Below are 238,248 nucleotides of genomic sequence, written 5' to 3' on the forward strand. Positions count from 1 at the left end.
GCAGGAATCCAATTTGGCTTTTACTCAAGACATTGTGCTCCTCAAGGAAGTTTATAAGTCTTTTGTTTATGATGCTACAGAATACCTTCCCAGGTTACTGTTTACACAGATGCCTCGATAGTTGTTTGGGTCGATTTTGTCCCCACTTTTGTATATGGGTGTTATGAGTCCTTTGTTCCAGATGTCAGGGAAATAACCGACACTCAGAACCAAGTTGAAGAGTTTTAGGATAGCGAGTTTCATTTTGTCGTCTGCGTGTTTAATCATCTCGTTTAGTATGCCGTCTGTCCCGCAAGCTTTTCCTGGTCGCAGGTCCTTGAGTTTTTCAAGAAGTTCTTTTTCTGTTATTATGGCGTCTAGCGGGTTTTGGTTATCTTTTATGGCCAATTCAAGCTTTTCCAGTTTTTTGCGTATTTGGTGTTGCTCTGGTCTTAGTGTGTTTTTCTGGTATAATTTTTCAAAGTGGTTTACCCATGTGTCCCCATTTTGAATGGACAAATCGTCGTGTTGTTTTTTGTGTAGTGTTTTCAAGTTGTCCCAGAAACAATTGGAATCAATGGATTCCTCCATGGAGCTGAGTGTATTCTTAATAAATTGCTCTTTCTTGGTTCTGAGTGTGTTTCTGTATTGTGTTAGTGTCTGACAATAAGTAGGGCGTAATTCCTCGTTTTCTGGATGTCTGTGTTTTTGGTTTGATATTTTTCTAAGTTTTTTCCTCATGTTATGGCAATCATGGTCAAACCATTTTTCATAGTTTTTTGTTTTGGGTTTGTTCTTGCGAGCTTTCAAGTTTGCATTTGTTGCCAAATTATCAAAAATATTGTTTAGTTTACTAACTGCCCGGTTTACGCCTTCTTTATTGTGAGTGTATATGTTATCCAGAAAGGTGTCTAAGAGAGCTTGAGTTGATGCATTGCTAATTGTTTTCTGGTATTTTTCCGTGTCATTTTTGGCCCATCTGTATGATTTTTTGGTGTTGTACAGTTTACTGGGTTGTGTTTCTATGTTGTTTGTTTCTGTCTTTTTGAGAAACATAGTAATTTGACTGTGATCTGACAGTGTTGTTTGTGGTTTGACTGTGAATGCTCTGAAAGAGGATGGGCCTAAGTCTGTAATCATATAGTCTACTGTGCTGCAGCCAAGAGGTGAGCAATAGGTCGATCTTCCTAGGAGGTCTCCTATGAACCTACCATTGACAATGTACAGACCCAGGTTTCGACAGAGCTGTAGTAGCTGTTTTCCGTTGGTATTTGACTGCTTGTCGCAGTTATGCCTGTATGGAAGGGAAGGGATGTCAAAGTGGTTATTCCCGAATACGTAATTGTTTCCCTGATTATTGGTGAAGTCTGGTTCTTCGCCCGTTCTTGAATTGAGGTCCCCACAGATCAACACGTTCCCCTGGGCCTGGTATTGGATAATTTCCCCCTCCATGTTGGAGAAGGTGTCCTCTTTAAAGTACGGGGAATCGATTGGAGGGATATAAAGTGCGCAAATGTAAACATCTTGGGTGTTTGAGATAATCTCCCTCTCAAGTTTGAGCCACATATGGCTTTCGCCCTTTTTTATAAATTTGATGTAATTCTTAAGTTTTGTTTTAAACCAGATCAGTATGCCTCCGGAGTCTCTGCCTTGGGTTACATTTGGTAATTTCTTGGAGGGGACCACCAGCTCAGTGTACCCTTGGGGACAGCCAGTGTGTCCTTTTCCTTTATACCAAGTTTCCTGTAAAATGATAATATCTAGATCTTTAGTTTCTTCTATGAACTCTGTGGTCCTACTCTTCACTTCTCGCACTGAAGGGCGTAGACCTTGGATATTCCAGGTCGAAATATATAAGGATTTCATGTTAAGTTTGATCTTTTACTATGATAGGTTAAAGAGTGGTACGTGTTTGTCGTGTCTAAGTGTGGGGAAAAAAAAATCACCTCAGTTGTCCATAAAAGTTAATACAATTTGGTTACAGTTCTTTCTATTAATTAGTCCTTGATCCATAAGGCAGAGGTAGATGCTGCTGCACATCTGCTTATTGTCTCTTAATGGATTGTTTCTGAGGTATTGCGTACGTCCTGTGCATCTCTCCCTCTGTCTGGCTGGGGGCGGTCCTATTCCCCTGTGGGACAGGAGTGGTGCAGGTCTGATATTGTTGATCCTCTCTGGTCTCGGTTGGTGTGGTGGTGGTCTTTGTAGTGTTCCTGATATGTACCCCGCTGATCTCTGGTGGTCGGAGGGGGGGTCCTTTTGGAGTCTGGGTATGGACCCGGTTAAAAGCGACGTCCTTCAGGGCTTTAGCAAAGATCGATATTCTTTGCCTTTGGATGTGGACGTGGTCGTAAAGACATTCCTCATCGAGGGTGGGGTGTTGGGCCAGGTGTACGTTGTGGTTTGATTCGCAGTCTCTTGCTATGCTGGCATTTATCTCATGAATTGTGTTGTTGTTGAAGTCTGTTCTCGGCAATATTGTGGAAACAGTGATTCTAGTGTTTGGAAATGTACTGCTTGCCTTCCTAATCATTGCTCTGAGCGATGTTGCTACCTCTTTCTGTTTGGCCTTTAGGTCATTTGTGCCCGTGTGTATTATTATGTGTTGGGGGGAGCCTAATCTGGCTTTGGTCAGCCATCCCACGGCTCTGTTTGTTGTTGGGCACCAGATCTTTTCTACTTTACTTCTAGGGAAGAGCTTTTTCTCCCATAGAAATTTCCCATTTGAGTCTATGAGTATTACAACGTCAGCCTTGTTTGTGTTTACTGTCTGGTGGCTTTCGCCTGGACTCATAGTGTGTGTGCTGGGCTGGGGTGTCTGGTGTGTGCGTACCTCTTGTGAGCGGCTCGCTTGTGGTTCCACGGTGGTGGGGGAAGATTGCGAATCAGTATGCTGGTCGGTCTGTGTGGCACCCCTTGTATTGTGTGTCTGTTGCTTTTGTTCCGTGTGGGAGTGCAGCCGTTCCGTCCGGCTCTGTCTTGTCTCTAGCCTCTGGTTGCTGGTCTAATGGTGTTATCTCTCCTCTATGGCCCTCTTCTTTTTCCTGCAGCTCTTTCACCTGATTCCTAAGTAGATTCACCTGTTTCTCAAGTAGATTCAGCTCTCTCGTGTCTCTCCCTCTCCTGCTTTTGTTCGTCATTCAATTTGAGGAACTCCTCTCTAAGTTTCACCATCTCTATCTCTAATTGATTAAATTTATCTTTTGGTTGTATCTGGCTGTGTGATCCCTGGGTATGTGTCTGGTCGGCTCTGGAAGGCTCACTCACTTCCTGGCTAAGCTGGTCAGCCCTGGAAGGCTCACTCACTTCCTGGCTATGCTGCTCTTCTCTTGGTGAGCTGGGAATGGCAGGGGGACTATGTGTGGCTTCCTCCCTGGTAGTTATCCCCCCCCCTCTCTCTCCTCTCCCTCCCCGCCCCCGCGGATCAGCGCCTCAGGGCCGGCCGGCCGGTGCGCGGCATAGCGCGAGGCCCAGCCAGACTCACCTTAGCTTTCTCCCTCTCCGCGGATCAGCGCCTCAGGGCCGGGCGATGCGCGGGCTAGCGCGTTGAGTCCCGGCCGGACTCACCTTAGTTGCGGTCCGGGCCGACATCGACGCGCGCGCGCTCTGACTCCCGCCCTGGTTTCAAGACGGCCGGCGGGCCCACGGGGTAACCCTTCCCGCTCTCCAAGCCCCGCCCGAGATCCGCACTCCCGAGAGCCCCGCCCCCCCGCCCGAGCCGAGCGGGGAACAGAGAGAGACGCCGCGTTCTGTTTATGTCCCGTGACCCTCGTGACTGACGCCGTTGCCCCGGGTAACGTGATGACGGGGCGGGGGGAAGAGCTTAGCAGAAGCCGTGGGACAATTACCTAGCTCGGCGTGGCTGGGCAGGAAAGGCCCAGGCTTTGAGGCCTAGGTTATGAGGCCTTACAAAAACAGGGAAAGGTAGGAAAAAGAATCTTCAGGTTTACAAATGAATTAAGTTATTTTTTAAACTATTTAATAAAAGCAATTTTTTTTTTGCTGGAAATGTAGGTTTGAAAAGAAAAACGCACAAAGCGGGAAAAAGAATGGAATCAAGATGGCGGCCACTCACCTCGGTTCAGAATGATAAGGCCCGCCCACACACGCACCGATTGGTCGACCGTCAGGTCACCGAAGCGTAGGATTGGTCAATCGTCCCATCAGTCGACTGGAGGAGGGCCCGCCCGCACCCGCCAGGAACCCGGCGTACGATTGGTCGACCTCGATGTCACTCTATCGCTAATGAGATGATAATGAGCGGAATGTTGAACGTTTTTTGGATACCGCGGGCGCAATTTTTGTCCGGCCGAAACGTAAATATGCCTATGACCGGTCCGTAATCGTAAGCTTTCTTTTGACGTGACACGCATGTAGGTACGCTCTATAACTTTCGAACGTATAGAGAACAGACAGACAGAAAGACAGAAGGCAGCAGTTGTGTGGATAACCTCAATTAATGGCATAAATTAAGTCAATTTCCTTGCATTTAGAGTCTGAGGGAAGGTGGAGTGAGGTATGAGGAGACAGTTAGCAATGGACAAAAGGAGTTTGCCATTATTTGGCAGAAGTTATGCTAAACCTATATAAAACACTAGTTCTGCCCCAGCTGGAGCATTTTGTCCAAATCTGGGCACCACACTTTAGGAAGGACGTGAAAGCTCTGGAGAGGGTACAGAAGAGATTTACTAGAATGGTTCCAAGGCTGAGGGATTATAGTTATGTGGATAGACTGGAGAAGCTGGTGTTGATTTCCTTAGAGCAGAAGACTAAGAGATTTGATAGAGGTGTTTAAAATCATGAAGGGTTTAGACAGAGTAAATAAAGAGAAACTGTTTCCAATGGCTGAAGGGTCAATAACCAGAGGGCACAGATTCAAGGTGATTGGCAAAAGAACCAGAGGCAATATGAGGGAAAACCTTTATGCAACAAGTGATTAGGATTTGAAATGCACTGCCTGATAGGGTGATGGATACAAATTCAATAATAGCCTTCCAAAGGGAATTGGATAAATACTTGAAGGAGAAAAATTGCAGGGATATCGGGAAAGAGCAGGTGCAGACTCGATGGGCTGAATAGTACAGCACAGAAGGAGACCATTCTATGATTCTGCTCTCTAGGATAATCTTCGAGTAGTAGGTAATTTTGGCTAGGGCGAGGGAGCAACAGTACAACTTGAGGCAATCCAACCAGAGCCACCTGTGGTTAATACAAAGTGTGGTATTAATATTAATACAAACCAGGCCAGATTAATACAAAGTGTGCTCAAGCTTCCTTCCTGCTAATTGAAGCTGTGGAGATGGCAGTTATGCCAGGAAGGCCAAGAGGAGACGTCAATGTTATTACAGGTGACAGGCCAGAGGTGGGGAAGACTCAGTTAGAGAGTAATGGAGAAAGTTTGGGGGTAGTTTTTAACCAGGGGTGGAAAATTACAAGAGGGCCTAGAAGCAGGCAGGGGAATGTATAGAAGAATGAGGATAAGGAAGTGATCAGAGTGCCACGATAATTATATATTGGGGTCTTGTCAGCCATTGAATGGCAGAAAATGCTCAAAGGGCTGAATGGCCTACTCCTGTTCCTGTCAAGACACAATCAAGTAGGTGGCCCTGAATGTGATTGGGGGAGTTATTGTAGAGGGGAAGGTTGAAAGGAAAAAATAAACAGTGGCAGCAGATGAAGGCGAGTTCAAGTGAACACTGAAGCCACTGAAGAGGAGGAGATGATGTCTGTGACACGGCAGAAGATAGATAGGAAGAGATTTTGGTAAGCAGTGTCTGGAGGCCAGGGGGGAGCAAGTGGCAAGGAGGAGATTAAAAGGTATCCTTAGAACAAATGTTTTAGTATTTCTTGGCATGTTATTTTCATGCACATATTTATTTTTTAACACTTACCTCTAAATGCAAGTTTTTGCATCCTACAAATGCTTAGTGTTTAATGCATAGTTACAAATGAAGTTCCACCATTGAAATGGTTTAAAGAAATTCAATGTCCGATGAGCAATTCCTTATAAGTTTATTTAAAATTAAATCCAAATTAAATCACATCAGTGCTTTACCAACAGCAATGTAGGAGCCAAGAGACCTAAGGACAGGAAACTGCTCATTAAATTTGTTGAAAATATGAAAACTTTGTAAACTAGGTTGACAAGAGAGTGTTCAGTTACAGAATGTTTACAAACAAGTCAAAAACATGAGTTTCTGGCATACTGATTTTATAAAGCACCTCCAGAAAGAAAAACCACTTGGCAAATTGGTGAAGATTCAAAAATGTGCATTTATTTCTATGATTATTACAAATAAAAGGAGAAACTTAGCCAAAAGCTTTGATCCAATCTTTGGCCAAGTATCTCCTTTTATTTGTAATTTATCATCGTCTTCGCCTTTCTAGCCTCATAACTGCAGCCAAAATGTTGCGCATACAGCCAGTTTCTAGGCTGCCTCTTTAGATAGCTGTGGGAAAGCAGCAGGAACTCTTCCTTCCAATTTCTTCTCTCTCTCTTCTCTTCCCCTCTCCAAACAAATTGGGAGAATGCCCAGGCTCAGCTCAGCACCTCCTAACTCTCAATGGCTCAGATTGGCACTTCAACTTGTTTGTTCCTGCTCCATTTCTCTGAGTACAAGCATGTTACCTGTAATTTTCAAGTTACAGATGGGATCACTTCTTATAGATGTGTAAACTGGACATATAAATTGCTCACAATGTATTTTATCTAAATAAATTCTATGCCTGAGAAATGGGCATCTGCTGGAGTCAGGTGAGGAGGGAAGGAAGAGAGGGAGAACTTAATATTCAACTTTACATCAAGCATTACCGCTGGTAAAAGGGACACCATATACACAACCACTTGAGGGAGCTAAAAGAATCGATTACACAGTCAATGGTTCACCAATATCCAAGTTATGCTAGTTCTTTCACGAGTGAAATGCCAGAAACTCAAGTTAACAGTGGTATGTTTAGCAAAATGGACACAGCTTCTGGAAGAACTGTAAACATATTTTCCAATGTAATCTAGAATACTGCTGATCATTAAAGGTTTTCACACGCCAATCTTGATTTTCATCCAAGCAAAATATTGATGCCTTGAATAGCAAAATGAGTGATCACACACCGCGAATGTTACATACTAAATGTAACAATTTCCAGGACACCATGCAAGTAAAAAGAAGTCTTGACTGTAATTTCATATTTTGATTTACAGAAATACTCAATGTAACCTGTTTAATGCTCTTGGAATAGAACACACTCATACAAAGACAACCGAAAAAGTATGCAATATTGAAAGAATCCAAAAAATACTTTAATTAGTATGGATGATGCAAGTAACATTATCCATGTATCTCTATTATGTAAATATTGTGATCCTTTAGTCCCCAGGGCACTATCAAGAATATTTCTCCTTCCTAGAACAGTTTAAATTTTCAACATTTTAATTTAATCAGAAACCCATAATTCACAAAGGAGATGCAATACAGTATGCATTCTGTACAATGATATTTTTCCCCTTAGGAGGAAGCATACAGAAAAGTCGTCACTGAATTAAAGAGAACATTGTACAAAGTTGATAGTTTAACATTTAGTAACATTTGCTTATAGAATCGAATTAACATGCAAAAAAGTTACCAGTAACAAGCGGGTATGGCTATGTGATTGGTGCAAAAGTTTTGGAAGGACTTAAATAGGCAGAAATTACAATCAGAGCTGACCACCCATGCCTTTAAAAAAAAAAATTACAAGATAATTAATTATAAGTAGCCTCAAAGCATCCTGTTTTTTTAAACTGACAACTGCATGTCCTGCTTGCTGCTGAATACACTGGTCAAAAACAGTCTCAGCTTTATTGGAACAGGGCATAGCACTCAATACAGTAAGTTTCACATCTTTTCTGCAAACATGTGCTCTGTATCCCATATTAAAGAAATTATTAGCCAACAAATTCTACTGCAGATGCTTTGTTTACAAAGTGTAAGTTGTTGATTTTTTGATAGTCTGGTGATTTCATCTTTAAGATGGTGGGATTTGCTTACTTTCCAAGAATCCAAGCTTTAGCTGTTGAGTACATCTTTGATTTACAGAAGATTTCGGTTTCCAAAGATGTTGTTGGGATCCACATATTCTTTAACAGATTTCAGCATCCCCACACCGACATCAGAGATACTCTCCTTCAGCCATCGTTTTCGTAACTTACCCACTGGAAAGAAGACAGAAAATGCTTGAGTACACACTCTATGTTGAGAGATTAATCTTTTAAACATGGCAAATAAATACTGTGTGATAAATGATTTTATTTAGAAGAGGAGAAATGTAGTGTGTCATATGATTTATTGAGCTCTACAGACTATCAAGCTCATTAAGCTCAGTGCTCCCCAAAGGAGTACCACGCTGCAGTCCACAAGTTCGGTGCAAACTGGAGAATTTGCATGTAGAAAATGCAAAGATCCAAAAGGTTTTAATGAAGACACTATAACACTTATTAAAGCAGTGTCTTCAACTGTTTTTGAGGCAGGTACATTCTTTGCTCACAGCGACTTGAGGTCTAACCAGATGTAGCTTTTAAATTATGAAAAATTGGTGTTTATTTCTGTATACTACCTTACTGCATTTGTAACCAGCAATCTATCCTGTACCCTTCAGCTGTGCAATTTAGTTCAATTTCTCTTGACCCCCCCAAAAAACCTGTGCAATTTTACACTTAAATTTAGTCGGAATGCAGAGATTGTTGACATGCAACTGTCATTTTTATCAGGTAAACATTTTGCTGAGTCCTCTGTATTCATGCAACACAATAATTCATGAAGGACTTTTTTTTTTTAAGCAAGTCACCTTAAAACATCACTGCACAAACCTGTCCAGCTCGACACATGCAGGAGGGTTGGGGGGGGGGGGGGGGAGGAGAAGAGGGGGGAAGGAAGAGTAGTATGTCACTTTCAACTGAACACACAAATATCACCAAGCAGCTACTATAGTTACAAACAAAACTGTCCAGAAAAGGACGCAAGCAGTAGTTGACTGGATGTAACACATTACTGCCACTACAGGGTGTACAAACTAACATGCTTGCTTGAATGCACACTTCCAACCTAACTAACTCCATGTGGAATTACACTGACGTTTGAACAGCCAGAAAACAAACATCCCTGCATACGAAATGAAGCTGCTCACAGCTCCAAAAGCAGAAGGTACTTGGAGTGCATCATTAGCTTTGTCAGAGTGTTAATTTGCACATCCATCTTGTCATATTTCCTCAGTTTATATTTTTATCATAGTAAATCGAATATTCATTTGACTAGTGAGCTGAAAACCTGTAGGTCACGTGGCTGCCATATTTGCAATCTTGCTTAAAGTTTCTTTAATATATCACCTCTGATAGACAAAGTTATATCCAATTTTCACCGTATATTGAAGACAATAGAAAAGCAAATTTTCAGCCTGGAAAATGTTTTGGGTGTGGTGGGGAGGAGGAAAGAGGCTAAATAATAAAGTGAAACTGATGCTTCTACTGTATTGTCACAAGAATGAATTCCATCTTAATATGATCAAGCCTAGTTAAGCACAACGTTTATGAATGCATCCTATTATTAATTAGAAGTGACTCCATTGGCCAAAAACTAATAAAATGATTGAGCATGTGAAAGCACATAGCCCCACATTAACTGCAACGTGACAAGAGTTCCTAGAAAAACTAATTACTTTCTACATTATATGCCAAAGCATACATTTTTGCTTCAACACTTCAAACCCAAAAGGGTAATGAACATGGTTAAAAGGTTAAAATCCCTTCATTATATAGCCTTGATAATTTTATTGCCCCAGGAATAACTACGCAAGGGAAAACCCAGCATCTTTTGCCATGAAATAAAATCCGACAATAGAGAACTTAAATAGTCAGCAGCAGCACCTGGATTTCCAGGATTGGTTTAGCATTCCACCCATTGCTGTGGCCATCACAGCACAAGTAATGAATTCCAGGCATTCTTTTAGATGCGAGGCCCTAACTTACTGAAATGAATGTCATGACTTTGTGAAACACCAGCAACAACGACCATTGAAAGACTCATTTAGTTCACAGAAGCTAGGTCATCATGTCATCTTGGAAGCGGGCATGATTTTCACAATTTCAGTTTAGCAGCCTCTAATCAAAACTAGATGAGTGTAACTTGCTTCCAGTATTCAGTTTCTAATGATCAAGGGTTTCACCTACCTTCCCCAGTTAATAAACTCCACTCATTGACTAGTGAGCCCATCACACAAGCAATGTACAAAATACCCCACAATCTATTTCCACTTGGATTGTCAGGTTGATAAAGGATATAATTTTACTCACAATTATTAGGAATGCTGTCAGAAACTAAATATTTGTTATTCCAAGCTACATTTAGTGCTAGGATTTAGCATTCCAAAATGATAGTTACCCAATGTCAATTGGACAGCAATTGATACCAGTCTTGCTTCAGAGTAATTTAGGTTCAACCCCCAAAATAGGACAGTAGCACAGAATCTAGGGTGATGCATCAGTGCAGTACTAGGAAGTCCTGCATTACTGGAGGTGCTATCACTCAGATGAGATACTAAAAATCAAGGCCCCACCTGTTAATTCACTACAAAAAAAATAGATTAGACATTCACTTCTTTGTGGTTTGCCAGATCTGTATGCAAAATGGCTGCTGTGTTTGCCTACATAACAATTTCAAACAAATTCTTTGTATGTAAAATGTTTTGAGATGTGGTATAGTGCTTATATAAATTCAACTTTCCTCCTTTCAGCAATTCTCTCTAGTTTGACATTTTATGAGAATGAGAAAAGTTTGTATTTCTTCCGGTCTTCAAGCCTAGATTACATCGGTTTTCTTCAATGCACCAATAGACAAGTAAAAGAACTCCACTTATCACAAAGTAATTGCAAGCAGACAAACTAGTCTACCTCTTCCCAGCTAACTATTATTAATCACAATTACAGCTGAGACAGTGTAAGAGAAACAATCAATTTTTTAGATGACATTAAATTCTCAATAGAGAATATGAGGGCAAGACCTCAGGGTCAGTAAATGAAATGGATAACAGTAAGAAAACTCAGCACAGTACATCTTCCAGAATAATTTATTACTATGTCTGATACAATTGTACAGTGAACATTTGTCATGTTGTGTTCTCAAAATAAGCCCTCAAGTTCAACAACCATTTAGTTTCATGGCTGCAATGCATTCCATCTAGCTGCGACTGAATAGTCTATGGTATGCATGTTCTTCCAATTAACTGCATTCTTTTTAATGCAGAAGGATCAGATCATGTAATTTGAAAACACTGCACTACATTTCCGTTGACCCAAATGTTTTAAAGCATGGGATGGAAAGCCATATTTATCAGTGTACAGTTTCGGTGACTAAAATGGGCAATACAAGCCTCTGGCATAAGTAGTGGGCGGTTTGTGAGGGAAGATGGGAAGAAATGTACAAAAGGCCAGATTCAGAAGTCTGAAGGATGTGGGAGCAGGCAAGGCTGGGGTGGTTGCAGAGGTAGAGTGCAGCAAGGCCATAAAGGGATTTGAAGATGAGTTTTTTATTTATTTAATATGTTGGGAGGAAGGAAATTAATACAAATTGATGAGGATGGGAGTGATGGGTTAGTGGGACTTAGTGTGAGATATGGTATAGGAGGCTGAGTTTTGGACAAGTTGAAATTTATGGAGAAAGAAAGACTTGCATTTATATAGCGCCTTTCACGACCACCGGACGTCTCAAAGTGCTTTGTAATGTGGGAAACGCGACAGCCAACAGCAAGGTCCCACAAACAGCAATGTGCTAATGACCAGATAATGTGTTTTTGTTATGTTCATTGAGGGATAAATATTGGCCAGGACACAGGGATAACCTCCCCTGCTCTTCTTCGAAATAGTGCCATGGGATCTTTTACGTCCACCTGAGAGAGCAGACGGGGCCTCGGTTTAACGTCTCATCCGAAAGACGGTATCTCAGACAGTGCAGCACTCCCTCAGCACTGCACTGGAGTGTCTACCTAGCTTTATGTGCTCAAGTCTCTGGGGTGGGACTTGAACCCACAACCTTCGGACTGAGAGGCGAGTGTGCTACCAACTGAGCCACAGCTGACACTGGGAGGGAGGAGGATGGGAAACCAGCAGAGGACATTGCCATTTGAGTCTCGAGATGACAAAGAATGGATAAGAATTTCAGTAGCGGAGGTAAGCAAGAGGTGAAAATAAACAGTCTTAGTGATGGACAGGATATGAATTGAAGCTCAGCTCTGCATCAAACAGGACAGTAAGGTTTTGGATATTCTGGTTAAATCTTAGCAAGTAATAAGGAAGTGAAATTCAGCAGCAAGGGAGTGAAAATTAAGGCAGGGGCCAAAAGTTATGATTTTTAAAAATTTATTCATGAGATGTGGGCGTCGCTGGCAAGGCCAGCATTTATTGCCCATCCCTAATTGCCCTCGAGAAGGTGGTGGGGAGCCACCTTCTTGAACCGATGCAGTCCATGAGGTGAAGGTACTCCCACAGTGCGGTTAGGGAGGGAGTTCCAGGAGTTTGGCCCAGCGATGAAAGATTGATGATATATTTCCAAGTCAGGACGGTGTGCAACTTGGAGGTGATGGTGTTCCCATGCATCTGCTGCCCTTGTCCTTCTAGGTGGAAGAGGTCGTGGGCTTGGGAGGTGCTGTCTAAGAAGCCTTGGCGAGCTGCTGCAGGGTATCTTGTAGATGGTACACATTGCAGCCACGGTGCACCGGTGGTGGAGTGAATGTTTAAGGTGGTGGATGGGGTGCCAATCAAGCGGGCTGCTTTGTCCTGGATGGTGTCGAGCTTCTTGTGTTGTTGGAGCTGCACTCATCCAGGCAAGTGGAGAGTATTCCATCACACTCCTGACTTGTGCCTTATAGATGGTGGAAAGGCTTTGGGGAGTTGGGAGGTGAGTCACTCGCCACAGAATACCCAGCCTCTGACCTGTTCTTGTAGCCACAGTATTTATATGGCTGGTCCAGTTAAGTTTCTAGCCAATGGTGACCCCCCAGGATGTTGATGGTGGGGGGTTCAGCAACGGTAATCACGTTTTCAGGGGGAGGTGGCTACACACACTTGTTGGAGATGGTCATTGCCTGGCACTTGTGTGACACGAATGGTACTAGCTACTTATCACCTCAAGCCTGAATGTCGTCCAAGTTTTGCTGTATGCAGGCACAGACTGCTTCATTATCTGAGGACTTGGGAATGGAACTGAATACTGTGCAATCATCAGTGAACATCCCCACTTTTGACCTTATGGATGGATGGAAGGTTACTGATGAAGCAGCTGAAAAGGCTGCGCTAGGACTTTACCCAGAGGAACTCCTGCAGTGATGTCTTGGGGCTAAGATGATTGGCCTCCAACAACCACAACCATCTTCCTTTGTGTTAGGTATGACTCCAGCCAGTGGAGAGTTTTCCCCGATTCCCATTGACTTCAATTTTACTAGGGCTCCTTGATGCCACACTCTGGTCAAATGCTATCTTGATGTCAAGGGCAGTCACTCTCACCTCACCTCTAGAATTCAGCTCTTTTGTCCATGTTTGGACCAAGGCTGTAATGATGTCTGGAGCCAAGTGGTCCAGGCGGAACCCAAACTGAGCATTGGTGAGTATCGCTTAACAGCATTTTCGACAACACCTTCCCTCACTTTGCTGATGATTGAGAGTAGGCTGATCAGACGGTAACTAGCCAGATTGGATTTGTCCTGCTTTTTGTGGACAGGACATACCTGAGCAATGGTCTTCCTGATGTTCAGTTGGAAGAAGTTGTGACTCATCTAAGATATCAAACAAGCATGGAAGTTGTCACAGGGTTAAGAGTGGTGGGGAGAGGTAGAACTGGATGCCATGATCATATATATGGGAGCTGACTGCAGAGGATGTTACTGAGGGGCAGCATTTATATGAGGAAGAAGAGGCCAAGAATAGATTATTGGCCGACTCCAGACAGGGTGTGGTGGGAAGAGAAGCTATGGCTGGAGATGCACTAAGTGCATTCGGATAGTTAGGAGTGGAACCACGAAAGAGCAGTTCCATAAGGCTGGGCAACAGAGAAAGATGGCATAGTCCCCCATATCAAATGCTATGGAGAGATCAAGGAAGAACACACCGTGTTCACCAACACAAGGAATGTAATTTGAGACTTTGGCTAGGACTATCTTAGTTCTTTGGGAAGGGTGGAAGCCAGACTGGAGGTACTTAAACAGGGAGTTTTGAGAGATGAGCGCAAAGTTGGGAGGTGACAACACGTTTAACAGCCAATAAAGCTAGATATAGTGTGCTGCCTAGATGGACAGAGGGCAGGGTTTTTGAGAAGGGCAATTTTTAATTTGAAAGGGAGAGAGATTGTGCATTATGGCTTCCTTCCTTGTACACTATGGGCTAGATTTTCAGTATAGACAGTTTTGGGGCGCTAAGCTTATCGCCCGCCCCAAAGTAGCGCCCCGTTGCCGGAAATTCAGTGGCTTCGCCCTAAGAGGTTGGTGGAGCGCTAAAAGAGGCGTTCCACTAGTATCTTTAGGCGCTAAGCCGGCGGTGGAGAGCGCAACACCCGAGCTCGGGCGTAGCGCACGGCAGACACTCTGGTGCCAGTGAGCTCTTAAAGGGGAAGGGTGCATGTATTTTTTTCAAATGCAAAGGGGGGGGGGGGGGAGGAGGAGGAGGAGGAGGAGGAGGAGGAGGAGGAATTGGTGCCCGGAAACATAAAGACCGTTCAGAACAACACACAGCTTACTTCCACACAACACATGCAGAGTGCCTTTTGTACGAGTGCCCTTTAATTTGCGCTCCCCAGGGTGTGTTGCGTTCCATTTTACAAACGCTCTGGACGCCAGGCGCACAATGGGGCGGTCCGACTGAAGTTTGGATTCGGGGCGGCCAAAGGGCGTTGCACGAGGATGTGACGTCATTTTCTGCGCGCGCATCCGGGTGGCCGCTAAACTTTGCGCCGGCGCTAACGGGCAACTTAATTTGGGGCGGGGCGCAAACTGCGCTGCGCCCAGGCGCTACACGCATAGCGCCCGAAAATCACTTCTCTTAAGGCGCTAACTGCTGGCGCAAGCAACTGAAAATCTAGCCCTATGTGTCTTATTATGAATTCTACCCAACCCATCTCAAGGGATGCTTGGTGGCAAAATCTCAGAGGTAAAGTTGTATGAAGTAACACAACAAACTTGTATCAATGCAGCATAACAAACCATACCTTTCAGCTCCAAACAGACAATATCCATAGTTTCAGTAGCCATCTTCCTCATCATATAGGGCCGTAATTTGCAGTGAGTAATAACGGCGAGCTAACAGCGTTCGCCATTATTACCCCTTTGAAACTGACTGCAACTTCAGGATCCTGATGTTGCGGTCAGTCATTCACTGCTCAGACAGTAGCTGCACTGTGCCCCCACCTTTTTGCTCCCACAGTTGAAATAATGTGGTGGCTCCCTAGGCCTAGCATTTGAATGCCTTAAAAGATAATCTTAATTGAGTTGCAAACAGCAATGTCTTGGGACCACCTTTCCATGCGGAAAGTCTTTGCCAGTCTTCTGAAACCCCATCGGTCTGATAGAAACTGCAGCAGAATCACACTTTTAGCAAATGACCGTGAACCCACTTGCAGCCACCAATCATATCAAACAAGCAGGGAAAGTGATCAAAAAGGTACTGACAGCGTTTCTTGTTTCTTGAAGTAACTGTCCCTATCAAGACAGCTGCTATCCAGGCTAGATGTGACCCCACCCCACACCAAGCTATGTTTTTCCTGCTGATATAGCTTCAATGCCTGCTTCTCCCCCACACAGGGTAGGGTTTCTGGCCTGCAGAGAGATTTTAAAGGTCTTGCACCCTCTCACCACCAAGACAGTTTACCAGCTTCCCCCGCTGCTGATTCCAACTACAGGAAGCTTTCTGGTATCCGGCACGGACGGGACCGACGTGGTGCCGGCCTCGGGTGACTGTCTGTGTGGAGTTTGCACATTCTCCCTGTGTTTGCGTGGGTTTTCTCCGGGTGCTCCGGTTTCCTCCCACAGTCCAAAGATGTGCGGGTTAGGTTGATTGGCCATGATAAAAATTGACCCTTAGTGTTAGGGGGGATTAAATACGTGGGGTTACGGGGATAGGGCTTGGGTGGGATGGCTGTCTGTGTAGGGACCGGGTGCTAGGGTTTGGATGATCAGCCATGATCGCACTGAATGGCGGAGCAGGCTCGAAGGGCTGAATGGCCTACTCCTGCTCCTATCTTCTATGTTTCTATCAACAATTCCGGATAACCGAACGCTATAGTAAAAGATACGGAGCTCAGAGCTCCGTATAAAGCAACAAACCCTGTTGCTTAACAGCTTCAAAACAATCGGCACAAGTTGCAAGCGTCTCTGTAGCTTAGCAACAGCTTCAGCTACACCCTTGCACAGCAACAAATGGAGTAAAAAAAGTAATAAAAGTAAAAAAAAGTTACTTGAACCGACTCCTGAATTTTGCCGGTGGATAGAGCGTTCCAGTTATTTAGGGGCCGGTTAATCGAAAGTTTCCTGTATTGCCTACTGCACCCCCATTTTCCCTCCCCCCTCCCTCCCCATTACCCAATTATCCCCCACCCTCTAACTCTGACTGAATACTGTACTTGGTCTCAACTTCCTGTGTGCAATGACATAGGAGATCAACTAGTGTATTACAAAAATATTACAACACAAACAGGCAGTTGGTGTTTATCCTCCACATGAGCAGTAATCCTAGTCCCATGTGTAAGATTTCGCAATAATTTTGAAATTTTCTACAGTTCCGAAGATTGATTTTTGATTAAAGAATACCTGGGTAGAATATACCTTTAAAAATCCAGGGATCAAAATGTCCGTCAGACCTCGTGGCAGAAGACAAAAGACAGTCTCTGTTCAAAGCACGGGCTGACAAAGGACTTGAAAGGCAGCCTGTGTGTGTCTGTGAAAAAGGATAATCAAAGATGGCTGTCCGACCTCGTGGCAGAAGACACCACACAGTGTGTGCATATGAAAAGGGAAAATCAAAGATGGCTGACAAAGGATTTAGAAAAAACCCCAGCCCTGAAGCAATGGAGTATTTAAACTGTCAATCAAAGGCAGTTCGGGGAGTTTCCCTGCAGGACAATCAATGCTTGTTTATAGAGAGTCTACAATGTTGACAAAGGATTAACCACTTGAGACTGCCAATCAATTGCGGTTGGGCGTGACCACAGGACAATCAGATTGTTTACACTAACATCCAAGGGCTGTTTACTCAGCAATTAAGGAAATAGACATTTTTTTTCAAACCAAGACAGCTCTATTCAAACCCATCACGATGAATGGGGATATATTCAAAAACCCATCATAAGGGAAATGGGTAATTCATCCAAACCCCATCACAGTCAATGGGGACATCGGATCCCTTTTGTTTAGCCCAGATGCATCCGGATTTGGGCGGGAAGATTTCGGCCCCAAATGGGGTATAAGATAGCTTCTCAAGAAGCCATCTCGCTCTCTCTCTGTAGCCTCACCTCCGTGCCCCATCTACAACTCGGGAGCCCGCCCAAGGGAGTGGGATACCAGCAGTTACTTTTAACCACTGGGGCATTTCCATTTTCGGGGTGGTGAAGAATCTAAGACCGCAAGGGCACGGGGCAGGCGTTCACTGGTGAGCATACATTTTCTGGCCCATTACAAGCTTAGAATAGGTATAGGGGTGGGAATTAAGGGGAATTTTGTTAAAACTGTAATTTTAGTCAATTTTCCCTCGTTGTGTCCGTTTTCTCCTCCCCTATTTAAGTAACAGTGTTGCACTAAGCAGAAAAGTGCTGTAGTGGACACCAAGTGTGCTGTATTAAAAGTGCTGTATTGAAGTAACAGTGTTGTGTTAAGCAAAAGTGCTGTACCAGGCATAAGTGTGTTGTATCGATTATTTTTAAGTTGTTTCTTTCTGTTTCAATAAATACTGGTCTGTTTTGCACCCAACCACGAGTCATGTTTTTCTGTCTACATCACTACCGAACAAGTCCGGCGGTCAGAACCAGGAATAGGGGAGCGATTCGAAACTGCACGGGGGTCCCTGGAGCAGCTCAGAGGCTTCTGACTGGCCAGAGACAATAACCCCAACCCCGCTTGTGTTTAATTCCTACACGTGTCGACCCGTTCTCATATCCCTTCATTCCCCTTTCTTCAACCACACCTAACATATATTTTAATATTTCCATGGTCTCTGCTTGAATCTTTCTTCCATTTCATCTTATAAATAGTTCTAGATCCCTCATTCATAGGTAGCAGACTTGCGATCTACTTTGTCCCTTCCCTTCATAATTTTAAACACCTATCAAATCACTAACTTCCTCTGTTCCAATGAAAACAGCCCCAATTGTTCACGTTTTCTTTGTGTTTTTATTTCCTCATACCAGGCAGCAGCCTAGTGAATCTGCACCATACCCTTTCTATTGCCTCAACATCCTTCTTAGTGTGGAGTTCAGAACTACGCACGGTACTTCAACTATGGTCTTACTAAGGTTTTATATAGATTCACAATTACGTCTTGACTTATATTCCAAACCTCTTGCCATAAAGCCCAGTATTCCGTTAGCTTTATTTTTGGCCTTATGCAGTTGAGGTGCTGCTTTTAATGTCTCGTGAATCTGAAACTCCAAATCCCACTGCTCTGCCACATAACCCAGCTTTCCTCCAAAGTATAATTACTTTTTTTTAAAATATAAACCAAAATGTACCACCTTACACTTACTGACATTCAATTCCATTTGCCAATTTTTTCGCATTCCACCAATACCCCTTTTTGCAGCTTCTTTTGGTCCCCAGAATTGGGATTCCTGTTTTAGTATTGCCTATAAAATTAGACACCACTGCCTTTAACCCTATATCCAAATCATTAACGTACACAAATGCAGTCCCAGAACAGAAACTTGAGACACCACTATCTACTTCCAACCATTCTGAGAAAATGCCCTTAACTCATATTCTTACCCCATTTCTCTTAGGGTCCTTGGGCACACCCAGTCAGGTCCCAGCACTTTGTCATCCTTTACCTTTTTTTAAAAATATAAACCAACCACCTTACACTTACTGACGTTGAATTCCATTTGCCAATTTTTTTGCATTCCACCACCAATATTTAAACACCTGTGATTTGGATGAGGGGACCAAATGTAATATATCCATGTATGCTGATGAGACAAAGCTAGGTGGGAATGTAAGTTGTGAGGAGGCTTCAAGGGGATATAGACAGGCTAAGTGAGTGGGCAAGAACATGGTAAAATGGAATATAATGTGGAGAAATGTGAAGTTATCCACATTTTGGTAGGAAAAATAGGAAAGCAGAGATTTATTTATTTATTTTTTTAAATGGTGAGAAATTGGGAAATGTTGGTGTTCTGAGGGACCTGGGTGTCTTTGTACATGAATCACTGAAAGCTAACATGCAGGTACAGTAAGCAATTAGGAAAGCAAATGGTATGTTGGCCTTTATTATAAGAGGATTTGAGTACAAGAGTAAAGACGTCTTACTGCAATTATATAGGGCCCTGGTGAGACCACTCCTGGAGTATTGTGTACAGTTTTGGTCTCCTTACCCAAGGAAGGATATACCTGCCATATAGAGTGCAACGAAGATCCACCAGACTGATTCCTGGGATGGGGAGATTGTCCTAAGAGGACAGATTGAGTAGACTAGACCGAAAGTCTCTGGAGTTTAGAAGAATGAGAGGTGATCTCATTGAAACATACAAACTTCTTACAGAACTTGACAGGGTAGATGCAGAGAGGATGTTTCCCTTGGCGGGGGAGTCTAGAACCAGGGGCCACAGTCTCAGAATAAGGGGTCAGCTATTTAGGACTGAGATGAGGAGAAATTTCTTCACTCAGAGGGTGAATCTTTGGAATTCTCTACCTCAGAGGGCTGTGGAGGCTCAGTTGTTGAGTATATTCACGACAGAGGTCGATAGATTTTTGGATATTAAGGGAATCAAGGGATATGGGGATAGTGCAGGAAAGTGGAGTTGAGGTAGATGATCAGCCATGATCTTATTGAATGTTGGAGCAGGCTCGAGGGGCCAAATGGCCTACTCCTGCTCCTATTTCTCATGTTCGCTTAACTAACTTCTCAAATACCATCCTTTAATTTTGATATCTATCATCTTACTTTTAGTTCAAAATTTACCACATGCCCAATATCCTTCTTTAAATGAATGCTAAATTCCAAAATAGCAATGACATTGCGAAAGTGTATAACTAGAGATTTAAAGTATTAAATACATTAAGATATGACGTGGTAGCACTGCATGTAGTACATCAATATGCAGTAGGGGTTAGTTGCACGCCCCAGATGCCCTAAGCAAATCAGCTCAAATATCCAGGGCTGTTTTAGCATTACATTTTAAGGACAATTAAAATATATTCAACTTGTAATTTAGATACATTTTCTCTCATTATTCAATCCATTTAATTCAAATCCTCAACAGTATACAGTTACTGCAAAATGCCTGTTGAAGTGCAAGTTAAATGATATCAGTGAACTGTAAATTAATCCGAATTGCTTTTAATGCCGTGTAATGGCATTCTTAATTGGATTTCAATGATGCACATAAAAATCGTATGTTAAATGATCAGAAACTGATCATTTAACAATCACAGTTCATCAATTTAATACCTGCTGCCTTCAAGTAAGGTAACATTGTCTCATCTGCCTCAATGTTAATTTGAACACAAGCAAGTAATATTGCAGTTGTGAACATTTGTACAAGAGGATTTCAGTACATTTTCACATACTGACTGTAATGAAATCTGTTTGTCTTGCCTGTATTCGTTTTGCACTCATGTATATTACCCTCCCCCACACGGTGTATAGTTTCACTTCCTCTTTCCTGACTAACCTGGAAGGTTCCAGGTCTTGGCTCTTGGCTCCGCCCCTGACTTCTCTTACTTAAAGATCCCAGGATCTGTATGACTCATTCCTGCGAGCCAGTCGGTGTGTTGAGATGTTAGCTCTGATCTTAGTGATTAAAAGCCAACTTGTTAAAGTCTATAACTTCTAGTTTTGTGGTTATTGAAGGCACATCAATTTTAATCACTAAAGAATACTAGGATGGATCGACTGCTAAAACCAGAGCGTCTGGACTTGGATCCACATTCTGCTGAAGCATCAGATCAATTTGGACACTGGCTCAAATGCTTCGAACTCTTCGCGAGGGCCTCATCCGCAAGCGAGGTAGATAAACTGAGTCTACTGACTACTCGCGTTAATCATCGGATTTATTCGTTCATCCGGGACGCCACCTTTTACACGGAGGCCATCACTATCCTGAAGGCCCAATACCAGAGGCCAGTAAACGAAGAGTACGCCAGACATCTGCTGGCTACACGCAGGCAGCGACCTGAGGAATCAATGGACGATTTCTTACAGGGCCTAAAGGACTTAGTCCGGGACTGTAACTGCAAGGCCGTGACGGCCAACGTGTACTCTGACGAATTGGTCCGCGATTCCTTCATCACGGGCCTCAAATCGAATTATATCCGGCAGAGACTGCTAAAGAAGGGGGTCCTGGACTTAAAAAAGGCAGTGGCCACTGCGCGATCGCTGGACGTGGCCCAGAAAAACTCTGACTCTTATTCTTCCGGCCATGCGGCCCTCACCGCCTCGTGCGTGCCGAACGGGCCGCCATCTTGGAATCAGCCATCTTCCCCATCCAGGTCTCAGACCAGCTCTACGCCGCCGGAGTCCCCACACAGAAGTTCACCCAGGAGTCCTACTACAGCGGCAATGTCTCGAGGCCCGAAATGCTACTTCTGCGGCCAGGCCAAGCACCCCAGACAATGATGCCCAGCGAAGGACGCTACGTGCTTCAAATGTAAGAAAAAGGGGCATTTTACCAAAGTCTGCAGGGGGAATCCGATTTCCAACTCCGTCACCGCCTCGTGCGTGCTGTGCGGGCCGCCATCTTGGGATCCGCCATCTTTTCCCGACTCAACGGCCGCCCAGGGCCCAACAGTGGCTTCGATCACGGTGGATCAATCCAGGCCACACCCGTTGACAAAATCCATGATGGACATACAGGTAAATGGGAATTTAACGAAATGTTTAATTGACTGTGGGAGTACCGAGAGTTTTATCCACCCTAGCCTGGTACGGCGGCACTCATTAACGGTAACCCCTACACGGAGCAGAATTGCTATGGCTGCTAAGCCCCACACTTCGGACATTTTGGGCTACTGTGTGGTAACACTGACTGTAAAAGGCACGGACTACAAGGATTTTAAACTCCTCGTGATGCCAGAACTCTGTGTTAATGTAATCTTGGGCCTGGACTTCCAGTGCCACCACAAAAGTGTCATGCTAGCATATGGCCGGTCCCAGCCACCACTCACGGTCTGTGGCCTATCAACCTTAAAAATCAGCCCGCCCTCTTTATTCGCTAATCTCGCTCCGAACTGTAGGCCCATAGCGACCAAAAGTAGACGGTACAGTCTGGAAGACAGACACTTTATCAAGGCGGAAGTGGACAGACTCCTGCGGGAAGGCATTATTGAATGCAGTACCAGTCCGTGGCGTGCCCAAGTAGTCATAGTTAAAAATAGCGAAAAGAAACGGATGGTAATTGACTACAGCCAGACTGTTAATATTTATATCCAGCTGGACGCCTACCCTTTACCCCGCATATCAGAAATGGTCAACCAGATTGCGCAATACCGAGTCTTCTCGACTATCGACCTCAAATCCGCGTATCACCAGCTCCCCATTAGAACGGAGGACCGCCCATACACCGCCTTTGAGGCGAACGGACGCCTCTACCATTTTCTCAGAGTGCCCTTCGGGGTAACAAATGGGGTCTCGGTCTTCCAACGTGAGATGGACCGCATGGTTGACGAGAATAAACTACAAGCTACCTACCCCTATCTGGACAATGTCACTATCTGCGGGCACAACCAGCAAGACCACGATCTAAATCTTGCGAGATTTTTTAAAACTGCCCTAAAGCTGAATCTAACCTACAATGAAGACAAATGTGTCTTCAACACAACCCGTCTGTATCCTCGGCTGTGTGGTGGAAGATGGGGTAATTGGACCGGACCCTGACCGATTACGCCCCCTAAAGGAACTGCCCCTGCCACACAATCCCAAAGCTTTAAAAAGGCGCCTGGGATTTTTTTCGTATTATGCCCAATGGGTGCCCAATTACTCTGATAAGGCCCGACCCCTCATTAAATCGACATCCTTCCCACTATCAGCTGAAGCTCGGGAGGTTTTCACCAGTATCAAACAGGACATTGAAAGGGCTGCACTGTGTGCAGTGGACGAAAGCATTCCCTTTCAAGTCAAAAGCGATGCATCAGACTTTGCCTTAGCTGCGACCCTCAATCAGGCTGGGAGACCTGTGGCCTTCTTCTCCCGAACCCTTCAGGGACCTGAAATCAGGCACTCTTCTGTCGAGAAGGAGGCACAGGCTATAGTGGAGGCAGTGCGGCACTGGAGACACTACCTAGCCGGCAAACGTTTCACCCTGCTCACCGACCAGCGGTCGGTGGCTTTCATGTTTAATAACAAAGGGGGAAAATCAAGAATGACAAAATACTCAGGTGGAGGATCGAACTATCCACGTTCGACTATGATATTATGTACAGGCCGGGAGCCCTTAATGAACCCCCAGACGCCCTATCGCGGGAAACGTGTGCCAGCATTCATACGGACAAATTACAGGGTCTCCACAACGACCTCTGTCACCCAGGGGTCACCCGACTATACCATTTTATAAAGTCCCGCAATCTGCCCCACTCCATCGAGGAGGTCAGGGCAATGACCAGAGCCTGCCGCATCTGTGCGGAATATAAGCCTCGTTTCTACAGGCCTGACCGTGCACACCTTATCAAAGCCACACGGCCATTCGAGCGCCTAAGTCTGGACTTCAAGGGACCCCTTCCCTCTGCCGACCGTAACGTATACTTCCTCAATATCATCGATGAATATTCCCGCTTCCCCTTCGCCATTCCCTGCCCAGACATGACCAGTGCCACGGTCATCAAGTGTCTCTGTAATCTATTCTGCATGTTTGGCATGCCGAACTACATACACAGCGATAGGGGTTCGTCATTTATGAGTGACGAACTGCGCCAGTTCTTGCTCTCAAAGGGGATAGCCACTAGCAGAACCACTAGCTACAACCCCCGGGGTAATGGGCAAGTGGAAAGGGAGAATGCTACTGTTTGGAAGGCTGTCACGTTAGCCTTAAAGTCAAAAGGCCTTCCGACCTCCCGCTGGCAGGAAGTCCTCCCAGACATGCTCCACTCCATAAGGTCTCTGTTATGTACAGCCACTAACGCTACCCCTCACGAAAAGATGTTCGTTTTCCCCTGGAAATCCACCTCGGGCATATCTCTACCTGCGTGGCTGACGTCCCCGGGGACAGTACTATTGTGGAAGCACGTGAGAGGCCATAAAACGGACCCCCTTGTGGAAAAGGTACAGCTCCTCCATGCAAACCCTCAGTACGCCTATATCGAATACTCTGACGGGCGAGAGGACACTGTTTCCATAAAAGACCTCGCTCCCTCGGGGAGCGGAGAGAACGATGAGAGACTACCCGAGGAAGACCTACACAAAAAAGAGACAGGACACCCAGAGGTATCAATACCCAACTTTAACCTGGAGGACACTGCAGATAACCTGGAAGACACTGCGGAGGCCCGGACAGCGGAGGAACCAGAATCCACTCCCCTAGAGGCACCCCAACCGGCTTTGCGCCGATCACTGAGAACCGCAAAACCTCCTGACAGACTCACTTATATCAACTTTTAAGAAACATCACCCCGATGGACTAAATCTAAAGAAGGGGTGAATGTAATGAAATCTGTTTGTCTTGCCTGTATTCGTTTTGCACTCATGTATATTACCCTCCCCCACACGGTGTATAGTTTCACTTCCTCTTTCCTGACTAACCTGGAAGGTTCCAGGTCTTGGCTCTTGGCTCCGCCCCTGACTTCTCTTACTTAAAGATCCCAGGATCTGTATGACTCATTCCTGCGAGCCAGTCGGTGTGTTGAGATGTTAGCTCTGATCTTAGTGATTAAAAGCCAACTTGTTAAAGTCTATAACTTCTAGTTTTGTGGTTATTGAAGGCACATCACTGACTATCTGCAATTATTTTGTCTGACCATAATTGAGGTTACAGCTGACATGATCACCTCTCCTGTTGATAGGAACAGGAGTAGGCCATTCAGCCCCTCGAGCCTGTTCCGCCATTCGATGAGATCATGGTTGATCTGTGATCTAACTCCATAAGGCCCATATCCCTTAATACCTTTGGTTAACAAAAAGCTATCAATCTCCGATTTAAAATTAACAACTGATCTAGCATCAATTGCCATTTGTGGAAGAGAGTTTCAAACTTCTACCACCCTGTGTTTGTAGAAATGTTTCCTAATTTCACTCCTGAAAGGTCTGGCTCTAATTTTTAGACTATGTGCCCTAGAATCCCCAACCAGCAGAAATAGTTTCTCTCTATCTATCCTATCTGTTCCCCTTAATATCTTGAAAACTTTGATCAGATCAGCCCTTAACCTTCCAAGTTCTAGGAATACAACCCTAATTTGGGCAATTTCTCCTCGTAACTTAACCCTTGAAGTCCGGGTATAATTATGGCAAACCTACGCTGCACTCCAAGGCCAATATATCCTTTCTACGGTGTGGTGCCCAGAACTGCTTACTGTACTCCAGGACTGATCTAACCAGGTTTTGTATAGCTGCAGCATAACTTCTGCCCCCTTGTACTCTAGGTATAAAGGCCAGCATTCCATTAGCCTTTTTGATTATTTTCTGTACCTGTTCATGACATTGTAATGATCTATGTACCTGAACCCCCAAGTCTCTCTGGACATCCACTGTTTTTAGCTTTTTACCATTTTGAAAGTACTGTACCCTGTTCTATCCTTTATGTCCAAAGTGGATGACCGCACATTTGCTTACATTGAAATCCATTTGCCACAGTTTTGCCCATTCACTTAATCTATCAATATCCACTTGTAATTTTATGCTTTCATCTACACTGCCAACAATACCACCTATCTTTGTATCATTGGCAAATTTGGATATATGACTTTCTATGCCATCATATAAATAGTTAATAAATATTGTGAATAGTTGAGGCCCCATCACTGATCCCTGCGGGACACCACTAGTCACATCCTGCCAATTTGATACCTATCCAATTCCAATTCCAATTCAAATGCTTTATTGGCATGAATATCCATTATCCCTACTCTGTCTCCTGCCGTTCAGCCAATTTTCTAACCAGGTCAATAATTTGCCCTCAATTCTATGTGCTTTTACCTTAGACAACAGTCTCTTATGTAGGACTTTATCAAATGCCTTCTGGAAGTCCATATAAATAACATTCATAGACATTTCCCCTGTCCACTACTTTAATCACCTCTTCAAAAAATTCAATCAGGTTTGTCAGGCATGACCTACCTTTCACAAATCCATTCTGGCTCCCTGATCAACTGAAAATTTTCAAAGTGTTAAGTCACCCTATCCTTAATTATGGACCATCAATTTCCCCACAACAGATGTTAGGCTAGCTGGTTTATAATTCCCTGGTTTCCCCCTCTCCCCCCATTCTTAAAAAGCAGAGTGACATGCACAATTTTCCAATCTAAAAGGGATGGTTCCTGAATCTAGAGAACTTTGTAAGATTATAGTTGGGGCATCCGCAATGTGCTCACATACTTCCTTTAAAACCCTGGGATGGAAATCATCTGGTCTTGGGGATTTGTCACTCTTTAGTGTCATTATTTTCTTTATTAGTTATTTTACCTACATTAATTTTATTGAGTCCCTGTCCTCAATTCAATATTAGTTTCTTTGGGATTTCCGGCATGCTACCCTCTTCTACTGTAAATACTGATGCAAAGTAATTATTCAGCAAGTCTGCCATTTCCCCGTGGTCATTGACAATATCACCACTTGCAGTTTTTAAGGGGACAACATTGCTCTGACCACCCTCTTTTTCCTAATGTAACTATAAAAATTCTTTGTATTGATTTTGATATCCCTTGCAAGTTTCTTTTCATACTCCCTTTTTGTAGCTCTATCTGTTTTGTGACCCTTTGCTGTTCTTTGTATCTTTCCCATTCGCCAGGATCGGTGCTATTTTTTGTATTTTTATATGCCCGTCCCTTTAGTTTTATGCTGTCTTTTACCCTAGGGTTCTAAATTGGGGGAAGGCCGATTTTAATATGATAAGGCAGGATCTGGCCAAAGTGGACTGGGAGCAGCTGCTTATAGGAAAATCCACATCAAAACAGTGGGAGACTTTCAGAAGGGAAATAGAGAGAGTACAACGCCAACATGTTCCTGTAAAGGTCAAGGGTGGGACCAACAAGCAAAGGGAACCTTGGATGACAAGGGATATACAAAAATGCATTAGAAATAAAAGGGGGGTTTTGGCAGTTACAAAAGACTAAAGACAGGAGAAGCCCTAGAGGAGTATAAAAAGTGCAGGGGCATACTTAAAAAAGAAATTAGGAGGGCGAGGAGGGGCCATGAAATAACACTGGCGAGCAAAATAAAGGAAAATCCTAAGATGTTTTATAAGTATATTAAGGGCAAGAGGATAACCAGGGAAAGGGTAGGGCCCATTAGGGACCAAAGTGGCAATCTGTGTGTAGAGCCAGAGGATGTAGGCGGGGTTTTAAATGAATTTTTTGCATCTGTGTTCACTATGGAGAAAGACGATGCAGACATAGAAATCGGGCAAGGGGACTGTGACATACTTGAACATATTAGCATCGAGAGGGAGGAGGTGCTAGCGGTTTTAGCGGGCCAAAAAGTGGATAAATCCCCAGGCCCGGACGAGATGTATCCCAGGCTGCTGTGGGAGGCAAGGGAGGAGATTGCAGGGGCTCTGACACTAATTTTCAGAACCTCTCTGGCCACAGGGGATGTACCAGAGGACTGGAGAACAGCTAACGTAGTACCATTATTCAAGAAGGGTAGCAGGGATAAACCAGGGAATTACAGGCCAGTGAGTCTAACATCTGTGGTGGGGAAATTATTGGAAAAAATTCTGAGGGACAAAATTAATCTCCACTTGGAGAGGCAAGGATTAATCGGGGATAGTCAGCATGGCTTTGTCAAGGGTAAATCATGTCTAACAAATCTGATCGAATTTTTCGAGGGGGTGACTAGTGGGGTGGATGAGGGAAATGCTGTGGATGTGGTGTACATGGACTTCAGTAAAGCTTTTGACAAAGTCCCGCATAGGAGACTGGTCAAGAAGGTAAGAGCCCATGGGATCCAGGGTGCCTTGGCGCGTTGGATCCTAAACTGGCTGAGTGGCAGGAGGCAGAGGGTGATGGTCGAAGGTTGCTTTTGTGACTGGAAGCCTGTGTCCAGTGGGGTACCTCCGGGATCGGTGCTGGGTCCCTTATTGTTTGTGATCTACATAAATGATTTGGATGAAAATGTAAAAGGTATGATCAGTAAGTTCGCAGATGACACGAAAATTGGTGGGGTGGTAAATTGCGAGGAGGAAAGCCTCCGGCTACAGGACGATATAAACGGGTTGGTCAGATGGGCGGAAAAGTGGCAAATGGAATTTAACCCTGAAAAGTGCGAGGTGATGCATTTTGGACGGACAAATAACGCAAGGGAGTACACAATGAGTGGTAGGACCCTAGGAAGTACAGAGGGTCAGAGGGACCTTGGTGTACATGTACATAGATCCCTGAAGGCAGCGGAGCAGGTAGATAAGGTGGTTAAAAAGGCATATGGGATACTTGCCTTCATTAGCCGAGGCATAGAATATAAGAGCAGGGAGGTTATGATGGAGCTGTACAAAACGCTGGTGAGGCCACAGCTGGAGTACTGTGTGCAGTTCTGGTCGCCTCACTATAGGAAGGATGTGATTGCTTTGGAGAGGGTGCAGAGAAGATTCACCAGGATGTTACCTGGGATGGAGCGCCTCAGCTATGAAGAGAGGCTGGACAGGCTGGAGTGTTTTCCTTGGAGCAGAGAAGGCTGAGGGGGGACCTGATTGAGGTGTACAAAATAATGAGGGGCATAGATAGGGTAAAGAGGAACTTTTCCCCTTAGTGGGGGGGTCAATAACAAGGGGGCATAGATTCAGGGTAAGGGGCAGGAGATTTAGAGGGGATTTGAGGAGGAACTTTTTCACCCAGAGGGTGGTTGGAATGTGGAACTCAATGCCTGAAAGGGTGGTGGAGGCAGGAACCCTCACAACATTCAAGAAGCATTTGGATGAGCACTTGAAATGCCATTGCATACAAGGCTATGGACCAAATGCTGGAAAATGGGATTCGACTGGACAGGGGTGGATGGGCGGCGCAGACACGATGGGCCGAAGGGCCTCTTTCTGTGCTGTAAAACTCTATGACTCTATGACCTCTAGTTGTCCATGGCTGTTTTTTTTGGCAAGTAGAGCTCTTGCCCCTCAGGGGTATATATTGGTTCTGTATCAGGTTAAATTCCTTTTAAACATCTCCCACTGATCTTCTGTCATGTTACCTATTAACAGATTTGCCCAGTTTACTTTGGACAGTCACTGAAGGTAAGCATGCAGGTGCAGCAGGCGGTGAAGAAGGCAAATGGTATGTTGGCCTTCATAGCAAAAGGGTTTGAGTACAGGAGCAAGGATGTCCTGCTGCAGTTGTACAGGGCCTTGGTGAGACCACACCTTGCGTATTGTGTGCAGTTTTGGTCACCTTATCTGAGGAAGGATGTTCTTGCCATGGAAGGAGTTCAGCGAAGATTCACAAGGCTGATCCCTGGGATGGCAGGAATGACGTATGAGGAGAGATTGGGTCGATTGGGCTTATACTCGCTGGAGTTTAGAAGAATGAGAGGGGATCTCATCGAAACTTATAAAATTCTGACAGGTCTGGACAAACTAGATGCAGGTAGAATGTTCCCGATGGTCGGAGAGTCCAGAACCAGGGGTCATAGTCTAAGGATAAGGGGTAAGCCATTTAGGACAGAGATGAGGAAGAATTTCTTCACCCAGAGAGTGGTGAACCTGTGGAATTCTCTACCACAGAAGGCAGTTGAGGCCAAGTCTTTAAATATATTCAAGAAGGAGTTAGATATATTTCTTAGAGCTAAAGGTATCAAGGGATATGGGGAGAAGGCAGGTACGGGGTACTGAGTTTGGATGATCAGCCATGATCTCATCGAATGGCAGAGCAGGCTCGAGGGGCCGAATGGCCTACTCCTGCTCCTATCTTCTATGTTTCTATGTTTCTGCCTCATCCCGTTGAAGTCAGCCTTACCTAAATCTGATCCCTTGCTAACTGGACAAAGTTTGCATCTTTCTGTTCAGTAAGATTTCAAGTATTACTATCCATAGATTGTTAAGCCTAATACTTTTCTTTTTTCCAATCAAGTTGCTCTTTGATTCCCAAGATATAGTACTTTTGAAACATTACATGCAAGATAGAATACTGTTCCCATTGGAAATGTTACATTTGAAGCTTCCAAGAAAAAAATTCCCTCTTAACTGTTATAGCACTCAGCTGGACATTTAAAACAAACCGTAATGGCAAGTTTCTACAGATGCTTATGTGAACAGAAACATTACATTTTACATAGGAAAGCACATCACCAAAAAAGACGTCGGGTCCAACTGGCTAGTCCCAAAAATTAATACCCCTCAAATCGCCCACTCCTTAAACACCTATTAAATTCTCCCATTTTTCCAAATATTCACCATCCTCAATGTAAGCTAGGAAAATCTGAACTGTCTGTGCAGCTTTCTTTTTCTAAGCTTGAGCCCACTATCTTTGATCCCTGCTACAAACTCCAATAACTTGCCACTGACTCCAGCCTCTTGCCCACTACTGGCTGAACCAGTCCGTCCATAATTTCAACACTGTTTGACCGAGCTGCACTTTAACTACCACAACCTATCCATCACCAAGACCACTTACTTTCACCTCTGCAACATTGCCCGCCTCTATATCTACCTCAGCTCTCCAGCACTGAAATTCTTATCCATGACTTAGTCGCCAACAGAGTTAACCAGTCCAACACACTCCTTGTTGGCCTCCCTTTCTCGACCCTCCATAAACTCGAAATTGTCAAAAACTCTTCTGTACATATCCTGTCCCACACACAATGCTCCGCTCGCACATCACCCCTGTTCTCACTGCCCTGCACTGGCTCCACACTGCCCACACATTATGTACATTAATGACTTGGACTTGGGGGTACAGGACACAATTTCTAAATTTGCAGATGACACGAAACCTGGAAGTGTAGTAAACAGTGAGGAAGATAGACTTCAAGAGGACATACAGGCTGGTGGACTGGGCGGACACATGGCAGATGAAATTCAATGCAGAGAAGTGTGAGGTGATATTCTTTCTACCAAAATGTGAGGGGAGACCATACACACTGAATGGTACAATTTTAAAGGGGGTGCAAGAACAGAGAGACCTGGGGGTGCTTGTGCACAAATCTTTGAAGGTGGCAGGACAGGTTAATAAAGCAATTAATAAAGCATATCGGATCCTGGGCTTTATAAATAGAGACATGGGGGAGAAATTCCAGTCATTTGTGTGCCCTGTTTGCGCCCCGAGGGGGCGCGAACAGAGTGCAAACAACTTTGCGACCGGGCGCAGCGCCGCTAACAACTCCCGCCATATTCGACGAGAGTATAGCAGCGGCGCTACGGCATTGCGCCCCGATCTACTGCACCCAGAGATCCTGATGTCATCTCCGGGCGCATCGCCCTGGACCCTAAATTGGCTATTGCCCACTACCAGTGCGAAAATTAAAGGGGAGGTGACCGGCTGCTGTGAAAAAAATGTGCCGTTTCGTTGCCGCTCCGGTTGCGGTTTGTTGGCGGGTTCAGTGTTGCGATCGCTCAGCCCGGCACTCTGCTCGAGTGCCGGGCTGATTGCACGGCACCCCCGCTGGTCCAGGTAGGTGGCTTCTTCTTTGGCAGAGTATGCTGCATGTGCCCTTCCCTCTAACTGAGGGAAGAGCCCCTCGTACGCAGCCCAGTGCGTAATGCTGCTGAGCCGTGAGGCTGCTCCCACCCCAGGAAGGAAATTAAGTGCTTGATTTAGTGATCCACTTCCTTCCGGGGGCGGTAACCCGGATTTAGTGAGTGGGGCGAAACTTCCGCGCCTGGCACAAAATGTCCTGCCTCCCGGTTGTTACCGTCCCCAAATGAGGCGATACGCAATTTCTCCCCCATAGAGTACAAAAGCCAGGAAGTTATGCTAAACGTATATAAAACACTAATTCGGCCCCAGCTGGAATAGTGTGTCCAATTCTGGGCACCACACTTTAGGAAGAACGTGAAGGCTTTGGAGAGGGTACAGAAGAGATTTACTTGAACGGTCCCAGGGATGAGGGATTATAGTTACGCGGATAGACTAGAGAAGCTGGGGTTGTTCTCCTTGGAGCAGAGAAGGCTAAGAGGAGATTTGATGGAAGTGTTTAAAATCATGAAGGATTTAGATAGAGTAACTGTTTCTAATGGCTGAAGGGTCGATAACAAGAGGGTCATAAGGAAAAACTTTTTTATGCAACGAGTGGTTAGGATTTGGAATGCACTGCCCGAAAAGGGTAGTGGATACAGAGTCAATAGTAGCTTTCAAAAGGGAATTGGATAAATACTTGGAGAAAACATTGCAGGAATATGGGGAAAGAGCAGGGGAGTGGGACTAACTGGATTGCTCTTCGAAAGAGCTGGCGCAGACTCGATGGGCCAAATGGCCTCCTCCTGTGCTGTACTATTCTATGATTCCATTTAAAATCCATCATTGACCTTTGCCTACCTTGTTTCTGCAATCTACCTCAGCCCTATAGCCATCCCGAATGCTTCATTCCTCCAACTACGGCATTGCTTCATGCCCTTTGCTCCACCATTGGTGGCAGCCCTTTCAGCCACTTCAGTCCTACTCTCTGGAAATCTCTCCAACCTCCCTCTCCCCACCTTTAAAAACGTCAAGATGTGTCCCCTGGATCAGAGTGCATCAACATAGTCATGATTTAATTGATCTATTCCCTTGAGCATCTTTAATACTTGAATAATATTTCCCCTTCTCTTCTCCAGAGTAAACAATCCCAGCCTCAACTTCTCATAGCTCAGATGCCTTAAGATAAGCATCAGCAGGTCTAGGTTATGGATATCCTTACTGTAGTATAGCAACCAGAATTGTACACATTGCACCAATATACCAGTGCCTCATGCAGACCTATAATTTCCTGGGATTAGTGCTCTATACCGCAGGCTATTCATCCCAAGGTATAGTTAGCTTTTCTTACTACACTGCTGGTTTCAGTGAGCCATCTACCAATATCCCCAGATTCTGCTCCAGAGTGCTTTCCTGTAGTCTACAGCTATTCAGTTTAAACTCCATTTATTTCCCTTCCTCAATAAACTGCAGTTGCTCACATTAAATGTAATTTACCATTCATTAGCCGACCTTCCCAGTCAACTCAAATCCCTTTGTATTTAGTTTGTCTGCTCCCATTACGCAAACACTATCTCCCACAATTTGGTATAATCTGCTTAATTATACAGATTTCTTTCAGTCATCAGCTTCAAGTCATTTATATACACTACAAATAGCGATACCCCAGCACTGATCAATGTGATAGCCCACTAGTAACCCATTGCCATGTCAATGCAGCTCCATCCACAAACTAATTTAGCTGATATTCTCTGATTTAGCAGATTTTCAATTCATCCCAGAAGCCAGTCTCTTATTTCGTACCTTCTTACCTTGTGGATTAATTGCTTGTGTGGCACAGTATCAAAAGCCACGTTAAAACCTAAATATATTACATCCACAAAAGCCTTGCTTAAACCTAAATATATTACACCCACTATCAACAAGGTCTGTCATTTCTTTGAAGATCTCCAACAAACTTGTTAGGCAAGATCTTCCTCCCATAAATCCATGCTGGCTCCTTCATATTATACCCATTTAGGTTTCATTAACCCCTCTTTCAGGGTGCATTTTAGTACTTTATGTACAATGGATGTTAGGCTCACTGGTCTATAGGCTAGAATTATAGAACAGTACAGCACAGAAGGCTGCCATTAAGTCCATCGAGTCTGCATCGCCTCTTTCGAAGAGCAATCCAGTTAGTCCCACTCATCTGCTCTATCCCCATATCCCTGCAATTTATTCTCCAAGTATTTATCCAATTCCTTTTTGAAGGCTACCATTGAATCTGTATCCACCACCTTATCATACAGTGCATTCCAAATCCTAACCAGTCGTTGCTTAAAAGTTCTCTCTCATGTCGCCTCTGGTTCTTTTGCCAATCACCTTCAATCTGTATCCTCTGGTTATCGACCCTTCAGCCACTGGAAACAGCTTCTCTTTATTTACTCTACCAAAACTTTTCATGATTTTCAGCACCTCTATCAAATCTCCTCTTAGCTTTCTCTGCTCGAAGAACAACCCTAGATTCTCCAGTCTATCCACATAACTGTAATCCTTATCCCTGGAACCATTCTAGTAAATCTCCTCTGTACTCTCTCCAAAGCCTTCATGTCCTTCCTAAAGTTATTGGATCGTCCCTATTTTTGTGCTCGCCATCTTGAGGGCCAAAAAGAAACAATTGTCAAAATATTACATTTCAAAAAGACGGTTTGCAGTGTGAAAATGTATGGTGTAATGTAGTTAACTTGGCACAGATCAAGGATCAAACTTGCAAAGTTAGCTGGCTTCAGCTAGCAGGGTGCTGCAATTGACTACAGCTGAGTAGAGGGTGAATAAATTAATCAAAGTGCCGCCCCATGATAAAATAGACTCCTGGCATCACTGTCTATGCTCACATTGGGAGAATAGCCAAGTGAGTGAAGCATCAGAAACCTATGGAATGGTATGTATTATAGTACAAGTCTGGGGAGGGAAGAGAAGATAAAATGGCACAACATGAAAAATAGTGTACTCACCTCCATGATGGTGAGAAAGACTTCCTCCATTGTCAAGTATTTCTTCTCTGGCTGAAGCCTAATTTAATACAAAGAATACTACTGTTAGTTAAATATATTCATCAACACATACCCCACAAGGCATGTTTGATTGCGTAGAATCAAGCCTATTATACTACTATCCTGCAAGTTTTTTCTGCACATTTTAATATTAGTTATGGCCAATAATGTGAAATCCACTGTTTTCTATTAACATTTGGGTATCCTTGGAAGTTTCAAAAATATTTTAATTCCCAAAAATAGAAAATATTGAAAAATAATGACTGCTCTTGGGTTGAGCAGTTTTTTTCCCTCCTGGGATGGGGATGGGCAAGGAAAATGCCTAGAAATTAATTTGATCCAAGATTATATAATGCTTAGAGGGATTTATGGAACTGGCCATGTAAAATTGAGTTGATCATGTAACTGCTCAATTTCAAGCCATAGCATGTTACACATCACAACAAATATAATTTTAATCTATTGTACGTACAATTGTAAGTGTGATGGAACACTATTATTGCCAGCTTTAAGATTGTATACAATATCAAATTATCAAATGCATTATGAGTTTGAATGTTAGCCACAGGTAAGTGTAGAGAGGGTGAAGTGGAAGGGAACACAATGATATACAACTTGCCATTCTTTGTCTGAAACAGAACTTATCAACTCAATTGAAAGCCAATTTTTTGGGGAAGAACAGCCACATTCTACCAAAATACTCCATTAATTTCAATGGGTTAAATTTTACAAAACTGAAGCAAATGGCATAAATAGAACAAAGGAAGAGTTTAAAAGTTTTTAAAATTGCCAAGACTTTTTTGGTCAGGTAAAATTTTGGACAAACTTTTGATAATGTAACTATGTAAACTTACTCCGAGCTTAAATATTACATTGCCGGTTTCTTTCCATTCCCTACCAATCATTTACTGTGACCTGCAATGGATAGGTGTATCAAAGTACTGGGCTGTAGTGGTGACAGGGGTGTGTGTATTGTTTCTCATATGGAGCGTTTCTGATCTCAAATATGGTGTCGGGGAGGTAGAATACCCAGGCTAGGAGTTCCCCATAGGGAGGAGGAATAACTGTGTTAATACTCTTCAGATAAAAAGGAAAAAGTGTAAATGCTTGAAATCAAATAAAAACATAAAATTCTTGAAATGCACAGCAGGTCCATCACCATGTGTAAAGAGAGAAGGCAGGTCACCTTTTCATAGGTTCTAATTTACAACTGAAACTAATCTTCATGGATGCTGATGGACCTGCTGTGTAATTCCAGCATTTTCCATTTTTAATGCTGTTCAGCCCGATTTAAAGCCTATCAGTTCACCAAGATACTTTACCAGAAAAATAGAGTATTTCTCAAACGGTGTCTAAATTTGTCATGAACTGCCTCTCTCCTGACAGAGGAAACATCAGAGCCACGCTCACTATGACCTTACTATAACTTGAGCAGCAGTGGCATTCATGGAGACCGAGTGAGGTCCCTTGGCCATTTTCCTGGTGCCAGAACATGTTCCAGTCATGTACCTCAACATTGCAGAAGTTTATAAATTAATTTTCTTTTGGGGGGAGTTTGTTTCCTTCCCCAGAGTTCATCTGGAATAGGAAAGCAGAACATTCTAATAGCTCAATAATAGCATATGCCAAGATGGTTATCTGGACTCAAGTTTGTTTCAACAATTAGATTGTAGGTCAACAACAAAACTTCAACTTTGCGTAAGTCATGGAGAACTTCATGGCCTGTAGAACATCACACCTGTTTATAAACATGCATGCAGGTTATCAGATTTGTTTCAGAGGGGAGTTCAGAAAAAAGACATTGATCAGCTGCACAAAATAGAAACCGGTCACCATATTACCGCTCTCATTCCGCAAATTAATAAAACTTTACAAATAACTCAAACCATGTTCAAACAAAAAGTTGATTTTTTACATTACACTCAACAGTCCAGAAATGAGAAAGGGGCAGGGGGTGCAAGAGTACTTGGACAACATTACCTCAATATGCTCAAACACAGTAATTGGGTCACTTATACCCCTGTAATTAAAAGCAAAGTAGAAATAGACACAAGCTCCGGTATCATAAGTTTGGGTAACTCTGGAAAAGAAACAAAGTAGTTATGTTGGACAATCACACAAATAATGTGCTCAATACTGTTCTTACATTTAATATATTTTAATAGAAATGCATTGATTGAAATCTGTGTCCAGCCAATACTTGTAGAAGGTCCTATTACAACAACATGCAGATCACCTTTAACAGAGCAAAAGTTGTTTAGGAAAATGAGTTCCAGATTGTAAGGCCATGGTGGACGATGGCTCTGTGACCAATGGTGGAATGGAGAGGTAGGGTGTTAAAATCTCTAAATACGTATCCTCCACACACTATAGCCAAATCAAGCTGGAAAAGTTGCAAGTTGAGCAATTATGTGACTTCTCCTCCTACACCTTATAAATTACTTCAGTTTTTGGATCAGAGGTGGCTAGACACCACAGAAATGGATTCAGATTGCATCTTTCCTTTTTTTTCCCCCTACAAACTCAGTTGAGTTCTTAAACTCTGTCATGATCCTTTTGGGAGTTGCCTCCTGGGGGTGTGGAGCAGAAGAGGGGGGGGGAAGCAGAGGGTGTCTTGTCCCTGGGCCACAGCAGGTAGTCAAGGGAGAAAATAGGAAGGAAATAAAAGGAAAAATCAAATGAAAACAAAGTGCTCGAAATAAACAGGTTAGTCACCATCTGTAAAGAGAAAAGACAATTTATGACCCGAAAAGTCATTATCTGTCTTATTTTTACAGATGCTAACTGATCTGTGTATTTCCAACATTTTCCTTTTTTTAAAAGAGGGATTTCAGTTATCCTCAAAAAAGAGACACTAGAGGGAGCTAAAATAACAGAAAATGCTGGAAAAACTCAGCAGGCCAGGCAACATCCGTGGAGAGAAATTAGAGTCAACGTTTCGGGTGAACCCTTTTTCAAAACGGGAAAGGAAATAGATCGAAGGCAGGGCTGCGATAGAACAAAAGAAGTAGAGACATTAAGAGGTATTCAAAACCAGACGAGATGGTAATAGGACAGTGGAGACAAAAGACGGCTCAGATTAGGTGTGAAGTGTACTGGCAGAATGGGAGACAGCTGCCATGTGGGAGAGGGGGAAAAAAAAGGGGGGGGGCAAGAAAACCCAAAACAAAGGGGTGGGAAAAAAAATAAGTAAAAATGTAATAGGGGCCGAGGTTATGGTCTGAAATTGTTGAACTCGATATTGAGTCCGGAAGGCTGCAGAGTGCCTAATCGGAAGATGAGGTGCTGTTCCTCGAGCTTACGCTGAGCTTCCGTGGAACAATGCAAGAGGCCGAGGACGGTGAGGTCCGAGTGGGAATGGAGCGGTGAATTAAAATGACAGGCGACCGGAAGCTCAGGGTCACCCTTACGGACTGAACGGAGGCGTTCTGCAAAGCAGTCACCCATTTTAATTCACCGCTCCATTCCCACTCGGACCTCACCGTCCTTGGCCTCTTGCATTTACATGGGCAGGGGATAAGTGTCAAACAATTGTAAGTAGCAGACCTGGATACCCTAGAGGTTGCAAATCACAAGAACTGAACATTGAGAGTCAGATTTTAAAAAATTACTTACCTGCATGTAGCAAGAGGGGGAAACTGAACACCTCTTTCTTTACATTCTCTTACTAGTTTCTCCTTCACATTCCTGCAGAGGTCAAGCACCCTAAAAATACATATTTAGAGTAAACTGTTGGGCCTATTTACAGGTTGAAATAGTTTGTTTGCTTAACGCATGCTGGTAAAAGGCCATTTAGAAACTGCCTTTCTGAACTAATTATTTTGCAATACCAAGAGTAAAAATACCAGCAATGAGTGCTTTTTAAACAACAGACTTGAAAATATTGTACCATGTACATTTCTTTTGTATTCAAGCAATTCAGCAGCATATACCACATCTGTTAACTTATATTAACCACTGTTGAACCGTCCACATAATTGGTTGAGTAATGCTGAACAACTAAGATATACTAGTTGATTCCCTGTGACACTGTACACGGAGTCAAGATTAAGTGTAGTTTTTAGGTGTAGCAGGGTGAAAGAGGAGGGGGATAATTGGACTAGGGCATGCAGGCATAATTCAGTTCCAACTTTAAAGTTATATTTTGCCTTATTTTTATATAATACTTTGATTTTATATTTATAGTTAATAGCAAAACGCACTGCAATTTTGGAAGCAGAGTTAGTTGGAGCACAGGAGTTTGTACAGCTCCAGCCAAGAAGCTAGGAGATACAAACTGAGTCACTATAGCACCACTACTGGCAAGAGGCTGTATTACAGTCCAAGGAGTTCACTTCAGTAGTTTCCATTATAAATGTGAACACTGGAATTTATAATGGAAAAGTCTGACGAAGTTTTACCAAAAATTGACAACGGAAGGTAAGGTTTTGTAGGCAGGAAATGCACGCAGATGTAAAATCTTAAATATATTATAGATGATAATGCTTTTAAACCACATACATTTTCATTTCTTTCCCCAATGCAATTTTCCAATTTTATTATAAAGAAGTAATTGTAAAAATGTGAATGCAATTGCTAGATAAAAACTGAAGAACTTTGAGATACTGATAGAAGTAGACAATTCAGTTTTAAGGACAGGATTTCTATTATTAAAATTAAGACATTCTCCAGGTCATGAGAAAGTCTGCCAAATTACAATTGGCATGTGTCTTTGAGAGACCATGTGCCTCAAGACCTACATACAGTACCATAATCAATATGTTTTGACTAGAAGAGGTCAAGTGACAAAAGTTAGTGCTGTGGGGAAAAAAATTCCTGTAAATTAAAAAAAAAATTAATTACATTTAAAGAATGGATGTGTTTTCTCAGAAATCCTTCAGTAAAGAAAGACGAACTTGCATTTATATAGCACCGTACCATATTCTCAGGATGTCCCAAAGTGCAGTCACTTATGTAGGCAAGCGCAACAACTAATTTGCACTGCAAGGGTCCACAAATGGCAGATTTGTGGGTTGTTAAAAAAATATATAAACATTGTTGGTTCAGGGAAGAATGTTGGCCAGGAGAGAGAACACTCCCTGCTCTCCTTAGTGTCACAGGATCTTATGTCCACCTGAGCCAGCGATAATGTCTCATCTGAAAGACTTTACCTTCAATAATGCAACAATGCCTTAGTACTGCACTGAAGTGTCAGCCCACATTGTGCGTTCAAGTCCGTAGTAAGGTTTAAACCCAAACCCTTCTGTCTCCAAGGCAAGAATGCTAGCAACTGAGCCAGACTGAAACTAGCAATATTTCTATAAATATAGGTCTAAAGAAAAACAAAAGCTACAGCAAATGCAAAAAGTGTCTTCTGGTGGCACCAGCTAAAATTAGAATGTCGAGGGGGGAAGGGGTGAGAAATTTGGTACATGAAAGTTAACATTTTTCAAATGCATATTTTTGGTAAAACAAAAAGTGCACCAGCACACTAAAAATAGATAGTAATTGGATAATTTGCATTTAGCAACTATATATTTGTCTAAATTTACCAACCCTTGACAATTGAATTTGATAGATGGGTTTCTGAATACGGTCTTACAATTGGTGCTTGGGGAGCTAAGCCGTTTATTGCTTTAAAAAAAACTGTTGGCACTGGCAACTCCAAAAAGCTCACCTTCTGCCAGTTACAGCATACTCCTCTCTGGGATGTGGGGCGGGTGAGAAGTCATGAACAGCTAATTTTGAAAAATTAGCTACCTTTAAAATTGTGATTGCGTAAGAATAACCAATGGGTTGAAGCCTAATTGCATCACTTCAAGAACTGATGTTTTACTTAACCCTTATGCTGACTGATGACCCAAATTTCTCCTCCAACTCCGAGCTTGCCGCACCAAAAGTAGCTGAAGTATAGGGTGAATGTCATAGTAATGAAGATCCTGCATGGAATGGATCTTAGGATAGGGATAGGCACATTGAGCACCTATAATCTTCTTAATTACTCCCATTGAAATTCTACATTAAGTTTGGGTTATGTGCGATTATCTATAGAGTACGCAATAACTGCAGATATTGTTCCTAATGTCCTATTCATAGAAGACTGTCCACTATCAGAATGTCATCATAATTCTAAATTAGAATTGGGCTTATTGCAGTGACCATCCTCATGGCCAATGCAGGAATGCTCATTTGGACCTCCTCTAACGGTATGCATTATGAAAATATGGCTGTGCAGCTGCAAGTTTTAAAAATGAACAATGTTTTTCTTTAGGCAGAACTGCACAAGCTAGAAATTACAATTATAATGAACATAAACTGTTTCATCAAGATATAAATGCTATAGAGCAGAATAAAAATGCCTTTAACTAAGAATTGTTTACAAGAATTCTTTACCGGTCCCATGGAACAGAGGTTTCAAATGATTCTCCTATGATGTAATAGTCCATGCCCAAGTCCTAAGGAACACACAGTATAATGTTAGAAATAGTGTTTCTTATACCATTAAACAGTAACATTTCTCTAAAATATCAAGAAGAAATGTTTCCCATTCAGAATATGAGCCATGCTGTTTAATTTGCTACTGTCAACTATAGCAATAGTGGTGTTTGTTTTTCTATGATTATCACTACTCCAAACAGTAATCAACAAATGCAGTTTTACCAGTTCTCGGTCTTTGCAGTAGGTGGGGCATCCTAATTCACTAATGTTATTTAGGGAAGGAATTCTGCTGTCTTTACTTGGTCTGGCCTATATGCGACTCCAGACACACAGCCATGTGACTGACTCTTAACTGCCCTCTGAATATGCCTAGCAAGCCACTCAGTTTAACAAACCGCTACGAAAGAATTTAAAAACGTGACGGACCACCCAGCATCGACCTCAGCACTGGCTTCGAACACGACAACGGTACACCCAGCCCAGTCGACCCTGCAAAGTCCTCCTCACTAACATCTGGGAACTTGTGCCAAAATTGGGAGAACTGTCCCACAGACTAGTCAAGCAACAGCCTGACAGTCATACTCGCAGAATCATACCTTTCAGCCAATGCCCCAGATTAAACAGTCACTCCCTCCACCACCGGCACACTGTGGCTGCAGTGTGCCCCATCTACAAGATGCACTGCAGCAATTTGCCAAGGCTTCTTCAGCAGCACCTCCTAAACCCACAACCCCTCCCACCTAGAAGGACAAGGCAGCAGATGCACGGGAGCACCATCACCTGCAAGTTCCCCTCCAAATTACACACCATCCTGACTTGGAAATATATCGCCATTCCTCCATCGTTGCTGGGTCAAAATCCTGGAACTCCCTCCCTAACAGCACTGTGGGAGTCACCACAGGGACTGCAGCAGTTCAAGGCGGCGGCTCACCACCACCTTCTCAAGGGTAATTAGGGATGGGCAATAAATGCTGGCCTTGCCAGCGACGCCCACATCCCAGGAACGAATATATAAAAAAAAACTACCAATCTGTTCACACTGAAACTACCACCCTCCCATCCCAGATTAACGATGAATAATTAGCTTCAAGTCACAACAGGAGCTTAAACTTCCTCATCGTGTTGAATATGGATGGTGCTTAAAGAGCTGTGAAAGGAATTTGAATAAAATCGAGAGAATAAGTAGTTTTAAACTTAACTGGCACTATAACAAAGTGCTGTCTAGCAGCATGCTAATGCAAAAATGTTAGTAATGGTTCTGTATTGAATATCTCCAACAGGTTTAGAACTTTCAACTGGTTAAATCTTCAATTTTCCCCCAAATTCATTTTCAAAACTTTTTACTGTGCAAGAGGAAAAAACAGCAAAATTACTATATTAAAACAAGAAAGGAAACTTAATAAATTTATAAGCAACATACCCGAATGTAAGCAATAACAAATGTTAGCATATAGCCCCGTTGTCCATTATCTTCTCCGGCTGCCAGGCCCCTGTAACCAAAAACATTCATCTTAATAGAGACAAGGCAACAGTTTACAGAAATCAACAATTTTATTCATTGATGTATTTGCAAATTACTTTTTAGCTGAATTGGGGCCAGTAATCAGCACTCTTTTTGCATTTCAACACATGCACAGGGTGCCGTTTTTCAACACGTGACATGTGTGAGCTGGCAATACAACCACTGCAAGACTTTTTTTTTTTAAATAGAAAACTCGGTGCTGGTTGATGCACAATTATTGGGGGATAGATCACACGGCATTACACAAAATACTGAACGGAATAAGGATTTCATTTATTTCTTTCTTTTACATTTAAAGACATACACACACACACTCATCCACCCTTCATTCTCATTTATTAACTTACAAATATTCTGTAGAAACTCTCATTTCCATCTACCCAGAATAAATTGAAGGACAGACTGAGTAGCAACCTTGCCCATTGTACAGCAAAAATTAAATCATGCAGGATCACGATGGTTAAAAAAGCCATTGCACAATTTCTTAAAGTGTTATAGATGGCTTTAATAGCTATGGATTTTATTCTCCATCTATAGCACATATATATACAATGATGATGACTTCCACCTTGCATTGTAATCTAATGATTATAAAATTTATTATAGAACCTTAATGTCTTACTAGTAGGGATATGTATCTGTACTGCATGTAATTGGAACCAGGAAAAACATCTTGGAAACTCACTATATGGTCTAGTTTTATTTTTTTTGGAAGTCTTACCCAACTTTAGCAGCAATATCATAGACATGCTTTTCCTGTTGAAGAACCTTTTCTCTGCTACCCTCAAAAAGTAGGGTAGCTACGCATAACTCGTTGGGGTCAAATCCCTTGAACTGTGGAAATAAAAAAGTATGAGAATTTTAGATAAATTTGAAGGTGTGAGGAGGTTGTATATAAAACTCGAGATATCTTAAACATATCAAGTTTGGCAAAATAGATGGTCCAACCAGCTTGAAAGAGTTTTGTATTGGTGGTTTCCCCAGTGTGGACCACATGCATCAAATAGAGTTAAGTGAGGAGTAAAGAATGGAAATAAATTGAAATCTAGAGGAAGAGCAATAAGACACAAAGCACACCATTGCAACATACTGAATCTTTAACAAGTGTTGGAAAGGTTTTAAATACCTAAGAAATCCAGGAAAGCAAAAGTTTTAGTAAAATATTATTCACAATATTTTTGTGTATTGCTTAGAAAGCTGCAAGCTTTAAGTTTGGAGTACGGTTGTCTTAATCAATCATAGAAAGGAGAAACTCATTCACCGAATAGTTGACAAAGGCCTAGATTTCTGTCTATTGACTATGAATGAGCAGCTTGTGTATCTACTGTAGAGAAACTTAAGTGTAGCTGGAAAGACTGTAAATAAAATTCTCAAAATAGGTTATAGGAATATTGGTTTCGCTCTAAATTCAACCTGCCAGCAAAGAACCTTCTTTTCGGATTCAAAATATAATTGAGCATGTTGGCAAATTTAACTCAATAGTTTAAAATTGAATACTCAGATTGCTGATTTCCACACCTACTGCCAGGTCAAATTATTAACATGTAGAATTGAGGCACCAAAATTGTAAAGTCCACGCCTCAATAATACACGGACTTCAGGAGAACAGTTTAACAGGTACTTTACTGAACAAGAGGCAGCTTGAAACTGAAACTACAGAAGCCTGCTAGGGCCTTTTATACAGGCCGGTACTGCAGTCTAAGACCAGTTATTCCCTTAAAGGGATGTCATTAACTGCTTTGAATACCAGAAGCTTGAATGCTCGAGGAGAAATGATGAAACTTCCAATACACTTGAGCCAAATTTTAAAAATGTTGAGTGCAAACCCTGCATGATTACTGTTGGAATTTAGGGACTCTCTTGCTACCTTACCACAAAAGTCAACCTCATTAGGCAAGCATAGGTTTCTTATGAACTAAAAATGTAACCCTGTGCAACACGAATCAGACCGAACCCTTGAAGTATGAGGTTGAAATGGCATGGAAATCTTTAGTAAAAGGCTAAAGTTTTCCATAATCTGAAGAGAAACCGGAGGATCACTGCATACAGTATACTCCTGCTCTGTGACAAATACAAAAACTGTGGATCAAATTGATCACGGAACAGAAGAGCAATACAGATTTCGCTAGATTTCAATACTTCACAAGAATGAGTTTCAAAATAATTTTAAAAAGCAAGAGTTCTGTTCAGTACTTCGAACCATACGACTGTGATGAAAATCTTTGTCGTACTGAACTCAGAGCACCCCCTTCAGCTCCCGGCATGTCCTACCAGTTCCCTGCACGTGTAGCAGAACACCAAGGTAGGACAACACTCAATAAGTAGGTAAACAAGTTGTTAATTACATTTCTCCCCGACGGAAGAGCCGCTGCAGTTGCAGCAGTCAACCTGCATACGAGAGAAAAAAACCACCATCTGGCCTGACATGAGGAATCCCTATAAACAGCAGTGAGACATTTTCTTTGAATACCAAAATCCATTCCAGAGAAGCAGATGTGAATTTAGTCAACCCACCCCCATCGACACCAAAAGAAATGTCTCTCAGAAAATCACAAAAGACATTTTAAACTGATTACAATAGTGTCACGCCTATAAGTATCTATAATATATAATTTGGTGCAGAGGTTCCCAATTATACTCGAGATAAAATCCAATTACCTCATTCACTAATTTGGCGGTGGCATAGTGGTTAGCACTGTTGTCTCACAGCGCCAGGGACCCGGGTTCGAATCCGGCCTCGGGTGACTGTCTGTGTGGAGTTTGCACATTCTCCCCGTGTTTGCGTGGGTTTCCTCCGGGTGCTCCAGTTTCCTCCCACAGTCCAAAGATGTGCAGGTTAGGTTGATTGGCTATGATAAATTGACCCTTAGTGTTAGGGGGATTAAATACGTGGGGTTACAGGGATAGGGTGGGATATGTGTCGGTGCAGGCTCGATGGGCCGAAATGGCCTCTATCTGCACGGTGGGGTTTCTGTGATTTCTGTGAATTTAAACAATGTTCAAATGGAAATCAATCCTGGTTTTTACAGTAGGAACATAACTCCTCCTCCTGACGCTGTAGATGTATCTGTTACGCTACTTCACTCTATTACGCTCCCAGTGTCTGTTTTCTAACATTTGTTATTGTTTCCCTGGTGCTACAGCCAATTGTTGCCGTAACTTCAAAACAGCAATTAAGCAAAACAAAAAGTTCACTGGCATTACTGATTGGAGCCTCCTACCATTTATATAGCAATAATACACATCCTTCTACCTCAATAAAGATAGGCATTTTAAAATGTACTGAAGTAACCCAATGCCAACTCATCCTTAACATAGTTTAAAAAGACATTTTTAATTCCACCTATTTTTGTGTTCTTCAGTTTCCTAGTTTCTTATCGTCTTTTCCTTCTGCTCCTCACACACTCTCGCTTCTGTTATTGGTTTTATTTATTCCCCTCCTCCACCCGCTTTTTCTTTCCTACTACCACCATTTTAACAGAGATAGTTACATAACACAAGTCTTGAGCCAGGTTTGCATTTGTTGTGGGGTAGGTGTTGCATATATATTTATTTTGTAAAAACAAATAAGTAAATGAATAAAGTAAAGTTAAGACAATAGCTATTTGGTACATATGACACGTCAACACACTGCAACATGTTTCTGATGTTGCTTCATCCCTCCAAATCCAGCACAAAATAAACTATGCAACAACCTGTACTTGCATTGCTGCTCCCACTAGTCTATCTGACTTGTACTTTGTAAAAGGTAGTATTTTCATTTTAAGAGGCAGTTAAATAAAAAATAAGGCTTTTCTATATATTAGAAACCAATCTTTATTTTCTATATTTGCATCTGTTGTAACTTTGCCGCACAAACGTCACAAATCTGAGTGACCTCTGCTTAACTAGTTCCATACACACAAGTATAGGTCCATGCTCATGCCTTATACCGCAGTACAATCCAATTAAAATTATTTCACGATCCACTTCCAGACTGCAGTCCACTATTTGTTAAGTCCAGATGGGGAAATCTTATATAAAAACAGAAAATGCTGGAAATACTCAGGTCAGGCAGCATCTGTGGAGAGAGAAACACTTACCGTTTCAAGTTGATGACCTTTCATCAGAACTGCCAGTCATTGACCTGAAATGTTAACTGTTTCTCTCTCCACAGGTGGTACCTGATCTACTGAGTATTTCCAGCATTTCCTGTTTTTATATAAGATTTCCAGCATCTGCAGTATTTTGCTTCTGTATTGGGGAAATCTTATGATTGGAAACTGGGTCCAAAAGATACTTCAGAATAAGTACTTAATTATATTTTTTGAAGAAATACTTCAAATAAATAAAAGGGAAACAAAGGTTTTAAATTCCAAGATTAATAATACTGAGCAGCAGTCTGGTACATAGTCTCCACTCTGTCCTGCATCCTCTGTAGTCAGACTCTGTAGTCTTGCTCTCATTATGCACATAATCAGTGTCTCATTTTCTCTCTTATTTATTCACAAAAATGTATAGGCTTGTGTACAATAAACTTCAACCAGATCTAGTCAGTGTACAGAAATGTGCTTGTGGCCTTCATGATTGTTCAAGATCTTCTATTCACCTACTATACACCAGCCTGAATGCACAGATGGAATCCAGTAGCTCCACAGGAGTAGCACATCTTCTGAACCGGTCAATATTCCAAACCTATTGGGAGCAGATCTCGAGGTCAATGCTGAGTAGATGCCACTGGGCCCACCAAAGGGCAGGTTATTGGACCTCTTGGTTGGAGTCAGGCTACTCAATTTTAGTGTTATGGCACCAGGCTGCTTTGTTGTACAGAAGAGCAGATTTGTATGCTCTGGACCATGGCCCAGTTTGATATGTTCATGCCTTCTCTTTAGTTGCAGCAGCAAAGAAGTTGATGGAGGCAGGAATGGTCCCATTCAAAAGGAAAATCCAACTTGAACTTTGTAAGTTCAAGTCTAAGACAAAAAAAGTAGTTCCCTCTCACTAAAAAATCCTAGAATTTGATTTGCGACAATTTATTAACCTGGACAGATGTGTGAGAGAGGTTTGTTTTCATCTGCAGATTAATATCCAATTATGATGAAACGGGCTTATTTCTCAAAATTATAAAAAATGTCAGGTGCACATGTTCAATGGTAGCCAAGGTCTCGAGTCGTCCCTATGTTGAACTGACCTCACATTTTTTCATTTGAAACTAGAAGCATAGAAAAATATTTATCTGTTCTTAAAATTATTTTAATGCTTTACTGGTCCGTATTTTACAATCCCTATGGGTGTGTATGCGCAGTGTACACACCCGTAGGGACCTCGCACGTGCTGGTTTTAGTCATGCGAAGCGCATGTGCTGAAAACCGGCACTTCCGATCGGTCAAGAATCCTCTTGACAATATCGTATGCCTGCCCTGGAGAAGGACCTCTGTGGGTGGAGCGTTCCGTTTTCTGCAGAACCTCTGCCCACTGAAATCCCTTAAAAATCTTACGGCTGGTACAAGCAGGCATAAGACCTGCTTTTACTAGCATGAGTGTTTAAAAAAAGTTTTTTTTTTTTTTTTTTAATTCGCTCATTTATAATTTTTAAATGGTAAGTTTATTTTTAGCCCCATAAAACTGATTTTTTCAAAAAATTTAATTCGTTAAATATATTTAATGTAATTTTAACTAATTTTTAAAATGTGATTTTTGATTTTTTTTTAATGTTTTGATGTGTTTTTGGAGTGACCGCCATTCATACTTTTGACATGTCTAAGCTGTCAAAAGTATGAAGGGAGATTCCCTTCTCCCATTGTTTCCCCATGACCTATGTGATCCCATGGACGCTTGCGAGCCACACCCCCCTGGGATACCTGGGCCCTGCGCATTTCGTAGAGCAGAAGCCCAGGAGCGGAAATGGCCGGACCTCTGGAGCCCTCAGGTAAGGGTGTCGATTTTTTCCAGATCAGAGGCCTCCGATCGGAAAATACAGGCCATTATCTTTAAAACCTTATGCATACTTGCCTATTTTTGTCATGCAAAGACTTTAACAAAAACTGAATTACCCGTGGACATCAGAATAAAGGCTGCCTACAAGTATTTCAAATAGATTGCATTAAGATGCTCATTGACTAGGACTGAGATTGGAATTTAATTGCAGTCAGGATGATGATTTTTCTCTGTACCAGAGAACAGGGCATTATGAATTTAAATAAGTAAAAATTAATGTTCTCATTTTTGTTTGGGGGAAGGGGGAGGAGGGAAAGAAGGGGGACTGAGGGAAGAACAGAGACCATGTCTAATATCTTATAGAAACATAGAAGATAGGAGCAGGAGTAGGCCATTCGGCCCCTTGAGCCTGCTCTGCCATTCAAGAAGATCATGGCTGATCATCCAAATTCAGTACCCTGTTCCTGCCTTCTCTCCATATCCCTTGATCCCTTTAGCCTTAAGAAATATATCCAACTCCTTCTTGAATATATTTAATGAATTGGCCTCTACTGCCTTCTTTGGCAGAGAATTCCACAGGTTCACCACTCTCTGGGTGAAGAAATTCCTCCTCCTCTCTGTCCTATATGGCTTACCCCTTTATCCTTAGACTGTGACCCCTGGTTCTGGACTCCCTGACCATCGGGAACATCCTTCCAGCATCTAGTCTGTCTAGTCCGGTTAGAATTTTATAAGTTTCGATGAGATCCCCTCTCATTCTTCTAAACTCCAGCGAGTACAAGCCCAATCGACCCAATCTCTCCTCACACATAATTCCTGCCATCCCAGGTATCAGCCTGGTGAATCTTCGCTGCACTCCTTCCATGGCAAGTACATCCTTCCTCAGATAAGGCGACCAAAACTGCACACAATACTCAAGATGTGCTCTCACCAAGGCCCTGTACAACTGCAGCAAGACATCCTTGTTCCTGTACTCAAACCCTCTCGCTACGAAGGCCAACATACCATTTGCCTTCTTAACCGCCTGCTGCACCTGCATGCTTACTTTCAGCGACTGGTGCACAAGGACGCCCAGGTCTCGTTGCACTTCCCCCTTCTCCCAATCTATTGCCAGTCAGATAATAATCTGCCTTCCTGTTTTTGACACCAAAGTGGATAACCTCGCATTTATCCATGTTATATTGCATCTGCCATGCTTCTGCCCAATCACCCAACCTGTCCAAATCATACTGGAGCTTCTCGGCATCCTCCTCACAGCACACACGCCCACCCAGCTTTGTGTCATCTGCAAACTTGGAGATATTACATCTAGTTCCCTCGTCTAGATCATTTATATATATTGTGAATAGCTGGGGTCCTAGCACCGATCCCTGCGGTACCCCACTAGTCATTGCCTGCCACTCGGAAAAAGACCCGTTTATTCCAACTCTTTGCTTCCTGTCTGTCAACCAGATCTCTATCCAAGACAGTGCCTTACCCCCAATCCCATGCGCCTTATCTTTACATGCTAATTTCTTATGCGGGGCCTTATCGAAAGCCTTCTGAAAGTCCAAATACACCACATCCACTGGTTCTCCCTCATCTATTCTACCAGTTACATCCTCAAAAAATTCCAGTAGATTAGTCAAGCATGATTTACCTTTTGTAAATCCATGTTGACTTTGTCCGATCCCATCACTGTTTTCCAAGTGCTCTGCTATTACATCTTTTATAATGGACTCCAGCATTTTCCCCACTAATGATGTCAGGCTTACCGGTCTGTAATTCCCCGTTTTCTCTCTACCACCCTTTTTAAATAGTGGGGTTACATTAGCTACCTTCCAATCCAATGGGGACTGTTCCAGAGCCTATAGAATTTTGGAAGATGACCAGCAATGCATCTACTATTTCTAGGGCCACTTCCTCAAGTACCCTAGGATGTAGATTATCATGCCCTGGGGATTTATCAGCCTTCAATCCCTCTAACACCATTTCCCTACAAATACTGATTTCATTCAATTCCTCCCTCTCATTTGACCCTATGTTCCCCAAGATCTCTGGGAGATTATTTGTGTCCTCCTTTGTGAAGACAGAACCAAAGTATGTATTTAATTGATCTGCCATTTCTTTGTTCCCCATTATAAATTCCCCTGATTCTGACTGCAAGGGACCTATGCTTGACTTTACCAATCTTTTTCTCTTCACATATCTATAGAAGCTTTTACAGTCAGTTTTTATGTTCCCTGCAAGCTTACTCTCAATCTATTTTCCCCCTCTTAATTAACCCCTTGGTCCTCCTTTGCTGAATCCTAAACTGCTCCCAATCCTCAGGTTTGCTGCTTTTTCTGGCCAAATTATATGTCCTCTCCTTGGATCTTATACTATCCCTAATTTCCCTCGTTAGCCACGGTTGAGTCACCTTTTTTGTTTTATTTTTATGCCAAACAGGGCTGAACAAATTCTGTAGTTCATCCATGCGATCTTCAAATGTTTGCCATTGCCTATCCACTGTCAACCCTTTAAGTAACGTTCCCCAATCCATCCTAGCCAACCCGTGCCTCATACCATCGTAGTTTCCTTTATTTAAATTCAGGACCCTAGTCTCTGAGACAACTACTTCACTCTCCATTTTAATGAAGAATTCTATCATATGATCGCTCCTCCCCAAGGGGCCTCACACAATAAGATTGCTAATTAATCCTTTTCTCGTTACATAAACCCAGTCTAAGATGGCCTGATCTCCAGTTGGTTCCTCGACATATTGGTCCGGGAAACCATCCCGTGTACACTCTAGGAATTCCTCCTCCACAGTATTGTTACTAATTTTATTAGCCCCATCTATATGCAGATTAAAGTCACCCATGATAACTGCAGTGCCCTTATTGCACGCATCTCTAATTTCCCGTTTAATGCCACCCCCAACCTCAGCATTACTGTTTGGGGGTCTGTGTACGACTCCCAATAACAATAACGTTTTCTTCCCCATGGTATTTATCAGCTCTGCCCATACAGATTCCACATCATCAGAGCTAACATCCTTCCTTACTATTGTGTTAATCTCCTCTTTAACCAGCAATGCTACCCTACCTCCTTTTCCATGGTATGGAGTTAGCAGTCGATGATCGAATTTTAACACTAAATTGTAGCAGGTGTTGCACACGCAAGTGCTTTAAAGAATGCTTTTTCGCCCCATCTCAAAAGAAAAAGCCACACACTGCTATATATTTTGTTAAATTCTATTTGCACATTCTTGTCCCCAAACTGTTAAATCATTCAGCACCTCAAGCCTGCTCCGCCATTCAATAAGACTTACCCACCCGATTCCCATACCCCTTGATTCCCCGAGAGCCCAAAAATCTATCCATCTCAGCCTTGAATATACTCAACGACTGAACATCCACAGCCCTTTGGGGCAGAGAATTCCAAAGATTCACAACCCTGAGTAAAGAAATTTCTCCTCATCTCAGTCTTAAGGCCAACCCCTTATCCTGCGACTACGCCTCCTAGTTCGAGACTCTCAAGCCAGGGGAAACAATTTCTCAGCATCTATCCTGTCAAACCCCCTCAGAATCATGCATGTTTCAATGAGATCACCTCTCATTCTTCTAAACTCCAGAGTATAGGCCCAATTTATTCAATCTCCTCATAGGACAACCCTCTCATCCCAGGACTCAATCTAGTGAACCTTTGTTGGATTGCCTCCAAGGCAAGTATATCCTTTCTTAGATAAGGAGGCCAAAACTGTGCACAGTGCTCCAGGTGTGGTCTCACCAAGGCCCTGTATAATTGTAGCAAGACTTCCTTACTCTTGTACTCCAACCCCCTTGCAAAAAAGGCCAACATGCCATTTGCTGTTTCAGGCTCTGTCTCTTTCCGCAGTTGTAATTTAATTCATAAATAGTAACAAGTTATAATTCAATAGGTAGGGAATGTACAAATCAAAAGCAAACAAAGTGTAGAAATTTACCAATGAGAAACTATTAAGGACTTTTGAAAACAAACCAATCTTGAATGAACAGTCAGGAGGATAAATAAAAGAAATGCAGTGAGCCAAAGCACTCAAAACATTTCTGAAAATTTTGCTGGCCATTCTTTTCAGCTATCTAGTCACATTAAAAACTGTACAATATATAAGTGTAAAATAAATGCAAAGAATACAACATACCCACAAAATTCACCAATTCCAAGTAGAAATGAGTCAGTTTTGTTTTGCCACCTGAAGCTTAACCTCTATCACACCACCCGACCTACTCCCAACTGTCAAAGCAGCCCCGTACTGTGCACCCGAGGAAACATGGCCTCAAGCTCACTAAAATCAAGCCTGTTGTGTGATAGGTCCCACCCTCGCGGTTTCTCTCCACTGCCCTCAGCGTCAGCTTCCTTAGCAGAACAAGACATTGTGGTTACATGCTAGAATACTCCTGTTTACATATTTCTGTTGGGATTACTCTGCTAAAATGGATTCCATTCACTTTTGAAAGTTAAAGTAGCTGCTTGGAAACCATTTATTTGACTTGTAGCGCTGGATGCTATGCTCAATTCGGATAAAGGCTGTCTTTGATTAGGACATTGTGTTTACAATAAATGACAATAGTCAGTCACCAGCAGCTTTCGAGGCAGGGATTTGACTGACTCGGTCAATCTGGCCCCTCTAGTGTGCTATTTAATTGGATTGAGACAGCCATCTATCAATTTGTTAATCTACTACTTTGTCAATTGTGTACAATATGTAAAATCAAAGTTGGCTGCCAAGGGCAATTTTTAAAAGGAAATTACATTTACATATCAATGGAAGTAAAACATTTGTGCTCAGCAGTTCTAGCAGTGACAGATGGATGTTCTGGCAGTGACCAATAAAAGTTTGGATAAACTTTGTAAACATATTTTATGTATTACAAGAGATCGTCATTTCAGGAGTTCTCCAGAAGCGGAGAAAACTGTTTTCTTTAAAAAGTCATTGTAACTACACATATTATAAAATAAAACTTGTGCTGTACAGTAGCTGCCCATGTCTTTATTCCTATAAATCACCTAATTGTGAATAAATTTAATTAGTATTAGCCTGAATCAATTGGGTTTAGTGTTTAATGACAGGAGACAAGGGCCGGAATTTTGTCGGCGCTCAGGGGGCGGGTTTGGAGGCGGAACATCTGGCAAAATCGCAAAGATTGACAGCGGATTGGAAACCCACCGTCAACCCACCTCCAATTAATCTTCCCAAGTGTCAGGTCCCCGATTTGTGCATGGACACAACACCTAGCGGCGGGAAGAGAATTATAGCCACTTAACAGGTTGTTAACAGGCAGTTAAGAGGCATTTTGCAATTTTGACAGTTATACTGCGGGCTTCCCGACGTCAGGCCACCACGCCAAGTAAGTGTGGCATGCTGTGGGTCTATTTTAATGTTTCTGCATTGATGACAGCTGCAGAAGTGGTGTGAAGGATCCAATGGTGCACTGGTGAGTTTCAAAGGTAAGATAATGTTGGGAAAATCATTTTTAATGCATTTAGACTTGTGTACGTAATAAGTTTTGAATTGTGTGTGCAGTCCCACCTCATTGGGAGAATCTCTCTCACCAGTGACAGATCACTTCTGTAACCTCACCTGCAGCTGCCATCTGTTCTAGCCTAACGAGGGAGTCACTGGAGAATCTGGGTGCAAGAGCTCACCTTTGTACAGTGATTGTCGGTACTTGCAGCACTTCAATGCTGTCAAACACCGAGAAATCAGCTGTCAAAAAAATGTGCATGGCTACTTTAAGAAAACCGGCAGGTGACGTATCATCAACTGACGTCATCTGATATTGGCTTCCTCTTAATTGGTGGGCTTAACAAGGCCAATTGACGCAAAATCACGTTTGTGCATCTGATGTCATTGGGGGCAGGACTGGAACCTGGAAGGCAACTGTCCCACGCCCAAGCCGCCTCGAACCAAAAAATCGAGTCCGTAGTGTTTGATGACTGGAATCCTTCCTTAAGTTTCACTATCCAGTATCATTGTTAAATAGGGAATTGTTAGGCCCAGACTACATTAACTCAGTGCAGCAGAGTAAGGGATGCAAATTTCAGATTGCAAGGGACAAAGTTTATTTACAGAATCTATCAGGCAGTTTGCACAAAAAAATCCACAAAGTATTTTGAACCCTAATAATCACATTATTAAACCAAAGCAATACCAGAGGTTGAATAAAAGAGTAAAGCTGAAAATCACAAAAATTTTTATCTTAACTTCCCATTAGCAAACAGGAAATAGCAAGGCAGTGTATACTTTGAATAAACGAACTCTGCATAAAATTATGATTTCCAACACTTAAGACATCATCAACTACCAATGCTGCATTAGCAATTTGGGAAAAAGCATATTCACACTTTTTAATCTGACATACAAAATGTTCTGATCTCTACTGATACTAAGGAAATCACTTGACTTTTATGGAAGAAACCCAAATTTTTTTTTTATCCATTCAGAATATTGTCAGCAATGAAGTTAGTATGTTTGCTAATTTGTAAAGCTAATAAGCTGGTCTTGTGTCCTTGCTTAAGATAAGGCAGGACATACAGATTCTCAAAGCATGATGTAAGCACCTCCTGGCCAGAGCAGGTATTGAGGGACCAGGAGAGGTCTTCTCATTATACAAAGGCCACTCATTATACAAACTTGGGGTGGATGTGTACATACACAAAAAGGGAATATTTTTGACCGTCCAGGTCATTAGATACACTATATGGAATGAAAGCAAACTATTCCATTTTAGGAAGGTGAGCAGTGGGAAAAGCGGAGACTGTCTGACTCCCCTTAAATTGCTCTATTCTGGAACACAATTTACAAATGTAAGGGGACAAAAAAGACTTCTTAGAATTAAAAGTTAGAAGAAACTATAACTTCTTAGATTGAAAATGAGTGGAAACTAGAAGGCTGATACGTTTGTCTCCTATCCATGCTTAGGAGTGTAGGACTTAGACAAAACAGGAACTGTAAAGCTAATAAGCTGGCCTTATGTCCTTGCTTAAGATAAGGCAGGACATACAGATTCTCAAAGCATGATGTAAGCACCTCCTGGCCAGAGCAGGAACAGATAATTCTGTAGACCAATCAATGATTGTAGAAGGGGGGGGGGGTGCACGCCTCAAGTTAGGGTATAATTGCTGTACGTATTTGATACTCAGTGGAAGAATCCTTTCTCTGGGATGAGACTGAGATTTTCCCCCTGCAAATGCTTGAATAAAGATCATGAAACTTATCCAAGGTGTCTGTCTGGTGAATTTGTGGTTGCTATAGGGCAAGTGTCGACCCCTTATCTCAGGAGGTCCGCTTGAGAGGAGGGAAGACTTCTCTTTTACCCCAACACAAATATCCAAACAATTTTGCCAGAAGCAGTGTGATGATTTATAAAACTGCACAGTATTTACACTGAAATTTTAGCTTGCATGACCGAGTTATTCCTAGTTTACAACATTATCTGTCAGTTTTTTTTAAACATTGCAAAAGTTATGAAAAATTGAACATACCTTGGTAATGTAGAATTTTTTCAGTCCATCCAAAAATGAAGTAAAAATGGAGGCCACTTGTGGTTTCAGTGCATGTCCTATTTTGAAAAAGCATAATTAAAAAAAAAAGTTAGCTTCTTTGGAAATACAGCATTTCTTTGAATTTTAAAAAATAAACCAATCTACATAGGCTAATGATTTGTCCAATGTATTCAGTGTTGATAATAGATTTTGACAATCACACCTAGTCATTATTACATTGAGGGTATTTAAATGATCACAAGATGCAAGAGTAGAACACAAGAATGCTCAAAACAGCGTCATAAAAGCAAATGTTACAAACTTTCAAGGAAGCAAAGAAAATGAATAATTGGATAAAGTTCCACTCTCCCAATTCACATTATTTGGTTTGGACATTAGTCATTACTGGTCTCCAAGTTCTCCTTACAATAACGCATCACACTATAGCCAGTATTAACCATATTCTGGCAATGCCCAGAGCATGCAAATATAACAATGTTTAAAAGGATAATTATACATGGGCACAAAAGGTACCTTAAAGTTAATACATTCTCATTATCCAACTAGTTACTACAGTACAGGAGAGCTTTTTTAAAAAATAAAACAGCATACATGTTTGTTAACAGGGCCATGTCAAATATTTATGTTTTGAATATATTGCTACACCAATATTGAAAGGGTTAATCTAATATTCAGAGCTGGTCTCAGTTTACCTCAACGTTAAACACATTACAGTGCTGAAGTTAGACAATTATTAGGGAAACTGAGTCCTAGCTCATTTGGATTAAATTTTCAGCCAACAGATGTGTCAGCTATCCAAGTAACAAAACAAAGATCATTCTATTGGTTTTGTTATTTTATTGCAGTCAAGTTATTTGGACCTCTTCTGCAGAAGAGGCCCAAACATTCTAATGAAATATACTTTTCAGAAGATTTAAATGCTTTGGTCTGGAGTTTCTGCCCGATTGCGCTGTTTTTTTTCGGTGCGATTCCCCCGATATCGGCATAATCAGCACAAAAGATCGCAGGACTTTAAGCACAAAGAAGTAGGATCCACCCACAAAACTGGCCACGTCCCCAGGGTAAATTAATCACCATTGGGTGTTTCCACTAATTGCACTTGTTTGCAGGCCTTCGAGGAGGCTCCAAAAATTAAGCTGCAACTTTTGGGCGCAAGGTATGTCTTGATTTTTTTTTAATTTAAAAGAGGAACTTACTACTGTACCCCAATCTAACTAAAAAAAAAAAAATATACCAAACTATTTTAAAGTAATTTTCAGTCATTTAAAAATCAGGTTATTCTCAAGTGGTGGATTGACCCATTTCAGCTGTATTAGTCAAACTTTACCAAGTTACCATTCAAATATATCAATTTTTTTTTAAGCAATTTTTTTTTAAATTACATTTTAAAATGTTGCCCGATTGCACTGGTTCATGGCAGATTTTGCACTGATATGCAAATGAGTTTGAGCAGAAACTCAGAGAGGAACACTTCTCAATTCTGGCGCAATTTGCGCCACAATCACGGATTGCGCCCAAAGCGGAAACTCCACCCCTTTAAATCTGTTATACTAATTAGTACAGCATCATCTCTAGAGAAAGGTTAGTGGGTTCACCCAGTCATTAAAAACCTGGGTGTGCAAATTGCAGATTCTGACAATCCCCTTTAGTCACTTAAAGGCACAACCTGAATAAAAACACACTGGAAACAGGCAAACTTGCAGTTCATTAGTTTAGTGGACATTTCCATCCTAAATATACAATACCATCCATTAGTGGAATAAAGTTTTCATCCTTTGCATTTTAAACATTGAGATGGTATGCAGTATTACTATTCTGTAGAGACAGAACATTTAGCCACAACACATTTCCCACTGATGTACAGTTGAACTAAACTGGTCGTAAACTATCATTTTCACTTTAAGCTAAATTCTATACTGTTCATGGCAGTTTGTAGATATTAAGCATTAATGTATACTGCAAATTGGCAAGAGTTATATAATTAGTGAATGCAATTTTAAATAAGCAGCATTTAGAATGTGAGCTACAACTTGGCTTGCTCTTTAATGGTGAACCCCCAAGATAATTTATTTCTTCTGTTCAGCTCCATGATAAGCAAACACAAAAATATCAAATCTTGAAAGCTATTCAAAGTAATGAGGTCTCTTAGGAACTGCAGAATTTTCAAGCCCAGTTACATCAATTCTTTCTAATATTCAGTAAAAAATGCCTCATTAAAAGCGATGTGCTGTTTTGTAAAAACTACAACGCAAGATAGTCCAAAGTCTCCATTGTTACATTTATACAGACAATAGTAACAAAATACTAATTATCTTGTAATAATATTGATTGTTCAATATCACATACTGAAGGTGAAACAATATAGTGGAGTACTGATATTGTGGTGCACTGACTCAGTAACTGATGCACATTATTTGATAACTCTAATGAATGGCTTGATTTGTTCACTTATGAAGATTTGCCATTTCATATCCCACCTGCAAAGACTTAACTCAAGACACAGAAAGCTATTCACAGTTAGCAGCAGGCTGTTTACAATCCCTCAAATATTTTGAAGTTTTGTGGTAACTCTCCAGGAGTAGCATTACTAGTAATTGGAGAATGTAGTGCACAAGGTTACAGCGTCTAATGGATAAAGTAGGCATGGATTGTCTGATGGTCTTTTCTCTCTTCCTTTATGCATGTTTGTAACATTTTACAAACTTTCATATACAAGTTTTATTATTTTGTAATGAAAAGAAATTGTTCAAACTTTGCAGAGATCAGTTATATATAGTGCTTTAGAATAGTGTACTGATCAAGCCATAAATCTACATACCATACAGAATCCTTTAAACTACAAATATTTTTGACCAGTTTGACAAATGACCAGCACTTTGACATATTTAATAATCCTGAATTTCTGGGCAATTCCGGAGACTATTCAACATTTAAATACAGTGAAACCTGTCTATAACCAGTGTTTGATCTGACTTCAGGTAGTCTCAAAGTGGATTCAAATACTTCAAATAAGTTAACAGCACAAAGTTGGGATCGTCATTAAGAACATAAGAAATAGGAGCAGGAGTAGGCCAATCGGCCCCTCGAGCCTGCTCCGCCATTCAATAAGATCATGGCTGATCTGATCCTAACCGTCAATCCACTATCACAGAACCATCTCCTGAATCTAACAGAATTAGACACACGAAATAGGAGCAGGATCAGGCTACACGGCCCCTGGGCCCGCTCCGCTACCCACAGGGCCATGACCGATCCGAACCTAGACTCATGTCCAAATTCCTGACCGCTCCCCGTAACCTTTAATTCCCTTTACTTCTAGGAAACTGTCTATTTCTGTTTTAAATTTATGTAATGATGTAGCTTCTACAGCTTTTTGGGGCAGCATATTCCATGGACCTACCACCCTCTGAGTGAAGTAGTTCCTCCTCATCTCAGTTTTGAAAGAGCAGCCCCTTATTCTAAGACTATGCCCCCTAGTTCTAGTTTCACCCATCATCGGGAACATCTTCCCCGCATCCACCCGATCCAACCCCTTCACAATCTTATATGTTTCAATAAGATCGCCTCTCATTAACCACTCGAGAATCCTCAAGAGGTTTAAGTGGAGTAATATCTACCATTCAAGGAAGTTATTTGTTGCAAGTTAATGTTTTAGATTGGCCTTAAGTCCAGAGATGAGAGCAAAAGCGAATTTTTTTTAATAAGTATTAAAAACCCCTAGCAAGATCTCTGAAGACAGGCTTTTGTCCTTTTCCTTCCGATGTAATTAATTGGATATTCAGTCACAATTTTAGCCCATGGCTGCAATGAAAAGGAGAAAAAAAAATAAAGACCCCTGATAATCATCTACTTGGATTGCGCTGTTTGACATAATCACTAACTTGGGTCTATGCTTGATACTGTATCAATGTCAATTCATGTAGTACTGGATTATTGATTTATTGCATCCTTACCACTTATAGGTCATAAATAAACTAAAATATAAACTTAGAATTTAATATGTATTCTATTTTTAATAAAAAATCTCTTCCAAGAATTAACATTTGCTTACCAAACTGGAACTGTGTATTGTCCATTAGACGGATTGATGCAGGAGCACATCTCTGCAGGGTTAAAACATAAAATAAATTCTAACTGATATCAAAAACAAAATAAACTAGAAAGCAATTTTGAGGGGGAGGGAACTCTTAGTTTTACTCCTGCCAAATTAGCAACATTTCAATTTTTGTTACAATCGTTCATCATCATTGGACTTCGTATCACACCAGTTCCTAAAAACACAACAAACTTCTCCTCGAACAGAATGTAACCAAAATGCATACCTGAAACAAAAACAGAAATGCTGGAAATGCACAGTATGTCAATCAGTACCTGTGAAAAGACAAGTTATGACCTGAAATTACATAATCAATCTTTTCTCTTTACAGATGTTAACTGACCTATGCAGTTCCAACATTCTCTGTTTATATGCCAACTCACAATTTGATTTATTTGTGAAGAACTTCTTAAAAGCCTTCCATCCTACCTGGCATCCAGCTTGGTAAGATACGGGCAGCAGAGTTTTAGATGAGCTGAAGTTTATGGAGGGTGGAGAATGGGAGGCTGGGTAGGAGAACCGAGTCATAACGGCACAGGAGGCGGCCATTTGGCCCATCGAGTTCATGCCGACTCTGTAGAGCAATCCAGTCAGTCCCATTCCCCCGCTCTATCCCCGTAGCCCTGCAAGTTTATTTCCCTCAAGTGCCTATCCAGTCTCCCTTTGAAAACAATGAGTGTTTCTGCTTCCACCACTTCCAGAGTAGTCAAGTCTAGAGGTGACAAAAGGCATAGATCAAGGTTTCAGCAGCAAATGGGTTAGGCAGGAGCAAGGCTCTGGGTGCTAAGACCACATGTTGACCGCACCATCCATTTGTCCAGCTCAGTGAGATTGCCCTCACTTGATTCCACTCTTACCTATCCAGCCGCAGCAACTACAGGAATGGCTTCTCTTCCTGCCAGTTATCTCCAGAGTGCCCCAAGGAGCCACCTCCTCTCCCTTATCTACATGCTGCCTTTGCCGACATCATCTGCAGACATAAGCTCAGCTTTCACATGTACGCTGATGACACACAGCTCACTACCTTTGTGTAGTCAAACTGCTTGTCCAATACTTAGTTGTGGATTAATCACAATTTTCTCCAGTTAAATAATTGGAAGACTGAAGCCATTCCCCACGGCTCCTGCCACAAACTCTGTCGCCTGTATCCTATCCCACACCAGGTCCCACTCACCTAAAACTCCTGTCCTTGCTGACCCACATTTCCCCTACACCTCCAATTTAAAATAGTCATCTTCATCTTCAAATCTCTTCATGGATTCACTCCACCTTATGTCTAACCTCCTAACGCCTTACAACCCCCCAAAATTCTCCATCCCTTGGATTCTGGCCTTTTAAGTCAACTGAAAATTTCAAAACAGAGATTGAAAGATTTTTGTTAGGTAAGGGTATGAAGGGATATGGAACCAAGGCAGGTAAATGGAGTCAAGATACATCAGCCATGATCTAACTGAATGGCAGAACAGGCTCAAAGTGCAGAATGGCCTACTCCTATTCCTATGTTCTATAAAAATGCCATGGACTTTTTTTGTTAAAGGGACTATATAAAGGCAAGTTAAGCAAAAGGATGCAACACAAGGTTCCCTTGTTAACCTTGGTATGATAAGGAATGTGTGACAATGTCGTAATAAATATTTTCACAGGCATAGCAAAAATGGAAATATGATGATACATGATTAACATTGTAAGTATTGCACAAAGAAATAAAATAGTTGTAGGAAGAGAATTTATTGGTGACCACAGGGCCATCTTAAGTCAGGTTTAAGCGACACCTCCATTTGGGAATTTGAATGTAGCTGGTTCACAGCGCAGGATTCTCAAGGGAGACTATCTTCAGCACATCATGATGTGGAGATGCCGGAGTTGGACTGGGGTGGACAAATGTAAGAAGTCACACAACACCAGGTTATAGTCCAACAGCTTTATTTGAAATCACAAGCTTTCGGAGTGCTGCTCCTTCGTCAGGAAAGCTTGTGATTTCAAATAAAGCTGTTGGACTATAACCTGGTGTTGTGTGACTTCTTAAATTCAGCACAACAGTTACAATTTTATACAAGACCACAGACAAATAATGACAAGTGGTCACATAGTACAGTTAGAATCATTAAGAATGGATTGTCCACATGGTCCCTGTGTATGTGTTAAATTACTGAAGAAGAATTTCTGCTTACGGTTTTTCCACAGTATTGCTGTCATTTGAATGTTTTTACATACCATCATTTCTGATCCCTCAAACAAACTACAAAATCTTCTCTATAGATAGAGCATCAATTCTGAACAGAAAATGCTGGAAATACTCAGGTCAGGCAGCATCTGTGGAGTGAGAAACAGAGTTAATGTTTCAGGTCGATGACCCTTCGTCAGAACTGGTCATCGACCCGAAACTTTAACTCTGTTTCTCACTCCACAGATGCTGCCTGACCTGCTGAGTATTTCCAGCATTTTCTGTTTTTATTTCAGATTTCCAGCATCCGCAGTATTTTGCTTTTGTCCGAGTACCAATTGTTCTGTACTGAGTACAAACACAACCTTTTTGACAGAGGGAATGTTCAGGTGTTTTATGCGCAAGAATGAAGAGATTACAATTACCTGTCGTGCTACCTCTCGTAAACAGGCCACACCATGTTCAAAATTGGGAAACACAATAGAGCCATATTTCTGATATTCAGGCAAAGGCCTGATCTTTATTGTGACCTCCGTAACTACACCAAGTGTTCCTGAAATGAGAGAAAAGAATATGAAAAAAAGGGAAAATACAATGTTTTTTTTTAGCAGTTAGAGAACCCTTACAGCATCGTGTACCAACAGTTAGTTCCAAACTAAATGAGCTGTTCCTATAATATCCATTCTGGTCTAAGTCATGCAGTATATATAAAGTTTATCTATATACAGTACATTAACTGACTTCCTCGGACTACTTGAACATTAGGTCTATTAAGATAGTTATACATTACAATCATTTTAAAATTCAGTATAACTGAATAAAATTAAGAGAGCTGGTCAAAATTGCCTGCATTCAAGTCTGCATATCCAAACTAGTCATTTGGGTCGCTGCACAAATAACTTCCTAGTAAGCAATTTACCTTCAATAGTGTTAGAACTTGCAAACTACGGAGCAACACAAGTTCAAGAATGTTGCCTTGTGCTGCGAAAAGGCATGCAAGAACTCCAAATGGCAAACTATAGTTTCAAAAAGGGAAAAAATAAACATCTTGGTTTATAAAAAAAAACCAAAGTAACAGTGAACAGAATAAACTTGATAGCATTACTTTATTGTTTCCCTATGGTAAGCTTCCAAGCTTAGTTATGCTACTAGGGCAGGTGCCAAGCAGAGGAGAGACCAGGTGTTTTCCCCACAGGGCCATCACCCTGGGCGTTCTTGCCCACATCCAATTAGACCTGGGGAAAAGTGAGATTGGTAGAGGCTTGCCAGGATTCCACCCAACTTTGTTGCCTCAGAGGGGTGCACAATTAGTTCAGGAGATGCAAGTGGACATTTGCAAGATGGCACTGCAGGCCACGTGCATTTTCAAAACCAAAACAGTCAATGATTTTGAAAGAGATCAACACCTTTTAAAATGCATTATATTTAGAGTATACCGTTAGTCAGTCAGTCTCTCTCATGTGAACAATTCAAAACAAACCATTTTCTTCATGCATTAGAAGAAACCTGATGGGGTGGGTAGAACATAAATTTAGCAAATTTGCTACTGGAATAAATGTTTTTCATGCCGTTACTGTCATGTTACACTCAGTGCTCACGTAACTCTTAGGCTGTGTCTTAAATAAATCATTTCCATTCCCGAAAGAGAGTATATTTTGAGAAAGTGTTCGGAAATAAACCTGCAGCATTAGGCTCACATTAAATAAAGAATTCTGTTATCTTAAAATCTAACCCACGTTGTCATTTATAGTTAAGCATGCAAATGAAGAAAAAAACTCTTGAAATGGTTAGCAGCATTACAGGTAAAACCATGCTACAATTATCCACAAATGCCAAATGTTTAACATTTGTAACGACAGTGTATAACTACATGGCATTTATACCTAAAATCATGTACAGGAAAAGAGAAGTCATTTAAGAGAACATTTTTGTTGGAAATCCTCCTTTATGGTTCGGGGTGGTTTGGTCTTTTTTCTACAGGAAATACTTGGACACAAGCAGCTTGCAATATGGATTCTGAGCAAAAGTTACCAAAAAGGCATTAGCTTTTTGGATTAGCTCCATAATGAATGGTGGATAGGCAAACAAAAGGCATTTGATGTGGCTAGACTGACCACAGCCTCTGTGAACAGCATACCGATACAGCTGCTCAACCACAATTCCTGCTGATGCTGCCTTGCACAGACACCAGTGGCCAATGGCACAATGCAGACAATAGGGTAGGAGTCCCGCCGGTCTCCCACAGTAACTCTATCTACCCTTTACAAGGCAAGTTACAGCCAGGGATGGGGGCCTCCATAACCTTGGAGTTCTTGCTCCTCACGCTTGAAAGAAAATCAGGGTAGTAGTGATGCCCAATATGTCGAGTAAGCGGGGACATACTGGCCTCCCCAAGTGTGGATGCAGGCCCCACTAGCCAGGTCCAGACCAAGCAAGCAGCTTCTGCATTATTTAAAAACAATTAGATTAACCCCCATGCTCAAGGAGGGCCAATAGGAGCATTAGCAGGGTCAAGCCCAGGCCTGGGCAAACCGCACCCCCTCAGACAGGTGAATAGGCAATTTTCCATGTGCATGGGATGGGCAGGTGTCACAGATACACCCACAGTGGCTCTTGCACCAGCCTGCCCCATACTCATGGAGGTGCCCTCTCGTGGACCCTGCAAATTCTGGCAGACAATGTCGAATGTGATCCTGGTGTAGCTGCCAGGATTGAAACCAGAGGGCTCTCTTGCTTTTTTTCATTACAGGACTTAGCTCTTCGTCACATGGTAGTAACAAAATTGTTTTATATTTTATATGCATAATTGTGTTCGTAAAACTGACTAAATTATCATGGTGCAGAATCCCTTCGGAGATGATGTACAATGCGGTTTAAAGAACAGAGTTATTAAAAGTGAAATGTTGAAAAATTAAGGTCTGACAAAACCTCTCCTCAGCAAGTTAAAAATGCTAAAAAGACATTTGTCATGATGTCTAGCAACTTTTTTAAAACCTGTGTGACAAGTTGTTTGCCCCCAACACCAATCTCTCCCCCCTCTATGCAAAGACATGCCTTTCTGAGGTATATTTCAACAAGTGCTGGGCACCTTCCTGTACTTCTCTCAATTGACTATTAGACTTGAACCACAACAATTTTCAGATATTCAGTGGTGGACCGACATAGCCAAGCCAGTTTCTGTCTTCACCCAATGTTCACTCACGTGCTTTGAGAATGAGTTACTGGTGCGAGATCAGGAGCAGGAATCCGAGATGAATTTCCCCTGCTTAACCTAGGGTTGCTGCAACCAAATGTGGTGATCTTGTTACCGTGCCAATTCAACACAAACTTTGGCCAAAATTTAGTATTTTATCAATATGGGATACAAACCTGTAACTCCCACACATTAGGGAATTTCCCTCTTCAGAGCCTACAATAAGACCTTAAAAGTCTAACAATTCCTGAAGTTATTGTGGTCTACCCTACTCTCACTTGCTGAGATATTAAACTTGATATATATTTATATATATTAATTGGCTTGAATTTTTCGTAGTTTGAATCAAGTGAACAAATTTTAATGGATGAGCAGTTTACTTATTGATCTTCACCTTCAAGGTTATTTGCTGGTTTATAGAAAATATATAAAGTATCTCTTGCAAGAAGCACTGAGGGTAGCAAGGGCACAGAATTTACTCTGGGTGGGCGACTTCAGTGTCAGTCACCAAGAGTGGCTCGGTAGCACCACTGCTAACCACGCTGGCCTAATCCTAAAGTACACAGCTGCCAGGCTGGGCCTGCGGTAGATGGTGAAAACTCCAAACACGAGGGAAAAACATACTTGATCTCGTCCTCACCAATCTAGCTGTCGCAGATGCATCTGTCCATGACAGTATTGGTAGGAATGACCACTGCACACTCCTTGTGGAGACGAAGTCCCATCTTCGCACTGAGGACACCCTCCATTGTGTTGTGTGGCACTACGACTGTGCTAAATGGGATAGATTCAGAACAGATCTAGCAGCTCAAAACTGGGTGTCCATGAGGCGCTCTGGGCCATCAGCAGAATTCTATTTCATCACAATCTGTAACCTCATGGTCCGGCATATCCCTCACTCCACCATTATCAAGCCAGGGGACCAATCCTGGTTCAATGAAGAGTGTAGAAGAGCATGTCAGGAGCAGCACCAGGCGTACCTAAAAAAGAGGTGCCAACCTGGTGAAGCTACAAGTCTACACACATGCTAAACAGCAGAAGCAGCATGCTATAGGCAGAGCTAAGCGATCCCACAACCAACAGACCAGATCAAAGCACTGCAGTCCTGCCACATCCAGTCATGAATGGTGGTTGACAATTCAACAAGTAAAAGGAGGAGGAGGAGGCTCCATGAACATCCCCATTCTCAATGCTGGCGAAGCCCAGCACGAGTGCAAAAGACAAGGCAGAAGCGTTCGCAATCGTCTTTAGCCAAAAGTGCCTACGGAGGTCCCCACCACCACAGAAGCCAATTTGATTTGCTCCATGTGTTAAAGAAACAGCTGACTCACTGGATAGAGCAAAGGCTATAGGTTCCCACAACATCCCAGCTGTAGTGCAAAAGACTTGCGCTCCAGAACTAGCTGCGCCTCTAGCCAAGCTGTTCCAGTACAGCTACAACACTGGCATCTGTCCGACAAAGTGGAAAATTGCCCAGGTATGTCCTGTCCACAAAAAGCAGGACAAATCTAATCAGGCCAATTACCGCCCGATCAGTCTACTCTCAATCATCAGCAAAGTGATGGAAGGTGTCATTAACAGTGCTATGAAGCGGCACTTACTCACCAATGCGCAGTTTGGGTTCTGCCAGGACCACTTGGCTCCAGACCTCATTACAGCCTTGGTCCAAACATGGGCAAAAGAGCAGAATTCTAGAGGTGATTGAATATATTCAAGGCTGAGATAGACAGATTTTTGAGCAACAGGGGAGTCAAGGGTTATGGGGAACGGGCAGGAAAGTGGATTTGAGGCCAAAATCAGATCAGCCATGATCTCATTAAATGGCGGATCAGGCTCGAGGGTCCAAAAGGCCTGCTCCTATTTCTTATGTTATGAGGGGAGAGTGACCGCCCTTGACATCAAGGCAGCACTTGACTGAGTGTGGCATCAAGGAGCCCTAGTAAAATTGAAGTCAATGGGAATCAAGGGGGAAAACTCTCCACTGGCTGGAGTCATACCTAGCACAAAGGAAGATGGTTGCGGTTGTTGGAGGCCAATCATCTCCGCCCCAGGATATCGCCGCAGGAGTTCCTCAGGGCAGTGTCCTAGGCCCAGCAATCTTCAGCTGCTTCATCAATGATCTTCCCTCCATGATAAGGTCAGAAGTGGAGATGTTCACTGATGATTGCACAGTGTTCAGTTCCATTCGCAACTCCTCAGATAATGAAGCAGTCCATGCCCGCATGCAGCAATACCTGGACAACATTCTGGCTTGGGCTGATAACTGGCAAGTAACATTCGTGCCACACAAATGCCAGGCAATGACCATCTCAAACAAGAGAGAGTCCAGCCACCTCCCCTTGACATTACCATCGCCGAATCCCTCACCATCAACATCCTGGGGGTCATCATTGACCAGAAACTTAACTGGAGCGGCTACATAAATACTGTGGCTACAAGAGCAGGTCAGAGGCTGGGTATTCTACTGACTTCCCAAAGCCTTTCCACCATCTACAAGGCACAAGTAAGGAGTGTGATGGAATACTCTCCACTTGCTTGGATCAGCACAGCTCCAACAACTCAGGAAGCTCAACACCATCCAAAACAAAGCAGCTTGATTGGCACGCCATCCACCACCTTAAACATTCACTCCCTCCACCACTGGTGCACCGTGGCTACAGTGTGTACCATCTACAAGATGCACTGCAGCAACTTGAAGGCTTCTTTGACAGCCCCTCCCAAACCCACGACCTCTACTACCTAGAAGTCAAGGGCAGCAGGCACATGGGAACACTATCACCTGCAAGTTCCCTCCAAATCACACACCATCCTGACTTGGAAATATATTCCTTTGTCATCACTGGGTCAAAATCCTGGAACTCCCTTCCTAACAGCACTGTGGGAGTACCTTCGCCACACGGACTGCAGCGGTTCAAGGCGGTGGCTCACCACCACCTTCTGAAGGGCAATTAGGGATGGGCAATAAATGCTGGCCTTGCCACCGATGCCCACATCCCATGAATGAATAAAAAAAATGCATAAATAGTACTTAGATTACTGAATGGGGTCCCACTAGAGGGGCATGAATAGATGATTTGAAATATTCAATGTGCACTTCTAAACTGCAACACATAGCAGTCCTTGTGTAAGAACTATGCCAATTAAATGAAAAAGATCAGTTATCAAGCTAAGCAGTATGGAATGTTAAATGATGTACTGTTTGCAGTACTGTTTGCAGTACTGTAAGTCTTGTGCTATTGACAATATTGATGCAGATAAAGTGATGGGAATTTAGTTTGGGACCAAAATTTTGAAATACAACCAATTCAGAAGATTAAGCTTTCAAAGATTTAAACCTAGTTTATTTTTTTTTGTTACTTGCAAGTAAACTAATGGGATTACATAATTTGAAAATGCAAAGCATACACAATTAAAATGCTACACTGTTAAAAATGTATGAAGTAGTGTTCGATTTTACTGCATCGGAAGATGTATACAAGCAACTACAGAGGGCAAATGCATCAAAAAGTCAATGGCTTACAACTTTCAGTACTCAAAGGGATTACATTGCCAAATGGAGAGTATATGTGTTCCAGTTGTAAAATGTAGGAATGAGATAGCAATTAAGTATTTTTAAATGGTTTTAACCACAGAATGTTACAACTTCAAAATGATGCAGAGAAAAATCTCCAGAGTAAAACAAAGAATGCTCTTTAATTTCTAACTGTTCTCTCTCTCCAAGCTCATAGGAATAATTTGTATTGAGTCATTTAACAATTAAAACAAATCAGCTCAATACAATGGATTGATCACCTTTTGTGTAACCCCTCTTCTGTACAAAAAGTACTCATTAAAAACAAAGCCACCAGATACAGCCATTAGAAAATAAAAGCCAAATATGCCAGTACACCTCAAAATTGTGGTTTAGCACTCCTGACTTCCGAGGTCTGTTTGGAAGTTCATATACTATGCAAACACTTGCATGAATCTTATTTCAGTTGAAACTTTTTTAATTCAAGGTTTACAGGGTTGACCATGTACTTAGTTTATCCACGACTACTTGGCTTCTAATTAGGAAAAGAAATGCTGGCCAGGATCCTGCCCCCAGTCACAAACCACCAACCATGCAGGGAGAACACCTGTATGGACAGAATCAGGATCAACTGTAAATGTAGAACAGCATGTTTCACACATGAATGATGGTCACATGTACAAGATAGCAGAGAGCACCGCTGCTAATGGAATCATACACAGTGTACAACCTTGATGTTATTTTCAAAACCGAACTGAGTTCCAAACCCCACATCCAGTCCTTTGCCAATCGCAAGAGTGCCCCCATCCCAACTTCTCTTCCCACCATGACTGGAACCCTCATCCAAGCAATCAACCACAGATCCACCTCATCAGACAGTTCTTGGTTGGTCTTGCCAGTTTCACCCTAGATAACTCCAGCTCATCCAGAACTCTCTGCCTGCATCCTATCCCATACTAGGTCCCACCCAGACATCAGCCCAGTTCTGACCAACCTCCACCGATTTCACACTCCAGCATGCTGATTTTAAATTTCACATCCTTGTTCACAAATCTCTGCGACCTTGCCCAACTCTACTTCTGTAATCAGCCCTGTCCCTCTGCTTTTGAGTATGCATTACTGTGCATTCCCCCATCCCTTCCACCATTAGTGGCAAAGCCTTCAGCCATCATGGGCATGGACTCTGGATTTATCTTCCTAAACCCTCTGATACCTCTCGCCACCTTCAAAAGTCTCCTAAAAATCTACCTCTTTAATTGCCCCTTCAATCATCTGCCCTAACCTTTTCCCCAATTCCTCCTTTGTGCCCATTGCCCTCTGAATAAAATTGGGCTGTTTTGCTAAAGGTGCTAAAAATGTAAATTGTTTTTAATATACCTCAACAAGAATTCAACAACTGAAGAGGAAGGGAAATTTGATGAGAAATAAAACCCACATACAGAAACTCAAACTTATTACAAGCTGTGGATCAGTATTGTTAGACTATGATTTGATAAGACTTCTCCCAAATGAAAAGATAAGCTGAATCTGTTTGAAGAACAAGGAATGCCACTCATGGCTAAATTCTAAATATATAAATAAATAAAATAAATACATATATACCATGAGTGGCATTCCTTGTTCTTCAAATGGAGTTCAGCTTATCTTTCCCTATACACACAGCTTTACTGTTTTTGAATGCAATTAATGTAGTGAAGGTCAACAGATATAAAGCTTGCATTTGGTTAACACTTAATCAATTATATTGCAGGACAAATTCCAGGACTTCAGTCAAATTTTTTGTCCTTTAATAATCCTGTGAAGTGCCTTAGGATGTTTTACTACATTAAAAGGTGCTATATAAATACAAGTTGTTGTTGACTTAAAAAATCATGTAAAAGGTCACCATCTGCATTACAGAAAATCTTTTTTTCCAGTCCAAAAGATAGTAACATGTACGGATTACTTGGAACCCAATATTATTGCAACCAATAGAAGGAGGAGGAAGAGAGGGTTCAGGATAAGGTTGAGGGCAGTTGCTGCCTTGTGGGATGGGCACTCAGGGCAGCAGTTGAGGGGGGATTTGGGAAGCCGAGAATAGAATCAATTTGGGGGAAATCACCACTAACAGATTTTAAAATGTGGCACAGGGTGACAGGAACAGTATTAGCAGCAACCATTGAAAAGAAGCTACGCAAGACAAATGACAAGAAACTTGGTGGTCATGAGCTTCCCATAAACTATATCATACAAAGGACAAACATAGAACAAACAAAATTTTTAAACATACTAGTGGATCTGCCACGGCAATGCACACCAAGTCATAGAATCGTAGAGCGCAGAAGGCCATTCAGCCCATCGAGTCTGAACTGGCTCTTTTGAAGAGCAATTCAGTTAGTAGCACTCCGCTGCTCATTCCCCATATCCCTCCAATTTTTTTCTCCTTCAAGTATTTATCCAATTCCCTTTTGAATGCTACTATTGAATCTGTATCTATCACCCTATCAAGCAGTGCACTCCAAATCCTAACCACTCATTGTGTAAAAAGGATTTTCCTCATGTCGCCTCTGGTTCTTTTGCCAATCACCTTAAATCTGTGCCCTCTGGTTATCGACCCTTCAGCCGTTGGAAAGTTTCTCTTGATTTACTCTACCTAAACCCTTCATGATTTTAAACACCTCTACCAAATCTCCTCTTAGCCTTCTCTGCTCCAAGGAAAATAACTCCAGCTTCTCCAATCTATCCACATAATTGTAATCCCTCATCCCTGGAACCATTCTAGTAAATCTCTTCTCCAAAGCCTTCACGTCCTTCCTAAAGTGTGGTGACCAGAATTGGACACAATACTTCAAGCTGGGACATGGCTGACTGAGGTACTAAATAAGTACTTTGCATCTGTGTTTACCAAGGAAGAGGAGTTTGCCAAAGCTACGGTAAACAAGGAGGATGTCAGGATACTGGATGAGTTAAAAATAGATAAAGAGGAGATACTACAAAGGCTAGCAATATTTAAAGTGGTTAAGTCATCCGGTCCAGATAGGATGCATCCTAGGTTGCTGAGGGAAGTCGGGGCAGAAATTGTGGAGCTGCTGGTCACAATCTTCCAATCTTCCTTAGATACAGGGGTGGTGCCAGGGTTCTGAAGGACTGCAAATGTTACACCCTTGTTCAAAAAGGGGAGAAGGATAAACCTGGCAATTACAAGAGAGTCAGTTTAACGTCGGTAGTGGGGAAGCTTTTAGAAACAATAAACAGGAGAGAAAATTAACAGCCACTTGGACAAGCATGGACGAGAGAGATTTAAATGTGTACCTGTTAAATATATTGGCCATGAAATTCCAGAGTTCTCCCAATCTCCTTCCATAACTTAAATGGAAAAATCGGTAGAAACTACACTTTCCTGCAGCTAATAACATGCTGTTTTATAACAAAAAGTATTATACCACATAATGCACAATATATTATTCTGCCACTACAGCATAGCTATGTTAAAATAAAAAAGTAAATTGCCAGTGTGACCACAACTCAAACCTATGAAAAGGTTGCTGCACTTCTAAGCTCCTTGACTGTGTCTTCCACTTCATTCTCCATAATTTTGCTTACAGATATTAAATCAGTCCACAAAGCATTTCCCTTGGTGATGGCAACCATTCTCCTGGGCCTCAAAGATGCACAGTGAGAGCAACAGGTAAGCACATACTCTCCTAGATCAAATCCAGTCCCACATCATTCAGGCGAGTAGACCAGTGAGGTGCTCACATAATCAAAGTCTTTTGGCAAAGAAAGTGTCTAGACAAGGGAAACTTTGGGCAAGAGAAGGCGGGCGATTAAAACAATTGAACAGTGGAAGAAAAGCACAAACAGAGTTATAGGAAGATGTATTTTTTGCTCATGTGAAATGTAACTGGAGATCTGCTATATACACACACACCACAATGCACATGACACTGTGTAATGCTCCTGTCATTATAAAACAGTGAGGCAAAACTAAAAACTGCTCTCCATAGTTTGGCCATTTTTTTCATTAAAGGTCTTTGCTCACATAAACACACCACTTGTGTGCTCATCTGGTGAAGTTTATGCATTCAATGGCTGTGCTTAATGGAGGGCACATCGAGTAATCGTACAACTTGATGTTGGTGTAGAACTGGAATTGATCTCACTCATCATAAGCATCAAAGAGAAGTCCACTAGTGGAATTAAGTATTTTTCCTAAATCAGATAGAAGCTTTAGCCAGTTTATTCAGTATGCTCAAAATAACACTAGGTGACAACCGAGAACATTAAGCACGAACACAACCACTAAATGTCATTATACATCAGGACTGCTACCCATTTACAGCACACAACCACAGAACAAATACTGACACTTATCCATATCCAAATACAGATTGAATTTAAATTTTAGCAGACGGCTGATGAGAGAGCTATCTACTGCTAACATTAAAAAAGATCAAAAAATTAAATTTCACTCTGCATCTGTTGCAGATGTACTACAGTCAGTATGAAGCTTTAGTGTGTGAGACTACATTCTCAAGAAACTGAATTACACTAACACCTCATTAGCTTCATATTGATATAAACATTACTGAATAACTGGTGTAAAAATCTTTCCTCAGAAATTAGGTCAGCATTCTTTCAAATAAATTTTGCTTCAGCATTGCTAACTTGCACTGAAGTCCACTTAATGTTGTCACTGTAGGTTTACTGCAGCACTTGATCAGTTGTTGTTATGCAATTTCAAAATGCAAATCTTCGGCAACAATAGATCTCAAGCTACTTCAACTATCAGCAACAATGTGCAACAGTAAGACTAAATTTTTAAAAACCTGCTCATTATGCAGAAAGTATCCCCTCAATTGCCATTTACATAGAATTTTGCAACACAGAAACGGGCCATTCGGCCCAACAGGACTATGCCCGTACAATAGCAAAATACTGTGGATGCTGGAAACACTCAGCAGGCCAGGCAACATCCATGGAGAGGGAAACACAGTTAACGTTTCAGGTCTGTGACCCTTCGTCACAGACCTGAAACCTTAACTCTTTCTCTCTCCACGGATGCTGCCTGGCCTGCTGAGTGTTTCCAGCATTTTCTGTTGTTATTTCAGGACTATGCCAGTGTTTATGCTCCACACGCGCCTCCTGCCACCTTAATTCATCTCACCCCATCAGCATATTCTTCTATTCCTTTCTCCCTCGTGTACTTATCTAGTTTCCCCTTACTGCATTACAACTGTAAAGCTGGACAAGACCGGAAAAAAAATCAATACTGAAATGGTACCTTCAGATCCCATAATGAAGTGGTAAATATCAGGGCCAGTTGACATTCTTGGACCGTGACAGCTTTTCTCTATTATGCCTCTTGGTGTAACCATTTTTATATACACAATCTGTTAACACAGTAAAAACCACAAATTATTTGCTTTATCCAAGTCTATTAAAACAATGTGTGAAGTTAAATTTGTTATTGTGATTATTCAGAATCATGTTTCTTTTTAATTTATTGGCACAAACATTTAAAAAATAAATTCAAGTAGCGACATCCAACTGGTATTTTATTGTTCCCTGACCAGTTTGAAATTTAAGACAGGACATGAGGCTATCAAGTCAGTTTTAGATTTGTTTCAGAACTACAACTTTGTAAAGACCAGACATGGAATGGCCATCATTCTGACATCACCATTCCTTCATTATTACTGGGTCAAAATCCTGTAACTCACTGCCCAGCACCATTGTGGAACACCATCAGCACAAGGACTGAAGTGGTTTGAAGCAGCAGCTTACCATAACCTTCTCCGGGCAAATGGGGATGGGCAATAAATGCAGCTTTGCCTGCATCTCCCTCCCTAACAGCACTATGGGAGTACCTTCACTACAGGGACTGCAGCGGTTCAAGGCGGTGGCTCACCACCACCTTCTCGAGGGCAATTGGAGATGGGCAATAAATGCTGGCCTTGCCAGCGACGTCCACATCCCAGGAATGAGTAAAAAAAAATCTCCCACATACAAGAGAACAAATGAACATAATCCTGGAGTTCTGGTTGATTATACTGAACCCAACAATCAAATGAAGCTATATAACTATTTTAAAATACTCACCAGATCTTCAATGTTACCATAGATATTCTTTTTCATGCCTGAAGCCCTCGTAGCTACCCAGCCTCCAAGGCTGCTGAACTCCATCGAATCTGGTTCATGCCCTGTGCAATAACCATGTTCACTAAGCTTCAATAAGAAAAGAAAGCAGTTTAGGGGAAAAAAAGTTACTCCAAAGCCCTTTTATGTACTGTAATTGCAAAAAGACAACCAATGGAATATTATGACAGTTTTTCATTATGCTCCCTTGAAGCAGAGTTTTCTACATACCCAGTAGTAAGCATGATTTCTTTCAGTGTTTGTACAAGAGAATGAAAAAGTCCAGCAATACAAATCTGCTGCATATAAACTGGTCAATTACAATTGTTAAAATTAATAAAAAAAGAGCTTTTCCATTCATTCCTTTAACTGAAATTCAGTTTTCCAATTTTTAAAAAAGGTCTCAATTCAGAATTTTAGATATCAGAGTTTTAGCACTAAGAAAATGGCTGCTATTTCAAGCAAAATAAGTGCCAGACCCAATTCAAACATGAGAATTTCAGAAAGCTGCTACTTTCACAAGACAACTGGCAGCTTTGGGAATTATTTAACTTTAGAATTATTTGTAAATTCAACAATTTCAATGTTGGGATGCTTTATGTACTTAAAATCAAAACCCCAAAACTAAAATTAACCATTACCACTGCATAGTCACCATGAAGTTATCAATTAAAGAAGTTGTTTACCCATAGGGATGGGGACAAAAGTACTTTCAACAAGAAGGTTCTTTCACATATAATTTAGGTTCTTCCTCATTACTGACCCTCAATTAAAACAAGCTCTATTACATGCATTTCCAGTTTGCATACAATTTAATACAGTAATACCAAAATAGAGTATGTATCTTTTTGTGAAACAAAATCAAATACAGCCTGCATTCGAACAGTTTTCAGTAAGTATGGTACCACTATCATGTTCGATCAGTCTTAGCCAAGAGCACATGAACTTGCACTTATTTGTGAGCTCATCCAGCAGCTCATTACTATCAACCTTCAGTGGTGATCATACTCACAACATGTCTAGAGCCAGGCTTTTTCATAGCTAATATATTTTAGCAAGAGCCATAAACGAAGCAAAAGGATAATTCCACGCGAGTCTGATCAGATAACCAACGGGCACTGAAGTTCTGAATAAGTTATCCCATACTGCTACTCAAAACTGAACCATTTCATGGTTGTCCAAGCCTTGACTAAGTTAATAGAAACTAAATTAACAGATTGAAAGTGTGTTTTAATATGCTCCACGTCGCGTGATCTGCTCCTAACTGTTGAAGTACATAAACAATTTTACAAAAAATCTGCTTGCATATGGTGGATTTACAGTAGCATTACCCCCGCTACACAATTTATTGTCTACAGTAACCAATGGTGAATTTCAAAAGCGTTTTCCTTCTGCGTGTTAATTGAGTCACATGGCTTAAAAAATGAATTACACTAGCTCCATTACTCATTGCTGAAACAAAAGGCATTTGAGCCAAGACAGCCCAGCTATTATAGATGCTGGTAGATCAGGGGTTTGGGTAGCTAGCCTTTAGTTACAAAGACTGAGGAACTAGTAGGAAAATAGTCTCAACTGCTGCAGCTGAAAATGTATGGCTTCAGAAGTCAAAAATTATTGAAACACTGTTCTTGGGTACATGTATACTACAATCCCTGAATGGGGTGTCTGAAAAAGAGAGTCACTAGTACAAGACATTAATACCAATTATGTGGGAGGGGAACAAGGTACTAAATGTTTTCAATAGAAGGACTGGAAAAATTCCAAGATTCTAAATTAAAATTTATAATTCCAAGCTCCTGGGTTATTTTGTTGTCTCACTCCTAAATGAGATCAATTCACTAAAAAAAATGAAATTTAAATTAAGAATGATGGGCTTACATACCAGAGCCATTGCTTCATCAGCATTGTTGCAGATTATCATCTATAAATATCTATTTTATAAATTCTCAAATACACATATTATACATATATTTCCATTAGCTATAACTACTAGAAATCACTGAACAGCAAAATACAAAAACAGCTATGCCTACAAAAAACAGTATAGTGAAGCCAAATGTATATGGCGGCCACTTTTAACCAAATCACATTAGTTAGGTGTGAAAATAATTTAGTAATTCTGTAAAATGTCACAAATTACTTCCGGATTAAGTTTTCCAAAGAAAGTAGCACTTAGAATTCTTTTCCAGGTTATGTTTTGCAAGCAGAATACACATTTATTTTATGGCAATTGGCAGAAAATATTTGTAAACTGCCTGCAGTAAAAACCTCTTAAGAAGTGATGTATCTTGGAACCATCTGGCAGGAAAAACACTGATCCCTTGTGGAACACATCAATGTCTACTTAAGATGCAGCACATGTATTCTGGCACATCAACTGAGTACTAATTCCTAGTTTTCAGAATTTATTTTGTTATTCCATCTGCTCAACACCCGAGTTTAACCACCGAAAAAAAACCCCAAACATTTGGGCATTTCCTCAAAAGGCAATTAAAAATCAAGGTCTTGCCTATGTTTACATTCTGGAAATTTTGTACTACACAAAAATAGTGATTTACAACCCACTCAGTACTAAACATGTTCTGCAATATATAGCAGTATTATTTCCCATCAACTGATACCTTTAGAAATAGCATTCTATATTGTTCAAATCTTCATGGCAATGGACAATCAACTCGTCTTAGTCAATTAACAGCATATTTTATGTTGTCACAACATTAAATGGGTCGCTAGTTAAAAGCCAAGTTCAAAACGCTGAATGTCTTAAATATTATTCCAAACATGGTGTTAGCAATTTTTATTCTGCTGACTAAAAATTGCTAACAGCCCAGCTGAGACTCAACCCATAACAATAAAATTGACAAAGGAGTACAGTGCAGTGGTTTTCTTTATGCAATGAAACTTCAGATTTAATATAAGTTTCATTACTAGTCTGAAGTTTAGAAGTTTACAATTTGTGATTCAGTTTGAGGGCTAACTTCAGAATCATTATCCTTCAATCTCGTGTTTTCCAGATTTAAATGCTATAATTCAATGTTTTTAAACATTTTTAAACACAGGACGGCGATATTTGCAAATTTATCATGCATTAAAAATGACGAGTTGTCTCAAAATTTAATGGTGTGGAGATGCCGGTGTTGGACTGGGGTGGACAAATGTAAGAAGTCACACAACACCAGGTTATAGTCCCAACAGTTTTATTTGAAATCACAAGCTTTCGGAGCGCCGCTCCTTCGTCAGGTGAAGTGGAGAGATGCATAAAGACACAGCTTATATAGTCAGAGAATAATGCCAGATGATTACAGGTAATCTTTCCAACTGCCATTTATCACACCTTGCCGAGGTGTGATAAATGGCAGTTAGAAAGATTACTTGTAATCATCTGGCATTATTCTCTGACTATATAAGCTGTGTCTTTATGCATCTCTCCACTTCACCTGACGAAGGAGCGGCGCTCCGAAAGCTTGTGATTTCAAATAAAACTGTTGGACTATAACCTGGTGTTGTGTGACTTCTCAAAATTTAATGGTATTGCACCCTTAGATGATGCAGTGAGCCCAAAGTTATGACACTTAATCATCTGAACTCAAACCTTTGTCAATTCTAACTGTTGTACTTAAACTTTACCACAGAGTGGCACTATAGCAGAGCATTGCCCCAAGAATGGTGGAGTCTTGCTAAAGGCAAGTCCAATGTACTGATCTAGAGGCCCAAAGAAATCGGTTTTCATGTTCCCCCCCACCCATGGTTTTGTTAAGTATGGCTTCCCAGCCTGTTCAGTTTAACAATCTTGCTGCTTCTGCTGTACCTCTCTTCTCTCCAGCATTTCTTAAATGTCTTCCATGGCCACTGGGTCATTCTGCCTGCCACTGCTGGCTGGTTAGCTGCCCTTGCTTGAACGCTTATTGCCTGCCCGGCTCACTGGCTTTGTAGAAATGCCACCCTGTTTCACACTATTCTGTACATGGCTGCTTTAAATTCATAAAATTGCCCACCTTCATTTAATTCACTTTTCTGAGTTCCATTTTGATTTTCGACTACCCTGTCCTCTTCCCCAATCTCTCTGCCCATGCTATTTCTCCTCATCCAACCTCGTTCCCCAGTTACCCATCCCATAGCCTATCCTTCTGCGCCTCCCCATTTCCTCCCCCCATTTCTCCCAATCCCCCTTCCCATCTCCTCTCCCTTTCACTCCATTAAGTACTTATTCCAATAGTGTAGCCGCTTCCTTTAGCCTTCAACATTCTCTGTTGACCTTTGCATTCCCCTGCCGCAGATTTCTAATTTTCCTCTGCTGGCCTCTCTCTACACTCTACCCTCCCATACCCTCTAATGCTTCCTCTTTCTTCACCCCATCAGCCTCTACCCTGCCCCAACCCACTCTACGTTCTCCCTCCTGTTCCTTCTTCCTCTTGTTCTCTCTCTGCAGTCCTGGCCCAAATATTTTCCACGATATAACCATCCTTGACTTGAAGACCGCACTTTGTTGATCTTCCATAGTTTTAATTCTCCATGTGCAGCACTATCAATGACTGGGCTGCAACATAACATTTCAAAATGCTACATTTACTTGGAGTACCTAGATCACCTGTAAATGGCATTGTGATTGGCCTTTACAATGTTAAAAGTCCCATCACGTAACATTAGTTCCAAAGCCGGTTATGCAGTTCGACAGCCTAAAGTGTCAGCATGCAGTTCTAGTACAAAAACACTGGGCGGCAGTGCTCCTCACAGGATTACAAAGGACAATAGGCAAGTGTTTTATTAAAGTGTATGATTTTGAAGCAAAAAAACCCACCCAAATGTTTTACTAAAATTAGTGCTCCCTTTGGCTTGAATGTAAAATCAATCACCCATCTGTAAAGTCAGCTTTGCTAAATTTCACTTCTCATTTCATAAGGCCCGTCAAACACTGAACAAATTTAATCTTACCTGTCGTTCAAGATCTTGCCCAGTAATGCCAGCCTCCACATGAGCTGTCAAGTTCTTTTCATCAAGCCACAATATTCGATTCTGTTTTTTGGGGAAAAAAATTGAAATAAAATAAATGCACCTATTTTAGTCCATTACAACCTTTAAAATCGAAAATGCTCAAAGTGCAACACAAGTTTCTCCTTTTATTTGCAACAGCCAATATCAATACTTGCAATTCAGCAACATTTCTCACTTTCCTTGCTGAGGTATGGTTCCATGAGTGCATGGCACCCTCCAGTACCTCAAATTAAGCATTATTCATTAATAAGCCTTTGCAGGGAGATTAGCAGGACTTTTGACTTGGGGGTGGGCACATCACAGCAATTTTCAATCCTTTCCTCACCCAACATCCAAACAAGCACACTTCCAGCAGGGGCCAGTAAATAAATGTACGAACCATTCATTAACCCAGGGGTATGGAGGCCAACTGCAGCACCCCTAACGCCACCCTTGGCTGAGGTCAGTTGACAAAGCACAGACCACGAATCAAACAGAGGACCTTCCTTTTGTCCATAACTAAGCTACTCACCGTCTTTACCAGATTAGCCATGGTAAAGCCTTACATGGTACATAGCATGATATTGCATACATTCAACTGTAAGATGTCCAAAAGTTTAAAACGCTGGCTCAATTTTTTTATATTATAAAACAGCTTGATTAGAGGCAACAGTAGAATCAGCAGTTGACTGCATTGGCTGGCATTCAACAGCAAAGAGAGAATACTGCCATTGGTAGATCTTCATTGTTATTCCAAGAACAATCCCTGAAGTGAGCATGTATCAAATCACCTCCCTTTAAGAGGTTTTGTGAAATCATGATGTCATAATACCACAACTGTCCTTATAGGAGTCTTGATCCTGCTCCCTATGCCCCAGATTGTTTTTCTCTTCACTCCAGAGTCTGCGGACAGTTTGGGGAGGGAAGAGAACATAGAACATGAGTGGGCCATTCAGCCCCTCGAGCCTGTTCCGCCATTCAATGAGATCATGGCTGATCTGCGATCTAACTCCATATAACGGCCTTTGGCCCATATCCCTTAATACCTTTGGTTAACAAAAGGCTATCAATTTCTGACTTAAAATTAATTGATCTAGCAATTGTCGTTTGCAGAAGAGTTTTCCAATCTTCTACCACCCTTTGTGTGATAGAAATGTTTCCTAATTTCACTCCTGAAAGGCCTAGCTCTAATTTTTAGACCATACCTAGTCCTAGAATCCTCAACTAGCGGGAATAGTTTCTCTCTATTCACCCTATCTGTTCCCCTTAATATCTTGGAAACTTCGATCAGATCACCCCTTAACCTGCTAAATTCTAGGGAATACAATCCTAATTTGTGTAATTTCTCCTCATAACTTAATCCTTGAAGTCCAAGTATCATTCTGAAAATTGACAACGTAGTACAAGACTAGACGGACAGAAAGAATTTACTAGGAAATAAAGATGTCAGTCACATCACCCCAAGGTCACATGATTCTCGGGATGTGGGCATCACCAGCAAAGTTGACATTTATTGTCCATGCATATGCATTGTGAATATGTTTCAGAATGACTATTACTTTTTTTTGTGTACTAACCAAAAATGCAATTAGCTACATCTAGATTCCCAATTAGCCACATGTGGCTAGTTGGGGGATGGTTGCTGACGCAGGAGAGAGATATTGGCGTAACACTAGATAGCCAAAAGAAAATTTATTGGGCTGAAGAGAGTTAGCTCCTCTGCTCAATCTTTTGCAATACATTCAGGATCAGGGGAAGCAGAAGACATGAGTAGGGTTCTTAATGAATACTTTGCATCTGTTTTCACAAGAGACGGACATTGCAATCAGGGGGGAGGAGTGTGAAATATTAGATGAAATAAACAATGAAAGAGGAAGCATTAAGAGGTTTAGCATCTTTGAAAGTGGATAAATCCCCAGGCCCAGATGAAATGTATCCCAGACTGTTAAGAGAAGTAAGAGAAATAGCAGAGGCTCTGACCATCATTTTCAAATCCTTTCTGGCTACAGGTGCGGTGCCAGAGGACTGCTAACATGGTACTGTTGTTTAAAAAGGGAGAAAGGGATAGACCAAGTAATTACAGGCCAGTCAGCCTAACCTCAGTGGTGGGAAAATTGGAAAAAATTCTGAGGGGGCAGGATAGATCTTCATTTAGAAAGATACGGATTAATCAGGGACAGTCAGCATAGATTTAAGGGAATGTCGTATCTGACTAACTGGATTGAATTTTTTGAGGTGGTAACAAGGAGGGTCGTTGAGGGTAGTGCGTTTGATGTAATCTATGTGGATTTTAGCAAGGCTTTTGAGAAGGTCCCGCATGGCAGGCTGGTCATGAAAGTAAAAGCCCATGGGATCCAAGGCAAAGTGGCAAGTTGGATCCAAAATTGACTCAGAGGCAGGAAACAAAGGGTAATGGTTGAAGGGTGTTTTTGTGACTGGAAGGCTGTTTCCAGTGGGGTTCCACAGGGCTCAGTACTGGGTTCTTTGCTTTTTTTGTGATATATATCAATGATTTGGACTTCAATGTAGGAAGTATGATTGCAAATGATACAAAAATTGGCTGTGTGGTTGATAATGAAGAAGAAAGCTGCAGACTGCAGGAAGATATCAATGGACTGGTCAGGTAGGCAGAACAGTGGCAAATGGAATTCAATCTGGAGAAGTATGAGGTAATGCATTTGGGGAGGGCTAACAAGGCAAGGGAATACACTATAAATAGTAGGACACTGAGAAGCGCAGAAGATCAGAGGGACCTCGGAGTGCATGCCCACAGATCCCTGAAGGCAGCAGGACAGGTAGATAAGGTGGTTAAGATGGCATATGGGATATTTGCCTTTATTAGCAGAGGCATAGAATATAAGAGCAGGGAGGTTATGCTTGAACTGTATAAAACACTAGTTAGGCCGCAGCTAGAATACTGCGTGCAGTTCTGGTCACCACGTTACAGGGAAGATGTGATTGCACTAGAGAGGGTGCAGAGGAGATTTACGAGGATGTTGCCTGGGCTGGGGAATTTTAGCTATGAGGAGAGATTGGACAGGCTGGGGTTTGCTTTGGAACGGAGGAGGCTGAGGGGAGACCTAATTGAGCTGTATAAAATTATATGGGGCCTAGATAGAGTGGATAGGAAGGAACTATTTCCCTTAGCAGAGGGGTCAATAATCAGGGGGTATAGATTTAAACTAATTGGTCAGAGGTTTAGAGGGGATTTGAGGAGAATTTCTTTCACCCAGAGGGTGGTGGGGGTTTGGAACTCACTGCCTGAAAGGGTGGTAGAGGCAGAGACCCTCATCACATTTAAAAAGTACTTGGATATGCACTTGAAGTGCCATAACCTACAAGGCTACGGACCAAGTGCTAGAAAGTGGGATTAGGGTGGATAGCTCTTTGTTGGCTGGCATGGACAAGATGGGCCGAATGGCCTCCTTCTGTGCTGTAAATTTCTATGATTCTGAGGGGAAAGTAATGGAAAAGCATAAAGAAACCTGTGACTCCACAAAACAAGATTGTTTAGCCTCCTAGCTGATTTATCCATGTTCCTTGAGCAGAAGCATAGAGCGGATGAGTGCCCATGGGCGCAAACGACTTGAACACAAGATCTAGGCCGACACTCCAGTGTTGTACTGATGGAGTGCTGCACTGTTGGAGGGGCTGTCTTTCGGCTGAGACGTTGAACCGAGGCCCCGTCTGCCCTATGGGAATGCAAGTCTGGAAATTGCTCTGGATTACCCATTGTGGATCTTTCACTCATGCAAGTGGAACACTAAATGACTCAGAAGTTGCATTTACATTGTTCATTACAGCTGGATGTTGAGTTGACTGCACTGCCCTGTGGTTAAAGTACAAATGGTCAAGCAGCACTGTATCCGAACTGAACAGTGAAGATCAGGTCATTCCCTATTTCACATACCACAGCAAGGGTAACTGTAGAAATCTTGAAGAGTTAAATCTTTGGGACAATAAAAGGTAATTGTCGCAAGCAAGCAGAGCACATGAAGCTAATGATTTTACACTTGGACTGACCCATATCAATACTGCTCTGGGGCCCAAGTAGAGACTTTTCTTTTGCATGGTAACACCATAAATAATCAATATTAAGGCATCACCTGAAAGGTGTAGGTCAAGAACTGATCTAAACTAGTTTTCCAAGCAAATTTTTCAAATAAGGTTTTCATTTTCTTTTGAGGGAGGGCACAATTTGCAAAGTAAGGTCCCACAAACAGCACTGTGATAATGACCAGATAATCGGTTTGTGATGTTGGTTGAGAGAAAATAATATTGGCCAGGACATTGGACAGAACTCTTCTTCGAAATAGTGCCATGGGATTGTTTAGGCCTATGTGAGGAGGCAGATGGGGCCTCAGTTCAACGTCTTACCCAAAAGACAGCACCTCCAACAGTACAGCACTCCATCAGTACTGTACTGGAGTGTCAGTCTAGATCTTGTGCTCAAGTCCCTGGAGTGAGACTTGAACCCACAACCTTCTGACTCAGAGGCAAAGATGCTACCCCTGAGTCATGGCATCAACTGAATGTTTCTGAACTGGGCAAAGGGGTTTGAAAGGGCAAAATGACTACTGAGGTAAATTTTGGGCAAGTGATGGTCTAGTTGGTCTGTTGAAAATCCAAATGTTACTTTGGATTTTTCCTCTTTTTTTGGAAAAAACTATTAAAATCTATTAAGTAAAAAGTGCTTAAAATTAACCAGAAAGTGTACTTTTTTAAATTTAAAGATTAAAAGAATTTCCTACAAGCATGCACCTCCCAGATTCTGCATGTATGCCACAAATTTTCCCTGCAGTCTTTCCTGTACTGATGTTTAATTTCTCTAATACAGGTGAAGGAATGCTGGGCAGATTTACAGCTCAAGTTACAAAGTCTATGGCATCGATTTTCATTGACCCGTGGAGTCGGGACTGGAGGCGTGCGGGGGGGGGGGGGGGGGGGGGGGGGGGTTAATGTCCCGAATCCATCCCACCCCCAACCCGCCTCCATGTAAGTTTCAAAGGAGGCGGGTACCCGCCCCGCACTGGGACCCGCCTACCCAAGGCGGGAAGGGATTAGTGCCAATTAACTGCCTGTTAACAGGTAGTTAACAGGCAGTTTTTAGCCTAATCCCTATTTTAAAGCTTGAAGTATGGGATTCCCGATGGCTCCAAACCACGCCAAGTTAGAGTCGTCGGGTTGAAGGACTTGGAGGGGTCCAGATGTCGGTGTTCAGGTGAGTGATGTGTGCATGAGTGCAAAGGTAAGTGTGTTTGGTGTGTCTAAAATGTGTAAAGAAGTTTAAATTACCTGTACATACTTTTACAGCCTTCCTTCCTTTAGGTTTCGGGAGTCCATCATCTAACCGGCACAGAAAGCAGAATGGCTGCGATCTGTCAAAAGTAACAGCCTGCAGCTTTCTGTGCCGGTGAGATTTCTAACCGAGTCTGTGTAGAAGGACTCAGGTTAGAAGTAAGACTGTCAGTGTTTGACAGCTTCAAACCGCTGTGAAACACTGATATTTCATGTCAAAACGTCTTGACAGATGAAATTTCAGTCTGTGACGTCACCTGTTGCCGGGTGGCCCTTAATTGGCCTGCTGAGCAGGCTCAACTAGGTCAATCAAGTTAAAATCACGTGGATTGGCCGCATCTCGATGGAGGCGGGACTACAACCCCGAAAGTTGTAGTCCTGCCTCCTTCCCGACTTCTGAATGAAAATCACCCCCATGTATCAATTTGTCCTCATGTCACAGGCTTGTAATCAGAGCTATTCAATTTGTCTTCTATTAGGGGGCTGTTTAACAGATCGTTGCCAAAGCACTGGAATAATCAGCACTTCTTTTGGATAGGGCAGGATATCAATAAAGCTGCCTGGAATAGTCATGACCGGGGCAGAGATCAATGTTACAGTCACGAAAAATTAACAGCCAGGTGTGCAAGTTATGATTTTCATGTGGCAGAGGCAAATATTATCCAACAACATTCTCCAACTTTATCAATTTTTTGTTATTGGTGTAAGTTTTCTTTGCTGGTCAGCACCATTCTGCAAGTAAGTAACTAATGCAAGTTTAATGAACGCTTAAACTTTCATGCTGTGAAAACAGTCACACAAGGACGCCTCTGGCATTATGACACATTGGGCCCGAATTGAACTGCACGTAGTTATTAACGTGTAAATTGTCCAGCTATTTGCGGTGATGGAGATACGAGAGTTGCAAATCTTCACAAATTGTTGGATGATTTGCGCTGCTCCGCCGTTAGCCTCGAGAAAATGGCAGCTTGCAATCACCCTCCCCATGAGTTTCAAGAAATTGCTGCATTTGCGCATTAATTACAAATTAAACTTGTCACAGGCAGTTAGGGCTGGCACTTAACAGCGTAAGGACTCTTAATGAGGAGATTTATGTTCCTGCAATGCCATTCAACCTCTCCAACCCAGAAAGGGAACAATTGAAACTGGGGAATCTCATTCCTGCAGGTAGTAAAGAGAGATTTTAATTGTTATTACTTTTCCTTTTGTTTTTTTTCCCCCCCCTTATCCAATCTTTCTTTCCCTCTCCATTTCCTTCTCTGTCATTGCTCTATTTCTTTCACAACCCTTAAATCTCATTGGTTAAGGAAATAGATTATTGGTCCCGTCGTTCACCAGGTCCCAGACCTCGCCACACCGTAATTGGCTCACACTTCGAGCAATTTGCAGCGCAAAAACTTTGAGTGGAAGGAGGAGGGGAAAAGTCTAACAAATGGGGCACACTGCAAGATGCCCCACGCCAGAAAATTCTGGGCCAATGATGTCATAAAACCTCTTAAAGGGAGGCTGCCCCTTTTATTTTCTTCCTTCTCTAAAGACACGAGCTGCTACATGTAGTGTATGTACCTTTAAGAGGAACTATGTTTTTGAAGCCCCTGTATACTGTAGTACCAGTAGTGACCACTCGGGTATATAAGCCTGTGTAGCGTCTTGTGTAGTTAGTTCACCTCCAGACTTTGTTCAGTAAACACTTGTTAAATCAACTCCTGCATTCCGTGTCTCCATTAACACACGGATCTAACAGTGGCGACGAGTTAGAAACGAACTTACCTGCAATTCGGCAGCACCTCAAGGGGATCGATTCCTCAGACGAAGGTCGAAGCCAGAAGCAAGAGAAAAAAAAACTGTGGTTTCACCAGCTAAACAGGCTGGTGGCAGGTAGTACACTGATCCTTCCTGGGCTGCGGCGGGCTAGAGCTCGATCGGGTGGCTCTGCAACGGGGCCGGGCAGCGAGTCGGGAAGCAGAAGCAAAGAGAGAGAGAGGGTGGAGCACTCAGGGCGCGGCCGGTGCTGCAAAGCAGGTCGGCATTCAGACCGAGCAGAGGGAGGGGAAAGTCCCAGAGTGTCCGCTCCACGACGGGAACAGTTCTCCAAGTAACGGAGAAACTATTGAAGAGATATATATAAAAAAAAAAAAATTTTATAAAAATACCGCGAAAAGCTGCAGGTCGCAACGGGAACCGCGGAGAACAGCGTTGGCAGCAGCGGCAGGAGGCGCCATCTTAACTCGGCAGGGAAGAAAGAAAAGCGCGGGTGGCGCCATTTTGATCCATCGGGGACGGAGGAAAAGCGCGGAAAGCGCCATTTTAGATTTTCAAGAGGCCGAAGACTGGCAATATTACTGCTTTCGATAGTGATATAGAAGATTGGACGACATATGTGGAAAGAGTGGAGGTATATTGCAAGGCGAATGAAGTAGCGGATGATAAAAAGGCATCAGTACTTCTAAATCTGATGGGCGCGAGGACATACGGGCTGTTACGAAACTTGATCACTCCAGCCAAACCGATGGACAAGAATTTTAAGGAGATTGTTGATACCTTACAGGAGCACTTAAACCCAACACCGCTGCTGATAGCGGAACGATTCAAATTCTTCAGGAGGAATCAGCAGAAGAATGAAAGTAACGCTGATTACCTCACCGAATTACGAAAGCTGTCAAAGCACTGCCAATTCGGGGCAGGACTGGCAGATTCTCTACGAGACAAATTCGTCTGCGGTCTCCTAAGCGAAGGAACACAGAAAAGACTACTTTCTGAGAAAGATTTGACACTGGACAAGGCTTTCAGTGTGGCTGTATCATACGAAGCAGTAAGAGGAGCTGCAGAGATACAGCAAAAGCCACAGGACTTCGGCACCCATGAAATGACACGGGGTTTCAAGAGATGTTATCGCTGCGGCAGATCCACCCATGACCAGAAGGACTGCTGGTTCAAGGACAAAGCATGCAGGCAATGCGGAAAGATGGGACACATTGCACGTGTATGCAGATCTGGAAAAAAATCCGCTGACAGTAAAAAGGTCAATAAGGAAAAGTACAGAAAGGTACAAATGATGACGGACAGTAGCTCCGAAGACCAGAAGAGCGATAGCGACTCCGGAAACAAGAGACTAAGCTGTCTGAAATTACATAATGTTGTTGCCAAAGAAGATTACCAGACCATTTGGGTTACCCTCACGATAGCGGGGTCCCCAGTCAAAATGGAGCTAGATACAGGATCAGCTCTGACCGTCATGAATCGACGGGATTACGAGCGGCTATTTCCGCATATACCTTTGAAAGACACATCCATTATCTTGAAGACATATACGGGGCAGAAAGTATACCCCAGAGGGAAAAATAAGGGTGCCTGTTGTATACAACGGCAAGGAAATACAGAAGTTGTATTTATACGTTCTGCAAGATGGTGGTCCACCGTTGTTGGGACGTGAATGGATCAGAAAGATACGTTTAGACTGGCACTCCATTCAGGCACTGACGGTGACCAGTAAGAAAAAAAAATGATGATGACGTCATACCTGGACGATTAAAAGAAATCTTGGCTAACGCCAAAGAAGTGTTTCAACAGGAACTAGGAACCCTGAAAGGCGCCGCCGCCTCAATAAAAGTGAAAGATGCGGCAATTCCCAAGTTTTTTAAGGCAAGGCCGGTGCCATACGCAATTCGTCCAGCCTTCGAGGTAGAGCTGGAGAATTTGGAAAAAGCAGGCGTGTTATCCAAGATAGATTGGAGCGAGTGGGCAACACCCATCGTCCCGGTCATGAAGAAAACGTTGAATAATGATAAATCTGAAGAACAGAGAAAAATTCGCATCTGTGGGGACTTCAAGGTGACTGTAAACCCGGTCCTTCACACGGTACAGTATCCTCTTCCGAGGATAGAAGATATTTTCACCTCACTATCCGGAGGGAAACGTTTCACCAAAATTGACTTAGCACAGGCATATCTACAGATGGAGGTTGAGGAGGCCTCTAAAAAGTATCTCACAATAAACACACACAAAGGCCTGTACCAGTACAATCGACTGGTTTTCGGAGTGGCATCAGCTCCGGCTATCTGGCAAAGAGCGATGGAGCAAGTCCTGCAAGGGATTCCGGGGACTCAATGCTACCTAGACGACATCCTTGTAACAGGGGAAAACGACAACGAGCACCTTGCCAACTTGGAGCAGGTGCTCACGAGGCTGAGAGAACGGGGCCTACGAGCAAATCGCCCCAAGTGCGAATTTTTCCAGAAACAAATATCATATTGTGGCCATGTCATCAACGAAGAAGGGTTGCATAAGTCACCTGAAAAAATTGAAGCGGTCGTAAAGGCCCCAGCGCCTGAAAATGTCTCACAATTAAGGTCGTTCCTGGGATTAATAAATTACTATCATAAATTTTTACCAAACTTGTCGACGGTTCTGTACCCTCTTAACGCACTGCTACAAACGGGAGTAGTTTGGAAATGGAGCGAAGACTGTAAACGTGCCTTCCATAAATGCAAAGGCTTGATCACGTCCAGGGAAGTGTTGGCTCATTACAACCCATCACTGCCAATCAGACTGGCGTGCGATGCATCCCCTTACGGCGTGGGAGCGGTATTATCGCATAGATTCCCTGATGGCTCGGAGCGGCCGATAGCTTTTGCGTCACGCTCATTGAACTCAGCTGAGCGTAACTATGCCCAGATCGACAGGGAAGCACTCAGCCTGGTATGGGGAGTGAAGAAATTCAACCATTACCTACACGGACAAAAATTTACCTTGTTGACTGACCATCAACCCCTCGTCTCCATATTCAACCCTAAAAAGGGCGTTCCCATTATGACAGCGCAAAGGCTACAGAGGTGGTCCCTTTTCCTAGGGGCACACCAATATGACATAAAATACAAAGGAACAAAACAGCATGGGAATGCTGACGGGTTATCGCGCCTACCGTTGCCAACGGTAGAAGAGGCGCCTACAGTGGACCCAGTGGAGATGTTCCACTCGACCATAGTGGAATGTCTACCAGTGACAAATTCTACCATTGAAAAGGAAACGAGAAATGACCCGACTCTCTCACGAGTCTACGATTTAACGGTGAAGGGATGGCCAGCACATGGCGAACCACTGTTGCCAGCATTCTCGCAAAGAGAACAGCTGTCAGTGTGCCGAGGAACCTTGATGTGTGGATCTAGAGTGGTGATTCCACCCAAACTCCAGGATAAAGTGCTAAAGGAGCTTCACGAGGGGCATCTGGGTGGAGTGAAAATGAAGAACTTAGCCAGAGCGTTTGTGTGGTGGCCAGCTATCGATGGAGACATCGAAGAAATGACCAAGAGCTGTCTAGGATGCCAGAAGGTCCAAAACGCCCCACCACAAGCCCCTCTACATCCATGGGAGTGGCCCTCATCTCCATGGCAAAGGGTACATATCGACTTTGCTGGTCCATTTATGGATTCAATGTTCTTAATCGCGGTGGATGCACACTCCAAGTGGCCGGAGGTAATAAAGATGTCCTCCACCACCACGGAAAAAACCATCACAGTATTAAGGACCATATTCGCCAGGAATGGGCTGCCAGAACAGATCTGTTCTGATAATGGACCGCAATTTGTATCCGAAGAATTCAGGAAGTTCTTAAAAAACAATGGGGTTAAGCACTACACGTCCGCCCCATACCATCCCGCCACCAATGGATTAGCTGAAAGGTTTGTCCAGACCTTCAAGAAGGCCATAAAGGCCATGGGTAATGAAGACATAAATCTACAACATAAGGTAGATAACTTCTTGTTTGCGTACAGGAATGCAACACATGTGGTTACAAACCAAACCCCCGCCATGATGTTTTTCAATAGAAGACTAAGATGCCGGCTGGATTTGGTCAAGCCAAACGTCAGAAGGGACGTAGAGAACTGGCAATTTCAAAGCATGAATGAAAGGCCAACTAGAACCTTCCAGATAGGTCAACCAGTTTTGGCCCGGGGCTACCGTACCGAGAAATGGCAGCCTGGAACTATTTGCACACGACTAGGACCGCTGATGTATACCGTGGACATTGGAGAAAGCATAATAAGGCGCCATGCTGACCAGATCATAGAGTAATCCGAAAAAGGACAACCTGCACCACAACTCTATACGCCTAGTGATGAAGCAGAGATACCCATAGTATCTACCTCCGATCCGGTGATACTGGAACCAGATGAACCCGACACTGGCATTCAAGCCGAATTGACCTTGCCAAAAGAACCTACTACACCACCAAGGCGTTATCCGGACCGAGTCAGGAAGCCTCCAGAGAGACTGAACTTGTAATTGATTAACTTCAGCAAATGTGTAGATTATTGTTCTTGTAAAAATGTTATTTAATGATTACTTAAAATGTTATTGATGCACTATCAACAACACCAAAGACTACGAGTTGAACTTATACGAAGTAGGCTTTTATTGACTAAGAACTGGAGCATGCCTCTGCTAGTGGATCCATCCTAAGAGCTCCCGGGGGAAGGGTGGCGAGTCACCTTTATACCCGGGCTTGGGGGTGGAGCCAGGGGCGGAGACATGCCTGGACTTGTACAGAGTTAACAGTGGTTTACCACATTCACTCCTCGTTTAAAAAAGAGTCCGGCGGGGTGAAGTGTTTCAAAAGTTCGTATACGAAAGTCTCTCCAGGGGTCTTGTCTGCCGTAATGATCTTCGTGGTGCCGGTTGCGGCGGTTCTTTGCCCGCGGCCGCTTCTCGCGTGGGACGGAGCACTGGCGTGTCGTCCTCTCGGGGTAGGGATGGCACCGACATGTCGTCAGTTCGTGGTAGACACCCCGGTGGTGCGTCGTGGGTAGTGGTGGTGGGTGGAGGTAGTGGATGGTGATCGATAGTGTTTCGGGTGGTACCTGAGGGTGCGAGGTCTCGAATTGAGACTGTGTCCTCCCGCCAGTCAGGATACGCCACGTAGGCGTACTGTGGGTTGGCGTGGAGGTGGTGAACCTTTTCGACCAGGGGGTCCGTCTTATGGCTCCTCATGTGTTTCCTGAGCAGGACGGGTCCCGGAGATGTCAGCCATGGCGGTAGTGATGTCCCCGAGGTGGATTTCCTGGGGAAGGCGAACATCTTCTCATGAGGGGTGGCGTTTGTGGCAGTACAGAGCAGTGATCGTATGGAGTGGAGCGCATCGGGGATGACATCTTGCCAGCGGGAGATTGGGAGGCCCTTGGATTTTAGGGCGAGCATGGCGGTCTTCCACACCGTTGCGTTCTCCCTCTCTACCTGTCCGTTACCCCGGGGGTTGTAGCTGGTAGTCCTGCTCGTGGCTATGCCCTTCTCGAGCAGGTACTGGCGCAGCTCATCGCTCATGAACGACGAGCCCCTGTCGCTGTGGATGTAATTGGGGAAGCCAAATATGGCGAACAGGTCATTGAGGCACCTGATGACTGTGGCGCTGGTCATGTCCGGGCAGGGGATGGCGAAGGGGAAACGGGAGTACTCGTCAATAATATTGAGGAAGTACGTGTTGCGGTCAGAGGAGGGGAGGGGCCCCTTGAAATCGACGCTGAGACGTTCGAAGGGGCGGGTGGCTTTAATCAGGTGTGCCCTGTCTGGCCTATAAAAATGCGGTTTGCATTCGGCGCAGACCTGGCAGTTCCTGGTCATGGTCCTGACCTCCTCGATGGAGTAAGGCAGGTTGCGAGCTTTAATAAAGTGGAAGAACCTGGTGACCCCCGGGTGGCAGAGATCATTGTGGAGGGTCCGTAGCCTATCGACTTGTGCGTTGGCACATGTCCCACGGGATAGGGCGTCTGGGGGCTCATTAAGTTTCCCGGGCCGATATAAGATATCGTAGTTGTAGGTGGATAACTCGATCCTCCACCGCAATATCTTATCGTTTTTGATTTTCCCCCTTTGTCTGTTGTTAAACATAAATGCTACTGACCGTTGGTCAGTGAGCAGGGTGAAACGTTTACCGGCCAGGTAATGCCTCCAGTGTCGTACAGCCTCCACTATCGCCTGAGCCTCCTTCTCGACTGAGGAGTGTCGAATTTCGGGGCCCTGGAGGGTCCATGAAAAGGCGGCCACGGGTCTCCCCGCCTGGTTAAGGGTTGCGGCTAGGGCGAAGTCGGATGCATCGCTCTCCACTTGGAAAGGGATGGACTCATCCACTGCGTGCATTGTGGCCTTCGCAATGTCCTCTTTTATGAGGGTGAAGGCCGCACGGGCCTCTGCCGTCAGGGGGAAGGAGGTTGACTTGATGAGGGGCCGGGCTTTGTCCGCATAGTTGGGCACCCACTGGGCGTAGTAAGAGAAGAACCCTAGGCATCTCTTCAGGGCTTTTAGGCAGTGGGGGAGGGGTAGTTCCAGGAGGGGGCGCATTCGGTTGGGGTCGGGGCCGATGACTCCGTTTTCCACCACGCAGCCAAGAATAGCGAGGCGCGCGGTGCGGAACATGCATTTTTCTCTGTTGTATGTCAGATTCAGCCGTTGGGCCATACGGAGGAATTTTTCTAGGTTGGCGTCGTGGTCCTGCCAGTCATGGCCGCAGATGGGGACGTTGTCTAAATAGGGGAAGGTGGCCTGCAGCGCGTTCTGGTCAACCATCCGGTCCATCTCCCTTTGGAAGACCGAGACCCCGTTGGTGACGCCGAAGGGGACTCGGAGGAAGTGGTAGAGGCGACCGTCAGCCTCGAAGGCCGTGTACTGGCGGTCCTCAGGCCTGATGGGGAGCTGGTGGTATGCCGACTTCAGATCAATCGTCGAGAATACCCGGTATTGTGCTATCTGGTTGACCATGTCAGATATGCGGGGAAGTGGGTATGCGTCTAATTGCGTGTATCGATTGATCGCCTGGCTGTAATCAATAACCAGACGCTGTTTTTCGCCGGTCTTTACTACCACCACTTGGGCTCGCCATGCGCTGGTGCTGCCCTCGATAATCCCTTCCCTCAGGAGTCTTTCTACTTCTGATTTAATAAAGCTCCTATCCCCGGCACTGTACCGCCTGCTTTTGGTAGCAATTGGCTTGCAGTCTTTGGCGAGGTTAGCGAACAACGGGGGGGGGGGGGGGGTTTGACCTTCAGGGTGGACAGGCTGCATACTTTGCGCGGCGCCGTGTTTAAATTCTGCCGGCTGCAGACTGTAAGTGGGGGCAGGGGCCCGCCATATGCCATTGTGACGCTCTCCAGATGGCACTGGAAGTCTAATCCTAGCAGTACGGGAGCGCAGAGCTGTGGCAGGACGAGGAATTTAATATCTCTGTACTCCACGCCGTTCACTGTCAGAGTCGCTACACAGTAGCCGCCGACGTCCGCCGTATGGGACTTTGAGGCCATAAAGACCTGGTGGCATGTGTGCATAACCGATAGGGAGTAGCGTCGCACCGTGTCGGGGTGGATGAAGCTCTCCGTGCTTCCACAGTCGCAAAGGCAATTTGTGGCATGGCCATTTACCTTTACGTTCATCATGGACCTGGCTAGTTGATGGGGCCTAGATTGGTCCAGGGTGATGGAGGCCATCGTCGAGGTCGGTGGGTCGCTGTAGTATTCGCCCGCGCCGGGGGCCTGGTCCCGAAATGGTGTCCAAGATGGCGGCTCCCCCTCGGCTGGTGGTGCCCAAAATGGCAGCCCGCATGGCTCACACGTGGTTGGTGGGGTCCAAAATGGCGGCCTGTACGGTTCACACGCGGCGCTGCTGGAATTGGGGGTCGATTTCGCCCTGCACACTCTCGCGTAGTGGCCTTTCTTGCCGCATTTGGAGCAGGTCGCGTCCTTTGCTGGGCATTGCTGTCTGGGGTGCTTGGCCTGGCCGCAGAAGTAGCATTTCTGGCCTCTGGTCATTGCAGCTGTAGTTGGGCTGCTGGCGGCTTGTGGCCTTACCGGGTCCCAAGATGGCTGCTCCCGTGACATCCACGTGGCCATCCGGTCAGGGGGGTAGGCATCCATGTTCTGGAGGGCCACGTCTAACGAGTTAGCGAGGGTCACCGTCTTCTGCAGGTCGAGCCCCCTCTGTTCCAGCAGCCTCTGCCGAGTATAGTTGGACCTGATGCCGGCTACGTAGGCGTCTCGGATCAGGTCTTCCGTGCATTCCTTGGCCGTCACCGCTTTGCAATTACAGTCCCGGCCGAGGACTCTCAGTGCCAGTAAATATTCGGCGCCCGATTCCCCGGGGCGTTGTTTTCGGGTAGCCAGGTGTCTGGCGTAGACCTCGTTAACAGGCCTCACGTATTGTTCCTTTAGCGTCGCGATGGCGGCCGCGTAAGTTGTGGTGTCTCGGATGATCGAGTAGACTCGGTGGCTCACCCGGGAGTTCAAGACAAGCCGTTTCGCGTCATCTGTAGTGACGGTAGTGCTGGAGGCCTCCAGGAAGGCTTCGAAACAGCTCAGCCAGTGCTCAAAGTTATTGGCTGCATCTGCTGCTTGAGGATCCAGGTCTAAACGTTCCGGCTTCAAGATTTGTTCCATGTCGAAAATTTAGTCAATAAAATTGATGCACTATCAACAACACCAAAGACTACGAGTTGAACTTATACGAAGTAGGCTTTTATTGACTAAGAACTGGAGCATGCCTCTGCTAGTGGATCCATCCTAAGAGCTCCCGGGGGAAGGGTGGTGAGTCACCTTTATACCCGGGCTTGGGGGTGGAGCCAGGGGCGGAGACATGCCTGGACTTGTACAGGGTTAACAGTGGTTTACCACAGTTATGTACTATTTATCTAAAAGGGGAGGAATTGTAGTGTATGTACCTTTAAGAGGAACTGTGTTTTTGAAGCCCCTGTATACTGTAGTACCAGTAGTGACCACTCGGGTATATAAGCCTGTGTAGCGTCTTGTGTAGTTAGTTCACCTCCAGACTTTGTTCAGTAAACACTTGTTAAATCAACTCCTGCATTCCGTGTCTCCATTAACACACGGATCTAACACTACAGGCTCACTGTAGTGGTGGAGTTTGCACCCTGCAGTATAAATAGCCAATTAATCAGTTGCTCAATGCATGACTTTGATTCTCTTCCCCGATTACTAAGAATTTGGCGCTTTAAACATGACCAATTTTATTTTTCCCAGTACCTTTGACCATAGCAGAGCTACACCACACTCAGGCGCTTTTAACCATTCAACTTTTATTATCTCATCAGAAAATGCAATGTGCTTTCGATTGACACACAATTGAATATTTGCCAAATTAAAACTAGAATACCTTATGTAAATATAGAAGACTTATTGCCTAGGTTTTGAGAAAAACAATACGAAGTCTACCTACTTCTGCACATGCAAAAGATTGGGGCCTCGATTTTCAGTGTGCCGTGAGGCGGGCTTTTAGGCGTGCTGGGGGCTAAAATCCCGAATTCAGGGGTCCCGACACCATCCCGCCTCCACGCAAGTTTCACAGAAGGCGGGTACCCGCCCCGCACTGGGATCCACCGACCCGAGGCGGGAAGGGATTAGTGCCAATTAACTGCCCGTTAACAGGTAGTTAACAGGCAGTTTTTAGCCTAATCCCTATTTTGAGGGGTGTCGTGTGGGATTCCCGACGGCTCCAAACCACGCCAGGTTAGAGCAGGCGGGCCGTCGGGTTGAAGGACTTGGAGGGGTCGAGATGTCGGTGTTCAGGTGAGTGATGGGTGCAGGAGTGCAAGTGTGTTTGGTGTGTCTAAAGTGTGTAAAGAAGTTTAAATTACCTGTACTTACCTTTACAGCCTTTCTTCCTCTAGGTTTCGGGAGTCCATCACTCAGCCGGCACTGAAAGCAAAATGGCTGCGAGCTGTCAAAAGTGACAGCCTTCAGCTTTCATTGCCGGTGAGAGTTCTAACCGAGTCTGTGTAGAAGGACTCAGGTTAGAAGTCAGACTGTCAGTGTTTGACAGCTTCAAACAGCTGTGAAACACTGATATTTCATCTGTCAAGACGTCTTGACAGATAAAATTTCAGTCTGTGACGTCAACTGTTGCCGGGTGGCCCTTAATTGGCCTGCTGAGACCGCTGGGCGGGCTCAACAAGGTCAATCAAGGGAAAATCACGTGGGCTGGCCAGACGTCGATGTAGGCGGGACTAAAACCCGAAAGTTGTAGTCCCGCCTCCTTCCTGACTGCTGAATGAAAATCGACCCCGGGTCTCTATTTTCATTTAATGGGTCGACTGGAGAGCAAAATCACAGGACACCAAAGATTTGAATTTTTTTCTAAAAAGTGCATCTATTTTCATAATCAAATGTGTTTAGGCATAAGAATTAGGAGGAGTAGGCCGTACAGCCCCTCGAGCCTGCTCCGCCAATCAATAATAATAATAATAATTCAACTTTATTGTCATTGTACAATGCACAAGTACATGAACAACAAAATGTGATCTTGCAAGCTCCCATGAGTCCAGTACAAATAACATTAACATTAAACGTAAATAGCACCGTCCTGGGAGAAGCAAAGCCGCTGCGTCTGTGCGCACCGCCATTCCATTTCCACCATTCCTCCTGTCCGACAATCTTCAGCCCAACGCCCGGGCCTGCTCACCAGCCGCCCCTCGCGGGGCTCCTTCCGTGACCTTCTCACCAACCGCCCCTTCTCGGGGCTCCTTCCGTGACCTTCTGCACCTGGTCTTCAGCCTCAACTCCACTTTCACGCCCGATCCCTATATCTCTTGATTCCCCTAGAGTCCAAAAATCTATCTCTCAGCGCCTTGAATATACTCAGCAACCACAGCCCTTTGGGATAGAGAACTCCAAAGATTCACAACCCTCTGAGTGAAGCACATGTCACACTTTAAGACTGTCATTCTTTATATGTCTTCATTCTGATTGGCTTTAATAACGGTCATCTATTCAGTTAAACATGCAGATTTATTTAAATAACTATCACTAGATTGGTGTTGTTAACTTTTCCACCCTATCTAAATGAGAAACTAGCAGTCTCCTGTGCTCCCAGATCCCATACCTCTTTCTATTGCTGCTGCCAGATCCCGTAACTCCAGTACTACCATATCCCAGACCCTGTCCGGTATGGACAGACCTTATGTCTCCACCATGCTGTCTGATCGGAGCATTTTCATCCACCAGACCAAAGACTCCTAATGCCCTCCGGTTAGGAGCTGACACAAGCAATCACAAGGATCAAAGGTCTTTTAGTACACTTCCAGATGTGTCACTGTAACAAAACCTAAAAGCAATCAGTGGATGATTGATATATGGATGAACAAAATGGAGTCAAGCTGCTGATTTATCCATGTGCTAGAAAGACATTATCCTTTGCTCATGTTGCAATTCAAGCACCACCACAAATTTGGCATTGGTTAGGAGAATGTGATCTAAAAAGAAAGGTTTTGTACTTTCCCTGTCCAAGTACGGAAGGTTAGTGTTTGTTAAGACATGTGTACAAGCACAGAACAGAGTAAATGAATGGAAATGTCATGGAATATTTAGTGAAAGTAACTACCTCCAAAAGTGCAAAGCACAAGAAGCTGAACACAAAAGCTAACTTAGACCTTTCTTGGAAGCTCACCAAGAATTCAGACAATGAGTCAATGAGCCAGTCGGCATCAGAAGCCATGGTTGTTCTCAAGTAACCAGAAAAGGTTATTTTACAGGTAACAGATCTAGAAAGCAAGACCGTAAACACAGCAAAAGACAAATGAAAGAAACAAAATTCAAAATAGTCACAATGTACCACAGTCCAAACTCAGGTGTGCTACACTTGGGGGGAAAAAATGGTTTCCCTCAATATGTAAGCATTGAAAAGTTGTAGATGTTGCAGAACTAGGCAGAGAGAAATCTAAACTGGAACTGAAACAGCACACTGCGAAAAGGGAATGTCTATTAGAATAACGTGTTATGCTTTTAAAACAAATAAAATATGAAGCGATTTAAATATTTTGATGATACACAAATTCTGGAGACACGTCCTTCAGAATAGATAGTAAATCTGTCTGCCAGTCCTGATCGACAATAAAAGTAACTCATTGTGTACGTTGGTAAACGATGATATCCCTGGTGTTTGACAAGTATTCTGAAGAAAAATTATCTTATTGTGCAAGGGTAACCAAGTAAATAGGATGCTGAGCTAACCTGACTTTCCTTAGGGCATGCCAACCACTGCACTGTTTCCCATCCAAAAGGACAGGCCACTCACTTGTTCCCATACATCTCAACTAACTGTCAATTAATAGAGGTGTAAACCAATAGATATGCAAGCCACTTGAAATGACTTGTCTTCCAACATCCCCCTCATTATTGTAGAGAATGCTCAGATCTCCATTAAGTACCTTAAACAACACTGCTGGTGGGGAGGTGAAAGTGACTGCCCTTGACATTAAGGCAGCATTTGACTGAGTGAGGCATCACGGACCCCTAGTAAAACTGAAGTCAATGGGAATCAGGGAAAACCTTTCCACTGGCTGGAGTCGTACTTAGCAAAAAGGATGATGGTTGTGGTGGTTGGTGGTCGGTGGTCAATCACAGCCCCAGGACATCACTGCAGGAATTCCTCAGGGCAGTGTCCTAGGCCCAACCATCTTCAGCTGCTTCATCAATGACCTTCCCTCCATCATAAGGTCAAAAGTGGGGATGTTCGCTGATGACTGTAGTGTTCAATGCCATTCGCAACTTCTCAGATAATGAAGCAGTTCATGCCTGCATGCTACAAGACCGAGATGACATTCAGGCTTGGGCTGATAAATGGCAGGTAACATTCTCGCCACACAAGTGCCAGGCAATGACTATCTCCAATAAGCGAGAGTCTAACCACCACCCTTTGACATTCAACAGCTTTATCACCACTGAATCCCCCAACATCAACATTCTGGGGTCACCATTGACCAGAGACTTAACTGGACCAGCCAAATAAATACTGTGGCAACAAGAGCAGGTCAGAGGCTGGGTATTCTGCAGCGATTGTCTCACCTCCTGACTCCCCAAAGCCTTTCCACCATCTACAAGACACAAGCCAGGAGTGATGGAATACTTTCCACTTGCCTGGATAAGTGCAGCTCCAACAACACTCAAGAAGCTCGACACCATCCAGGACAAAGCAGCCCACTTGACTGGCACCCCATCCATCCACCACCTTAAATAAACATTCACTCCCTCCACCACCAGCGTACCGTGGCTGCAGTGCACTGCAGCAACTCACCAAGGCTTCTTCGGCAGCACCTCCCAAACCCACGATCTCTACCACTTAGAAAGACAAGGGCAGCAGGCGCATGGAAACACCAGCACCTCCAAGTCACACACCATCCTGACATGGAAGTATATTGCCGTTCCTTTATCGTCGCTAGGTCAAAATCCTGGAACTCCCTCCCTAACAGCAATGTGGGAGTACCTTCACTTCACAGACTGCAGCGGTTCAAGGCGGCAGCTCACCACCACCTTCTCAAGGGCAATAAATGCTGGCCTTGCCAGCGACACCCAGATCCCATGAACAAATTTTTAAAAATTCACGCATATATGGCATCAAGGCATAGCCAATGTTCCCTCTAAGTTTTCTTTGTACTGGGCAGGCTACAAACTCCTTTCTGTCCATGGGCAGTTTACATTTTAAAACAGCTAGCAACTGAAATTGTGAATAGCCTGTTTATTTTAATGCACAACACATTCCAGATTGCTGTGTGGCCGCACTTTTGAGGGAACATTGGCCACAGCCCCATATCCTACCAGTCCACACCAGTGGCAATATGCTGGCCGATTCCAATTGAGGTATTATAATTAACGATAATAAAATAAAAAATGTTCTAGAGCTACAACCTAATAGCAATGCTTTGTAAGTTTGAGACATAAAAACTTTTGATAGTTAATCTAATACTTCTAGTCTCAAAAATCACAATGCACAATATTTTGGTCTATTCTAAAACTTGACAAAAATAGGTACATTTCTCTTTTATATTTTACGATTTTAAATGGACAAGTTAAATCCAATTTAAAAATGGCTTCAGCCAGCTGTATCAGAGGGAATCCTGTAGTTTCAGTGGCAGTGGTGCCCTATACTCCTAACTGGCTAACCAGTGTGTTCAATGAGAAAACTGTGTCAGGATAGATATTCTTTATTTGTGTCTGTACATTTGTTCACAAATTAAGTTGAATGAAAGCGGTTTCGGGCTAGGACTATTTGAAATGTTAACATACGCAGCTTGACAAACCATGTAATTGCTGAATTTAATCTGACTGCTGAATTGGTAAGGAAAATGTTTGGAGGAAGATGGTAATATCCAGATATTGAACACCTCACATCACCGGGTGTAGGATCTGTTTCATTTCATGTCGAACATAAAAGAATTCCAATGGCATGAATCACGACTCCGGTTACTCAGCTTTAGTTCTGCTGGAGACCCAAAACTCTGGGCATATTGGAAATTCACATCGGAAGACTTTCATCCAAAGACCCAGTCACTTTGTAAGAAATAGGTTCGGAAAAGAAACTCTTGTAAATGGATTCTATTTTTGTTTAAGTATTGTACTTCTAGTATTTTGCAGTGTCTTACTGTTTCTATTATTCAGCCAATAAATAAAGCTTTTGGTTTTAACCTTACACAGTGGCCCAGTTTCCAAAGAATGAGAAATATGGTGGGCATTTCACTTGATCTCTTGCGCTCAATACAATAATTAAGGGCAATTCTTTAACCCAGGCAAACTATCCGAGACATAGCAAGAAAAGGGGTATATCAGAGATTTAGCCAGTGGAAACATTATCAAGGCAAGACAAAAAAGTGTTGACAGAACATAAAAAAGTTCTATTACTCGATTTCAAATTTAGATCAGAAATCAATGCAAGTATTTTTGTCGAGATTGAGAGAGAATTGGGGTAATTTTTCAATTTTAAAATCATAAAATTTACCACTCAAAATGTTTGCTATTTGAAGAGAATACCTGTTTAAGTAGATTACATTTTGCTAAAATTCAAGTTTAAAAATTCAAGCATATGTTTTGAAAAAGTTACACAGAATTGTGTGAAATGTTAGTTATCTTTTGTATATTCTGACACTTCGGCTATAGTACGCGTGACCCTGCAGTCCATTTCAGGTTGTTTAATTAACTTTGGAAACTGTTCACCAAACCGCATCACACCCTGGATTTTTTCAAGGAAGATTTATGGGCTGGAATGTGAAAGTGACAGCATTCACATAACTGAGTTCTGGGAGCAGTTTAAGCATTTCTGAAAGACAATTATTTAAGAAAAGCATGTTCAACTACCATAACCCTTTTATGATCTCTCATCAATCTAGTCGAGGAGGTTTTTCCATCTTAAGTGATGAAGCAGATCAAATTATTTTGATTTTTTTTTATATTAAACAATTATTCTTGTCCAAACTGATTCAAGCCAAGTTTATACTGTACAAGTAGCAAGATAGATCTATTGGAAAGTTGTAACAAATTAAAATTCACCAATGTAAAACAATAGGTGACATTAGTTTAATGTATGCATGCAAGTTTTCAAAGCCGCAAATGCTGGAAGCAAGGCTAGTTTAATGGAATAACTTTGCATTACTAGTGTCTTGTTCAGGGCCAGTATGCTTACTGCAGCTATAATGTGTTTGCTAATTTATTAGTCCCCATTCAAAGACTTAAAAAAAAAGATTCATCCAACAAACTTCACTGTCCTCAATTTAGTTTCAGCACATAAATCAATTCTGACTAAAATCACTTCAGATGTATTATGCTGGAATTTATGGGATGAATCCTGCAAACACCACACCAAAAGGAACACCACACAGCTCATCACTTTCATCAATATACAAGGATAATTTAAGGTGAACAATAAACTTAACATTTTACTAGTATTCAATTTCTTGCACCATATAAAGCAGATTGATGCTGAGAATAAGAAAAACCAACAAACACCCATGTTTTCACAAAGGTATACGTGTTGTTAAAAATGGTAAATGGAAGCATTATCTTTTCTAAAACAGCATAAAAATGACAAGACAGACCAGTTAAAGCCAGATATACCTCAAGTTAGCATACTTCAAAAAAAAACCTCACCATCAGTAACAATCAGCATCATCCAATATAAAAGTCAAGCTTACTAATCAATTTTGAGTACCTGTAATCACTTCAAATGGAACACAAGATATGATCTTAGCTGCATGTGGAAGATACAAAGCTCCTTATGGATGCTTTGGTTAAAATAAGCATGACAGAGGGTTGGACTTGGGAAGGTTTAAATTAAATTTTTACTTTTATTGCCATCAGGAGTCTTTTCCCGAAAACTTTATTACATACCATCTGTGAAGTATCCAAAGAAACTATGGTTCGTTTTTCATCTGTGGGACACTCCAGAGCATCGGAAACACTTGTCCCTCCTGCAAGTAAAGGAAATTAAATGACTGATTTTATAGTGGTTTTGCTTTTCTTTGTTTTACAAACACTTAACACTGATGGTCTCCAGACAACTCAGCGCAGATGTGCTCAGCAGGACATGGACTGCCATTTACACTGTGATATTAGGAAAGCGTTGACAGAACTGCAAGTTTGAATTACTTCTGATATACACAAAGTATTGGTGCTATTCAACATTTAATACAATACCTCACTACAAAAACAGATGTCATGTGAAGTATGCAAATAACTGAATTTTCAATTTATACCAAACAATTTGTAACACTCAACTCAGAGGACAATATTCCAATGACAAAAATGAACTCAAGACTATTTGTACACACAGAAATAGTTTGTAGCAAGCAATATAGAAGTGCATCACATTAGCGCACCAATATGCGCTATAAAGACAGTGGGTCACAGTCAATCACCACTCTCAAGTTGCTCATCTCTGTGGAGTAGCACTGAACAAAAACCAACAGCTTTCCCAAAGGAAGGAGGAAAAGTCTCAGGAACTAAACATACAGCTCTATAGGGGAAACACAGCTTTGCTATTTTCCCCCCAATTTTACTTTGAAGAGGTGGTACAACAACAAAAAGTGGGAGAATCCCCAGGATACTTATCTGCCTTCCCCATCACAGAAGAAATAACCCTAGGAGAAATAGAGGAACTTCATAGTAAAAAGGGGTTTGGTTCCATTATAAAAAGGGGGATTCTTTTCAGTCTGCTCCAGAGAACTCTGCAAGCCAATGTCCAAAATGTAGGGTATCCATTTACAATGCTGGGTAGCTTGCCAGTGTTTTGCCATGTTAAGCTGCATAATTTTGGCTGGTTAAATGTCAGCAGGACCTTATGCATATATTTGGGAGTTCTTAAGCCTCAACTCTTGCAAACCAGCACCCAACCTCTCTGGGTTGCATCCCTACTGGAAGAGTGTGTGCATTCCATATCAGGCAAAAAGAAACTCTGAATTTCTCCGAATGCTGGTTTAGAGCTTCTTGAGCATGGTGATGGGTTTCCATAAGTGCCAGACACCCAGCTGACCAAAAAAAAGTGTTGACTTTGCTGCAGTTTGGTTTCATAGGGCTCTCTAGTATCTCACCCAATCAGCCATTATTCATATGCAAGCCTGGGCAGTGAATCGCAGCAGGGCATTACAGCAGAGTCCTATCCTGATGTCTATACAGGCACATTTCTAGCAGGAGTCACTGGGTAAGGACCAGGAATGAGAACTGTGATTAATTTTCTCCCTGCCTAATCCAGGAAAGCTAAAGAAAACTGCAGTGTTTCTACTGCCCCAACTGAGATCAGAGGGGAATACACTAGTGAAATTCTGGAAGAAATTAGACTGCGCTGTAATTGAGATACTGGGGTAATCCTAGATATTCCTGCACCCAAGATTTTCTAAAAATTCCAGAGTGTGGAATGTTAGGGAGAGATTTGATACAACTAAAGCTTTAACTAACTTTCTCTTTTTAGTTCAGAGTTTGTAGCACAAAACAATGAAGGTAAATTACAGGCCCTTGTCTCTCTCTCTGCACTTTCAAGCAAGCTCAAGCAGTGCAAAACACTACATACAAACTTCAACAAAACAGATTTTTATAGAACAAGATGCTCATTGTTCATAGTTTAATTTCAATTACTGCAGCTAGAAAACTGCTTGCAATCTGGATTGAAAAACACTGCCAACACAATTGGCAACATAAATATCAAAATGTTTTTAAACTGTAATTTCAGACAACATAGGTCAACTTATTCCTATGTATGCCTTTAGTTTTGGGCATCCGTTCAGTGATTAGCTAAAGTTCTTATAACAAGAGAGCTACTTTTGTCAATTCTCCATTACCCTGCAGGTAAAGCACATCACTATGCTGATGCACTTAAACTAGGAGTTTAAAAAAAATTCTTCAGAGTACTAAGTAAGTTTGAATGTTAGGTAGCTTTGAACCAAAATCCATATCTATTGGTTGGAAGATAAAGTATTCTGCCACTTCTGTTGCCAAGTCATTCAAGCAAACTATTATGCTTCTATAAATTGAAACTAGTGGAAAAAGAGAGTGTATGCATACGTGTGTGTATAACACAAATCAATGGCAGCGTCTACATCATTAGAACTGCTACAGGATGTTAGCATTCCAGTCTTCCCATCAAATAAGTTGAGGAAGATGGAGACAAATAAAAAAACAGCACTGCAACCGTTTCACTAACAACCAAAACAAAGATTTTTCAAAACCGGAATTAGATTTTACCCACCCCAAGATGATTCATGGGTACAGAACATACTGCTAAACGACTAAGCCAACTATAACTACATTAGGAAACTAGAAAAGTCAATATATACAGGCCAAAACGTCAAACAGTTAATGAAAAACAGATTCTAAAGGGCCTGCAGGAAGCAGGCTGGTTACTTCAGTATCCAGCAGAGACACAAGAAACAGACGAGTACAGATTTGAATACATTTTAGAGGGCAGCATTTTTAATTGTGCCTTTAAAAATAGGAAAGTAAACTATAGATGGATGTACTTTGAATAAAAAACTGTAAATGTTATTCATTGAAACAAATGTGCATTTTTCCATCAATTTGTTCATTCTTCCCTCCCAAGGGGTTATTTCCTCATTAGTGCACAATTCCAAGGAGCTTTGTTTAGAAGTCACCTTCTAGTACCATACCCATATGGCCATTCTTGTTAGCTTAGACAGACTGGTCATTCAAGAGGACAACACAGTCAAATTGCAAACATTGGATGATTTTACCCTACCTAACACCATTATCCTGGGTAAAAGCAGCTAATTTTGTACAGACCCGAGACTGAACATGGAACCTTCTCGGTTTATGTTAGGCATCAGCCTTGGCTCAGTGGTAGCTCCCTCACTTCAGAGTCAGAGGGACATGGGTCAAAGCCTCAATCCAGTGACTGAAGCACATAATCTAGGCTGACACACTTCAGTGCAGTACTAAAGGAGTGCTGCACTGTTGGAGGCACCTTTTCAGATGAGACATTAAACCAAGGCTCGTCTGCCCTCTCAAGTGAATATAAAATATTTCATAGCACAACTTGAAGAGATGGTGAGTACTCCCTATGTCCCAGCCAAATCAAATTCAATAACATGCTCCAGTTGCTTAATACTGTAAGTGTTTCCATGTTTTAGTGTTTACAGAACCTGCTGAAACTTTTAAAAAATGCAACTTTTAACTTTGTTCAAATGCAGGATTCTCTACAAGCTTGCATAAACTTTGCCTTTTGTAGGTTCTATCAATCACTGAAAACTCAACTGATACTAACTTTCGAAACAGCCAAGTGGCATCTTTATGGGTTGTGCTGTTATGCTCATTAGTGCAAGTGGCAGAACTAAAATCACTGAAGAAACTGCAACCAACAGCAGCAATTTACTGATACAAGTGAATAGATTGGACTCATTTACTAATAAAAACAGATGGTATAAACCCACATTTTTTCTGAAATCTGTTGACTAATTTTATTAGCATTTTCCAAAATAACTAACTGCATACAAGCAGGCAGAACTATTCTTCACTTGCTCACTTCTAAACAAAGCTACCTTTCAATAGACAGATCCTGTCGCTCACTGGCAGCCCATGCTTAGTTTCCTTTCAGACTCAGTAGCAGGAAAGCAAAGCTCCTGTTTCTATACCTTGTTATTGGAGCCCAGGACTCCAGGTGTGACCATAAATCTCTCCATAGCCCACACTTACTATTTATTGCAGTGTTACCCAGTCATAAAGTTGAGCAAAGGTTTGGAAACTAGCAATTGCAAGTAAATATGGTTGAGAGCCAGATCTTTTAACTTAAAATGCAGGTTCACTAATTTAGAATTTACTTCACATTATTTGCACAGCAAACAATTACTATTATAATTTAGAGATGAGAAATTTTATTTTATTGCCAATTTATTATCCTAGGTATAGCTTAAAAGATAACAAATCAAGAACATTATCTCATTCGGCTGAAGTTCAAGTACACACACACTCAAAACATTCTTTCCTGGATTATGCTTGGACTATAACTATCATACTATGTGGATCAATGGGAAATCTGAATTGGATGGATACATTTACATAAAGTATGCATTATCCAAATTTAGGTTTTCATAGCTATTTTTCTCTTGCACAATTAAAAGATTTATGGAGTATATAAAATAATGAAAAAAAATTACAGCAACTAAAACTTAGCAAACTTTGGATAAACTACCGAGGGGTTCAAGAAACCTCACAATAAATTCTACAAAAAAAGTCAGATTTCTGCTAGTTTCCTGTGATTAGCAATAACGGAAAACACAACTGAAATTACAATTAATTAACAATCTAGGGCGCAAAACTCTAATTCCTACAAGTATGAAGTGCCATTCTACCACCGAATGCTCACATCTACTTTTTCAACTAAAGTTATTGGTCATAAATTCTACTCCCATAGCAAACATTCTTTGCTCTCAATTTCAGGATGTATTCTCAGATGTACACTAGCAAGGCTACATTTATTGTCCATCCCTACTAGCCAAGGTGATGGGAGTTCTTGTGATAATGGTGCTTCCATAATGGTGTTAAAGTAGAGAATTCTGGGATTTTGACCCAATAATGGTGAAGGAACAGCAGAATATGTCCAAATCAATATAGTGAGATTTGGAGGGAAACTCAGAGGTGATGGTATTCCCATGATCTTTGCTGCTTTTGTCCTCCTTAGTGGTAGAGAAGGAAGTAAGCTTGACGAGTTGTTGCAGAGCACCCTGTAGACAGTAAACATGGCAGTCAATGTGCTGGTGGATATAGAGTTCAGTTGTAGGGATACTGATCAAGTGGACTGCTTTGTTGAATTGCAGCCAACATCGCAGATTTATTCATCACCATCCCTGGCTTCTGTCCTGTTCTACCACCTAGACCCACCCACCAGAGGTGGAGGCATAGTGGTATACAGTTAGGTAGGTGTGTCCGCGGAGAGTCCTCAACACGGACTCTGGATCCCATAATTTCAGGTCAAACAATGCCGTGGAATACTGCTAATTACAACGTGCCTCCCATAACTGACAAACCTGCATTCCTCCTTAGTGCTACCTCCAAGTGGTGTTTAACAAGGGAAGCAAGGCAAGAGACTTCAATGTCCACCACCAAGAGTGGCTTGGTACCATCACCACTGACTGAGCAGGGCAAGTTCTGAAAGACAAAGGTACTAGACTGGGCCTGCATCAGGTAGTGAGGAAATCAACAATAGGGAATAACCTGCTGGAGTCCTCAATAGCATTGGTAGAAGCGACCACCACATAATCCTTGGGAAGAAAGTATCATCTTCAGAGTGAGGACATGTGCCACACTACATGAGGGAGCAACAATGCTAAGTCAACAGGTCTTGAGGCCCAAAATTGATCATCCAAAAAGCATTGTGGGGAGGTTGCATCAGCAGCAGCAACAGGATCGTGTACCATCACAATCTGTAACCTCATTGCTCAATATCCCTCACTTCTCCACATCTATCGAGCCAGGAGAGCAATCCTGGTTCAATGGTAAAGTTTAGAAAATCACGGCAGGAGCAGCATCAGGTATACCTTAAAATGGAGGTACTAATTTAATAAAGCTATAAACATGGCTACCTGCATAATAAACACCAAAAGGTGATAGACAGACCCAAGTGGTCCCAAAACCAAAAAGGATCAGCACAAAGCACTGTTGCCTTAACAACTCCAGATGAAAATGGTGGTGCACGATCAACCAACTAATGGAGGAAGAAGCTCAATGAACATCCCCATCCTCAACCATGGCAAAGTCTAGCACGTGAGTGCAACAAACAAGGCTTGCGTTTGCAAACATTTTCAGGCAAAAGTGCCACGTGGACAATCATACTCGGCCTCCTCACTATGGATGCTAGCATACAGCCGATATAATTCACTATGTAACATTAAGAGGCCAAGTACACAGCAAAGCTATAGATCCTGATAATATCCTGGCTGTAATGAAGACCTACATATCAGAGCTTGCCTGCCCCCAAACCAAGCTTTACAGTGCAGTCATGACTCCAGCATCTGCCCAGCAATGTCAAAATTGCCCAATAAAACCCATCCACAAAAAAAAGGATAAATCTAGCCCTGCCAATAACCATCCGATTAGCCTCGTCCCAATCATGTTGTAATGTTTCCTACATTACAACAGTGACTATACGTAACATTCTACAAGTAACATTCACGCCACACAAGTGTCAGGCAATGACTATCTCCAACAAGAGAAAGTCTAACAACTTCCCCTTGACATTCAATTGCATTACCATTGTCAAATCCCCCACCACCAACATCCTGGGGGTCACCAGTGACCAGAAATTCAAATATTGTGGCTAAAGGAGGTCAGAGGCTGGGTATTCTGTGGCAAGTGTCTCACCTCCCAACTCCCCAAAGCCTTTCCACTAACTATAAAAGGTACAAGTTGGGAGTTTAATGGAATACTCTCCATTTGCCTGGATGAGTGCAGCTCCAACAACACTCAGGAAGCTCGACACCATCCAGGACAAAGCAGCCCGCTTGGCTGGCACCCCATCCACCACCTTAAACATTCACTCCCTCCACCACTGGCACACAGTGTCTGCAGTGTGTACCATCTACAAGATGCAGTGCAGCAACTCGCCATGGCTTCTTCAACAGCACCTCCCAAACCCACGACCTCTTCCACCAAGAAGGGCAAAGGCAGCAGGCGCATGGAAACACCACCACCTCCAAATTCCCCTCCAAGTTACACACCATCCTGACTTGGAAATATATTGCCATTGAGTATTGTGTGCAGTTTGGTCGCCTTACCTGAGGAAGGACGTTCTTGCCATGGAAGGAGTGCAGCAAAGATTCACCAGGCTGATACCTGGGATGGCAGGAATGACGTATGAGGAGAGATTGTGTCGATTGGGCTTATACTCACTGGAGTTTAGAAGATTGAGAGGGGATCTCATCGAAACCTATAAAATTCTGTCAGGCCTGGACAGACTAGATGCAGGAAGGATGTTTCTGATGGCCGGGGAGTCCAAAACCAGGGGTCATAGTCTAAGGATAAGGGGTAAGACATTTAGGACTGAAATGAGGAGGAATTTCTTCACCCAGAGAGTGGTGAACCTGTGGAATTCTCTGCCACAGAGGGCGGTGGAGGCCAGTTCATTAAGTATATTCAAGAAAGAGTTGGATATATTTCTTAAGGCTAAAGGGATCAAGGGATATGGGGAGAAGGCAGGGACCGGGTACTGAATTTGGATGATCAGCCATGATCTCATTGAATGGCGGAGCAGGCTCGAAGGGCCGAATGGCCTACTCCTGCTCCTATCTTCTATGTTTCTATTCCTTCATCGTGGCTGGGTCAAAATCCTGGAATTCCCTACCTAACAGCACAAGAGAAATAGGAGCTGGAGTAGACCATTTGGCCCTTCAAGCCTGCCCACATGATCTGCAGCAGCTCACCACCACCTTCTCATGGATAATTAGGGATGGGCAATAAATGCTGGCCTTGCCAGCGACACCCACATCCCATGAATGAATTTTAAAAGAAACACTTCAAAAGTACTTCATTGGCTGTAAAACACTATGGGAAATCCTGAGGTTGTGAAAGGCATTATATAAATGCAAGTCTTTCTTTTCATCCGCAACACGATGGAAGAAGTAATCAACAGTGCCATCAAGCAATGCCTACTCATCAATAACCTGTTTGCCAACATTCAGTTTAGATTCCACCAAACCACATGGCTCTAGATCTTGTCACAGCCTTGATCCAGGAATGGACACAACATAAATGTCAGGAGAGGCAAGAGTAACTGCCCTCGACATTAAGGCAGCATTCGACCAAGTATGGCACCAAGAAGCCCTCCTGTGGCTGGAGTCGTACCTGACACGCAAGATGATGGTCATGGTTCTCAGAAGCCAATGATCACAGCTTCAGGACATCACTGCTGGAATTCCTCAGGGTAGCATCATTCTCCTAACCATCTTCAGCTGCTTCAGTGACCTTCCCTCTGTTATAAAGGTCAAGGGTGGGACTGATTACTGGTTATTCTAGTGCTCAGATCCATTCAGAACTCCTCAATGATGCAGCCCATAGCAGGACATGGACAACATCGATGTTGGGCTGTCAGGTGGCTGGTAATATGTGCCACACAACTGCTAGGCAACAGCCATCTCCAATAAGACCCAACCACCTCCCCCGACCTTCAACAGCACCAGCATCATTGAGTCCACCACCAAGACTGTGGGGTTCACCTATGACCAGAAGCTTAACTGGGCCAGCCATATTCATACCATGGCTACAAGAGCAGGGCAGAGGCAGGATACACTACAACAAATGGCTCACTTCCTAACTTTTGAATGCCTCTGCACCATTGATATGGCTTAAGTCAGGAGTTGGATTGAATACGACTGACTACGATGGGTGCAGTTGCAACACTCAAGCAGATCGACACCATCCAAGATAGAGCAATCTGCTTGATCACGCCTCAGCCACTGAACTCAATATCCACCTCTAAGTGCACTATGGCTGGAGTATATAGTATCTACAGGAGGCACTGTAGTAACTCATCAAGTTTACTTTGACAAAACCTCCCATCCCCATGATCGCTACAAGACCAGGAATGAGAGAAAAACCATCACCTCCAAATTCCCCTCCAAGTCATATACTATCCTGATTTGGACATATCCTTCATCTCTACTGGGTCAAAATCCTGCCTTTCCTTACCCAACACCACTGTGCGAGCACCAACACAAGGACTCCAGCATTACAACAAGGCAACGCACCACTACCTTCTGAGGATAACTTGAACGGGCAATAAATGTGGCCTTTCCAGTTCAACCTACATCCAGAGGACAAATGTAAAAATAAAAACTTGGTAAATAGCCAATGTTAGGGATCCGAACCTGCAATTTTTCAAGCCATTGGGAGAGGAAATGTGACACTTCAGTACAGGGCCTTACATGTGCAACCATGGGTCAGGTATGCATGAAAAGAGACATGCATTAGCCAGGTAGATGTGCAGTATCAAGTTTTTCCTTCTGAATTGCAAAGCCATGAATTTAACAAATTTAGTGCTGGGCAAGACGTGCATTAACACCGTTTGTTTCTTGAAGCATGGGGCTCGCAGAAAGAAGGTTTATAATTAAATGTTTACCACCAACCTAAGTGTCAATATTCCACAGCTAAAACTATTTAACACAAAATGGAAAGCCACGGGGGACTCACCAAGACCGACTGCTAGGAAGATCAGTTTTAGTAGTCTCTCCAAGTAGCTGCTAGTTTTACCGAATACTGGCTGTTTCACATTTGGCTTGCTCGAATTCCACGCTTCAGGAACCCAGCAACAATGGTGCAATATAAAAGTACCTTTGAATCTCCAACTGTCTTTTAAGAATAGTCCAGGTCAGTGTTTTTAAACAAATCAAGACTATGGTATAAGTTTATGGGTTCAAGGAGCCACTGCTGGCACGACTTTATGAACATTGGCATATTGCCTCACTTTCCTACTTTGATGTGCTCGAATATCTGCTTGAATGTTTGCTCTCTTGATCCCTCTTTTTACAGCTTGTCCCTCTCCTGAATTCCTCCATTTCTTCCCCAGTCAGTTCCCCTCTCTTTCTCAGTTTTGTTTTTCTACCCTAGTTTTCTTCTGCCCACACAACTTTTCACTTTATCTTTTCCTTTTAGTTCCCCATATGAAGTGTGATCCACACAACACTGACTTGCAATAGACCCAGCAGCATCAGCATAAAGCTGCCAGCCACTTGTATACAAGATAATACATTAAACACACCAGGTGGCACAAAACCAACATGCCAAGTAGCTGTAAGTTATGGAAAATAATGTGATACTGCCAATATTATGTACTTATATGCCTGTGGTGCTCAAGTTAAGCAGCCAGTGCCATTTGATTTTCCTTAACCCAAGTCATGACATGCATCCTGTAATTGCCTTCAAGTCAAATTACACAGCTCAACTACAATACAATTTTCAAATTAGAAAAGCCCAAAAAAAAACCTCCAAGTAAGAATACCAAAAGGATTTGAAAAATATTAACCTTTTGACATGGGAATAGAAACCATGCACAGTAAGATCAAACAGAAATGCTGGCTTTATTTAGAACCCAGGTGCTCATAAGCAGCTTTTTAAAAAGCTGCTTATGAGTTAAATGTACTTTTGCAACAGTATGTTGCAACGTGAACATAAACAGTGAAGAAAAAAATGTCCAAGTTTAGAACCACTTTAAATGTAATTCTTACACTGAAATTTAAAGTAGTTTAAGTTATAAATAGGATAATAGCACTCAAGTGATTCTGCTGAAATACACACTGAAAAGTAAATACACCTTTACAGCAAATCTCCTGAAATGCAAGATGGAAACACAGCAGCAACCATGAAGGGTGCGATTAAGTTACATCATTAGCTGGAGTATTGATTCCAACCTGGTTGGGATAGCGGGAAACTTCAGCAACTCAGCTGCAAACCACAGTTGTACTTTTGTGCACAATTATATAAACTCCCCAGCTCCCCAGATAATGTGAATGAAAAGTGTTTACACAGACAAGCTGAGAGCAACCAGCATAAACCCCATATTTCAAGCAACACCAGGGGTATAAAATTGTTGGCCTATAGTACTGTAATTCATTTACTGCAAAACCAAGTCTAAAAGTTAGATATTTGAAAAATACATTCTACCCCAAATTTTATTCAGGTTATATAATTTCATGTTTAAAAAAATCAATTCATTAAGCTTTTTAACAATAGATGGCAACTAATTTCTCTTCAGTGCTGCACAGTAAATGAACATTTTACATAGTTGATTCTATTTGAAGCTCAGTTAATACAGGGCAATTAAATAAAGTTGAGCGGACTATCATTTAGTTTTATAACTAAATATTTACCACTAACCCAAATCTCAACATACAGCAATTAAAAATACTTACCACCAAATGGAATGATGCAAACATTGTGCTTAGAAGCCAGCTTTACTATCTTGATCACGTCAGAATGACAGCCTGGAACACAATACAATTTTTTTTTTATTTTTTTTTTTAATGTTGACCTCACTGCTCCCCACACATCTGCTAATCTGGCTCTTGGACCACAAGAACAGCTCAGGAAAACTCTTCCTGCAGGAAAGCACTACAACTCTACCTCCAAAATGAATGAAGAAATCACCAAACTCAAAACATAATGCTCTCCGAGTGCACCACCAGGTCACAGAACATTGGGGAAACAAATAATGACTAAAGCAATAGACACGCTGGGTCTTCAGGAATTCAAAATTAAATAGCACATTTGGTGCCAGGTGAGGGCGAGAGAAAGAGGAAAGATAGCACACCACACAATTTTGGTCGTGCAGACGTATACATGGCAGAAGCTGCAACACTATTGGCTACACATTAGTTATTCAGACAATATGGAATAGAATAGGAGCATATCGGCAACAGATGTACACATGATTTGGGCAGGGCTGTATCTTGGATACATACTTTGCATATTTTCCTCAGTTATAGAATTCTACGTTCACTATTAATTTTGCTAAGCATATGCCAGTTTGCAAGTGTTGGTTAAAAAAAAACACAAAACACCACACTTACTTGGCCAGATTACGACATCTGGAACTCGTGCAACTTTGCCTTCACGTAGAGCAAAAATCTCATGTAAGCAATGACCTGCATTAAAAACAAAGTGCATAGGTTGATCACAAAATAGTTTGAATGTCTATCTATTAAAAAAAAGGTTCAGATTTCTTACCATGGGACCTTATTAACCTATCCTCTGGATCTTGTGAAAACGGGATATCTATGTCCTTTAGTTCCTTGAGACATTCTTCATTTAGAATGGGTAATGGAAGATCTTCCAAATTTGGTGTAGTCTTCAAAGTAATAAAAAAAATTGTTTCATTAGTTTCTACAAATTATTGCTCACCTACAAAAAGAGCATTCTCTTAAGTTAGCATCCTTGCCAAATCCTAGGCACATTTCAGATCAAGAATATAATTTTTTTTTTTTTTTTTTAAATTTGATAAGCCAAACTTGCCCTTTATAATTTTTCAAATGTTCGACAAGTACTTAAAAAGGTGCACTGCAATAAATCAGACCATCACAAGACAAATGTTAAGCTGTTAAATGAGCACCAACATTTTCTTCTGGGGGAAAAAAAAAACTAGAACCCTAGCTGGGCATTTCCTTTGCTTTTTCAGGTTCAATAAATTATGCAAAATCTGCTGCTTGTAGTATGCAGAGCAAAAATATCAAAGGAATGTCAACACTGAACTGTTGAGCATAACTTTCTTACCCTCTGGGTCGTTCTGTGCTCCAAACTTGCTCCAAAGGACTTTTCCATCCACTCCTTCAAAGCTGGCAGCACCATACCACTAAGTCGATACCTGAACATGAAACTTTCACTTATCAGTTACCATGAATATAGTGTTGTATTTTACAGGTCATTATTTCAACTCAAAGCCTCATGTTCAGCAAAAGAATCCGGACCCCATGTACAGAAAAATGAACTGCTGAGTGAACGTTTAACGGTTACGGTGACAAAGTAGTTGGGTCATTCCCTGTACACAGGAAAAATGAGGAAAGTGGTGTTTGAGAAATTTGCAACACTTGCGCATTTGTAAAAAGTTATGATTTTTAAGTGAATTTGCAAGATGTGTATAGCCCTGCAAATTAGGTTTCAGAATTTAAAAAATCAAATGCTCAGTATTTCAATACCTACTTGCTCTAGAAAGATAAATTAAGAGAGTCATTGTAAAACCTACAAGCTGTACTTCTAGATTTGGGAACGGCTTGCTATGTTTCAAAAGTCAATCCATTAACAATTTCTAAATTTAAACCTTTAATATCAAATTAAGTCAATTCTCTCCAGCTTCAAAAACATTCTAATCCATATTAATGCAAATTCTAAATCAATTCCAAGAAAAATAAATGCACTTCACAGGCACTCTTGCCTGCATTCAAACTGGAAATGTCAGGTTAGGAAAATGGAAAATTGCTGTATTTATCCAATCGAAAAATGATAGAAACATAGAAGATAGGAGCAGGAGTAGGCCATTCGGCCCTTCGAGCCCGCTGTGCCATTCAATGAGATCATGGCTGATCATCCAAATTCAGTACCCTGTCCCTGCCTTCTCCCCATATCCCTGATTCCTTTAGCCTTAAGAAATATATCCAACTCTTTCTTGAATATATTTAATGAACTGGCCTCCACCGCCCTCTGTGGCAGAGAATTCCACAGGTTCACCACTCTCTGGGTGAAGAAATTCCTCATTTCAGTCCTAAATGCGTGGGTTTCCTCCGGGTGCTCCGGTTTCCTCCCGCAGTCCAAAGATGTGCAGGTTAGGTTGATTGGCTATGATAAATTGACCCTTAGTGTTAGGGGGATTAAAATGTGTGGGGTTACGGAGATAGGGTGGGATATGTGTCGGTGCAGGCTCGATGGGCCGAAATGGCCTCTATTTGCACTGTGGGATTTCTGTGATTCTGATAAATGGCTTACCCCTTATCCTTAGACTATGACCCCTGGTTCTGGACTCCCTGGCCATCAGAAACATCATTCCTGCATCTAGTCTGTCCAGGCCTGACAGAATTTTATAGGTTTCGATGAGATCCCCTCTCAATCTTCTAAACTCCAGTGAGTATAAGCCCAATCGACACAATCTCTCCTCATACGTCATTCCTGCCATCCCAGGTATCAGCCTGGTGAATCTTCGCTGCACTCCCATGGCAAGAACGTCCTTCCTCAGGTAAGGCAACCAAAACTGCACACAATACTCAAGGTGCGGTCTCACCAAGGCCCTGTATAACTGTAGCAAGACATCCTTGTTCCTGTACTCGAACCCTCTTGCTACGAAGGCCAACATACCATTTGCCTTCTTAACCGCCTGCTGCGCCTGCATGCTTACCTTCAGTGACTGGTGCACAAGAACACCCAGGTCTCTTTGCACTTCCCCTTCTCCCAATCTATTGCCATTCAAATAATAATCTGCCTTCCTGTTTTTGCCAACAAAGTGGATAACCTCACATTTATCCACATTATAGTGCATTTGCCATGTTTCTGCCCAATCACCCAACCTGTCCAAATCGTACTGGAGTTTCACGACATCCTCCTCACAGCTTACCCTCCCAGCTTTGTGTCGTCTGCAAATTTGGATTTTACATCCAATTCCCTCGTCCAGATCATTAATATATACAGGTAGACTACCCTTTATCCGAACTTCCGAAAACCGAAACCCTCTAAAAACCGAAGGTTTTTTCGTTCAGCGTAAGTCATGCGCACGACTTACGCTGAGCAGAGGGTCAGCGTAAGTCGTGCGCACGACCCCCCGCGGCCCCCCCCGTGGACCCCCGCCGGCCGCAACCCCCGCCAACGCCGACCCCCGCCGACTTACGCTGAGCGTCAGCGTAAGTCGTGCGCACGACCCCCCGGCCGACCCCCGCCGTAAGTCGGGGTCCACGGGGGGGGGGGGGGGGGGTCGGGGCCGGGGCGGGGTCGGGGTCGGCGGGGGTGTCGGTGGGGGGTCGTGCGCACGACTCCCCGCCGACCCCCCCCCCCCCCCCCCCCCCCCCGCGGACCCACCTTCCGAAATTCTCCGAAAACCGAAACACGGCTGGTCCCGAGGTTTTCGGATAAAGGATAGTCTACCTGTATTGTGAACAGCTGGGGTCCTAGGACCGATCCTTGCGGTACCCCACTAGTCACTGCCTGCCACTCGGAAAACGACCCGTTTATTCCAACTCTTTGCTTTCTGTCCGCCAACCAGTTCTCTATCCAAGTCAATACTTTCCCCACTCCTCCTCAAACTGTTAAAGGACTGGGTTGATCAGTTGCTGTAAATCGAGCTTCACTGCTATATTTCTTGTCGTAACTTCAATAGGCAAATTATTTTGGGAAAACATCAGTTTGAAGAAAATCATTTTTTGGAATAGTAAAAAGTGATTATTTCAGTTTATTCGAAGATTAAGAAGCCATTAATGTGCAGGTCTCATTTTTGGTAAACTTGAACAGTAGTAACTCAGTATCACTATGAAGGTGCAGTGAGAAAATTTCACAGAATGAACACTTATCTACATTCTGTGTAAGTGAGATATGTAAATTATTTATAAAGGCAAGAAAGGGAAAATGAAATCCTAAATAGAGGAAACACTTTTTTATCCAGCACCGACGGGACCGGCGTGGTGCCGGTTTATCAAAAAGTCCGGATTACAGAGAGGTATAGTTAAAAAGGTACGAGAGCTCCATACACAGCAACAAATCTAGGCTTCCCTGTTGCTTAGCAACAGGTGCAGGAACCCCAGCCACAAGATCCAGGTGACCCTGTTGCTTAGCAACAGGTGCAGGAACCCCGGTTACACAGCCACAGATCCAGGAACAGCCACTAATATGAAGCAAAACTTACCTGATCCTACTCCTGAATTTTGCCAGTTAACAGAGATTTCAGGTTATTTAGGTGCCGGTAAATCGAGAGTTTCCCCTGATATCCACTTATTGTAGTCCACAATCACAACTTGTAACCTATCCCCAAATTTGTATACATGGGCAATATAACTCCTGATACAGTAATGTAGTGGTTATGCTACTGGGCTAGTTATCCATAGGCCTGGTAATAATCCAGAGAACGCGAGTTCAAATCCCTCTGAAGTGGCCACTCAGTTGTTAAGGATGGTCAATAAATGCCGACATCTAGAGAATTAATTTTTAAAAAGTTGAAAGACTGCATTAAATTGATACAATGGTAATTGATAAAGACATCAAGGGGTATGGGGAGCGAGCAGGAATATGAGAGAGGATCAGCCATGATCATATTGAATGGCGGAGCAGGCTCGAAGGGCCGAATGGCCTACTCCTGCTCCTTTTTTTCCCTATGTAATCAGTTTGTTAACTATTTATGCAGCAAGTAGCCGAGCCATATTCGATTTATGATCTTTGCTAATTTAGCTGTCCTCCACAACAGCTTTAAGAATTCTACAATTGGAAAGAAAGAAAACAAACTGCTAACTAAGTATTTAATATAGGATTTTCAGGTGACGGTGCATCGGATTTCTCGCTCCATCAGCTTGAAATTTCTCCCCTTTGCAGCTGAAGCTAAGGCACTGTTAAGGGGTCAGGCTGAAGCCTCCTGTGCATTCCCTATGCATTAGTCTGCACATGTTCTGAAAAACTTTTGAACCATGACAACAGTCCCAGAAATCTGGAGCAGGAACTATGTTCAATAAAGCTGTCTACACCCGTGAGCAGGACAGGCCGGGAAATAACAGACAGACTTCAGTGCAATAACGTTTGCAGACTGCGGGCAAACATCACGTGATTAGACCTCCAGGAATACATCTGACCAGAGTGGACAACCCTAGCGTCTATTGACTGCACTCCAAGAATATAAAAACACCAGAAACTGATATATGCTGCCTTGGTGTAAAATCTGCATCAGCAACTTTACAAGTGGCAAAAGACTGCTCATATAGATATACATATTGCAGCCTCAGGATTACACATCAAATGTCTACATGAAACTGTAATTTGTGTACTGAGCTTTACAGGGTGTACAATCTTTCATTAGTAAAGTCATATAGACAATTAAGCATAAAGAACATTTGGAACACTAGAAGGCAAATTACACATTTACTTGATTGTCAACTCATCACTCATTTCTAATCGGCAAGGAATAAATATATAAACAGGTTTCAAGTTTTGAGATGATACTTTTTTTTGTTCCCGCACCACCCCTCAAAAAAAAATGTGCCAGACAACAACTTACATTTTTCAGCTCCCTTAGCATAGTGAACATCCCAAGGCACATCAAAGAGGAAGAGGAGACAGTGAGGTGTAATAGAAGAATGAAGGGAGGCAATTAGAGAGGTCAGTTTTGAGGGAGCTTTTTCAAAGGGGACAGAACTAGTTAGATGGGAAAGTTTAGGGTGAGGGTTCCAGAGTGTAGGGTTTGGGCAGCTGAAGGCTTTGTCACTGATAGTTGAACAGAGGGAAGATGCCAAGGGGAGATGCAAAGAACATCCAAGTCAGAAGAGTGAAGGGTATGAAGAGCTCAGAGGTTGCATAGGTAGGGCAGGCCGAGGCTATGGAGGGAATTATAGATGAGGAAAAGTATTTTGAATTCAGTGAGTTGGGCAACTAGGAGTCAATTAAGATTGGCAAGGACACAAGTGATGGGGTAGCAGGACAGGATGCTGATGGAAGTCCAAGTCTGGAGGTGACAATGGCTTAGATGATGTTTTCAGGAGTGGTGATTAAGGTAGAGCGAGAGGTAGGCATTGTTGCAGAAAGTGCAAAAAGGTGATCTTAGTAATGAAGAGAGTTTGAAGCTCAGGGTCAACTGATGCCATGGTTGCAGAGAGTCAGGTTCACCCTGAACAAACAGCTGGGGAGGACAAGGATTTTGATTTCAGTGCATTGACTGGCACCCAGGTATTGGAGTTGGGGCAAGGGTGTAGAGATTTTGGTGGGAGCCAAACAGCACAATTTTGGTCTTTAAACTGGAGAAACTTCTGGTTCATCCATGACAATATCAGATCAAGACAGACAGCTCACTATGGAGTCAAGGATGGCGGTGAAGTAAAACTGGGTGTCACTGGTGTACATCTAGAAACTGGTCCCATGCCTATAAATGATGTCACCCATGGGCAACGTGAATATTAGGATAAAGAAGCACTCGAGGCAACAGTAAAGGGGCAAGAGGAAATACTGTTGCAGATGTGTTGGCTACAAATTTGAGACCAGTACAATTGGAACCAAGCGAGGGTGATGTGACTGAGGGAGACCACAGAGGAAAAGCGGTGAACAAAGATGGAGTGGTCAGTTAAGTCAAATGCAGTGGAAAGATTAGATAGGAGAATTAGGGATAAGTAATTGGAGTCACAGTCACAAAGGACATCATTGGCGACTATGGTGAGGGCGGTCTTGGTACAGTGGAAACTGGACTGAAGGAATTCAAAATAAAAATAGAAAATGCTGGAAATACTCAGCAGGTCAGGCAGCATCTGTAGAGAGTGAAACAGAGTTAACGTTGCAGGTCGATGACCCTTTGTCAGAACTGGAAAAAGTTGGAGATGGAACAGGTTTTTAAGCAAGTGTAGGGGGAGGGGAGGAAAGAACAAAAGGGAAGGTCTGCGATAGGATGGAAGGCAGGAAAGATTAAAAGACAAAAGGGATGATGGTGCAAGGCAAAAGGAGATGGCAATGAGACAAGTTAAGAAATAAAAGATGACTCTAGATGAAGTGTAAATGGCAATGGTAGGATGATCAACAGCTGCCATGTGAGAAAAAAAGAGATGGGGCAGAGGTTATGGTCTGAAATTGTTGAACTCGATGTTGAGTCCAGAAGGTTGTAAAGTGTCTAATTGAAAGATGAGGTGCTGTTCCTCGAGCTTACATTGAGCTTCATTGGAACAGTGCAAGAGGCCGAGGATGGAGCGGTCAGAGTAGGAGTGGAGCAGAGAATTAAAGTGACAGGCGACTGGAAGCTTGGGGTCACCCTTACGGACTGAACGGAGGTGTTCCGCAAAGCGGTCACCCAATCTGCGTTTGGTCTCCCCAGTGTAGAGGAGACCTTATCGTGAGCAGCGAATACAGTATACTAAATTGCAAGAAGTACAAGTAAATTGCTGTTATACCTGGAAGGAGTGTTTGGGGCCCTGGACAGTGGGAAGGGAGGAGGTAAAAGGAGTAAGAAGTACAAGTAAATCAATTCAAACTGTGAGTGATGGAAGAGCATGGAACTAGGTGTTGATGATACACTCGAGGACCCTAGAAAGGAAAGGGAGGTTAAAGATGGTGTGGTAGCTTGAGACCAGACTTGGGCTTTTTTTTAGATGGTGTATTTTGAAGGGTGGAGTAACAGTGCCAGAAGAAAGAGAACCATTGATAATGTAAGCACGCATTGGGCTAAAGACCTCATTCACAGAAACTCCCAGAACAAATGCTCCAAATGGATAATGACATTTATGTGCACAAATGGAACATGCACCTGGTCAACAATAATCTTTCTTGCAGACCATCTCAAAATCTCAAGAAAACAAACCAAGCTTGCATAGGTTGTGGTATTTGGGTGGGATTCTTATACAGCGTACCTGTAACACTTTAATTTGCTGAATTAAGTTCAACAAAAAAAAACACTTGGCAGTACAATTTGCCATAAAAGGTTATAACATTTTCCTTTTGCAAATTTTAATCCCTCTTCAGTAAAGAGTGAATACTTTCAGGAGGTGTATGGTTCCACAGGTGCCAGTTGCCCTCCAATACTTCACCCAAATAGCTGTCGTCATGAGCGAGCCTCAGACACTACTTTGGGCACCAATGGTGCATGAAGGCAAGGGACCAGTGTCTCCATCGCATATCAGGTCAATTGGCACGTTATCAAGGCATGCAAATTGTTGATACTTTTGAGATAAGCTAGAAGCAAAAGCACAGCTCTTCGTGCACACAGAGACTATATATTGGTAGCAACAAATGCAGATTCCAAGTGAGAACCACAGGATTAAATGGCTTCCTAATCTTCCAGTCTCAGGAACTTGGAAACCTACAGGGTGCTTTCCTCTTGAGCTCGTCAGAAGCAGATGCCACAGCTGCTTCAAAGTTAACAAGGTTTACTTCCAACTTAAGATTCAAGCTGTTCATGCAAAACATATGGCAGCTTTGCTAAAACATGATCCCCATTATGTAAAGCAGGATCTGACTGATCCAAATCAAAATTTCCCATTAACATCTCAGGACAATAGAAAGGGGAAAGTTATGGTCCGATTTCTGCTTCAGTTTAGAACTGCAGATATCTTTCCCTTGGAATGTCTGAAGTGCTGCCAAACTTCATTATATGTGTTTGGTAAACAGATGTGTGCGCTTGGCTCTGGCAAAACTCAAGTCTACAATTAAAGATGTGCAAAGAGATTACTTACAAAATAATTAAGTTTCTTATTTCTCTTGTAGCCATTTATTATCCAGCTTGGAACCTCTTACAGTTTCAAGTAACACGGGCTTAAATTCTACAACAGAAGTGACAGGAAATAATTCTGCTGCACTCTTATGAAAACAATCTAGAGATTCAAGTTTAGATAGAAAAAATGCATTACCCTCATGTGTGTATTTTTACTCTCATTTGTGTATTTTGCAGGGCATACTTCTAAACACTAATTAATCACTATGACTGCAGCCAAACCGCACTGCAGCAGGCATTGCCACAGCTCAAAGGCTACAGTGATCACCATTCCATTCTGTTTCTTCCAAAACACATTTGCACTGCAAAAATCAATGTCTTCAAGCCATCCTCTAGAGGCATTAGTAGCCAACTCTATTGAGAAAAATGGTTGTCAAACACATGATTTTCTGTAGGAAAACATTTCTCACTACAGTTTGAAAACAAAATGATAACCTTCTGCAGAATTTCAACTTTAAACAATTCTTAGAGATGGGTGAAAACTCTTCCACTGAAACTGTACAAGATAGTTTCAATGGCCCGGATATTGCGGCGGTAATGATGGTGAAACGGTCAGCGTTCGCCGTCATTACTCCTCTGAAAATGACAGCAACTTCTGGAATCAGCACGTGTGCAGATAACACGGAAATCCAGAAATTGCTGTCCGTGATTCTATGCTTCTCCACAGGTTGTGCTGTGGAACTCCCCGGAGACCACAATCAATTCAAATCACACTGAAATGTAATTCCGGACAAAAACTTCCCCTATTACGCTGGACTATCGCGGTTAAAAACCCCTGAAAAAGTTAAGCCTTGTTGAAAGAGGTGTAACTAGGTTTTTAACGGCCTATTGACTGCTGAACAACCGTTCTGGCCCTGAAAAACTAATTTTATATTTGTGGAATGTCAAATTTTTCCATTAATATGATAATTACATGGCTTTGAATATAATTTTTTTTTTTTTTTTAATAAACGTTTGATATTTCAGCTTCCACCTAGGTGTATGTACCAATCTTTATTTTGCTCTGTAAAATTTTTTAAAAAGTAAATTCATCTGAGCATTTTACTTCCTGGTTTGCTGTCTATGAGAATTCATCAATTTGATTGGCTGCTTAGCCTGCTTGATGACATTACTGTTGCTGGACGCTGGAGATTCGCTTGATTTGGCGCCAGATTCAAACCAACGTCGAGAGCTGAAATTCATGCCACAGATTGCTAGATCTTTGTGTGCAGCTTTCTTCGATTTTATTAGAGGTATCTTCACTGCTTTCCTCCCCCAGCACTCTGCACCGAGCAACTTCTCATCCTCGGTGATTTCAACCTCCATCTCAATTCATCCTGCTCTCTCTCCCCGGAGTTCACTAGCCTCCTATCCTCCCTTAATCTCCCTCCATGTAAATTCCCCAATCCATATTCACGGCCACACCCTCTACCTTGCCATCTCTCGCGGCCTTGCTACTCCCATCGTGTCAATCGCAGACAAGTCCATCTCTGACCACTTCCTCGTATCGCTCTCCACCCACAACCCCCTTCCCTCCCCGCCCCAACCCTACTTCCTTCCGTATCCACCTCTGGAAAAAACTCTCTCCCAACTGCACTTACGAAATCCCAACTGTCCAGCCTTTGGCCCTCCATTCACAACATTTCTGCAGCTGCCGATCTGCTCAACCACACCCTCACTGCCACCTTTGATGCCCTAATCCCTATTAAAATAATTACACTCTCACCCTGGCCGTTCCTCCTGGTATGGCCCACTTCTTCGCTCCCTTAAGGCAAAGGGTCGCAGACTTGAACAGATATGGTGGACAACTGGTTTAGCCAATCACCGCCCGATCTGGCTGGACCACAAAGCATTATCGGGTTCTGCTCTCATCTGCCAAAATTGCTCACTAATCCAGAATCATTCTGGAATACAAAGATAAACCCTGGCTTCTATTCTCCACTGCTAAACATCGTCTTAAACTCCTCTTCCCCTGTCTCCTCCAACAAGTGTGAGGACCTCATGGACATCTTTGTCTCGAAGATTGAGACCATCCGTTCAGCTGCCTCTGCCATTTCCCTTCCTTCTCCTTGCCCACCGGGCCAAATTTCCTCCAAGGCTCGCCCCACCCTAGCCCTGAACTCGCATCTTTCTCCAGTTTCTCTCCGATCTCCCCGTATGACCTCTCCGCACTCTTCTTGTCCATGAGACCCACTTCCTGCGCCTTCGACCCGATTCCCACCAAACTACTGACCAACCAGCTTCCTTTTCTGGCTCCCATGTTGGCTGGCATTTTTTAAATAGTTCTCTCTCCTCAGGTACTGTCCCCCTCTCCCTCAAATCTGCTGTCATCACCTCTCTCCTCAAAAAACCAACTCTCGACCCCTCCGTCCTTGCAAACTATCGCCCCATATCCAACCTCCTTTTCCTCTCCAAAGTCCTTGAACGTGTTGTCGCCTCCCAAATCCGTGCCCATCTTTCCCGCAACTCCATTTTTGAATCCCTCTAATGAGGTTTCCACCCTTGCCACAGTACCAAAATGGCTCAGTCACAAATGACATCCTTTGTGATTGTGACAAAGGTAAACTATCCCTCCTCACCCTTCTCGACTTGTCTGCAGCCTTTGACACGGTTGACCACTCCATCCTGCTCCAACGCGCCTCTACCGTTGTCCAGCTGGGTGGAACTACACTCGCCTGGTTCCATTCTTATCTATCTAATCATAGCCAGAGAATCACCTGCAATGGCTTCTCTTCCCGCTCCATTACCTCTGGTGTCCCCAAAGAATCTATCCTTGGCCGTCTCCTATTTCTCATCTACACGCTGCCACTTGGCGACATCATCCAAAAACACCACATCAGTTTCCACGTGATGATACCCAGCTCTACCTCACCACCATTTCTCTTGACCCCTCCAGTCTCTAAATTGTCAGACTGCTTGTCTAACATCCAGTTCTGGATGAGCAGAAATTGGAGAAATTTTCTCCAATTAAATATTGGGAAGACCGCCACAAACGTTCCCTAGCCACTGACTCCATCCCTCTCCCTAACATCTGTCTGAGGCTAAACCAGTGTTTGCAACCTTGGTGTCATAGTTGACCTTGAAATAAGCTTCTGACCACATATCAACGGCATAACTAAGATCGCCTATTTCCACCTCCATAACATTGCCCATCTCTGCCCTTGCCTCAGCTCATCCGCTGCTGAAACCCTCAAACAAGCCTTTGTTAGCTCTAGGCTTGACTATTCCAACACACTCCTGGCTGGCCTCCCACATTCTACCCTACGTAAACTGGAGGTCACCCAAAACCAAAGTCCCATTAAGGTAAACGGCCATGCAATAAACTGCCTTTTTGACTCCGGGAGCACAGAGAGCTTCATCCACCCCGACACGGTGCGGTGTTGCTCTCTCCCAGTCCTGCCTGCGCACCAGCGGATTTCTATGGCCGCCGAGTCCCAGTCAGCGGACATTGGCGGCTACTGCGTGGTGACACTAGTAGTAGACGGGACTGTGTTCAATAATTTTAAACTCCTGGTCCTGCCCCAACTTTGCACTGCCGTTCTACTGGGGTTGGATTTCCAGTGCCACCTCAAAAGCGTTACGATGGCGTACGGTGGCCCCCTCCCCCCACTCACAGTCCGCAGCCAGCAGCCTCCAAATTGCCCGCCGCGCACCAGATGCAACCTCTCCACACTCAGAGTCCCACCCCCCCCCACTGTTTGCTAACCTCACCCCCGACTGTAAGCCCATCGCCACAAAGAGCAGGCGATACAGTGCCGGGGACAGGGTTTTCATCAAAACCGAAGTGGAGCGGCTCCTGAAGGAGGGGATTATTGAGGGCAGCTCCAGCCCCTGGCGAGCCCAGGTTGTGGTCGTTAAGACCGGCGAGAAACAACGCCTGGTCATCGACTACAGCCAAACAATAAACCGCTGCACCCTGCTGGACGCCTACCCACTCCCCTGCATAGCTGACATGGTCAACCAGATCGCGCAGTACCGCGTCTTTTCGACCATTGACCTGAAATCAGCGTACCACCAGCTCCCCATCCGCCCCGAAGACCGCCAGTATACTGCTTTTGAGGCAAACGGCCGCCTCTATCACGTCCTTAGGGTTCCCTTTGGCGTTACCAACGGGGTCTCCGTCTTCCAAGGGGAGATGGACCGGATGGTCGATCAAAACGCGCTGCAGGCCACTTTCCCTTACCTAGACAATGTGACCATCTGCGGCCATGACTTGCAGGACCATGACGCAAACCTCGAGAAATTCCTCCGCACCGCCCAACTCCTGAACCTGACATATAACAAGGAGAAGTGCATATTTCGCACAGACCGCTTCGCCATCCTTGGCTGTGTTGTAGAACACGGGGTCATCGGTCCCGACCCGGACCGGATGCGTCCCCTTATGGAACTCCCACTGCCCCACTGCCTAAAAGCTCTGAAGAGGTGCCTAGGGTTTTTTTCCTACTATGCCCAGTGGGTCCCCTACTATGCAGACAAAGCCCGTCCGCTGATCAAATCCACCTCTTTTCCCCTGATGGCAGAGGCCCGCTCGGCCTTCCACCGTATCAAGGAGGACATTGCCAGAGCCACCATGCACGCAGTGGACGAATCCATCCCCTTCCAGGTGGAAAGCGATGCGTCCGACTTCGCTCTGGCCGCCACCCTTAATCAGGCGGGGAGACCTGTGGCATTCTTCTCACGAACCCTCCAGGGCCCGGAGACCAGGCACTCCGCGGTCGAGAAGGAGGCCCAGGCTATTGTGGAGGCTGTGCGTCATTGGAGGCACTACCTGGCCGGAAAACGATTTACCCTGCTCACTGACCAGCGTTTAGTTGCTTTTATGTTCAACAACAAGCAGAGGGGCAAAATCAAAAATGACAAGATCTTGAGGTGGAGAATCGAACTCTCCACCTACAATTACGAGATCTTGTACCGGCCTGGGAAGCTCAATGAACCCCCAGATGCCCTATCGCGTGGCACCTGCGCCAGCGCGATCGATAGGCTGAGGGCCCTCCACAATGACCTCTGCCACCCGGGGGGTCACCAGGTTCTTCCACTTCATCAAGGCCCGCAACCTGCCTTACTCCATCGAGGTCAGGACCATGACCAAGAACTGCCAAGTCTGCGCTGAGTGCAAACCGCACTTATAGACCAGACAGAGCCCACCTGATAAAAGCCACTCGCCCTTTCGAACGCCTGAGCGTCGATTTTAAAGGGCCTCTCCCCTCCTCCGACCGCAATGTGTACTTCCTTAACATCATTGACGAGTACTCCCGTTTCCCGTTCGCTATCCCCTGCCCGGACATGACCAGTGCCACGGTCATTAAATGTCTGAACAGCCTCTTCACCCTGTTCGGTTTCCCCAGCTATATCCATAGCGACTGGGGCTCATCGTTTATGAGCGACGAACTCCGCCAGTACCTGCTCGCTAGGGGTATAGCCACAAGCAGGACCACCAGTTACAACCCCCAGGGGAACGGACAGGTGGAAAGAGAGAATGCAACAGTTTGGAAGGCCGCCCTACTAGCCTTAAAGTCTAGGGGCCTTCCGACCTCCCGCTGGCAGGAGGTGCTCCCCGATGCGCTCCACTCGATTCGGTCACTGCTCTGCACTGCCACCCCTCACGAGAAAATGTTTGTCTTCCCAAGGAAGTCCACATGGGGGACAGCGTTACCGCCATGGCTGACGTTCCCCAGGGCTGGTACTACTGAGAAGACACGCGAGGACCAATAAAACGGACCCCCTGGTCGAGAGGGTCGACCTCCTCCACGCCAACCCCCAGTACGCTTACATTGCGTACCCGGACGGGCGGGAGGACACAGTCTCCATACGAGACCTCGCACCCTCGGGGACCGCTGTAACCCACTACCACCCCCCCCCCAACGACACCCTCGGGGACCGCTGTAACCCACTACCCATTACCACCCCCCCCACGACCCGATATCCAACCCCAGCAGCCGGCTCGCCTTGGCCCGTCACCCACAAGGACTACACTCCAGTGCCCCAGCCTACACGGGACGCGACGCCGGAAGCTGCACCACCCCTGCCGTCGCCACGTCGATCACAGCGGCAGACAAGACCTCCGGAGAGACTCCAATACACGAACTTTTAAATACACTTCACCCCGCCGGACTCATTTTTAAACAAGGGGTGAATGTGGTAAACCACTGTTATACCTGTCTGTATGTGTATGTGTATTCCACTAGGTACAGGTCTGGACATGCCTCGGCTGACTCCTCCCACTATTCCAGGTATATAAGTGACTACCTCCCAGTCTTAGTATTCTGGACGGGTCGACCACTCGAGACTAGACCTTCATTCTTTAGTTAATAAAAGCCTGGTTGTTACTCGCTTAACCTCAGTCTTTTGAGTAATTGATGGCGCATCACCCATCACCTGTGCTCGCTGACCTACATTGGCTCCCAGTGAAGCAATGCCTCAATTTCAAAATTCTCCTCCTGGTTTTTAAATCCTTCCATGGTCTTGCCCCTCCCTATCTCTAATCTCCTCCAGCCCCACAACCCCCCACCCCAGATATCTGCGCTCCTCTTATTCTGCCCTCTTGAGCATCCCCGATTATAAAATCACTCAAGTATTGGTGACCATGCCTTCTGTTGCCTAGGCCCTAAGCTCTGGAATTCCCTGTCTAAACCTCTCCACCTCTCTTTCCTCCTTTAAGATGCTCCATGACCGTCACCTGCCCTAATTTCTCCTTATATGGCTCAGTGTCAAATGTTTTGTCTTAAAATACTCCTGTGAAGCACCTTGGGACGTTTTACTACATTAAAGGTGCTCTATAAATACAAGTTGTTGTTGTTGTCGTCATCGTCGTCGGTGAACGCAGTTACTTCGTCGCTGACCGCAAATTCCGGACCAATATGTTTTCCTTCTATTAAAGTATAGTACATCAAACATCGTTTCAAACATTTTGGCCCAGCTATTTGCAAAAGTTTGAAGATCAAAACCATGAACTGGGTGGCACTTTAACTACAATGCCACACAGTAATGAGTGCTGGGATACAAGTCTGTACCCTGATTATCTATGCAGGAAGTTTCATATCTCATCCATGTTATTCGTGGGAAGGAGAAAGGAGAGTCAAAAGCAGAGCCCACATCAATCCAAGCCAATTTCACATACTTCCTAAATGAGGGAAAGTAAAAAAAAAAAAATAATAATCATTGTTCACACTGGGAACAAGGTTTGAAGAGCTACAGCAGATTCTAATGAGTTTCAGCCAGGAGTTTTTTTTTTGGTGGGAGTGTGGAAAGTTTATTAGAGAAAGGAAATTTACAGTAAGGTTTCTTGTAACAAGGGTTGACTTTAACCTTAGATAAGTTTAATAAATGTTCTATTTCATATGAATTCCAGTATTGCTTTTATAGTAAACCCAGCCTTCAGGTATCATTGCAACCTTACCTTCCTGAACATTCAAATACTTAGTCTTTTTGTTGGAAATATTGCATAAAAGTTGCTAATTTACTATAAACATACCCCAGCAACGTAGACTGGGGAGGTTGCATTGCTTCTAATCAGACATGTTTATGAAATACATGACTGAAGCAGTACTGACCAAGCCAGGAACAATGTGGGGCTTTGTAAAAATCTTAATGCATCGGATTTGCTTAAAACATGAGTGATTAAGAATACATTACTTAAGTGAATTGGAAAACATTCCAACCATTAATTATTGTACAAAACATAAAAAAGTGAGATAGTGTTAAAGCTCAACATGTAGCTCCAAAGTATTAGTGTACATTTATTTGTAATGGAAAAAACAGCAGTATTATTTTGAGAACATCTGTATGCGTGTCTAAAACAGTAAACAAGAGAGGGATTCAGATACATCAGCGTAACCCTCCAACTCCAAACATTGCAGATGAGTTTACTCATTTCCAGGCCAAGAAGTTCACTTAGCAGCAAGCACATACTGGTGTTGATGCAATTTATGCACATCTTCGTAATCTTGGCTCATCATTGGCTTGAAAACTGGTTTTCATCCAACATAATCCTTTAAAAAATAAGTTGCTCCCATCTCCAAAAGTAGACAATAGGAGTAGGGAGACAGTTATGAAGTTAAAAATGAGAATTGCTAAATAATGCCAAATGCAAAAGAAAATCCTTACCTTTTGCCTGTAAATTCACCTTGCCCCTTCTTATTAAATGTAAACTTGGTGTCATTGTATCCCCATCCATTCCATTTCAGGATCTCCTGCCTTAAAATAAAGGAATTCTTTCAATGTGCAAATAAATTAAATGATCAAGATTTCAATAATATATTTTTTAAATACCAAGCTATTTAGCTTAATGTTTCTACAGATAATAAGTATATTTTAGCATCTAGCATATTTATGGTGTACCGAGATCAGCAAAAAGGCAAATTGAACAGCAGGTGTTTAATAGCAAAATACTGCGGATGCTGGAAATCTGAAATAACAGAAAATGCTGGAAACACTCAGCAGGTCAGGCAGCATCCGTGGAGAGAGAAACAGAGTTAACGTTTCAGGTCTGAGGTCCTTCGTCAGAAGTGATCATCTATGATGAAGGGTCCCAGACCGGAAACGTTAACTCGGTTTCTCTCTCCACAGATGCTGCCTGTTTCCAGCATTTTCTGTTATAGCAGATGTTTAATTATTGGCTGACTCCAGATCAATGTATTTAGGTTGTGAAGATCAAGAAAAAAAAATCACTTTGTATACAAAGTTACAATTTACTGGCTAAAAATACAAATTCTCCGTTTTATCGATAGTTTACAAGACAAGGCAAGCTAGGTTAAACTTTTCTGATTAAATGGAATATGCATTGCAGTAAACTAAAATATAAAATCTTTCCAAACAGAATTTGGCTTTTATATTTAAAGTAAATTCACATTTAATATTTCAATACCCAGTATCTGTAATTATCCATGCCATTGCCATTTACACTTCATCTAGTCATCTTTTGTTTCTTAACATGTCCCATTACCATCTTCTTTTGCCTTGCACCATCATCCCTTTTGTCTCAATCTCTCCTGCCTTCCATCCCATCACAGACCTTCCCTTTTGTTCTTTCCTACCCTCCCCCCTCTCCCTGCCCCTACACTTGCTTAAAAATCTGTTTCTCCAACTTTTTCCAGTTCTGATGAAGCGTCATCGACCTGAAACATTAACTCTGCTTCTCTCTCTCTCTACAGATGCTGCCTGACCTGCTGAGTATTTCCAGCATTTTCTGTTTTTATTTTCAGATTTCCAGCATCCACAGTATTTTGTTTTTGTAATTATTAGTGTGGTTCACCATGTCTTCCACATTTATCCAAAATAGCACCATCTAGTGCTGAAGATGTTAAAAACACTAAAGTGTCAAACTTATGCATGCTAACAATTTGACATTGTGCAATACTGCACATCACAGACTCAGGCAAGGTATCGAGTCAAAATGGCTCAAATTACTTCACACAGCAAATCACTACCTACCAAAAGAACTTCGCTGAAATGTGAGAGTAACTTTGAGAGTTCTCAATTTGCCAACTGTAGCAGTTTACAGATTTCATTATGGGGAGCTTCCAGATAGAGTCCAGCAGCTTCTTCACAGGAAGAGAGGAAGGAAAAAAGCTTGGCAAATACAATAAAGCAATTGAGTCGTTTTCTTTGTTAAACGCAAGAGACAGTATGCTATTTGCCATTCATGTTCTAAAACATATTTAGCTTCCGATCCTGGCAAGTCTAATTCACAATTTGTTCCCAGGTCATTGTGCAGGATTCCCAGGATAGTTCCCATGTGCTGCAGCTTTTGACACTATCGTTTGGTATGAGCATTGGGGGTGGGGGTGGGATAAAGGGTTTTGACCCGAAACGTTGACTCTAATTTCTCTCCACGGATGTTGCCTGGCCTGCTGAGTTTTTCCAGCATTTTCTGTTATTTCGGATTTCCAGCATCTACAGTATTTTGCTATCGTATTAATATTTTGGGTGCTGGTATAAAGATAGGTTTGCAAACACGCCAGGATTGTTCTGGACTTTCTGGAAACTAAAGATTAATCTCCTGAACACTGCGACAAACAACCTGGGAGAAAAATCATAGGGGCATTAAAAAGTTTTTTCCCCATTTATTTTGAACACTTTGGGGGTGATTTTCTCACTGGAGGCAGATTTCAGTTTGGGTGGGTTTGAAACCCACCTCCACTGATAGTTTTCAAAAATTTGCACTTTTCCCATGATTGGCCACTTGATTTCAGAGATGGTCAATTAGTGTTTTGGGACTGAAACTCGCCTCTGTTGACAGCACTTTTTCAGTCTCATTTTATGGCTTCTTGCTCCCTTGGCTCATTCCACAGGATTTCTGCCTATCCTGCACCACCTGCAACATATTTAGAGAAACCACTATGTCCAATTCCAAGGCAAGGGCCTCCCCAAGGCTCTCGGATAAGGCGCTGCAAAAGTTGTTTGAGGGGGTGACAGTTAGCATGGAGGTGCTCTTCCACTCATGTGGGAGGAAGAGGCCTGCCAAAGAAACCTCTGTGGGTACAGCAGGCAAGGGATAGAACCTCCAGATCTGTGTGCAGATTGGGAGAATGTTTGTGTATTGATGAAATGCCATCCCTGTTGGAAAGCATTAAAAATGATTTGAAGCCAAAATGTTGGCATTATGGCATCTGTTCTTTCGCCTTAGGCAGCTCCACATTGCAGCCTCCGCCACACTTGCATTTTCAGGTTGGTGGCCTGAGTGAAAGGAGGCCAGAGAGTCATATCTATTGTCAATGATGTCCTAGGCTGGAGCCAAGGACATGGGCCAACTTGGGCAACCTATGCAAATCTGGCCAGGATAAGTTCATCCCTTGCATCCCAGGCAGCCATGTGCTTGTGTGCTGCCGCTGGTCAATACACCAGCGCTCTGACCTCCTCCTGCTCCTCCTCCAGATCCTCCTCCTCATCTGAGGAGGGCTGGAACTGAGCTGCTTGCTCATCAGGAAGCTGCAAGTCACAATGCTGTGCAGTGTACAACAGACCACGACAATTCTGGAGACCCTGTATGGTGTACTGCAGGGCTCCACCTGATTGGTTAAGGCAACAGAAGTGCATCTTCAGCAACCCAAGGGTTTGCTCTATGATGGACCTGGTTGAAGTATGGCTAGCATTGTAGTGCTCTTCAGCCTCGTTAGCTGGCCTCCTGATCGGCGTCATCAGCCACTTCTTCAGGGGGCAGCTTTTGTCACCAAGGAGCCATCTGAAGTTGGTTTGGTGGACTGAAAAGTGGAGGAACACTAGAGTGCCGCAGGATAAGAGAGTCATGGCAACTTCCACAGAACTTGCCGCAAACATGCAAGAACTCCTTCTTGTGGTTACACACCAGCTGAACGTTGAGGGAGTGGAAGTCCTTTCGGTTGACAAAGATAGCTGGGTTGTGATGGGGTGCCCTAAGGGCCACATGTGTGCAGTCTATAATGCCCTGCACCATTGGCATGCCTGCCATATTTGCAAAGCCAATCAAACAGGTAGTTATGCTTGCTTGATCCCTTGTGAACTGGATGTAATTGTGGGCCTTAGCAAAAAGGGCATTGGTAACCTGCGTGACGCAACTGTGGGCAGCCGACTGGGAGATGCCGCTGATGATCCCTGGAAGGAGCCCGAGGTAAAGAAGTCGAGTGCGGTGGTGACTTTGACAGCCACTGGTAAGGAGTGTCCAGCCGTTCCTCTGGGCACCAGGTCATTCTGCAGCAGATCTCTCGGACAACCTCTCGCGAAAGTCACAGCCTCCTTTGGCACTGCTGCTCACTCATGTTGGGCACATGGCTGCCCGGGATGCAAGGGAGGAACTTATCCTGGCCAGATTTGCATAGGTTGCCCAAGTTGGCCCATGTCCTTGACTCCAGCCTAGGACATCATTGACAATAGCTCATCCTTTATCTGTAAACCCTGTCGGGGGTATCTCCTGCAGCGAGGTGCCTCGATCCACTGGTGCCTTCTGCCCTGTGCAACATCAGGTGGCTGAGCAGGAAGTTGGGGCTCCTGCTGGTGTTGCGCCTGAGCAGGAGATTGGGGCTCCTGCTGGTGTTGCTCCTGAGCTGCCTGAGCAGGAGATTGGGGCTCCTGCTGGTGTTGCTCCTGAGCTGCCTGGTTCTGCTGCTGCCCTGGATGGTTCTCATCCTCATCGGAGGTCCATGCAGAAAGAAAATGAATGGTTCCCATGCTGCTTGTAGATGCCTCCGTTAGGGAAGCGCTCATTGCAAGCGGGGAGAGGGTCTTCCAAGGAGGTCCCACAGTTGAATGATTCAAGCTGCAGCACCTCCGACTTCGGAAGGTCTTCTAAAAGTGCTTTTAAAGTGAAGGTCTGGCAACTACAAGTAATCCTTGCTGCAATGAATGATGTCTCGTTGGACCTGCAGCTGTGAGGAGGCCACCCACGAGTCAACCCAGCAGGTTTACCTGGCGTGGTTTAGGTGGTGCGTGGAGCATGCCGAAATCGTCGAAAAATCACGAGGGCCTCTCAAAATAGGCTTAGAGAGGCCCTTAACGAGCATTTAATGACGACAAGTATCGCCAAGGCCAGCTGGAGGCGGAACCGTTTCCCGACCTCCAAAACCGGCACCGGCAAAATCCCGCGGAGGTGGATTGGAGGCAGGTTCCGAATCCGCTCTCATTGAATCGGATTTTCCCGCCTCCAACGGCAGAAAATCACCCCCTTTCATTTAGTTAGCTTTAAAAATATTGGAAATATCTTTGGATCCCTCCTATTTCTCATCTACATGCTGCCCCTTGGCGACATTATCCGAAAATACAGCGTCAGTTTCCACATGTACACTGACGACACCCAGCTCTACCTCACTGCCTCGTCTCTCGACCCCTCCAAAGTTGACATCTAGTACTGGATGAGCAGAAATTTTCTCCAATTAAATATTGGGAACGCCGAAGCCATTGTCTTCAGTACCCGCCACAAACTCTGTTCCCCAGCCACCAACCACATACCTCTCCCTAGCATCTGTCTGAGGCTGAACCAAACTATTCGTAACCTTAGTGTCATATTTGACCCTGAAATGAGCTGCCGACCACATATCCGCACTAACTATTTCCACCTCCATAACATCGCCTGTTTCCGCCCCTGCCTCAGCTCATAGTCAGAGTCATTATGGCACAGAAGGAGGCCATTCGGCCCATTGAGTCGATGCCGGCTCCCTGTAGAGCAATCCAAACAGTCTCATTCCTCCACTCTATCCCCGTAGACCTGCAAGTTTATTTCTCTCAAGTGCCTATCCAATTTCCTTTTGAAATCATTGATCGTCTCCACTTCCACCACGTCTGTCGGCAGTGTGTTCCAGGTCATTACCACTCTGCGTAAAAAAAAAAGTTTTTCCTCACATCCCCCCTGTATCGCTTGCCCAAAACCTTAAATCTGTGTCCCCTAGTCCTTGCACTATCAGCTAATGGGAACAGCCTTTCTCTGTCTACTTTATCCAAACCTGTCATAATATTGTACACCTCTATCAAATCACCCCTCAACCTCCTTTGCTTCAAGGAGAACCCCAGCTTCTCCAACCTAACCTTGTAGCTAAAAACCCTCAACCCTGGAACCATTCTGGTAAATCTCCTCTGCACCCTCTCAAGGACCTTCACATCCTTCTTAAAGTGTGGTGACCAGAACTGTACGCAATACTTTAGTTGTGGCCTAACCAGAGCTTTATAAAGGTTCAGCATAACTTCCCTGCTTTTGTACTCAATACCTCTATTTATGAAGCCCAAGATCCCATATGCTTTGCTAACTACTCTCTCAATATGTCCTGCCACCTTCAAAGATCTATGCACATGAACCCCCAGGTCCCTCTGTTCCTGCACACTCTTTAGAACTGTGCCATTAAGTCTACATTGCCTCTCTCTATCCCTTCTGCCAAAATGCATCACCTCACATTTCTCTGTATTAAATTCCATCTGCCACTTATATGCCCATTCTGCTAGCCTATCTATGTCCTGTTGCAGTCAATTGGTATCATCCTCACTGTTTGCCATACCACCAAGTTTGGTATCATCAGCAAATTTTGAAATTTTACTCTGTATTCCAATATCCAAGTTATTTATATATCAAAAAAAGCACTGGTCCTAGCACTGACCCTTGGGGAACACCACTGCCTCCAGCTTGAAGAAAAACCATTTACCACAACTTGCTGTTTTCTGTCCTTAAGCCAATTTCTTATCCAAGTTGACACTGACCCTCCTATTCCATGAGCTTCAATTTTGTTAATCAGCCTTTTATGTGGTACTTTGTCAATCACTTTCTTAAAATCCATATAGACAACATCCACTGCATTCCCTTCATCAACCTTCTCCGTTACTTCAAAAATTTAAATTAGATTAGTCAACCACGATCTGCCTTTTACAAATCCGTGCTGGCTCTCCTTAATTAATTTAAACCTTTCCAAGTGCCTGTTAATTTTTTCCTTGATTATTGTTTCTAAAACCTTACCCACCACTGATGTTAAACTGACCGGCCTGTAGTTACTAGGATTGTCCTTACACCCTTTCTTGAACAAGGGTGTCACATTTGCCACTTTCTAATCCTCTGGCACCTCCCCCGTATCTAGGGAAGATTGGAAGATAGCTCCACCGCCACATCCCTTAACAACCTGGGATGCAAGGCATCCGGACCAGGAGACTTATCCACTAAGCATATCCAGCCTTTCCAGTACATCCTGCCTATCAATTTTCACCCCATTTATTACCTCTACCATCTCCACTTCTACCGATATTTTGTCAGCATCCTCTTCCTTAGTAAACACCAATACAAAGTACTCTTTAAGTATTCTACCCTTGCCCTGCGCCTCTAAGCACCTTCTTTGTCCCTAATAGGCCCCACCCCGCCTCTTACTACCCGCTTACTATTTACATGTCAGCAGAAGATTTTTGGGTTCCCTTTTATGTTAACTGCCATTCTATTCTCATATTCTCTTTGCCAGTCTTATTTTCCTCTTCACTTCCCCTCTCAACTTATTTTATTTGACCTGGTTCTCACTTGAAGAATTCACCTGACATGCATCATACACCCTCTTTTTGTTTCATCATATTCTCTATCTCCCTCGTCATCCAATGAGCCCTGGCATTGGTTCCCCTACCTTTCCCTCTTGTTGGAATGTACCTAGCCTGTACCTGAAACATCTCCTCCTTAAAAATCACCATTGTTCCATTACAGTTTTTCCTGTCAATCTTTGGTTCCATTTTACCCTGGCTAGATCCCCTCTCACCCCATTGAAGTTAGTCCTCTTCCAATTTAGAAGTTCTACTTTAGATTGTTCCTTGCTCTTCTCCATTACTAATCTAAACCTTATGATAGGATGATCACTCTTACCCAAGTGTTTGTCCACTTGGCCCACCTCATTCCCCAGCACCAGATACAGCAATGCCTGTTTTCTAGTTGGGCCGAGAACATACTGGTCAAGGAAGTTCTCCTGAACACATTTCAGAAATTCCTCCCCCTCCTTCCCCTTTACGCTAACATTATCCCAATCAATATTTGGGTAATTAAGGTCCCCCAAAATCTCCACTCTATAGCTCTTGCACACCTCTGTGATTTCCCTGCAGATTTTCTCCTCTATCTCTCTCTCACTATTTGGAGGCCTATAGAATACCCCCAATAGCATGATCATACCCTTTTTGCTTCTCAACTCTAACCAAATGGATTCTGCCCTTGCCCCCTCAAGGACATCCTCTCTTTCCAACACTACAGGGTCTTCCCTAATCAATACTGCCACCCCACCTTCCCTTTTTCCTTTCCTATCTTTTCTGAACACCTTGTATCCGTGAATATTAAGCACCCACTTCTCACCATTTTTAAGCCACATTTCCGTTATTGCCGCTACATCATATTCCCACATGGCTAATTGTGCTTGTAGCTCACCAACCTTATTCACCACACTTTGTGTGTTTACATACATGAATTCCAAACCTGTCTTTGTATTCCTCGTAGTCCTTCTCAGTCTGCTCCTATCTAATATGGTACTACTTCCTTCTCTAGTACTATCCAACACTCCCTCCTTTATGCACCTTATTCCTCTTTTCTACTTGTATATGCTGGTGCCCACCCTCCTGCCAATTTAGTTTAAACCCTCCCCAACCACACTAGTGAACCTCCCCGCGAGAACATTGGTCCCAGTCCTCGAGGTGCAACCCATCCCTTTTGAATAGGATAGCAAAATACTGCGGATGCAGGAAATCCGAAATAACAACAGGAAATGCTGGAAAAACTCAGCAGGCCAAGGCAGCATCCGTGAAGAGAGAAACAGAGTTAACGTTTCAGGTCAATGGCCTTTCGTCAGAACTAGAAAAAAAGCAGGAAATGGAAAGCAGGAAATGGAAAGCAGGTTTAGGGGCTGGGAAAAGGGGGAGGGAATGAAAGAACAAAAGGGAAGGTCAGTGATAGGATAGAAAGCAGGAGAGATTAAGAGACATTGAGAGGCATTAAGAGATATTCAAGGCAAGAGGAGGTGGTAATGGGACAGGTTAAGAAAGGATGGCTCTAGATGGGGTGTGAATTGCACTGGCAGAATGAAGGACAGCTGCCATGTGGGAGAGAAGAAGAAAGGGCCAAACAAAAAAAGTGTGGATAAAAAAAAGAAAATATATGTGATAGGGGCCGAGGTTATGATCTGAAATTGTTGAACTCTATGTTGAGTCCTGAGGGCTGTAGAGTACCTAATCGAAAGATGAGGTGCCGTTCCTCGAGCTTACGCTGAGCTTCCGTGGAACAATGCAAGAGGCCGAGGACGGTGAGGTCCGAGTGGGAATGGGGCGGTGAATTAAAGTGACAGGCCACCGGGAGCTTGGGGTCCCCCTTACGGACTGAACGGGGGTGTTCCACAAAGCGGTCACCCAATCTGCGTTTGGTCTCCCCAATGTAGAGGGGACAACATCGTGAGCAGCGAATACAGTATACTAGATTGCAAGAAGTACAAGTAAATCGCTGTTTCACCTGGAAGGGGTGTTTGGGGCCCTGGACAGTGGGAAGGGGGTAGGTATAAGGGCATGTGATGCAACTCCTGCGCTTGCACGGGAAGGTGCCGGGCGAAGGGGAAGGGGTGCTGGGGGTGGTAGAGGAGTGGACTAGGGTGTCGCGGAGGGAGAGGTCCCTACAGAATGCTGAAAGGGGAGGCGAGAGGAAGATGCATTTGATGGTGGGATCACGCTGGAGGTGGCGGAAGATGATCCATTGAACGTGGGGGCTGGTGGGGCAAAAGGCGAGGACAAGGGGAACTTTATAATGGTTCCGGGAGGGTGGGGCAGGGGTGAGGGCAGAAGTGCGGGAGATAGAACGGACACGGTTGAGGACTGTGTCAACCACAGTAGAGGGGAATCCTCGGTTGAGGAAAAAGGAAGACATGTCAGAAGCACTGGTATGGAAGGTGGCATCGTCAGAGCAGATGCGGCGGAGAAGGAGAAACTGGGAGAATGGAATAGAGTCCTTACAGGAGGCGGGGTGCGAGGAAGTGTAGTCCAGGTAGCTGTGGGAGTCAGTGGGCTTGTAGTAAATATTTGTCAATAACCTATCCCCAGAGATGGAGACGGAGAAGTCGAGGAAGGGAAGAGTAGGAAATGGACCATGTGAAGGCGAGGGAAGGGTGGAAATTGGAAGCAAAGTGAATGAAATTTTCTAGTTCAGGGCGAGAGCAGGAAACGGCACTGATACAGTCATCAATGTACTGGAAAAAGAGGTGAGGGAGGGGACCAGAGTAGGACTGGAACAAAGAGTGTTCCACATATCCCACAAAAAGGCAGGCATAGCTAGGACCCATGCGGGTACCCATAGCAACACCTTTGATTTGGAGGAAATGAGTGGAGTTAAAGGGGAAGTTGCTCAATGTGAGAACAAGTTCAGCCAGGCGGAGGAGGGTGGTGGCGGATGGGGACTGGTTGGGCCTCTGTTCAAGGAAGAAGCGGAGCGCCCTCAGGGCATCCTGGTGGGGGATGGAGGTATAGAGGGATTGTACACCCATAGTGAAAAGGAGGCGGTTGGGGCCGGGAAACTGGAAACTGTTAGTGGCGGAGGGCGTCGGAAGAGTCGCGGATGTAGGTGGGAAGAGACTGGACAAGGGGAGAAAAAAGAGTCGAGATAGGAAGAGATAAGTTCCGTGGGGCAAGAACAGGCTGAAACGATGGGTTTACCAGGGTAGTCCTGTTTGTGGATCTTGGGAAGGAGGTAGAAGCGGGCTGTGCGGGGCTGGGGAACTATGAGGTTGATGGCCGTGGGGGGGGGGGAAAAAGAGATCCCAGAGGAGATGGTCAGTGACAGTCTTGGAAACGGTGGCTTGATGTTCGGTAGTAGGGTCATGGTCCAGGTGGAGGTAGGAGGTGGTGTCGGAGAGTTGGCACTCAGCTTCCGCTAGGTAGAGGTCGGTTCGCCAAACAACAACAGCACCACCCTTGTCAGCAGGTTTAATGACAATGTCGGGGTTGGATCTGCCACTGAACTCGTGCTTACACATACATGGAAAGCCTCAATTTATTTAGAATGACTGTTCAAAATCAGACTAATCCAGCTTTCTCACATTGGTTGAATAGCACACGTGCAACACCGGCAAAAGATCATGGATGACAATTTTCTGAAGATTTTGGGGGATTTCACTCCCATACTTCAACATGCAGCACTGGTCAGAACCGAGCTGCCTCACAGCTGGAGAGAGGATGCATGCTAATAAGTAGTGGATTACTGAAAATAAACCAGTAACAGAGGTGATTTATGTCAGCCACATTGCATGTTTTATTTTCAGAAATGCACCATTGTCCTTAGTGTGCAGTGTGCTCATAATACATGTCTTGGTGCCTATTTTTAAAACATTTGTTGCCTTGAGAGTTTGGATTTTTTTTGTACTGTCCTTGGCTATACAGCTGTGAGGACACCATGAAAGATGACTGACATTTAGAAGTCCAGTGATCTGGTGCCAAGAAGCAAGCTTGACTGGGTTCCACTGTACACGTCAATAAGCTCCATCAAAAAAAGAATGGAAAGGAAGAGACCAAGTCTGGAAAAACAACTAGGTACAAAGGGAAGGAACAAGCAAAGAAAAACACTGGATAAGAAAAAAGAACCGTCACCTGGCCAGCAGTACAGGGTTGGAGAATGAGTCTCATTACCACTAAAGAACATATGCATCACTGTGAAAAGCTTTAACATACCCCTCTTTCCCCCATCACAAATTACATAAATGTTAACACCCTCGGAAAAATAGTCATTAAAGATTTTAAAGTTCAGTTTTTGTTTAGGGTCACTTCTGACTAAAGATTACTAGTACACAAGTAATACCAGTCCTGGGTCATAAATGAGCCGTAGAAAACTCCAAGAATTTGAACACTGAAATAAATGTATCGAGTCTATAATAAGCATAATGAGCAAATCTGAATCTTTTCGGTATAACATTCTAAACTGCAGTACAAGAGTTAAATATACAATGTTACTTTCAAGAAAACAATTTATGCTGATGTTGCATGGTTTGGTTGGCAATGGAAGCAGGATACATGGCAAGTAACTAACTTGCACTCTACAGCTCTGCTTTTTACTAATGTATTCAAAGTGAAGTAAATTGCTTTGAATATTGTATCTAATGAATTAACTTTGAGTCATCAATCTCCCATGACCTTGATCACCGCTGAAAAGTAGAGGGTTTAGTAACAAGGGATTAAGCACCTTCTTGTGAGTTTATCTTAAAGGTATGCCCCTTCATACCTCCGAGTATGCTGCTGGGCTCTGATGTCTGTCTTGCTCGTTTGGCATTGGTTCAGAGCTTCAGGAGCACACCATTAGAATTAAATGACATTAATGGGGAGGAGTTTAAAATCCTGGATGGCATTTTAGTTTAGTCTCATCTCTGGATCTCTGACCTTATATTCTTTTAAAGAAATGAAATGCTTTTATTCTAATCTTCTCAAATTTTAGTTTTAGTTTTAGTCATGGAAAAAATGAATCAAACTTTAGTTTTTGCTTTGCATAGTTTTGTTCTAGTTAACAATTTTTAAAAAATCAGATTGTTTCACTTCTCACAACTGAACGCCACATGAAATGTAGAGGTTGCAACAGCTTGAGTCAGTGGCAAGGGAATGGAGCTCATGGCAGGGGCCGAAGACGATGGCTTCAGTCTTCCAAATGTTTCATCTTTAATTCGAGAAAAGTGCAGCTAATCCAGGACTGGATATTAGACAAGCAATCTGCCAACGCAGAGGCTCACGCATAAATAGTAGTAATGTTGCCAAAATTTACAATTCCCAAAAAGGGGTCTAAAATGGGAGTCTTGACAAGGTACCAAAAGTTTCAGGGTTTTTTTTTTTTTTTTAAATCGTTCCTGGGATGTGGGCGTCGCTGGCAAGGCCAGCATTTACTGGCCATTCCTATTTGCCGTCGAGAAGGTGGTGGCGCGCCGTCTTCTTGAACTGCTGCAGTCTGTGAAGTGAAGGTATTCCTACAGTGCTGTTAGGGAAGGAGTTAGAAACATAGAAGATAGGAGCAGGAGTAGGCCATTCGAGCCTGCTCCGCCATTCAATGAGATCATGGCTGATCATCCAAATTCAGTACCCGGTCCCTGCCTTCTCCCCATATCCCTTGATCCCTTTAGCCTTAAGAAATATATCCAACTCTTTCTTGAATATACTTAATGAACTGGCCTCCACCGCCCTCTGTGGCAGAGAATTCCACAGGTTCACCACTCTCTGGGTGAAGAAATTCCTCCTCATTTCAGTCCTAAATGTCTTACCCCTTATCCTTAGACTATGACCCCTGGTTCTGGACTCCCCGGCCATCAGAAACATCCTTCCTGCATCTAGTCTGTCCAGGCCTGACAGAATTTTATAGGTTTCGATGAGATCCCCTCTCAATCTTCTAAACTCCAGTGAGTATAAGCCCAATCGACACAATCTCTCCTCATACGTCATTCCTGCCATCCCAGGTATCAGCCTGGTGAATCTTCACTGCACTCCTTCCATGGCAAGAATGTCCTTCCTCAGGTAAGGCAACCAAAACTGCACACAATACTCAAGGTGCGGTCTCACCAAGGCCCTGTATAACTGTAGCAAGACATCCTTGTTCCTGTACTCGAACCCTCTTGCTACGAAGGCCAACATACCATTTGCCTTCTTAACCGCCTGCTGCACCTGCATGCTTACCTTCAGTGACTGGTGCACAAGAACACCCAGGTCTCTTTGCACTTCCCCTTCTCCCAATCTATTGCCATTCAAATAATAATCTGCCTTCCTGTTTTTGCCACCAAAGTGGATAACCTCACATTTACCCACATTATAGTGCATTTGCCATGTTTCTGCCCAATCACCCAACCTGTCCAAATCGTACTGGAGTTTCACGACATCCTGCTCACAGCTTACCCTCCCACCCAGCTTTGTGTCATCTGCAAATTTGGAGATATTACATCCAGGATTTTGACCCAGCGACGATGAAGGAACGGCGATATATTTCCAAGTCAGGATGGTGTGTGACTTGGAGGGGAACTTGGAGGTGGCGGTGTTCCCATGCATCTGCTGCCCATGTCCTTCTAGGTGGTAGAGGTCATGGGTTTGGGAGGTGCTGCCAAAGAAGCCTTGGCAAGTTGCTGCAGTGCATCTTGTAGATGGTGCACACTGCAGCCACGGTGCACCGGTGGTGGAGGGAGTGAATGTTTAAGGTGGTGGATGGGATGCCAATCAAGCAGGCTGCTTTGTCCTGGATGGTGTCGAGCTTCTTGTGTTGTTGGAGCTGCACTCATCCAGACAAGTGGAGAGTATTCCATCACACTCCTGACTTACACCTTATAGATGGTGGAAAGGCTTTGGGGAGTCAGGTGGTGAGACACTCACTGCAGAATACCCAGCCTCTGACTTGCTCTTGTAGCCACAGTATTTATGTGGCTGGTCCAGTTAAGTTTCTGGTCAATGGTGACCCCACCCCAGGATGTTGATGGTTATGCCATTGAATGTCACAGGGCGGTGTTTAGAATCTCACTTGTTGGAGATGGTCATTGCCTGGCACTTGTGTGGCACAAATGTTACTTGCTACTCGTCAGCCCAAGCCCGAATGTCGTCCAGGTCTTGCTGCATGTGGGCATGGACTGCTTCGTTATCCGAGGAGTTGCAAATGGAACTGAACACTGTGCAGTCATCAGTGAACATCCCCACTTCTGACCATATCTCCACTTCTGACCTTATGATAGAGGGAAGATCATTGATGAAGCAGCGGAAGACGGTTGCCTAGTACACTGCCCTGAGGAATTCCTGCAGCGATGTCCTGGGGCGGAGATGATTGACCAACAACCACAACCATCTTCCTTTGTGCCAAGCATGACTCAAGCCAGTCGAGAGTTTTCCCCGATTCCCATTGACTTCAATTTTACTAGGGCTCCTTGATGCCTCACTCAGTCGAATGCTGCCTTGATGTCAAGGGCAGTCACGCTCACCTCACCTCTGGAATTTAGCTCTTTTGTCCATGTTTGCACCAAGGCTGTAATGAGGTCTGGAGCCAAGTGGTGCGGGCGAAACCCAAACTGAGCATCGGTGAGCAGATTATTGGTGAGTAAGTGCTGCTTGATAGCACTGTCAACAACACCTTCCATCACTTTGTTGATGATTGCGAGTAGACTGATGGGGCAGTAATTAGGCAGGTGGATTTGTCCTTTGTGGACAGGACGTAGTTGGGCAGTTTTCCACATTAGGTCAGCCCTAATTCCTTCGGCTCCACTTTGGCGTAATCAAGAGACTCCCAATAAGGTTCTGCATTGGGCGCCCTTTGAGAAATGCGACAGAATACGATGCCATAACAACCACTTGGTTAAGGGAATAGTAACAGGACATTTAGAAAATCACAATACAATCAAGTAGCGTCAACATGGTTTTATGAAAGGGAAATTGTGTGACACAAATTAGAGTTCTTTGAGGATGTAACGAGCAGGGTGGTGGATCAAGGGGAACCAGTAGATGTAGGGTATTTGGATTTCCAAAAGGCATTTGATAAGGTGCCACATAAAAGGTTACTGCACAAGTAAGAGCTCACGGTTTTGGGGGTAATATATTAGCATGGATAGAGGATTGGCTAAATAACAGAAAACAGAGTCAGGATAAATGGGTCATTTTCAGGTTGGCAAACTGTAACTAGTGGGGTGCCACAGGGATCAGTGCTGGGGCCTCAACTATTTACAATCTATATTAATGACTTGGATGAAGGGACAGAGTGTACTGTTGCCAAATTTGATGATACAAAGATAGGTGGGAAAGCAAGTTGTGAGGACGACACAAAAAGTCTGCAAAGGGATATAGATAGGTTAAGTGAGTGGGCAAAAATTTGGCAGATTGGAGTATAATGTGGGAAAATGTGAGGTTATCCACTTTGGTAGGAAGAACAGAAAAGCAAAATATTATTTAAATGGAGAGACACTACAGAATGCTGCAGTACAGAGGGATCTGGGTGTCCTCGTACATGAAACACAAAAAGTTAGCGCGCAGGTACAGCAAGTAATTAGGAAGGCAAATGGAATGTTGGCCTCTATTGCAAGGGGGATTGAGTATAAAAGTAGGGAAGTCGTGCTACAACTGTACAGGGCGTTGGTGAGACCACACCTGGAGTACTGCGTACAGTTTTGGTCACCTTATTTAAAGGAGGGATATACTTGCATTGGAGGGTATTCGGCAAAGGTTCACTAGGTTGATTCCCAAGATGAAAGGGTTGTTTTATGAGGAAAGGTTGAGCCTATACACTTTGGAGTTTAGAAGAACGAGGGGTGATCTTATTGAAACATAAGATTCTGAGGGGGCTTGACAGGATAGATGCCGAGAGGATGTTTCCCCTCGTGGGGGAATCTAGAACTAGGCATAGTTTCAGAATAAGGGGTCGCCCGTTTAAGACGGAGATGAGGAGGAATTTCTTCTCTGAGGATCGTGAATCTTTGGAATTCTCTACCCCAGAGAGCTGTGGCGGCGGAGTCAGTGAATATAGTCAAGGCTGAGAGAGACAGATATTTGAGCCACAGGGGAATCAAGGATTATGGGGAACAGGCAGGAAAGTGAAGTTGAGGCCAAGATCAGATCAACCATGGTCTTATTGAATGGCGGAGCAGGCTCGAGGGGCCGAATGGCCTACTCCTGTTCCTATTTCTTATGTTATGTTGGATGATGTACCAGAGAGCAACCCCGTCCTCTGGGAACATACCCCAGCAGCAGTCAATGTATTTATGAAGTTAGGAAAGAAAATTAGCAAAAGGAAAAGAAAACAAACTTTAAAAAATAGAATTAAAAACGTATTAAACATTTCTAAAAAAAAAAACTTGACATGACTTGAGTCACACTGAAAGAACTTAGTGCTCAAAAATATTGTTGCATAATTTGTGCCCAATATCACAATGAAAATGGCATCTATCTGTTCCTCAAACTACTGTAAATCCTTATTTGGAACTAGGTTCACCACATATGCATTATAGTAGATTTAAAAAATGAATCAATGCTAGAATCTGGATAAACTTTGTATAGGCACCTAAAGATTGACAGTTGGGAGGGAGGGATTGGAGATAGTAATTCAATACCACTGCTCCGACAACCAACAGTTATTTAATTACTGCCTTAAGCTTCCAACTAGATATGTTATTTGTTACAACTATCTATTGCTTACTTTAAAAATAAACATGCACAATATTATGTTCATTGAGCACAATAAGCAAAAACATATAAACAGATGAGAGAGCTCAAGTTGTTTGGCATAAGAACACTGCATTTCTGGCAGAATATGCACACTATTAACTGCAATTTGCTTAAGAAATGGAGGCTTCCTTTAAGTAAAGTCTGTTCAAAAGTCCCAAGGGTTTGGCCGAAGGTCTTCATCAAGGTTTTAGGAAACCAGAGTTCCTACATTCACCATTTGTAAAAAAAAAGTGTTTGATAGTGTGCCCACAACAGTATCCAGGCAAAATTATAAATCCAACTAGTGTTTCCTTTCTTTCTTCTAAGAATTGGAAGGGGGGGGGGGGGGGGGGTGATTTGATAATACATCACTAATTACAACTTGCACTTGTATAGTGCTTTAACGTAATTAAATATTCCAGGGCACTTCAAGGAGGCAAAAATAACTAAACATCAAGCACTGATGGAAGAAGAGTTACACAGAAGATAACCAAAGGCACAGTTGTTGGCCAAGTCTACAAGACTGCTTCAAGCTCTTGGCCAGAACTTTGCCGAATTAAATTGGCATCTACACAATACATACTTTTGGAAATATAATTGTGCAGTAATATATCAGGTGATTCAATTTTTGAAGAGTGTCTTCTACCCCTCATTTAAAATAATGGAAGAGAGAAGCACACAGAACACAAGCTCTTAATTGCCAAAGTAGCAACATTTCTTAAATGAAAAGTACTTGAAACAACATTCTTTACCAAGAATTACAAACAATATTTTCAGTCCACCATACATTGTCTAGAACAGAAAGCAAACTGCAAATGATATTTGAGGGCACAGACAATCTTTCAAAGCAGACACATTGGCCCAGAAATTCGGCTCTCCACGGGTGAGTACGCACGGGGTACTCACCCGTAGGCCGAATGGAAATGCCGGTTTCCTGCATGTGCGGGAAACCAGCACTTCCGATCCTCTGAACGAAGGGGTTCAGAGGTCGAACGCGCGCACAGGGGAGTCTGCGCGTGCGCTTTGAACTTAGGTTTTTTTTTTTGCAGGTTCACACGCGAGGTTAAGCCTGCAGGATTTACACATTTAAAAAACAGGCGTAAGGCCTGCTTTTTACAAGGTAAGTGGTCAATTAATTAAAATTAAAACATTTTTTCCACAGGTTATTATTTTTAAATACTTTAAAGCAAGGTAAGTTTATTTTTAGCCCTTTTTTTATTAAATTATTTTTTTCAAAAATTTAAATTGTTTAATAGTTATTTAATGTAATTTATAGTTTATTTAAAAAGTGTGATTTAAAAAAAAAATTATTTGAAGGTTTACTGCTATTTTGGGGCCTGTAGTGTTCATAAGTTTTCACAGGTCTTCCTGTCAATCTTATGAATGGGCTTTTCCCTCCTCCGATTGGCTGCCCATGGCTCACGTGATCCCAGGGGACGCATCGCACTAACTACGCCCCTGGGACACGCAAGCACAGCGCGCCAGCAGCTGGGTCAGGCCCCGGAGCGGAATTCCACGGGGCCCTAGAGCTCAACTGCCGGCGCGCAAGGTAAGTGCAGGTCGGGGGCTTGCACCCGCGGTAAGCCCCCAACCCGAATTTCTGGGCCATAAGGAATAAGACAGACCCTTCAAAGTTAAAAAGCTGGACACAATGAAAAAAAAGACTAAACACAAGATCCAGCTTTAAATGATACCTCTCCCACATGCAAATGATAAAACATTTTCACTTTGAAAGAATTTAGGAATATTCCTAAAATTGAACAGGAGGTTGTTACTGTTGTATTTAATGGATCAAAGATCACTAGACACCAAAGAACCTGAAGATAATGGATATATTTTCAATTGCAATAGTCAGCAACACAACCTGGATAATTATATATCCAGTATATTAACATCTACGTTTGAAACACACTATATTATAATCCATTATAAAATAAGCAGCTCAAAAGCACTTAGTAAAAAGTACACAGCAATATCAAAGCCAAGAGTTTATAGAAAGGCAGATTGTGCCCAACAGGTTCAGTCAAACACTCAAAATTTAGCAAACTAAGTACTTACTGGATCCAGGGGTCAGGTTGTAAATTGGATTACTAATTAGTTAGGTAACTTGGTTTTGTTGCATTGTCAGTAACTGGTGCAAGAAATGGAATATCTGTATTACTTCCTTTAATGTGTACTCCATGCACTTCTACACCCAACAAAACAAAATTACTATATTATTATAGCCAAGTTATAAGTGCTAGAATTCAAAAAGGATGGAAACATTGGAAAGAGTTGAAAAGAAACCAACAAGTACGACATTATGGCTGAAACCAATGTGCTATAGAGGCAGAGAACAAAGTTTGCAACCATTAGAAAAATATTTTACCTGCAGTTGAGAAGAGTACTAAGAATACTTACAGCTAACATTTACGAGATGGAGCTCATCCATCTCGCCAAGTAGAACATCTCTTTAAAAAAAAAAAAACTAAAGCTGTTTAGCCTAACTAAAGGCTAAAGTCAGCTATAGTTCTCAGAACATGGCCTCGAGTCAGTCACAAAATGGATTTTACTGCACATTTTAGGCAGCACACATGTTTAAGTCAGGTCATTTATTTATTTATTTTTTAAAAAGCACTCATTTGCACTAATTATGCTTGATCCCATTTTGTTCAACTAGAACATTACTGTGGTTTTAGCAATAATCTAGTTTTAAAATGTCCAATTTTAACTCCTATAATCCCAGAAGATATCCTATTAACTAATCAAACTTAGAGAGGATAAAACCTCTGGTCCAGATGGATTGCATCAACGTAAGGGAAGAGATAGCAGAGGCACTATTACATACACATTTATATTCTATAGACCAGTTAGCATAGCATTGGTGGTAGGAAAGATAATGGAATCTTTACTCAAAGATGCAACTGAAAAATATCTAGAAACCAAAAATACAATGATGAGTAGTCAGCCCAGATTTCCAAAAGGGAAGGTTATGCTTGACCAACCTTATTGAATTCTTTGAAGTAGTAACAGAGTAGACAAAGGTAATGCAGTAGATGTAATATATTTGGATTTTCAAAAGGCCTTCAATAGTAGACTCATGACTAAGGTCAGAGCATGCAGAGTGGAAAGCAAGCCGACTACAAAACAGAAAACCAAGTAGGGGTTAAGGGTAGCTACTCAGATAGGCACAAGATGGGAAGTGGTGCTTCACAAGGCTCGGTGGTGGGACCACAGTTGTTCACAATTTACATTAACTATTGGACACAGGAATCGGAAGTACAATTTCAAAATTTGCAGACGACAAAATTGGGGGGTGTGGTTAACACAAGGAAAATGCGAAAAAATACAAGACATTAATAAACTTGCAGAATGGGCATGTAACTGGCAATTAATTTCAATATAGACAAGTGCGAAGTCGTGCATTCTGGCAGAAAGAATAAAGAAGTCACATTCTGCTTGGATAATAAGTCTAAATAGGGTAGAGAAGCAAAGGAATCTAGGGGTACACATTCACAAATCATTAAAAGTTGCAATGCAGGTGAATAAGGCCATAAAAAAGCAAAACAAGAGCTTCATTTATAGAGGTACAGAATTGAAAACCAGTGAAGTTATGTTTAACTTGTATCGAACCTAGGTGAGATCACACTTGGAGTGCTGTGCACAGCTCTGGTCTCCACATAATAAAGAGGATATAGAGGCAGTGGAGAAAGTCCAAACAAGATTTACAAGGATGATACCAGAACAGAGGCTATAACCATCAGGAAAGGCGGAGCAGGCTGGGGCTCTTTTTTTCTAGAAAAGAGAAGTCTGAGGGTTGACCTGATAGAGATCTTTTAAGATAAATGAAAGGGTTTGATAGGGTAGACGTAGAGAAGGTATTTCCACTTGCGGGCGAGTCCAAAGATAGAGGTCATAAATAGAAGACAGTCACTAATAAATCCAATAGGGAATTCAGGAGAAACTTCCTTACCCAAAGAGTGGCAAGAATGTGAACACACTGCCACAAGGAGTAGTTGAGGCAAATAGAATAGATGCATTTAAGGGGAAGCTGTATAAGGACACGAGGAAGGAATAGAAGGATATGCCGATAGGATTAAAATGAGGGTGGGAGGAGGCTCGTACAGAGCATAGACTAGTTGGGCCCAATGGCCTGTTTCTGTGCTATTCAATGTATTACCAGGTATGTCCTTCAACTTTACATATATTTAATATCCAAAATAACTTGCAAAATAGCCTTCAATAGCATTAGTTTACTTCAATGACTTTATAGCAAGATGAAAAGTCCAACTCCAATGATAAGTCTGTCTGTGCATCCATGACCATCACATTGCTAATGTGTCTGCTTGGAAATAAAGACAAATAAAACAAGTTGGTTACTCCCAAAGAAGAGCGTTGAAGAGTTTTTTTTTTGTTTGTTTTTTAAAAAAAGGGTTTGTTGGGATTAATATAGTGCATTTTTAAATAGAACCAGAAGTGCATGGGTTTATAGGCTAAGAGCTGCAAACTAAGTAAATCCTATGGGGCAGTTACTGTTTATTTATGGAATAGAGTGCCACCTAGTGGGAACTGGATGGCACAGTCCTTTTATCTTCAGGACAGAGATTCAAATCCAATCCAAACAGACTTGCTTTCCTCCGATAGTTACACAGGTTCTAATATAAATTGAGTTTCAGACACTCAATCAAGTTCATCGTGGAAGTGAACCTATAGGACAAAACCGGCCACTGTTCAACACCACCAATCAATCTGATCCAAAAGTCACATGGATGGCTAGTGTGGTAAATTGACAGGTACAGTTGAGGTTAAGATGAGTATATGGGCCAACACAGAGGAAACTTAATCCTGCCTCACCCAGATTATACTTGGCCTACAAGTGTTTGATCTGGACATGAGGTGCGTTGCTACTGCAAATCAGAATCCCTCACCTCAAGGTAAAAAAAAGTCAACACATTTGTTGTCAAGTCTGTTGATTCTCAATAGAAAAGAGAATCATTGTTTTAAAAATCTATCCTAGGAAGCATGTTTCCTCATAAAGATGAAGTACTGCGTGGAAAGTAAAACTTATAAATTCAGTGGCTAGTTCATTCAACAGCACACAACTGGACAGCCCACTGGGTTACAAGCCATACCCACTCTTTTGGGATCTTGATTTGAATACACCTTAAATGACCAGATTCAAATTATCCTCACCCTGCTGGCTGGTAAAGCCTTGTGCGAGAGGACGCTGTGAGAGAGAAGGGGTTCAGCAATCTCAATCTAGTATCCAATGGAGACAAGTTCACATTACATTGATACTAACTCAAAAACAATATGCTGATTCAAGAAACAGAACTTTTTCATATTAGTGCAATAGGCTGCAGTTACACACATGCACTGTTGAAGTAAAGCAGGGGAAGTTTTATTCTTATATCCAAGGCTGCCAACCCTCCAGGATTGTCCAACAGTCTTTAAGAACGATTAATTTCCAGGACACTGGTGTGAGCAACCAGAGAGTAAAAGCACAGCAGAATTTTTATGTTTCCCCCCCATTTTCTTTGAACACTTGTTTATTAGTTATACATCCAGGGTGTCGAACACCTTGAGTCTCTTCGCTGGGAGCAAGCGCAAGCCGCGGAAGGAGCACACGTCAACCCAAGCACCCCACCCACCTGCCCCTTCAACCACCATCTGCCCCACCTGTGACAGAGACTGCAGGTCCTGCATTGGACTCAGTCACCTGAGAACTCATTTTTAGTGTGGAAGTAAGTCATCCTCGGTTCCCAGGGACTGCCTAAGAATACAAATATTGGGAGGAGGAGGAAAAAAGGCCTTTGGCCGACAGTCAAGAATCATCCAATTGGGTAATGAAGAGTCTGTTCACTTTCTGATTAACATGGGAAGGTGGTGCCCGGCGAGGTTGGAATACCGATGATGGGAGTGTTGGGGCGGGGCCATTGGAGGCAGGCGGTCATGTGATAAAACCTCCAGGAATACATCCAACCAGAGTTGGCAACTTTACTTGTACCTGGGTGTAGACTTGAGGCTAACTGTAGCTACTGAACGTGGAAAAATTTAAATTTCCCAGTACTCTCACCCTTTACTCTGATGAGCGCCAAGGGGAAGTGATGCGATATGGTAGTGTTGGGAGGCTGGTCTGGGCCGTGAGAATATTGAGGAGCAAAGGGCTTTGGTCTGGTTCTGGATTTCCTTAGCTACAGAAGCAGGATGAAAGTACAGGCAGATGAGCCCTTGGGGGTTAGGCAGTCAAAAAAGCAGCAGTAGGTAAAGTATAGAAAGGCCATCATGATGCCGAGGGAATTGGAGAGGCCAGAGTTTTACAGACTTCAAGGTGAATTGCACTGCATTAGGGAAGAAAGTGCCACCTGCCTTAGACACTGAACTAGGAAAGGAATAAGACACAAATATAATAAATGAAGCAAGTTTAAGTACGAGAGGCAAGAGCAACAAAAATAGCAGAGACATTAACTGTTACAATTACAGGAAATACACTGTTGCAAGTAGGAGGGAGACTGATTATATTGCTGATATATCTCCTGTTAGCAATGCTCGAGTCAGGATACTTTGTTTTATGCTGCATAATATAAATCAGGACCACTGATCCATGGTAATTGAATAAGTCAAATAACCTATTTATTATTGTAAGAATGCTGATATTTTCATCATCAAATTCTATTCCGATGTGCATATTTGTGCAGAAACTGCAAATCAGTAGCCTTGATTACTATTCAAAGTTTAACTATGTAGTTACTTTAATCTTTTAAGCCCAGAAGCAAATAGGATCTTGGCTAAATTAACTGCATTCAGTGGAGGGCTGGGTGATATGGATTGCTGGTGTTAGGAAGATGGTCCTGGGTTTGAGAGTTGGTGTCAGTGGGTGTAGAAACAATGGACGAGGATGCAAAAGTCTGAGAATTTGGAGGCAAGAATAACAGGGGGTCGGTGACACACCTAGAGTAGAACGCCGGCCTGCGAAACAGAGGATAGGAGTAGGCCATTCGGCCCCTCGAGCCTGCTCCGCCATTCAATGAGATCATGGCTGATCATCCAAATTCAGTACCCTGTCCCTGCCTTCTCCCCATATCCCTTGATCCCTTTAGCAATATATCTAACTCCTTCTTGAATATATTTAATGAATTGGCCTCTACTGCCTTCTTTGGCAGAGAATTCCACAGGTTCACCACTCTCTGGGTGAAGAAATTCCTCCTCATCTCTGTCCTAAATGGCTTACCCCTTATCCTTAGACTGTGAACCCTGGTTCTGGACTCCCTGACCATCAGGAGCATCCTTCCAGCATCTAGTCTGTCTAGTCCTGTTAGTATTTCATAAGTTTCAATGAGATCCCCTCTCATTCTTCTAAACTCCAGCGAGTATAAGCCCAATCGACCCAATCTCTCCTCATACATCATTCCTGCCATCACAGGTATCAGCCTGGTGAATCTTCGCTACACTCCCTCCATGGCAAGTACATCCTTCCTCAGATAAAGGCGACCAAAACTGCACACAATACTCAAGGTGTGGTCTCACCAAGGCCCTGTACAACTGCAGCAAGACATCCTTGTTCCTGTACTCGAACCCTCTTGCTACGAAGGCCAACATACCATTTGCCTTCTTAACCGCCTGCTGCACCTGCATGCTTACTTTCAGCAACTGGTGCACAAGGGCACCCAGGTCTCGTTGCACTCCCCCCCCCCCCCCCCCCCCTTCTCCCATTCTATTGCCATTCAGATAATCATCTGCCTTCCTGTTTTTGACACCAAAGTGGATAACCTCACATTTATTCACATTATATTGCATCTGCCATGCTTCTGCCCAATCACCCAACCTGTCCAAATCATACTGGAGTTTCTCAGCATCCTCCTCACAGCACACACGCCCACCCAGCTTTGTGTCGTCTGCAAACTTGAAGATATTACATCTAGTTCCCTCATCCAGATCATAATATATATTGTGAATAGCTGGAGTCCAAGGACCGTTCCCTGCGGTACCCCACTAGTCACTGCCTGCCACTCGGAAAAAGAACCGTTTATTCCAACTCTTTGCTTTCTGTCTGCCAACCAGTTTTCTATCCTTGCCCCCAATCCCACGTGCCTTAATTTTACACGCTAATCTCTTATGCGGGACCTTATCGAAAGCCTTTTGAAAATCCAAATACACCACATCCACTGGTTCTCCCTTATTTATTTTACCAGTTACATCCTCAAACAATTCCAGTAGATTAGTCAAGCACGATTTACCTTTTGTAAATCCATGTTGACTTTGTCCGATCCGGTCACTTTTTTCCCCCCAAGTGCTCTGCTATTACATCCTTTATAATGGACTCTAGCATTTTCCCCACTACCGATGTCAGGCTTACCGGTCTATAATTCCCCGTTTTCAATCTACTACCTATTTTGAACAGTGGGGTAACATTAGCTACCCTCCAATCCATGGGTACTGTTCCAGAGTCTATCAAATTTTGGAAGATGACCAGCAAGAATACGCACCTACCCGATGGTAGCCCTCCTTTGTAAACTTGCACTCTGATGCTGCGAGGAGGAGGGTAGCGTAATGGCCCACGGATCCCAGGGACACAGCCTGCGCGGAAGTGTCTCTGGGATCATGTGGGCCTGATCCTCTAATCAGAAAACAGATTGCCTTTCATTCATTTAAATTACTAGTCTTTAAAAATACATACAGATTTAGCTTTTATGGTGGGAATCCAATTAATTACTCATTTCCCACTTCTAAACAAATATTGTGCACTGTGCAGAAAGTTAGCAAATGCAAAGTTTTTTTTTTTTTAAACCTGCAGCTAACAAACACTAGGGTTGCTTCTCAAAGTTTTTAATGTTCCTGGATGTCATTTAATTTTTAAAAAGCATTTTTTTCCATTTAGAGTATCCCCTTACGCTGTGGAAACAAGCCCTGCGCAGGTTTCCACCAGCGGTCAAATTGCCGTATCTAATTGTTGGACAAAGAGCCCAACTCTGCACCAGCAATTAGCTTTTCAGTGGCAGATCTGATGGCCTGTCAACATGTACGTTGACAGACCACAGTTCGGGATTTAGCGCATACGCTTGGCGGATTTCAAAGGCTGTATGATGCCATACTCGGAGTACACCATCATATCCACCGCAAAATCCGGGCCATGATGTCGGAGTGTACTGGGAAAGGGTATCCGGGTTTAGCAGGAGTGGGGGGTGGGGGGGGGGGGGGGGGGGGTGAAACGTGGTGGATGGAGAAGCATTGGGAGTGGGTTTTTGAAGTGCCAATAACAAAACCACACTATTGGGGGTTGGGGGGGCATCTAGGCCAAATACAAGAGTAAAACTTCCCCTCACTCGACTTCAACAGTGCATGTGTTTTTTTTCTAAATTATGCTATCTATTTATTTGTAGGTACCCTATCTGCTCAGTTGGTTTTTGTTGTTTTATGTATGATATTTGAGCAATCAGCTGCATGTGTGACACTTTACATATGCGACACTTTCAAGTATGATGGACGAGCTAGATATAGATATATTTGTGACATAAGGGTTACGTTAACGTCTTAATTTATGACAGCCAGATTCTTGTGAAATCATTTACCCAATTGTTCTCAGGATTACATACTCACAGCCATTAGATTTCATGGCAAAGACAAACCAGATTAAATACAGCTCCACTTTAGCAAGAATAATGCATTGTGCAGTACAGCGTAAAACACTCCTTTCCTATCGTCCCACTTCCCATAAGCAATACTATAGAAGATCACAACAGTGCTAGCAACAATTTTATTTTATTTAATTTAAAAACTTAGTGAACTATATAAATCAAACTCTCAATTCTCTAAATATAAAATCAGACTCAACTTTCTTTTACAGCCAGAGTTGAAAAATTGTTTTTCTTCACTTTGCAGATGTTATTTTCCCTCAACTGTCAAGCAAGCAGTGACCTTAAGCCTCTGGGATCAGTGTGTAGTTCAGTGCACTGCAACTACACAGCAGTATCAAACTATAGCAAGGTTATATATTTACAGTTATAATATGTCATTTAAATACCGTTATATAAATATCTATATCTAGCACTTTAAACAATATCCCTTTCTTTATCCAGATGGGGGCAGTGTTGCACTGTTAGTAATTTTAATGAGTCAGATCTAAGTATTTTGATAGCTCCCTGAGGATCAGTGTGAAAAATTTATTTCACCAAATTAACTTTTTCATACAAATCAGATTAAAAATCAGTTACCCAAATCCCAGTTTAAAAGAATATAATTTGAAATCCTTGGATATAAAGATGTTAAAATTTAAAATAAAAACGCATACAATACAGACCAAAAATTTTACAAAGTATTTCCAATGCAAAATTTTACTAATTTATAATTTTACTAGTCTATTAAAATAGATTACCTGATACTTTAGTAAGTGTGGTTGAGAATTTCTAAAATGTAGCAGTGTAATTAAGAGCTTACAAATACAGGAAATGATTTTTAACTAAGTTACTACAAATAAATATAAAACATAATATTAAGAATCAATTTATCATTTGAAGGACACTCCATATTAATACATTTCACTCTGACAACTCAAGACTAAAGACTGGAGAAAAACAGTTGGTTAGGATGCTACTTTTACTACCAAACATACATTTAATTTCATCAGTTTGGGCTGGATTTAAAGTTTCTTCCCTCTGTGCTGGTCAAAAAAGTAATAGGTGAAATTAACTTAGATATATACCTTGAAGGCATCCATTGCAAAAAAACTGATAATTTCATACAAATTAAGGGAAATCTCTCGGCGGGCACAAGGATAGCTGCTTTGGAACTTTACACCGTCAAACAGGGAAGTACCCCAAAATTAGAGCAAAGGTATATTGTTAGGATGGAATAATGGGAGCTCTATCTGGCCCATAATGTCACAGCATTTTTTTTAAATTCATTCATTGGATGTGGGTGTCACTGGCAAGGCCAGCATTTATTGCCCATCCCTAATTGCCCTTAAGGTGGTGGTGAGCCACCTTCTTGAACTGCTACAGTCCGTGTGGTGAAAGTACTCCCAGTGCTGTTAGGGAGGGAGTTCCAGGATTTTGACCCAGCGACAATAAAGGAACGGCAATATATTTCCAAGACAGGATGGTGTGTGACTTGGAGGGGAGCTTGGAGGTGGTGGTGTTCCCATGCAGCTGCTGCCCTTGTCCTTCTAGGTGGAAGAGGTCGCGGGTTTGGGAGATGCTGCCGAAGAAGCCTTGGCGAGTTGCTGCAGTGCATCTTGTAGATGGTACACACTGCAGCCACGGTACACCGGTGGTGGAGTGAGTGAATGTTTAAGTTGGTGGATAGGGTGCCAATCAAGCGGGCTGCTTTGTCCTGGATGGTGTCGAGCTTCTTGAGTGTTGTTGAGTTGCACTCATCCAGGCAAGTGGAGAGTATTCCATCACACTCCTGACTTGCGCCTTGTAGATGGTAGAAAGGCTTTGGGGAATCAGGAGGTGAGACACTCGCCGCAGAATACCCAGCCTCTGATCTGCTCGTTGCCACAGTATGTGTGTGGCTGGTCCAGTTAAGTTTCTGGTCAATGATGACCCTCAGGATATTGATGGTGGGGGATTCATAGAAATAGAAGATAGGAGCAGGAGTAGGCCATTCGGCCCCTCGAGCCTGCTCCGCCATTTAATGAGATCATGGCTGATCATCCAAATTCAGTACCCTGTCTCTGCTTTCTCCCCATATCCCTTTAGCCTTAATATATCTAACTCCTCCTTGAATATATTTAATGAATTGGCCTCAACGGCCTTCTGTGGTAGAGAATTCCACAGGTTCACCACTCTCTGGGTGAAGAAATTCCTCATCTCAGTCCTAAATGGCTTACCCCTTATCCTTAGACGGCGATGGTAATGCCGCTAAATGTCATGGGGCAGTGGTTAGACACTCGTTTGTTGGCGATAGTCATTGCCTGGCACTTAAGTGGCAGATAACATTTGCGCCACACATCAGCCCAAGCCTGAATGTTGTCCAGGTCTTGCTGCATGCGGGCATGGACTGCTTCATTATCTGAGGAGTTGCGAATGGCACTGAACAGTCATCAGCGAACATCCCCACTTCTGACCTTATGATGGAGGGAAGGTCATTGATGAAGCAGCTAAAGATGGTTGGGCCTAGGACCTCCTGCAGCGATGTCCTGGGGCTGTGATAATTGACCTCCAACCACCACAACCATCTTCCTTTGTGATAGGTATGACTCCAGCCAGTGGAGTTTCTCCCCCCCCCCACCAATTCCCATTGACTTCAATTTTACTAGGGTTCCTTGATGCCTCACTTGGTCAAATGCTGCCTTGATGTCAAGGGAAGTCACTCTCACCTCACCTCTGGAATTCAGCTCTTTTGTCCATGTTTGGACCAAGGCTGTTGACATTAACTTTTCAAAGAAAATCAAAACAACTCATTTTAAAAGGTCATGTTCAGGTAGTGCACAGTGGAGCAACAAAATGCAGGGCTGTAGAGTGGAAGGACACTCCTTTTCCACTGTGAAAATTGGATTGGTATAGGGATAAAGATATGCCCATGTCTCTGCCAGGTCACGAGTAGAGGTCTAGAAATAGGCAGCATACCTATGGGCTTAGAAATAATATGAACATTATACTGCATGCTGGACAAGCTTTTTTTTTTTTTTTTTGCAATGCTTTTATGAAGAGTACAGCATACTTAGACATTGATTTATAGGCTCCAGCCAAGGTAATCTCATTTATACCAACAACTCCCAGAAAGCGATCAACGCAGCATGCTTAAAATGCAGACCATTAAACTTTAAATGTTTTGAGAAAACAGTTGGAAGCATCCATACTTTTGGCAATGTCGTCACCAGATCACTTTAGCGTACCATATATACTCAGATAAGGCAACTCATGTACAAGACAACTCTTCTAAAAAATAAAAAATAAAATTTTTTTCATTACCCATGTATAAATCTGTTTATATCGCTCTTTGGCCACAGACTCTTATAGCACAGGTCTCCCACAGCTCAATATGACACACACACACACACACACGCCGAGAGACACAAACACAGCGCCAGAGCCAGAGAGACACAGCGAGCACAAAAGTGACAGAGCACCAGACAGATTTTTTTTTATTTATTAAAAAAACCATGAGGACAACCAGTTTTTACTGGATCTTCAGTCTTTTTGGAGCTAGTAAATGAGCTGCTGTTATAGCGCTCCGTTTCCTGTTTCAGATGTTACATCATGACATAACCATGCAGAAATGTTTCCATCTTGGTAGCCATGACATCACTACTCCATGTAAGCTAGCTGGCCAAAATGTCAGTCAGCACCCATGTATTTTAAATGTCGCATAATGCCGCAGACTGATGCAATGACCCAGCCTACAATGTAAAAGCAGCCAGATATGAGAATCAACAGTACCATAGGCCCTACCTCTTTAGCTCCTAATCCGTTTTTCCCTCCTTCAGGTTCCCAGTCTATTGCTGCCCTCTCAAAAATGTTTAAAATGCTAAAACAATTACATTCCCAATCTCAAACTTCCCAACTATGTCAGTGTGTAGTGGTGGGTGTTGTAGAATAATTAACATACTTTAATTTTCAATCTCTAGAGAGGCACAGTGACTTATGAGGTAAATTTCCAGAAAGCAGGAAATTTGATTTAATGCATGCATTCGAAGATTGCTAGGCAAGAGACCAGGACTATTTTAATTAATCTTCAGACTAGAAATCAGAATCTTTCATTTTGGCAAAGCTAGGATAAGCAAATAAGGATAGTGATAAAAAGTTAGATAGCATTTTAAACATACTTGTGATGATGTGGGTCTCGCATGGTGTGTAGTACTATACTTGCTGGCTAACTTGCAATGTTGTATTCAGCTACATTATTGCAAGTACAATAATGGAAACAGGAAAAGAAATTGAAAGTGCTGGAAACACTCAGCAGGACAAGCAGCATCTGTGGAGGGAGGAAGGAAGATAGATAGGGTTAACGTTTCACGTCTATGACCCTTCATCAGAACCGGAAGATGTTACAGGTGAACATAAGGAACAGAGCCAGCAAAAAGGGTGCTGGGAGAAAAAAAAGTGTGTTTCCAGCAGAAACGTTAACCCAACCTTTATTTCTCCACAGATGCTGCCTGATTTGCTGAGTGTTTCCAGCATTTTCTATTTTTATTTCAGATTTCCAGTATCTGCATTTTTTTTTTTTTTTTTTTTAAAAACATTTGTTCACAAGTACAGAACTGCACCTGGAGCCAATTTTATCCAGTCATAGTTACTCAATATATAAAGTGACCTCGTCTTACCAGAATGTTCCTCAGTCCCACCCATCAAAAGATTGGAGAAGCACACAGGCAGGCACCTGCAAGTTCCCAAAATCCAGTTTGTATGTCAAAGGGAATGTATTGTTACATCCCAGGTGTTATGCTATCATAAGTAGACACTGGGCAGTGTGAATCAACTCCAAAAAGTGTACAAGAGGTGGTATCTGCTCACAGGAGTGACTAACGTCACTGAACCCAAGAAGAAATCTACAGCAGACCATGAATTATCAATTCTCTTGCTATTTTTTTTTTTTAAATAAAGAAAAAAATTCTCCGTTCTTCACACTGAAAATCAGATCGTGATGCACATGCATTGCATTTGTTACGTCATTAGCATAATGCATACTATGTGTGTAGTGCACTCACATTCCATCACATGACATCCAAACATGCACACACACCTTGGGACCCAAATTAAAGCACCAAAATCGAATGGAGAATTGTCTTGGTGAGTTCAGAGATTAAGCAGTGACTATTCTCTTTTGTAGCTCAAACATATTTTACCTGCTCTGCTGCTGCCCTCAGACTCATGATTTTGGCCAGCCGAGGACAGTTATGTACATGGGTAGACATGGTGCTTAGCAGCTAATATAGAATAAGTTACTCACTGGGGTTTGAGCTCATCACCGATCCTTCAAATTCTAGTATATTAGGGTAACTTTCAACAAGATTGCCAAAAGAACTTGATTTACTGAACATGAAAATAATTTAGGAATTATACAAAGGGGAAGACTGTGTAACTAAATATGGGTTGGAATTTAGCTTAACTGTGCCTTTTTTTCAGTCCTTTACTCATTTCCAGTTTCAATGTTCCAAATAAAAATTGATTTTTGCTGAATTTTTTGGCTCCTACTGCCTGCCTCTTCCCCACCCCCAGCTTTTCTCCCGTTTGACATTAAAAGCAGAAAACATAGAAAAACTGTTGTTTTTTTTGAATCAACAATAAAGAACTGACTTCAGTGCTCCTGTACACCATGCAAACCAATTCACAAAATCTTCCCCTTCTAAATCCTTGCTGACTGCTTTTACTAGATTGTTATTGTAGATGGTTATAAAATTTACCCCAGTCAATTCCATTATTTTACAATTGACTGAAAACAAGACTAATGGGTCGATAGTTTGTGGTGTCGGTTTCCTCATCATTTTTTAATATGGACCTATTAGCCGGTTTCTAATTGTAAATTACCTGCAAGATACAGCTCTGTATTAGTCTTTATATACATTGTATAATGTACAGTACACAGCAAGTAAATAAGTTACAAGTGTCTCGATCTAAAATCATCTTGAAAATGCACTCAGCACAAACTCTACATACTCGTTAACATGTTGTCTCGATCTTCAGAATAGCCGAGGTACATCACCTCCATCCAATCAAGGGCTTCCATTTTATGGCCCAAATATGAAAGCTTTGCTATCCAGCAAAATAGCTTGTCCCATCAGCTGCAATGGCATACATAGCAACAAGGAATATTTGCTGCAGGCAACAATCCAGCCCTTTCAGGATTTCCTTCAAATATTTTGCATAACAGATTTACTTACAGCAATTGGCTTAAAATGCTTTTCAATAAAATGTTTGCAAGTACTTCTAAGGGGCTTATTTTTGTAGTGTTATTTAGGGCAAACCTTGAGAATGGATAAGAAACTGGCTGAAATCTAGGTAACTGGTACTCATTGGAAGAGTTATGTCAGAGGGGGGGGGGGGGGGGGAAGAATACTGACTGGAGCCTTTCAGTGCTGGAACCACTTGGTCCTGCTGCAAGAGATGTCTATAATATACTCCAAGAGTTTTAGACAATCAGAAGTCCAATCACAGGACCAACGCTGGAGACAATTCCCAGAATGCAGTCAAGTAATATTACAAATTAGCAACTTAAAATAGATACAAAGGTTGACGTGGCTGCAGATATATTGAATTGGTTCAGTCACTTCCCCCACCCATCCAATTTGCAGGCTGCTGCTAGCAAGCATTTGCCGGCAGAACAGTCTGGGCATGGACCACTGCTACATTAGCTATCAATCTTCACCAAGTGGCAGAGAATTTAGACAGAGTGAAGAGGTCAACAGGAAAGTGCAAAAACACAACGCTTCCATTTCATAAACCCAAGAAGAAAAGTTTTCCTTTTAAAATAAAATTACAATGACTTGCTTTCAACAAATAAACAGCATGTATGGAGTATTGCACATTTAAAGTGTTGACTGAAAGGGAAGAATAAAAAGAACCAATGAGCTGTAAATTGCAACACCGACAAATGGCAGTGTGCCAAAGTGTACAAGGCTGGGTTCTCGGATAATAAACTTGCTCTTAAATTATCAAAGTTGAACACACCATCCTCACCCTGAATTAGAGCACCTGCAAAACAGAGATAAAAGCAGAGGTGATAACCCAGTATTGTACAAGCAACTCAACAAGGCGTTATCAAGCCAATAAAGTATTAGAAAATGGAGTAACATTCTCAATAATGCCCTATTTCACAATGCATTTAGATAAAAAAGTTATTTCATTTAGCATTTTCCCAGAACATTCACAGAGAAAGGTAACTAAAAAGCAAGTTACTGCAGTTTACTTTGGGATTTAAAGACAGTAAACAGAATGAGAATGAATCTGCAAAAGCAATATACTGCAGATGCTGAAAATCTGAAATAAAAACAGAAAATGCTGGAAATACTCTGCAGGTCAGGCAGCATCTGTAGAGAGAGAAACAGAGTTAATGCTTCAGGTCGAAGACCCTTCGTCAGAACTGGAAAAAGTTGGAGGTGGAACAGGTTTTTAAGCAAGTGTAGGGGCAGGGGAGGAGAGGAAAGAACAAAAGGGAAGGTCTGTGATAGGATGGAAGGCAGGAGAGATTAAGAGACAAAAAGGGATGCTGGTGCAAGGCAAAAGAAGATGGTAATGGGACAAGCTAAGAAATAAAAGATGAGTGTAGACGAAGTGTAAATGGCAATGCTGAATCATCAACAGCTGCCATGTGGAAAAAAAAGGGGCCGAGGTTATGGTCTGAAATTGTTGAACTCTATGTTGAGTCCAGAAGACTGTAAAGTGCCTAATCGAAAGAGGAGGTGCTGTTCCTTGAGCTTCCATTGAGCTTCATTGGAATGGTGCAAGAGGCTGAGGACAGAGAGGTCAGAGTGGGCGCATTAAGGGGTTTAGCAGCTTTAAAAGTGGATAAATCCACAGGCCCAGATGAAATGTATCCCAAAGCAAAAGAGGAAATAGCAGAGGCCCTGACCATCATTTTCCAATCCTCTCTGGCTTCAGGTGTGGTGCCAGGGGACTGGAGGACTGCTAATGTGGTACCCTTGTTTAAAAAGGGAGAAAAGGATAGACCGAGTAATTACAGGCCAGTCAGCCTAACCTCGGTAGTGGGAAAATTATTGGAAAGAATTCTGAAGGACAGGATAAATCTTCATTTAGAAAGACACGGATTAATCAAGAATAGTCAGCACGGATTTGTTAAAGGAAGGTCGTGTCTGACAAACTTGATTGAATTTTTTGAGGAGGTAACAAGGAGGGTAGATGAGGGTAGTGCGTTTGATGTAGTGTATATGGACTTTAGCAAGGCTTTTGATAAGGTTCCACATGGCAGACTGGTCACAAAGTTAAAAGCCCATGGGATCCAGGGCAAAGTGTCAAGTTGGATTTAAAACTGGCTCAGAGACAGGAAGCAGAGGGTAATGAATGGTTGATGGGTGTTTGTGTGACTGGAAGGCTGTTTCCAGTGGGGTTCTGCAGGGCTCCGTACTAGGTCCCTTGCTTTTTGTGTATATATCAATGATCTAGACTTAAATAAAGGGGGTATGATTAAGAAGTTTGCAGATTATATTAAAATCGGCTGTGTGGCCGATACTGAAGAAGGAAGCTGTAGACTGCAGGGAGATATCAATAAATTGGTCAGGTGGGCAGAACAGTGGCAAATGGAATTCAATCCGGAGAAGTGGGAGGTAATGCATTTGGGGAGGACTAACAAGGAAAGGGAATACACATTAAATGGTAGGACACCGAGTAGCGTAGAGGAACAAAGGGACCTTGGAGTGCATGTCCACTGATCCCTGAAGGTAGCAGGCCAGGTAGATAAGGTGGTTAAGAAGGCATACGGAATGCTTGCCTTTATTAGCCGTGGCATAGAATACAAGAGCAGGGGGGTTATGCTTCAACTGTATAAAACACTAGTTAGGCCTCAGCTAGAGTACTGCATGCAGTTCTGGTCACCACATTACAGGAAAGATGTGATTGCACTAGAGAGGGTACAGAGGAGATTTACAAGGATGTTGCCGGGAGTAGAGAATCTTGGCTATCAGGAAAGACTGGATAGGCTGGGTCTGTTTTCCTTGGAACGGAGGCGGCGGAGGGGAGACCTTATTGAGGTGTATAAAATTATGAGGGGCCTGGATAAAGTGGATAGAAAGGACCTATTTCCCTTAGCAGAGGGGTCAAAAACCAGGGGGCACAGATTTAAAGTAATTGGTGGAAGGTTTAGAGGGATTTCAGGGGAAATGTCTTCACCCAGAGGGTTGTGGGGGTCTGGAACTCACTGCCTGAAAGGGTGGTAGAGGCAGAAACCTTAACCACATTTAAAAAGTACTTGGATGTGCACTTGGGATGCTGCAGGGCTACGGACCAAGAGCTGGAAAGTAGGATTGGGCTGGATAGCTCTTTGTTGGCCAGTGCGGACACGATGGGCCGAAGTGGCCTCCTTCCGTGCTGTAACTGTGTGATTCTATGATTGGAGTGGAGAATTAAAGTGACAGGCGACCGGAAGCTCGAGGTCACCTTTACGGACTGAACGGAGGTGTTCTGCAAAGTGGTCACCCAATCTGCATTTGGTCTCCCCAATGTAGAGGAGACCACATCGTGAGCAGCGAATACAGTATACTAAATTGCAAGAAGTACAAGTAAATCGCTGTTTCACCTGGAAGGAGTGTTTGGGGCCCTGGACAGTGGGAAGGGTGGAGGTAAAAGGGAAGAGGTAAAAGGGCAGGTGTTGCATCTCCTGCGCTTGCACAGGAAGGTGCCGGGCGAAGGGGAAGGGGTGTTGGGGGTGATAGAGGAGTGGACCAGGGTGTCGGAGGGAGCAGTCCCTTCGGAATGCTGAGAAGGGAGGCAAGGAGGTGGTGTGTTTGGTGGTGGGATCACACTGAAGGTGGCGAAAATGGCAGAGGATGATCCGTTGAATGTGGAGGCTGGTGGGGTGAAAGGTGAGGACAAGGGGAACCCTATCGTGGTTCCGGGAGGAAGGGGAAGGGGCAAGAGCAGAAGTGCAGGAAATAGAACGGATACAGTCAAGGGTCATGCCAACCACGGTAGAGGGGAATCCTCGGTTGAGGAAAAAGGAAGACATGTCGGAAGCACTAGTATGGAAGGTGGCTTCGTCAGAACAGATGCAACGGAGACGGAGAAACTGGGAGAATGGAATAAAGTCCTTACAGGGTGGGAGGAAGTGTAGCCCAGGTAGCTGTGGGAGTCAGTGGGCTTATAGGGAATGTTTGTCAATAACCTATCTCCAGAAATGGAGACAGAAGTCGAGGAAGGGAAGGGAAGAGTCAGAGATGAACCACGTGACGGTGAGGGAAGGGTAGAAATTGGAAGCAAAGTGAATTAAATTTTCTAGTTCAGGGCGAGAGCAGGAAACGGCACCGATAGAGTCATCAATGTACTGGAAAAAAAGGTGAGGGAGGGGACCCGAGTAGGACTGGAACAAAGAATGTTCCACATATCCCACGAAAAGGCAGGCATAGCTAGGGCCCATGCGGGTTCCCATAGCAACACCTTTAATTTGGAGGAAGTGAGTGGCGTCAAAGGAGAAGTTGTTCAATGTGAGAAGTAGTTCAGCCAGGCGGAGGAGGGTGGTGGTGGAAGGGGACTGGTTGGGCCTCTGTTCAAGGAATCTGCATTTGCATAGCTTCTTTCACAACCTCCAAGTGATTTAACAAGTTGAAGAGCTATTAAGTAGATCATTAAAAGTAAACCACTTCTACAACTCATTTGTTTTATCCAGTTCCTACTTTTTTTTGAAGTTAGGATAGGGAGGACCCTGAATGCTCAGTATATGGAGCACGTGCAAAAGTATTAAACTAAGCAGTTTTCCAGATTCTGAGCTAGTGTGTATATACCTGATCACCCATATGCAAGAACAGTTTTCAGCAGGAGCAGAACATACTCAGAGTACACCGTCAGAGTAAATAAGGAGAAACAGTTTCTAATACAGAAGGGTTGGTAACCAGAGGACATAAGATTTAAGATGATTGGCAAAAGAACCAGAGGTGACATGAGGAAACTTTTTTTTTTTTTTTTTTTTAAATACACAGCGAGTTGTTGTGATCTGGAATGCACTAACTGAAAAGGTGGTGGAAACAGATTCAATAGCAACATTCAAAAGAGAATTGGATAAAGACTTGAAGGGAAAAAAATTTATACAGCTATGGCGAAAGAGCGAGGGAGTGGGATTAATTGGATAACTCTACCAAAGAGCTAGCACAGGCAGGATGGGCCAGATGGCTTCCTTCTGTGCTGTATTATTTTATGGTTCTATGATCTCAAGTGCAAAAACTCAATGGATGAACAACCCCAACAAACACTAAGGCACTCCACTAAGCAAAGTCCACAAACCCAACAGAAGGTGTCCTTTTTCTCTCTCTGCGGGTTCAGTGGACAAAGGCAGCAATTCCGTCTGTCCCAATTACACAATGGTCCACTGGGCAAAAGGCACATCAACCCGTGCCCAGTTCCCTCTCTCACCTAATCATTTCTCTGAGAATGGTACATGCAGCAACTTTTTTTTTGTTGAAAGTTCATTTATAAAAGTCCAAGTTACTTTTTCAAATATGTAAGGAATTGGGTGGTGGTCCAAGTTAGAAAGTCCTTTTTCTCCAGTTCTCTGAAATTTGAGTTAATGGAAGGGAAGTTTGAATTGATTTGGGCAGTTTCAGTCCAGTTCCGTGAAAATTGTTCAACAGCAGAAAACTGGCCATAACTTTGCTCTGACTTCCTAGTCTCAAATACACATAGGAGGCTAGCTAATGTGGAAAATGGATGTGCCCTAGGGTTGAGAGAGGATCTTCTGCAGTTGGGTTAAGCTACACCGTTGGCCAAAACTGTGGCAAATGGATTTCAATGTAGGCAAGTGCGAGGTCATCCACTTTTGGAACTAAAAAGATAGATCAGAGTACTTTCTAAATGGTGAAAAGCTAGAAACAGTGGAGATCCAAAGAGACTTGGGGGTCTATGTACATAGATCATTAAAATGTCATGGACAGGTACAGAAAATAATCAAATAGGCTAATGGAATGCTGAGCTTTATATCTAGAGACTAGAATACAAGGGGGTAGAAGTTATACAAAGCCCTGGTTAGACCACACCTGGAATAGTGTTTAGTTCTGGGCACCACACCTTAGGAAGGAGAGCCGTGTAGATTTACCAGAATGATACCTGGACTCCAAGGGTTAAATTACGAGGCGCGGTTACACAAACTAGGGTTGTATTCCCTGGAATTTAGAAGGTTAAGGGGTGATTTTGATCAAGTTTTTGAGATATTAAGGGGAACGGATAAGGTAGATAGAGAGAAACTATCTCCACTGCTTGGGGAGTCTAGGACTAGGGAATAGTCTAAAAGTTAGAGCCAGACCTTTCAGGAGTGAAGTTAGGAAACACTTCTACACACAAAGGCGGTAGTTCAGAAATCTCTTCCACAAACAGCAATTGATGCTAGATCAATTGTTAATTTAAATCTGAGATTGATAGATTTTTGTGAACCAAAGGTATTAAAGGATATGGGCAAAGGTAGGTATATGAAGTTTGGTCACAGGAAGACACAAAAAACCTCCCTGGGATATCGGGAAAAATAGGGACATTGGCAAAGGAGGAACTGACGCAAATCAATATCTCTAAGGATATGGTGTTAAGGAAGCTAAAGGGATTGAAGGTGGACAAATCCCCAGGGCCTGATAACATGCATCCTAGGGTACTGAAGGAGGTGGCCCTAGAGATAGCGGATGCACTAAGGATGATTTTTCAGAATTCATTAGACTCGGGAACAGTGCCGATGGATTGGAGGGTAGCTAACGTTACCCCACTATTCAAAAAGGGGGGTAGGGAAAAAGCAGGTAATTACAGACCTGTAAGCCTTACATCAGTTGTGGGCAAAATGCTGGAGTCCATCATTAAGGATGAAATAGCGGAGCACTTAGCAAATGGGGACAGGATAGGACAGAGTCAACATGGATTTACAAAGGGTAAATCGTGCTTGACTAATCTATTGGAATTTTTTGAGGGAGTAACTGGTAGAATAGATGGGGGAGAGCCAGTAGATGTGGTGTACCTGGACTTCCAAAAGGCCTTCGATAAGGTCCCACATAAAAGATTAGCATGGAAAATTGAGGCTCATGGGATAAAGGGGAAAGTTTTGGCGTGGATAGGGAACTGGCTGTCAGATAGAAAACAGAGAGTTGGAATAAACGGCTCATTTTCTGAATGGCAGGCAGTAACAAGTGGGGTACCACAGGGATCTGTCCTGGGCCCCCAGCTGTTCACAATTTACATTAATGACCTGGATCAGGGAGTCGGATGCAGCATTTCCAAATTTGCAGACGACACTAAACTAGGAGGTGGGGTGGGCTCAGAGGAAGAGACCAGGAAGCTCCAGAGCGATTTGGACAGACTGGGCGATTGGGCGGATAAATGGCAGATGCACTATAATGTGGACAAGTGCGAAGTTATCCACCTTGGGTGCAGGAACGGGAGGGCAAATTATTATTTAAATGGCAATAGATTGGGAGAGGGGGAAGTACAGAGAGACCTGGGTGTTCTTGTACACCAGTCACTGAAGGCGAGCATGCAGGTGCAACAGGCGGTCAAGAAGGCAAACGGTATGCTGGCCTTCATAGCAAAAGGGTTAGAATACAGGAACAGGGATACCTTGCTGCAGCTGTACAGGGCACTGGTGAGACCACACCTCGAGTACTGTGTACAGTTTTGGTCGCCTCATCTGAGGAAGGATGTTCTTGCCATGGAGGGGGTGCAGCGGCGATTCACCAGGCTGATACCAGGAATGGCGGGAATGACCTATGAGGAGAGACTATGTAGTTTAGGGATGTACACACTGGAGTTTAGAAGATTGAGAGGGGACCTCATAGAAGTGTATAAAATTCTGACAGGTCTAGACAGACTGGATGCAGAAGGAATGTTTCCCTTGGCGGGTGAGAACAGAACTAGAGGACATAATTTAAGGATAAGGGCTAAACCATTTAGGACAGAGATGAGGGGGAATTTCTTCACTCAGAGAGTGGTGAACCTGTGGAACTCATTGCCACAGAGGGCAGTGTACGCCAGCTCATTAAATATATTTAAGAGGGAATTAGATATATTTCTACGGGCAAAAGGGGTTAAGGGTTACGGAGAGAAGGCGGGGACGGGATACTGAATTAAAGGATCAGCCATGATCTCATTAAATGGCGGAGCAGGCACGAAGGGCCGAATGGCCTACTCCTGCTCCTATCTTCTATGTATCTATGTATCTATGTAACCATGATCTCACTGAATGGCAGAACAGGCTCAAGGGGCTAAATAGCCTACTCCTGTTCCTATGTTACTACTGGACTACAAGTGGTTTCACTCTGCATTCTGCCCATGTTTTACCTTATCTATATATAAAAGATGGACTAACACTTCTTAAAACATGCTACTGTACAACACAAATCAGACTTAACTGAACTCCAATTTCAAAAACAGGTAATTATTCAACTGTCACATTTATTCTTCAGTATTTAAAGTGAAACTAGCTATAAAAAAAATCCAGTTTGACCAAGTCTATACTGAAACATTACAACATTCAACTCTGCAATTGTAAACACACTGAAGTTCTACGCTCTGCAAACTGAACTCCCCGTACAACTTGATACACACTTTCTTCTGAAGGTGCATTAATTACAGATTCTGTAGAATATGGTCACAGGAGGTTCAAGCTATTGCATTTTTAATTGTGAAGTTACTGGCCAAACAATGCCACATCATTTGCTGTTAATCAGCACACAATGCTCCCTGAAACTGTGTCAAATTAGTTTGTGCATTAAGATTGCCAATTTCAAGGAACAGGTGCTGCTTGTATTCATTAACTCACTTGGGAACATTGGAATTTCTAGAAAAAAAGGCCAAGGTCCATCTAGTTCGCCTTCTACCGCCCTGGTAGTTGCATGATACGATATTAGAGTTGTTCACTAATCATAGCAATCAATCTTTATCAGTCTACCACAGACCGTGACATAAACGAGGAAGACCCCAGTGGTGGAATTCTTTGGGAATCATAGGTTCAATGTCACCTATTCCTTCCAAGCACGCTACACTTGCCATTTGCCATGTCTCAAATTACTCATACGTGATCCCAGATTATTATTTTCTGAAATAAAATCTAATTTGCATTTGAATGAATCAATACTACCTGCTTCCACCGTCTCCCTAGGGTGCCCTTTTCATAGATTGACCACTCGCTCCCTGAAATGTTTCCACAGGTAAGTTTTGAATTTACCCCCTTGAAAGGCAGGCAGTGTCCTCTGGTTCTACTGTTCTGGACAAGGTGAAACAGCTGGTCATGGTCTACATTATCTAATCCCTATTGAATCCTTAATACAGCAATCATTTTTTATTCATTCATGGGATGTGGACGTCCCTATTATTTGCCCATCCCTATTTGCCCTCGAGAAGGTGTCATGAGCTACCTTCTTGAATACAACCGAGTGGCTTGCTAGGCAGTTAAGAGTCAACCACATTACTGTGGTTTTACGACAAATTTCCCAGCCGCTGTGGTGGGATTTGAATTCATGTCTCCGGATCCTTAGTCCGGGATTATTAATCCAGTAACAACTATGCTACCGTACCCGCTATCGTATCTCCCCAACCTTTGCTTTTCCAGTGAGAACGTGCCCAATTTACATAATCACTCCTCATAATCCATTCCCGCCATCCCCTCAATCATTCTGGTTGCTCTTCTGTATACTTTCAAAAGCTACAATATCCTTTTAGTACTGTGGCAACCAGAACTGTACACAGTATTCTTAGTGCAATTGCAAGAATGGTTTACAAAGTGGCAGGATTACCTCACTATTTTGGCTCAATATTGACCTTTTAATACATCCCAACATCTAATTTGCTTTATTCACTGACACCAAGCATTGTTGTGATAGCTTCAATTTATTGTCCCAGATCACATTCATTTTCCATGCAGATTATTTTCTCTTCGTTCACGTAATAGTCCATTCATAGATTTTCTGTTCATGTGAAGCACTTTGCATTGCTCTACATTAAATTTAATGCTACCCATCTGCCCAATTCACAAGTACATTCAAATCCCCCTGCAGCTTATCCTGTTCACCGTTGAAGTCTACCACCTTCATTAGCTTTGTATCATCTGCAGATTTAGCAATCATCTTCTTGTTAAACAAAAAATGCACTGACTTTGCAAAACACCCCAGTGTTTCAAAATGAGGGTAGTGGGAATAGACACAAAGCTGTATTAGACAAGTTGGGGGAGGTGCGCAGACAATTGAGATGAAAAGTTTAGGAAAGGAATTTCAGAATGTTGAGACATGATGGCTGAAGGCGCTGCTGCCGATAGTGGTGCAGAGGAGAAGGGAATGTACAGCAGGCCACCTTAAGTTCATAACCTGCATCCATTGATACAGTACAAAGAAAATGCAGTGCTTATATATTTGTTTTTGCATTTGGAGTTATAAAGCCACATTCAATTTTTTTGTTTGGGGTGTGTTAAAAGGAGGAAAAACAGTCAAACGACATTTACAAATCATTAAATCTTTATGGTTTATGGAGTCATCTGAATTCCCTTAACTCCAGTCTTGAAACCTTGAACAAGGTATCCATTAATCTATATTTAACTAGCTGGAGTGCCCAGCGGTGCTGAGGGTTTTTTGAGGGCATGTTATGAAATAAACATATATTATGTCTGTGTGGGAAGGAGAGAGAGAGAGAGAGAGAGAGAGAGAGAGAGACTGAGGGGGGGGGGGGGGGGGGGGAGGGAAAAAGGAGAGAGAGAGACTGCTGGATTTAGTTCGCTTTCCTCTCTGTCCCTCCCTCCCTCCCCAGCGCCTCAGGCCTGGACACTGAGCCGAGCCCCGGGACCGGGCCGAGGGGGGGGGAGGCAGAGTCCCTGGCCGCAAACGGAGCCGAGCCCCCCCCCCCAAGTCCCCGGCCCGCAGGCGCAAACGGAGCCGAGCTACGGGACCGGGCCCGGGGGGGGGGGGAAGGCCAAGTCCCCGGCCGCAAATGGAGCCGAGGACCGGGCCGAGGAGGGGAAGCCCAAGTCCCCGGCTGGGGCCTCCAGCTCCACAAGGTGGGGAGACCTTCCCTGGAAGACAACGGAGTTCCTTCATAATTGAAATGGATCACTTCATTTCTAACTGTTCCTAAATACTATTTAAAACTTAATTAATTTGTTCTTTTCCTTAGTTCCCTGTATTAAAGTTCAGGTTTTTAAGCACCCCATAGCCAAGAAGACAACTGCACTACATGATCTGGCATTAAGCCATATAGAACAGGAAGGTGGCAGCTGTTAAAATGTGAATAAAAGTAAAAGCGGAGGTAAAGATGACGGAATTAACGGCAGTTTGAAAGATTAGGCCCCACCCACAGACGCCATGAAACACCCCCCGTGACGCAGCGCGCTCCCCCCGTAGGATTGGTCAACCTTCATGTCACTCAATGCTAATGAGCGGATTTCCCCCATATGATTGGCCAACCGCTAATGAGCGGAATTTTGAATGTTTTTTGTCTACTGTCCGAACAATTTTTGTCTGACCAAAAAGTAAATACACCTAGGACACCCTCCTAATCATAACCTTTCTTTTGATATAACATGTGTAGGTACGCTCTATAACTTGAGTGGTGCCCAGACAGAACTATCCTTTTATATATAAAAATAATAATAAAAAGATAGATTACAGGAGCTTGAATGGAAACCAAGACAAACACAGGTTCGTCTACTCTTGAGGACCATACATCTCTGCTTTTGATTAACAGCAATTTGGGCAATTAGAACTTTAAAAAAGGGGAGTTTTCATTATCACTAGTTTATTTGAAAAAAAGCACTATAATGAAAGGAAAACTATCCATTTTAAAATAAAACTTTAAACAAGTTATGCTGATGATCTAAAAATAGGAATGATCTTAGACAAATTTGTGAGCCCCAGTTTGACAGAGCTGAATAACGGACAGTTTATAGTTAATCCTGGAGATTTACCCGAATACATCACTTTAGTTGAAGGAGACACCACCCTTGCATTATTAACACCAAGTCACTTTCACCCAAAGATATCAGTAGTCCAAAGAGAGGAGAAATTATTGATTTTGAAAGGGCAACACCGACGACAATACTCTAGCACTTGTCTCACGTCAGTTACTACATGTAGTATATTTACTATCACAATACTGTCGGTAAAGTTTAATGTAAATGAAGGCCTTTGGTTATGCTCAAATTTCCACTCTCGTTCAGATTTAAAGCACCAGGTTTGGGAAGGCCATGAGATAGAGCACCAGGACAGCAATCCACACTGCGCTTTGACAGTCAGCTGAGAAAACTAGTATTTTTGCAACTATCTCCAAAAAGATTTAGTGCAACGTTGCCAGGGTCTTCTTAGAACACAAGAGACATATTAACAGATACATCCTTAGCAAAGGAGTAGTGGTGTAGCAAAGGAGATATTTGGGAAAAGAAACTTGGTAGGATGGCACTGATCCATTCTGCATACTAATCTACCAATGTGATCAATCAACAATGTTAGAAAATCTTTCTCCATTACTCATCATGTGAGGAGATCTGTTTCGTTGCATTGCCCAGTCAGAAAATTGTTTAATCTTCTGTAATTTCTGCCTTGATCACTGGTTTATTAATTCTACCAAATATATTCTGTGCAATATTACATCTCCTTTGTGGACATGTTTATTATTGCACCTATGGCCTTAGTCATCTTCCCATATTATCTTATTTACTCCCATACTTAAAACAGTCATCAGACTTGACAAACAGACAAGAGTTTATTTGACTTTAGGTTCCCAGGAATACAACCTGGCATGATCTTGCTCGTACAACCTGGCATGATCTTGCCTGTTTCCCATTGTCAGTGACCTTACTGTTCAAAATAATATCTCGGTGAGGTGAAATACTTGCTTTGTTTCTCCCTCAATAAACACTTAGACCTGTTGCTTCACTCATTACACTGGTGTCAGCCTTGGCTCAGTGGCCTCAGAGTTAGAAGTTCGTGGGTTTGTGTTAATAACTAATGGATCTTCTGTAATGTTCCTCATGGTGAGTCAGGCGATATGATGTCTTAGAATGACAGGAGCTAATCAAATTGGGCATGGCAGCCTTGAGGAAGAGTTCATAGTGTGTATTAGGGACGGGTTCCTTGAGCAGTATGTAACTGAACCAACCAGGGGGCAGGCAATCTTGGATCTGGTCCTGTGTAATGAGACAGGATTAATAAAAAATGTCCTCGTAAAGGATCCCCTTGGAATGAGTGACCATAATATGGTTGAATTCCAAATTCAGTTTGAGGGGGAGAGTTGGGTCTCAAACCAGCGTACTGAGCTTAAATAAAGGAGACTATGAATGAGAGTAAAATTGACTAAAGTGGACTGCGAAAACAGATTAAAGTGTAAGACGGTACAAGAGCAGTGGCCTACATTCAAGGAGATATTTCACATCTTTCAAGATAAATATATTCCACTGAGGAAAAAGGGGAGTAAAAGAAAAGACAGCCATCCGTGGCTTAGTAAATAAAGGATAGTATCCGACTGAAAACAAGGGCATATAAAGTAGCCAAATCTAGTGGGAGGATAGGAGATTGGGAAGCATTTAAAAGCCAGCAAACAATAACTAAAAGATTAATTAAGAAAGGGAAGATAGATTATGAAAGTAAACTAGCAAAAAATATAAAAACAGATAGCAAGAGTTTCTACAGTTATATAAAAAGAAAAAAAAAAAAAAAAGTGGCTAAAGTGAACGTTGGTCCCTTAGAGGATGAGACTGGGAAACTAGTGGTGGGGAACATGGAGATGGCAAAGACACTGAACAAATATTTTGTATCAGTCTTTACAGTAGAGGACACTAAAAATATCCCAACACTGGACAAACAGGGGGCAATGGGGGGGGGGGGGGGGGGGGGGGGGGGAGGAGCTAAACACGATTAAAATCACTAAGGAGATGGTACTCGGTAAAATAATGGGACTTAAAGCGAATAAATCCCCCGGACCTGATGGCCTACATCCTAGGGTCTTGAGAGAAGTGGCGGTAGGGATTGTGGATGCATTGGTGATCATTTTCCAAAACTCCTTGGACTCAGGAAAGGTCCTGGCAGATTTGAAAACTGCTAATGTAACACCCTTATTTAAGAAAGGGAAGTAGACAAAAAGCTGGAAACTATAGACCAGTTAGCCTAACATCTGTGGTTGGCAAAATGTTGGAGTCCATTATTAAGGAAACAGTAACAGAGCATTTGGATAAACATAATTTAATAGAACAGAGTCAGCATGGTTTTATGAAGGGGAAGTCATGTTTGACAAATGTGCTCGAATTCTTTGAGGACGTAACATACAGGGTGGATAAAGGGGACCCAGTGGATGTAGTGTATTTGGACTTCCAAAAGGCATTTGACAAAGTTCCACACAAAAGATTACTGATGAAGATTTTTTTAAAAATCACGGGATTGGGGGTAATATACTGGCATGGGTGGAAGATTGGCTATCTAACAGAAAACAGAGAGTTGGGATAAATGGTTCATTCTCGGGCTGGCAATCAGTAACTAGTGGTGTTCCGCAGGGGTCAGTGCTGGGACCCCAACTCTTTACAATCTATATTAACGATTTGGAGGAGGGGACCGAGTGCAACATATCCAAGTTTGCCGACGATACAAAGATGGGAGGGAAAGTTGTGAGTGAGGAGGACATAAAAAACCTGCAAAAGGACAGACAGGCTAAGTGAGTGGGCAGAGATTTGGCAGATGGAATATAATGTTGGAAAGTGTGAGGTTATGCACTTTGGCAGAAAAAAATCAAAGAGCAAGTTATTATCTAAATGGAGAGAAACTGCAAAGTGCTACAGTACAAAGGGATCTGGGGGTCCTGGTGCATGAAACACAAAAAGTTAGTATGCAGGTGATCAGGAAGGCCAATGGAATCTTGGCTTTTATTGCAAAGGGGATGGAGTATAAAAACAGGGAAGTCTTGCTGCAGTTATACAGGGTATTGGTGAGGCCACACCTGGAATACTGCGTGCAGTTTTGGTTTCCATATTTAAGAAAAGATATAGTTGCTCTCGAGGCGGTTCAGAGATGGTTCACTCGGTTGATTCCGGAGATGAGGGGGTTGACGTATGAGGAAAAAAGGTTGGAGTAGGTTGGGCCTCTACTCATTGGAATTCAGAAGAATGAGAGGCGATCTTATCGAAACATATGAGATTGTGAGGGGGCTTGATCGGGTGGATGCGGGGAGGATGTTTCCACTGATGGGTGAGACTAGAACTAGGGGGCATAATCTTAGAATAAGGGGCTGCCGTTTCAAAACGGAGATGAGGAGAAACTTCTTCACTCAGAGGGTAGTAAATCTATCGAATTTGCTACCCCAGAGAGCTGCAGAAGCTGCAACATTAAATAAATTTAAAATGGAGATAGACAGTTTCCTAGCAGATAAGGGAATTAGGGGTTACGGGGAGAGGGCAGGGAAGGGACGCGAGTCTAGATTCGGATCAGCTATGATCCTATTGAATGGAGGAGCAGGCCCGAGTGCCGTATGGCCTACTCCTGCTCCTGCTTCTTATGTTCTTATGAGCATTAACCATTAATGCACAATGTATTCATGCATTCATAAATTATTAAACTGAAATTAAAAATCCTACAAGTTACTGAAAATGATAAAGAAAAAGATACAAATTGAAGACAACTTGAAAACAAAAAAATCAAAACAGAAATATTATGAAGGAACAAAACAGGGCAGGCCTGAAAGATTACTTGGGTCAGGCCAAACACCACACATGCACAATTGGGACGGTTTTCGACAGAAAAAAGGCGCACTAATTGTTAAATATATATAAATATTATACAGCCTATGCAAGTATTCCATTCTAATTTTAAAAATGTCACAAAACAAACCACAGGGTTTTATTATTACATCAAAATAACTTAAGGGAAAAGCAAAAGTTAAAAAACAATTGAATTTGAAACAATGCAGCATGCAAAGTCAGGACAGTCAAAAGAAACACTGCACATGAGCAAACAGACAAAACAGTAAATAAAATGAAAGCATGAAATACGATATAAATCTATGCCCAGCTGAACAACTAGCCATCCTAGACCCCAAAATAATGGCAGGCCTCGAGGGAAATGTATCCTGCAGGATACTTTTCTCCAGTCCTACAGATCCTCCGACTCAAACTCATGTTTAATACAGTAATTGGTTTTTTTTTTTTGTTTGTTTTTTAAATACATACATATGCTTATTGCATTATTGAGTTCACCAGTATATTTTGTACCATACAGAATAATTTAAGGTCTGTGATAACCCAAAGCTTCTGGCAGTATTAAAGAAAAATTCCATAAAAGCCTTATGCTTCAGCAAAGGTCACATCCGACTTCCAAAATAAATTAGGAAGAGGTACTGGGACAACTCCTCCAAATTCAGACATTTATCATGGTTAAAGGAAAGAAAGGAGTGCCATTTATATAGCGCCTTTCACAACCTCAGGACATCCCAAAGCGCTTTACAGCCAATTTTGAAGTGTAGTCATTGCTGTAATCGAGGGAAACAGGAGCCAATTTGCAAGGTCCCACAAATAACAATGAGATACATGACCAGATAATCTGTTTTAGTGATGTTGGTTGAGGGATAAATATTGGCCAAGACACCAGAAGAACTTTGAATAGTGCCATGGGTTATTTCACATCTACCCAAGAGGTGACTATTTAATCCCGCAGTACTGCACTGAAGTGTTAGTCTGGGTTACGTGCTCAAGTCTCTGGCGTGGGGCTTGAACCCACGAACTTCTAACTCTGAGGCCACTGAGCCAAGGCTGACACCAGTGTAATGAGTGAAGCAACAGGTCTAAGTGTTTATTGAGGGAGAAACAAAGCAAGTATTTCATCTCACTGAGATATTATTTTGAACAGCAAGGTCACTGACAATGGGAAACGGGCAAGATCATGCCAGGTTGTACGAGCAAGATCATGCCAGGTTGTACGGGCAAGATCATACCAGGTTGTACTCCTCGGAACCTAAAGTCAAATAGACTCTTGTCTATGTTTGTCAAGTCTGATGACTGTTTTAAGTATGGGAGTAAATAAGATAATATGGGAAGATGACTAAGGCCATAGGTGCAATAAAAATGTCCACAAAGGAGATGTAATATTGCATAGAATATATTTGGTAGAATCACGGCAGAAATTACAGAAGATTAAACATAATTTTCTGACTGGGCAATGCAACGAAACAGGTCTCATCACATGGCGAGTAATGGAGAAAGCTTAAGAGAAATGTTAGTGCAACTAAAGACAAATGTTAAATATACCCAGCTATAAGTCTTATTTGTACCATCAAGTGCATAATATTTATCTCTTCTCCCTCACAACTTGTCAGGTCTGCCATTTCACTAAACCATGCTCAATCAGAAAACAGTTTGATGATTTGTAAAATTCAAGACCTAAAGGAAATTCCACTTTGGTCACCTATTTACCGCCATTCCTTCTGTCACGTACTGTATATACAGAATACTGCACAAATACAACTGTGTACATTTGCAAAATGGGAAATTAGCATTCTTATTTAAGCTTCTCCTTTGTGGTGTTTTCCCATCAAATTTGAGCATCACGGCCAAGAACCTTCCTTATATTCTAGAAAGTGTGACTAAACATGATCTTGTTCAGTTCCCACTCCCGGTAACTTAAAACCTTTACTTTGTGCATCTATTTATTACAGGTCATCAATAAAACAGTGATTAGAGGAAGCCACTCTGCACAAACCATATGTGACTGTGAATCACAAATTCTTTAACTTTTCATCTTTTAAATGTATAGAGCTGAAAAAAAATTATCGAAGAGCAGAATAAATAACTTACTATTGCAGAAAATATTTCATGATTCCATTCCCCAAGCAGAAAATACTTCATTAAAAAGTAATTAATTTGTCAAACCATTGTTTTCAAAATAATTAGTGCATTTACATGAAATTTATTTGCAACACTGAAGTTAATATATCTTTACAAACTAATTAGCATTTATATTGCTCATTGCAAGTATACACGGAAACATACTTTAACCTGTTAACAGGAAACACATTTTTTTTTTTTTTTAAATCAATGCACAGAAAAGTTATAACTGGTTAATAAAGTAGTTATATATTTTTATTATTCACTCAGGATGTGGGTATTGCTGGCAAGGCCAGCATTTATTGCTCATCACTAGGTGCCCTTGAGAAGGTGGTGGTGAGCTGCCTTCTTGAACCACTGCAGTCCATGTGCTGAAGGTGCTCCCACAATGCGGTTAGGTAGGGTGCTCCAGGATTTTGACCCAGCGACGATGAAGGATTGGCACTATATATTCAAGTCAGGATGGTGTGTGACTTGGAGGGGAGCTTGGAAGTGATGGTGTTCTTATGAACCTGTTGCTCTTCTCCTAGTTGGAAGTTATGGATTTGGGAAGTGCTGCCAAAGAAGTCCTGGTGAGTTGTTGCATTGCACCCTGAAGATAGTACATACATGCAGCCATGGTACTCCAATGGTGGAGGAAGTGGATGTTTAAGCCAGTAGATAGGGTGCCAATCAAACAGACTTTGTCCTAGATAATGTTGAGCTTCTTGAGTGTTGTTGGAGCTGCACCTATCCTATCCAGGCAAGTGAAGAGTATTCCATCACACACCTGACCTGTGCCTTGTAGATGATAGAGGGGCTTTGGGGAGGCAGGTGAGCCACTCACTGCAGGCCATTGACCTACTCTAGTGGCCATGGCATTTCTGTGGCTGGTGTAGTTTCTGGTCAATTGTGACTCCCAGGATGATGTGGGGGACTCAGCAATGGTAATGTCATTGAATAAGAAAGGGAGGTGGTTATGCTTTCTCTTGTTTGAGATGGTCAGTGCATGGCACATATGTTACTAGTCAATTATCAGTCCAAGCCTGGATGTTTTCCAGATGTTGTATGCAAACATGGACTGCTTCATTGTATGAGGAATAGGAATGGAGTTGGCCACTGTGCAATCATCAGCAAACAGGCCCACTTCTGACCTTATGATAGAGGGAAGGTCATTGATGAAGCAGCTGGAGAGTGTTGGGGGTAAGGATGCTGCCCTGAGGAACTTGTGCAGTGATGTCCTGGGGCTGAGATGCTTGGCCTCCATTGAGCTCAACCATCTTCCTTTGCACCAGGTATGACTCCAGCCACTGGAGAGTTTTCCCCCTTAGCCCCATTGACTTCAGTTTTACTAGGGCTCCTTGGTACCACACTTAGTCACTCTCACCTCACTTCTGGAATTCAGCTCATCATGTTTGGACCAAGACTGTAATAAATTCTGGATCAGAGTATTTCTGGTGGAACTCAAACTAAGTGTCAGTGAGCAAGTTATTGGCAAGTGCCACTTATGATGACTGCTTCAATCACATTGCTGATGAATGAGAGTAGGCTAATGGGACGAGAATTGGCCGGATTGGATTTGTACTGCTTTTTGTGGACAGGACATACTGGAGTGCAGGAAAAATAGGTTATAAGAAACATGCCATCTCAGCCAGTGAAGAGATATATATACACCATGCCAATTAACATGAAAAAAATGTTTTATACTGAACCGAGTGCACAATTGATTACCAAACTATATATATTTTAAAAATTAGCAGTAATGTTCACGCAATCATTAATCCTGATGCATAATCATTCAGCAATGACAGAAAAACCATATAAAATTGAAACTGGAATCCAGATTCTAGGCATACCAAAGCATAATTGTGATTTATTATTGGGGTTCAGTTATGAACTACGCTATCTACACTTCAATCAGCTGAATGTTGCCTACACTACACTGTCTTATAATGTATGCAGTCTTTTTTCAATCAACTGTGGAGTATCATTTCATTAACTACCAGTCATTATGTTACAATCCTTTATCCTTCACACATGAATTACAAAGTAGCACTGACCCAACATCCACCATGACAGCAGTCACAGGCAAAAAGCTGAATTAATCCTACAAACAAAATTCTAGTGCGCTTCATTATAGTTCAATGCACGGTTCAATTATAATCCACAAGAATGAAGCGCAAGCAATGTCAACAAACATCTCAACTTTGAAAGATCTTAATGCCTTGAAATATATCAAATTAAGTGATAATCTATATAAATAAATGAAAATAAAAACCTTGCCACATTTTGTTAGTGAAAATAAAATGGCTCGTGATTTGACTCTTGCTTATCTGATAACACATGATGAGGCCACAAGTTACATTTTAATTTAACTGGCTGAGAGACAGAACATATCTTTCACCTAGTAACACAAATACACCAGATACACAGCATGAAGTACAAGGTTCATATTAGGTCGATAAACGACTCAAACTTCACTCCTGTAGTTTATACCAGAACTCTTTAATAAGTTTGTGTTTTATAGTCATTCCTATATATCCATTACTTGTAATTTAATTTCATTGTATCTAGACTATTAATGTCAAGATGTTAATGTTAAAATTCCTGTTTTTTTTGCAGAATCCATTTCAGTAAATTCATCCAATTAACAACAATAGTTTGTTCTCCTTGTTGAATCTTTAGAGCAAGAAATATGCATCTTAGAAAAGCACTGATGCCATTTTCCAGTTGTGATTAGACACAATGGTTAGATACACCAGGGGCAATCTGAAGCGCTCTACTGTTTTAAAGAAAACAAAGTCCCCAAAGAGAATGTACCACTAGATGTCACAGCATAATGTCAGAAAAAAAAGTTACGTAGGCTGGAGAAACATCAGACCACCAATCACCCCATCCTATCACTACAACCCACCACTGACAGGCATGCAAGTGTCACTTGCCCATTTATTCACAGTTCAAAATACTGACCTAAAACACTTCAACAAAATCGATTTCAAAACTTGGAACTGAACAGTATGATGCAATGTAACAAATTAACAGAGTGATTGTCCAAATGCCTCGATTACTGTAGCTATTTCTACTCGAAATCTGCAACTGTTACTCGCTGAGCTTCTGCAGAAAGCAGCAAACACACACACCCTCGCTGGGCATTTATTATTTAGATATGTCACTGAAACCGAGCCGCCCGTCCTGGGCCCCAACTACAAACTCTGAGCGCAGCCGCCCATCCCGATAATCAAGGCTCGCTCCTTTAAAATCGGACCGCAATCCGGCCAGCCGGCGGAGTGTGAGCAGCCGAGCCGAGCCAAGTCCTCCCTCCCAGTCCCGGTCCCGCCGCGCCCATTCAAACTGCCGGCCGACCAGCCGCCTCGGCACCCACCTCCGTCGGGGGATGGTCCCCGCTGTTTTGGCGACGCTGTCGGTGTCCCCCAGCTCTATGGCTCGGCACTGTCCGAGTGCCGGCGGCGGTGCGGGCTCGGCTCTCCGCAGGTGCCCTGCCATCACCCGCAGCCGCTGCCGAGCACGGGGCTGCGTGCGCTCGCCTGACGCCATTCTTCCGTGTTGTGGCTATGAGCGCCGCGGGGTCAGAGGTGAACTCACCGGGGCCTCCGCTCCCGGCAGCCCCCGCGCGCACCCTGCAGCAACAAGTGGGCGGAGCCTCGCTCAGCGCAGGAGGAGGCCATTCAGCCCTGCCTGTGCCGCCTCTTTTGTGGAGCTATCTTTATTAGTCCCACTCCCTCCTGCTCTTTTGTAGCCCCGCAGTTTTTTTTCCCCTTCAAGTAATTATCCAATTCCTTTTTGAAAGTTACTGGTGCATCTGCTTCCACCATCTTAACCACTGTTTTATATAGGTTTAGCATAACTTCCTTGCTTTTGTATTCTATGCCTCTTTAAAGTCAAGGATCCCATATGCTTTTTTTTAACAGCCATCTCAATTTGTCCTCCCACCTTCAAAGATTTGTGTACATACACCCCCTGGGCCTCTCTGTTCCTGCACCCCATTTAACATTGTATCATTTAGTTCATATTGCCTCCCTTCTTCCTACTAAAATGTATCATTTCACACTACGCTGCATTAAATTTCACCTGCCATATGTCTGCCCATTTCACCAGTGTGTCTATGTCCTCCTGAAGTCTGTTACTATCCTTCTAATTGTTTATTACATTTCCAAGTTTCGTGTCTTCTGGAAACTTTGAAATTATGTCCTGTATACCCAAGTCCAGGTCATTAATATATATCAAAAAGAACAGTGGTCCTAATACTGATCCCTGGGAAACACCACTGTTTACTTTCCTCCAGTCTGAAAAATAATTGTTCACCACTACTCTCTGCTTTCTGTCCCTTAGCCAATTTTGTATCCATACTGCCACTGTCCCATTAATCCCATGGGCTTTAATTTTGCTAACAAGTCTATTATGTGGTACTTTGTCAAACGCCTTTTGAAAGTCCATATACACATCAACCGCACTACCCTCATCAAATCTTTCCATTACTTCATCAAAGAACTCAATCAAGTTAGTCAAACATGATTTGCCTTTAATAAATCCATGCTGATTTTCATTTATTAGCCCATACTTTCCCAAATGCCAATTAATTTTGTCCTGGATTATTGTCTCTAAAATTTTCTCTACCACTGGCGTTAAGCTGGCTGGCCTGTAGTTGCCGGGTTTATCCCTCTCCCCTTTTTTAAACAAGGGTGTAACATTTGCAATCCTCCAGTCCTCTGGCACCACCCCCATATCTAAGGAGGATTGGAAGATTGTGGCCAGAGCCTTAGCAATTTCCTCCCTTACTTCCCTCAGTAAGGTAGGATGCATCCCATCCGGGTGACTTTTCTACTTTGAGGACTGCCACCCTTTTAAGTATCTCTTTATCTATTTTATCCTATCCAATATTACTACTACCTCCTTTACTGCTACATTAGCAGCATCCACTTCTCTAGTGAAGATAAATGCAAAGTACTCATTTAGTACCTCAGCCATGCCCTCTGCCTCCACAAGAATATCTGCGTTTTGGTCACTAATCGGCCCCACCCTTCCTTTGACTACCCTTTTACGATTTATATGTTTAAAAAAACTTTGGATTCTTTTTATGTTAGCCGCTAATCTATTCTTATTCTCTCTCTTTGCCCCTCTTATTCCCTTTTTTAGATCTCCTCTGTGCATTTTATATTCAGCTTGGTTCTTTACTGCCTCCTTTTTTGTCTCATTTAAATTTCTATATCTTTTATCACCCAGGGAGCTGTAGTTTTAAATGCCCTTCCTATCCCCCTCGTGGGAATGTGTCTATTCTGTACCCAAACCATCTCCGCTTTGAAGACCTCCCATTGTGCAATTACTGTTTAGCCTACCAATTTTTGATTCCAATCCACATGGGTCAGATCAGATCCCTTTTCAGCTCACTGATGTTAACTGGAGGAGGGCTAAGTATTTTTACGCTTGATTGTTCCTTGTCCTTTTCTATAACTATTCTAAACCTGATGATATTATGTTCCCCAAATGCTCTCCCACTGAACTATGCCCCATTTAATTCCACTGAACTAGATCCAGTGCTGCTTCCTTCCTTGTTGGGCTGAAGACACACTGATCAAGAAAGTTCTCATGTCCACATTTCAGGAATTCCTCTCCCTCTTTGTCCTTTACATTATTACTATCCCAGTCTATATTCAGATAATTGAAGTCCCCCCTATCACTACTCTGTAGTTCATGCATCTTTCTGTAACTTGCCTGCAAATTTGCTCTTCTATCTCCTTCCCACTATTTGGTGGACTATAGTATACACTCAGTAGCAAAATAGATTCTATCTTTGACCCCTCAGTTACATCATCCTTCTCCAGTGCTATAATAGTTTCTTTGATCAATACTGCCACCCCCTCGTTTTTTCCTTCCCTATTTTTTCTAAACATCTTGTAGCCAGGAATATTAAGTTCCCAATCCTTCCCTTCTTTGAGTCAGGCCTCTGTTATTGCCACTATATCATAGTCCCATGTGGCGACTTGTGCATGCAACTTACCAACCTTATTTACCACGCTCCACACATTTACGCACATGCACTCCAAACCCATCTTAGACTGCTTCACATTTGCCCCGTCTCATCCCTCCTATTTCTGAACTATTCTTTACTCTAGTACTATTTACCTCTCCCAGTCCTCTGTGCACATTGTTTCTCCTCTCTAATGTTTCATCCTGGTGCCCATCCCCAGCCAAATTGGTTTAAACCCTCCTTCACCACAATAGTTCACATTCCCACCAGGACATTGGTCCCAGCTCTGTTGAAGTGCAACCCATCCAATGCTCCCCCTAATTTTTTTTTTTTTTTTTTTTTTTTTTTTATATAAAGAGTGCGGTCCCTTTAACTGTGTGCGCAGCCCGTTCAAATTTTCATGCATGCGCAGTTTCTTCCCTGTAGAAGCCAGTGAGCGGCCTGCGTGGGACTTCCAGACTGCTGCACAGCTTAGCGGGAACATTGAACCTGTCCCCCTTGAGCATGTCCCTCCTATCCCAGAACCGCTCCCAGTGCCCCAGGAATCTGAAGTCCTCCCTTCTGCTACATTTCTCCAGCCACGCATTAACCTGTTCTATCCTACTATTCCTATACTCACTAGTGCATGGCACTGGGAATAATCCAGAGATTACTACCTTTGAGGTCCTGCTCTTTAATTTCCTCCCAAGCTCCTGAAACTCTCACTGTAGGACCTCAACCCTTTTCCTTCCTATGTCACTGGTTCCCACATGGACCACGACTTCTGGCTGTTCCCCTTCACCCCCTCAAAATGTTCTGCACCCTCTCAGTGATGTCCTTTACCTTGGCACCAGGGAGGCAACACACCATACAGAATTCACATTGGTGGTTGCAGAAGTACCTGTTTTTACCCCAGCTATGAAATCCCCTATGACCACTGCATTTCTACACTTTGCTATGCTTCCCGCCCCCTACCATGTGCACTAATGGCTGTCCTCTAGACTGCACTCCTCCGAGGTGTCATTACCCTCACCTGTATTCAGCACTGAAAACCAGTTTAAGAGTGCCACCCTCCTGGAGGATTCCTGCACTGTCTGCCTCTTCCTGCCCTGCCAAATGGCCACCCACTTACTATCCTCCTGAACTCTCTGTAACTGCGGGGTGACTACCTCCATGTGCTCCAGTCTCCTGTATGCCCTGCCGTGAATCCAGCCTCTCCTCAAGCTCAGAAACCCTGAGCTTGAGTTCGAGCAACTAGAGACACTTCCTGCACATGTGGTTATCCAGGATACGTGAAGGCTCTGAAGTTCTCACATGGCACAGCAATTGCAGGCAATGGGTCTCAACTGTCCCACCAGGGTTTGTTAGATTTATAAATGTATGATCCAAAAGGGTGAGACTGATGGCAACCCCATTTAAATATATTCAGCTGTGTTTATTTTTAAACAGTGAGATACAGCTAAATAGACTGCATTTTTAAAATCAAGATAAGTGAGACTCATTCATAATGAGTGGAAAACGGTTGGGATGGTGGGATAAAGCTGTAAGTTTTTTTTGATTGGTAAGGTAAAATCAGGCAAATGCTTTCCTCATCCCAAGATGTTAATGGGGCCAAAGCTGAGAACAAGCATATGAAAGTTAATATATAAGAAATAATTACATTCTACAAGTATTCAGTTGATTAAACGGGGCAACATGTTTCCTGACATAATGTTAATCCAAGTAAAATTAATAATTTTGGCATAAATGAGATGGAGGTTCTACACAGACTAAAAGAGCTCAAAAGAAATAAATCCACAGGGATGGAGTGTATTTATTCCTGATTACTAAGTGAGACAAGGGATGAGATTTGTGAGGCATTAGCAATTATTTGAGGGAGTCATTGAACACTAGGAGGTCCTGGTAGATTAGAGACAGGCTATCTTAGTGCCCATTTTCAAAGAGGGTGACAAAACAGCGCCATTAGTCTAATGTCAATATTACATAAAATTATAGAATTTATTATCAGCACTAAACTTGAGGATTACCAATATGATACTAACCTACTAAATAGTAGTTAGCATGCATTCAGATGCAGGGCTTTCCTCCACTCCAAAGTGGGACATGAGAAGAAGGATTAGGTATGAGCATACCGTCATCATCAGCAATCCTTTCAACTTCGCCACTCGCCACAGATTCAGTGACGGCCCCTCCAATAATTTCCAACACTGTTTCCTCCAGCTCTGTCAGGTTCTGCAGACGGGCTTCCCTTCCGCCCGTCTGCTGGTGCGCCCAGTGGTTATGAGCCACCTTTGTCTGCAAGAGAAAGGGAAGTGTGTCGGTGAGTGTGGTACAATGTGTTTGGGCGATGTGCCTGTAATGGTTGAATAGCTGGCATTGTGTGCAAGGTGTGAGATATGGGTGTGAGTCTTGCAGCAGTGGTAAGTGTGTGAGGGTGAAGTGAAGCTATGATTGTGAGGTATGAGTGGTGATAGGTAGAGATTGTTGGTAGGTGAGTGATGTGGGTGTGGTGCATTGAGCAGTGTGTGAGGCTAGTGGTGCAGATGGTGAGATATGGCATTTGAAGGTGCATTCACTCACTTTGACCACTCATGTGAGGTCATTAAACTTCTTGCAGCACTAGATCCAGGCAGGACCTGGGGACGACACTTGTCGCACTGACAGCTTGTGCTATTTCCTTCCTTAGCCTCCTGCTGTTTTGCCCCCCTGTGAGTAGAGGACCTGATGGTGTCTTTGAACCTCCAGGATCAAGGCCTCCAGTGCCGCATTGGAAAATCTCCTCGCCCTCACTCTTGGCTATTGGGCCATGGCTTTATCCACACTGACAATGAGGTGCTTCTGCAACAAAGCAGTTCCCCTTTAAGTAGTGCAGAGAGCCTGGGCCAAACTTTATTGCCCAGTAGACTGCACCTGATATTGGCCCCCCTGTTCAGCACTAAGCCAATCAGCAGCATGTTTAGCGCTGAGATCAGCGCTGCAATCAATATAACGAGCAAGCAGCACGGATTTTGCATGCTGCCTGCACCACTTTGAACAGGCACGGCCTCATCGCGCTTTGCGCTGTCCAGGCCCGTTTTCGGGCCTTATCTAATTTCTAGGCCCGTAGCTACACCCCAGGAAGCAAGCATTCATTTTTCAATTGGGTCTGGCTGATTTACACCAATAAAGTTGGAAAATTCAGGCTCTGTCTCCCAACATACAAACTGGGGTTGAGTACCCCCCTGCTTGTTGATATAATGGATTACCAAGGTATTGTCTGTCAACAGGAATTCATTCATTCTGCCTAGATGAATGGTGGAAAATGCTGCAATGTAAATTTACTGCCGGAGATTCCCAGCAGAACGTCCAATTCCCCTACACTCAATTTTCTTAGAGATGATTATCCAGCCCAATAGAAATGCATCCATCACTACTCAGATTTGAGGGGAGAAGTGCCTGAAAGGGAACCTCTAGAAAGACATTGCTACCCTGAATCCACAACTGGAAAGCCAGCTTTGATACCCTGTCCACCTGAACCAGATAGGACAAGGGAGTCTACAGTCTGATCAAGTTAAATTGAGGGCCCTAATGAACCAATGCACCTTTGGAAGCACAGAGACAGTAGGGTAAATTTTAACATCCAATAACTAGTGAGTTGGGACCCTGGGGGAGGGGTGTTAAATTTTTTGATTTTTCAATCAGGAGCACAACCTGGCTCCAATGTGCCCACATCCGGGTTTAACAGAGGTGTGTTTGGATGCCGACGAGAAACCTACACGCCGAAGTCGGGGATGTAATTAATGCAGATGGGTGGGTACTTATTGGCGCAATTAACATCCTTGGGAAAAGTTAATGAGGTCTTTGCAAATTGTTTAAATTTCCCTCCAAATTTAACTTGAGGGGCTCGGGAAACTGACCAGGGAAACAGAGGCAAATTTGAGCAGCAGTTCAGGTGGGTATTTAAACTTGTCATTGTCCCATCTGAGTAAGACCACAGCTGGTGTCTTAGTTCCCTCTGGAAAAAGTTTAGCTGAGAGTACTTGTGTGGATACAGCTTTTTTCAACCTTGGAGGCTTTCAAAGTGATAAAATCAGGATGGGAGGTGCATTGGATGTGCTGTCAAACCATCACCAGGGAAAGCCAACTCCAAAGGTACCCTCCTCCTGACAAAATGCTTAGAACATGGCCTTGTCATAACCAACACCTTTTTCCGTCAGAGAGACAAGTACAAGGCTTCATGGCAACACCCTTGCTCCAAGCACTGGCATCTGCTAGACTACGTCCTCGTCTGAGCAAGGGACCGCAAGGACGTCCGCATCACCCACGCCATGACAGGAGCTGATGACTGCTGGACAGACCGCCGCCTAATCCGCTCTGTCATCTCCATCAATGTAGCCCCAAAACAGTGGCGGCAACAGAAACAATGCCACAGGAAAATCAACACTGGAACACTCAAAGACCCTGCTAAGAAAGCCCTATTCAGCCTGCGCCTCACAACCAGCCTGACGACTCCCAGTGATGCAGAGACACAGAGCAGCGCCTGGTCTGCACTCAAGGCCTCCATAATCAGCACCTGTGAAGAGATGCTCGGTCACTCGACCAGGAAACACCAAGACTGGTTCGATGAGAACGACCAGGAGATCCAGGAGCTAATAAGCCGCAAGCGCAAGGCATTACTGATCTGGAGGCAGCAATAGAACTTGAGAGCAAGAAAGCAGTTCTACAGATGCCTGAAGGCCGAGGTCCAACAAAAAACTCACGACATAAAGAACAGATGGTGGGTGGAGAAAGTGCAGGAGATCCAGCAGCTAGCCGACAACCACGACGTGCGTGGATTCTTTAGCGCAGTCAAGACCACCTACGGCCCAACCACCCAAGGTCCTACTCATCAAGGACAGAGAGGCAGTCAGTCCCCGCTGGAAGGAGCACTTCGAAGATCTCCTTAACCGAGACTCTGTCTTTGACGCGAGTGTCCTCAACTCCATCCCGCAGCATGCTACCCGCCACCATCTCAGCACAACCCCAGCCCGGCATGAGGTTGAAAAGGCCATCCGACAACTGAAGAACAACAAGGCCTCAGGAGCAGATGGAATCCCTGCTGAGGCACTAAAGCATGGCGGAGAAATACTATTGGCGCGATTACATGAACTAATTTCTCTTATTTGGAAGGAGGAGAGCATGCCAGGAGATCTCAGAGATGATGTAATCGTGACCATTTTCAAGAAAGGTGACAAGTTCAATTGCAGTAATTGCAGAGGAGTCTCTCTGCTGTCTGCCACAGGGAAAGTCATCGCAAGAATCCTCTTCAATCACCTTCTCCCAATGGCTGAAGAGCTCCTCCCAGAGTCGCAATGTGTATTCCGCCCATGAAGGGGCACAATGGGCATGATCTTTACCGCGCGTCAATTACAAGAGAAATGCAGGGAACAGCACCAACCGCTGTACATGGACTTCTTTGACCTCACAAAGGCCTTCAACACTGTCAACCATGAGGGATTATGGAGTCCTCAAATTTGGCTGCCCTCAAGTTTTTCACCATCCTCCGACTGCTTCACAATGACATGCAAGCCGTGATCCTGAGCAATGGATCCACCACAGACCCAATTCACGTATGGACCAGAGTCAAGCAAGACTGTGTCATTGCACCAACGCTCTTCTCGATCTTCCTTGCTGCAATGCTCCATCTCACCCTCAGCAAGCTCCCCGCTGGAGTGGAGCTAATCTACAGAACAATCGGGAAACTGTTCAACCTCCATCGCCTCCAGTCCAGATCCAAGGCCGTCCCATCTTCTGTCATCGAATTACAGTATGCAGACGACACTTGTGTCTGCACACACTCGGAGGTCGAACTCCAAACCATCGTCAACACCTTCACCAAAGCATACGAGAGCATGGGCCTTACACTAAACATCCGTAAGACAAAGGTCCTCTACCAACCTGTCCCCGCCACACAGTACTGCCCCCCAATTATCAAAATCCATGACAAGGCCTTGGACAACATGGACCACTTTCCATACCTCGGGAGCCTACTGTCAACAAGGGCAGATGTCGATGACGAAGTCCAACATCGCCTTCAGTGTGTCAGTGCAGCCTTCGGTCGCCTGAGGAAGAGAGTGTTTGAAGATCAGGACCTCAAACCCGGCACTTAGCTCGTGGTCTGCAGAGCCGTAGTGATACCCGCCCTCCTGTATGCTTCAGGGACATGGACCATGTACAGCAGGCACCTCAAAGCACTGGAGAGGTACCACCAATGCTGCCTCCACAAGATCCTGCAAATCCATTGGCAGGATATACGTACCAACATCAGAGTTCTCACTCAGGCCAACATCCCCAGCATCGAAGCGCTGACCACGCTCGATCAGCTCCGATGGATGGGCCACATCGTCCACTTGCTCAATACAAGACTCCAAAAACAAGCGCTCTACTCGGAACTCCGACACGGCAAGAGAGCCCCAGATGGGCAGAGGAAACGCTTCAATGACACCTTCAAAACCTCCTTGAAAAAGTGTAACATCCCCACCGACACCTGGGAATCCCTGGCCCAAGACCGCACAAAGTGGAGGAGAAGCATCCAGGAAGGCGCCGACCACCTCGAGTCTCTTCGCCGGGAGCAAGCGGAAGCCAAGCGCAGGCAGCGCAAGGAGCGCACGTCAACCCAAGCACCCCACCCACCGTCTGCCCCACCTGTGACAGAGACTGTAGGTCCCGCATTGGACTCATCAGTCACCTGAGAACTCATTTTTAATGTGGAAGCAAGTCATCCTCGGTTCCGAGGGACTGCCTAAGAAGAGAAGAAGAAGAAGCACAGGAGAGAGCTGCGCAGGAGAGAAATGCACAGGAGAGAGGTGCACAGGAGAGAGGTGCACAGGAGAGAGGTGCACAGGAGAGAAGTGCACAGGAGAGAGGTGCACAGGAGAGAAGTGCACAGGAGAGAGGTGCACAGGAGAGAGGTGCACAGGAGGGAGGTGTACAGGAGAGAAGTGCACAGGAGAGAAATGCACAGGAGAGAAGTGCACAGGAGGGAGGTGCACAGCAGAGAGGTGCACAGGAGAGAGGTACACAGGAGAGAAGTGCACAGGAGAGAGGTGCACAGGAGAGAGGTGTACAGCAGAGAGGTGTACAGGAGAGAGGTGTACAGGAGAGAGGTGCACAGGAGAGAGGTGTACAGGAGAGAGGTTCACAGGAGAGAGGTTCACAGGAGAGAGGTGTACAGGAGAGAGGTTCACAGGAGAGAGGTTCACAGGAGAGAGGTTCACAGGAGAGAGGTTCACAGGAGAGAGGTGCACAGGAGAGAGGTGCACAGGAGAGAGGTGCACAGCAGAGAGGTGTACAGGAGAGAGGTTCACAGGAGAGAGGTGTACAGGAGAGAGGTGCACAGGAGAGAGGTGCACAGGAGAGAGGTGCACAGGAGGGAGGTGTACAGGAGAGAAGTGCACAGGAGGGAGGTGCACAGGAGAGAAATGCACAGGAGAGAAGTGCATAGGAGGGAGGTGCACAGCAGAGAGGTGCACAGGAGAGAGGTGCACAGGAGAGAAGTGCACAGGAGAGAAGTGCACAGGAGAGAGGTGCACAGGAGAGAGGTGCACAGGAGGGAGGTGTACAGGAGAGAAGTGCACAGGAGGGAGGTGCACAGGAGAGAAATGCACAGGAGAGAAGTGCACAGGAGGGAGGTGCACAGCAGAGAGGTGCACAGGAGAGAGGTGCACAGGAGAGAAGTGCACAGGAGAGAGGTGCACAGGAGAGAGGTGCACAGAAATGAGGTGCACAGCAGAGAGGTGCACAGGAGAGAGGTGCACAGAAATGAGGTGCACAGGAGAGAGGTGCACAGGAGAGAGGTGCACAGAAATGAGGTGCACAGGAGAGAGGTGCACAGCAGAGAGGTGTACAGGAGAGAGGTGCACAGGAGAGAGGTGTACAGGAGAGAGGTTCACAGGAGAGAGGTGTACAGGAGAGAGGTTCACAGGAGAGAGGTGTACAGCAGAGAGGTGTACAGGAGAGAGGTGCACAGGAGAGAGGTGCACAGGAGAGAGGTGTACAGGAGAGAGGTGTACAGGAGAGAGGTTCACAGGAGAGAGGTTCACAGGAGAGAGGTGCACAGGAGAGAGGTGTACAGGAGAGAGGTTCACAGGAGAGAGGTGCACAGGAGAGAGGTGCACAGGAGAGAGGTGCACAGGAGAGAGGTGCACAGGAGAGAGGTGCACAGCAGAGAGGTTCACAGGCGAGAGGTGCACAGCAGAGAGGTTCACAGGAGAGAGGTGCACAGGAGAGAGGTGCACAGCAGAGAGGTGTACAGGAGAGAGGTTCACAGGAGAGAGGTGTACAGGAGAGAGGTTCACAGGAGAGAGGTGCACAGCAGAGAGGTGTACAGGAGAGAGGTGCACAGGAGAGAGGTGTACAGGAGAGAGGTTCCCAGGAGAGAGGTGCACAGGAGAGAGGTGTACAGGAGAGAGGTGTACAGGAGAGAGGTTCACAGGAGAGAGGTGCACAGCAGAGAGGTGTACAGGAGAGAGGTGCACAGGAGAGAGGTGTACAGGAGAGAGGTTCCCAGGAGAGAGGTGCACAGGAGAGAGGTGTACAGGAGAGAGGTGTACAGGAGAGAGGTGTACAGGAGAGAGGTTCACAGGAGAGAGGTGCACAGCAGAGAGGTGCACAGGAGAGAGGTGCACAGGAGAGAGGTGTACAGGAGAGAGGTTCACAGGAGAGAGGTGCACAGGAGAGAGGTGTACAGGAGAGAGGTTCACAGGAGAGAGGTGTACAGGAGAGAGGTTCACAGGAGAGAGGTGTACAGGAGAGAGGTTCACAGGAGAGAGGTGTACAGGAGAGAGGTGCACAGGAGAGAGGTTCACAGGAGAGAGGTGTACAGGAGAGAGGTTCACAGGAGAGAGGTGCACAGGAGAGAGGTGCACAGGAGAGAAGTGCACAGGAGAGAAGTGCACAGCAGAGAGGTGTACAGGAGAGAGGTGCACAGGAGAGAGGTTCACAGGAGAGAGGTGCACAGGAGAGAAGTGCACAGGAGAGAGGTGCACAGGAGAGAGGTGCACAGGAGAGAGGTTCACAGGAGAGAGGTTCACAGGAGAGAGGTGCACAGGAGAGAAGTGCACAGGCGAGGAGCCAAGGTCGCAGGAGGCACTATCCACGTCACAGGGTTTACAAACAGATGCTCAGCTTCCTTGGCCTCTCGGAAGATCAATGCTTCCATAGGCTGAGGTTGTCACGTCAGGTGGTGGCAGACATCTGCAGCCTCCTCGAGGAAGACCTGCTCCCTGCAGGACCTGGTGGCCATGCATTACCAGTGGCTGTGAAGTGACAACCACCCTCAACTTTTTCACCTCCAGATCCTCCCAGAGTGCTACTGGAGACATATCCAGGATCTCCCAGTCAGCTGCACATAAATGTACAAGGCAGGGCCGACAATTATGTAAATTTCCCCTGTGATGACAATAGCCAGAATGAGCAGGCGCTCCAATTCACCTCTCTGGCTGGATTCCCACAATTGCAGGGGTGCCATCGACTGCACACACGTGGCAATCCGAGCACCACCGCAGCAACCAGGATGTTCGTCCACCAATGTGTAACTGCTGTACAACCAGAAGAAGAAGTTTATGCAGGTCTGCGCCAGGTTCCCTGGGCAACAGGTGAGAAGTGGGAATGCTTTGAGTGGAGTTCCCACTTCCATGTCCCCTTTCGCCATCATCTCTCTCCTGGGCCAGCACTACATCACTCCTAACACTCTGTTACACACAAGCTTGATGAAGATCAGTGACGTGTTGTAAGGCCACGAATAAGGTATCTTCATCCTGTTTATGACGGCAGACAATTTGGCATCCAAACTCTTCACAGCCATGGCCATGGTCTGCATGAGCTCATTTGAGAGCCGTTCTTGAAGCTCCATGGAGGCGGCCATTCTCTCCATGGCAGACATTCTCGCAATTCCCTGCACCACCAATCCACTAGTGATCGAGTTGGACTCCTCCATCCTCTCTGCTATTGTGGAGAGTGTGCATGGCACTCTGTCAGTACCTGGCTAAGTTGCTGATGCACCTCTTGCATTCTCTTTCTCCGCGATAACTCCAGGAGGTTCAGCATCTGTGTCCATCTGAGTAGAGTTTGGAGAGGGCTGTGCCCTCTGACATGGACTCTCCACAGCTGTCCCTGCCAACAGTGTCTGCTCATGTTCACTTGTGAGGTGTGAATCACCAGGTGAAAACCCAATTAACTGTCTAAGTGGACCCACCGAAGTGTGAATATCTGTGTTGGTGTATGGCTGTAGGTCCTGTGACAGTGCACCTTCAGAAGAAATGAAGTCCTCTGAGGAATCGTCCTCATGGATGTCCTGCGACACTCACTGCATGCGTGAAGGCCCTGGAAAACAAAAGAAAGGGATATGATTTAGTCAAGGCAAAGACACAATCTTGACAATCACCGTACTCAGTCTTCTCATCATTCAGTCATTAATGAAATAAAGTCAGCATATGTGTGTCAATGATATTTATAATTCTGTCACTAGCTATCTGCGAGCTCCCTGTCTCTTTATCTATGACAGAGAGGGGCACAGATGTATCACTTATCTCCAGTGCGTCCTCCTCTGCATCAGTTAGCTGGACTATTTGTGGTGGGCCACGTTCAGTCCTCTCCCTCTCCCTTGTGTTTTATGTTCTCTTCTACAAGGGGCAAAAAAACAGACCTGTGAGGGAGTGAAGGTGAGCTATTCACCCGATGGATGTAGTGCATTCAGTGAGGGTGACTTTGAGACAGATGCATCACATTGCATAAGGATTGGGGTGAGTGGCAACAGTGGACAGGTGATGAAGTGCAGAGAAAGTGAAGGCTGAGTGCGAAAGTTGAGTGTGTGCAAGGAGTGATGTGATGGAGAACACTTAGCAAGACAGATTGGGGGGGGGCTTAAAGCACAGAATGTAGTGGAATCAGCAACTGGACTCAATACTGCCAACCTCGCCTTCTTGGTGAGAGCCGCAGATTTCTTCCTCCCATTGCTGGGGAAAAGTATGTCCCTCCTGGTCCTGACTGCACCCAGCAGTAATTCCAGTGATGTGTCATTGAATCTGGGTGCTACCCTTTTTCTATGTCCACCATCCATCCTGAGCACTTCCAATTTCCATGCGTGCACTGTCCCTTTAAATAGGGCTGAGATCGCATCATGCGGGTGTGCATCATGCCCGCTGCACAGTTTGGAGAGGCGAAAACTGGAAGCCAAAATGAATTGGTACAATTCAGTTAAGATTGCAGGTTCCAACCCACTCAGTTGACTTCCAGGCTTCGTCCACGTAGTTTCCCCGCACCCACCCACCCCCCACCCCACCCCCAATTCGGAAGCCGCCTTCAGATTAATATTGGGTAGCAACCATAGCAAACCTGGGCTGTTAGGTGCCTTCTCTAAAAGGGATATTAGGTCCTTGAGTACCACAAGTCTGACTGTACAAACCTGTGTCCCGAGAAATACAATGTTCTGCGAAGTATCCTGTTGCAATTTCTCTTAATTAGCTGAAAGTCTAACAGCTGGAATGCATGGATTACTTGCTGGACAAGCAGAGTCCCATCTGGAAACATGGATTAACCAGTCATCCAAGTACAAATATAGAGATGAATATGCTGCAGATATAAGTGCACAGCATATACTGAAAAGCATTTTGTAAAGACTCCAGAAGCTTGGGAAAAAACAAAATAAAGGTATCTGTTGTAGCAGAACCACTGAATGACTCTGGCTAACTGTATATAATTCTCTTTAACGATGTTCTAACACCAGCCTAAACCTGTACCATTGTGTTAGGCATTACTGTGTTTTGTATATAGAGTTTGCATGTACGGGGTGTGGCCCCTTTAAGAGCGCGGGAAAATGCGGGCAAACGCGATGACGTCACGTCGCAAACCACGGGACTGCCCAGGCAGTCCTCGTGGCATCTCCTTTGAGTAAAGACCTGTTTGATTATTCTCTTGTGTCGATCTCCGTTATTCGTAGGAATTCGTTAATTCCTACATTGGTGACCCCGTTTTTGTGAACGTTTTCACAAAAGAAGAGCACAGCATGGAAGCAAACGCCGTTTCGCTAAAGCTACCACAGTTCTGGGAGCAGCAAGCGCCCTCGTGGTTTATTCAGGTCGAGGCCCAGTTCACCCTGAGGAACATCGATGCGGATCAGACCAAGTATCTTTACGTGGTCTCCGCACTCGATAGCTCTACCGCCTCTCGGATCGTCAGCCGCCTCGAAAACCCCCCAACGGAGCGCAAGTATGAAACCCTCAAAGCGCGGTTACTGCAGGTTTTCGGGCTCACAAAATCGGAGCGCGCCCGTCGATTACTCGCTAAGCCCGGGCTCGGGGACTCCAAGCCTTCAGAGTTGATGAGCCAAATGATCACACTCCTGTGCTCAGAACGGGAATGTTTCCTATTCTGCGAGATTTTCCTCAGCCAACTGCCTGAACAGGTACAAGCTGCCCTGGCCAGATCTGAAACTGAAGACTGCGCAACACTCGCTGCAGAGGCTGACAACATTTTTGCTGTAACTCGGCAGTACTGCGCCGCCACGAGGCACCCACCCCCCGCAGACACCGCCCCAGCTCGTCCGCCTGCTGGGCTGTGTTTCTACCACGCACAGTTCAGCGCGAAAGTGAGGCGTTGCTGCCCTCGCTGTAGTTTTCCCCAAAGAAACCAATGACTGACACTGTGACCACCGAGGAACGGGTCTAACGGGCACCCCGTGGCCGCGATGGCGATCGGCAACGCGGGAAAATTGCTCTTCATCACTGATACTCTCTCCGGTCGTCGTTTTCTGTGCGACACCGGAGCGCAGTGCAGCATTTTACCTGCATCCGCCCTCGATGTGCAGACGGGGAATCACGGCCCCGCCCTTGAAGCGGCCAATGGCGGAACAATTCGGACCTTCGGCAGACAGCGAGTGGAGTTGTGCCTCGGGGGGCAACGTTTTCACTGGGAGTTTGTTACTGCCAAAGTTTCCCAGCCCCTCCTCGGCGCGGATTTCCTGTGCGCCAACAGCCTCCTGGTCGACGTTAGGAACCGGCAGCTGATCAACGCAGCAACTTTTAATTCTCTCCGTGTTACCGCAGTAACACTACGTCACACACTGTCTCCTGTGTGTTCCCGACTCCTGATGAGTTCGCTCGCCTGCTCAGCAAATTCCCCAACCTGACAAGACCCACATTCTCCTCCACAGCCACGAAACATGGTGTGGAACACCACATCACCACCAACGGCCCCCCGGTCTACGCGCGGGCCCGGCGCCTAGAACCTGGCAAGCTGGCGGTCGCAAAGGCGGAGTTCGCAACCATGGAACGGTTAGGGATTATTCGCCGGCCGAATAGTCCCTGGTCTTCACCCCTCCATATCGTCCCGAAGCCTGGCGGCAGATGGCGGCCATGTGCCGACTATCGATGACTAAACGACGCCACCACTCCTGATCAGTACCCGATCCCCCATATCCAGGATTTCTCTGCCCATCTGGCAGGGAACACCGTGTTCTCAAAAGTCGACCTCGTCCAGGGCTACCACCAGGTCCCAGTTCATCCACAAGATGTCCAGAAGACCGCAGTCATCACCCCATTCGGCCTCTTCGAGTTTTTACGGACGCCGTTTGGGTTAAAGAACGCCGGCCAGGCTTTCCAACGCCTGATGGACTCCGTGCTGCGGGGCCTCAAGTTCCTCTTCATCTACCTGGACGATATTCTAATTGCCAGTCCTACTAAGGAAGAACATACCTGTCACCTACGCACCCTTTTTCGCCGCCTCAGCCAACACGGCCTCATTATCAACCCAGCCAAGTGTCAGTTTGGCCTGCACCAAATTGACTTCCTGGGGCATCGCATCACCTCAGAAGGAGCGGTTCCTTTACCTTCGAAGGTAGAGGCGGTGACATCCTTTCCACACCCACAGAACATAAAGGCCCTGCAGGAATTCCTAGGCATGGTAAACCTTTACCACCGTTTCGTGCCTAAGGCAGCACTACTCATGCAGCCCCTGTATGAGGCCCTCAAGGGCAAGACTGGCAAGAACCCGGTAGACTGGACGGATGACATGGCCCGAGCGTTCGCCGACACCAAAAGCGCCTTAGCCAACGCAACTATGCTGGCGCACCCGCTGCCAGGAGCTACCATCGCCCTCACCACCGACGCGTCGGACTACGCAGTCGGTGCCGTGCAACAGCAGTGGGTGAATGGGACATGGCAGCCATTGGCATTCTTCAGCCGTCAACTATGGCAGAACGAGAGAGCATACAGCACGTTCGACCGGGAGTTGCTAGCCCTTTTTCTGGCCATCTGCCATTTTCGGTTCCTTCTGGAAGGACGTCCTTTCACTGCTTTTGTGGACCATAAGCTGCTGACCTTTGCAATGTCCAAGACCGCCGAACTGTGGTCAGCCCGACAGCAGCGTCAACTGACCTACATATCCGAATTCAGCACGGATATACGGCACGTGGCCGGTAAGGACAACCTGGTGGCAGACTGCCTCTCCCGCGCGATCGTCAATACGGTTCATTTGGGCATCGACTACGCCCTCATGGCAGTGGACCAAGCCTCAGACCCGGAAGTCCAAGCTTACCGAACGGCCATCACTGGCCTCCAGTTGGCCGACGTCAAGTTCCATTCGGCAGGTACCACGCTGTTGTGTGACGTCTCTGTACAGGATCCTCACCCTGTCGTGCCGGTCATCTGGCGCCGCAAAGTGTTCGACGCCATACATGGGTTGTCACACCCTGGAATGAAGGCCTCTCAGAAACTGATGTCAGCAAAATTTGTATGACATGGCATGCATAAAGACGTCCGCGACTGGGCCAACACCTGCGTGGTCTGCCAAAAGGCCAAGGTACAGCGCCACATCAAAGCTCCGTTGGCCGCCTTCACAGTTCCGGAGCGACGTTTTGACCACGTCAACGTGGACCTGGTAGGACCACTCCCACCCTCCCATGGTTTTTCACACACCCTGACCATGGTTGACTGCACCACCAGATGGCCAGAGGCGGCCCCCCTGTCATCCACTACTTCGGCGGACGTGGCCAGGGCGTTCATTTCCTCCTGGATCGCCCGTTTCGGAGTACCCACCGATATTTCGTCAGACAGGGGACCGCAGTTTTCCTCCGAACTCTGGAATACAGTGGCCCAAGGACTCGGTGTCAAATTACAGCGCACCACAGCCTACCACCCACAGGCGAATGGCCTCTGCGAACGCTTCCACCGGTCAATGAAGGCCGCCCTGAGAGCCAACCTCCAGGACACTGGATGGGCAGACAAGCTACCGTACCATTGTGTTAGGCATTACTGTGTTTTGTATATAGAGTTTGGATGTACGGGGTGTGGCCCCTTTAAGAGCGCGGGAAAATGCGGACAAACGCGATGAGGTCACGTCGCAAACCACGGGACTGCCCAGGCAGTCCTCGTGGCATCTCCTTTGAGTAAAGACCTGTTTGATTCTTCTCTTGTGTCGATCTCCGTTATTCGTAGGAATTCGTTAATTCCTACACTGTACTGGTAATTTAAATTGAAAGTGAAACCTGAGAAATTGTTGATGGTAGGGCTGAATTGCTATATGTATTCTTTGGATATATGGCCACTAGCCCAATCCCAGGACACAGTTTAGTAATGTACAGGACTGTACATGTAAATTACAACAGGGGGGCAGGGTCCGGAAACCTGCCTGATTTCTCTGCCTTCTGTCACTGTGATCGCTGTACCCAGGGACTTTCAGAGTGGGTGGCATAAGAGAATTAAATGCTGAACCAAAGAAGGAAAGAATAGGAGGGGTCATAGAGATGGGTTTTAAGGAGGATCTTGAAAGAAGAAATCGAGGTGAATAGGCAGGTGGGTTTAGGGAGGGAATTTCAGAGAGTGGCACAACTGCCAATGAGATGCCAAAGTGAGGAGGGGGATCCACAATAGGCTGGAGCCAGAAAAACAGAGAATTGGGGGTGGGAGGGGGAGTTATAGAGCAGGAGGAGGTTACAGAGATAGAGAGGAGTGAGGCCATAGAGGCATTTAAACACAAGGATGAAAATTTTAAATTTGAGGCAGTGTAGGACTGGGTGCCAATATAGATCAGTGAGGACAGGGGTGATGGGAAGGCAAGACTTGGTGTGGGATAGGATACAGGCAGCACAGACTACACTCGTGTAGCACTTTCCCAAAGGGATGAAGACATGAGTAAACCATTAAACAGGACAGGCTGTGCCCGATACAATACTTAAGTGGTATATCTGGGCTACTGGAATCCCAGGAGGAGCAACATCTAACTTCTTTGCTAGCCAGCCATTAAGTGCCTCAGTAAACCCAACACTGGTTTTGTAGTGTATGTACCTTTATTAAGGGGAGAACTACTTTTTACAGCTCCTGTATACTGTAGTACCGGCAGTGACCACACCTCTTTATAAACCCTGAGTAGGGATCTGTACCGTTAGTTTTAGAGTAACCCTCATCCAGTAAACACCTGTTGATTGTTCCCCTGCCGTCTCTGTCTAGTTATTGAAGGACACACAACATCAAGATACACGGATTTAACATTGGCGACGAGTCGATTCGAACCTACCTGCAACTCTGCAGAAGAAGGCCGATTCCAGAAGCACGGGCGTCGACCATCCAACGGAGACTCCAGCGAAACGGGCAGGCAACAGGTACGGCGCAGAACCTTCCCGCACAGCGGCGGCTAGAGCCGACCGACGGCACAGGAAAAGACCAAGCGGCGTCGACGGGAAAAGAGAGAGGGTAGAGCGCACAGGGCGCAGCCGCTGTTCAGGACCGAGCGGTGTCGACGCGAGAAGAGAGAGGGTAGAGCACACAGGGCGCCGCCGCTGTTCAGGACCGAGCGGCGTCAATGAGAGAGGCGCGCAGGAAAACGCGCAGAGCGCAGCCGGTGTTCAAGGGCTGAGCAGCGTCCGCGGGGAAGAAAGGAAGCGTGGGAGAACATAAGAAATAGGAGCAGGAGTAGGCCAATTGGCCCCTCGAGCCTGCTCCGCCATTCAATCGCCAATCTACGATCACAGAACCATCTCCTGAATCTAACAGGATTAGACACATGAAATAGGAGCAGGATCAGGCTACACGGCCCCTGGGCCCGCTCCGCTACCCACAGGGCCATGACCGATCCGAACCTAGACTCATGTCCAAATTCCTGCCCGCTCCCCGTAACCCTTAATTCCCTTTACTTCTAGGAAACTGTCTATTTCTGTTTTAAATTTATGTAATGATGTAGCTTCTACAGCTTTTTGGAGCAGCATATTCCATGGACCTACCACCCTCTGAGTGAAGTAGTTCCTCCTCATCTCAGTTTTGAAAGAGCAGCCCCTTATTCTAAGACTAGTTCTAGTTTCACCCATCATCGGGAACATCCTCCCCGCATCCACCCAATCCAAACCCTTCACAATCTTATATGTTTCAATAAAATCGCCTCTCATTCTTCTGAACTCCAATGAGTAGAGTCCCAATCTACTCAACCTCTCCTCATATGTCGCCATTTGAGCCGCAGCGGAGAAGAAGGGAGAGCGCGGGAGACGCCATTTTTTTTGAGCTGCAGTGGAGAAGAAGGGAAAGCGTGGGAGATGCCATTTTGAGCCACAGCGGAGAAGAAGGGAGAGCGCGGGAAGAAAGGAAAGCGCGGGAGATGCCATTTTTAGCCGCAGCGGAGAAGAAGGGAGAGCGTGGGAGATGCCATTTTGAGCCACAGCGGAGAAGAAGGGAGAGTGCGGGAGACGCCATTTTTAGCCAGTCTAACCACACCCAGGGATGCCGAAGAGTGGCAGTGTCACAGCGTTCGACAATGAAGTCGAAGATTGGGCGACATATGTCGAACGCATAGAAGTGTACTGCAAGGCGAATGAAGTGCCAGATGACAAGAAAGCGCTGGTATTGTTGAATTCCATGGGTGCAAAAACGTATGGCTTACTGCGAAACCTAGTAACCCCAGAGAAGCCAGTTGAAAAGGATTTTGAAAACATAGTGTCAATCCTACAGGACCACTTAAACCCCACACCGCTGCTGATAGCAGAAAGATTTAAGTTTCACAAAAGGAACCAGCATAAAGATGAAAGTAATGCTGAGTATTTAACAGAACTGTGCAAGCTATCGAAACACTGCCAGTTTGGAACGGGACTAGCAGATACTTTAAGGGACAAGTTTGTGTGTGGGCTTCAAAGTGAAGGAACCCAGAAACGGCTTCTATCAGAAAAGGATCTTACGCTGGACAAGGCTTTCAGCATGGCAGTATCACACGAAACAGCCACACGGGGCGCTGCAGAGATACAACGGCGACCGCAAGAATATGGCACAAATGAAATGTCATATGGAACAGTGAAGTGCAATCACTGCGGCAGAACAACACACGACCATAAGGATTGTTGGTTCAAGGACCAAGTGTGCAGACAGTGTGGAAAAGTAGGACACATAGCAAGAGTCTGCAGGTCGGGAAAGAAAACCAGCAGCAAGAAACCTCCACAGGGGAAGTACAAGAAGGTACATAAGGTGACGGAGAGTAGTTCAGACGAACAGAAAAGTGCTACAGACTCCGAAAGCAAGGAGCTGGGTTGTCTGAAACTACATAATGTAATCAAAATGGAGGATCACCAAACTATCTGGGTCACGCTCAAGATAGACGGAGTCCAAGTGAAAATGGAATTGGACACAGGATCAGCCCTAACAGTCATAAACCGAAGGGACTACAAGCAGCTATTCTCACACATACCCTTGAGAGATACAGAGATTGTCTTGAAGACGTACATGGGGCAAAAAGTCTACCCCAAAGGAAAAATAAGGGTGAACGTTATATATAACGGCAAGGAAACACCAAAAATGGACCTATATGTATTGCCAGATGGAGGACCACCACTACTAGGACGTGAATGGATCCAGAAGATACAACTAGATTGGCATTCCATACAAGCACTGACTGTAGATGCCAAAAAGGATGACGACATCACACCTGGACGACTGTCAAAAATGCTAACTGACGCACAAGAAGTGTTCCAGGAGGGACTCGGAACACTAAAAGGCATAACAGCGACGATCAAAATAGAGGAAAATGCAAGCCCAAAGTTTTTTAAGGCCAGACCGGTGCCTTATGCGATCCGCCCAGCCGTCGAAGCAGAGCTGGAAGGTTTGGAACGTTCTGGAGTACTGTCCAAAGTGGACTGGAGCGAGTGAGCTACACCCATCGTTCCTGTAATGAAGAGGTCGTTGAGTAATACACCTGGGGAACCAAAGAAGGTTCGCATCTGTGGGGACTTTAAGGTGACAGTGAACCCATTCCTTCACACGGTACAATATCCGCTTCCGCGGATTGAAGATATTTTCGCCTCGCTATCTGGAGGAAAACGCTTCACTAAGATTGATCTGGCCCAGGCGTACCTGCAAATGGAGGTAGAAGAAGCCTCGAAACAGTACCTCACGATCAACACTCATAAAGGTCTCTACCAATGCAACCGGCTGGTGTTCGGGGTAGCATCAGCTCCGGCTATTTGGCAAAGGGCAATGGATCAAGTCCTGCAAGGGATTCCAGGGACCCAGTGTTATTTGGACAACATCCTGGTCATGGGCGAAAATGACAGTGATCACCTCGCCAACCTGGAGCAGGTGCTCACTAGATTGAAGGAATATGGGCTCCGAGCTAATCGCCACAAATGCGAGTTTTTCCAGAAGCAGATCTCGTATTGTGGCCACGTTATTGATGAAGAGGGGTTACATAAGTCCCCTGAAAAGATTGAGGCAGTAGTCAAGGCTCCAGCACCGGAAAATGTGTCACAACTGAGGTCGTTCCTCGGGCTGGTGAACTACTACCATAAGTTCTTGCCGAATTTATCTACAGTACTACACCCACTGAACACCCTACTGCAAACAGGGGTACTATGGAAGTGGAATGACGAATGTAAACGAGCTTTCCAGAAGTGCAAAGAATTGATCACATCAAAAGAGGTGTTGGCTCATTTCAACCCAGCACTACCAATTCAGTTGGTGTGTGATGCATCACCCTATGGTATTGGAGCGGTGCTGTCGCACAAATTCCCGGACGGCTCGGAGAGGCCAGTAGCCTTTGCGTCTCGGTCACTAACCGCAGCTGAGTGTAACTACGCCCAGATTGACAGGGAGGCCCTCAGCCTAGTGTGGGGAGTGAAAAAGTTCAACCACTATCTGCACAGGCAGAAGTTCACCTTGCTGACTGACCACCAACCACTTGTCTCCATCTTTAATCCAAAGAAGGGCGTTCCGGTGATGACTGCGCAACGGCTACAAAGATGGTCCCTTTTTCTAGGGGCGAACCAATATGAAATAGAGTATAAGGGCACGAAACAGCATGGAAACGCTGATGGGCTATCACGCCTGCCACTGCCTACTGCGGAGGAAGCACCAGCAGTGGACCCTGTCGAAATATTTTATTCGACTATAATTGAACACTTGCCAGTAACTAACGCGAATATAGAGAAGGAGACCCGAAATGACCCGACACTGTCTCAGGTATATGACTTGACGGTGAAGGGATGGCCAACACATGGCGACTCACTGTTGCCAGCATTCTCATCCAGAAGAGAACAGCTGTCAGTATGCCAGGGGACCTTGATGTGTGGATCCCGAGTGGTAATTCCACCCAAGTTAAGGGAGAGAGTGCTCAATGAGCTTCACGAAGGCCATCTGGGAGGGGTGAAAATGAAAAGCCTTGCTAGGGCTTATGTGTGGTGGCCGGGGATCGATCAGCAAATCGAGGACCTGACAAAGAGCTGCTCAGGATGCCAGAAGGTCCAAAATACACCACCACATGCCCCTCTACACCCATGGGAGTGGCCCTCCTCTCCATGGCAATGGGTGCATATTGATTTTGCTGGTCCATTCATGGACTCAATGTTTTTAATAGCCGTGGATGCGCACTCGAAATGGCCTGAGGTGCTCAAAATGTCCTCCACCACCACGGAGAAAACGATTGCAGTCCTACGGACCATATTTGCCAGGAACGGCTTGCCAGAGCAGATTTGCTCTGATAACGGACCACAGTTTGTGTCCGAAGAGTTTCGGAAATTTATGAAAAGGAATGGGGTAAGGCATTACACATCCGCCCCGTATCATCCAGCCACAAATGGATTGGCTGAGAGGTTCGTACAAACCTTTAAAAAGGCAGTAAGGTCCATGTGCAATGATGACATTCCACTGCAGCATAAGGTGGACAATTTCCTGTTAGCCTACAGAAATGCGACACATGCAGTCACCAACCAGACCCCGGCCATGTTGTTCTTTAACCGAAGGTTGAGATCTCGTCTGGATTTGCTCAGACCAAATGTACGAAGAGATGTTGAGAATAAGCAATTCCAGCACACCAATGAGAAGCCGACAAGGAGCTTCAATGTAGGGCAACCAGTCTTGGCCCGCGACTACCGAACAGAGAAATGGCAACCAGGAACGATATGCACACGGCAGGGGCCACTAATGTACACAGTGGATGTTGGGGAGAACATAGTGAGACGCCATGTCGACCAGATCCTAGAGTCACAGGAACGAGTCAACCCCATGTCTCGCGTACCTGGTGATGAACCCGACATACAGGTAGCATCTACCCCAGAAACAGTAGCATCGGAAGCTGATGAACCAACCGACGACAGGGGGCCAGAATCGCCTCCGCACCAAGAGCAAGACACACAGGAAAGGCGCTATCCAGAAAGGATCAGGAAGCCGCCCCAAAGACTGAATTTATAAATGGACTATTTTCAGTTAATGTTGCATGTTAAAAGTGTTAATTGTTAAATGAATGTTATGGTACTGTTAATCTAAAAGGGGAGGAATTGTAGTGTATGTACCTTTAAGGGGAGAACTACTTTTTACAGCTCCTGTATACTGTAGTACCGGCAGTGACCACACCTGTATATAAACCCTGAGTAGGGATCTGTACTGTTAGTTTTAGAGTAACCCTCATCCAGTAAACACCTGTTGATTGTTCCCCTGCAGTCTCTGTCCAGTTATTGAAGGACACGCAACATCAAGATACACGGATTTAACAGGTTTAATATTGTTTTTGGGTGCACCATTATTGCCATCATCCTCTTCAATATCGTCATCTCTTCTCCCTCCATTCTTCTTTATCCAGGACTTCCTATAGGAGAAAATGGATGTAACAGAATTAGACCAATAGCAGCAAACTGAATTATGAAGAAAATTCACTTGTTCATCAAGCACTGCCAATTACTGATAGTATGATCACTATCTAACTCCATTCCTAGGCGAAGTGTAGCAGTGGAGAACAGCGCACAGTAGAGAGTGCATCAAGGATACCCTGACCCACTGATGCCAAATCTGTGTCATCATTATTCTGTATCCCTCAGGAATCGGTTAACAAAATCTTTTGAGAGGATGACCCAAAGCAAATAGAGTGGATGGTGGCCATTAGCGTTGAGAATATCGTAACATATTCCTGGACTGAAAAGGAGGTTAAAGGTGTTAGGCTGTGGTAAAGAAGCTGAACTAATTTGTTGGGAGCTCATGGGTGAGCCATTCTTATTTGTTGAATGCTTTTGTTTGGATGTTCCCTTCCTATTAGGGGAAATAGGGCTTATAGGAACAAAATCCTTCACAGCTAGGCTAGGAATAAATTCTGGAGGCTGGTCTACAAATTAACCTATATCTTTAAGGCCACTGGCCATAGCAACACCTGAGACTGAAATATGAGCCCCTATCTGTTCAGCTGGCTGGGGTGTCATTCGGAACAGACAAGGACTAGGACAATTTGAAAGTTGATTAATTAGCAGTAATGATACTGGTGTTGGTACGCAATAGGTCCTGAGCTGGGTCGCCCAACCCTTCTTCTTGCATTTAATCAGATAGGAGCTGTCTAATACCTTCTTGATGTACTAGATTGACAGACATCTGCAAAACCTCAGCTTATCCCCTAGAGGAAAGGGTATGCTGGCTTAGACCAGCATTGTCCAGTACTGTGTGGTTTAACTTTCTGGGTTTCTTTAGGCTTTTACTTTGTCATAGGTCCATCATTTTGTTTAATCTGGGCTGAGTCTGACTAGGCAAGACAATACAAATTCGGCAATTGTGACATGGAAGACAGAATTTGAACAATACTCATATCCATTTGCTACAGACTATTGCGCTTTTGCACTGTTTCACACCTTCAAATCAACGATGCAGCCAAATCCCCCTATCTTAAAGTCCTGGCTTGGGTAAGAGCACTCAATGTAATGAATTCAAGTAGAAATCGACCCAGTTCACTGATAATTCCTGGTACAGCCGGTCACTATGTGAAGCAACTATGTGAGGATGTAACTGGTAGAATAGATAAGGGAGAACCAGTGGATGTGGTGTATTTGGACTTTCAGAAGGCTTTTGATAAGGTCCCGCATAAGAGATTAGCGTGCAAAGTTAAAGCACATGGGATTGAGGGTAAGGTACTGACTTGGATAGAGAACTGGTTGGCAGACAGGAAGCAAAGAGTTGGAATAAACGGATCTTTTTCTGAGTGGCAGGCAGTGACTAGTGGGGTACCGCAGGGATCAGTGCTAGGACCCCAGCTATTCACAATATATATTAATGATCTAGACGAGGGAACTAGATGTAATATCTCCAAGTTTGCAGACGACACAAAGCTGGGTGGGTGTGTGTGCTGTGAGGAGGATGCAGAGAAACTCCAGTATGATTTGGACAGGTTGGGTGATTGGGCAGATGCGTGGCAGATGCAGTATAATGTGGATAAATGCGAGGTTATCCACTTCGGTGGCAAAAACAGGAAGACAGATTATTATCTGAATGGCAATAGATTGGGAAAAGGGGAAGTGCAACGAGACCTGGGTGTCCTTGTGCACCAGTCGCTGAAGGTAAGCATGCAGGTGCAGCAGGCAGTTAAGAAGGCAAATGGTATGTTGGTCTTCATAACGAGAGGATTCGAGTACAGGAGCAAGGATGTCTTGCTGCAGTTGTACAGGGCCTTGGTGAAACCACACCTTGAGTATTGTGTGCAGTTTTGGTCGCCTTATCTGAGGAAGGATGCTCTTGCCATGGAGAGAGTGCAGTGAAGATTCACCAGACTGATATCTGGGATGGCAGGAATGATGTATGAGGAGAGATTGGGTCGATTAGGCTTATATTCGCTTGAGTTTAGAAGAATGAGAGGGGATTTCATTGAAACTCATAAAATTCTAACAGGACTAGACAGACTAGATGCAGGAAGGATGTTCCCGATGGCAGGGGAGTCCAGAACCAGGGGTCACAGTCTAAGGATAAGGGGTAAGCCATTTAGGACTGAGCTGAGGAGGAATTTCTTCACCCAGAGAGTGGTGAACCTGTGGAATTCTCTACCAGAGAAGGCAGTTGAGGCCAATTCATTAAATATATTCAAGAAGGAGTTAGATATATTTCTTAAGGCAAACGGGATCAAGGGATATGGGGAGAAAGCAGGGGCAGGGTACTGAATTTGGATGATCAGCCATGATCTCATTAAATGGCGGAACAGGCGCGAGGGGCTGAATGGCCTATTCCTGCTCCTATCTTCTATGTTTCTATGTAATTTTTCCTGTGATTTATTTTATGGGATCATCTGCCTGACAACCAGAATGTGGCTGATGAAAGATCTTGTACAGCTGCTGCAATGGCATTCAGTAGGAAGCTTTGCTCTGCAGCAGGTTATAGTGTACAATTACTGGATCTGAATGATACTACAAAGACCTCACTCAAGTAGTGCTAGTTGTTTTCTATAAATATTTTAAGCACCAACAGCAGGGACCAAAAGTGGGCATCAGCGGTCCCCTGCTCTAATCATATTGCATCCTTCTGCAAGAGTCTGGGGTCAATTTTCAGCTCTGACACAGCTCAGACAAGCAGTGGATGAGACTTCCGTTCCACTCGCCTAATGACATCAAAGAGAGGCCCAATCAATTTTAGTGGTAGAACAATTGCACTGTTTACAGGCAGCTCACCATTTGGGAGGGTGGGAAATCGGCAGGCCTACTGCCACTTAAAGGCAATCGGTAGTCCTTAAAGGGGAGATGCAATCTTCAAAGTTGGTTAATGGACTGCTGAGGCAGCTTGCAGCCTGATGTCGCAATAGGCATTAGGCCCTCTCATTTATATATGTAAAAGACCTAGTGCCTGATTTAGGGGACTGCCAGGGACGCCTGAAAAAGGTCGGACATTTTTCAGGCGTCCTTGGGGCACAGTATGTTGGTCCCCAAAATTGAGCCTCATTGCGCCTGTAAAACAGGTGCAACAAGGTGCAATTTCTACCCCTATATTTCTCACCCTCAGTTCCAATGCATCAAAAGCTTTCAAAGAGGTAAAATAAACCCAATCTGTTTCTTGTTTTATCTCGTCAATAGGAAGCAGTGATTCCCAGAAGCTATTGAATTGGTTGTAACACCAATTGTCTACCTTCAGCTCCTCAACCAACTTCTCCATTTGGGAGCACTGTTGCTCTTTAATTTGTCACAGTGTATGGTAGCTGAAAGCTGCTTCACACGGGAACAACTTGTGGCATCTTTGTGGGACATCTTTTTTCTCACCAATTTTCTTTTAAGTTAAATAAAAGCAACTTTTAGAAAAAAATAAGCTGTGGGCAAAAATTTCCAGAGTTTAAATTTTACCAGCTCTAATCTCCTTTTATCTTTTAAACATTCGGTACAAAATTAAACACTTCCAAACTCCATAGTAAGTGGATTTAAACTTTTAACAAACTAGTCACTGAAACAAAATGCACACGAGCAATAAGGTTAAATATTGTTACAAATCCAGCAGTTACTTCCTCCTCCTACTATTTAAATATAATTCTGCACACCACAATATTTCACAATTCTATCATTACATGTGGATTCACTCTATAAGAAATGTAATCCCTCCATCGATATCCACACCCTGGATTGCAGCACTTGCAAATATGATCATAGGTTCATCATCATGATCAGTTCTGCAGCCTCAGCTACTTTCAGAGACACTAGGGGCTGTATTTTGATACTGAAGACGTGTAGGAGGCGGGACTACAACTTTTGGGGTTGTAGTCCCGCCTCAATCGAGTTGTGGCCAACCCACTCGATTTTCACTTGATTGACCTTGTTGAGCCCACCCAATGGGTTCAGCAGGCCAATTAAGGGCCACCCGGCAACAGGTGACGTCACAGGTTGACACTTCATCTGTCAAGAGCTTTTGACAGATGAAATATCACCGTTTGACAGCTCTTTGAAACTGTCAATCACTGACAATCTGTACTCTAAGTTAATTCCTTCCTCTCAGGCTGATTTAGAAATCTCTCCAGAACAGAAAGCTGAACTTTTGACAGATCGCGGCCATTCTGCTTTCTGTGCCGGTGAGATGAGGGACTCCCGAGACCTGAAGGAAGGAAGGCTGTAAAAGGTAAGTAAAGGTAATTAAACTTCTTTAAACACTTTACACACACCAAACACACTTACCTCTGCACTCATGCACCCATCACTCACCTGAACACCGGACATCTCAAACCCTCCAAGCCCTTCAGCCCGACGGTCCGCCTCACTAACTTGGTGTGGTTTGGAGCCATCGGGAATCCCACACTTCAGGAATAAAAATAGGGATTAGGCTAAAAACTGCCTGTTAACTAACTGTTAACAGGCAGTTAATTGACACTAATCCCCTTCCCGCCTCGGGGAGGCGGCTCCCAGCACAGGTCGGGTACCTGCCTCCTTTGAAACTGGCATGGAGGCAGGTTGGGGGTGGGATGGGTTCATGCCCCCCGATTTTGCGATTTTAACCCCCCACATGCCTCCAATCCCGCCTCCATGGCCCAATGAATATCCTGCCCTAGGCCTTGATCTGAAACTGTACTCTTCCATATTCTCAGACATGCTGCAGCAACTTCCTAGGCAGGCTGTCCAATACCCCCAACAACTCCTGGTGCATATCAAGCAGTTTCCTTTTGTAGGCTGGTCCTCTAAAGTCTACAGGCTGAATTTTAACCTGCAGGAGTGTGTGGGTTTGGGAGCGGGAGGGTGGTTAAAACTAGTGAAATTGACAATGCTGGACACCATTTATGAAAGTGAACAGAAAATATGTATCTCTATGCCTCTGCTAATGCCACTTCAGTCAGTCACTATAACAGCATGAAAGCAACACCTGTAGACCCAGCTTTCCTACCTACTCAGGAAGCGCCTCACTTTTCCTTATTAGTCCAATTATGATTATGAAATCATTACATGGGAATACGTCAACGTACCAACAAACATGTACCTCTTTTTTTAAAAGCTGAAATGGTAAACACCATTACAATATTTTGATCTTGGGTCTTTAAGGCAGAATCTATTGCAGGTCAGATTTGGAGGAATTTTCTGTTCTGTAATGATTAAAATTCAAATCAATTGTAACCATTACAGTAACTGCAAAAGGTCTTAATCTACTTCCTGTGAAATGAAGATAAGCCTGAATTTCCAGCAGTAAAATGTAATGACTAGGACACAAGTCCTGCATACCAAGCCTTGAAAGAGGATTGATTTTGGACAGAAATCCATTTTATTGCTAGTAGCCAAAATAGCTGCTGGTATTAAGTGATATTGAAGTGACGATTATGTCCAATATCTAAATTAAGCTGATAAAGTCAACATCTTTGCTAGTCAAGCTACAATGCAAGTTCCCTCTAGAATAAGTAAAAGTTGAAGGACATAAAAGGGAAAAAGGATTAAACACACATACAGCACATTTGCCATTGCCTTGACATTCAGCAATATAATGACAGTTTTCTTGTTCCTTTCTCTTCCACTACAACTTACATTCCCAAAACACAACACCCTTCTGAAAAGTAAGCATGGGCTAGTAATATTGTACCAGTTATTGGGAAATATTTACAACCCTTCACCATTACGGATACACAGCAAAACTAAATCACACTTCTTTTTCTGCAAAAACAAGTCTGTATATGTCATCAGGCTTCACCAACTACTGAGAGACACTTCAGCGGAATGCATTCAAAGTAAAAGAATAGTACTTTTTCCACTGTGATTGTTATCATATCAAACACAGCACCAGTTGTGGTCTGGGATTGCTTTCCCAGAAATTGAATAGAAACTTCCCAAAACAAAGTTCTATGATGCAATGACTTGTAATAATCAGAGTCTAAATGAGTTACAGAACTTTAATTGAAAGTCTTTGCTTACTTTTAAACACTTCCAAATTTTCCAGCTTGCATGTTTAATTATTTTACAACATAAAATGTTTTTATTGGCTGATGGCAATCGCTTACTTCAACACCTATTTAGTCCAGAAATGTACATTGGTATGTATCATGATTGTTTACTGAGATTGTGGCAAAATAATGTAGAGGTCCTGATGGAATCCATATCTGTGAAACCAGAAGAAATATGAGATGCGTTGATACAGCAGCAATTTTATTAGTAATTCCTATTTGAGACAAAGAAATGCTTTGAATAACTAAGCCTGTACCTACTGTCGATCAAAGGTGGTTTCATTGTATATAAAATATTCAAATAGCAAATACTATGGGGATAAATTCATTTGCGCTCATTTTTGGGTGAGCCAGGTGGCACACACGCATTGCATATGCCAGAGGATGACAGCCTGAGGACCACTGAAAATTGTTCCTCGGGCCTCATCTTAATAATTCAGGCATGCTGTCGGTGCCTGTCACATCTCCAGAGGCAGCTCTTTGCTTTGGTGCCCTCTAATTTGGGCCAGCTGCTTCATTGGCAATAGCTCTTAGGAATTCAGGGGGGGTGGGGGGGGCGGGGGGGGGCGACCCGGAGAAGTGCTAAAGAGCTGGGAAGAGCACAACTCCTCCTACACTGCCTGGCTCCACATTACACTAGTATATATTTTTTTAATTCCCTTTTTGGTGGTGGCCTACAGGAGTCCCTTTAAGGACCATGTAGACCAAGTAATCTGGCACCTGCTCAGGGCAATCGATTTTCTAGAATGTGTCCCAAAATATGCATTAGTCCCCTCAGTAACGTGCAAAGGGCCTAACGCCGGTTTCAGGCGGCCGCTAGAGATGCCTGAAAAATTTGGGGTCAGATCAGATGTCTTTCAGGCATCCTCGGGGCGCAGGACATAGCCCTGCAACATTGCTCCTTTTTGCCCCCGTTTTCCAAACAGTGAGGTCCAATTTCTCCCCTGATGATTGTGGTTACAGTAATCAATAGTGTTGTAGTGTTTCTTTAAAATTGGTTATAGAAAACCGAATCAAGCCTTTCAGAACACATCTGATTATATATTGCCTCTAGTGTAACTATAGCAAAATAACTGAGTAACAATTCTGCTGTGAAATGGCATAAGGAAGCATTACAGTTTGCATTTTAAATAGCATTACTCAACCTGTAATTATGAACACAGAGGACATTGTGTTCTTAGATATAAAAACAGAGGTAGAGTTGCTATTGCAGTTAACAGATCCTTAGTTTCTCTCTCCACCTTTGGTCAGATCCTAAATTTTATTTCTCACTAAACTCAGTTATGATGGCTTAGCTGTTTAAGGCAGTGAGTTTCTGAATCATACAGACTAGACCTCCAGGCCAGGCTGAATATAAATGGCATGTTTTTAAGAGTGAATTTAAACATAGAGCCCTGGAGTTTCCTGTGCATTTGCACCCATACGTGACTTAAAAGATCACAGAATTTTGGCCATAAATGAGCTTCATACGTAACTATAATATGTCCAAGTCATCTTGATCTTTTATGTCCATCCATCAAACCCTCCATCCGCACAAATCTCCGCCCACAAAACTGGCCATGTTCCTACTCTCAAATGCAAATATCAGCCAATTGCAGTTGTTCAGGGCGGGTGGGGGGGGAGGGGAAGGGGGGCTGGGGGGGGGTGCGGTGCAGAGGTGTCTAAACATTGTGACCAGATTTTCAGGCATAGAAGAAAACAAAGTCATTTTTCTGGTCTTTAATTGCAATCTTTTGAGTGTTTAAAAAAATTATCCTCATGGAGAACTACTCTGAATTTTCTGTTTCTTTTAATGCATTTTTATGGCATAAGTATGAGTCACACTAAAAATGGAAAAACTTCCCCGATTGCAAGTTTTCAAACATGCTGGACCTGATGTGCACGAATGATGGTTAAATGAGTTGAAACTTAAATTGTAAGACTCAAAGAAATATACTGGTGTTGGTTTGCCATTTCCTTGGACCCCATTTGTTTATGCTAATTTCTGCTGATCTATGCCTATTTACACCCATTTTAAGATCTGGCGTATTCTAATGAGAGTGGGAGGATGCAGCTTCAGGTGCAACTTCTGGGTTGCACCCACGAAGGAAACACCAAGCCTAAGAAGCCATGTACATCCCTAAATTCACAAGAATAAGCCAAGCTGGCTGACTGGTTATGTACAAAGATAAATATGATGCAAAACAATAATGTTTTTACAGATTAAAAACAGATAATACCCAGGAAAACACATTCTAGAGGGATAGAATTGAAAAGTAGAAAAGTTATGCTAAACTTGTATCGAACCTTGGTTAGACCACACTTGGAATACTGTGTACAGTTCTGGTCGCCATATTACAAAAAGGATATGGAGTCACTGGAGAGGGTGCAAGAAAGATTTACAAGGATGATACCAGAACTGCGAGGTTATACCTATCAGGAAAGGGTGAACAGGATGGGTCTCTTTTCTATGAAAAAGAGAAGGCTGAGTGGTGACCGAATAGAGGTCTTTAAAATTATGAAAGACACAGATAGAGTGTTTCCACTTGTGGGGAAGAACAAAACTAAAGGCCATCAACATAAGATAGTCACCAAGAAGTCAAATAGGGAATTCAGAATAAACTTCTTTACTCAGAGAGTGATGAGAATGTGAAACTCGCTACCATGGGGTAGTTGAGGTGAATCGTATAGATGCATTTAAGGGGCAGCTAGATAAGCATATGAGGGAAAAGAGAATAGAGGGTTATGCTGATGGAGTTAGATGAGGAAAGATGGGAGGAGGCTTGAATGGAGCATAAACACTGGCATGGACTGGTTGGGCCGAAAGGCCTGTTTCTGTGCTGTTTATTCAATGTAATTCTACGTAAAACCTGTTATATCTCGAACTTTTTCAAGTTCTGATGAAAGGTCATCGACCTGAAACATTAACTCTGTTTCTCTCTCCACAAATGCTGCCTGACCTGCTGAGCATTTCCAGCATTTTATGTTTTTATTTCAGATTTCCAGCATCCACAGTAATTTGCTTTTGTATTTATATTAACATAATTGTGAATTGGGTACTAAATTCATAATATAACAGCAACATGATCCTATTAAAAGTAAAGTGTAAGAACCTATGAAAGTATTCTCCATTCTTTTTGCCTTGCAAATTGAATAGTCAACTATATATCACTGTGCAATACTTTAAAGTTACCACAGAATCATAGAAATTTACAGCACAGAAGAAGGCCATTCGACCCATCTTGTCCGTGCCAGCCGACAAAGAGCTATCCACCCTAATCCCACTTTCCAGCACTTGGTCTGTAGGCTTGTAGGTAATGGCACTTCAAGTGCATATCCAAGAACTTTTTAAATGTGGTTAGGGTTCCTGCCCCTACCACCCTTTCAGGCAGTGAGTTCCAGACCCCCACCACCCTCTGGGTGAAAAAATTTCTCCTCAAATCCCCTCTAAACTTCTGACCAATTACTTTAAATCTGGTTACTGACCCCGCTGCTAAGGGAAATAGTTCCTTCCTATCCACTCTATCTAGGCCCCTCATAATTTTATACACCTCAATTAGATCCCCCCTCAGCCTCCTCTGTTCCAAAGAAAACAACCCCAGCCTATCCAGTCTTTCCTCATAGCTAAAATTCTCTACTCCAGGCAACATCCTCGTAAACCTCCTCTGTACCCTCTCTAGCACAATCACATCTTTCCTGTAATGTGGTGACCAGAACTGCACGCAGTACTCTAGCTGAGGCCTAACTAGCGTTTTATACAGTTCAAGCATAACCTCCCTGCTCTTATATTCTATGCCTTGGCTAATAAAGGCAAGTATCCCGTAAGCCTTCTTAACCACCTTATCTACCTGTCCTGCTACCTTCAGGGATCTGTGGACATGCACTCCAAGGTTCCTCTGCACTTATCAGTGTCCTACCATTTATTGTGTATTCTCTTGCCTTGTTAGCCCTCCCCAAATGCATTACCTCACACTTGTCCAGATTGAATTCCATTTACCACTGTTCTGCCCACCTGACCAGTCCATTGATATCTTCCTGCAGTCTGCAGCTTTCTTCTTCATTATCTACCACATGGCCAATTTTTGTATCATCTGCAAACTTCTTAATCATGCCCCCTACAATTAAGTCTAAATCATTTATATATATCACAAAAAGCAAGGGACCTAATACTGAGCCCTGTGGAACCCCACTGGAAACAGCCTTCCAGTCACAAAAACACCCATCAATCATAACCCTTTGCTTTCTACTTCTGAGCCAATTTTGGATTCAACTTGCATTCTTGTATCCCATGGGCTTTTACTTTCGTGACCAGTTTGTCATGTGGGACCTTATCAAAGGCCTTGCTAAAATCCATATACACTACATCAAATGCACAACCCTCATCGACCCTCCTTGTTACCTCCTCAAAAAATTCAATTATGTTAGTCAGACACAACCTCCCCTTAACAAATCCATGCTGACTGTCCTTGATTAATCCGTGTCTTTCTAAATGAAGATTTATTCTGTCCCTCAGAATTTTTCCAATAATAGTTAGGCTGACTGGCCTGTAATTACTCGGTCTATCTCTTTCTCTCTTTTTAAACAACGGAACGATGCTAGTAGTCCTCCAGTCCTCTGGCACCACACCTGCAGCTAGAGAGGATTAGAAAATGATGGTCAGAGCCTCTGCTATTTCCTCTCTTACTTCTCTTAACAGTCTGGGATACATTTCATCCGGACCTGGGGATTTATCCACTTTCAAAGATGCTAAACCCCTTAATACTTGTTTATTTCTGTTATATCCGTGTATCTTAATGTTGTGTCCTTCAATAATCAGACAACAGACTGCAGGGAACGATCAACAGGTGTTTACTCAACGTGGTTCAAACTGCAACTGATTGTACAGATCACTACTCAGGGTTTATATACAGGTGTGGTCACTGCCAGTACTACAGGATACAGGAGCTGTAAAAAGTAGTTCTCCCCCTTAACGGTTACAATTTCACTATGTTTATTTCATCTAATATTTCACACTCCTCTTCCGTGATTGCAATGTCTGCATCGTCTCTCTCTTTTGTGAACAAAAGAGGTGATCTCACTTGTAGTTGAAAATATTTGAGGAAATATAATTATATTTGGAAAAGGCTTTTCTTAGCCCTTTTGCCTCATTGGTGTATAAATCTTAAATCAGAACATAACCATCTGTGAGTATCAGTAATTTGTGATATATCCAAACTATTGAGAACATGGATTTAAACTATATACGATGCACCCAAGACTCCATGGTATTTACCTGTTGGCTCTCGAAGACAAAAAGCTTGGGCAACACTGGTGTATATATCGAAACTGATTCAGTATCAGACATTCAAGATTTGTCCTCGTACATAATTTGATTTCTTATTAACCAGATCGGTAGAAACTACGTTTTATTTTTGTTTTCAACTACAAGTGAGATCACCGCACAGGGTGTAAAGACAATTACAAGTAGCGCCAATGACAAGAAAACGCCAAGCAGAACTCTTGGTAGAACACCTGCTGAGTGTTTCCCAGCATTTTTTGTTTTTAAGCAGAATTCTTTATTATCCCAATAAGTTAATTTTCCATCTTACATTCCAGTTAAAGTTATAACACTACATTTGTCGCATTATTCTCAATCGGTGTGATAAATAAATCTCGGCTCAAAGTCCTGAATAATGTTCAAATGTTTTTGACGCACTTTAGTTATGCGGAATGTTACAAGGAATGGGTCAGAAGCGAGCGGAGCAAGTCCCAACTGCAGTCCGAAACAAAAACGTGCAGCACATAGACTGACCACTGGAGAAATACTGACCAGGCTTACGGTAAAGTATAGGGGATGTAGCTCAGTGGTAGAGCGCATGCTTTGCATGTATGAGGCCCCGGGTTCAATCCCCGGCATCTCCACTTTTTTTGAAAACCGAAAGGGCTTATCTTACTTGGGTAGAGTTGAAGAATTTAGGAAACAATCCTAATATAACGAGTTACACTGTAACTTCCACACATGTGCAGTAGCATCGTTTCCATTACATACAGTACAGTACATTCTGCACAATGTGAATGAAAACGATTGGAAGTAAATGTATTAATAATCACAATTTTTAGACAACATCGATAAGGGGAAGCAGTAATAATAAATATAAAACACGACAGCGACTGTGTTATAATGAGCTTAAAGAGGCGTTTACACTTTCAATGAAGTAGGAGGGGATGTAGCTCAGTGGTAGAGCGCATGCTTCGCATGTATGAGGCCCCGGGTTCAATCCCCGGCATCTCCACAGGTTTTGCTTAATTGTAAGCAATTTACCCAACACTTTGTTCAAGGAATGTGCATTAAATACAATGTGGAACGACTAATGCACACAATAATGTCCACAGTAGAAAATAATAATGACTGAGTTTTATTGGAAAGAGTCAAAAATATTGAAAGAAACCTTTTTTCTATAAAGGAGGAGGTAGTGGAGATACTTAATAGGATAAAAATTGATAAAGAGGAGGTATTAGAAAGGCTGGCTGTACTTAAAGTAGATAAATCACCAGGAGCGGATGGGATGCATCCTAGGGTGCTGAGGGAATTGAGGGAGGAAATCGCAGAGGTACTGGCCATAATATTCCAATCCTCCTTAGATACGGGGGTGGTGCCTGAGGACTGGAGAATTGCAAATGTTACACCATTGTTCAAAAAAGAGTGTAAAGATAAACCCAGCAACTACAGGCCAGTCAGTTTGACCTCGGTAGTGGGGAAGCTTTTAGAAACAGTAATCAGGGATAAAATTAACAATCACTTGGATTCATTAAGGAAAGCCAGCATGGGTTTGTTAAAGGCAAATTGTGTTTAACTAACTTGATTGCGTTTCTTGATGAGGTAACAGTGGCAGCATGGATACAGAATTGGTTAAGTGATAGGAAACAGAGAGTTGTAGTGAACGGTTGTTTTTCGGACTGGAGGTTCCCCAGGGGTCGGTTCTAGGACCACTGCTTTTCTTGATATATATTAATGACTTAGACATGGGTGTACAGAGCACAATTTCAAAATTTGCAGATGACACAAAACTTGAAAATATAGTGAACAGTGAAGAGAAGAGTGATAGACTTCATGAAGACATAGACAGGCTGGTGAAATGGGTGGACACGTGGCAGATGAAATTTAACACAGAAAAGTGTGAAATCATACATTTTGGTAGAAAGAATGAGGAGAGGACATATAAACTAAATGGTACAATCCTGAAGGGGGGTGCACGAAAAGAGAGACCTGGTGGTATGTGTGCACAAATCATTGAAACATAGAAACATAGAAGCAGGAGTAGGCCATTCGGCCCTTCGAGCCATTCAATGAGATCATGGCTGATCATCCAAATTCAGTACCCTGTCCCTGCCTTCTCCCCATATCCCTTTAGCCTCAAGAAACATATCCAACTCTTTCTTGAATATATTTAATGAACTGGCCTCCACCACCCTCTGTGGCAGAGAATTCCACAGGTTCACCACTCTCTGGGTGAAGAAATTCCTCCTCATTTCTGTCCTAAATGGCTTACCCCTTATCCTTTGACTATGACCCCTGGTTCTGGACTCCCCGGCCATCAGAAACATCCTTTCTGCATCTAGTCTGTCCAGACCTGACAGAATTTTATAGGTTTCGATGAGATCCCCTCTTAATCTTCTAAACTCCAGTGAGTATAAGCCCAATCGACACAATCTCTCCTCGTACGTCAGTCCTGCCATCCCAGATATCAGCCTGGTGAATCTTCGCTGCACTCCCTCCATGGCAAGAACGTCCTTCCTCAGGTAAAGTGACCAAAACTGCACACAATACTTAAGATGTGGTCTCACCAAGGCCCTGTACAACTGCAGCAAGACATCCTTGTTCTTGTACTCGAACCCTCTTGCTACGAAGGCCAACATACCATTTGCCTTCTTAACCGCCTGCTGCACCTGCATGCTTACCTTCAGCGACTGGTGCACAAGAACACCCAGGTCTCGTTGCACTTCCCCTTCTCCCAATCTATTGCCATTCAAATAATAATCTGCCTTCCTGTTTTTGCCAACAAAGTGGATAACCTCACATTTATCCACATTATAGTGCATTTGCCATGTTTCTGCCCAATCACCCAACCTGTCCAAATCGTACTGGAGTTTCACGACATCCTCCTCACAGCTTACCCTCCCACCCAGCTTTGTGTCGTCTGCAAATTTGGAGATATTACATCCAATTCCCTCATCCAGATCATTAATATATATTGTGAACAGCTGGGGTCCTAGGACCGATCCTTGCGGTACCCCACTAGTCACTGCCTGCCACTTGGAAAACGACCCGTTTATTCCAACTCTTTGCTTTCTGTCCGCCAACCAGTTCTCTATCCAAGTCAATACCTTGCCCCCAATCCTTTGTGCCTTAATTTTGCACGCTAATCTCTTATGTGGGACCTTATCGAAAGCCTTCTGAAAGTCCAAATACACCACATCCACTGGTTCTCCCTTATCTATTTTACCAGTTACATCCTCAAAAAATTCCAGTAGATTAGTCAAGCATGATTTACCTTTTGTAAATCCATGTTGACTTTGCCCGATCCTGTCACTGCTTTCCAAGTGCTCTGCTATTACATCTTTTATAATAGACTCTAGCATTTTCCCCACTACCGATGTCAGGCTTACCGGTCTATAATTCCCCGCTTTTTCTCTACCACCTTTTTTGAATAGTGGCAGGGCAGGCTGAGAAAGCAGTTAAAAAGGCTTACGGGATCCTGGGCTTCATAAATAGAGGTACAGAGGACAAAAGTGTGGAAATTATGATGAACCTATATAAAACACTGGTTCGGCCTCAACTGGAGTACTGTGTCCAATTCTGGGTTTAGCAACTTTAGGAAGAATGTAAAGGTCTTAGAGAGGGTGCAGAAAAGATTTATGAGAATGATTCCAGAAATGAGGGACTTCAGTTACATTGATAGACTGGAGAAGCTGGGGTTGTTCTCCTTGGAGCAGAGAAGATTGAGAGGAGATTTGTTAGAGGTGTTCAAAATCATGATGGGTCTGGGCAGAGTAGATTGGCAGAAGGGTCGAGAACCAGAGGACACAGGTTTAAGGTGATTGGCAAAAGAACCAAAGGCGACGTAGGAAAAAACTTTTTTACACAGTGAGTGGTTAAGATCTGGAATGCACTGCCTGAAAGGGTGGTGGAGACAGATTAAATCACGGCTTTCAAAAGGGAGTTGGATAAGTATCTGAAGGAAAGAAATTTGCAGGGCTACGGGGAAAAGGCGGGGGAGTGGAACTAGCTGAAGTGCTCTTGCAGCGAGCCGGCACGGGCTCGATGGGCTGAATGACCTTCTTTTGTGCTGTAACCATTCTATGATTCCATATTCAGTGCTCTGTGTTCACAACTCCTATGAGAGATGTGAAATGGGATGTTGCATTCCTTTTGGTTGCTGACTACTCATTATATTAATGGATATATTGATATATTCACTGTATGGAATATCAGTATTTATCTTATAAGAATAATGTCTGTTGAACAAGGCTAACTCAAAAGGGTTAGAGGCTCTCTGCAAGAGCTGTTGTGTAACAATCCCCTTGTTAATGATGCCTATTATTTACCAATATCCCTTTGTTCAGGTAGCATCTCTTTCACTTTTGAAATCTCCATAATCACCACTCTCCTCAAAAAGTTCACCCTCTCTACTCACCTCCAACTACTGTTCCATCTCTAACCTCCCTTTCCTTTCTGTCGTTGCCTTCCAGCTCTGTGCCCACTTCTCCCACATAATGGAATTATGTTAGAGCTTAAACTGAACTGAATGTATGAATCCTTTCAGTTCAGTTTAAGCTCTAACATAATTCTTACTTGTCTCAGTGCAGTCAGTTCATCTCCAGCAATGGCTTCCCCCTCTTGCATGCTTGTAACAATCTCTAGTGTTCCCCAAGGATTGATTCTTAGCCAATTCATCACCCTCATCTACATGCTGCCCCTCAATTACATCATCACTAGGCATGGAGTCAGCTTCCAAACATATCCCCCTCATCCCTTTCCCAGTGGTTGTACCACTGAAGCTCCCAGTATTTTTCTAAAACACTGATACCCATTGAGACCTTTGCTGGAGCCCCCTCACCAGGGCCCCCTGAAATCACAGATGCCTAAAGTGGACCCAACAAGTGAATAATTTAGCAATAATAATAATAATTTAGTAATAATTTTAGTAATCCAGCATTTTCTGTTTTTATTTTAGATTTCCAGCATCTGCAGTATTTTGCCTTTGTATAAGTGAATAATTTACTTGCTCAGTTTTATTACAACAGTGACTCCACTTCAAAGTACTTCATTGGCTGTAAAGTGCTTTAAAATGTCTGGTGGTCGTGAAAGGCGCCATATAAATGCAAGTCTTTCTTTCTTTTCAGTTTTATCCAAAACAAGAAACTGCACAATGAATTTGATGTAACACTGTCTACACTATTGTCACAATAATAACTAGCCCCACTGACATTGTCAGCTGATGTATAAGTAACTACATTGTCATCACTATTAGAATAACCAGGAAATACAGTCTGCTGGTGATAGTTTTTCCTTTCCAGTTACTAACTTACTTGTTATTTGCCCAACTACTACCAAGCGGATACCCACAAAGCCCTTATGCCTGGTAAAAGCAGGCATAAGGCCTTCTTTTACCTGTGGAAGGGTTAAAATAAACTTTTTAAAATGATTTAAACTTTCACTTACATTTAAAATTAGTTTAGACTATTTTTGTCCCGTTTAAAATGTTTACATTTATTTTTCAAAAAATTAAATTTTTATTTTAAATGTTTAATTAATGGGTATTTTAATTAATTTTGAACCTGTGATTATTTATTTTTATTCCAGTGTTGCGAAATTTTATTAGGTGATTTTTATTATGCTCATGGGGATTCCGTACGTAAATGGAACCCCCATAAGCATAATACGGATTTTTGAGGAGGGGGGAATAATGATGGCAGTTTTGAAAAAAAGGGGTACAGTACCTGAAGAGAGGGAACCATTTATAATGTTAGCTAGCATGGAATCAGGAAGGGAAGTTAGGTGGTTAGCAGTTTAGTGGGAATGGCATCAAGAGAGCAGGAAGTAGGTCTTGAAAGGGCATGAGAGAAGATAGGAGAGAAACTAGAGAAAGATGCAGGATTAGGGCTAGGGCGGGGGACGGGGCTGTTTGGTTTGGTGGGCAAGGGGAAACAGAGACCACTGAATGGATAGTCTCAATCTAAGTGACAAAAATGTTCACACTTCTTGTTGGAGTTGAGGGGGCAGAGCAAAGGTGTTTAGGGAAATGAATAGCCAGATCTAATGATCAATGGCTAAACCAGTTGTGTACCAGATAGCTTAAGTCTGCTCCCCTTGAACCTGAGGGATTGAAGATGTAAAGATTTTACTGTGAATAAGGACATCAAAGGTGGAGGCAAGGGAGTGGTTGAGCAGGAAAGGAAGAGGAAAGTGGTGAAAAAAAATCTAAGAAAGAAAGAGATTTGATGTTCTGTTTGACTCTATAATAATCACTGGTCCCCATGTGATGCAGTTATGTCCAGTATATAGTACTCCACCTTTGAGGCCCTTGTCCACAGGGTGACAAAAGAATGCCAAGGCTATCTCCTCCCTATTTGACAGTTATAGGTATGGGATACAGAACCAAAAAATTCTAAAGCAAAGATAATAAGAGAAACCGAATGTTGGAAATCTAAAATAAAAACAGAAAATGTAGGTCAATCAGGTAAAATAATTTTTATCTTTTGAAATGTGCTCTGAATTTTCAACATTTTCTGGATTTCATTTTCAAGTAATTGCACTTCCTCAAAAGGAACAGAAGTAGAAAAATAAATTCCTACAATAGCAAAATATTGCAGATGCTGGAAGTCTGAAATAACAACAGAAAATGCTTGAAACACTCAGCAGGCAGCATCTGTGAAGGTGACCTGCTGAGTGTTTCCAGCATTTTCTGTTGTTATTTAAAATAAATTCCTACTTTAGATGAGCACTTGAAACTGTTGTATCCGTGTGTTAATAGAGACACGGAAGGCAGGAGTTGGTTTCACAGGTGTTTACTGAACAAAGTCTGGAGGTGAACTAACAGATACAAGACAATATACAGGCTTATATAGCCCGAGTGGCCATTACCGGCATTACAGTACACAGGGGGCTCTTAAAGGCACATACACCACAATTCCTCCCCTTTTAGACAACCAGTACATAATATTTTAAGTAATCATTAATTAACATGTTACAAGAACAATAATCTACACATTTGCTGCAGTTAATCAATTATAAGTCAGTCTCTCTGGAGGCTTCCTGACTCGGTCCAGATAACGCCTCGGTGGTGTAGTAGTTTCTGGTGGTGTAGTAGGTTCTTTTGGCAAGGCTGATTCGGCTTGAATGCCAGTGTCGGGTTCATCTGGTTCCAGTATCACCGGATCAGAGGTAGATACTATGGGTATCTCTACTTCATCATTAGGCGTATAGAGTTGTGCTGTAGGTTGTCCCTTTTCGGATGACTCTATGATCTGGTCAGCATGGCGCCTTATTATGCTTTCTCCAATGTCCACGGTATACATCAGCGGTCCTAGTCGTGTGCAAATAGTTCCAGGCTGCCATTTCTCGGTACGGTAGTCCCGGGCCAAAACTTGTTAACCTATCTGGAAGGTTCTAGTTGGCCTTTCATTCATGCCTTGAAATTGTCGGTTCTCCACATCCCTTCTGATGTTTGGCTTGATCAAATCCAGCCGGCATCTTAGGCTTCTATTGAAGAACATCATGGCGGGAGTTTGGTTTGTAACCACATGTGTTGCATTCCTGTATGCAAACAAGAAGTTATCTACCTTATGCTGAAGTTTTATGTCTTCATTACCCATGGCCTTTATGGCCTTCTTGAAGGTCTGGACAAACCTTTCAGCCAATCCATTGGTGGCGGGATGGTATGGGGCGGACGTGTAGTGCTTAACCCCATTGTTTTTTAAGAACTTCCTGAATTCTTCGGACACAAATTGCGGTCCATTATCAGAACAGATCTGTTCAGGCAGCCCATTCTTGGCAAATATGGCCCTTAATACTGTGATGGTTTTTTCCGTGGTGGTGGAGGACATCTTTATTACCTCCGGCCACTTGGAGTGTGCATCAACCGCGATTAAGAACATTGAGTCCGTAAATGGACCAGCAAAGTTGATGTGTACCCTTTGCCATGGAGATGAGGGCCACTCCCATGGATGTAGAGGGGCTTGTGGTGGGGCGTTTTGGAACTTCTGGCATCCTAGGCAGCTCTTGGTCATTTCTTCGATGTCTCCATCGATACCTGGCCACCACACAAACGCTCTGGCTAGGTTCTTCATTTTCACTCCACCCAGATGCCCCGCGTGAAGCTCCTTTAGCACTTTATCCTGGAGTTTGGGTGGAATCACCACTCTGGATCCACACATCAAGGTTCCTCGGCACACTGACAGCTGTTCTCTTCTTTGCGAGAATGCTGGCAACAGTGGTTCGCCATGTGCTGGCCATCCCTTCACCGTTAAATCGTAGACTCGTGAGAGAGTCGGGTCATTTCTCGTTTCCTTTTCAATGGCAGAATTTGTTACTGGTAGACATTCCACTATGGTTGAGTGGAACATCTCCACTGGGTCTACTGTAGGTGCCTCTTCTACTGTTGGCAACGGTAGGCGCGATAAACCGTCAGCATGCCCATGCTGTTTTGATCCTTTGTATTCTATGTCATATTGGTGTGCCCCTAGGAAAAGGGACCACCTCTGTAGCCTTTGCGCTGTCATAATGGGAACACCCTTTTTAGGGTTGAATATGGAGACGAGGGGTTGATGGTCAGTCAACAAGGTAAATTTTTGTCCGTGTAGGTAATGGTTGAATTTCTTCACTCCCCATACCAGGCTGAGTGCTTCCCTGTCGATCTGGGCATAGTTACGCTCAGCTGAGTTCAATGAGCGTGACGCAAAAGCTATTGGCCGCTCTGAGCCATCAGGGAATCTATGCGATAATACCGCTCCTACGCCGTAAGGGGATGCATCGCACGCCAGTCTGATTGGCAGTGATGGGTTGTAATGAGCCAAAACTTCCTTGGACGTGATCAAGCCTTTGCATTTATGGAAGGCACGTTTACAGTCTTCGCTCCATTTCCAAATTACTCCCGTTTGTAGCAGTTCGTTAAGAGGGTGCAGAAGAGTTGACAAGTTCGGTAAAAATTTATGATAGTCAGGACCAGCGGGAGCAGTGTGGTGAGACCGGTATAAAAACCGGAGAGCGGCGAGGCCCGAGACCAGTCGGGACCAGCGGGAGCAGCGTGGTGAGACCGGTATAAAAACCGGAGAGCGGCGAGGCCCGAGACCAGTCGGGACCAGCGGGAGCAGCGTGGTGAGACCGGTATAAAAACCGGAGAGAGGTGAGGCCCGAGACCAGTCGGGACCAGCGGGAGCAGCGTGGTGAGACCGGTATAAAAACCGGAGAGAGGCGAGGCACACCAACTCAGCAGCGGGGAGAGAGGTAAAAAGTAATCAGTGTGTGACGTCACCAGGGAGCAGGTAGGTGATTGGTTGGTGAGTATTTCGCTTTTTTCAATACAAGCTTGAATTCTGTGGTGTTAAAATTCTGTGGTGCAGTGGGGATAGTTGGTAAATAAAGCGCCCTAGAGCATACCTGTAACTGGGGTATTGAATAAATTTTTAAAATTAATTAAAGGAGTAAGTCATGGCAGGAGAGTTCAGACCCGTGTTCTGCTCCTCCTGCTCTATGTGGGAAGTCAGGGATGCTGCCAGTGTCTCTGATGACCATGTGTGCGGGAAATGCATCCAGCTGCAGCTACTTGTAGACCGCATTGTGGCGCTCGAGCTGCGGGTGGATGAATTTTGGAGCATGCGCGATGCTGAGAGGCTCGTGGATAGCACGTTTAGCGAGTTGTTCACGCCTCAGGGTAGGGCAGCACAGGGGGTGACCATCAGGCGGAGCAACAAAGGCAGGCAGGTAGTGCAGGGAACCCCTGCGGACATCCCCCTTTCAAACAAGTATACCGCTTTGGATACTGTTGAGGGGGATGGCTCACCAGGGGAAGGCAGCAGCAGCCAACTTCCTGGCACTGGGGGTGCTCCTGCTGCCCAGGAAGGGGGGAAAAAAGAGTGGGAGAGCAATAGTGGTAGGGGATTCTATAGTAAGGGGAACAGATAGGCGTTTCTGTGGCCGTAGACGTGAATCCAGGATGGTTTGTTGCCTCCCTGGTGCCAGGGTCAAGGATGTCACTGAGCGGCTGCAGGGCATTCTGGAGGGGGAGGGTGAACAGCCAGTGGTCGTGGTCCACATTGGTACCAACGACATAGGTAAAAAGAGGGATGAGGTCCTGCAGCAAGAATTTAGGGAGCTAGGTGAAGGATTAAAGAGCAGGACCTCAAAGGTTGTAATCTCTGGATTACTCCCGGTGCCACGTGCTAGTAAGTATAGGAATAGGAAGATAGAACAGATGAATGCGTGGCTAAAGGGATGGTGCAGGGGGGAGGGCTTTAGTTTCCTGGATCACTGGGTCTGCTTCTGGGAAAGGTGGGACTTGTACAAGTCGGATGGTTTACACCTGAACCAGAGGGGAACCAATATCCTTGCGGGGAGGTTTGCTAGCACTGCTGGGGAGGGTTTAAACTAACTTGGCAGGGGGTTGGGGTACAGAGTGGAGCTATAGTAGGGGGTGATTTACAGCCAAATACAGAGGGAAAAACAAGTCAGCTGGGAAGGCAGAGCAAATATGTGAAGGCAAAAGAGAATATGGCAGGGCTGGAAGGCATTTATTTTAATGCAAGGAGTCTTGCAAATAAGGTGGATGAACTGAAGTTGTTGTTGAACACATGGGAGTACGATATTGTTGCTATCACAGAGACATGGTTGAGGGAGGGTCAGGACTGGCAGCTCAATATTCCGGGGTATAGAATCTTCAGGCGAGACAGAGGGGGGTGTAAAAGGGGAGGGGATGTTGCAATATTAATTAAGGAGTCAATTACTGCTGTAAGGAGGGATGATATATTAGCGGGTTCCTCTAATGAGGCCATATGGGTAGAACTTAAAAACAAAAAGGGGGCAAGCACTTTGCTGGGAGTGTACTATAGGCCCCCAAACAGTCAGGGGGAGATAGAGGAACAGATATGTAGGCAAATCTCAGAAAAGTGCAAAAATAATAGGGTAATAATAGTGGGGGATTTCAACTTCCCCAATATAAATTGGGACAGTCAGAGTGTGAAAGGCTTAGAGGGTGCAGAATTCTTAAAGTGCATCCAGGAGAGCTTTTTGAGCCAACATGTAGAAAGTCCTACAAGAGAGGGGGCGGTACTGGACCTAATTCTGGGGAATGTAGCCGGGCAAGTGGTGGAAGTGTCAGTAGGAGAGCATTTTGGCGACAGTGACCATAATTCGGTGAGATTTAAGGTGGTCATGGAAAAAGACAAAGACGGCCCGGAAATAAGGGTTCTAAATTGGGGGAAGGCCGATTTTAATATGATAAGGCAGGATCTGGCCAAAGTGGACTGGGAGCAGCTGCTTATAGGAAAATCCACATCAAAACAGTGGGAGACTTTCAGAAGGGAAATAGAGAGAGTACAACGTCAACATGTTCCTGTAAAGGTCAAGGGTGGGACCAACAAGCAAAGGGAACCTTGGATGACAAGGGATATACAAAAATGCATTAGAAATAAAAGGGGGGCTTTTGGCAGTTACAAAAGACTAAAGACGGAAGAAGCCCTAGAGGAGTATAAAAAGTGCAGGGGCATACTTAAAAAAGAAATTAGGAGGGCGAGGAGGGGCCATGAAATAACACTGGCGAGCAAAATAAAGGAAAATCCTAAGATGTTTTATAAGTATATTAAGGGCAAGAGGATAACCAGGGAAAGGGTAGGGCCCATTAGGGACCAAAGTGGCAATCTGTGTGTAGAGCCAGAGGATGTAGGCGGGGTTTTAAATGAATTTTTTGCATCTGTGTTCACTATGGAGAAAGACGATGCAGACATAGAAATCGGGCAAGGGGACTGTGACATACTTGAACATATTAGCATCGAGAGGGAGGAGGTGCTAGCGGTTTTAGCAGACCAAAAAGTGGATAAATCCCCAGGCCCGGACGAGATGTATCCCAGGCTGCTGTGGGAGGCAAAGGAGGAGATTGCAGGGGCTCTGACACAAATTTTCAGAACCTCTCTGGCCACAGGGGATGTACCAGAGGACTGGAGAACAGCTAACGTAGTACCATTATTCAAGAAGGGTAGCAGGGATAAACTAGGGAATTACAGGCCAGTGAGTCTAACATCTGTGGTGGGGAAATTATTGGAAAAAATTCTGAGGGACAAAATTAATCTCCACTTGGAGAGGCAAGGATTAAATCGGGGATAGTCAGCATGGCTTTGTCAAGGGTAAATCATGTCTGACAAATCTGATTGAATTTTTCGAGGGGGTGACTACGGGGGTGGATGAGGGAAATGCTGTGGATGTGGTTTACATGGACTTCAGTAAAGCTTTTGACAAAGTCCCGCATAGGAGACTGGTCAAGAAGGTAAGAGCCCATGGGATCCAGGGTGCCTTGGCGCGTTGGATCCTAAACTGGCTGAGTGGCAGGAGGCAGAGGGTGATGGTCGAAGGTTGCTTTTGTGACTGGAAGCCTGTGTCCAGTGGGGTACCTCAGGGATCGGTGCTGGGTCCCTTGTTGTTTGTGATCTACATAAATGATTTGGATGAGAATGTAAAAGGTATGATCAGTAAGTTCGCAGATGATACGAAAATTGGTGGGGTGGTAAATTGCGAGGAGGAAAGCCTCCGGCTACAGGACGATATAAACGGGTTGGTCAGATGGGCGGAAAAGTGGCAAATGGAATTTAACCCTGAAAAGTGCGAGGTGATGCATTTTGGACGGACAAATAAGGCAAGGGAATACACAATGAGTGGTAGGACCCTAGGAAGTACAGAGGGTCAGAGGGACCTTGGTGTACATGTACATAGATCCCTGAAGGCAGCAGAGCAGGTAGATAAGGTGGTTAAAAAGGCATATGGGATACTTGCCTTCATTAGCCGAGGCATAGAATATAAGAGCAGGGAGGTTATGATGGAGCTGTACAAAACGCTGGTGAGGCCACAGCTGGAGTACTGTGTGCAGTTCTGGTCGCCTCACTATAGGAAGGATGTGATTGCTTTGGAGAGGGTGCAGAGAAGATTCACCAGGATGTTACCTGGGATGGAGCGCCTCAGCTATGAAGAGAGGCTGGACAGGCTGGGGTTGTTTTCCTTGGAGCAGAGAAGGCTGAGGGGGGACCTGATTGAGGTGTACAAAATGATGAGGGGCATAGATAGGGTAGATAAAGAGGAACTTTTCCCCTTAGTGGGGGGGTCAATAACAAGGGGGCATAGATTCAGGGTAAGGGGCAGGAGATTTAGAGGGGATTTGAGGAGGAACTTTTTCACCCAGAGGGTGGTTGGAATGTGGAATTCAATGCCTGAAAGGGTGGTAGAGGCAGGAACCCTCACAACATTCAAGAAGCATTTGGATGAGCACTTGAAATGCCATTGCATACAAGGCTATGGACCAAATGCTGGAAAATGGGATTAGACTGGACAGGGATGGATGGGCGGCGCAGACACGATGGGCCGAAGGGCCTCTTTCTGTGCTGTAAAACTCTATGACTCTATGAGTAATTTATCAATCCCAGGAACGACCTTAATTGTGAGACATTTTCAGGTGCTGGGGCTTTTATGACCGCTTCAATTTTTCAGGTGACTTATGCAACCCTTTCTCGTTAATTATGTGGCCACAATATGATATTTGTTTCTGGAAAAATTCGCACTTGGGGCGATTTGCTCGTAGGCCCCGTTCTCTCAGCCTAGTGAGCACCTGCTCCAAATTGGCAAGGTGCTTGTTGTCGTTTTCTCCTGTTACAAGGATGTCGTCTAGGTAGCATTGAGTTCCCGGAATCCCTTGGAGGACTTGCTCCATAGCTCTTTGCCAGATAGCTGGAGCTGATGCTACTTCGAAAACCAGTCGATTGTACTGGTACAGGCCTTTGTGTGTATTTATCATGAGATACTTTTTAGAGGCCTCTTCAACCTCCATCTGTAGATATGCCTGTGCCAAGTCAATTTTGGTAAAACGTTTCCCTCCGGATAGTGAGGCGAAAATATCTTCTATCCTCGGAAGAGGATACTGTACCGTGTGAAGGACCGGGTTTACAGTCACCTTGAAGTCCCCACAGATGCGAATTTTTCTCTGTTCTTCAGATTTATCATTATTCAACGTTTTCTTCATGACCGGGACGATGGGTGTTGCCCACTCGCTCCAATCTATCTTGGATAATATGCCTGCCTTTTCCAAATTCTCCAGCTCTGCCTCGACTGCTGGACGAATTGCATATGGCACCGGCCTTGCCTTAAAAATCTTGGGAATTGCTGCATCTTCCACTTTTATTGAGGCGGTGATGCCTTTCAAGGTTCCTAGTTTCTGTTGAAACACTTCCTTGGCGTTGACCAAGATGTCTTTTAATCGTTCAGGTATGACGTCATCATCATTTTTTTTCTTACTGGTCACCGTCAGTGCCTGAATGGAGTGCCAGTCTAAACGTATCTTCCTGATCCATTCACGTCCCAACAGCGGTGGACCACCATCCTGCAGAACGTATAAATACAACTTCTGTATTTCCTTGCCGTTGTATACAACAGGCACCCTTATTTTCCCTTTGGGGTATACTTTCTGCCCCGTATATGTTTTCAAGATAATGGATGTGTCTTTCAAAGGTATATGCGGAAATAGCCGCTCGTAATCCCGTTGACTTATGACGGTCAGAGCTGATCCTGTATCTAGCTCCATTTTAACTGGGGACCCCGCTATCGTGAGGGTAACCCAAATGGTCTGGTAATCTTCTTTGGCAATTACATTATGTAATTTGAGACAGCTTAGTCTCTTGTTTCCGGAGTCACTATCGCTCTTCTGGTCTTCGGAGCTACTGTCCGTCATCATTTGTACCTTTCTGTACTTTTCCTTATTGATTTTTTTCCTGTCCGTGGATTTTTTGTGTCCAGATCGGCATACACGTGCAATGTGTTCAATCTTTCCACATTGCCTGCATGCTTTGTCCTTGAACCAGCAGTCCCTCTGGTCATGGGTGGATCTGCCGCAGCGATAACATCTCTCGAAACCCTGTGTCATTTCATGGGTGCCGAGGTCTTGTGTCTTTTGCTGTATCTCTGCAGCTCCTCTTGCGGCTGCTTCGTATGATACAGCCACACTGAAAGCCTTGTCCAGTGTCAAATCTTTCTCAGAAAGTAGCCTTTTCTGTGTTCCTTCACTTGGGAGACCGCAGACGAATTTGTCTCAAAGAGAATCCGCCAGTCCTGCCCCGAATTGGCAGTGCTTTGACAGCTTCCTTAATTCAGTGAGGTAATCAGCGTTACTTTCATTCTTGTGCCGATTCCTCTTGAAGAATTTGAATCGTTCCGCTATCAGCAGCGGTGTTGGGTTTAAGTGCTCCTGTAGGGTATCAACAATCTCCTTAAAATTCTTGTCCTTTGGTTTGGCTGGAGTGATTAAGTTTTGTAACAGCCCGTATGTCCTTGCGCCCATTAGATTTAGAAGTACTGATGCCTTTTTATCATTTTCTATTCCATTTGCTGTGCAATATACCTCCACTCTTTCCACATATGTGGCCCAATCCTCTATATCGTTATCGAAAGCATTAATATTGCCAGCCTTAGGCAGCCTGAAAAAAAAATGGCGCCTCCCGCGCTTTCCTTTCTTCCCTGCAGAGAAAAAAAAATGGCGCTTCCCGCGCTTTCCCGCCGCTGCTGCTGCTGACAACGCTGTTTTCCGCGGTTTTTATTTACAGGTGGAGACTCGTTCCCGCCGGAATCTCTGGGACTTTTCCCTCCCTCTGCTTGGTCCGAACGCCGACCTGCTTTGCAGCGCCGGACGTCTCCCGAGTGCTCCCCCCCTCTGTCTCTGTTTGCCTCCACCTTCACTGCTCGGCCCCGCTGCAGAGCCAGCCGATGGAGCCCCAGCCCGCCGCCCAGGAAGGATTTTTGCAGTACCTGCCACCAGCTCGGCTAGCTGGTGAAACCACAGTTTTTTTTTTCTTTCTTGCTTTTCTTCGACTTTCGTCTGAGGAATCGATCTCCTTGAGGTGCTGCCGAATTGCAGGTAAGTCCGTTTCCAATTCGTCGCCACTGTTGTATCCGTGTGTTAATAGAGACACGGAAGGCAGGAGTTGGTTTCACAGGTGTTTACTGAACAAAGTCTGGAGGTGAACTAACAGATACAAGACAATATACAGGCTTATATAGCCCGAGTGGCCATTACCGGCATTACAGTACACAGGGGGCTCTTAAAGGCACATACACCACAGAAACGCCATAGCATACAAGGCTATGGATCAAGTGCTGGAAAATGGGATTAGAATAGATAGGGCTTCATAGCCAGCGCGGACACGATGGGCCTCTTTCTGTGCTGTATAACTCTATGACTCTATTTAATTGTTCGGGAGTTGTACCTAAATAACTACCAAACTTTACATTTTGGTACAACATTTGCCTTCTCACACAGTATAGTTCAGAACAATTTCAGTGGGAAAATATTTCCATCTTTATTCGCCAGTTTTGACATTGCCTATAACACACAACTTTTCATTTTAAGGAACACTTAGTTCATTAAAATTTTTGTAAAACTACCCATTTTGCCTTTGGCATAATAGATACATTCTGATTTTTTTAAATGGGAAAAACAGTTATAAAAAGAAAATAACGCTGTAGATATAAATGAAATAAGACAAAACAATTGTCAAACCTTAAAAAAAAAATTTAGCCGCAGATATGAAGAACAGCCCTGCTTTAAAATAGTGGAAGTAGCAACATTGTGTAATTTCAAGGACGTCATTTAAATGGGGACTTTTTGCTCGAGAATATTTCCAGTTCCTGAGGAAGGTTCTGAGACGAGCTATGTAGGCGGGCCAGACACCATGTGATGGATTGGATTTCGTGAAAGTGCTTATAAAAAAGCTTTTTTAAAAATACTGGTGTCAACTCCAAATTATGGCAAGTATACATTATTGAAGTTAATTACTCTACAACATGACTGGATTAAGTGGTTCTATTCATTGTTGATATATTTTCCAATATAGATGTTTAAAACTAGAAATGTTTACGAGACGTATCAGTCTCTTGATTACAATATCTTACGTGTCTCTTTGCAAACTTATTTTCAAAAACTCCTATTACAAATACTGTACAAGTATCTGATTTTCTAGGGGAGCAGGTTACACCATATTATGGAGGTAGAGTTATTCCGTATCTTAACTGGCAATATTTCTTTTTATCATTTGTATCTATAATAGCCTGCATTTTTATAATACATGTAGCTAACTACATATACACATGGAAGCATATGCTACTATCAGAAAAAAACCCATCGTGAGCTCCTATTTATACGGCGCT

At 43.7% G+C, this 238,248-nt stretch overlaps 1 protein-coding gene and 2 non-coding genes across 4 annotated transcripts; 2 read left to right on the forward strand and 1 right to left on the reverse strand.

The window, feature by feature from the left end:
• Window positions 1-5,974: 5,974 nt before the first annotated feature.
• On the reverse strand, window positions 5,975-185,453 carry agps (alkylglycerone phosphate synthase). 2 transcript variants are annotated; one of them, XM_085986090.1, is made up of 20 exons: window positions 185,148-185,453; window positions 131,924-132,013; window positions 116,194-116,284; window positions 115,651-115,771; window positions 115,494-115,568; window positions 114,837-114,908; window positions 103,822-103,901; window positions 80,339-80,419; window positions 75,371-75,496; window positions 74,553-74,661; window positions 63,011-63,138; window positions 60,377-60,428; window positions 56,305-56,381; window positions 43,622-43,734; window positions 42,799-42,868; window positions 41,334-41,395; window positions 38,577-38,666; window positions 36,942-37,041; window positions 34,923-34,980; window positions 5,975-8,167 (listed from the first exon to the last, which is right to left on the reverse strand). In XM_085986090.1, exons 1-20 carry the CDS (start codon window positions 185,318-185,320, stop codon window positions 8,046-8,048), a joined length of 1,890 nt encoding a protein of 629 aa, XP_085842216.1. In that variant the 5' UTR covers window positions 185,321-185,453; the 3' UTR covers window positions 5,975-8,045. The 2 variants fall into 2 exon arrangements, with proteins under 2 accessions (XP_085842216.1, XP_085842217.1); XM_085986091.1 differs by lacking the exon at window positions 131,924-132,013.
• Window positions 185,454-221,648: 36,195 nt separating this feature from the next.
• trnaa-ugc (transfer RNA alanine (anticodon UGC)) lies at window positions 221,649-221,720 on the forward strand. Its single transcript has one exon. It is a non-coding gene; the product is annotated as a tRNA-Ala (tRNA).
• A 299-nt stretch (window positions 221,721-222,019) lies between these two features.
• On the forward strand, window positions 222,020-222,091 carry trnaa-cgc (transfer RNA alanine (anticodon CGC)). The gene has a single exon. It is a non-coding gene; the product is annotated as a tRNA-Ala (tRNA).
• The last annotated feature ends 16,157 nt before the right edge of the window (window positions 222,092-238,248 follow it).

This window comes from Somniosus microcephalus, chromosome 4 (genome assembly GCF_052327205.1).
Source record: "Somniosus microcephalus isolate GS21.2 chromosome 4, FLI_Smic_1.0, whole genome shotgun sequence".
In the NCBI taxonomy this organism is placed as follows: Eukaryota; Metazoa; Chordata; class Chondrichthyes; order Squaliformes; family Somniosidae; genus Somniosus; species Somniosus microcephalus.

Bases quoted from the DNA above. Each gene is read 5' to 3' on its own strand.
- agps (XM_085986090.1), bottom strand. From the start codon at position 185,320: ATGGCGTCAGGCGAGCGCACGCAGCCCCGTGCTCGGCAGCGGCTGCGG. The intron at 38,667-41,333 runs GTAAAGAATTCT...ATGTATTTTTAG, and splicing joins ACCTCTGTTCCATGGGACCG to GGTGCTTGACCTCTGCAGGA. The intron at 34,981-36,941 runs GTAATGTTGTCC...GTATTAAATTAG, and splicing joins CTGTGTTTGAGCATATTGAG to GCTTCAGCCAGAGAAGAAAT.